The 243,793-nt window shown below is 44.1% G+C and overlaps 5 protein-coding genes, 2 long non-coding RNA genes, 1 other non-coding gene and 1 pseudogene across 30 annotated transcripts; 6 read left to right on the top strand and 3 right to left on the bottom strand.

The window, feature by feature from the left end:
- The first annotated feature begins 1,155 nt into the window (after positions 1–1,155).
- On the top strand, positions 1,156–32,282 carry DCTN1 (dynactin subunit 1). Of its 17 annotated transcripts, none has more exons than XM_043603734.1 (32): positions 1,298–1,401; positions 15,484–15,729; positions 15,983–16,061; positions 16,262–16,296; positions 16,999–17,019; positions 19,358–19,375; positions 20,759–20,779; positions 22,026–22,217; positions 22,564–22,761; positions 22,911–23,115; positions 23,192–23,270; positions 23,392–23,551; positions 23,661–23,765; positions 23,940–24,131; positions 24,220–24,336; positions 24,566–24,718; positions 25,315–25,475; positions 25,579–25,747; positions 26,025–26,093; positions 26,334–26,396; positions 26,509–26,658; positions 26,822–26,983; positions 27,067–27,198; positions 27,419–27,544; positions 27,791–27,933; positions 28,222–28,388; positions 29,783–29,797; positions 30,007–30,140; positions 30,256–30,442; positions 30,700–30,779; positions 31,295–31,384; positions 31,782–32,282. In XM_043603734.1, the coding sequence occupies exons 2-32, from the start codon at positions 15,502–15,504 to the stop codon at positions 31,917–31,919; spliced, it is 3,789 nt and encodes a 1,262-aa protein (XP_043459669.1). In that variant the 5' UTR covers positions 1,298–1,401; positions 15,484–15,501; the 3' UTR covers positions 31,920–32,282. The 17 variants fall into 17 exon arrangements, with proteins under 17 accessions (XP_043459676.1, XP_043459669.1, XP_043459673.1 ...); XM_043603731.1 differs by lacking the exon at positions 1,298–1,401 and adding an exon at positions 13,530–13,812 and having other exon boundaries at positions 28,222–28,355; XM_043603728.1 differs by lacking the exon at positions 1,298–1,401 and adding an exon at positions 13,530–13,812.
- A 4,111-nt stretch (positions 32,283–36,393) lies between these two features.
- On the top strand, positions 36,394–38,439 carry LOC122497042. The gene is made up of 2 exons (XR_006301017.1): positions 36,394–36,902; positions 36,985–38,439. It is a non-coding gene; the product is annotated as an uncharacterized LOC122497042 (long non-coding RNA).
- A 1,962-nt stretch (positions 38,440–40,401) lies between these two features.
- Positions 40,402–41,756, bottom strand: LOC122467089 (annotated as a pseudogene).
- Positions 41,757–43,748: 1,992 nt separating this feature from the next.
- On the top strand, positions 43,749–47,123 carry LOC122497032. 2 transcript variants are annotated; one of them, XR_006301015.1, is made up of 3 exons: positions 43,749–44,170; positions 45,657–45,827; positions 46,841–47,123. It is a non-coding gene; the product is annotated as an uncharacterized LOC122497032 (long non-coding RNA). The 2 variants fall into 2 exon arrangements; XR_006301014.1 differs by having other exon boundaries at positions 43,749–45,827.
- Positions 47,124–49,859: 2,736 nt separating this feature from the next.
- SLC4A5 (solute carrier family 4 member 5) lies at positions 49,860–160,014 on the top strand. Of its 4 annotated transcripts, XM_043603723.1 has the most exons (28): positions 49,862–50,062; positions 61,327–61,508; positions 73,855–73,935; positions 80,352–80,543; positions 93,519–93,648; positions 112,291–112,451; positions 113,184–113,339; positions 114,617–114,712; positions 117,250–117,305; positions 120,531–120,688; positions 121,138–121,225; positions 122,168–122,322; positions 122,691–122,876; positions 124,550–124,724; positions 126,978–127,111; positions 127,798–128,069; positions 131,821–131,879; positions 133,169–133,369; positions 138,047–138,160; positions 139,580–139,741; positions 140,495–140,673; positions 141,948–142,020; positions 146,399–146,467; positions 147,081–147,254; positions 153,053–153,208; positions 154,810–154,894; positions 155,963–156,030; positions 158,065–160,014. In XM_043603723.1, the coding sequence occupies exons 2-27, from the start codon at positions 61,469–61,471 to the stop codon at positions 155,995–155,997; spliced, it is 3,387 nt and encodes a 1,128-aa protein (XP_043459658.1). In that variant the 5' UTR covers positions 49,862–50,062; positions 61,327–61,468; the 3' UTR covers positions 155,998–156,030; positions 158,065–160,014. The 4 variants fall into 4 exon arrangements, with proteins under 4 accessions (XP_043459661.1, XP_043459658.1, XP_043459659.1 ...); XM_043603726.1 differs by lacking the exon at positions 154,810–154,894 and having other exon boundaries at positions 49,860–50,062; XM_043603724.1 differs by lacking the exons at positions 49,862–50,062; positions 61,327–61,508 and adding an exon at positions 62,939–63,061.
- A 921-nt stretch (positions 160,015–160,935) lies between these two features.
- MTHFD2 (methylenetetrahydrofolate dehydrogenase (NADP+ dependent) 2, methenyltetrahydrofolate cyclohydrolase) lies at positions 160,936–173,609 on the bottom strand. Its single transcript, XM_043603727.1, has 8 exons — positions 173,419–173,609; positions 168,582–168,766; positions 166,631–166,753; positions 165,577–165,729; positions 164,995–165,102; positions 164,044–164,136; positions 163,540–163,665; positions 160,936–162,055 (listed from the first exon to the last, which is right to left on the bottom strand). The coding sequence occupies exons 1-8, from the start codon at positions 173,517–173,519 to the stop codon at positions 161,892–161,894; spliced, it is 1,053 nt and encodes a 350-aa protein (XP_043459662.1). The 5' UTR covers positions 173,520–173,609; the 3' UTR covers positions 160,936–161,891.
- Positions 173,610–187,446: 13,837 nt separating this feature from the next.
- MOB1A (MOB kinase activator 1A) lies at positions 187,447–205,972 on the top strand. Of its 2 annotated transcripts, none has more exons than XM_043603719.1 (6): positions 187,447–187,711; positions 191,463–191,629; positions 197,015–197,108; positions 198,473–198,606; positions 203,055–203,218; positions 204,814–205,972. In XM_043603719.1, exons 1-6 carry the CDS (start codon positions 187,698–187,700, stop codon positions 204,889–204,891), a joined length of 651 nt encoding a protein of 216 aa, XP_043459654.1. In that variant the 5' UTR covers positions 187,447–187,697; the 3' UTR covers positions 204,892–205,972. The 2 variants fall into 2 exon arrangements, with proteins under 2 accessions (XP_043459654.1, XP_043459655.1); XM_043603720.1 differs by having other exon boundaries at positions 187,486–187,711; positions 191,466–191,629.
- A 6,838-nt stretch (positions 205,973–212,810) lies between these two features.
- BOLA3 (bolA family member 3) lies at positions 212,811–220,861 on the top strand. 2 transcript variants are annotated; one of them, XM_043603722.1, is made up of 5 exons: positions 212,872–212,942; positions 213,111–213,218; positions 215,117–215,240; positions 217,138–217,226; positions 220,616–220,861. In XM_043603722.1, the coding sequence occupies exons 2-5, from the start codon at positions 213,216–213,218 to the stop codon at positions 220,679–220,681; spliced, it is 282 nt and encodes a 93-aa protein (XP_043459657.1). In that variant the 5' UTR covers positions 212,872–212,942; positions 213,111–213,215; the 3' UTR covers positions 220,682–220,861. The 2 variants fall into 2 exon arrangements, with proteins under 2 accessions (XP_043459656.1, XP_043459657.1); XM_043603721.1 differs by lacking the exon at positions 213,111–213,218 and having other exon boundaries at positions 212,811–212,942.
- A 17,458-nt stretch (positions 220,862–238,319) lies between these two features.
- Positions 238,320–238,404, bottom strand: TRNAQ-UUG. The gene has a single exon. It is a non-coding gene; the product is annotated as a tRNA-Gln (tRNA).
- Between the last annotated feature and the right edge of the window lie 5,389 nt (positions 238,405–243,793).

Here is a 243,793-nt window from a genome sequence, read left to right as displayed (position 1 = left end):
TGGATTCATTTAATCTTTTAACATGTTAATAATTTAACCTAATAATATAGATACTATTATTAACATTCTCATTTTACAAGTGAGGAAACAGGGACATGGAAGGAGTTAAGTAACTCACCTAAGATCTCACACAGCCCACAAATTGCAGTTAGAATTCAAACCCTCCATCTATCAAATCCTGGCTCTCCCAACATCCTTGAACAAGTATCTTTGAACACTTGTCCTATTATTTCATTTCTTTGGCTACACTATTAGAAGTGGTTACATTGGAGGCACCTGGGTGGTTCAGTCCGTTAAGCTTCTGACTTCGGCTCAGGTCATGATCTCCCGGTTTGTGGGTTCCATCCCCTCTTAGGGCTCTGTGCTGACAGCTCAGACTCTGCTTCGGATTCTGTGTCTCCCTCTCTATCTGCCCCTCTCCGTCTTGCGCTGTCTCTTTCTCTCAAAAATAAACATTAACAACAACAACAACAACAAAATTTTTTTTAAGTAATGCTTTAAAAAAAAAGTGGCTACATTGGGTCAAGGAGTTTGTCCTTTTAATTTTTTTTCTTTCTAAATTAAAAGAACCAAAATGCCATTATGTACATTGGTATTATTTTACATTCCCATCATAAGGGCACGAGGGGGGTGCCTGGTTGGTTCAGTTGAGCGTCTGATTCTTCGTTTCGGCTCAGGTCGTGGTCTCGAGGTTCGTTTCATGAGCCTGCTTGTTATCTTCTCCCTCTCTCTCTCTGCCCCTTCCTCAGCTCGAGATCTCTCTCTCTCTCTCTCTCTCTCTCTCTCTCTCTCAGAATAAATGAATAAACTTGTGGGGAAAAAAAAAAAAACAAGGGCATAAGAATGCCTGTATCCCCATATGGATAACACTGAGTAGCAGCAAAATTTATTTTTTTCCTCAAGCTAACTGATGAGATATGGCTTGCCACTAATGTTTTAATTAGCAGTTTAGCACTCAAAAGCTTAGCGAATGACCCCTGGGGAGCCATTTGCCTAGGGCAACGAGTCGTCCAGTCCCGGTGCGCTGTCTCCCCTCGGCCGGCAGAGGGCGCAGGCTTAGAGGCTCCTTTCTCCTGTGGTCCTCGTTGGCTTCCCAGGCACAGTGCGCACGCGCATATTTCGCTCCAGGTGTCCAGCTTTGTGCCTGACCGAGGTCTCCTCGGCTGCGCTCAGCGCGCAGTTTTTAACCCTGGCTGGTTTTCGGGGAAGAGTAGCGTGTTCCCTGAACCCCGAGCGACTCTGGGCCTCTGGGGCGAGAGGGTGTGGGGCGGGCCTCGAGGGGTCGGGCGGCGCGTCGGGCAGCCCACGCGGGCGGGGCGGGCGGGGCGCGCCCGGCAAGGACTTGGGCGTCGGTCGCCAGTGGTGGGGCCGGAGCCGGGCGCGGAGCCCCTGACAGGACAGGTACGGAGGCGGCCACCCTGCCAACCGTCTCCGCCGCAGCCCCCCGCGTGTTCGCTAGGTTCCCGGCGGTGGACGGGGGGCCGGGTGCTGGACTGGGGCGCGGCATGGAACCCGGTGTGCGGAGCGGGGACGGTAGGGATGGGCCGCGGCGGGGTGGGCGCCTGCCTGAGTCTGGGCCTGCCCGACCCACCTGCACTCTTCAGTCTGGTGGTGTTCTCCCGGGGTCGGAGTGGTGGCGCCTCCTAATTCCTCCGCAACGGCGAGGGCCCCCCTCCTTTCCTGGGAGTGTCTGAGGCACCCCTGAGCCCATTCCGAGCTACAGGTTTCCTTGTGGGCACATGGTTGAGAAGTTTGTGTCAAAAGAAAAACAAAAAAACCGTAGAGGACTGAAACGTGGGGGCGTGGATATGGGTTTGTTGTGTCTGTGCCTCCCACTGCTGGGGTCCGCCTTAACTGGCTGCATGACTCTTGAGAAGTCATCTTGCACATTCCTCTTGTCTTTAGGCAGAACTACAGGTAAATCACACCCACAGGAACTCCGCCGTTTTTAAAGAGGCAATGATTTAGAAGCTTCCCCTCATGTATTGCAGTGATGAGAACAGCAAGCCCATGTTGACCACTTACTAATCCAGTATGCTTAAGGTACTGAGAGTCAAAGAGCGATGAGGTCAAGATAGACATTCTTTACCCGGTGTACTGCCAAAGCCTCAGCCACTGGGATATTAAAGGAAATTACTATAACGTTTTTCTTTTTAAGGCATTATGTGCTCAAATATGTTTTGAAACTTCATGGTTAAAGTTTTCTCTGGAATATTTCAGAGCCTTCAGTGTGCTAACAAGATCACTGAAAGTACGGTATGGAGACTTTCCCAGATTTGAATGGGAAATGCTGTTTTTCTTGGGTGCTGACTCTGTTTAACATCTGGGATAGTTTAGGAAGTGCAGTTCCAGAATTAGAAAATCAGGGTTTGGAAGGGACTGTGTAGGTCAGTGCTTTTCAAACTTTAATGGCTCATAGACTTGCAGGTCTTGTTAAAAACAGATTCCGGGGGGCTCTCCGTTTCTTTCTTTTCGTTCCATTATGATTATGATTATTATGATTATGATTATTATTATTAAGCACGCACAAGCAGGGGAGGAGCAAGGAGAGAGGGAGAGAGAATCTCGAGCGGGCTCCACACTGTCAGCACAGAGCCTGACTTGGGGCTGGATCTCACAGACTGAACCATGAGATCATGACCTGAGTCATGATTGAAGGTCCCACACTTAACCGACTGAGCCACCCAGGTGCCCCTGTTTCTGCATTTCTAACAAGTTCCCAGGTGATGCTGCTGCTGCTGCTGCTCTATGGACCACACTTTCAATAGAAAGGGTGTTGATCACTGGATTGAAATTTAGAGACCATGTTCTGCTTCCTGCTTTGTAACATAAACTTTGCTGCCTTGAATGAGCCCCTTCATCTGTCCAGGTCTGTAAAATAGGAGGCTGGACTAGAAGAGCAGTAAGGTTCCTTTCAGATCTAAAATGCTTGTGATTCAAGTTCAGTAACCTTTGTGATAGTTGAAGTCCCTCTAAAATATCCTTCCCAAATGGCCAGTTTGGACTTGAACATTTTCTAATAATGGGGAATTTACTACATTTCATCCTGAGATAGCTTAATAAGGAACTTTTTCAACTAACTGAAATACATCTCTGCAACTTCCATCCTGTTGGTACTAGGTTATTTTTTAGAATTGAACAGAAAAAAAGTGTACAGTCCCCCTTTAAAAAGGTTACTCTTAAAGTATTAGATGATGGTTGTCCTCCCAAATTTTCTCTGCTGAATTATCCTTAATTCTTCCATGTCATTGTTTCAAATCCCTCTTTTATTTTTTTTTACCATTTATTTATTTTTGAGAGACAGAGAGAGACAGAGCATGAGTAGGGGAGGGGGAGAGAGAGAGGGAGACCCAGAATCCAAAGCAGGCTCCAGGCTCTGAGCTGTTTGGTAGCACAGAGCCCGATGCGGGGCTCGAGCTCACGAACCGCGAGATCATGACCTGAGCCGAAGTTGGACGCTCAACCGACTGAGCCACCCAGGTGCCCCTCAAATCCCTCTTTTAAATTTAGTCTTTCTGCATGGAGTCTAGTGAGGTTTTGGCTAGCCTTTGAAGGCTGGGTGGGGCTTGCAAGACTAGGGAAAGCATCCTAAGCAGCTGCCAGTGGTGCAGAGATGACGCTGCATATGTCAGAGCCAGGATTGTTTGGTTAAGTAAGAAATGGTATGTCAGTGAAAGATTTGGGGCAGGTGAGTATATGGACAAAATATTTTAGAGTGCATCATCGTGTTACTGTGATATATGATGTGGTTGGAAATGGAGAAGGAGAGAGGCAGGGAGCCAAATATACTTCACATCCTAATAGTAGAGGATTTATGTTGATGATAGAGGAATGCCTTATATTTGTGTATAAGATTTTACAGATTACAGAACCTTCCACCGGCATGATCCCATTTTATTTAATAGTCTTGTGAGGTGGGCAGAGCAGCTGTTATCCTGCTTTACAGATGAGGCGCCAAAGGGGGAAAATGCCTTGCCTTAATTCTCAAAGCTATTAAATGGTGACCAAAGTGGTGACAATGGTAATGGAGGAGAAAAGAAGGATGCAGGAGGCAATACTAAGGAAGTTAGTTAAGTTAGTTAAGTTGGGCCTGACTGACATGAGGATACAAAGGAGAAGAAGTTGTTACAGAGAATTCAAGACTCAGGAGACTCATACTACCATTGACAACTGCCACTCTATGTTTTACTCTACCTTCTCTGTCATTGCTAGTGGCTGCCTGGAGTTATGGGTTGAGAGGGATTGTAGTAGAGGATCCCAGGTTGCTTGGCCTGTCTACAGCTACTGGTGGTACTGTGGGGACTTGGGTGTCTGTCCCATACCAAGGCAAATGAGAACTGGATCCACATCCCTGAGGAGGTAAGTGCTGAGCAGTTGACTGATTGAAATCTACCTTAGGGTCCTTGCCATCCTAGAGACTCTGGATTTGGCTTTATATAATTTTTTTTTTTTTTTAAGTTCAGGCTAGTACCAGTAGCACTTGGCTGATGGCCAAATTGAGTGTCCATTCTGACCTCTTGAAGCTCCTACATATCCCCTGAGGGTTTCTCTTAAGCAAATACTAGACCTTTGTCACCCGCAGAGCCTCACTCAAGCTGTTTTCCCAGATCTGCACTTGCACCAGAGCCTAGAGGTCTCTCTGTGGTCCTCCTACTGTGGAAGCATGTGAGATTGAGAATTAGTGTCATTGCCAAATTCCATAGGACCTGGGGCTGTCCCTACATTTTTAGTTTCTTAGGCTCCTATCTGGAGAGGAAAGAGTACATCTGCTGGGGTTCGTGTGTGCATGACTGTTAATTTCCTCCATGGTGGGTGTCTTTTTAGGGTAAGCTACTCTGGGAAAGTTGACAGAGCCAGCTTATATCCCTAGAGCCTGGTATTGGTACAGGCTTGTATTTAACATTAAATGTCTTCTGTGCTCAGTGCTTAGGATACTGAGATGAATAAAAACTCCCTTCCCTGGAGGAATTCATGATGGGATAAGAGAGACAATATTTTGATAAAAACGTGGTGTTGTAATAGAGATCTGTCCAAAGTGCTGTGTGAGGGCACAGGGGGGAATGGCTAGCTCTACATGGAGACATTGGGAGTCTTCAGGAAAGAGATAATAGAGCTGAGCCTTAATGATGAGAAAAGAGAATGGCCTTGGTGACATTTGCAGCATTTATAGAGGCAAAGGGGGGAAGGTAAGTAGATCCGTGTAGCTGGAATATACGAACTTTGGGATCAAAGGAGAGGTTATTGATGAGACTAGATGTAATGAGGCCAGGTTTTTAATGGTCTATAGTGCTGTGCTCAGAAGATTCAGTTTTGTGGGCAGGGAGATGATGTGATTCTATTTTGGGAAGCTAACTGAGGAAGTAGACCGAAAGGGGAGAATCTGGATCAGGGACATTAGTAGGAGACTCTTGTAATAGCATAGGCATGGCTTAAGACTGAAGTAAGGATTAGGTTAGTGGGGATGGTAAGGGGATGAATCTGAGAGAAACCGTGGAGACAGTCAACCTAACATAATGATTAACTGGTTGTTGAGAACAAAAGAGGGAGTTGTTAAGGATGACTTGGTCTTCTGTTTTGGGTGAGTGGTGGTGCCAGTAGTAAAGAGGGAATATAGGGGTGCCTGGGTGGCTCAGTCAGTTAAGCATCTGACTCTTGATTTTGGCTCAAGTCATGATCTCACGATCGAGCCCTGAGTCAAGAGCCCTGTGTTGAGTCCTGTCTCAGGCTCTGCACTGGGCATGGAGCCTGCTTAAGAGTCTGCCTCTGTCCCTGCTCATTCATATTCATTCTCTCTCTCTCTCTCTCTCTCTCTCTCTCTCTCTCTCTCTCTCTCAAAAAAAAAAAAAAAAAAGAAAATCTTTTTTTTTTTTTTTTAAAGGGAATATAGAAAAAGAATATTTTTTGAGGGGGAAGTTACCAACTGTGTTTTAAGTTATGTTGAACTTGGGTCCGTGGCACTTAGCAAACAGGTGGAAGTGTGGGTCTGAGGTTCTGAAGAGAATCTGTGCCTGAGGCAGTAGGTGTAAGTGGGAGTTGATGCTGCGGGAATGGATGAGCCTGGCTATGCTTATAGGAGGCTGAAGATGACAGAGGAGTCAAGAAGGATTGGTGTGCAAGGTGAGACAATGTTGTCCAGGGAGCTAGAAGAGGAAAATGTTCCAGGAAGATCAGCAGCTTCAGTTGCTACAGGGAAGTCAAGTTAAGACGAGCTTGGAAAATGTGCCTTGAGACTGGATTGTTGGATCACCAAGGCTCTTCTACTTTTGGAGTGTGAGCAGCTTCCGAGAAGTGGTAGGGACAGGAGCCAGGTTGAGCCAGATTGAGGAGTGGATGGGAAGGGAGGACAGGGAGGGTGTACTCACTTTGAGTAGTTTGGCAGGGAAGGAAGGGAGAGAGATGGTGGCATCTCGTGGAAGAGGTAGCGGTGACTAGAGACAGTTTTTCCTAGAAGAGTCTTGAGCATAGGTTACCTGATCCTGTATAAGAGCTAGTAGATAGGGTGCAGTTGAAGGTAGGAGAAAAAAATATGATTGCTAAATCAGGTCCTCAGAGGAGGGTGGAAGGGTTGGCTCTGAAAAGAATGGGACATCATTTTCTTTGAAAGAGGAACGACAGAGAAAGAATGTAGAAAGAAAGAGGCAATGATGGTTGCAGATGTATCTAAATTTGCAAAGGAATTCTTATCTAACAGGTTCAGTTTTCTTTTTCAGCAGAATTATCTGCTGAGGAGAGTGGGTGCTGGTGTGGGCTCAAATAGGAATAGGACTTGAAATTAGTAAGGGAAGCTTGAAATAACTGTCCAGAGGCAGGGAAAGAGAGTAGACCTGATATTCTCTTCAAGAGAATCTGAACTTGAATCTTGCATTGTAGGCCTCTCCTTCCTCTTTCTCATAATAATAATAATAATGGCTGATGTTTATTGATGCTCCATACCAGGTGCTCTTCTAAATGCTTTAAAGGCATCCTCGTGTAATTTTCACAACTTTGTTAGAAAGGTATTGTTGTTGTCTCTATTTTACACAAGGGGAAATCAAGGCATGGAGGATTACTTAGGCTTAGTAGTGTTTATATTTGATGAGTCTCTTACCTCTGCTGAAATGGCATTCCTTCCTCTTAGGCACCAGAGAAGGCAGAAATTTAATCCCAGCCCCCAGTTTTCTGGACCTAGAGGGGCTAGAGTCTCGGGCTGCTAAGAGCAAGTCTTACCTGGCCAGTGTGTGAGCACGACTGTGGCATGGGTGGGCAGGGAAGTGGGGTTGGTGTTGCCACTGGCCTTTTACAAATAGGTAGGAAACTCTGAAATCTTTGAATGAGAGTAGCATCCTGACTAGAAAGACAAGTAACTGATAGTGATTTGACAGGTATTGCAGGCAGAGATTCTGTCATCTGAGACAGTGAATATGTAAAAGAGAATTGTCTCCATCAACCAGAAAAAGAGAATTTTTTTTCTGCCACATATGGGAGTAGACAGACCTATATAACCTTACATAATAGCATAGATTATTAACACTTGCCTTTTATGTTATCCCCTTTAGTGTGATAGAATTTGCAGGTAAGATGCGCTTGAGTGAAGGGGGAGAATGGTGGGATAGCATGAATGGAAGAGAAACAGGCTTACCTTTTTCTGCTGCAGCCACTGGAGCATCATTTCTGTGTCCTTCCTCTTGTGGTTGCTATGGATACGCCTTTGCGTGGTGACTTGAGGAGATTGATTTCCATTATGATCAAATGATGACGTGGATTTAAAAAGAAAGGACAGAATGCTCTGCTTCTGGGGAGTGGCTGGTGAGCTGCCCAAAAGGCAGAGTCCAAGCACAGCCAAGGTGGCTGTGGCTTTGTTGGCTGCCTTGGCTTTTGCTGAAGTTGTGAAATGGTGCAGCTCTCTCTTTAGAGCGCAGGCTCAGGGTTCCCTGTCTGCAGGGTCCTAGTGCCAGAGATTTGCAGTTGATTCATGGGGAGGAGGCGGCAGGAACTTCAAAGGCTGTTAAGTAGGACTCCTGCTAGCACTGGGAAGGTTGTAGTTCTTGAGTATGGGGCTGGGGGCTGCACTCAAGTACCTGTTACCTTCCTGCAAAAGTTCCTTTATTGAGGATAAGTGAGGCATATTGTATAGCTTTCCTCCCTGACTCTTCAGGGTCTGAATCCTCTGGAGGCAGGCCTGGTAGTCTCTGGATATTCTTGGAGGAAGGGGATACTTTGGGAAGAAGTCAAGCTGCATTCAGATTGGGAGTGGGCTGTAGACATTTCTGGGATAATAAGGAGCTGGAGAGGTAAAGAAAGTCATTTAGGCGGTGCCTGGATGGCTCAGTTGGTTGAGTGTCCAGTGCTTGTTTTCGGCTCAAGTCATAATCTCGTGGTTTGTGAGTTTGAGCTCCACATCGGGCTCTGTGCTGACAGTGTGGAGCCTGCTCGGGATTCTCTTTTTCCTTCTCTCTCTGTCTCTCCTCTGCTCGCTTTCTCCCTCTCCCTGTCCCTCTCTCTCTCCCAAAATAAATAAATAAAAGTTTAAAAAGTCCATTTAGGGTTTAAGTCCTATCTGTATGAGATCTGTAAAGTAGATACGAGTCAGACCGAGGAGGAATGGGCTTTGTGTGTGTCTAATTTCTGGGTTCCTGTGTGTATCTGGAATCCAGCCTTCCACCCTCGTAGTCCCATCCTTCCATACCCCCTGACACTCAGTGAGCAGACAGCTCTTTTTTTCCTGATTCCTGAGGGACTTACATCAGTACTTATCCCTTCCTTACTAGTGCTTTTATTTTTTTTATTTTTTTAATTTTTTTAATTTTTTTTTCAACGTTTATTTATTTTTGGGACAGAGAGAGACAGAGCATGAACGGGGGAGGGGCAGAGAGAGAGGGAGACACAGAATCGGAAACTGGCTCCAGGCTCCGAGCCATCAGCCCAGAGCCTGACGTGGGGCTCGAACTCCCGGACCGCGAGATCGTGACCTGGCTGAAGTCGGACGCTTAACCGACTGCGCCACCCAGGCGCCCCACTAGTGCTTTTAGAGATATACAGTTTTATCCTAGTCTGAAGAAAATCTGAATCTTGTTGGTTACCATTGTGTTTTTTTTTTTTTTTAATGTTTTTTATTTATTTGTGAGACAGGGAGAGAGCATGAGCAGGGGAGGAGCAGAGAGAGAGGGAGACACAGAATCCGAAGCAGGCTCCAAGCCCTGAGCTGTTAGCACAGAGCCCGACGCAGGGCTCAAACTCACGGACTGTGAGATCACGACCTGAGCCGAAGTCAGATGCTTAACCGACTGAGCCACCCAGGCGCCCCAATTTGTGTTTATCTTTGTAACCAAACTTTCAGTGCCCAGTGCCTGATGCAATTCAGTTCATGTGTGAACCTTGCTATCAGACTGCCTGGGACTCAGACCACTTCCTCTATGAGTGGGATGAGGGAAATGAGACAGTCCAGTTAGCTCAAGATCAAGGTTAATTGAGATGAGACAAAGGAGGTCAAGGGCTCAAAGGATGCTGGGGTGCTAGTAAAAGCGAGGTAGAAATGGTGCAGGCTGGGCGCCAAAGAGGCTTTTCCTTCTTACTTGTTCCTCCTTAATTCTTAACAGTCTACTCGTTTTCCTGTCATTTTCTGAAATAATCTCTAAGATCATTGGTTATCTATTTATCAGACATAGATTTTCCCTTCCTCTCTTCCCATTTTCCTAGATATTTTAACAGTATATAATATCACTGGGGAGAAAAATAGATTAGAAATCCAGGGTGTATCTGTCTCATCTCTGGCTGAGGGAACATGTAACTCAGAATTATTCTGTGTGACATGGGATGGAGCCCAGTGGTGCTATGAAAGGATCACCTGTCCGTATAGCTAGTTAAGTGTGCGCCCTGTCATTTTCTGGCCATGAGACTCAGGAGAGTCCTTTGACTTCTGAGACTCAGTTCCATCACCTGTAGGATATAGAGATAATGGAATCTGTTTTGTTGGCATCACAAGTTCATTTTGGAAGGAGATAGTGAAATACATGTGTCCACGTACAGTTACATTTGTTCCAGAGAAGGCCCTAAGAAAAGACTTATCCTCTCTCCCCTAACATGTTCCATTTCCCTTCCCGGTTCCTCCTAATTCTCTTATTGTTTTCGATCATCATTCTTCCAGTACTCATGGTTGAAAGCTCCTGGGTTTGTTCATTCATTTTCATTTTTGTGCATTCATTCATCCATCCATTCATTTATTCATGCAGCATTTAAGTTCTTACTGTGTGTAGGTCATTATTGATGTATCTTCTCACTAATGATGAAGACAACATCTGCATTTTGTTGAGCATCTAATCTGTGCCAGGCACTGTGCTAAATGCTTTACTTCAATCTTTAATCCTCACAACATCTCTGTGAGGTAGGTATCATTTCCCCCTTTTTTCAGATGAGGTGACTGGGGCTCAGAAAGTTCAATATCTTGACCAGAGTCGTACAGATGAGGAAATAGGAGAACCAAAGCTGTGTGCAGGTCTGTCTGTCTCTGGAGCCGTGCAGGCCCTCCGCCTCTTTCCCCATGTGTGATCTATCCCAGGGCCTTCTCAGGGCGTCTTTGTACATCCTCTGAATTGGTTTCTGTCCTCTCCTGCTTGAGTTCAGACCCTCCTCACCCGTTGCTCATTATGCAGCAACCTCCTTGCTATTATCCTGTCTTTACCAAGTTGCTCCTGCCTCCACTCCAGCCTGCTCTGCCTCCAGTTTGATCTTTGTAAAATAGTTTTCATTATGCCAGTCTCCTGCTCAGGAAGAAGACACACTTGTTGTTATTGGATCATGGAGATGGACTTATCTTTCCCTACCTGAATGTTAAGCTCCCTGACTATCCATACTTAACCTACTAGTATATCTCAACATTGATGTGTTTATTTATTCAATAAACATTTGACTCCATGAGCTAATGGTGATGGGATCACAGAGACGAAAAGTTGTGGGCTATGCTTTTTTTATTATTTTTTTTTAAGTTTATTTATTTTGAGAGAGAAAACACCAGCGGGTGAGGGGCAAAGAGAAGGAGAGACAATCCCAAGCAGGCTCCGTGCCATCAGCACAGAGCCTGATGTGAGGCTCGAACTCACAAACTGAGATCATTATCTGAGTCAAGATCAGGATGCACTGACTGTGCCATCCAGGGCCCCTGTGGGCTTTGCTTTAAAAGGCTTATAGTTTGATAGAGGAACTCATCTAGAATTCTTTACTTCAGCCAAACTAGTCTACTTTAATATTTCCTAGTCAAGCAAAACTATTCTGTCCCTACTCAAAGTGTGTTTACAACTTACAGTGTTTGTAGGCCTTTCCACATATCCAGAACAAAACAAAACAAAACATCCAGCCCATAATTCAAGGCATAGTCAGGTACCCCTTTTCTTTTTAATTCACCTATTTTTTGTCTGTAATTCCTATAATTATAATATTGCCTAGATATTTTATTTTTAGGTTTATATACTACATTATGTCAGCTGATTTTTTTTTTTTTGCATTTCTACAGCTTCTGTACTTTTTACAAAGCACTTTTATGTGCTATACCTTATTTGAGCCTTATAACATTAATGTAGAGATGGCAGCTGATATTCCCATTTTATAGAAGAAACAGCCTCCAAGAAGTTAGGTGACTATATATACACCTGTATGGTTGGTGAGTTATGAGGTTGTTTTTAGATATGAGTTCTACTGTATTTTGGAAGACAGTATGGTCTAGAGGAGGAGCACGCCCTTGGAAGAAGCCTAGAGATACATGTGGTAAACAGTGAGGCTAGTGGAAAGTGCAGAGGGTTCCAGTTCAGGCTTTGGTTCCAGTTTTGGCTCCATTCCTCACCTTGTGTGTAACTTTAGGGAAGTTACTTAGCTCTCTAAGCCTCAGTTTCCTTGTTAGCACTGTCCCAGGCCTGCCTTTCTGTGGAGTTACTGTGATTTACAAATATGAGGATAACAACATTGTTATTAGCTGACTTTTGTTGAGTACTTACTAAATGCCAGGCAAGGCCTTAAATGTTTTACATGGATTATCTTGGCTAATCCTCACAACAGCTCTCTGAGGTGTGTTCTTTGCTCCCAAATGACAGATAAGGAAATTGAAACACAGAGATGTTAAGTAACTGGACCAAGTTTACGCAGTTCCCAGGGGGTAAAGCCAAGAATTGGACATAAGCAGCTTGAGTCTAGAAAAGTACTCTTAACCACGGTACTAAAACTTGTGTTTGTTACGGTGCTCTGTAGGCTGTAAAGTGCTCTGAACATGCGAAGTCCAGGCTGCAAGGAGCTGCGTGGCTCTGCCTACCTGGGTAAATGTGACTAGGGAAGAAGAGGGCAAACATGGAAATTTTGCAGGGGAGGAAAGAAATGGTTTCCTATGGGGGTCTGGCCAGGATTGAAGATGTGAAGAGGTGTTTTGGGGCCATATATCTAACTGTTGACTGTCATTCTACTGTTGGGCTTTTTGGCCTGCCTTAGAAAGAGGGTGGAGTGGAGGAAGATTCTGTTCGGCCTGTGAAGACCAGTGCAGAGAAGACAAGTATCCCTAGGCCCAGGGAATCTAGATCCACTCTGCACATAGTGGAGCTATATAGGGCAGACCCCAGACCAGCCTTGAGTGCTTAGGGGCAGGGACTCTGGTTTGTCGGTTCCTAGGCCATGTTAGATGGGTAAATGAATGAAGTGGTATTAATGACATAGCCCTCTGGAGACTTCTCACTGGAATACTTAATCTTGTTAAACATTTTCAATTATAAAAGTAATACATGCTTATTAAAGAAATTTTGTGAACTATAGAAAATAAACATCTCATTTTTTTCTGTTAAGGAGATGCCTAGAAAGCAAGGCCAAGAGTGTAAGGGGCAGGTAGTTGAGGTAGATTGGGCCTTGTGCTGTAGGGGGCACGTGGAGCTCTCAGCTCTTACTCATCCAGTTGAACCTGATAGTCTTAGAGTTCAAGTGTGTCCCTTTATAATGACCAGAAGGGAGGAAGGGTATGGTAACCTTTTTCAGTGTGGGGAGGACTGAGGTACTTGACTTGCTTTTCTATGTGTATGAAATTATCTCCATTACTGCCCTTCCTTTGCTGGGTAGTGGGCAGGGCCTGGCTCCTTTGGCCCAGTGTGAGATTGAAATCCAGACTCTATAATTATATGGGCTTGGGTCCTGAGTTCAGAGTTTAGAAAAAGGAGGGAGAGAGAAGAGCTCCAGATAGGGAGTAAGAGACCCTTATTTTGGCTGTGTGGAGGCCTGGTGGTAGCTGATCTTTTTGAAGTGTCACTTGATGCTTGTGGTCCTGCTGAGGCACATTGTAGGGGGAGGTGTTGGGGGGGGGTGTCAGTGATGCTGAGGGGTGAAGACTAGGAGGACCCACCAGGGCTGTGCTCCCAGTTTACTCTAGAAGTGACTGCTGAGGTTCCGTGATGTGGGCCTAGCCCCTTAGTCCCTGCCCTGCTTGTCTGGGCCAGGTGAAGCAGGGGGGCACTAGGACCCAGATGCAAGCACGGTTCCTGACAAGTCTAGAGCAGCACTAGCGCAGAGTGAGACTCATCAGCTGGCAAGCAGGATTCGGTGTCTCTGGGTTCAGGAATCATCAGGCAGCAGAGAGGACTTGCTCCTCAGCCCCCATCTCTGCCCCCACCCCTACCCCGGTAGGCCACCGAGTGAGGTCCATGGACTGGGGAGGGCCGTGCCTGACGGCTTCTGTGTCTGTCCATGAGGGCCTGGAGCCCTGACCCTCCTGTCTAGGTTTCTGCCTTTTCTCTCTGTCTTTGGCCCACTGGGGGAGGGGGTAGAGGCCGGGTGAGCAGCATGGCCCAGAGCAAGAGGCATATGTACAGCCGGGTAAGTGGTCCTTATTGGGATGGCCCTGGGAGGGCTGCTGGAGAAGGCCTGGGTGCCTGTGGACACAGCTGTGGGGGCTGGGGAGACAGGCTGGAGCTAGACTGGGGCCACTCGCAGCAGGGAGTGATGGTGCTAGGCTGGACAGGCCTCCCCTCCCAGAGTTGGGCCCTCAGTGGGGAGTGGCAAGGCCTGACCTTTGACTCTTAATTGGACCTCTGGCCAGAGGTTCCTGAGGGGATTGGACTATCTTGGGGACTCTGAATGGGGTTGGTGGGTTGGAATGGCCTTACAGTGACGCCTTTCTTTAGAACTGCTTTGTTGTTTGTCACTTGCTTTTTCTTTCTTCTGGTTGAGATTGAATCTGTACCCACTATTGTGTCCACCTGGATCTGAGAGGCTTGTTAGGATTGGGAGGTTGGGGGAGTCTCTTGAGTGTGGGGCTAGCCCTGATGTCACTGTCAGTTCTTTTTATCATCAGATCCATGAGAGCCACTCTGCTGTGCTAGGTGTGATTTGGGGTCCTGAAGCCCCTGGGAACTATATCCTTATCTTCCTAGATGAGCTCTTTGGGGAAGGGATTCAGGGAGTGACAGGCTCTGTCAGAGCTCCCTTCTGAAGCCAAGTGGGAGCATCAAGGGGAGCCCTGTGGAATCTTTAGGACCAGGGAGTCACTTTCTCATGCCTCATTCGTCTGTTTGCTGCAAGGCCCTTGGTTCATGGAGCTGCTGTTGCTAAAAATGGCTTAGGTGTGATTTTCGTCTAAACCATGGCCCTCTTTGGGACCTAATTTCATGTTGTGTCCTGTCATCACGGGTGTGTCAGAAGCTGAGAACTTCTGAAGGACAATGTTTAGTCTATTCCTTTGCCTTGTCCATCCACGGGATAATAAGCTATCCAGTTGGACCACTGGCAGAGACAGTGCAGGTCAGATCTAAGATATCTGATTTACCTGGCCTTTGTTTTTCTTTTTGTAGCAACATAGCTGGGGGAAGGATCTCCTGAGCTTGGGGTAGAGTTGATAGGGCATGGCTTGGGCCAGGGAGAAGGGAATTAAAAGGTTGAATGGGCTGTGGTGAAGTATCTAGGAATGTCATGGTGGGTGTGTGGATGGGGTGGGGGCAGGGAGTCAGGGCTGGAGGGAGGCACAGTTGTGTGCCTTTGAGAGTGAGAGACCTAAGAGCTGTTTGACCACAGGGAACACAGACAACAGTGGGGAGTGGAACAGGATTCTGTGTGGGAGTAACCCATGAATCACCTGTCTTCCCAACTTAGGCACCTGAGTCAGGGTATTGGGCTTGGAGAGCCTGGTCTAAACTGAGTTATTCGCTTGAGCTTTACTCTCCTGCTTGGGGGCAGTGCTCCTGAGAAAGAAGCCATGTGGTGACATTCACAGATCTGTCATTGAGTTCTGATTTGTTATAAAATTTAAATATAAACTCCTAAAAATTCTGGCAGATTCCAGAGGAGCTTGGAGAAGTCTTAGAACATATCACTGGTATTTTTCAAAAGGGAATTTGGGGTCCACTTCACCCTGAGAATGGGGTTCAGGAAAGTGACTTCTTGTCCTTTTTCAGTCCAGGATCTTGTCCAGGCCTTACTTAGGATGCATTAGGATGATATCCTTGATGTGAGGCCTTTAACTGCATATATTTGCATGTGTCTTTCTTTCAGACGCCCAGTGGCAGCAGAATGAGTGCCGAGGCAAGCGCCCGACCTTTGCGAGTAGGCTCCCGTGTAGAGGTGATTGGAAAAGGCCATCGAGGCACTGTGGCCTATGTTGGAGCCACACTCTTTGCCACTGGCAAATGGGTAGGCGTGATCCTGGATGAAGCAAAGGGCAAGAATGATGGAACTGTCCAAGGCAGGAAGTACTTCACTTGTGATGAAGGGCATGGTATCTTTGTGCGCCAATCCCAGGTACTTACACCCTGCTCTGGGTGTATGCATGTGTACATACTCTGTTGCTTGGGTGGCTTTTGTGTTGGTGCTCCCTTTTTCTGGGCATGAGTGTAAGTCTGGTTGAGAGAATGGGAAGTAGTGGGGGAGGGAAGATTAGAGATCCATCCTTATGGAAGTTGCCCTGTACCCCAGGCTCACTTGGGGTCGGGAGAGGGGCCCATATTGCAGCCATCGCTGATCTGGCTATATTGAGTTTGTTCTGTGGCCTCAGATCCAGGTATTTGAAGATGGAGCAGATACTACTTCCCCAGAGACACCTGATTCTTCTGCCTCAAAGGTCCTCAAAAGAGGTAACAGCCACCCAGTTAAATTGCTTTTTCACATCCAGGAGTCCTCAGGACTTCTTCCCAGAATACAGGGCCACAGTGGATCCTGAGATTTCTCTATCCCCACCATACTCCCTTGTTACATCTCTTCTACCCCACCACAATGATCTCTGCCCCTACCCCCCTATACAAACACATGCTTTGTTTCTGTTTGCTTCCTACAGAGGGAACTGACTCAGCTGCGAAGACCAGCAAACTGGTGAGTGGTTGGGGGTAGGAGTGGGGAGCAATAGAAAGAGGGGAAGGAGAAAGAGAGGAGGGAGACTAATGCTAGATAGGTAGAAATAGTAGGTGAGTAAACGGAGTTAGCCTTCCAGTCTCCAACCTCCCTGGAAGCTTTCTGGGTATGAGCTGCTGCTTTAGGGGTAAAGGTGGTAGCATGGAAAAACTGTTAGGGCCCAGATGTTTAGAGTCAAAAGGGGCCGAGGCTAGGGGTGATAGGGAAGATAGGTCTGACCCTAGTAGTGTTGTTGCCAACTTCCTGCCTTATGGTACCCAAGGCTGCCAGGCTCTAAAAGGACAGAGGGTAGGGGTAAGGTGAGAACTAGAGGAAGAAGGAGTTCTCCTGTTTGCAAGCAAATGGTAAGGAGCTGTGCCTACTGCTGCCTATTTTAGGCTGTATGCAGAGGGCCTGTTCTAATTCTCCTGCACTGCTCTGCGCAGGGTGTGTGAGGGTGGGGATTCAGATTCTCCACTTTCTCTGGGCCAGGGTGTGGACAGCCTGGAATCTGATCCTTGAGGGACCCCTCATCTCACTTACCAGGACTTGGCAGTGACCTGACTTCCCCCTTTACCTGTGTGTACCTGAGTTGGTCTTAACACCTACACCCAGGATGTCTGGCCAGCTAGCCACACTGTGGCATTTGTTCTCTAACTCTGCCCTTTCCTACTCCTCATGCAGCGGGGACTGAAGCCTAAGAAGGTGGTGTGTTTACTATTTGTGACTGGGTGGGTGAGGGCCATGAGCCTCCTCCCCAGCTGTCCTGCATGTCCTTGGGCTGCTGCATGCATGTGTGTGTGACCTTGGGGCTGGGATGGCCAGAGGAAATGGCAGCCTTGGCTTTCAGAGTTCCTTTGAGGGATGCAGGGACATCAGGCTCAGTACCAGGCTCAGATGGCACTCATTAGAGATGATTTCTGCACCTATTTGCCCCTCTCCCCACTGCCTTAGGACTTCTCATCAGACACTCCAAACATTTGACTGAATGTAAAGCAGCAGCATGGAGTACAGCATTTACTGGATTACATTACTGGGTTTTCAGCTCAAGTTTGGGGGCAGTGGGAGGAAACACTGGGAGGCTAGGTGAAAGTACCAGATGAGATGATTGGGCAAGGAGGCAGGAGGCCAGGGAGAACAGTCCTGAGTTGGAAAGCCTGATAGTCCATGTGCCTCCCTCTGGGTGAGCACTGCCGTGGATGCCCACCCTCACACTGCTCCACTAGTCTTTCCCTGCCTCTTCCTTCTTCTGGTGGTGTGCTTGAGGCCCAGCCCTTGCAGACTTTCATCAGCCATCATTGAATGGGGCTCAACTGTGCTACCCCCAGACTCTTTTGAACTCCTAAGTCGCTGCCATGACCACTTCCTCACACCAGCCCCTGCCTTGGGCTTGTGCCCAGGCTATCTCTGACGTGCATGTGCCTGTCTGACCTGTATGTACTGTGCTGTATGTATGGTTCTGTGATTTCCTTGTTGCCAATTGTCTCAGGCCCTTATGACCTGCATGGAGAGCTACTGGATCGGGGCAGTGGGTGGGGAGAGGAAAACATCTTTTCAATTCCTGGTTGTTAGTGGGTCCTCATTTTGGAGTCTTGCCATGGAAGAGACCACATACTGGTACTTGCTCTGAGGTCCTGGCTCAGGTGGGAGTGGAGATGTGAGAAGGAAAATCATGCTGTAAAGGATGCTGGACCAGTTACAAGGTCATAGAACAGTGGCTTCTTCCCTTGGTTTTTGTCTCCTGTTGGGGCTCCCATCTTGCCTCAGGCCCCTGAATAGAGAAGAGCATGGACCTGCAGTCTGATATCGTTGGAGGAGTTCTCATCACAGGCTGACCTGACCTGGGCGGGGCCTGAGTCATGTCTGAATGCTGGGGTTTTGGCAGCTGCCTGGGGAAATGTGGCAAAGCCCAGCATAGACTTCCTGTGCTGGGATACGGGGCCTTCTTTGCTCCTGGTGCGACGTGCCAGTCAAATAGTCAAGTCCATAGCCAGATCTTCCTCTCCAGTGGTCCTCTCATAGCAGACCACTTAGCCCAGGGCCCTGCTCTCACCCTGCGGGGAATGGAGAGCTAGCACTAGAACCAAAAACAAAGGAACTTTGAAGGGGAGGACAGAAGAGAACCCAGATGTCTCTAAAAGGTGTCCACTCCCTTCTGGAAGGCCTTTAGAGACAGGCTTTAATCCCCCTTCAACCAGGGGAGGGTTGGGATAGGAGCCAAACTGTCATTAGGGCTACTGCTGAATATTCCCCAGGGTTTCTTAGTGTCATTGTTGCCCCTCAGAGCGGATGCTGTCACAGGAGGGGTGTTCTGGGTAAGGGCGTTTTCTTGTGTATGTAAAAGACAAGTGGAGTTGATGGGCTGTGGGCAGAGGGAAGTGTATGACAGAGGCTGAGGGAGCAATGAGGCTCCATGTCCCTGCCCAGTCATGCCCTGGCCCCAGAGAGTACCATTTCTGGGATGGCCCCTAGCCCAGTTTCTTGGAGCAGACTCTTGGGGATGGGGTGGGGGAGGGAAGGGGAGGGAAGAATCAGAACCTGTTCTTTGGAAGAAGAAGCAGGGCGGGTTCTGCGCAGGACTTTATCCAGTCATGTGGGGGAGGAGGAGCCAGCAGAGCCTGGCGGTTGCTAGGTGACCGTGGAGCAGTGGCTCCACCCCCACGGATCAGAGGAGGGTGGGTGCATGACGTCAGGTGGAGCTGGTGCTGCGGCCACTGAGGCTGCCATCAGCCTTAGCTGGTGAACTGGGCCTGGCGCCTCTCCGGTGCCTGCCGGAGCCAGGCTGACCCACTGCGCACCTGCGGGGGCTTCTGCGTCTGAGCCACAGCCATTTGCAGGCTGGGAAGCAGTCCGGCAGAGAAGCTGAGGCTGCATTGTTGGGATTTGATGCACTAATCTCCTGTCTCCGCCGCCTTTCCCTCTGTTCGGTCTTTTTCCCTCCCTCCCTTCGTCTGTCCTTCCTCTGTGTGTTTGTCCATCCTCCTCTGTCCCTCCTTCTCTTTCCTCTCCTGGCTTTCTTTGGTTTTCTGCAATGATGAGACAGGCACCGACAGCCCGAAAGGTACTCTTGCTTGCTCTGGTCCTGCTGCCGGGTTGCCAGGGCAATGGTGGCAGCAGGCTGCTGGGGTGGGGGTGGGGGCTGATTGACTTCATCTGTCTACCTGGTTGGGGGAGGAGGGTGGGGTTGAAGGTGGGGGGCAGGGAGAGGTGTGTGTCACTGCCATGCCCCACACGCTGGAAATTTGCTCCCTGCTCTGCCTGATTTGGCCTCTGACTGAGTGTGTGTTCTGGGCCTTGTACCCAGTAGCCTCACAACTGTGGGGTTCAGGCAGCTTTTGCTGCAAACTGCCTCTGGGAGTTTCCTGCGAGAGGATTTGGGAAGCAGGTCCCTGTGTCTTCATGCCTTTGGCAGGACTACCTCACCCTTATCCTTTGCTAGGATGCCTCTTGGTTGTACTCCCAGCATCCCTCCCCCACCAGGGTGTGTATTAAGGGGCTTTCCCAGGGTGGGATGGGGACCCTAGAGGTCTTTGACCCTCAGCTATGGAGGCTAAGCTCAGGGTAGAAGGGGTGGGCGTTGGTCTCCTTGGACTCAACGTCTCCTAGAAGCAGGGTCTAGGCCAAATCTATCTTTGCTGGAGCTATGAGACTCTGTGTAGCAAGAACATAATTTGGGACTCAAGATTAATCATGTGTTTTAGTTTAGGGCAGTAGTTTATTTATGCTGCTGCCCACCTCCATGTCCTTTCTTGCAGCTGGGTGGGGTTACTTTGCTGAGCTCTGGGCTTCTGGTTAATGCAGTATTCATGGTTCTGTCACCTGAGCCCTCTGCCCTAGGGATGGAGACTGCTGCAGGATCTGGCCCTGGGGAATGGGGTAGGGTAGAGAGGATGGCTGCCTTAGGGGCCTGATCCCCTCTGCTGGGGTCGTATCCCTCACTTCTGGACATCTAGCATCACTCTGGTCACACAGTATTTCTAGGGAGTCTTCTGTAGAGTCTAGCACTTAAAGGAAAGGGCTGACCTGGGAAAGTCCTTGGGAGTGGTGGGTGGGTGGGGCCTCTGGCTCTGGGCTGGAGTGCCAGAAGGACTAATCTCTGGGGACCTCTACCAGCTGCTGCCTTTGGTCTCCTGTGGCTTAGCCTAGGAGACGGGGATTTCTGGGGTATCCAGGGTGTTCGAAGGGGTGAGGTCTGCAAGGGTTGGGCATAAGTGGGACAAGGAGCCAATGGGGGAACAGGAGTTCCGAGTTCTTGGCGTGGGAACAAGGTAATTCACTGGAGGGAAAAAAGGACGGGGTGGGGATGGGAGTGGGTAAGCAGCTAACTGTAGCCCCATTCCTGGTACTTCTTCTGCTCTCATTGCTGTCCCTTTTGCTGTCTGTCTTTCTGCCATTATCCTTTCTTTCCTGACTACTTCTCCTCTGGCTCCTGTTGCCTGTCCAGACCACAACTCGGCGGCCCAAGGTGAGAAAAAAAAAAAAAAAGCCTCTGTACAAGCCACTGCTGAGTGTAGACACACATTTCAGGCATGTGCATGTGTGTGGGCATGTGTATGAGCAAGTAGAAGTTGGTCACGGTGCATCCTGGGTTCTCTTTTTCAGAGGAGTGAGGGGACTGAGGGTAGTGACAGGCCTCTCCTGCAAAAATGACTTCTTAGGAGAGTGTATGGGCCAGTAGCCTGAATGCAAAAGAGATATGAGAGTGGTTGTGGTTAATCAGGGCTGGCTTTCTTCAAAAAGGGCATTTTGACCAGTTTTGATGCATGAATGGGGGTAGAAGTTGGAAAAAAGGTAAAGAACTTGGCAGTGTCAACGTCAGGGGATAAGGAGCTGGGGGTGTCTGTGGGTAGCATGTGGTCTCTGAATGTCAGCCCACCAGGAATGCTTCAGGGCTCAGTACTTCAAGGGAGAGCACTGGACAGGCCTGTCTGCTCCAGGGCCTGGGGCTTCAGAGAGCTCCTCTGCCTCAGCCCCACAGGGCCTGGGTAGATACTGCCTGATTAGAGCCCCTCTGTCTTGCGGGGAGAGAGATGACAGAAGGTTGGCTGTACTGATCGTGTTTCAAGGGGGAGCCTAGGAGTACAACTTTCAGTCTGGCCCTTTTACCTGCAGGGTCCCCTAAAGTAGACCAAGGGAGGGAGAATCAGCTCAACTTCCAAAGAGTGGGATACAGAGCTTGGTACCTGCACTCCTAGCCCAGAATGCTCTGGGAACATGGAAGTTAGAGAACAAGCTCCAGTTTGTTCTTTTGCTCTGGGAATGACATTGGGGTAGTTTTTCTTCCTGGGGGAGGAGGGTAGAGGCCCAGAGCAATGATAGGACTGGGAGTATTTGGAAATTGCCAGAATGATCACAACTGGGTCACAGAGGGAAGGTCTGGGGAGTAAGGGATTCTGCTGTAAGTGGGTAGTGCCAGAGCTGGGAGGAATGTGGGGTCAGTGCCAAGGGAGGAGCATTATAATCTTATGTCTTCTTCTATCACTTCCTCCCTCTCCCCTCTGCCTGCCTCCCGCCTCCCCCGTCCTTTGTCACCATTTCTGACTTTGTCATTTTTCCTCTCTCCTTCACTTTGCTTCTCTGTTCTCACTGTGCTTTGATATTCTCTCTCACTGTCTTTTTCCTTCTCTGTCTCCTTCCCTTGACATATTCTCATATTCTGTCTCTCACCACCCCTGTTCTTTTTCTGGTCTGCCCCTGCCCTCTCTGAATAGCCCACCCGCCCAGCCAGTACTGGGGTGGCTGGGGCCAGTAGCTCCCTGGGCCCCTCTGGCTCAGCATCAGCAGGTGAGCTGAGCAGCAGTGAGCCCAGCACCCCAGCTCAGACTCCCCTGGCAGCACCCATCATCCCCACACCGGCTCTCACCTCTCCTGGAGCAGCACCCCCATTGCCTTCCCCCTCCAAGGTAAGGACTGGGGTTGGAGTGAACAAGAACCAAGATACAGAGGGCGCCTATGACCCTGGGAAGGATCTTGGAAATTTTCCAGGGTTGGGGGAGACCCAGAATTTGGATCAGCAGGGTGGGGACATAGCATATGGTTAGCCTGTCATTGACTTGGCTACCCTTTCTTTCTTTCCTTCCACACTTGCCCCTTATGCATTGGTCTTTTCTCAGATGTTTGTATGCCACTTGCTTTTGACCCTGGGGCTCTAGAATGTTGTTTGCATACAGTCTTGTCCCTTTGCTCCAGCTCAACCTTGGTGGGAGGAGGGGGAGGCTGTGCACCCACTGAGGGGTTTCTCCTTTGTAGGAGGAGGAGGGGCTGAGGGCCCAGGTACGGGATCTGGAGGAGAAACTGGAGACCCTGCGGTTGAAACGGGCAGAAGACAAGGCAAAGCTAAAAGAGCTGGAGAAACATAAGATCCAGCTGGAGCAGGTGCAGGAATGGAAGAGCAAAATGCAGGAGCAGCAGGCGGACCTGCAACGACGCCTCAAGGAGGCGCGGAAGGTGGGACTTGGGGTGAAAGGGGCTGGCTGGGGAGCTTGGGACCCAAGCCACTGTACCAGTAACTGGGCCAGAGCCTAGAACATCCAGTGAGAAGGGGCACATGAGGCATCTCTCTGCTTGCACTCCCACCAACCTCCATTCCTCCTTAGGAAGCCAAAGAGGCACTGGAGGCGAAGGAACGTTACATGGAGGAGATGGCTGACACTGCTGATGCCATCGAGATGGCCACTCTGGACAAGGAGATGGCTGAAGAGCGGGCTGAGTCCCTGCAGCAGGAGGTGGAGGCATTGAAAGAACGTGTGGATGAGCTCACCACTGACTTAGAGATCCTCAAGGCTGAGATTGAAGAGAAGGGTAAGGGGCCAGGAGCTGCTGGGGGCCAAATGGTGGGGTTAGAACTATGTCTGAAAGTGTTAATGGTCTTCCCCAGGCTCAGATGGGGCAGCGTCCAGTTATCAGCTCAAGCAGCTCGAGGAGCAGAATGCCCGCCTAAAGGATGCCCTGGTGAGGTAGGATCCCCTCCCTGCTTGGCTCCGGAGCTCACTCTCCTGTCCCCAAATGTATCATAGCGCCCATTGCCAGTGATGTGGACACACACTTTCTCCCTTCTCCCTCCCCGCTTCCCCATAGGATGCGGGATCTTTCTTCCTCGGAGAAGCAGGAGCATGTGAAACTCCAGAAGCTCATGGAAAAGAAGAACCAAGAGCTGGAAGTTGTGAGGCAACAGCGGGAGCGTCTGCAGGAAGAGCTGAGCCAGGCGGAGAGCACCATCGATGAGCTCAAGGAGCAGGTCTGGGGACCCCAGCGTCTGGCCCAGAGGACCCCTCTCCCAGGTTGGTGCCTCTTTTTTCTAGGTACCTTTCAGCAGCCCTTTTCTCTGTTCCCTCCATGTAACACAGGTGGATGCTGCTCTGGGTGCTGAGGAGATGGTGGAGATGCTAACAGACCGGAACTTGAATCTAGAAGAGAAAGTGCGAGAGTTGAGAGAGACTGTGGGGGACTTGGTAAGAGAACAGACCCCAGATTTCCCACCCCGATGGAGGGTGTTTGGAAGACGCTTGCTGAAAGAGGGACTGACACAGGACCTCTTTGAGCAGGGTGTGCGGTGAGTGGCCCCACCCTGACCTTCTACTCTGACTCTGCTTTTCCTTTGCCTCTACTGCCTTGGCACCTTCCAGGAAGCGATGAATGAGATGAACGATGAGCTGCAGGAGAATGCGCGCGAGACAGAACTGGAGCTGCGGGAGCAGCTGGACATGGCGGGCGCGAGGGTTCGGGAGGCCCAGAAGCGTGTAGAAGCAGCCCAGGAGACTGTTGCAGACTACCAGCAAACCATCAAGAAGTACCGCCAGCTGACCGCCCACCTTCAGGTGCCTCCGTACCCCCTGCTGTCCACTCATGATTGCCCAGGGCTCCCTCCTGCCCCAGCTGTGCCTCATTGTCTGTCTCTGCCCCCAGGATGTGAATCGGGAACTGACAAACCAGCAAGAAGCATCTGTGGAGAGGCAGCAGCAGCCACCCCCGGAGACTTTTGACTTTAAAATCAAGTTTGCTGAGACTAAGGCTCATGCCAAGGTCAAGAAAATGGATAGACCAGAGAGTGGGGAGTGTTGGGGCATCCAGCCTGGGTGTGGCCGTAGGCTGATCTGGCGTGGGGTCCTGGACTTCAGGTTGCTGGAGGAGGGGGTGCTTTGTGTGGTGGTTTGGAAGACTCCTGAAGCAGGGGACCTGGTGGAGCAAAGCATGGTGGCTCTGAGACTCTTTCCAGCCTGGCTGAGAGCCTGCCTCCCTGTCCACCTCACAGGCAATTGAGATGGAATTGAGGCAGATGGAGGTGGCCCAGGCCAACCGTCACATGTCCCTGCTTACAGCCTTCATGCCAGACAGCTTCCTTCGGCCAGGTGGGGACCATGACTGTGTCCTGGTGCTGCTGCTCATGCCTCGTCTCATTTGCAAGGTATGGCCAATCAATCTAATCACATGTTCAACAGGAATCTGTTGAACTTGCTGTGTGACAGGCATTGAGGATGCTGAGCGAAGATAGCAGCCAGCATCCCTGCTCATAAAGAGTTTATGATGTAGTGGAGGAATATAGTCAACAAAGTCGCAGAGGAATGTGTATTACAGATGGTGGGTTTTGATGAGGAGGTAGCTTCTTTGAGAGAGCACGGTCTGGGCTCTGATTTAGATGGGGTGGTGTCACTAAAGGAGTAACATTTGAGCTGAGACCCAGAAGATGACTAGGAACTAGTGGGGGAATAATTGTCAGGATAGAATTCAGGTAAAAGGGTAGCAGGAGCAGCAGGAGCTTTAAGGCAGGAAAGAGCTTGGGCCCACTGGCTCCACATTCCAAATCCTCATAACCACCAGTAATCACATCATTATCTTTTCCCTGTGTGAGACTCCCTGACTATCTAGGAGCCGTTTCTGCTTTTCTCCTCCACGTGTGTCCATGCCCCCGACGCAGTTGCTCAGTTTTGTGTCCTGTATTCCTGAGTCTGTGTTCTCCATCCTCTTCTCTGAGCCCCAGGTCCCTGGTGCTTCTTCCCACAGGCAGAGCTGATCCGGAAGCAGGCCCAGGAGAAGTTTGAACTAAGCGAAAACTGTTCAGAGAGGCCTGGGCTCCGAGGAGCTGCAGGGGAGCAGCTCAGCTTTGCTGCCGGGCTGGTGTACTCACTGAGTCTATTGCAGGCCACACTCCACCGCTATGAGCAGTAAGTGATCCCTGGCCCCACTCTAGGGCCGCAGGCTGAGATTGGATAGAACCGACGTTGCCTGGCAGGCCTTGGCCTCAGAGGACCCTTCTCTGGTCTCTAGCGCCCTCTCTCAGTGCAATGTGGACGTGTATAAGAAGGTTGGCAGCCTCTACCCTGAGATGAGTGCCCACGAGCGCTCCTTGGATTTCCTCATTGAGCTGCTACACAAGGATCAGCTGGATGAGACTGTCAACGTAGAGCCTCTCACTAAGGCCATCAAGTACTACCAGGTCTGGGGCAAGAGTTCAGGCTTGGCATAGGAGGGGGGGAAGGTTTTTCCTGGTAGGGCTGTTGGCAGCATAGCCAAGGTTGTCTGTCCCCAGCTGGCTGCCTATGGCTTGGCTTGCTCTTAGAGGAGCTTGCCTGAGGATGCAGTTCCCTGGGGGTTTCAGATTCTCCTGTACCTCTGGAGTCCCATGATGACTGGGGCTCCAGTTACAATTTGGGAAGAATTCTCCGTCCTTCCAAGACCTAAAGATTGCCTGTTGCTTTGTAATTTCCCCTCAGCATCTGTACAGTATCCATCTTGCTGAACAGCCCGAGGACAGTACCATGCAGCTGGCTGACCACATTAAGGTAAAGGTTCTGGGCCAGTGGTTGAGCCCCCTGTAGATATCAGAAATGGAGGATATCAGATCAAGAGATCTGGCCCTCAAGAGGTGTCACATAAGACTGGAACAAGGTCAGATCAGGGAAGCCAGAGAACGAACATCTTTATGGGGGTCAGTGGAGGGTGGGGACTTCTTAGAGATGGATGGTGATGGTGCAGAAGGGCTCCTGTTGGGGGCTGACAACCACATGCATCTATCCTTACAGTTCACCCAGAGTGCCCTTGACTGCATGAGCGTAGAGGTGGGACGGCTGCGTGCCTTCTTGCAGGTGAGAGCACAGCTCAATCTCTTGGACCTCCTCCTCCTTGTTAACCCCCGCCTCCTCACCTCCAGTCCTAATGCTGACTTGGTTCCCCGTCTGTTTCATATTCTCTGAGTAGGGTGGACAGGAGGCTTCAGATATTGCCCTCCTGCTCCGGGACCTGGAAACATCATGTAGTGACATCCGCCAGTTCTGCAAGAAGATCCGAAGGCGAATGCCAGGGACAGATGCTCCTGGGATCCCAGCTGCACTGGCCTTTGGACCACAGGTTTAGGGCAGCGATGGGGGGAAGGAAAGGAAGCTGAGTAGAACCAGGAAGGGCTTAGAGTGTCAAGATCTGGATCTGGTCAGGGAACAAGAATGGTTTTAAGGTAACTGGGAACTGTGGTGCTGGACTCCGGGTGGGCTCCTGACTCTGGGCTGTTGCACAGGTGTCCGACACACTCCTAGACTGCAGGAAACACTTGACGTGGGTGGTGGCTGTGCTGCAGGAGGTGGCAGCTGCTGCCGCCCAGCTCATTGCCCCACTGGCAGAGAACGAGGGACTGCCTGTGGCTGCCCTGGAGGAGCTGGCTTTCAAAGCAAGCGAGCAGGTAGGCCTGGACGGCAGGGCAGACATGGTGGGGGAGTGATATGGCCAGTGTGGGATTTTCACTACTGCCCTTGACTCCTGTAGATCTACGGGACCCCCTCCAGCAGCCCCTATGAGTGTCTGCGCCAGTCGAGCAACATCCTCATCAGTACCATGAACAAACTGGCCACGGCCATGCAGGAGGGAGAGTATGATGCAGAGCGGCCCCCCAGCAAGGTGGGTGGGGAGCTCTGTGGAGGGGCTTCAGGGGCTCAGGGGAGCAGGACTTGGCAGAGCTGCTGCTGGTTGTGGAAGGACTGGGAGGCGGGAGCGGGGAATCCAGAGGGCACCGCCCTGCTTAGAAGGCAAGGTTTTCCCTGTGCCCAGCTCTCTCTGGAAGGAGAATGTTGGTGACCTCCTCTCACTACCCCTGCCTCTGCTCTTGCTTGACCCCTAGCCTCCCCCAGTTGAGCTGCGGGCTGCAGCCCTTCGTGCAGAGATCACTGATGCTGAAGGCCTGGGCTTGAAGCTTGAAGATAGAGAGACAGTTATCAAGGAGTTGAAAAAGTCACTCAAAATCAAGGTGAGGGTGTAGGGTAGGCTCAGGAGCTAGGGGGCTGGGAAGTATGCTGAGGTACAGGTCAGCACTGAGTGTTGGGGATCTCCTGGGGCTGAGACGGGTTGAGGGTTGAGGGCACCTGTGATCAGTGTGGGGAACAGCTGTGGGCCTTTAGGAGCTTTCTGGTTCGTGCTCTGTCACAGGTCCCTGGGGGCCCTGGGAGGATGTAAAGGAGGGTGTAAGGGAACTGGACACTCTGACCTTCGCCAGGGGGAGGAGCTAAGTGAGGCCAACGTGCGGCTAAGCCTCTTGGAGAAGAAGCTGGACAGTGCTGCCAAGGATGCAGATGAGCGCATTGAGAAAGTCCAGACTCGCCTGGAGGAGACCCAGGCACTGCTGCGGAAGAAGGAGAAGTCAGGCACCTTCCCTGGGCCCCTGCTTATTCCACCCCTCCACCCTGCCAGCCAGTCTCCCTCCTAACTCATTCCCCTATCCAGGCCCTAACAGAGTGAGACTCTCCCCAGGGGAGCAGATGCCATCTCCTTTCCCCACTGCCAACACCATTGTGTCACCCCAGTCATATCATGTGCTGCTCCTGGCTCCTCACCAGCAGGGCTATTCCAAGGACCTGTCTGGACTGAGAAATGGGGACGGGGCTCTGGGGAAAGGGCATTGCCCAAGCCCGGATTTCTTTTTCACAGAGAGTTTGAGGAGACGATGGATGCACTCCAGGCTGACATTGACCAGCTAGAGGCAGAGAAGGCAGAGCTAAAGCAGCGGCTGAACAGCCAGTCGAAGCGCACGATTGAGGGGCTCCGGGGGCCCCCTCCCTCGGGTATTGCTACCCTGGTCTCTGGCATTGCTGGTGGTGAGTGCAGTGGGACAGGCACCATTGGCGCAGAGGAGATTGAATGGCCTCTCTCCTGTCCTTGGCCTCAGTTTGACTTCTACCCGCCTCTTACTGGACGTTCAGCTAAGAATGTGCTCACCCAGTTTCACTCTGGCAGTTTTTCAACCAAGTTTTTACTTCTCCTGAAGATATGTGCAGAGGCTCCCCCCGCTCCCCCAGCCCTGATCAAGGTGGGGCATTACCAACTTGTCAGTGGACCTCAGAATTACCATAACAGTTAGACTCTAGCATATGTCCCTTTTGGACCTGCAGTCTGGCCTTTCTGTCCCAGCCCTATATCCCAGAGGGTCATCAGCCTGCAGCAGATTGGGCTAACTCTGCTGCCGTATCCAGCCATGCCTGGTTCCTGCACTTGATTGCTTCTCTGCTTACACTTTGCATTTCCCCCTACTGAATTCACATGGCTTTACTCCATGGTGTGGTTGTCTGTCCCGTTGCTGACTTCTCCCACTTGGGGCTTGTGTACTGACCTCTGCCTGGTCTCCAGTGTGGTCAGGGCTCCTTACCTGGAGTTTTTCTGGTTATTGGGCCCAGGCTCCCCAGTTTTCCTGGATCATGGAGGTGGCTACTGCCATGTTAGTTCTCATCTGCTCTATAGTTTTTCAGTTTCTTACCTCCAAAAGACAGACTTCTTCCCTAAAGCCCTCAAGATCTCTAGAGCTCCCCTGCTATGCCTGTCTTGTCACCTGGCCTCACCTAGGGTCTTGTTCTCATCAAAGCCCCCCTCACTGGTGCCTCTTGATCTTGGGAGGTGACCAAGTACCTTGTTGACTTTGGACTCCTGTGGTACAGTGGGCTCCTGTTCTTTGGGGAAGGGGTCTCCAGAAGTTACCATGTTGTGTTGTTTTAGCACAGGCTTTTTAAACAGATACCGGTTCAGACTTACAAAATTTCCCACCAAAAAGAGTGTCTTTCGCCTCAGAACAGTGGGGAACCCAAGGAGCAGGAATGTGGCTGCATCTTCAACTTCAGCTTTTCTACTGTGGGAAACAAGGGTGCAGACATCTCAGGGACTAGGGAGCAATCCCCTCTGCCCTTCTTGGAGATGGAATATGAGGCAGAGAGGCTGGAACGCCACATGCCCCAAGTGCTTCCTCCACGCACACCCCCACTGCTGTTCTTCCTTATGCTCTGCACCCTGTCTCATGGCCTTATTCCTCTTAGCTTTCCTTCACACGTATTTGCTCGTACCCCAGATGCAGAGGGCAGAGGCAGGGTCTTATTAGAGGAGGAGTGATTAGGGTTTCCCTGTAGGTTGTGACCAGCATTCTTCTGGTGTGACCTCTTAGCCCCAAATTGTCTAACTCCTCTCTCCTCTCTTCCTGCTCCCCCATGGGCTATTCTGATCACAGAAGAACAGCAGCGAGGTAGAGACCCGCCCTGGTGGGGGGTTACCGGGGCTGTGAGAACCCACCCTGGTGAGGGTTACCAGCCTGGGGGAGCAGGATAAGGCTCCCCCCTTGGGAGCAAGCAGGACTGGAGGTGGGAGTGGATAAGGAGAGGGGTTGAGTGGAGATGGGGCCCATCTTCAGCCCTCTGCACTTGGAGCTGATGGCATTTGTCTTGGTACACACAGGAGGCACCCCCGGGCAGGCACCAGGGTCTGTTGCAGGCCCTGGGCTGGTGAAGGATTCACCCCTGCTGCTGCAGCAGATCTCTGCCATGAGGCTGCATATCTCCCAGCTACAGCATGAGAATAGCATCCTCAAGGTGAGTTGTTCACAAGGAGGACTGGGGTGCAGGTGGAGCCCCCCCTGCCCCATTGATGATAGATGGCAGGGCCTTCTGTCACCTCTCACTGCCATTCCTCTTCTTTCCTTCACAGGGAGCCCAGATGAAGGCGTCCTTAGCAGCCCTGCCCCCCCTGCATGTGGCAAAGCTCTCACCCCATGAGGGCCCTGATAGTGAGCTAACAGCTGGAGCACTGTATCGTAAGACCAGCCAGCTGTTGGAGACGTTGAATCAACTGAGCACGCACACCCACGTAGTAGATATCACTCGTACCAGCCCTGGTATGGAGCCACCAACCCCTGAGATTAATAATATACCCCCTCCCTTTGCCCCAGGGATGTAACCCCTACCCAGGCAGCTGCCATACTGTAGAGGCTCTTCCTGGCATTGCTTTTTGGCCTCAGTGTTCAATTTGCTTGATTTACCCATTACGGACCTGCTCCATGAGAAGGTCTAGTATCTTCACTTTCTGACTCTTAATCCAGTATAGCTGCCTGCTTGGGCCTTTGTGGGCCTCACTAGCCTTCCCTCCCCACAGCTGCCAAGAGCCCGTCGGCCCAGCTCCTGGAGCAGGTGGCTCAGCTCAAGTCCTTAAGTGACACCATCGAGAAACTCAAGGTTAGCTCAGACCCTGCCCTTCCTCAGTCTACAGAGTTTGCTTCATAGTGTTCCCTGGTGGAATCCTTAGCACATTTGTTTCCACAGGCACTCCCATATTTCCTTTGAGCCCAGCCCTGTGATAAGAGGTAGAGGGCAAGGTGGGGTTCCTGCTTTGGAAGCTCACTGTCCCAGTGCAGACAGAAGACAGATTCTCATCAACAAAATGGGTTGAGCTAGGATCATCTTGAGAGTGTGTGGTTTGGGTGCAGCTTCTTCAGTGCGGAGATCACTGTGGGGTAGAATGGTTGCGGATGGCTTCCCAGGGGCCGTAGAATCTGAGTTGGACCTTAAAGGATAAGGATCTGTAAAGTAAGGATATTGGATAGGGATGGGGTTGGAGGTGAGAGCAAAAGTATGATGACAGAGAGGACCAGGTCCCTGCCCCCTGATATTAGTGTCCCTGTGAAGCCAGGGAGATACTGGGCTAGCCTGTGGGGGTCCCCTAAATGAACCCTTGTTTCACTCCTTGCCAGGATGAGGTCCTTAAGGAGACCGTATCTCAGCGCCCTGGAGCCACGGTCCCCACTGACTTTGCCACTTTCCCTTCATCAGCCTTCCTCAGGGTAAGAGGGAGTATCGGGGGGAGGATGGGCAGTATTGAGGGCTCATGCGGGTCCTCCCCCTCTCCTCCAGAATATGAAGAGGGCTTTGGGGTCTCAGGTCCAACAACTGCACATCCTGAGTTGCCTGTCCAAGTCTTACTTATAAGGGACTCAAGAGTGCTTGCAGTGCTTCCAGAAATTCAGTATTTTAGCAGTTAAACATCTACGATTTTTGACACCAGGAGAGACTCAAAACTCCCTTGTCAGACTATGTACCTCAATTCTGATTTGAAATATGTGGTCACCATAGTTTAGGATCCTCAAAGCCTATCTCACAGGGACTGCCTTAGTCTCCATGCTCAGAGGCCTTGTGAGTGGCACACAGCTCAGGTGACCTCTTCCCCTTGCCAACTCCCAGGCCAAGGAGGAGCAGCAGGACGACACTGTCTACATGGGCAAAGTGACCTTCTCGTGCGCAGCTGGCCTTGGACAGCGACACCGGCTGGTGCTGACCCAGGAGCAGCTGCACCAGCTTCATGGTCGCCTCATCTCCTAAGTGCTCCTTCTCCTCTCCCACACCCACCCCTTGCCCCATCCACTTCTACCCTCAGCCCTCCTGGTGCCACTCTGCCTGATGCACAGCCACCTCAGTTAGTCCCCATTGTAGAACCGTGTGTGTACAGCTGTTCCTGCCCTACTCAGCTTCACTTCTGCCAGTCAGTGCCCTGCTCCTGCCCCTCGACTTGGGTTCCCCTATTTCCATTCCCTGGCCTCTGCCAGAATTTGCTGTTCAGCTGCTCCCTCCTTCCTGAGGGGCCTCAGGGCATGTGGGGGGTAGGCTGAGACCCCACCACCAAAGGTTCAGTGAGGTCCCCCTGATAGAGGACTTCACCCCTTGATTAAAGCAACTTCTGCTTCAGTGCTTTCTGTGTGTTGTTGGGAGTGGGACTTGGGCCTTTCAGCTCAGAGTGGGAGTGGAGAAGAAGGGATGCTGAGGAGGCTTTGGCTGTGCCAAATTTGAGAGACCGATAGAATGTTCACGTGCAATAAGTTACTGTGAACAAGGGGGAAAGGGCTGGACCAAGGGCTTGGCACCTAAGTTCATCTTCAGTTAGGAGAGCTGGGACTTAGCCTCAGCTACCCAACCTCCATGTGTCTCTCAACCAGTTCCTGTTGACGGCAGAGGGACCTTTCCAGATGCAAACTGGGCCATGTTATTCCTTGCTTTAAATCCTGAAATGTTTCTTCCAACTAAAATGTAAAATTTAGATAAAACCCTGAAATAGTTTCTCTAAGTATCTAGAGTATAAAATTTGAATTCACTAGAATAGCACACCTACTAGAATAGGCTGTCTATGATTTGGGTCCTGCCCACCTCTCCATCCTCTTGTGGGGCTACTTGTCCACATGTGCCTTGTGGTCTAGCTTTAGTGAATCCCTACAGTTTCTTTGCCACCCTGTGCTCTCTCAGACTCCTTTCCACTGCTCAGAATGCTAGCCCCCTCCTGCCCTCTGCTCCACCTCCCTGCCCCCATCCCGCCTCAGCTGACATCCTGTTCATGTATTAAGACCACTCTGACATTGCCACCTTAGGGAATCTCCAATTCCTGTTGCTTGTTAGGTGCTCCTCTTCTGGACGGAGCAGAGAATATGAACCTTTTTTTCCAGATGTGCTTGGATTTAGTTGTTTTGTTACTTGGCAAGGTTTCTAATCTTTAGTCTGTTTCTGAATCACAGCATGGAAAGAATGATACCTTACAGGGTTGCTGTGAAGGCTAAATGAGATAATGCACATGGGCTTCTAGCACCGTGCCTGGTGCACGGCAGGCTTTCTTCTCTTCCCCAGCACACACACCTGCAACACTGCTTTATGCCAGGAAGCCTCTCTTTCCATTGTAATCGTTAGTTAACCCATCTGTCGCTCACTTTAGACAAACTGAGAGTTCCAACAAGATGTCTTTTATCTCTTCATCCCCCCAAACACAGGAGAAGAGTACATGTTTGGGGAAGAGAACTGTGAGTTTCATTTTGAAAATGAGTTTGAGGTGCTTGTGAGAATGCCCGAGTGCAGATGGCCATTGGCAGTTGGAGCCAGCTGGGTCTGGAGCTTAGGAAAGTCTAGGTTGGAGATACAGGTAGGGGAACGAGCTGTGTCATTGGTGGTTGGAGATTTGGATGAGGTGTAGTGTCTTAGTTCAGGTTCCTCAGAAAATCGAGCCGGAGGCAAAGCTGAAGTGCTAGTGCTTAAGGCAGCTGCAATCTCCAAGCACTGAGATGGAGGAAGAGGATTGAGGGAAGCTAGGCAGGGAAGAAAAAGAAATGAGGTATGTTTTTAGGAGTTGGCCGCTGCTTCACAAAGACACAGCTAACCCCTTGCCTGTGTGTACCGTCTCTGGATAGACTGTTGAGAAACACTGTGCCCAGCTGGAACATTCCATTGGGATTGATGGAAGGATGGAGAGCAGATTCACCTCCTCTTCTTCCTGTGTTCTTTTGTTGCTCCAAGTTTTCCCTCCCTCACTTGCTGGGATTGCATTACTTGACCACCAGGAAAGCCGGATCCCATGCCCTGCAGCCATCCAAGTCCTGAAGTAGTGAGGTGAGCAGAAAGGCACTGGCCCAAAGGACTTGGTCAAGGCAGAGCAAGCAACTGAAGGCCTGGAAATCAGGTGAGGCCTCAAGTCACCCGAGGAGAGTGTCCAGGGCAGGGGGAGGCAAGAGCCCGGGGCAGTCCTGAGTGTTACAGAGCCTGCAGTGGAGCTCAAGGGAGCATCCATTGGAGAAAGGTCCCCAGAAGAAGTGTCACAAGGCCAAGGAGGAGAGGTAGTCAGCAGGCTCTGATACAGCTCAGAGGTCCTGTGGGCTGCATTCTGGAAAGTAGCACCTGATTCTCAGATGCCTGATGAGCTGACCAGAGCAGTCTTGGTGGGATAGAGGGAGCAGAAACTGGGGCATGGTGGCAAGAAAGGGGAGAGAGCAGCATGTGTGCACTGTGTCCCAGTGTTCAATCGTGGAAGCTGATGCAAGCATCACTACAGATGGTAATGGGAGCTCCTCATGGGGCCCAAGAGGTTTCTGGAAACTGGGATGTGATGATGGGGTAGAGAAGCCTAGTGAGGCACCCTGTACCAAGGATGGAGCACAGCATGGGAAGAACCTCCTTTGATGCATCCACTCAACTCCCAGTTGTGCCATGAGAACCAGGCAGACTGGCTGGCGATTGGCAGGGGCAGGGTATAAACAGTCAATTTTGTCACCTAGGAACCCCTCTCTTTTTGGGGTTCTTGGGCAGATTCCTAGGGTCAACATCAATTTCCCCAACATAGCAGCTTTGTGAAGTAAGAATAAGGCTCATATCCCAGCTCTTCCTCTTACAAGCTGTGTGAATTTGGGCAAGTTGCTTAAGCTCTTGTTTTCAGTTTCTGTATCTGTACTGAGGCTAATAGCACCTTCCTCAGGTGGTATTCCTTCCACAGGTAATTTCTAGGGGAAGATTAAATGAGATACCATGCTTGACACAGGTACTCAATAAAAAAGGATATTTGGGAGAGGCTGAAACTGAATAAATGAAATATAAGTAGCCATGTTCCTAAGACATACATTTATGACATAAATAATCATATTTTGGGTCCCAAGGGATAGGCAGTCCTTGGCGCTCAGCTTTTAGCTTGTTTTCATGGTCTGTTACCATCTTACTTTCTGCCGTCCAGGTACTGTTTCCTCCTACTCTTAGCAGGCCAAGACTGAAGGAGAATCAAAGGTTTGTGGCATTCTCCCTCCCCACCCCAATTTGAATTTGCTCTCTTGGTTCCCATTTTCTGTGCTACCCCACAGTGGGGAGCAGGAATGGAGGCAGTACGGAGACTTGAGTCTCTGCTGGCTAATCCTAGGACACGTGCAAGGCCCCAGAGCTGACTGTGCCCTACCCAGCCTTGGAGCTGAAAGTGAACCAAGAGCACGTGTGCTCCACAGCTCCAGGTGCCCAACTGGGGCAGCTTCAGAGGATGGAATACCTTTACCCCTGTCAAGTAGGCCCAGGGCACCTGGAGAACATGGGACCTGAGGGTGAGGGTTCCTCCTACCTTCCTGTGGGTGTTGTGATCCATGTAGTTCTCTCCAATATGTATGTTGAGAAACATGTCGTTCATCCAGGCTTCTTTCATCTTTACCACATGTGCAAGCTGACTGACACTGCTGCTCCCAGGGACAGATGGCCGTTACTGCTGAGGTGCTCAAAGGGGTGGCCTGGGACGTTTGGCTTCCATTCCTCTCCGGAAGCCTGGGGAGTTTGGGAGTGAGACCTGGACTCGTCTTGTTTAAATAACTGGTGTCGGAGTAAATATATGTCTGTCACTCTGTGTTTTGTTTTGTTACTTTTTATTATGGGAAATTTTAACATTCAAATGAAGAGCATAGGGTATAATGAAGCTCCACTTGCCTGTATTTACCATTTCATGACCATTCTTATTTCCTCTACACTCCTTCACTCTTCTTTCTCCCCAGATTGTTTTGAAGCAAACCCCGGGCATCATCTTACCATTTCATTTCAAAGTATTTTAGTATCCCTAAAAGATAGTTCTTTTAAAAAAAAGAAACTACAATACCATTATCGTGCCCCAAAACTGTACTTCATCAAATATCCAGTGTTCAAATTTCCCTGATTGTATCATAAATGTTTTGTTTTACAGCATGTATATTTGGGTAAGGTTCAAGGGAAAGACAGCACACTACAAATAGTTGTCTCTTGAGTCCCTTATTCTAAATTACCATTATTGCACCAATATATGCTTTATATACTTTAAACTTTATTTTTAATGTGTCAGCAATTTATACACGTATTATCATCTTGAGAACACAAACAACATAACATGGAGGAAGATTGAGAACATAGGTTCCCAGTACTTAGTCACTAATGATTGTGGAGAGTTTCCTTTTAGGCTTCTCTTTTTTTTCTTTTGAGAGAGTGAGAGAGCGAGCGTGCATGTGTGAGTGGGGGAGGGGCAGGAAGAGGCAGGAAGAGAAAGGAAGAGAGGGACAGAATCCCAAGCAGGCTCCGCACTGTTAGCACAGAGCCCAGCATGGGGCTCCCATCTCATGAACCGCAAGATCATGACCTGAGACGAAATCAAAAACCGAATGCCCAACTGACTTAGCGAACTAGGTGCCCCTGTTTTCTATTTAAAATATTAATTTAAAGATGTCCTGCCATGGCTCTGCAAGCATAGAGCTGCTGGAAGGGGAGTACAATGAAAACAAAATGGACCCAAAGTTAGGAAGAGATAAAGAAGCAGAGTCAAGAGAGAATAGACGTTGAAACTAAATATAAGGATTTCCTCCATTCAGATTGCTAGCCTCAGTCTTCACCTGGGCTGCTGGAGCAAAATACCACGGATGGGATGGTTTATTGGCAACAAACATTGATCTCTCTCAGTTCTGGAGGCTGGGAGTCTGAGATCAGGGTGCCAGCAGAATGAGGTTCTGGAGAAGGTGCTCTTCTGGTTGCAGGCAGCTGACTTCTCAGACCCTTACATGGCAGAAAGTAAGTAAACTCTGTGGCCTCTTAGGAGGGCACTAGTCCTATTCATGATGCTCCACACTCATGACCTAATCACCTCCCACAGACCCTACCTCCAAATACTGTCACATTAAGGATTAGATATCAGCATGGATTTTGAGGAACACATTTAGTCCATAAGGGCATCCAAGTAAGTGCTAAGAAATTATATCTTCCAACCCCACCCTCACCCTAACAGACAATCTTCAGATTGTCCTTTAATTAACCAAATTGATGGGCCCCATTCATCTGAGAAGGAACAACCTCCTCACAGCACTGTACACGGAAAGGGGGGCAGAGGGAAGGAAAAGTGGTGGGACGGCAACCTGCTTTTGAGGTTCTCTAGGTGTTGGGTAGTAGAGCCTTCGCTTTGGGAAGCCTGTCAATTAGCTGGAGCTCTGGCCCTTCAACTTTATAAATGATGCTGTAACATATTTCTACTGAAGAACTGCAAGATTCACCAAAAAATGTTTACAGAAAGGGACCAGATACCCAGGCAGTATGGCAACGTGGGTATTGATCATGAGCTGAGTGCTTTCGAACTCTCTGCTCCACAGGTTAGGTTAGAAACTCCAAACCCATGACTTTTGATTGAACAATGGGGCCAATACCAAGTGAAGCTTTGCTTCACGTGCGACAACAGGATGGAGCTACAAGAAAACAAACACTTCCGTAGAATATAACTGAGAAGCCCCTTGAACTTCCTTCAACCAAGCCATACCTACTGGCCAAAGATGTTGTGCTTTTCAACCGACAGAGGATAGTGGAGATGCCATTGATGCCACCTTTTACCATAGGAAGGGACATGTGAATGTACAAGAAGGTGATGGAGCTGCGGTCAGCACTGGATGCAGTGGATGCAGCAGGATAAAGAAGGATACAGAGCAGCGCCAAGAAAGGTTAACTTTCTCCATCCCTATCCCTGCCCAAATTCTGGATTTATAAGCACTCAGGTCATTCTATCCACTTTCAGAGAATTGGCTTAGGGGAGAAAGAAATGCGGAGATTTTTTGTCTCCTGAAATTGCTAAATAGGACTTCACAAAGAGGTATATGAGAGTCTGAGATGACGAAAAAATTTGAATTTAGAAGGTGGAGAATTTTATAGGCATTCGAGTCACTTCTCCCTGGGCTGCTGAGCCGTTCACAGTAAGCCACAGGTATGGTAAGTCCCACTGTTCTCTCCTTGTTAGTGAGCAGGAGACAGCAGATACATAGCAAGTAACATAACAAGTATGATACCAAATTACATAAACCAGCTTGCAATGGTAAAGTTAAGAAAAAGACTGTCCAGTAGTTTTAGTTCTGGGACAGAGAAGGGTTTCCAATGTAAAGATTTGTGTCCCCAGAGTCATGAGTCCTTTTTTTGTTTGTTTAATTTTTCATATTTTATTCCTAGTATTAATAGGTTAAGAAAGTAGAATTTCCCAATTATTGATTTATACTGTTTATAAACACACAAAATGCTCAATTGCACAAATAGTGATATTCACTGATCTCTTTAAATGTAATTTCAATCCTTATTTTGAGTGTAATAATAATTTAATACCTAAACACACACAAAATATGTATATCCTGAACTACAGGAAGTTGAGGAAGTGGTTTCCATAAACCATATTTGATTTTAATCAAGTACACATTTTCACAATCAACAAGTGCTAACAAATATGTTAATAAAACACTACCCCAAATGCTTATTCTGGCATCAGCGTTTTAAGCAATTCCATTCCAACTACTGATAAAAACATGTATTTTAGAAGCTTTAATCTGATCCAGGAAAATGAGTTCTACAACTTGACAAATATTATTGTCTAAGCCCCAGAGCTTTTAAGTCAAAAAAGCCTTCCAACACAAGCATTCACGTGAAATTTAGTTTCTCCCCAAAATCACTTGCTATCTAAAGAAAAGGACATGGAAGGCAATTATCTTTTTTTTTTTTTTTTGAAAGTTTATTTATTTTGAGAGAGAGAGAGAGTGAGCGAGCATGTGTGTGAGTCAGGGAGGGGGAGAGAATCCCAAGCAGGCTCTACACCCAGTGCATTAGATGCTCAACCAACTGAGCCACCCAGGTGTCCCTGAAGAAAATTATCTTTTAAGGCAGATAAACAGTAGTACAAAAGACTATATTCCCATATCATCTACTTAAGAGAAACACAAACCAGTTTACTATCTTTTGTTAAATTTTTTATTTAAATCCCAGTTAGATATTAGTTGCAGGTGTACATTATAGTGATTAAACCATTTAGTATCCTTAATAATCTGTTAGATTACTCTTGTCTAGGAACTTGGGTTCAGGTATCACAGGGTAAAGGTGACATTTAGATTTCACATATTAAACAGCTATAGTAGGGGCAGCTGGTTAAATAGTTACATATTTATATATAATATATGATAACATTAAATAGTTATAGTAGGGGCTCAGTTGGTTAAGTGTCTGATTTCAGCTCAGGTCATGATCTCAAGGTTTGTGAGTTTGAGCCCCACGTGGGGTCTCTGCTGTCAGCACAGAGCCTGCTTCAGATCCTCTGTCCCCCTCTCTGTCCCTCCCCTGCTCGTGCTTCCTCTATCAAAAATAAATCACTTAAAAAATAAAAATAAATAGCTATAGTATAAGCTTACAATGGCACAAAGTCATCTAATATAAGTACTACTTCATCATTTAGATAGTCAAAAGTCAGAAGGAACTGTGTGGTTTGCAAGATAATTTAACTTTCGTGTGGTCATTAAAACCCAATGAGTAATTCAAGTATGGTATTATCAAAGCAGGCAATTAAAATCTCAAATATCACTCTAAAATTGAAGACATGAAAATTTTGTGTTTCTCCATCTTTCAATTACACGGACCTTACTGTAGAAAATATTCAGTTATTATATATGGTTTCCACACAAGATACTGAAGCTTCATAAATTACAAAAAGTGTCAAGATCCATAGTAGGCTTCGTCAAATTATTTTCCAGCTCGTTTCAAATTTTCATTCACAGTAATCACGAGTAATCTTAGCAAACTTACCTGGGTCCTTTCATATCAAAAAGATGAATCCTCAACTTGTACTTGTCTTTCATTTGACATTCCCTTGTGCGTCGTTTCAGAATGAACTCTATGGCAATGTCTTCAAGAATATGCACTGTCTTAGTGTAAGTATTCCGATCATCCGGGGTACCTGGGTGGCTCAGTTGGTTGAGTGTCTGACTCTTGACTTTGGCTCTGGTCGTGATCTCACAGTTTGTGAGATGGAGCCCCGTATGGGTCTTGGCACTGACAGTGTGGAACCTGCTTGGGATTCTCTCTCTCTCAAAAATAAATAAACATTAAAAAAAAGTATTCTGATCATCCACCAAACAAATGCATTATATATTGCAATTCCTTAGAAAAAGTCTTCTCTGTACCTCCTCCATTTTCTTCATCAAACACGGGGTTTTCTATCCTATCTTTTCAAGGTCATTTTTATTCTTCAAATCTGTTCTTGGTGTTCTGCCAAGGCTATTCAGTCCTGGACTTAGTTGGATGGCTGTGGTGCCAGGTTTGGAACAGAGCTGGAAGCAGTGCCAAAGTCTCCCCAAGTCATTTCTCAGAGACTGGAGTTGGCGTTATGACAAGAATGGGAGAAGCCTAGGATATCTATGTCACTGCCTCCATGGTTAGATTTGGAATGGGTGGTGGGGGCAACATGACTGCTCGTGGCAACCTCTGAGGATGGAGGGGGAAATAGTGACTTTGCCTCCAGGTGGGGCTAGGAGTAAACTTAAACTCCCAGTGCCTAAGTTTAGTAGTCCTGGGCTTAGAAACATATCATCTCTTGGTTGCAATGTTACTATTACTCAACTTGGTGATCTGTCCTTCCTTGAAGCCCAGATCCAATTTGGGATGAATGTCTAGTTCTTGAGATTCTTTGGACATCTTAGATACTTGCTTTACCTACTTGAGGTGATTTTGCAGAAGGATGTTAAAGTCAAAGGCATCACCCTGATCTATGAAGTAAATGTCAATGAAAGCACTATGCCCAGTGTAGTCCCAGAACACAGTAGAAGCTGGAATCTGCCCCTACCTCCTCATCAATGGTAAGATATTGTTTTCTATTGGTGCCCAAGCAAGGAGCTCCTGTGATATTTTATACTTGAGTTGATAGGCAACCTTTCATTTTGAAGTGATTTGGAGGTGCCCAGGCTAAGCAGGCTGGCCCAAATTCCAGCCTGTGCCTGCTGTAGGAGGCCCTGGGCAAAATCTGGTAGATGTTGACATCTAGCTTCATACACAGGTCAAGTCTTGTATTTCCACCTTGCTGCTATATTGGCCCTGCTCTCCATGCCTGTTAAATCTCTTTTAATCTCTAGGTTCTTAATTTCTTTTTTTTTTTAAGTTTATTTATTTTGAGAGAGACAGAGTGTGAGCAGGGGAGGGGCAGAGAGAGAGAGAGACAGAGAGAGAGAGAGAGAGGGAGAGAGGGAATCTCAAGCAGGCTCCACACTGTGAGTGCAGAGCCTGACACCGGGCTCCAACCCACAAAACCGTGAGATCATGACCTGAGCTGAAATCAAGAGTCAGATGCTCAACTGACTGAGCCACCCAGGTGCCTCTCTAGGTTCTTTATTACTTGATTTTTCCATATAATTTATTTGTCAAAGGAACTATTTCTCAGAGTCTGAATTTAAAATCCATTCTCATGGTGTTAATAGGTTCCTCTGCCTTTCACATTTCCTATAAATTGTTAGCTTTTCCTATAAATCACAGCTGTGATTCTCAAAGTATGATTCTCTGGCCACCAGCACCAGCACCACCTGGAAACTTGTAAGATATGTTAATTCCTACCCCACCAGAAGGGCTGGCCATCAAAGCCAGCATCCCATGGCCTTGGGAGGCTTAGCATCCCATTTTTGAAGTCATCAGTTGAAGAAACAATGTCAAAACAACTGGGGTAGGGAGGGGTAAATTATTGGTGAGGTAGTAGTTGGTCTCTTGATGGGATGGCATGCAGGTATTTCTAGGTTTCAATCAATGACAAATTTCAAAACTTTTTTTTGCATCATATCAAAACAAATGGAATGGTAGACTTATGGTTAAACAGTTAGCTTAGTTGATTTAATGTACTGTGAAAACTGTATGACTACTGAGGGTCCAAGTTTCCCTGCCTTTCTTGGAGAAGTGAGAGGACAAGTGTTCACTAGGTTATCAAATCTTGACACTTTCTAGATGACAAGGTAGCTCAGATATGGAAGACCCTCTCCTGGAGTCTTAGGTCACCTAGGTACTTAGCAGCTGAGAACACCTGGTTTAGAAGACCCTTGGCTGGGTCCTTCACCTGCAGCAATGGCTTGTCAAGTTTCTGTAGAGAGTTGAAAGCCAGGCCTGTTTTCCCTTCTAATCTTAATGGAAAGAGCTAGCCCAGGACTGGCTGTTCTAGAAGACAGTGAGAACCTATGCAAACAATTGAGCAAGGACCAATAGGTGAAACTCAAGTTTTGTGAACTTGTGGAGTAAATACAGCTTGCCTGCCAAATTGTGAAATCAAACTATGTTTTCCAAAGTCTCAGTGGACAAAATTTAAGATAAATTACTTTAGACCCATATGGACACTCCTTTGTTTAAAAAAAATGCTGTAAATATTTGTTAACACTCATGGAACTGACTGCCAGAAGAGAATGGATTTTACTGTACATTAACTTTTTAAAATGGATTAAAAAAGAAAAAGAGCACTTAGACGCTTAACACAATGATAAAACACAAGTAGTTGACCACAACTTGTTAGAGTTTTCCTATATATTTACACAATGATATAGGAAATTCATTTTTCAGTGGGAAAAAATCCTAACTATTTTATAAAGTAGGTAGTTGGACTCCTGTTTTGTTTTTTTTTTTTATGTAGTTTTGAGAGAACCTGAGTGGGGTAGGGGCAGAGAGAAAGGGGGACAGAGGATTTGAAGTAGGCTGTACGATGACATCCGTGAGCCAGATGCAGGGCTTGAACTCATGAATGTGGGATTATGACCTGAGCCAAAGTTGGACACTCAACTGACTGAGTCACCAAGTGCCCTTGGGCTCCTGTTTTAAATGAAGACATGTTTTCTGAAAAAGAAACATCCCCCCTGACACTAGGTCAGTGGGTATATAGAATGACGAGGGGAGCAGAGGCTGGAACTTACTTATCCATTCTACTCTTGATGGACATCTGGGTTGATTCCAAGTTTGAGCACCTATAAACTACGCGATGTAAATATCCTTGTTTACTTGGCCTGGTACACATGTACAAAAGTGAAATTGCTTAGTCATTTTGATGAGGGAGTGTAGGGCAAGCAGAGGGCAAAATACAGGCTAACAGCACCCCCACCCCAGGAAAATATGTGTGATATTGCTCGGACACTCCTGGCTACCCAAGAACAAAGCAAAGGGGTTTAAGTGCTTGCCATGGTAATGTGGGAAACTAAGGCAAATGAAAAATTGAATTTCTTTACTGCCTACAGCCCACCGACAGGTCCTTGAAACCTGCAGAGTGACCTCCCTCTAGGAGCTCAGCTACCTCAGGATGACACTTTGCTAGGGGCAAAAGAGAATCTTAGCTTTACATTATCCCAACCTCAGGGATCCTGTAAATCTACTTCCTTTATCTCAACTGCCCCAAAATATATGCTGGCAATCATACTCCAAGCTTATAGCCTCCTGATATGCATATGAAGGGTCTCATGACTGAGGTTTTATTAAACAGTAATAAGTGGTGTTTCCCTGGCAACAGCTAGCCCCTCAAGGTCCTGGAAACCTTGTTCCCAAAATACCTTAGAGACTTCATCCCTCACCCCCTCCCAACCTGAGGGTATATAATGAGTTACCCATCACACCCCCAGTGCAGCCCTTTCTGCCCATGGGTCTGTCCCCATGCCTTAATAAAATCACCATTTTTGCACCAAAGACATCTTCAAGAATTCTTTCTTGGCTGTTGGCTACAGACCCCATGAACCCCCCTATCACCCCAAAACTTCATTAATTTGGTGTGTGTATTTTCATTCTTATTAACTATCTCCACATTGTTCTTGCAGAGTGGCTGTCCTGGTTTACAATCCCAGATCAGGATGGATCTCCTTGCCTGGATTCAAGTGCTCCCCTGTAGAGAGTGGGGGAAAATAAGTGTTAGGAAGAACAAGGAAGTTTGGCAAGGAAAGGCCTTGGGTGCCAATCCAAGGAGCTCAGACTTCATTTGACTGCCCTGGAAATCCTCTGGTGATTTTGGAACAGAGAACAAAATGCAAAAATGCGGTTTTAGGAAGGTGACCCTTTAAAGCTGACAGTTGGTTTGTGTTGTGGGGAGAGTGGGGATGGTCATGGGGCTGGCTTAGGCCAGCAGCAGGACTCAAGTTCACAAGACAGAGATTTGTGGGGTGAATGTGCAAAGGGGGAACTGAGCAAATGCCATGGGACAAGAGATCTGGACCATACCAGCTCTACCAATGCTTGTCCTTGAATAATCCCATTAGACCATTGCACACTGCTGGTGGGGGTATGCATACCACATTCCTTCTGGAAAACACTGTGTCATTATTTAGCAAAGATGAAGATGCAGATACCTAATGATCAGAAGTCCCAAAATATACCAAAACAAACAGGCAAACAAAACCACTTCGAAACGAGGGACTTCAGGAAGGAAGGAATTTTCAACAATGTCGAAGGTAACAGAGAGGCCCGTCAAGAAAAGCCCTAAAAAGCATCCACAGACTTTGGCTATTAGGAGTCTGATGATGAGTTTTGCCAGAGAAATGTTTGTGACATGGTAGGAACAAAATGCAGAGCAGAGTGGTTTGAGGGCAGAGCAGATGGTAGCAAAAGGTAACTGCGTGTGTAACGTGCTGTCAGGATGGTTGGCTGAGCACAGACTCAGCACACAGGAACATTTGGGATGTGATAAAAGCAGCATTTCAAACTAGTGGATAGAGGATACATAATTTGACAAATGGTGATGTAACACAGGGGAACAATAATAAAGTTAAATCCTTGTCTTACACCATATACTAAATTCAAGTCAGACGGCTTTTAGAACTAGATGGAAATATAGGTGTACATAAACCTGGTGGTGGTTAAAGTGTTTGTGAGACTGGCAACAAAACTAAAACCTTAAAGGAAAATATGGATAAATTTGACCTCATTAAAATATGCATGCACACACGTGCACTGGACCTCCTGGAAAAGAAGGAAAGGTCACTGACAAAATTGAATAACAAATGACAAATACAGAAAAATATTTACAATAGATGATAAATAATTCTTATGCATAAATAAGAAAAAAGAGAAACACACTGATATAAGCATAACTATGAATAGCAATTCACAAAAACTCCAATTGTTTCATATTAGCTGCAAAAAAGTCAACCTCAGTAGGAATCAAAAACTCTAGTTCGAGATGAACTGAACTCTTACATTTACTTCTCTTCCCTCCCTAAGTTCATCTGAAATTACTTTTTTTTTTCAATGAAATAAAGGAAAGAAAAGGGAAAAAATTCCAAAGCAGTGCTGGAAAACAAGTAGAGTAGTTATCCCTTACCAATGGGGTACATATTCCAAGACCCCCAGTGGAGGCCTGAACTGCAGATAGTACCAGGCCCTGTATATACTGTTTTTTCCTATATATAACATACCTATGATAAAGTTTAATTTATCAATTAAGCACAGTAGGATATTAATAATAATAAAATAAGACAACTATAGTAATATACTATAATGAAAGTCATATGAATGTGGTCTTTCTCTCTCTCAAAATAGCTTATGGTATGGTACTCACACGCTTCTTCTTGTGATGCTGTGAGATGATAACAGGCCCACGTGATGAGATGAAGTGAAGTGAAAGACGTAGGCACTGTGACATACCGTTAGGCTACTTCTGACCTGCTGATAAAGGAGGATCACCTGCTTCTGGACCACGGATGACTGCAGGTAATTGAAACTGCAGAAAGTGAAATCGTGGGTAAGGAGGACTCCTATACAGTAGATTCTTTGGGATCTGACACCCAGCACCTGTCCCTTTGGCAGGAAAGTCCTCCAGCCCCACTCTGTTCATGTGGTTCATGAGGGACTGCCATGTTCTTGCAGAGTCAGCTTCCTAGCCGTGGCTGAATGACCCAGGCTTGGGCACAGTTAGGGGAGGGGATGCCTCTCACTCACACCTCCCTTACCTTGCGTTCTATTTTATGGCACAAACACATCATAGTCAATTGGAAGACCAAATATAGCTTTACCAGTTGGTAAAGACTTAGAAACCTTGTGGTACATTCTTGGATAGGCTCTCTTAAGATCCCTTTTGCCCTCCTTTTTATTTAATTTTTTTCTCACGTTTATATTTATTTTGAGAGAGACAGAGAAAGAGAGCAAGCAGGGGAGGGGCAGAGAGAAAGGGAAAGAGAGAATCCCAAGCAGGCCCTGTGCTGTCAGCACAGAGCCTGTCTTGGGGCTCTATCTCACCAACCGTGAGATCATGACCTGAGCCAAAATCAAGTGGGATGTTTAACCGACTGAGCCACTCAGGCGCCCTTCCTTTTCGCCCTCCTAATTGCACAGATTGGAAAGCCCCAAACCTTATTTCTCGGTATCCATTGCTGTTAGAGTTCTGGATATAAACTGGGTTCCACCAATTAACTATGCTTGCATCACATTTGCTGAGGAATCTGCCTCCTAACATGGAGAAAAGAGGGAGTCACCTGAGAATTAGGTAGAGTAGGAAACCCTGCAGCTCTGAGACAGTGGGCATCGTGGCAGCCAGTGGCAGTGGGGACACTTTGGGCGTGTGCCCCACAGTCCACCCTGCCTGTCCCTTTGTTCACACACAGCAATCGAATGGCTGTTTTTCTACAACAAGGCAGAAAGGCTCTCAAAGTAAATAAGAACTCTTGGAATAACGTTTTTTGTTTTAAGCCAAAAAAATGTAAATAAGAATGTGCATTGGTTGACAGCGAAGGTGACATTAGAGCTGGACAGAGCAACAGTCAAGTGCTCCAGGGAACTCTCGGTGGACACTGGACACAAGCAGGACAGCACTCTGCTGCCAGGGCAGTTCCCTCCCCATTTCTTTTATCTGGAAAGATCCTCAGCCTGCAAACCTGTCCCCTTTGTGCATCCTGGAGGGAAAGCTATCTGCCCATACCTTCCTGTCCCCTCACTAACCCAGGGCGAACCTCACCCTCTAATTCCTGCATGAAGTGAAAAACAAAAACCAAAATAAAAAACTAAAATATCTGAACTAAATATCCAAATGATTTAAACAAAACCTGGGTGGGTGGAAACCAAAGGGTTTCAATAGAATGCTTGGTGGTAACAGCCCAACGGGCCTTAGCCCCTCTGCTACCATCCACTCTGAGTCCGATCACTCTGTTCTTGCACAAAGTCCCATTTCCCATTCCTTTGAGCTCAGACACATTTGCTGATATTTATGTCTCTCCCTAGAATGGCCCAAACCTTTTCCTCCCCAAACTTACTGTGTACGAGGGAAACTGCATTCTTCCACCAGTTAGGTCTTTATTTTTACAGCTTCTTCCCTCTGCCTCATATACACCCTTGTTCTGCTGTTCCAAATCCCACCCCTACCCTTTCCCTTCACTGTCCTTCTGAGGCCATTTTCTCCATGAAGTGTTTCTTTAACACACAGGGCCGAAGCTAGGGCCTGGGCCCTCCGAGACAAGCAACGATCATTTGTGAAATGAGTCAGTCCTCCAAACACATATGATTTTTTTCTTACTGAAACCCTCCTTCCCTTTGTGCTTTTTTTTATGGGGCCTTGCACTTTTCTGTTTGTGCTTTTGTCTAATTTCTGATGTGCTAGAGACTCCATGAGGCTGGACACTGTACCTTCTGGGCCAGGGTATCCTGATGTGCCCAAGATGGAGGGGTCCCCTGGCTTGTACTTTCAGAGCTAAAACCAGGAAAGTGTCAGACAAACCAAGCTGAATCTGTTATCCTAGTCTTGCTAGTCTTTGATTCCATGGATTGTGGAAAGAAACTAGGATGTAGGGTTAATATTATGGCTCAGACATGGTCTCCAAAACATATGCCCATATGTCTGCTACATGTGTGGCTTTTCCATTGGGGGAAACCTCAGTGAACTGGAAATAGAGGGAGGACTTTATACAAGAAGATAAAATTCCTATCTGAAAGAAAAGGTAAACCCTGAAATATGGGTCTGAAGACCTTCAGTAAATCTACAATAGGGCCTGAGTAAGAAGAGGGGTGGAGTTCATTGTTTAACGGAGCTTCCAACCCCGGCTCTTCCTCCTACATCTATGAGTCCATGGGCTACTATTACACTCTCTGAGGCTCAGTTTCCATACCTGCAAGATTTCATCTGGGGATGAAAATCCTTACCTGGCAGGACTATTGAGAGTTAAATAAGGGAAGGTGTATGTGTCACCAGGCCCAACACTTGGTGTCTAGAGATGCCTAAGCACTGGAGATTTCAGCATGCTCCTCTTCCTCGCCCCTCCTGTGTGCTAAACCTCCAACCCTGTGTGCCCCCACCCCAACCCTGTGTGCCCCCACCCAAACCCTGTGTACCCACACCCCCACCCTATGTACCCACACCCAACCCTATGTGCCTACATCCCAACCCTGTGTACTCATACCCCAATCCTGTGTACACACACCCCCAACCCACACCCCCAACACTGTGTGCTCACTGCTGTGTGCCCACACCACAACCCTGTATCCCCCCCCACACACACTGTGTGCCCATACCCCCCAACCCTGTGTGCTCATACCCCCCAACCCTGGGTGTGTACACCCCAACCCTATGTACACACACCCCCTAATGCTGTGTGCTCACTGCCCAACCCTGTGCCCACACCCCAACACTGTGTGCCCACACCCTAACCCTGTGTACACACCCTGATACCATATGTTCACACCCCCCCGACCCTGTGTGCCCACCCCCAACCCTGTGTGCCAGCACCCCAACCCTGTGTATACCCCCAACACTATGTGCCTGCACCCCCAACCTTGTGTACACACCCACCAACCCTGTGTGCCTGCACCCCAACCATGTGTACACAAACCACCAACTCTGTGTGCCTGCACCCCCAATACTGTATGCCCACATCCCCATTGCTGTGTGCCCACACCCAACAACCCTGTGTACACACCCCCAAGCCCTGTGTTCACACCCCCAACCCTGGATGCCCACACCCCCAACCTGCTGTGTCTGTATCTGAACCCTGTGTGTTCACACCCCTCGACCCTGTGTACACCCCCCAATCCTCTGTGTCCACACTCCCAACCCTGTGTGCCCACCCTCCAACCCTGTGTGCACACCCGCCCAACCCTGTGTGTCCACACCCTGAACCCTGTATACACGCCTGCATCCCCCAACACTGTGTGCCCACCTCCAACCCTGTGTGCCCACATCCCCCAACACTGTGTCCCCATACCCCCCAACCCTGTGTGTCCACCCCTCAACACCATGTGCCCTCACTCCAACACTGTGTCCCTCCCCCACACCATGTGCATGCCCCCACTACCGCTTCTTTTCCCTCACTTCCCACTCACTGTCTTGTCCTCTTCCCACCGATTGCTCCCTCAGTATATCTTTCCTACTTACAAAGCAGTTAAAATGAGGGCAAAAATCAGCACAAAACAGAAAATCACAAAGTACACCTATTTCTTGTAAGGTTTGATTTGCTCAAATGCCTTCTTCATTTCTCTTGTTCATATCCTTCTCTGAAGAGTCAGGAATTGGGGTTTGCAGAGCTGGAGGGGCTGTGGGATATGGAACGTTCTCCTTAGCTTCAGGCCTCTGAAGAGAAGAGGCAAAAGATCTGCCATTTTCCCAGAGGATTATCTCTTTTAGAGGAGCTGATTCTCTTGGGGTAAATGCCTGAGCAGGCTCATTGTGCTTGGGCAAGCTAAACCGTCAACAATAAACCTCCCTAGGACATGCTGATTAGATAAACCAATAAGAATTACAGAAAACACAGACATTAGATTAAAAAACTTAAAATGAGTGTTACTTTTACAGTGTCTGTGAATGGACAAAGACTTTTGTTCTAAAATAGTTAGTTTGTGAGGCAATAGAGGAGGGACTATGTTAGTAGCAGAGGCAGAAAGAAGGAGAGGGGTGGGTTCCATCTGCAAGCCAACCCTAAAGGATTGGATTCAAGGGCCCCAGAGCAACAGGCCAGTGCACCTGGGTGAGTAGAGTGGATTTTAAATATATGGAGTTAACAGCTTGACTGTAGGTTCTGGTTTTGGGATGTGAATGAATGAACCCAGTAGAATAGGCAGGAATCTCCAAGCCCACAGAAGGTCAAGTGAGAATTTTGCTGCTTTTTGCTAAAGGCCTGTGCAAGATTTAGAGAGCAAAGATAAGGAACAGCCTGATGTTCAAATTAATTTTTAACTATTTCAACATAGCGAAAGACAAGTCAGATAATGACCAGGTTGTCCTGTGGTAGTGCTGCTATTCTGTGTTCCCCTGTCCCCACCTTTGGAGAGAGGAGCATCCATGCGCGTGTGTATCTGTGTGAGGTCAGACCTGCACTGAGGGGCTGAGATCTAGATCTAGTCATATCCTCTGCATGGAGCTCCAACTACCCTTCTCAAATCCATGCTTTTCAGCCATGGAAGTCACAATGGTTGGTCCTGTGTTTACTTCAAGCTTCTTCCAATTCAATAAGAGTTATTTTCAGCATCTTCTTGGAGGTTCCTAGGAGTCCAGGAAACATGAGACTTGTACAAAAATCCCCACATCAACTAAGCGTTCCCACCCGAAGGAGGCATCCTTTACCAAGGATCTGCTTCTTGGGCTCTAGGGAATTAGAGGCAGGTGATAAATGAGAAACCAGGGAGCCGGTCCTCATCTGTCTTCCTAGATGTAACAGACTGTGCAGTCTTGCAGGACTCCTGGGGATCCATGTGTATCCAAGAAAGGGTCACCCAACCCTTGATGAAATCCTAACTTAGAAATCCTGAGCCCTTAGCTTTGTGGGCTTCTGTCCCTGAGAAAGGGTATTTTTACTCTACTGGGATTTGGGACTGAGCTGTGAGTTAATGAGCTGAGGAATGTTCTCAGGAACATCCTACAAACCCCACCAACTATGCTCTTTCTCCCCCTAAACTCCCTAGCTTATTTTGGGTTGCTCAGTCTGAGGAGAGCCATCTTTCCCCATCCACTGAAGGTGTTCCGTAACTGGCTGTTGCTTGACTGAATGCCTGACCATCCTCCCTTCAGCTAAGTTCATCTCAGGGAGGCAGTAATCAGGCACTTAGACCTCTTAATGGAGATACTCAAATATCTTCTCTTTTACCTCCCTGCTCTGTGACCATTGATGGAGGCCATGCCAACAAAAGAGATAACTCAGGATGAGTGAGGTGGTCACATGAAATGGATGGCAGAGTGTATTCTCCAATGTTACCATCCCCAAACCAGAATCAGCTGGTCTTTGGTTTCCTTTTCATAACCTTCATCTGTAGAAAATTTTGTTTCTTGAGCTACTTGAGATCTACTACTTCCTTATTTAAAGAGTTGGGCTCTGTGCTTCTTCAGCTAATTTATTATCTCAGAAGTACATAACTTGGATCATTTTATATAATCTTGAAGACAGGAGCCCTTTAGGATTCCTTACTCAAAAATGAGTTCAGCTCAGTTCCAGGCCTAATGGGGCACTTGCATTGTTCACTCATGGTATCACAGGGCATGCGCTGGGTCTGATCACACCTTCCTCTTGTGTCTTAGCCTTCTCCTTAATTCAGAACAAGAGCAGCCTGAACAGAGAAACAGAACATGATCATCCACACCGACTTCATCTCTGTGCCTTTTACTCTAAGTCTGGGTAACCCGCAACATCATTTTATATCAGAATTCCTTGAACACAGGTTCTGTCTTTAAGAAGAGTCAATTCAACTCAGCCAGGACTTGTTATTCACCTGCTCTGTGCCAGGCTTGGTGTAAGTACACTAATGGCCTGGTGTGGACTCACTGGGAATAATCCCTCTTGGTCAGCAGTGCAGTCAACAGCCATTTCAGTGCCTACTGTGTACACACAAGGCACTTTGCTGGGTTGTGGTGGCAATATAAGGATAAATAGCACAGGGGCCCTGCCCTCTGAGAGCTTACGATCTAGTGGGAGATGCAAGATCTATGCATGTTAAGTAAGAGTTGAAGATAACATTGTGTAACTGTTCCATTAAATAAGCATGTCTCATGGGGTAAAATCAGAAAGTAACCTAGTTTTTACCTCTTATTGCTCTTTTAATTTATTCTGGGTGGCTAGATCTTGCTCTGCCCCTGGATGAAACTTAGACAAGTCACATGATTGTTCTGGTCACACTTGGTCTCAGTCTCATTTCAGAAATTATAATGTTGATCCCAATGATAATCCACACTTCAATCTCAATTTAAAACTGAGGCCTCCATTTGCAGCAATGTGGATGGAACTGGAGGGTAATGCTAAGTGAAATAAGTCAGTCAGAGAAAGATACCATATGTTTTCACTCATATGTGGATCTTGAGAAGCTTAACAGAAGACCATGAGGGAAGGGAAGGGAAAAAAAGAATTACAGAGAGGGAGGGAGGGAAACCATAAGAGACTCTTGGATACTGAGAACAAACTGAGGGTTGATGGGAGTGGGGGCGAGGGGAAAGTGGGTGATGGGCATTGAGGAGGGCGCTTGTTGGGATGAGCATTGGGTGTTTTTGGAAACCAATTTGACAATAAATATATTAAAAATAAATACATACATATACACATACATACCGAGGCCTCTTCCTATCCCAACCTGGTGCTGCTGAAGAAGAGAAGCTTATAGTGGTTGGTGGTCTGGATGGAAAGTCCTGGTTTCTACTTTCCTCACTTATTTAACTATGAGGGTCTGCAAATGCTTGAGGGTTGTTTCCCAGGGAGGGAGAAAAGATGAGAGGAGTAAGAAAATTCTCTCTACTCATGTCTGATATCCAGCCTCACCAGGGTCCTCAGTGGGGATGTGGCAATTCTTTTACACATCCCTGGTCTGACCCCTTGAAGGTCAACCTTTCTACTAACCTCAAAATCCACCCACAAGCTACATACTCCTGCCTCTCACCTCCTTCCTCATGGAGAAAGTCTGTGTGGGCAGGTGGGAATTACCTCTTCTTCTGCTCCTGCCCTTCATCTCTTCCCTTCCTGTCTCTTCCCTATCTTGGATGAAACTGCCCTCTTCCCCTGATTCTACTTCAGCCTTTCACCTCCGCTCTGTATCAGGGATCCCCCAGAAGCCAGTCAGCATGGCAGGTTCACCTGGCATGGTGAAAGACAGGGTTTGGAGACCTGGGTCATTTTCCAGATAGGGCTTATTCTTTGTGGTGGCCCATACAGTACAACTCCTTCTAATCCATTTCTATATCTAACAGAACTCTAATCAAAGTAAAAAAAGGACTATTTAATTTTTTAGTGTTTGTTTATTTTTGAGAGAGAGTGAGAGAGAGCACGAGCCAGGGAAGGGCAGAGAGAGAGGGGGGACAGAAGATGTCAGGCTCTGTGCTGACAGCAGAGAGCATGATGTGGGGCTCAAACCCATGAACCATGAGATCATGACCTGAGCCGAAGTCAGATGCTTAACCGACTACTGAGCCACCCGGGTACCCCTAAAAAGGGACTATTTTAAAAAAGTGTTTAAGGGGCGCCTGGGTGGCTCGGTCGGTTAAGCGTCTGACTTCGGCTCAGGTCACGATCTCGCAGTCCGTGAGTTCGAGCCCCGTGTCGGGCTGTGGGCTGATGGCTCAGAGCCTGGAGCCTGCTTCAGATTCTGTATCCCTTTCTCTCTGCCCTTCCCCCGTTCATGCTGTGTCTCAAAAATAAATAAACGTTTAAAAAAAATTTAAAAATGTAAAAAGTGTTTAAAATTATATTTTATTTAAAATTATATTAAAAATGGGGCGCCTGGGTGGCGCAGTCGGTTAAGCGTCCGACTTCAGCCAGGTCACGATCTCGCGGTCCAGTGAGTTCGAGCCCCGCGTCAGGCTCTGGGCTGATGGCTCAGAGCCTGGAGCCTGTTTCCGATTCTGTGTCTCCCTCTCTCTCTGCCCCTCCCCCGTTCATGCTCTGTCTCTCTCTGTCCAAAAAATAAATAAACGTTGAAAAAAAAAATTTTTTTTTAAAAAAAAAATAATAAAAAAAAAATAAAATTATATTAAAACTATTTAATTTTTTGTGGTAAAGTATATATAACATAAAATTACCATTTTAACCATTTTTGAGTATACACATTTAATAGCTTAAAGTATATTCACATTATTGTAAAATCACCATCACCACCATCTGAATCAAGAACTTTTTCATTTTCCCTAACTGAAACTCTATACCCATTAAACAGTGACTCCCCAATCCCCGTTTCCCCAGCCCCAGATCTACTATTCTGCTTTCTGTCTCTGTGAATTTGGCTGTTCTAGGTACCTCATATAGGTGTAATCATACAGTATTTATCTTTTTGTGTCTGGCTTATTTCACTTAGCAAAATGTTCTCCAGGTTCAGCCATGTTGTAGCATGTGTCAGAATTTCCTTCCTTTTATTTTAAAAAATTTTTTTGAAGATTTTATTTTTACATAATTTCAACACCCAACATGAGGCACGAGCTTACAACCCTGAGATCAAGAGTCACATGCTCCACCAACTAAGCCAGCCAGGCACCCCTCCTTCCTTTTAAAGGCTAAATAATATTATATTGTATGGATATGCCACATTTTATTTTTCTATTCATCTATAGATGAACATTTGGGTTGTTTCTACCTTTTGCCTATTGTGAGTAATGAATGTTAGAGTAGAGTACTAGCACCTGTTTGAGTCCCTGCTTTCAACTCTTTATCCAGAAATGGAATTTATTTGTTTTTTAATAGAAAATACATCCCTATGGTGGACAATATAAAAGGTACAAGTGGTTGTACAGTGGCCCCTGAGCACCTGCCTCCCAGTTCTGCTCCCAGGAATCTTCACTGAACCCAGGTTCTTGTGAATTCTTCCCTGGAGAGACTTTTGCAGCCATAGGCATGCCTGCCCCACACAAAAATGGTGGTAAACCATAAGCACCCTTCTAAACCTTGCTTTATCCCCCCTACCTAACAATAATATTTCTAAAAGATCATTTCATAGCAATGTTTAAAGAGTATTCACTCTATTTTTTTGAGAAAGAGAGAGCGCACATAACGAAGGGAGAGGGGCAGAGGGAGAGAGAGAGAATCTTAAGCAGACGGCGCACGCAAAGTGGGGCTTGATGCAGGGCTCGACATGGGGCTCAATCTCACAACTGTGAGATCATGACCTGAGTCAAAATCAAGAGTCTGATGCTTAATCAACGGAGCTACCCAGGTGCTCCATTAGTATGCACTCTATTTAAAAGCTTCGTGGTTTTCCATGCACAAAACTTTTTTTTTTTTTTTAATCAGTCTCCTATTGATGTATATTTAGGTTGTTTCCAGTGCTTTGCTGCCACAAACAATGCTGTAATAATAACAGCCAGAATTTACTGAGCATTTACAATGTACCAGGCCCTCTTTAAAATCCTTTCCATATATTATATCATTTAATCCCCGTGGTAATCCTCTGACATAAATGCAGAAAGGTGGGTAACTGCTTCAAAGTACACATATGTCTTTACCCACTGGTGGGACTATATCCGTAAGATAAATTTCTAGACAAAGAGTTGCTGCTCCCCAAAGGTATGTACATTTTAAAGTTTTATAAATATTGCCAAGGTGGCTTCAGAGAGCCTGTGCCTAACTGCAGAATCACCAGCCATTGTGTGGAAGAGGGCCCATCTCCTTCCACTATTGCAGTTGTGAAACCTTTTAATATTTGCAGATCCAAAAGGTAAAAAAATGGTATTTCACTGTGACTGCCACTCTAGTTTGCTTCTTTTTTAAAAAATAAGGTTGAGCATCCTTTCAAATGTTTAAAGACCACTTGTTTTATAAATGAGGTTTTAAAAACTTGACAAAATGGAGCCACTTGGGTGGTTCAGTCAGTTAAGCACTGGACTTTGGCTCAGGTCATGATCTCACAGTTAATTCATGAGTTTGAGCCACACATCAGACTCTGTGCTGTCAGTGCAGAGCCTTCTTGGGATTCTCCCTCTCTTCTCCCTCTCTCTCTCTCTCTCTCTCTCTAAGTAAATAGACTTAAAAAAAATCTTGACAAGTGATTCCACAGTTTATCTAGAAGAATCTGTGGGCAAGGTAGCCTGGGTTCCTTAAAATTTCCATTTCCCTCTATATTTTTCTGAATAGGTATAATCACAATATTATAATCACAAGATTATATTATATAATCACAATAATTATTATATAATCACAAGAATATATTATAATCACAATATTATATAATATAATCACAAGGTTCAAAATTTAATAGGAGTAAAATGGTATAGAGTAGACAACCCTCCTTACAAGTCTCTTACTAGCTGCCCAGTTCCTATCCCTAAATGCAATCTGGGTTCCATTTCTTGTCTCCTCCTATGGACATAACGTGGGCCATGCTGTTACCCTGAGCTGTTTCGTGTCTGAAATACTAAGTTCCAACATCCACTCCAATCCCACCAGTGTCCTCTTAACTCCACACAGTACCTGACCTACGACCTCACCAAGACTCCTCTTGTGAGGCATCATCTGCCCCTTCCTTTCGCATCCAGGTGAGATTCTCTGCCCCTCTGGAGCTTCACTTTATTGCCCACTGGCCTCTAGTCCCTCCAGCCTGGAAGTCTTTTCTGTTTCACATCACCTAGCTGACAGTTGCTCATCCACAGGATTGCTTGAATTTTAAAATCTTAACAGAGTAACCACGTAACTGATTGCCCAAACCGGAATCCTTTTTGAGAATGAAAGGGGGGCACTGCTAACAATGAAGCCAAGACAAGTGGGCAGATGGTGACTGTCCAAGGCAAATTGGGATGCAAGTTTCAACCCTAGTTTTAAGGACAATCACATTTAATTTCAGGGCAGAGATGAATGTGCTGAGTCCAACAAATGAATACATTGCTGGCTTTGTCCACTGCCCAAGATTCTCCTCCAAATTGAAAACATTTTTAATAGCACATTTCTCCAAATCTATCCTTTGTAATATCAGTTTCAGCCCCTAAACTGAAGTGTATTAGACACAGTTTATTTTCTAACATTCTTCGCATATATCTTGAGCCCCCATTTAAAAAAAGGTGCTGACACTTAAATTTCTGTTGGTTCCAGTTTCCCTTTTGGGGTTGGAATGGGGTGGGGTGCTGGACTCTGAGGGAACTACTTAGGCCCCTACAATTGATGTCATCTGTCCTTGTCCCATCTAGTCCTAAACCCGTCCCCCAGGCCAGTTTAGCCATTTACTGGCTGTGTAAACTCAGACAAATTACTTTATCCTCTCAGAGCTTAAATTTCCTTATCTGTAAATGAGGGTAACAGTAGTTCATGTTAATTAAGTGCTTAGCACTTGACAGGCACTGTTCCAAATTACTTCATTTGATCCTAAGCCTAAATTCATGAGATACATACTGTTATTCCCATTTTACAGATGAGGAAACCAAATCTCAGGGTTATAACTATCCTGCCCAAAGTCATGTGATCTCCTGCTGTTAACCACTGCCCAACCCTTTCTTTCATAAACAGTAATGATCACATAGGGTTATTGGAGGATTAACTGAGGTAATTTTGTAAAGTTCTCAGCCCAAATCCTGGCACATAGTAAAAGCTTAATAATCTAAGCTAATGTTTTAACCATGATTTTTTGGTTGTTTTCATCCAAAATGCCCTTGGAATTGTATTTAAAAGATATATAAATTTGGAGCACCTGTGTGGCTCAGTTGGTTAAGGGTCTGACTTCTGATTTTGGCTCAGGTCATAATTTCACAGTTCGGTTCATGAGATTGAGTCTCACATCAGGCTCTGCACTGACAGCATGGAACCTGCTTGGGATTCTCTCTCTCTCTCTCTCTCTCTCTCTCTGTCTCTCTGCCCCTCCCTTGCTTGCATTCACTCCCTCTCTCAAAAGAAATAAATAAACATTTTTTAAAAATGTATATAAATTTATGAATATTTAACATGTTTGCCCTATTCGGTTTTCCCATTCTGAAATATGTTACCTTATTTTATGTTTCTTAGCAAAATTTTATCATGCATTCTCCTATAAGACATGCATTTCTAGGCAAGTTTATTTCTAGATGTTTTAGGAGTTTTGTCACTATTGAAAATGAAATCTTTCCATCAGACAGTATGGGTGTGCCCAGATTCTTGTTAATGAATCACCCCCCAGGGGCCCTGAGAGGAGTGGCTTTCCCTCTCATTTTAGGCTGACAACATGAAGGCCACTTGACCCACATGGTGACACACAGTCCGACAGGGAATGAGGCACAGGCTGAGGAACCGCTTTCCATGGGGGCTTAGGTTGGCTGACAGATCACTGTCCTCTGTCTCCAGAAGTACAGCCTGGGGGAAGGGAGAAGTGGTTTTGTTCTGGGTCTCTCCTGGAGTCTGAGGGATGAATTCCCAGGTACCTGCCTTTCCTCTGTGGCCTCAGTGATTCCTAATTGAGTTTGTCAAAGGATGGCTCCCACGGCAGCTTTGTCAAGGGCCAAGCTTGCCACCTTGGGAGTGTGGCTTGCTTGAGAAAAGGGATTGCTCATTTTTCTATGGTGAGTAAGTCATCTGTGGAGTCCCTAACAGTCCTCTTTGGCCAGCCTTCACCCAGAGCCTTCAGAGGGCAGCAGAGAGCAGATGCAGAGGTTCCTGGCCTGCAGAGGGATTTTGGTTCCCAGGGAAGTAACAATAACTGCTCCCTCCGTTCCTGCAAATGGCCAGGAATACCACTCCCCACCTCCTCAGAATAGGCATATTGTGAACTTCCTGGAAATGTACTAATTATTACTGGTTGATACTAAGTATGTTCTGTGGGCCAGACACTGACCTAAGATTTTATATATATATATATATATATATATATATATATATATATATATATATATATATTCAGTCAGTTCTCATAACAACCACTGAGGTAGATACAATTAATATTTCCATTTTTCAGTTGAGGAAATTGAAGGGAAAAAAAGATAGGCAACTTGCTCAACATCCCATAGTTTGTGGAGCCAGGATTTGAACCAACCATCTATAAGCTATTATGGGTGTCAGGGATGCCTCAGTGAACAAGACAAAGTCCCTGCCATGTTAGAGGATAGACAATAATGAATGAATAAACAAACATATAATGTGGTTTTGGATAGAAATTCCATATGGACCAATAAGGCAGAGTTAAAGAAAGGGGTGTTTTAGATAGGCTGGTCAGGAAGGACCTTCCTGGGTAGATAACATTTGACCAGAAAGCTGAATACACGAGAGAGCTGAAGGTTGGGGAAACAGTAAATGCAAAGGTCCTGAGGTGGGAATGAGCTTAGGATGTTAGAGGAACAGCAGGATGTGCAGTGTGTTTGGTGCAGAGTGAGCTGAGGTCTGTGCTGTTGCTGGCCAAGGCCACAGCAGTGATGGGAGGTAGATGGAGATGAAGTAGGGAGAGAACCCATCCATTGTATAGCCTGAGCCTGGCTTCCTCAGGCTTCTCAGCTTCCCTGTAAGCTATCTCTCATCTTTTTTTTTTTTTTTTTTGCCTTCCTGACTACAGTATTGACATCCCACAGTATGTTCCCTCCTCACCCTGGATACAGTTCAAAAGCAGCTAAAGTGGACAAGAATCTGGGGCAGCCAGTCTTGTACCACCCACCAAAGCTTCACACAAACAATCTGAGAGAAAAAATCTCACATACTGGCATGAGGCTTGCCCAGCTTGTGGAAAGCCTCTTGTGGGTCCCCAAATAACTCCTTACTCCCACCAACACAAGGGTAGGAAGCTCGCTTTTCCTTCATGAGACTTCACCCCCTATGCCAGCACCCTATGTCAAACCTGCCTACACCCTACTATATGTGAAACCCAGGTAGGGTTCAGATGGCATATAGCCAGAAGGTGGAAGGGAATCTTTCCCTCTAAATTAACCACCCCTGTCTGCTGGGTTTCTAAAGGAAAGGGAGACCCAGAGGTCAAAAGCTGCAAATTACTAAGAATCTTTGCCCCTCCTCCCTCCCTCATAAGCATCCTGGTGATTGAGATGGCCATGTGAAGTGTTCTTTTGGCCTGGGTCACAGGCATCCTGGTTTCTAGAACCAGAGGGGGCTGAACAGTCTAATCCAGGATTTCTCAACCTTGGCACTATTGACAGTTTGGGCCAGCTCATTGTTTGTTGTGGAGGTGTCTTGTACATTGTAGGATGTTAGCAGCATCCCTTGCCTGTACCCACTAGAGGCCAGTAGAGCTCTCATCCCAGTGTTATGTTACAACCAGAAATGTCTCCAGACATTGCCAAATGTTCCCGGGGGTGATGGGACACCTCTGACTAAGAACCCACTGGGTCCAATCTCTTCCCTTTCTCCTAAGCCAATGCATGGGTCTCAGCTGTTACCTCTCTGGTGGTGAGGGAGGACTGAAAACCCTCAAGCATTTGTCTCAATGCTTAATGCCAGCTGGGCAAACCAGTCCTCTTGGCAGAGGCCAGAGGTAAGGAAGAGGAGAGAAATGGGATGGCCAGATCTTCTTTCAACATTTTTCACTCGCAAAACTGAACCATGGGGAAGGGCAGGGGTCCAGATGGCTATAGGTACCACTGGACTAGGTCTCTCTCTCTCTCTCTCTCTCTCTCTCTCTCCATTTGGTCTCCTTAGTGTCTCTCTCTCTGTCTCTTTCTGTCTCTCTGTCTCTCTCTCTCTCTGTCTGTCACACACACACACACACACACACACACACACACACACTTCTACCACTCTGTGTCTTGGCTCTGTTCTCTCTCCCTGAAGACAGGCTTTCTCCAAAGATAAAAGAGAGCTCAGTGCAGGAGAAGAAGGGTAGCAGGTGGGTTGACAAAGACCAAAAGATTGGCAGGACAGGAACAAGAGATTTTGGATATCAATGAAGTAAGAGTGAAGTCATTCATCTTGGGGTCCAGGTCAGAGTGGGGGTAAATGAAGCCATGCACAGCTGGTGGAAGGGGAGAAGAGGAAGATGTGTGGAGACTAGAGGTCTTCATCAGGTTGAAAAGCAGAAAGGAAGAGAGGCGGAGATTGGAGCTGTCCGCTAAGAGTCTCAATCTTCCGCCCAGCCTCACGAATATTTGTTCTGCTTCAGAGACAGGCTTGTAGAATCACAGGATGATAGAGCTTGAAGGAAATTTAGGGACTCTTTAGTCCAATCAGCTCCATGGAGGCTCTTTCATTACTTCATAAGCATTGGAATTTGAGAATGATACTTGTTTACAATCTTTCCCTCTATGCTTGGCATCAAATGAGAAATAAGATATAGAAGTCACATAGGTACAAATCAAAATAACTTTGTAACAAGTAAAGCTGATTAGAGAATTTGGTTTAGAATGTACAACCACAGTCACACTTCCCAATTTTCCCCCCAGAATTAAACCTGTCTACCCAGCACTGGAAGACTCCCTACCTACACAGTGAGAATCTGCACTGGAGGTTTCCTGTGAAGAGAGGAGGAGAGGAGCACAGCCTGGACTTGCTCTGAAGCAGGCAGTTCTCAGAAGGCTCTGAGTCATGGCACAAACCCATTCATTCTCCCAATCGCCGCCTCTAGGTAAGAGTGAGTAGGAGGCAGAGAGGTAAGTGAAAAGGACCCTTAGCAAGACTTCGGAAAGGACAGAAGCTACTACTTTATAAGGAAGGGTACGGGGCTTAGAGGGAGATGGAGGGGTTCCCCTAACAAGATATCATGTCTTAAGTGCAAACTCGGCTTCGAGAAAACTGGAGCCCAGAGAGGTGAGGTGATTATCTTAAGACTACACAGCTTTGGGGACAGAAGGAGGTTCTTCAGACTTCTCATGCCAAGGCCTTACCATTTCACGCTTGTAATTGCAGAAGGTCCGCTTCATCCAGCGTCCTCCACATAATAGTCAGTAACAAGAATCTCCTGCTCTATCATTCAGAAGCCTTCTTGCCCCTTTCTCCATCACCACCACTCCCTCCACCACCTCCATCTACCCCTCATCACCTCCATCTACACCTCTACGACCTCCATGGGCATCTCATCATCTCCATCCTCGCCGCCACCACCTCCATTTATGCCCAACTACCATACTGCCAATTCTACCATTCCACCTACCATTTCTCTCTTTACCATTTCCACCATCATTACTACCATCCCCTTTTTGGTTAGCAGGAAGCCAGCACAGACCACTTGGGTGGCGAGGCAGAGGTGAGCTAGAAGGCTACCCACATGGCTGTGGTCTTGAGATGTCTTCAGGGTCTTTGAGATCAAATATCTCTTCAGCTTTTGATGTCCCCAGTCCCTCCAAAAATATCATCTTGGAGTGTTTTAAGAAGATTGTGATAGAGATACATAAACATAACTACACACATTTAAACACTTTGACCACAAGTATAAACTGCCACAGTTTTTTGTCATGCCCTAATCTGATAGCTAGAGATTTAGGCACCTGCAATGTGATAAGATTCATTACTGGCATCTCAGTAGTCCTCAAAGCTCTAATGACCTAAAGGCTGAAGATATTCAAGTAAGCTGTAATTTGGTGCCAGCCAGCTGGGGTCCGCCCAGTATGTAATACAAAACCAGTATGTAATACAAACCCAGGCCTCTGCAGGCTCCAGGAAGTGCTGCCACCGATCTGTGCAATGGGTGGCCCTGGGTAGGGGTGGGGATGGGGTGGGGGTGGCTAGATCACCTGTAAATTCTCTTCCAGTTCTAACATCCCTCTGAGACAGAATCCAAAAAGGACATGTGTATAGAAATCATGTAGGGAGATAAACAAGTATTTAAAAACCAGCGCTGAAACACAACACTGCCTTAAGAGGATCACTAAGTTAAAATCCAAGAAGAAATTTAGAGCAAAGTTGTCCGCCTATGATTATGGCCAGCTCTGTTTAGACTCTGCACGACCCTGGTATGTCAGCTAAGCAGGCATCAGTCCCTTCCCCTGCAGGAGTGTCCCTTCCCCCACCCTGGTCACATGGCTGACCGCCACTGAGCCCCACAAGTCAATCTCCAATGCCCCAAATACTGTGCAGCCTGGAAATCACAGAGCGTCCCTCTTGCCACCTAACAGCAACAGAGCAAGTGACTCTGGTCTTCCTGAGATTTGGATCCTGGTTTCCAGTGCTAAGATCGTGAAGGTAAGTTTGCAGCTTGGAGTTTCAGAGATAGTAGACAAGACTATGCAGATAAGGGAAAATATGCTTTATAATATGAACATAGAGTATTTGAGAGTGAGCTTCACACACACTGAGACAGAGAATACCATGAAAGCTGAATAAATCATCCAAATGAGCATTGTATATTTGCCTTTTCTTTAAAAAAATATACTGTATTAGTCACCCTGGTGCCTTGATTTCACTCCAAATTAACCAAAATGACATGAAGAGTCACTCTCTCTTCACACCATGGTGACTTAGTTCATTGTTGTTCTCATCTGATGGAACTGGGAATCTTTTTCTTCTAGGCAATGCAAATTTCTGTTGCCTTTGCCAAATTTACAAGATTGGCTGAAATTTTTATGAAGTAAGCAAAAAGCCTGAGACCCACTTCTTCCCCAGAAAGCTATGGGAAAATAGATTATATCTGTTGATATAACCTCTCAGGATAGAAAGTAAATAATGGCTAGCCTCTTTCATTACACATTTCTGTTGTTTGGTTTGGAAACTGTACCTGGTCTTGTTGCTAGTGGTTATCTTGGGGATACTTTGCTTGTTTTCCCTTCCTCTTCTGGGGCATTCATGGGTGAGGTCTGCAGGGCCCAGAGGCAATGAATAAGCTACCGGTTGGGAAGGTGGCCTTTCTCTAGCTTCTAAGCTTAGTTTTTAAAGCCCAGCATGACCCTGTGTCATTCTTGTCAATTCAGTTCACAAAATAATCTCAGATGAGCCCTCGGGGAGGTCCTTTTTTTGCAACTCTTTGGACTATCAGAAGAGTTCACTGGTTATGGATGTTGGACTGGCCCCTGTTCTTAGATATAATTAGGTCAAATGGTTTAAAAGATGGGATGGTAGGAAAAACTCCCAAAAGACTGACTGGTAAATGTGACCCAGTCCTTTTTCTAATTAGTTCCTCCCGCCCCGAGATATGGATGTCTAATCTTGAGGATTTATTGCTGTATTTTGCCCCTCTTCCCTAAGAAACTATTTTGTTCTGTTTGTTTTCAGTGTCTAGAACAAATACCTGGAACAAAGAGGATTTGTTGAGTTGAATTGACGTGCCTCTGTGGACAGGGTTAGGGGGTTCGGAGAGGTGGCAGTGTTAAATGTCAGGTGATTCAATTACCAGAGTTTTGATAGTCAAAATGTATTGCATACCCATGAGGTTGGCTGTATCACCACCTCCTTGCTGCTCTGGATAATAAGTCTGCTTGGGGAGGGACTCTGATTTCTGTTTCCTGGTGTTGCACTCTGGTGCTTAGCCTTGCAGGCTTAGGACATTGATTTTGTCAGTAGGGTTTGCATTCTCAGGGATCCAATATGGGATTCCAGGCTGGTGGCAGGGGCAGTAAAGTGGGAAAGAGAATTTGGTCTGATTCCTCACTGTAAAGCCATACTCACCCCAGGCTCTAAAGATGGATGGGAGAATAATGATGAGTGAGTCATGTTACCCAGTGGAGGGGCTGGTGTAGGAAAAACTGCTGCTACAAGTTCTTTCATTTGCGATGTGCCAGGGGCTGGTGTGTAACTAACACAATTCCTTTGGCAACATATTGCAGTGGCCGGTTGTACTGGTTAATATTCTAGGGATGTAAATAACTCAAATGGACTGAAGCTAGCTGAAGAGAAAAGAAGGGTTTATTATAAGGCCTTTGGGAGGTCTTGCAGATGGGAATTCAGCTAGACATCTGGAAAGGCCTAGAACTCAGAAGTTGATGGCCTCTTCCAGACTCCCCTATCTCTCATGTCTTCACTTCTTTCTTTCCTCTCCTACCCCCTCTCTCCCTCCATTTTCTCCCTCCCTTTCTCTTTCCCTGCCTTCCTTCCTTCCTTGGGTTGGGGAATCAAAGAGAAGTGAATTTCAATTATAGCTCTACCATGCCTGGCCCTGTGACACAGGAAAAAAATTACTTAATTCTCTGAATCTCCATTTCTTTATCTGTAAAATGAGGGTGAAAATTATACACCTCACTGAATTTTAGTCTGGATTAAATGAGATTATGAAAGCATTCAATTAATATGGATTATATAAAATGTGGAGATAGAAATTCTGTTTCAAGAGTTAGGTCACTTTTGGAAATTTTTCTGGTGAGCCATTGCTGCTGCTGATTAGAGTAGTAGTTTATTTAAACACTTTGCATGTGGCCAACATGCTGCCTGATTTGTTTCAAATGAATGGTTCCCTTTGAAGATGATCAGGGGCAGCCTGGGTTCTCCTCCTACTTCTGCATACTCCTGGAAGGGAGCTTCTCTCAAGTTGTGAGGAGGTAGGAACCAGCACAGAGGAGGTGGGGAAAGAATGGTCTCAACTAGTGCAGAGCTGGGAGATGTGCATCTACTTGAATATGAACTACATTACATCTCCATGCTTCCATAGTTGTGTAAAGTTTTCACCTGCTCACATCCGTATTGCCATTTTGCATTCACTTTTGTTTGGTTTCCAATCTGAGACTCCGTAGTACTTCAAATATGAAAGAATATGTTTTTAAACCATGCTGGAAAAGCCTCTTTCATTTGTATTAGTCAGGCCGGTTCAAAATCCACTGACTCCGGGAGTTACAATGTTATCAGTACTTCTGATACTGTTTCTCCACTTTTCTTGGATGCTTTCCTCCATGTGGCAAGCAAGATAGTAGCACCCAAGCTTGTCAGCTTCACAACACCAGCTCCAGAGCCAGAGCCAGAGCCAGAAACAGTTAGTTTTTGGATGGACCAAGTGGAACTGTCCTGGGAAGAATTATGATTGGCCCAGCGTTGGGCATGGGATCAGCATGCAACCAATCTCTCTGTGATGGGGGAAAGGGGAGTATTTGATTGGCCTGGCTGGGTCACATGGCCTTTCCTGTTTGTGGTTGGGGAAAGGTGGAATCTTCCCACCTAAAAGATTTGGAGGCAGGTTCTATTTGTTAAAGAGAGAGGATCTGTTACTCATCTTCTCTACTCCTCATGCTATGAGGGTCGAGGAAGATATAAATTCTCAAAAAATCACCAACCAATCGGAGCTACCAGTGCGTCCATGCTAAGCTTACCAGTACGCAATACCCGGCTTGGATGCAAAGATGTAATCTTGTTCTGTATGTGAGGCTCATGTGAAGCAAACTCCGTGTATGGTGATTCAGTTTAATAGAAACTATAAATGGGAGTTATATGTTGTCTTTTTAAACAGTGTTTCTCAAGGTGTGGCCCCTGGATCAGCAGCTTCAGCATCAACTTGTTGGAAATGCAAACCTTTAGTCTACACGCCAGATCCACTGAATCAGTAACACTGGGTGGAGCCCAGAAATCTAGGTTTTAACCAGCCTTCCAGGTGACGGATACATGCTTAAGTTTGAGAACTACTGTGAACCACTTTCTTAAAGATTCTTTGTTTTATAGTTCTCCTAAATATTTTAAACATGATTCACTTTGAGCAAACGGACTTAACCATGGATTTTCAGGGGGATACAATTATGGCATGAATGGGGAGTACACATGCCATATTAAATTATTTGCCTTAAAATATTTAAAATAAAAATAATATATACCCATATTTAAAAAATCAAGTAACACATGTAAGAGATTATAATAAAAAGCAAGAAAAACTCCATTCCAGCTTCTTACACATTCCACTGTTCTACTTCCCAAAGATGATCACTTGGAATTCTTTTAGCTTTTTCTGTTGACTACGCCCGCTAATAATTATACATATGGTTTATATATATGTATCTCCTGCAATTTATCAGAGTTGGATAGTAGCCATCCACAGGTGAATATTTAATTATCTTATACCACACCCATCTCTTCTTCATTCTCTCAATGTACATATATCATCGTTTTTAGTTAATTAAAAAATCAGTGTTTATACTCCTATGACCATATACCATAATCACATTTTATTTCTTGCGGTTTTAATTTTTTCTTGGTGTTTCCAGTTGCCTTTCTTGGCATTTTCTGTCTTTGTCGCTGTCTTAAATTGTTCCAGATTCTCAAGGAGTGTATCAAAACTCTGGTATTTCATCTTTTCCTTGAGTGGCTCCTTCTGAAACCTCATTTTTAGCTCTTCTGAGGACTGACTGGGGCTGTGGCACAGCTGTCATTATTCTTCTGGTTGGACCCCTCTCCTGAATCCCATTGTCTTCCCCTTCTTGGTTCCTGGTGGTAACATACTTAAATAACTTCCCAGGAAGTTATGAGACTGAAGTAAAATGTTTTCTTTTTTTTTAATTTTTTTAGAGTTTTATTTATTTTTGAGACAGAGAGAGACAGAGCATGAATGGGGGAGGGGCAGAGAGAGAGGGAGACACAGAATCGGAAACGGGCTCCAGGCTCTGAGCTGTCAGCACAGAGCCCGACGCGGGGCTCAAACTCACGGATGGTGAGATCGTGACCTGAGCCGAAGTCGGCCGCTTAACCGACTGAGCCACCCAGGCGCCCCAAAGTAAAATGATTTCTTGCTGAAATCATTGCTGAGTCTGAAAATGTCTTCTACACTCTGTCTTGACTGGCTGAGCAGAGAATGCTAGGTTTGGAAACCATTCTCCCTCAGAATTTTGGATGCGTTGCTCCATCATCTTCAGTTATCCAAGTTGCTGATAAGAAATCTTCTGATGGTCTGATTTTTATTCATTTATAGGTGACCTGTTCCTGTTTCTTTTACTCTAGAAGTTTTTAGGATTTCTTTTTTCTTCACATTCATCTGGTGTTCTAAAATTTCATAATAACATATCAAGGTGTGATATTCTTTAGTCATTCTTTCTGCAAGGTTCTCAGTTGGCCCATTTTATTTGAGATTGTTATGATATAGTGTTGGGGATTTCTCTTATTTCTTTAAAAAAACTCATTTAATAGTTTTAAATAAAATATTTCAAACTTGTAAACATAAGACATTCACATATCACTGTCCAGAATTAACAGATGTTCACATTTTATCATATTTGCCTTATATCTCTCTATAGCTATCCAAAATATCAAAGATACAGCTAAAACATCAATATTAAACCTTACCTCTCCCCAGAAGTAACCGGAAGTTAGTGTGTCTCATTCCTCTGCATGATTTTATGCTTTTACTTACAGTGTAGCAATGAACAGTAAAATGTAAAACAATGTTTTTCAAGTTTTATATAAATAATGTCATTTTGTTTATATCTCTTTACAACTTCTTTTTAAAAAAATTCCTTGGGGCGCCTGGGTGGCGCAGTCGGTTAAGCGTCCGACTTCGGCCAGGTCACGATCTCGCGGTCCGTGAGTTCGAGCCCCGCGTCGGGCTCTGGGCTGATGGCTCAGAGCCTGGAGCCTGTTTCCGATTCTGTGACTCCCTCTCTCTCTGCCCCTCCCCCGTTCATGCTCTGTCTCTCTCTGTCCCAAAAATAAATAAACGTTGAAAAAAAAAATTCCTTATGTTTTTGAGATGTATGAATGTTAATACACAGGATCTAGTTAATTCATTTGATCTCCCCATAGTATTCCATTATGTATCAGTTAGGAAGGTCTTTAGCTAAAAGTAACATAAAATTTGGCTAGCAATTTAAATATACAAAGTAGATTTTTTTTTCATGTAATAGGAAGCCCAGAGATAAGTGGTCTGGAGCTCAGTGACATTATCAGGAAGGAAGATTTGCTCTAGCTTTCTGCTTTGGCCTCAGCCTGAGCCGTTGCTCTCATACCCATCACATCATTGGTGCAAGAGGGCTCCTTCATGTAGAAGTCCCATGTCTGAGGTCTATGCAGGAAAATGGGGGAGGTAATTGGCCAAATGTGCATTCCAGAGGTGTTTGTTACTTTTTATTAGGAAAATAAAAGCTTTTCTGCAAGCTCTACCCAGTGGACTTTCATTTAAATCTCACTCACTTGATAGGATTACATGACTACTCCTAAGATCAGTTACTGGTCAAAGGCCATATGATCACCATGAGTAATTTATATAGATCACAATTCATGCCTGGAGTTGGGGAAGGTGTCTACAGCAATGAAGAGCCCTGTGTCTCTACCTGAAAAAAAAAATAGGCAAGACAAGGAGAGGATGGATGTTAGAAAGTGTAGCAGACACTGTTATACAACCACTCAGTGCCCATTCTCTCTGTTCTCCTTACTAACAGAACCCAATCTTATATGCCCAGTAAATACTGTCCCAGAGTCTTTTGCCCTATGACCCAGGTGTGGTTTTGAGAAACAGAAAAGTAGAGTATTTAAACAGGAAGTGGTTTAACTGTTCCCCATATCAAGAAGCCCAAGTGTGGGCTGTCCAGTGCTATAGAATGGCTCAGCAAAGATATTAAGGATTCAAGATCCTTCTTCTCCTTGTATCCATAATTAGCATGTGGCCTTCATTCTCGTGATGACAAGATGGCTACTGCACTTCCAGGCATCATGTCTATGCTCCAGAAATAGAGGGAAATGGTTTGCCAGATAAAATAGTTTGCCCAAATATTATACTTACACTAAAAATTATTGACTGTGTATACAAAATTCATATTTAACTGGGAAAAACTCCATTTGTTAAATCTCACAACGCTCTCCAGGAAGGAAGAAGAAGGAAAAATGAAGGGGCTTTCTTCTGCAGAGGCTTCATCCAGGAAGGGAATCTTCCTAGGTTCTTTCTCCTAAATCTCTTTAGATAGAGATTGCTGAGGGGCATCTGGGGGAAGTGATGGTTTTTAGTCAGCTGCACTGCTGCCCTGAATAAAATCAGAGAAGAACCGGGGATGGACATCAGGCAAAAGGTTAGCAATGTCCTCTATGTCTTACAACCTCTCTTTACCCTGAAATCTCCTCATCTCTTCAAATAGTTACTTCCAATGTAGGTATTAAAAATATTTAACAACTCATATGGTATTGACACTGACCAATCAGAATGGATACATGACTACTAAGAATGAACACCAGCCACAAACAGCAAGCAGTATAATACTGCACATTGGTGGAATACCTATCATAGTTTTTGCTTAAATTAATATTCATTTTTATTATGACTGTATAAATATTCTGACATTTGAGTTACATAGTGTTTAGTGATTATTTTTCCTTTCATAACTCTTTATTCATTTTTTAAATGTTTATTTATTTTGAGAGAGAGAGGGAGGGAGGGGCAGAGAGAGAGAGGGAGAGAGAGAATCTCAGGTAGTCTCCACACTATCAATGTGTAGCCCAAGGCAGGGCTTGAACTCGTGAATGGTTCATGAGATCATGACCTGAGCCAAAATCAAGTCAGATGCTTAAGTGACTGAGCCACCCAGTCACCCCATTGACTTTTTTTCTTTTTTTTTAAAGTTTTATTTGCTTATTTTGAGAGAGGTGGAGGGCGGAGGGGGAGGGAGTGTGCACATGCATGCAGGGGAGGGGTAGAGAGAGGAGAGTGAGAATCCTAAGCAGTATTCCAGCTGTCAGTGTGGAGCCTGAGGCAGGCTTGAGTTTACAAACCATGAGATCATGACCTGAGCCGAAATCTAGAGTCCAATGCTTAACTGACTGAGCCACCCAATTGCCGCTTGACTCTTTATTCTTGATAGAATCTCGGTACCCTCTGAAAACAGTGAAACACACCCAGATGATTGTTCCAGGCTTTTCTTGCACAGCCTGTGCAGAGCCTGGTCTAAGATGAACCCATTGCTCTCTGGACTGCTACACAGCTTCTTCCTGGGGCCTCCTGTGCCCATCTTTTGTGGTGGATCCCATTTTCTATATGCCATACTCCTTTCCTAGGTGTTCCTCCATCTTGCTGGAGTTCTTCCTTCAATTGCTTCCTGAAAAGAAGTGCATAAGAAGTAAAATTTTAAGACATTTCTTGTCTAAACATGCCCCTTTTATACCTTCACATTGGATATTTTGGTTAGGACTGGAATACTACTAACAACTTTTTTCTCACTTTTGGAGGCATAACTCTATTGTCTAATAGCTTCCACCATGTCTGATGCCAGTTCTCATGTCTAATTCTTTGTAGGTGGCTTATTTTCTTCTTCCAGAAGGTTTTAAAGGTCTTCTTTTTATATGTGATATTCTTACACTTCACAGTGATGTGACTTGGAGTCGATTTTGTTTTAAATTCCTTTTTCTGGGCTCTCAGCAATTTCTTTCAGCCAGGAAATTCAAATCTCATGTCATTTCCTTGATAATTTCCCCTCTATTATTTTTTCTTACCTCTCTTTTGAGAACTTGATATTAGATACCTGGACTGACCCTCTGATTTCCTTGTCTTTTTCCTATTACTTAAAAAATTATTTGTATTTGTGTTCTATTATCTCACATATTTCTTTCACCTTTATGTTCCAACTCTTTTACTGAAAATTTTCTTCTAACGTATCTTTAATTTTGAAGAGTTCTTTCTTATTCTTTAAAAGTTCCAGGTTTTATAGCATTCTACTTTTCTTTTTGTCATGGACACAGTGTCTTTTCTAGTCTACTTGAAGATGTGAATTGTATGCTTTTTAAATACTTCTTTGGCTGTCTACTTTGCTCCTGTTTCCTTGGACTTCCTCTTTTTCTGTTTGTTTTGGTCTCTGTCATTCTGGTGATTCTTGGCTGGCCATCATTCTGGAGTGGAGCTACCAAGCAGCTGTTTGACAAGCTGGAATTATTGAATGATAAACCCAAGATGGTGAGCCCTCACCATTTGTTAGAGATCCCCAAAATGTCAGGATCTGTAAGTCCTCCAGTCTCCCACCTGGAGGGTGTAAGTTTCATTAGTGTTCTAGGAGCCAACTAGGCAGAGGACTGAGTGGCTAACTGCCTTTGCTTAAATCGTGTCCCCATGCCTCAATGCCCTTAGTTATCCAAAGGCCTTCAGGTTTAACCCCTCCATATTCTGGAATGGGGTAGGGGGTGGTGAGGGGGAGACATCTAGGAAACTCCTAGGAGAGAGAGATCTGAGTGTTTAATTGACTCCTTATGAAGATTTACAACCAACTCTCCTGCTTTTAGGCCTACCTTGTATCCTGGTCTTCAGATGTTTATACTGCCTCTGATTTCATTTTTTTCTACTTTTGAGAACCATTTTGTATCAGTTAGAGACTATCTAATTCTTGAAGGTTCAGATAAAACATTTTTTAAAAACTATCTGATCCTGGTATTTATTTTTCTTTTCACTATAGAGAAAATTTCAGACATAACAAAAATAGAAAAAAATGATGATCCTTTTGTACCTATCATCCAGCTTCAATAATTATTTATGGGATATGGGAAAGGCTGTCTGTAATGCCTTTCCCATAAACATTTCGGTTAATGGTTATTGGTTAATCAAGGTTTTCTAATTATTTTAAAGTCAATTTTGATCATTTCTATTATTTTTCTAGTAAAATATCCATTTATCAGCCTTGTGGCTAAGAGCTTATTTTTTTAAAGTTTATTTATTTTGAGAAAGAGAGAGGGAGCACACACATGAGCAGGGGAGGGGCAGAGAGTGAGAGAGAAAATCTCAAAAAGGCTCCTTGCTGTCAGCACAGAGCCCCCCATATGGGGCTTGAACTCATGAACTGTGAGTTCATGACTTGAGCCAAAATCAAGAGTTGGTCACTTAACCAACTGAGCCACCTAGGAATCCCATGGCTAAGAGATTTAATTCCAGAGAAAGATTGTCTGGGTTTGAATATCTGTTCCTCCGTTTCGGCAGTCAATTAAGCTCTCTGTGCCTCAGTTTTCTCATCTGTAAAATGGGAATAATAATGTTACTTATCTCCGGGGTGCCTGGGTGGCTCAGTTGTTCAAGTGTCTTGATTTCAAGTGACTCTTGATTTCAGCTCAGGTCATGATCTCATGGTTTGTGAGATCTAGCCCCACGTTGGGCTCTGCACTGACAGTGACCAGCCTGCTTGGGATTCTCTCTCTCTCTCAAAATAAATAAATAAACTTTAAAAAATAATGTTACTTATAAGATTGTTGAGAAGACTCAATGAAGTCATGCATGCAGTCATAAATGCAAAGCATTTAAAACAGTTCCTGACACACTGAAATGTTAATTATTATTATTATCAAAGTTAAAATGTATTGGCATAGTTTTTCGTGACATTCACTTTTAATTTTTAAATTCTGCACTATATTTTTAGTTATATCTCTTTTTCATTCCTAATATTGTTTACTTACAAATTTATCTTCATGATTACTTTTATATAATTTGCCTATTTTAATAGTCTTTTGAAATAATTGCCTTTGGACTTATTAGCCATCTCTAATCTTGTTTTCTATTTCATTATTTTTTTGGTTTTATATTTATATTTTTCTACTTTCTTTGGGTTTTCTCTTTATTTTCCCCTAGGTTCTTTAGTTGAATGCTTATCACATTTCTTTTCCTTGTTTTTTCCTCCCTGCCTCCATCACTCCTTTTTCTTTCTCTTCTCTCCTTCCTTCTTTGTTTCCTCTAAGTATGTTGCACCCCATAAGTTTTAATATTTAGTAGTTGTAATTGTGAGTTCTAAATATCTAATAATTTCCATTGTGGTTTCCTATTAAACCCATGATTATAAATTACTTTTAGTTTCCAAGCTTAGATGTGTATATATATGTATGTGTGTGTGTGTGTGTGTGTGTGTATATATATATACATATATATATATGTATATGTATATATTCTTACTGTAGAAGTATGATACAGATTCTTTGAAATTTACTAAGGCTTTCCCTGTGACCTAGCATATATGCTCTCTTTAAATGTTCCATTTGTACTTGAAAAAGAGGTGTGTTCTCTATTTGTTAGAGATAGATATTTGAGCTTTTTCAATTTGTTTATGAATGGACTTGACCATTTCTCCTTGAAATCCTACCTTTTTGTGTCATACATTTTGAGGCTGTGTTCATCTTTTACTTTATAGTTATGAAGGTGGAAGAAGAGAAGGCTGGGGTAGGGAAGCTGGACCCTACTAACTACAGGAGGAGATGTCAGGATCAGGAAGGTAAGGTCACCTTGAGAACTTGATGCAAATCCTAGGAGGTCTGACAATTTCTTTATCCTTATAACACCCCTCCAGCAGGGGAATCTAGAGAGCTGGTTCCTTTCCCTTACCCACCCACGGTGTCTTCTCTGGATCTAATGGGACCAGCCTTCACTGTGTCTTAAAGGGACCATATGGTCAGACCGAACACTGGAGACTGGCACTTTGTTTCTATGGATTAGGGCACAGCACCCCTGACACAAAATTAAACTTACCTAATTTTACAAGATGTACAAACCATACAAGATGCCAGTATTTCATAGATTCTAAAAATGGCAGCTCAGTTAAAACCAGTGCAAGAGGATGTTGAGTGGGGATATCTGTTGTTCTAAAATGCTGACTCAAAGACCCTTACTTCCTACACTCTACAGAAAAGCAACCACAGGGCTTATGAAGAGGCAACCAGACAGGCTACTGCCCCACCACTGTTCCAGCCCCACTTGGAGGGAAACGCTAATCTCACTGTCTAGCTGGATGCTTTGTTGAGCTTCAGAATGTGTAGAGCGATTCTGGGGCTGTAGATAGAGAAGAATGCAGCTGAAGAGTTCCTAGGAGAACTTGGCATTGTCCTGAGCCAAACTGCAAGGTGTTCACAGTCAGTGGAGAGGTTCTCCATTGTGAAGGAGGGAGCTTGGGGGAGGGCTAACTATTCTCCACAGTTCACCAGCTACACAGCCACACTCTGACGATTATGATAAGAGCCAGGAAGAAATGGGACAAGTTAGATCCAGGACAGAAAGTAAAATATCTTCCTGACAGCCATCTCCCCTGATTTCTTTAATAAGTATATTCTTCATGTGTATAGCCCTAACCATTTTCATAATCATTTTCCCATGTCATCCCATTCTATCTTCTCAAAAACCTTGCCCAGACACTAGAGAAAGGATTTTATTCCCACATTACAGGTGAGGATAATGAGTCCTAGAGAGGCAGATATCTATGGTCATAGAGCAAGTATAGAACAAGCCAGGGAGCACCCAGGGAAGCTGACTCTTGGGCAGAGGCCTTTCTGGTATACCAGCTGTTCCTGGTCTCAAGGGTGGAGAATAGGAACTCATCTTCTAAGCCCTTAGAGTAAAACTACTTACCTCTAAATTTTGGTGTTTATGGCTTACTCAAATTACAGATTGCTTAAGAAATGTAGAATAGAGCAAGAGAAATCACACCATGCTAGAGGGAGAAGAGAGAAGAAAGGAGGAGCACCATTCATTCTGATACTGATCCACTAGAAAGCAAGGCTATACTTCATAAAAATCTCCACCTCACATTCCTGGGTACAGCCAAGAAAGACTGGAGGTTCAGAAGAGTGAGCAGTGAAGTGAGCTGGGGCAGGAGTCGGGCTCTAAATAGATTTAGACACTGAAATCCAGTTAACCTCATTTTCCTGTGCCTAGGAATGACTCACAGAGTCTTTTCACCAGGGTAGACACTCAACATATCTCTAAAAGGCTTAGATATACTTCTCCAAGATTCAGCTTGATGTGGTTTCTATGTGATAGCTGCAGCCATTGAATACCCAAACCTTTGTATCTGCATTTCAGGAGTTTGAGCCAAGAGACAGGCCTCCCTTCCAAGGAAAATAAAATCAAGTTAATGCAAATCTTGATGTAAGAACACAAATTCTAATTTCCTATTCTGCAGTAGCTTTCAACTCTCAGTTGCCATCCTTGGGCTTCAAAAATATAGTAGTCCCCTTACCTGTGATTTCACTTTCTTCAGTTTCAGTTATCAGTAGTCAAGCATGGTCTGGAAGCAGATGATTCTCTTTCTGACACATCATCAGGTCAATAGTAGCTATATCACAATGCCTATGTCATTCATGTTACTTCATCTCATCATGTAAGCATTTTATAACCTCACATCATCACAAGAAGAAAGGTGAATACGTACAATAAGATATCTTGAGAGAGAGAGAGAGAGACCATATTCACAACACTTTAATTATAAAATTTTGTTACAATTATTCTATTCTATAATTTATTTGTTAATTTCTTACTGTGTCTAATTTATAAATTAAACTTTATCATAGGTATGTGTGTGTAGGAAAAAACATGGTATATATATAGAGTTCAGTGCTATCTGCAGTTTCAGGCATCCACTGGGGATCTTAGAACATATCCCCTGTGGATAAGGTGGAACCACTGTAATTATAATAATTTTTTTTTTTTTTGGCCAGCCTGCTCTTTGGAAAATTGTCACCAGGGAATTCCAGACTCAAACTTGTCCTAAACCAGTGGTTCTCGAACATTTTTGCTACAGTTCACATAGGAAGAGAAAAAGATCTTCCCACTCATTTACCCCACCCATTCTCATTTCTCTTCAAAAAGAAGAAAAAAGAGAACAAAGTGTAAAGGCCCAAAAGAGAAAAGTAGCTTTATAACTCGGGGAGGGGAGAGATGAATAAGTGAAGTACAGGGAATTTTTAGGATGGTGAAACTATGCTGTATGATACTGTAATGGTAGATGCCCATCATTATGCATTTGTCAAAACTCATAAAACTATATAACGCTAAGAGTGAACCTTATTGTAAACTATAGACTATAGTTAATCATAGTGTATCAATATTGGTTTATTAATTGTAACAAATGTACCACACTAATGTAAATTGTTCATAATAGGGGAATCTATTCATATCAATAAATGCCTACATTAAGAAAAAAGAAAGAGCCCAAGTAAACAACCTAACTTTATACCTTAAGGAACTAGAAAAAGAAAAACAAACTAAGCCCAAAGTTAGTGGAGGGAGGATATAACAAAGATCAGAACAGAAATAGGTAAAATAGAGACTAAAAAGACAATAGAAATGATCAATGAAACTAAGAACTGGTTTTTGAAATGATAAAATAATCAAATCTTTAACTAAACTTACTAAGGGAGGAAAAAAAGAGAAAACTCTAATAAATGAAATTAGAAATGAAAGAAAACACGTTACAACTGAAAACAGATATAAAAAATCAGAAGAGACTACTATGAACAATTATATGCCAATAATTTGGACAACTTAGAAGAAATAGATAAATCCCTAAAAATACAACTTACCAAAACTGAATAATGAAGAAACAGAAAACCTGAATAGACCAATTACTAGCAAGGAGTTTGAATCAGTAATCAAAAACCTCCCAACAAACAAAAATTCAGGAACAGATGGCTTCACTGGTGAATTGTGTCAAACATTTAAATAAGAATTAATACTAATCCTTCTCAAACTCTTCCAAAAAATAGAAGAGAGGAGAACACTCTTTTTTTACAATGTTTGAGAGAGAGAGAGAGAGAGAGAGAGAGAGAGAGCAGGGAAGGGGCAAAGAGAAAGGGAGACACAGAGCCTGAAATAGGCTCCAGGCTCTGAGCTGTCAGCACACAGCCTGATACAGGGCTCGAACCCATGAACCACAAGATCATGACCTGAGCTGATGTTGGATGCTTAACTGACTGAGCCACCCAGGCACCCCCAGAAGGGAACACTTTCAAATTCATTTTATGATGCTAGCATTACCCTAATACCAAAACTATGACACTATAAGAAAAGAAAATTACATGCCAATATCTCTGATGAACATAGGTGCAAAAATCCTCAATAAAATATTGGGAAACCAAATTCAACAATACATTAAAAGGATCCTACACCATGATCAAGTAGGATTTATTTCAGGAATACAAGGATGGTTCAACATCTACAGATCAATCAATGTGATATACCCCACTAACAAAATGAAGGATAAAAATCGTATGATTATCTCAATAGATGTAGAAAATATATTTAACAAAATCCAACATCCATTCATTATCAAAAATCTCAACAAACTGAGTATAGAGGGAATGTACCTCAACATAACAAAGTCCATATATGACAAGCCTACAGCTATCATACTCAACAATGAAAAGCTGAAAGCTTTTCCTCTAAGATCAGGGACAAGGTCAAGATGCCCACTCTTGCACTTTTATTCAATATTGTACTGGAAGTCTTAGCCAGAGCAATTAGTCAAGAAAAAGAAATAAAAGGCATTCAAATCAGAAAGGAATAAGTAAAACCATCTCTACTTGCAGATGACATGATATTATATATGGAAAACCCAAAAGACTCCACCAAAAAACTGTTAGAACTAAAAAACAATTTCAGTAAATTTGCAGGATACAAAACCAATATACAAAAATAAATACATATATATTTCTATATATGAATAATGAACTATCAAAAAGAGAAATTAAGAAAACAATTCTATTTACATTTGCAACAAAAAGAATAAAATACATAGGAATAAATAAACTTAACAAGGGAGGGAAAAGACTTGTACACTGAAAATTTTAATACCTTGGTCAAAGAAATTGAAGAAGACACAAATAAATGGAAAGATATTCCATGCTCATGGATTGTACAAATTAATATTGTTAAAGTGTCTGTGTTACCCAAAGCAGTCTACAGATTCAATGCAATCCCTATCAAAATTCCAATGGTATTTTACACAGAAATAGAATAAATAGTTCTTAAATTTGTATGGAACCATGAAAGACCCTGAATAGCCAATAGTGACCTTGCAAAAGAACAAAGCTGGAGGCGTCACGCTTCCTGATTCAAAAGATATTACAAAGCTATAGTAATCAAGACAGTATAGTATTGGCATAAAAGCAGACACATAGATCAATGGAAAAGAATAGAAAACCCAGATATACACACACACACTCGTAAGTTCAATTAATTTATGACAAAGGAGCCCAGAATATACAATGGGGAAAGGATAGTCTTTCTGATGAGAAAACAGGACAGCCACATGCATAAGAATAAGACTGGATCTGGACGCCTGGGTGGCTCAGTCGGTTAAGTGTCCGACTCTTGATTTTGGCTCAGGTCATGATCTCACAGTTCGTGAGTTTGAGCCCCACATCAGGCTCTGTGCTGATGGTGTGGAGCCTGCTTCGGATTCTCTCTCTCCCTCTCTCTTTTTCTCTGCCCCTCTCCTGCTCACGTGTTCTCTCTCTCTCTCTCTCTCTCTCTCTCTCTCTCTCAATAAATAAATAAATAAAGCTTTAAAAAAAAGAATAAAACTGGATCTCTATTTTACATCACACACACACACACACACACACACACACACACACACCTTAAAATGGATAAAAGACTGATGTAAGACCTGAAACCATAGAACTCCTAGAAGAACACATAGGGGGTTAGCGTTTTGGCATCAGTCTTGGCAGTGACAGAGAAAGACAAATACTATACGATCTCATTCCTATGTGAGAACCAAACTCATAGAAACAGAGAACAGATTAGTGGTTGCCAGAGGCAGGAGTTTGGGAGGGGACAAAATGGGTGAAAGTAGTCAAAGGTACAAACTTCCACCATAGGATAAACAAGTTCTGGAGATGGAATGTACAGCATGGTAACTATAGTTAGCAATCTGTTTGTATATTTAGAAGTTGCCAAGAGAGTGATTCTAAAATCTCTCATCAGAAGAAAAAGAATGAAACTATATAAGATGATGGATGTTAACTAGACTTATTGTGGTAGTAATTTTGTAATATATACACGTACCAAATCAGTATATTGTACACTTTACACTTGAACAGTGTTATAGGTCAATTATACCTCCATAAAAAAATAATAGGGGAAACTGTTGTGGAGTGGGGGTAGGGCAGAGATAAGATGGAAGTCTAAGTACTTATGTATTATCTGCTCAATTATTCTGTAACTATACAACTACATCTATTGATTATTTTAAAAGCTGTTGACCAATTCAACAACACTGATGAAAAACTGATAACAGAATATCCATCCTGAGAGCTGAGAGAATTCCAACTGCTCTTGTGTGAACAGACCTAGTGGGGGCTTTACACAGCAAACAGCCTTCTTAGTGGAATTCCAAATTAAAGTTCTTGGTAATTCTAGTTTTTGAAAATTCTGGTATATAAAACCAGCTTTGAGAAATCCATAATAACTCACTTTTCTGATAAGCAGTTTATGTAGTTTTTGGTTATTAGTAATAAATGGTCCTTGATGGAAATATATACAGCTTTCCCAAAGAGGGGATCGGTATTTTGGACTAAATCTGTGGCTCACTGAGGGACTGTCTCCTGGGCCATGTGTCATAAGGCCTATGTGGTTACTGCCATTCTGGACAAGCAAGAACAGAGTGATGGGAGTTCTGCTCATTCTAACAAGAATTCCAACTAGAGCACCAAGGGTCTTGTTTCCAGCAACTGCTGAGTTGTTCAGAAATGGGATTCTGTCAAACCCAAGACTCAGGGCAGGGGCCCTGTCCAGGAATCCCATGTCTTCCATTTTGCTTTGGTGGCCCTAGCTCTTTGTAACTAGAGGCTGTTAAAGGGAAATGCCCATTTTCAGTAACTCTTGCCTCCCGTGTCTTTTGTGCTTTGCCCACAGACTGCCGTTCCATCCACATTGGGCTTTCGGTCCCCAGTTACCCTCAAAGGAAAAGAGATCAGCAAGGACGTCTTTCAGGACTGCAGAAGGTCTGCTGGGGCCTGCAGCCAGACAAGCCACAGCAGGAACTGACTGGCACGGGGAGCAGGGGAAGCAGCCGGGATGGCAATGTGGATCGTGTCAGCAGGACCCGTGAGTTCTTGAGGGGCATGTTCAGGGGAGCCATCTGGTGAGTGCAGCGGCTTGGGTGGTGGGATGGATAAAGTCGGAAGATTCTCTGCAGACTAATGATGCCCCAAGGCTGTTAGCACCTGCTGCCCTGCTGCCACTGCAGACCAACCTCCCTGCTCAGAGGCACCTTTAGTCAGGCTGAGCTCCATCTCTCTCTGGTGACTCTGAGACTTCTGCTCTGATCCCCCCCAAGTTGGTTTCATGGGTTAATTCTCAGAATCATTTTCCTCAATTCCAAATTCCTGGAGGCCACACAGCCATGGCATGACTAACCTAACCACAAACATGACTGTTTGGCATGAAGCACTGTGCTCAGTAAACTGAATTACCTCTTCCCTTTCCTCACCTGAGCTTGATGGAATGGTCGAGAATTGTCTAGGCACCTGAGCGGTAGCTTGCAGACCCCTGGGAAGCTCTCTCCCAGGTCAGCAAATCCCCTGAGGCCTTCCTCTGCTGCTGCAGAAATCAGCTCTGGACTGATTAAAAATCAGTATTTTTGGGGCGCCTGGGTGGCTCAGTCGGTTAGGCGTCCAACTTCAGCTCAGGTCACGATCTCACGGTCCGTGAGTTCTAGCCCCGCGTCGGGCTCTGGGCTGATGGCTCAGAGCCTGGAGCCTGCTTCTGATTCTGTGTCTCCCTCTCTCTCTGCCCCTCCCCCATTCATGCTCTGTCTCTCTCTGTCCCAAAAATAAATAAACGTTAAAAAAATTTTTTTTTTAATAAAAATAAAAATAAAAATCAGTATTTTGTTCCTCCCCATGGAAAGAAAAATATCAATCTTAAGAGGAGTGAAGAGTCTGGAATCCTTAGAGCACAGCTGTGATGTTTTATTCTTTTGAGACTTTACTGTTTCTAGGGCCATGATTTCACCCCAACGTATCCTAAATCTGCCCAACAAATAGCATCTCATTGGGCTCTATTATATATTTCCACTGTCTTGAGCAAGGCAAAATGAGTTATTTTACTATCTAAACCTTCAAAGGAATGTCAGAGGCAGTAATAGTGTTTCAGCGTCCCTGTAGGAAAAGATCTGACATTCATGCTCCCAAAGGCCAACTGAGCCACCCCCAACCTTGCAGCTGCCCTGAACAACTGCTCTCATTGCACCAAGTCTACTAAGGCCCATGGCTTTTCCAGATTAAATGTGTCTATGTGGCAGATGGGTTAATGGAAGTCCTTTGGGGCTGTCTAGCATAAGAGATGAGCTCTGATTAAAACATGCATGTGCACACATACACACAATACACATGCACGTGCGTGTGCACATGTATCTGCCCAGAGGGTAGGAACATCAGGGACCCAGAGGAGAGCAAGCCTGTTGGGAAGATCTCCCACTCCCCATGTTGGATCTAGATGGGGCATTCTCCTCTAACCCTACCACCTTCCCCACGTTTAGGGATGAGGTTCCCCTTTGAAAATCAAATTTTCTGGGTCTCTCCTGAGTTATGGAAGAAATATATAACATGGTAGGTTATTGTGGTGGGTAAGTAAGTGTGGTAGGCATTTAATATATATTAGTTTAGTTAATACACATTAACCCAATTTAAGAGCAAGGAACCCAAGTCTTTTTCCTCTACTAGTGGATATTGGTTTGGTTTTGCTGTCCTCACTGGTACCAAGAACTTCTGAAATCCTTCTGGTGGGAGGGGTGTGAAAAGTTATTCTTATACTTACCTGATACAAGTTCTTATACTTGCCTGATATTAAATAACTTTGGGGCCACTAAAAGATCAAAACCACCCCAGATGATCAGGAAAGGAGAGCTAGGCTGTTTTCCAGTGAGGCATTTGAGCCTTATATTGTTCCAAAACCTTAGGACCAAGGACATATTTCATTTGGTCTCCTATTCTCATTTCCAGTGAGGAAGGAACAAGGGTTGGGACAGGACACATATTTGTCTCTAAAGCATCTTCTCCATGAACACTTCATGAGACAGTTTTTCCAACATAGGTGCAAAGACAGTTGGGGTTCTTTTAGAGTTTGCAGCTTTAAAATGGGCTAGCGTCCTTGCCTTTGTGTACTTACAAATTTGTGCCTTGGAAGGATACATCTTGGAAAGAGGTGGGGGAAAGGAAGAAGGAAAAAGAAAGAAAGATGATCATTCTAGCCCTTAAATGCCCCATTTGGGGTGGGGAGCAGGTAGGAAAGCAAGTTAAAATTTATTTCCCAAAGGAAGTCTGGGGCACCTGGCTGGCTCAGTCAGTAGAGGAATGCTTGATCTTGGGGTTGTGAGTTCAAGCCCCATATTGGGTGGCACAGAGATTACTTAAAAAAAAAAAAACAACAACAACGGGCACCTGGGTGGTTCAGTCGGTTGAGTGTCCAACTTTGGCTCAGGTCATGATCTCACAGCTGTGAGTTTGAGCCCCGCATCAGGCTCTGTGCTGATAGCTCAGAGCCTGGAGCCTGCTCCAAATTCTGTGTCTCCCTCTCTCTCTTCTCCTCCCCCACTCATGCTCTCTCTCTCTCTCTCTCTCTCTCTCTCTCTCTCTCTCTCTCTCTCTCTCTCAAAAATAAATAAACATTAAAAAAAAACTCCTCCCCAAAGAAGCCTATGTTTTCTCTCTCTTCTTGTCCTTTGGCACCTTAAAACCTGGATCTCCTAGAATTATCAACATATGCAGCATTCCCTCCCCAGCCATGAGAGCTATTCTAAAAACAAACAAAAAAATCCTATTAGAAGAGAATCCTTAGTTATTGGCATTAGGACCTTGAGGGGAAATTAGGACTGAGCAAGTTTGCAAGTGAACCAGTGAAAGTCTTAATAAATGGAAAGTGTCACCTTTTGGGATGAGCACTGGGCGTTGTATGGAAACCAATTTGACAATAAACTTCATATATTGAAAAAAAAATAAATCCAAGTTAATAAATAAATAAATAAATAAATAAATAAATAAATAAATGGAAAGCGTTCATAAACTATACATTAACCAGATTTACCCTATTCTTTGAGAATTAGCTAAAGTGGAATCTAGCCTCCCTGGCCTCATCCAGGGGAAGGTCCATGTCTTTCCCCAAATTTCTGTGCCTTCCCAGGGCTGCCAGTCTCACTGTCTGGCTCCAAGTCCCTCCATAGTGGGCTCATCTCACTATGTTTCACTGCCTATACCTGTACTCTGCCTTCACCTCTAGGCCTTCTCAGGCATGGAGTTCAGACCTTATTTGGTTTTCCCCAAATTGGTTATGCATGGCATATATGTGAGTAGAAGGCTTTGCTGAAGGTTCAGAACCAAGTTTAACATTGCAGAGATACATACTAGATATCTGTGTTCCTCTGGTGACTGGAAGTTTTCCAGTGCACATTTTTCTGTGCAGTTCCAGCCTCCTATCACATATTTTGGGGGCTCCTGCCCACCCTTGTCCCCTCCTGAGTCCCCTCATATGTTCTTGCTTTCAGTGTTGAGCCCCGTCCTCACATACATGCTCAGTCCCCTCCTTTTTAGTTACGTCAATTTTTCTTCCTGCCCCTCCTTGGCTCAGGGCCCATTTTTGCACAGCCGAGGCCACATAATGGGTTGAACTAAACACAATGACCATCTCCTCTAAGTCTAGCCCTTCAACATCCTTGAAAACCTGAAGGAGGCTTTGACATTTCCTTCTCCCCCTACTCCCACCCAGGGTCCTCTGCAGGCCATGTCAAGACTGTGTGTGTGAATCAGGCCCCCACACCCCTGTTGGCTTAGACAGGAGAAGCAGTAACTGTCTAATTTGATTTTAAATAACAGTTTCCTCACTTTACTGCATTTATAGTCACCAAAACAAAACAATAAAAGCCATATGCTAATTGAAGACTACTGGGGACATTTCATATACCTTACATTATAAATCATGGATATGGTACAATCAATTGCCCTTTACTATTTTGGCTCCCCTTAAATGTCAGAATCTCTTCCTCTGGGGCTCCAGTGAGATAAGTGTCATTGCTCTCTTTTCTCTGCAGCATATTGAGGATGACGCCCTTCCTGGGGAAGGCGGAGGGATCTCTTATTTGGATTTGGTTGAATCTCCCCCTTGCCCAACACACCGAGATCTGCCAAGCCTTGGTTCCACCCACTAGCATGTAGGGGAGCCAGCAGTGCCCTCCCTGGCCAGGCTCTGCCAGTCCTCTGACACAGCTCTTCACTTGGCCAGGGCCAGGGCCAAGGTTTCTTTTCCTTGGCCTTCCTTCTTTTCTTGCCTTTGGCCTGCTCTGCCATTGCTTTACTCCCCTCTTTTACTGATTCCTGTTCTTTCTTATTCTAACTCTTCTTACTACAGTGACCCAACATTCTTTATAACTTTTACACTTGGAGTTTTTAAGAAGGTACAAAGAAGAAAATCTCCAACCCTAGAATTCCCTATAAGGGGCACTCATCGTTAAGAAGGTAATTTGATCATATGTATTAGAAATCTACTTGAGCTGGCTTAGGCAAGGAGGCAGTGTGTGTGTGTGTGTGTGTGTGTGTGTGTGTGTGTGTACGCACACGTGTTATTACAAAACCAAAGAAGTTTTTCGCAGTCCCAAAGCAGAATAAACAGCCAGGCTCAATGGGTAGACATAGCACCTCTCAGTCCCCTCTCTGGGACTGATGGCCCCTGCCCCTGCTTCTCCTGTGGGTCTGCTCCATTCCCTTCTCTCTGTAGCCCTTTCTGCATCTCTGTGCCCTTTTATCTTAGTTTACGTGCTCTCTTTTCCAGAGACCATCAGGAAAGGCCCCAGCTGTCTTAGAGACCCAATTCAACATTTCCAGGCTTGGCTCAGATGTCCAATGATTAACTGTAGCCAAGGGGCACAGGTCATACATTCCATAAACACAGCTGCCAGAGGACATCCTTTTGGGTATGGACTGGGCTGACATCCCTAACACTACCATGATAAGAGGAATCCCTATAAACGCTAAAGGGGCAGATTCGCTTCCTCTTCTTAGAGAACACATTTGGAGTTTGAGGACAGCTTCCTAGAAAAAGAATTTTGCTGTCTATGAAGTTAGGATTGGGGGGCTTTTACATCACCTCTCAAGACCCACCTCACACAATTGCAGGAATGACTTTAGAACCCTAGATCAGTCTCCCAGTCCCCAATATTCAGTTGCCTTGAGCTACCCAAAGTCTCCACCCAGCTCCACCCCTAACAGCATTTCCTTGTCCTTGGCTCCTTTCTTGCCAAGCCTAATCCCAGATGATACGCTCATGAGTGCTAATTAGTGAATTCATTCACCCAGCAAATATTTATTGAGTGCCCATGCTGTGTGAGCCCTGTACTGGGGACCAGCAGCATGATGCAAGCAAGGTAGACTCCGATCTTGCAAAGTTGGCCATCTAGAGATTCATGTGGAACTCAAGACAGAGGGAGAGAACCTCTGAAAGGGCTCATCCAGGGCCCCAGCCCCAGGATCAAATCCTCATCCTGACTTTCTGACTGCCTAATTGCCTTCCGGGTCTTCACTGGTTGTTGAAGACTGACTTGTTTGTAGTATACTAGATCATTTTGTGCTTTACTCATCCAATAACTGGACAGTCCCCACCCAGTAAAAGCACAATTCTGCTTGCTTCTTTTAGTGTGCTTCCTGAAGCTTGTTCCTGCTGGGTTATGTTTCTCCCAGCAACTGCTGGGGGAGTCATATCGTGGGCCGTCGCTATGTGACTCTCCCTGTGTGCTATCAACCACAGGGGCTATTACCTGTGGCATTTCTCATTATGTGGATTAACTTCTGATGTGCTGCACGCACGTGGGGCCCACAGTGCATTAGAGCCACCCTGATCCAGGAGCCCAGCGTGTGGTGGGCTAAACCTTCTGTGAGCAGGAGGGAGGGGCAGAGAGAGTGGAAGGCCCTCGGGGTGGAGGGCAGGGAGGCAGCATGGGAGCAGCATGAGCATTTAGAGGCTGAAAAGGATTGAGCCCTTGGAATGTTTAAAAGGGCCAGGCTGATGACTGGTAACAAGGGGGAAATGTGTCAGACCTGCTGGCAACAACAACAATAGCAATATCATTTATTGGGTGACTGGTGTATACCAAGCACTGTGCCAACCACATCACACGTATTATCTTCCTGAATGGCTATCACAATCTAGTGAGGTAGGCTTGATTATTCCCACTTAATAGATGGGGAAACTAAGGCTCAGAGAACTTAAATGCTTTGCCAAAATTCTACTGCTAGTAATCAGCAGAGTCAGGTGTTAAACCCAGGTCTGGGCTCTTAAAGCACCACATGGATAAAGAGAGTCTTCTGGCATCCTTGACAATCTCTCTTTGGGTGCTTTGGGGTCACCCACAGCCCCTGACCCAGTGTGGCATGGAGTAGCTACCTAGTGGTGCTCAGGAGGAGATGGGCCAACTTCAGCCACAGTGGCTTGTGAGCTGTAGAGCCTGGGACCCTGGGGAGGGGCCCATCTACTCACTGTTCTGTCCTGCTGAGAAGCCCAGCATTGCAGAAACTTCTGGATGGTGGTGTTTGCTTGGAGCCCAGTACCTAAACAGACACCCTGACCTTCTGCTGCTGTTTCCTCAGCTTTATTTTTTTTTTAAGTTTTTTATTTATTTATGAGAAAGAGAGAGACAGAGACAGAGACAGCAAGAGTAGGGGAGGGGCAGAGAAAGAGGGAGACACAGAACCCGAAGGAGGCTCCAGGCTCTGAGCTGTCAGCACAGAGCCCGATGCGAGGCTTGAATTCACAAACCGTGAGATCATGACCTGAGCCAAAGTCGGATGCTTAACCGACTGAGCCACCCAGGCACCCCTGTTTCCTCAGCTTTAAAGTGGGCACCCTCGATCATTGAGCCCCAAGTATGAAAATGTGAGTGGGGCCAGCCATAGGCGGGTGGGCAGTGTAGGGTGGAGGATGCCAGTGGACTTGACTCTCCTCCAGGTTCCCCTAATTTGAGGCCTGATGGGGCCTTTCTGTGGTATAAACTGGGTCTCAAATTTCTCATCTGTGAAGTGAAGGGCTTAGATTCTTCGACAACAGCTAAGCTCCCTCCTAGCCCTGAGACTTAGAGAATCCAAGGCTCAGCACCCCTTGGAGCAGTAGCCGCCCAGTGACCTCTAATCAACCTTGGCACATTCTAAGTACTCAGTAAGAACTTGTTGAACCGAACCCAGGAGATTAGGAGTTTCTCAGCAGAGCAAAATAATTCCCCAGTGGGGTTCTCCCCACAGCCTCAAGTAACCAGTTCCCACTGTCCACGGGCTCCCAGGAAACATCCACTTAGTGATGGTATTTAGCACTTTGTCCTAGAAGTAGATAAAGAGCTAGAGGATTAGGAGTCTGGGTTAACAGTTGGGGACAGAGGGGGCTCCTGGGTGGCTCAGTCAGTTAAGCATCTGACTCTTGATTTTGTATCAGGTCATGATCTCACAGTTCTTGGGATTGAGCCCCGCATGGCGCTCTGCACTGACAGCTCAGAACCTGCTTGGGATTCTCTCTCTCTCTCTCTCTCTCTCTCTCTCTCTCTGCCCCTCCCCTGCTCATGTGAGCTCATCCTCACCCTCTCTCTCTCTCTGAAAATAAATAAATAAACTTAAAAAAAGTAGTAGCAAAAAAAAAGTTGGGGACAGAGAAAAACCAGCTGCGTGGAACATTATTGGCCAAGCATGGTTGCTTTGAAACCTGAGACCCCACAACAACCCTCCCTAACCATCCCACCTCCGGGTGTGGTGGGGGGAACCACTGCGCAGCTGAGAGAACTCTGTCTTGGCAGCCACTCTCCAGCCGCTCACCTGCAGCCAAGGCTCTTAAGGAGGCCCCGGGGAGTCTGAGGGCAAATCCTACCTCTGCCTTTATAAAGGGGCCTGAGGAGAGGTGCTGGGGCTCTCCTGGAGCCCTCATGGGGGAGGCGGGACAGAGGCAGTTCCGCCAGTGTTCTCACAGACCCGCAGCTGTTCCACCCTGCCCCTGCCACGGTGAAGACCCAGCTGCCTGTTCCAGTCTCTGCGCTGCTGAGCCCCTCTCTCTCCAGTGCACTTGAGGACCCCCACCCCTCACACTACTCTCTCACATTCTTCCTTCTCATTCTCTCTCTCTCACACATATTCTCTCTCTCTCACACACACACTTTTCTCATACTGTATCTTTAATTCACCCTCAATATAGTCTTTCTCTCACACTACCTCTCTTTTCTCTCCCACATATAGCCTTCTCTCTCTACTACCCGTCTTTCACGCATTCCTTCCCTCTCTCTGTTTCTCTCCCTCTTCTCTCCCTACACCTCCCCTGGTGCTTAACTGGAAACAAAGTGAGTTTGTTGTGACCGGTGGGGAAGAGGACGTTTGGAGGCAGTGGCCAGGTCGGCAGCAGCAGAGACAGGCTGGGGCCAGAAGCCGTGCCGACAGCCGGAGACCTCAGTGCTCAGCTCTTCCAGGGAGCAGGTAATGCCCCAGACAGGGCTGGTTCAGGCGTCCTGCTCTCTGCCCTGTTTCATCTCCCTATTGGTTGTTCCATCTCTTTGTCTTCCTATCTGGCCTTTAACGGGAAGGGGATTCCAAACTTAGGGAAGAGTAGGCACAAGGATCCAAGGAGTAAGGTGCCCTACTCGTCAGAGAACTGTGTGTGGTGGTTAGGGTCCAGCATATCTGGGATTGGAGGGGGGTGCTGGGGTATCTGGGGTCAAGGGTAACTGGGTTCCAGGGCATCTGGCTGAGAAACATGATAGAACCTAAAAAGACAGGTAAGGGCCAGATCACAAGGGATGTTTTGGGCCAGGTCAGTGACCCTAGGCTCTAGGTAATACAGAGCCATTGAAGGCTTTTCACCCGGAGAGTAACCTGATCAAACCTACATTTTAAAAGAGTTGTTCTAGAACTCTGATTGCTGTGTCCTCTCAGAATCAGTCATAGGCTTCTCCCAGTGTAAAGAAAAAATGAGGTTATTTGTTCAATTGTTAGTTTTCTATAAAACTTTAACCTTTGATGTCTGCTGGCAAGTGTCAGCAATCCATAACCCAATGAAAAGATGATGTTTAAAGTAATAGAAAAATTCAGAAATAAAATTCATTTAAATGAGGCAGATTGAGCTATATACAGATAAATTAATAATTTCTGCTAAGTAAAATTATTTCTAACTCAAATGCAAAATATTTTATGGTGCTGCTCAAAGAGCACCATGACTCCCAGGAGTGTGTCATGTGAATATGTTTGAAATGTTTTAAAGGCAAACTTGGCTGCCACATAGGGAATAGGGTGGATCAGGCAACCAGAGGCAGTAGTGGCAGCAGGAGGCTTTTGCAGCAATAGGAACGGGAAATAATGAGAACCTGAGCCAAGATGGTGGCAATGGGTAGGAAAAAAGGGAGACAGCTGAAAAATATTTAGGAAGCAAGGGAAAGAAGTTAGTGTCTGATTGGACATGAACAGTGAGACAGAAAGAGGCTTCAAGAATGAGTCCGGTATTTCTTATCTGAACGGCTGGAGAGTTAGGGTTGCTATTATTCAAAACAGAATGGCAGGCATAAAGGAGCTGTTTTGAATATATTGAGGTCGACTTGAGGAGGCTGCAGAACTCCCACATGGAATAATCCAGTTGACAGTTGGAAATGTTCAATACAGGCAGGGCCCAGAGACATGGGTGACCTCATCTACAGGGTGACACCATAAAGAACACAAGATGGCCCAGGAAGAGCGTAGAAGAAGAGAGAAGAAGTTTAATGAGAAATCTTGGGGAAGACTAAGATTTAAGTGAGACAGGCAAGAGGGGCCAGGGAAAGATATTAAGGATTCCTTGAAGAGGTAGGAAAAAATATCAAGAAAGTGTTGTTACAAGAGCTAAGAGTAGCATTTCAGTTCAGGGGGAGCAGTCAGCACCACTGATGCCCCAGAGAGATAAGCCAGACCTGTTGGTTTGATTGGTTTTATTACTTTACTCGTTGAGAATAAGATAACAAGAGCGATCTGAGGGCAGAGTTGTAAACTCAGGTGCATAACATAAATGAGATTAGCAGAGTTGAGTAGGGAGCAGTGGGGACTGTGGCAAACTACAATGCATATGCCCATAACATTGTGTGTCAACAATACTCAGATAAAAGAACTTTAAAAAATGCATATGCCCACCTAAAGAAGGCAGCTATCATTCAGCTTTGGTTAATTGTTGCCAAGCAGGAATGTAGGCACAGTCGTCAGAGCATCTGAATTTTCAAGAAAAGTCAGAAATGTGGATTATTATATGAAATCCCACAATTCTTAGCAACAATTTCAAAAACTTTTATACTCTGTGAGAGCTGAACTAAACACGTCTTTGAGCTGCCAGTTGAAGTCTCTGCCTTAGTCAATGTCCTTTAGAGTAGTGGGATTGAGCCAGTTGGAGCAGGTTGGAAAGTAATTGGGTAAGGAGGAAGTGGAGACAGTAAGTGCTGACCATTCCTTCAAGAAGTTGGGGGGAAAGGCAAGCAGGAGAGCTGGGAAGGCAGGCAGGGTCATGGAAGAGTGTTATAGGGTAGGAAGAACTATTTATAGGCTAGGAGAAAAAGAGTGGAGAGATGAAGACCAAGGTAAGCAAAGGCTTGTTGATAAAATAATGATCCAGCAGAAGGGAATGAGTGGAGCCAGAGATTAAGTTGGAGGAAGGACACCTTTGTTCAAAAATGGACTACAAAGTGGTAAGGGTACAGAACTAGAAGGGAGAAGGTGATGAATCTCACATCTAGAGGCCTTTATTTCCTTGGTGAAGTGGATAGGAGATGGATCAAGAGGCTTGAAGAGAGGAGCAAAGGTTAGGAATGGCATCAAGGGACATGGGACATGGTGCTAACAAGGATGAGTGGGAGGTGGCTACACTTCTGAGACCTGCTGAGGGTGGAAATACTTCATTTTCTTTTTTTTGTTTTTAAAATTTTGTAATGTTTATTTGTTTTTGAGAGAGAGACAGAATCCAAAGCAGGCTCCAGTCTCCAAGCTGTCAGCACAGAGCCTGATGCAGAGCCTGAACCTACGAACCACGAGATCATGACCTGAGCCGAGGTTGGATGCTCAACCAACCATGCCACCCAGGCACCCCGAAAATCTTTCATTTTCACCATTGGGTGGGGCTCGTGAGCCTGGGTGCTGGGGTTGGTAGTAAAGGGGATCAGTACCTGTTACATTCTAGGCCCCATGTCATGTGTCTTATTCTCCTTATCTGAATCTCCTTGTTCCTCCCAACAACCCTGCTCACTCAAACTGAATTCACTCATGAGCAAGTGGCAACTCTGAGATTCATACCCATGTCTAGCTGGGTTGCAAGCTCACTGTGCACCTTGTCTCCACTATACCACAGTACCACACTGCCTCTCCCTGTCCCCCCATGACACTCCTGCACAGAGGAAGACTGGGCCAATGAATTCTTGTTTGGGTACTGGCTGCCTGGTTTTGCTGGGAAGTCAAGGAGTAAGAGTGAGGAGTATGATGAAAATGTAGTTGAAATTATTGACCATGGAGAAACCATGGAGAAATTAGGTGAGGGCCTGTAAGGATGATAATTTGAAGGGACAGAGGGGCTTGGAGGAAGGGGAAGACTTGATGAAGCCCAAGGGACAATTAATGAGAGACTGAACCAGGGCAGGGGCAAAGGGATTGGTGAGGGGGGACATATTTTCGAAAACTTTCTATATGAGGGTAGAGGTAAGAGAAAGTGGTAAGGTGTAGGTGACTCCAGAGTGTCTAGCCCATACAGTTGGTGGACAGTTATGCCTTTCTACATGCAAGGCAATGACATCATGTCATGCTTCTCTCTTGCTCACCATGGTCTAGACACAATGGCCAGCCCATTCTCACATCAGGGTCTTTGAAACACTCAGAGCACTCTTTTTCCAGAGATGCAAAAGTAATTCATTCTCATCTTCCAAGTCACAACTCAAACACATGCTCTTCAGAGCGGTCTTTCTTTCTTTCTTTTCTTTTTTTTTTTTTTATTTATTTTTGGGACAGAGAGAGACAGAGCATGAACGGGGGAGGGGCAGAGAGAGAGGGAGACACAGAATCGGAAACAGGCTCCAGGCTCTGAGCCATCAGCCCAGAGCCTGACGCGGGGCTCGAACTCACTGGACCGCGAGATCGTGACCTGGCTGAAGTCGGACGCTTAACCGACTGCGCCACCCAGGTGCCCCCAGAGCGGTCTTTCTTAATCAATCTATCTAATGTAGTTCTCTTGTTGTTGTTGTTGTTGTTGTTGTTTTTCCAGGACGTTTATCACTACCTGAAATGATTATTTATGCATTTGTTTACTTGTTTATTGTTTCTGCCACTAGAGCAGACATTCAAGAGAACAAGGATGTATGGACCTTCTTCACAGCTTTGTTTTCCAACACCTGGAACAATGCCTGGCACATAGTAGACTTTCATGAAATATTGAGAGAAAGGAAAGAAGGAAGGGAGGCAGGAAAAGGGGGAACATGTTTGGGGCAGAGTACATTTTCAGTGTTAGAATGCTGACTTTTGAGGTGCCTGAGAGACACCTAGGAGGTGACATCCAGTGGGCAGTTGGAAGGCAGACCAGGAGTGCAGGAATAGGTTGTCACTTTGGCCATGAAGAAGGTGGGCTCATGTGGCACACTGGTACAAGCACGTCCTTTTGCAGAGCTGACTGCCCCTTCAAGGCCAACATTGGGAGTTGACTGGTCTTGGCCCCAGTGAGAAAAGGAGTCCTTCTGGGTTTGTTATGCTGAAGTTGGGTCAGAGTTTTTCTCACTTTTCTGTTTCCTGTCCTTGCTACTTCCCAGCTTTGGCCATTTTCTATCCTTCTTTGATGTCAGCTACAAGACCCTGGAGTCTGAATGCAGGTTAAATCCTTCATCCCTTCTATCTCAAAGAATATCTCGCCCACATCCAACTGCAGAGGCATGAGTCTAGCTTTGCCCAGAAACTGGACTTAGTTTTACTAAATTCGGAAATACTTTTCTCTTGAACCCGGCTCCCGCTCCATTTCAATTGGCCCTGCAGCCCTCTGCCTCCCCCAGGCCATTCAGCAGACCCTGCTGCCCTCTTTTTGCAGGGTCTCCAGCTGCTGAGCAGCTCCAGGACATCCTGGGGGAGGAAGATGAGGCTCCCAACCCTACCCTCTTCACAGAGATGGACACTCTGCAGCATGACGGAGACCAGATGGAGTGGAAGGAGTCAGCCAGGTAAGGTGGAGTCCAAGGGAAGGGAGAAGGGAGCTTCCCACTACAGTCTGCCTGGGGCCCAGGCTGAGCTGACCCTCCTGGTGGGAAGGACAATTGACTAGTGGTATCTTGCACTTTAAGTTCTGCTGGGGCACTTCCTGGTCCCTAAAGACCTCCCCTTCTGCCTTCCCTAGTGTCCAGGACTGGGCTGGACACTAAGGGGCAAACAGATACTTATCACTTTGTCTTTATTCTCAAAGAGGTTAAAATCCAAGTGGAAAAGTAGAACAGACATCCATGAGACCATGAGAGAATAATACAAGGATATATATCGTTTCTTGTCAAATGGGTCAAACTAAATGTTGTAGGAGAAGGGAAAGCACCAAGGGGGTAGGGTAGGCAGGGAGGGCTTCCTGGAGGAAGGAAAATATATACCATGGAAAATCCAGGTGGGATGGCCAGTGGGCCTCTGAAGAAAAGAGACTCTGCAGAGTTTGGGGTGGGACAGGCAGAGTGGAGCTCTGGAGGCACATATTTGGCGGGGGTGGGGGGAGAAAAACTGTGTATATAGAGCAGTAGAAGGAAGAGAAGAGTCAGAATGCTGGAGGGAAACCACGTGGTGAAGTCATGCAGCCAAAAGAGGATTGGAGTAAGGAATAGTGCTGGCCATACACAGTGCTTGGGACAGAGTGGGCTTCTAAATGCACTGCACTGGTCAGCAACACCAAATGATGCCACGAGTCCAAGGAAAAGGAAGGAGGCAGCAAAAAGGGCCAATGAGAGAGGAGGGACCCTGGGAAGGAAGCTGAGAAAGTCCAGAAAATGGACCATACCAACGTTTCTCAACCTTTTTTTTTTTTTATTGTGCCTCTCGCCCCTAAGAAATTTTAATTTAAATTAACCTTATTAAATTGGAATTTGATTTAATTTATTCTAATGAGAGGAATTAAATACTAAGGGACATGATTCTGTGAGGTTGGCTTAAACTTTGGAGTGCCACAAACCATGGTAATACCTAAAAAAATTTTTTGCTCTCCCGAGACCTCTTTGGAGCTGATATTTCCCTGGTTGAGAATGCATGGACTAACTTCCACCTGTGCCTAGGACTAGTTCTGCCTGGGAGCCACCAGGATACCCAGATCCTGGCAGCTGCTCCAGCCATGGCCTGGGATCCTTCCTCACCCACCAGCAGTCACTCACCTGGGAAGTAAATTGCTCTATGGAGCGAGGAAGAGGAGGTTTGGACGTCCTAAACCTCCTCCTTCCAATCTCTCCTGGAACAAACGCCATTCCCTGCAGGCCTCAGGGAAGGAATGAATTCCTAGCCTCATGGCTGGCCCCAATCCCTGTCTGGAAACCCCTGAACCTCTATTTATCAGCCATTCAGTGAGCTCTTTTATATGCTAAATAATTTATGGGCTCATTTCCCTCAAGCTGCCCAATGACCCTGAGGAGGTGGGAACTATTATTATCCCCATTTTATAGATGAGGATACTGAGGTTTAGAAGGGCAAATAGTTTACAAGGGTCAGAGTATGCAGGTAGTTGAGTCTGGGTTATAGCCCAGGCCTGTCTGACCCTAACTTGAGGGCTTATGTACTTTGTCATGCTTTCCCCATTTTCTCTGCTACCTCCTTCCATTTCCTCCAACTTCCAGGGACTCTGTTTGTATTTCCATGGGAAGACATAAGTCTGGAGGCAATTCCGCTGGGATGGGAAATAAATGGAGATAGCCACAGAGACCAGAGCATCTATTCAGGGCTGAGAAGAAAGGATAGGACATTTCAAATGACCAGAGCTCAGTCTGGGCTACTGTGGCTTAATGCCTCTGAGGAGCTAGTGCTTCCCATCACTTTCTTGTCCAAGGTGGGCAAGTAAAGAGATGGAACATTGCGAAGGGTCTTCTCAGAGACCCAGTAAGGACTGAGTGCCTTCTTTCCACTGGGCAAGGTCTGCATCCAGGATCACTGGCAACAATTACCAGGACAGACCTTCCATGAGGGCCTATCACACTCACCCACAGAGCCCTTGCTAAGAAATCCTCAGGGCCCTCAGAGACCCAATTGTCTGCCTCTATAGACAATAATAGTGCTTCTAGTTTCTCTGAGAATGAATCCATAGAGCCTTCTACACTATGAACTGTATAATGAAACTAATAAACTGTAGGTTATGATGTTTCTAGAGGGAGGCTCCTCCTGAAATATAAAGGGATATGATCTGACAGTTACCATCTGTAAGCTGGTGGGTTTCCCCATAAGCTAGGCTTTGAGGATAGCATTTGAGGAGATCCTGGAAGGGTCCTGAATGGACCTCAAACTAATAATGAGAGGACAGTAATGACTAAAAGAAGTCCAAATGGCTTAACCCAATTCCAGATGTGAAAGAGAAGTAGCTTGGGGGCCAATGTGGGGCAGGAAACAGTGGGGAAAAGAGGAGCTCAGACCTCCCTACCTCCCCTTTCTCTACCTTGCCTCCTTTAATCTTTTCTCCAGCTAACGCCATCAGGTTTCCAGCTCACTGTTGGAGGTATGACCAGCAAGCTTGTAAAAAGATCAGGGGAAAGGCTTGACCATTGGCCAACAAGTCCACCTTGGCCTGGACAGTTGTGCCGGAGACTCCTCCAGGCAAACTGCAACAGTAGAGGTGCTTAGGGCCAGGCCACACCCCCACGAAAGAATGGGAAGCATTTCCCTCAGCTGACAGGCTGTGAGATCTACTCCGGGAAGCCAGAGGTCTTAGAAGTTTCCAGAATCCAAGAATCTGCAAATCCCAGTGGGTTCTGGGGCTCCTTGGGGTAACAGGAGAAAATGATGGTGTTTCAGGGGTTGACAACCCCTCACACAGACACTCAGGCCCTGGGAGGGTTGCAGGCCTATACCCACATCAAAGAGAATGGAGGAGGGGACCCTTTAATAAAAGTACTTAATTTGCTGCAGGAGTGTTTGCTTTATTGAGTTAGGAGATTAACAGTAAAAATCTCAAATCCGCAAGGAATTTTCCCTGGTGGTGCTTTGTCAGGGGTTATTAGTTTGGGGGATGTTTTGAGCCCTTGGAGAAGGAGTCACCCCTGGATGGATTTAAATGGCTTTTTGAGCTCCACTGAAGCTTTGCTCCTGTGCACATGATGGGGACTGTGTGTGCAGGCGTCATTTCTAATGTGATCAATGCTGGTAGGTCAGGCTGTTAATAAGATAGATTTTTACTAACTCAGTCTCTTTAGCATTCCCAGGAGGAAAATGCAGCTGGCTGTTTGCTGATACTGACCTTGCCTGAAGGGAGGGCTGGGTCAGGTGGGTGGGGGCACCCTCCCCCCACCCCTCACTTCTAGCAAACAATTTACCCAGAATTCCATCCTCTCTCAAGAGTCTGCCTGGCTGCAAGGACAGAAAGAGAAGGAGAATGACCTGGGCTGGAACCCACCCAAGTGTGGAGAGTCCTTTGAGGTTACTCAGAAATAGCTGGAGCTTAGAGCCTTCCAAGAGTTCTGAAAGCAAATTCCAAATCCAAGCTGCCTCTGATCTCAACTCAGAGAAAACCAAAAGAGTGAACTTTCCAGAGGTTCTTATGAGACACATATGCATTGAGAACATTCCTGCGATGACCAGGAATGGGCAGAAAGAAGGGCAGGAAAAGTGGGTCAGCTTAGTTGGGTAGAACCATATCAGTTTATTTTCAAAAGCATCCTACATGTGGAGATGTTTGCACACTCCCGTGTGACGGAGGGGAAAGCCTGAACTTTGCCTCAACTTTGAAACTGCTCCCACTTAAGATCTTGAAGAATGCCCTCCTAGTATCATTTCCCTGATTATCTGGAGTAGAATCCACCCCCAGACCTCTGGTCTCACCACTTACCTGGGATCATGCTTGTGGGGCCAGAGCCGCCTACTTGTATGGAGTAAAGCAAAGTAGGAAGCTGAGAGCTCTTAGCACAGAAGTCAGGAAACCTCCTTCATTCATTTAATATTTACAAAGTGTTTACTGTCTGTAAACCTGAGCCAGGTGCTGGAGATACAAAAATGAACATGACAGATGCCATCCCTGCTCACTTGGGCTTTCAGTCCAATGGGGCACAAAAGGCATATTATCCAAACAGGCATTTGATGAGGGGGGTTCTGTGAAAGCACAGTGTAGGGACACCTAGCCCAGACAGCAGGGGCTAAGAAGACATCCAGGAGGAAAAGGTGTTCACACTGAGACCTGAAAGTTGGGCCAAAGTTAACCAGGAGAGGGTATCGAAAGGGGAAGAGGAGAAGCCTCTGGAACACAGAGGAAGGGGCAGAAATTGCCTGTGGCTGTGCTAGAGTAAGGGCTAATCGTGGAGGGCCTATGCAGGCCATGTTGTGGAGCTTGAATTTGATGCCGAGAGCTTTGGAGGGCCACTGAGGGGGAGAGGAGCAGGATTGTCTGTTTGAGAGAGTCCGCTCTGGCTTCAGTGTGGAGAATGTATAAAAGGAGGCAAGACTGGGCCTGTTAGGAGGCTGGACTAGGTGAGAGATGAGACCCTGGACCAAGACATTAGCAGTAGGAACAGAGAAAGGGGGTGGATTTGAGACCTATTTTTTTAGCATATAATTTTATATATATATTCCTTTTAGATATATTTTTTTAGAACAGTTTTAGATTCACAACAAAATTGAGAAGGTACAGAGTTCCCATATGCCCCCTGCCCCTGAACATGCATAGCCTCCCTTGTGACTGACCGACATCCTCCATGACAGTGGTACATTTGTCACTACTGATGGGCCTACATTGACACATTATCACCCAAAGTCCATAGGTTATGTTAGGGTTCACTCTTGGTGTTGTACCTACTATGGGTTTGGACAACTGTATAAAGACATGTAGCCACCATTATAGTAACATACACGGTAGTTTCACTGCCCTAAAGATCTGCTCATTCATCTCTCTCCCCTCCCTAATCCCTGGCAACCCCTGATCTTTTTACAGGACTTGAGACCTATCTTAAAGGGTAGAATTTTGATAGGACTTAATGACAGATGGCATATTGGGAAGCAGGTTAGTCAGGGAGATGCCCAGGTTTCCAGGTTGAGCAGGTGGGGGACTTGTGGTAACAATTTAGGAAACACAGGAGGGGTAGCACATTTTTCTAGTGTTGAGTGATTTGTTTTGGTGGAGGTTGTTGATGAGTTCCCTCTGGACATGTTCTGTTTGGGGAAACTCCAAGTGGAGACATCCATCAGGTCATTATATAGATATGGAGGTCTGTAGCTCAGTAGGGAAGCATGAATTTGTGACTGATGAGCATCTGGATAGGAATTAAATCCATAGACAAGGAGACTTTCTAGGGCAGAACCCCCAGGTCACTCACATTTAAGGGATGGGCAGAGGAAATGGGATCCACAATGGACACTGAGGAGCAGCCAGAGAGGTCAGAGAGGAGCACGAGGAGTGCTATGTACTAGAAACCAGGGGCAGGGAGACATTCAGGATGGAAGGAGTGGCCAAAAGTGGGGGAAGAACTGAAGAGTATCCAGAGAATGGAGAGATGAGAGCAGTCTCAGGTGGGATGGGGCAGCAGGTGAAGAAGAGGGTCAGAAGGACGAGGGTGGGTACGGTTGAACAGTTCTCGCAAGATGCTTGTCTGTGAAAGGCAGCAGTTAGGTCTCTCAAGGGAGGCTTTTGTTCTTTGTGAGCAGGAGAGATCTGAGTATGCTGACTGCTGACAGAAAGGAGCCAGGTGAAGGAGAGTGGTTTAAAGACGCAAGAGTCAGAAGAGAGCTGTTGGGTGGAGGGTGCGGGGCTCTGGGCCTGCAGCTAGAAAGGCTGCTAGCCATGTGACAGGTCCCAAGGAGTAGAGGGCAGGGCGGCTGCAGTGAGGCTTGGGGGTTCCTAGCAGAAGTGTAGGGGGCTGGTAATTCCCAGACCCATCTCTCGTTGGAGGAGACAGGGGAGCAGAAGAGCTCCTGCAGGAGCTGTGGGTTGCCAGGTTCAAAGGCAGGTAAGCAGTGCCAGGAGCCTCCTGTTTTATTGCAGTGGAGCCATGCATGGAGATTTGTGGTCAGATGAAAGTTTTTAAGGTTGTTTGACTTTGACTAGATGCTTATTTCCTGGTCTGAATAGTCACACCATTATTATCAAGCCATTTTCACATCTAATATCTAACATAGTCCTTCCCTGTCCCTCCACTAGTCAAACATTGATACCTGACACTTATGCCGGGCAAGTGGGAAATAGTGATTGTATATGAATAAGAACTTGGATCAAGGCCCAGGTAGAAGTGGGCAAAGTTCCCCCAGGCCTCAGAGGCCCTGGTTTCAACTAGTGCTCTCACCTGTGAGCTGTGTAAACACAGAATAGGGGCTATGCCAGGGTGTCTGTGCCCCAGGGATTTATTTAGTGATCACTTACAGTTAGCACACAGCTCAATGTGGGGGCTGCATGAGGCCTAACACACCAGAAGGAGCCACCTTCATAGGGCCTGCCATTGGGTGGGAGAAGCACCAGTCTGCATCTGTGTGGACAGCCAGGCAGTGACACAAGGCCACCACCTGGTGGACTCAGGATGCTAAGATAGGATTAGCTGACCAGTGAGTGGGATAGGAAGGCTAGCTATGTGAGGAGAGAGGGCAGGAGTCTTCCCAGATGTGGCTTGACTGGCTGGCAGTTCCTCAGAACCCCTAGAAGCTAGTTGGCAGGAAGGGTTACCTCCCCACAACTGAGGACATCCTCGGGTGGCCCCCACAAATGCAGTTGTCAAGAAGGGAGAAACCCCACCATCAGACCACTTTGCTTGCCAAGATGCCCGTTGATTCATCCACATATATATTTGTATGTAAATATGTATTCATCTAAGTCCAAGTATATAATATTTTACTTTTAAATATCTAAATATCTATCTATAACTTATTATGGAAAATTTCAAACACAAAAAGTAGAGACAACAATATAATGAGCTCCCATGTATCTATTACCCAGCTCCATCAAAGATTAATATCAATTTTTCTCCATCACTTTTTTTGTTTGCTTTTAGGAATTCCATTTTGTTGTTTGTTTTCACCACAGTGTTTTAAAGAAAATCCCAAGGGTACCTGGGTGGCTCAGTTGGTTGAACATCTGGTTCTTAATTTCGACTCTGGTCATGGGTTGTGGGACTGAGCCCCACATCAGGCTCTGTGCTGAGCATAGAGTCTGCTTGGGATTTCCTCTCTCTCTGTCTCTATTTCTCTCTCTCTAATTAAAAAAAAATAGAGAAAATCCCAGACATTAGAAACATCTTAGTACACATCTTTATGAAATTAGACTTCTTTATAAACACAACCACAATGCCATTATATCTCCTTAAAAAGTTGAGAACAATTCCTTAATATGATATTTCGTCTACATTCAAATTTCCCTAATTGTCTCAAAACCTCCCTTTAATGTTGGTTTGTACAACTTCAAATCAAAACAAGGTTCACACATTGATTTTAGTGGTTATGTCTCCTGTCTTATTAGGATAAGAACTGTCAGACTCTGAGATGCTGAAGGAATAAACCTTCCTGAAAATGCTTTGTCAGTCAGGAGCTCTTTGTGCTAAAGTCAAGAGCTTTCCCATCTGATATGTCTAGCTTCACAACCATAGTCTAAGCTCAAGTGAGCTGTCAGGGCCTGTGTAGGATGCCCAAGGGAAAGGTAATGCCCCTGTCATTGTTAGGACATTTGAGACTTCAAGTAACAGACACCCACCCAAGCTAACCTACACAACAGGAGGAGGCATCAGCAGAACATAGGCTGACCTCACGGTACCCAGGGATGGTCAGATATCTCAAGGCTTGGTCCCAGGAAACCAAGCTGTCCTTTTTCTCTGCTTCTGGCTCTACCTCTCTCTGGGCAGCTTCTTTATTCTCTGCAGCTGGCTTCTCCCATTTGTCCCTATCCTTGGCCATTCCTTAGCTTCCGTGTTTACATCTACTCAAGGGACCATTCCACAATGCATAGCCATTTCTCAGTCCCAATTCCTAATTCTTCAAAGAGCATTGGATTTGCCCAACTTTGGTTGTCCCATCACTGTGACCCAAATCAGAGTTATGGGGAGGTATGGGGAAGGCTGGCCATAGTTTGGGGAGCATATCCCCATGTATGGAAGCAGAGCAGACACCCCAAATATGTCTTTTTCACATGTATAATAGTGAATATATGTGCTTTATGTACTCTAGTCTTTGGCCACAGTCATGTGTCTAATGCCAACCAGAACTTTAAGAATTCTTCAAGTCACCATGAGAGTATATGTGGTGGAGTATTGCAAATCTGTCCCCCCTCTTAGACAAGCACCTCAGAGATCATATCCTATCTTTGTACATGGATATCTACTGTCACTCCTGCTCTATATCAATTCATAGGGCTGTGGAAAAGTGGAAGCTCTAATCTGTGGGTCTAGGAGAACTTCGGAAAGTTGATCTTATCCACACCTTTCTTCTTTCATTCTAAAAATATGTTAGGGGACGTTGTGTTAGGTCCTGTGGGAGAACTGAAATGAGTCAGGAATGAATCTCTTCTCAAGACGCTTATGATCTATTGCAGGTGTCAACAAAATTCTTATAAGGGACAGATAGTAAGTATTTTAGGCTTTCTGCTCATATATGATCTCTCCTCCCTCTTTTTCTTCTCCTTTTCCTCCTTTATTACTACCCTTTGAAAACTGTAAAAACCATTCTTAGCTAGCTGGTCATACAAAAGCAAACTGTGAGGCACTTTTAACTCCTAGGACATGGGTTTTTTGACTCCTGATTTAGTGTAAAAGGCAGGCATGTGCTCATATACATAGATAACTAAACCCAAGGGGAGTGCTGTGATGTAGTGAGAACAGACCTCTAGAGTCAAAAGATTTGCCCCTAAACATTGTCTTTTATAAGCTGCATGACCTTGAGCAGGTTCATTATCCTCTGAGTCTCCAGTCTCCTAACGTGGACAGTGTGAATAGTAACAGACCTTCCTCAAGGGGCTGATTTGAGGATAAAATGAGATAATACATGTAAAATATTTGGTATAACATCTGGTGCATAGAATGTGCTCTGTAAACTTTAGCCACCGTTATTATGGTAAGTGCCATGTGACAAATGACACAAGATGGGATGGGAGGTCAGAGGAAGGAGCAGTCTCTTCAAGCTTTGCCTTGGAAGAAGTGGCCTTTGAACTAGGGCCTGAATAGCACAGGTGAGAGAGAGAGAGAGCACCCAGGTAGAGAGGAGGGCCTTTCCTGAGAGGCAGTGAGGAACAGGTGCCAACAGACTCTGAGGGAGACTGACAAGTCTATAAATTACATTCCTTTGGGAGTAATTACAAAAACCTCCTGGACACACAAACAAGTGGCCTTTAGAGAGATTTGTCTCCAGAAGCCTTTCCCTGAAGGAGCCAGTAAGGGATTTGCTAATAGCTGTGTCTGATGGCATTCACTAAGCTCTGGGCTCCCCCTTACCCCTGAATGAAGACATGATGTACAGCAGGATGGACCCTTCACCAGATGCATGATCTTGGGCACAGAGTAACCACCCCCATCCCACTCAACACGGCTCCTGGAATGATGCACCTCTGCCTCATCCCTGCCAGCTGACTACTGGGTACTCTTTCTGAGAAGTGGGTCTCTGGCAGTGCCCAGATCGCACTGGATAACCAAAGGCCCTTAGAGGGGACTCCTATGCTAGCAAAAGGAAAGACTTTCAATCACAGGAAATTAGTCAACCATGAAAGCATGCGGGGTTCATTCCAGAAAAGTCTATGACAGAGGTGTCCACTTGTCTGGTCCCAGACCCAGGCAAATCTCATTTACAGAAATGGAAGGTTCCAGACATTTTATCCTGAGTCTTTAAACATTTGAGTCACTTAGCCTCAATTCTGATTCTATATCTTTCTGATGATAATTTGGCTTTCCCTATGCCTCTGCCTGTAAGGAGAGAATGCAAGGGTTGCAAGATGACAGTACCTAACCCCTATAACCGTTGTAAATCTCATTGTAAATTTGGGCTAATACATCAATCCTTGTGAACTTGGTTAACATTAGTTAGTATCCTTGGACCTAATCATCTCTGGGACGATATGAAGACAAATTTCCGAACCTGGTCTTGGGTGGAAACAACTTTTTATATTATTTCAGATACATTTTTTTAAAATAGGCTCCACGCCCAATGTGGGGCTTGAGCTCACGGCCCTGAGATCAAGAGTCGGATGCTCTACTGACTGAACCATCCAGGTACCCCACTCCACATACATACTAATGGTTTCTCACACATCTCCAGGAAAATTTTTAATTGGTCCGTAGGAGAATTAACACTGGCCTTTGGTTTCTGCTGGAAAAGTCAAGGTGTTAATATGACTCAAAGTTCAGTTAAATAGCTTTGCTGGATGATAGGGGAGAACACACATTCACATTACTTTTAAGAAATCAATCCATTAAAGTCACAAAATTTATTACCAACTGGCCTTAGCAGCAAGCAAAAACTATGTCTTGATACTTTGTAACTAAAACGTGGAAGTCAAGTCTTTGGACAATGGGTGATGGAGTAGGGATGAGAGAGTTACAGAATAAGGTCAGTGAGGGAGGCCGTGTAGATGGAGAATTACCACACTGTGGGCATGTACTTCTCAACTTTTAGGTGAGTAAACATAACTTCATCTAAGCAATGAATTCGTACAAATATAAGTCTTAAACGTTTTGAAGCAACATAACCTTAACATTAAAGTTCACATTCTATAGATTACATTTTTTTAATCTTCGAATTTAGGATTTTCTGAGAGGAATTTTTGTTAAGTTTATTTATTTTGAGAGAGAGAATGTGCACAAGCTGGGGAGGGGCAGAGAGAGAGGGAGAGAGAGAATCCTAAGTAGGCTCTGGGGTGTCAGCTCAGAGCCTGATGCAGGGTTTGATCTCTTTTAAGGGGAATTTTTGCAAACAAATTAACCAGGACACAATTTAATGGTGATTATATGCAAAATAAGCACAGAAAGAAAGGACCTTCACCCCAATCAGAATTTCTCCAGATTTTACTCTTATATTCTCCAGACATATTCTATATTCTCCAGATTTTACATATATATATATATATGTATGGGTCTTCCTTTTAAAAAGACCTAATGTCCGATTCTCAGGCCCTTGAGATTCTGATGTCATTAGTCTGGGGTTCAGCCTCAGATGTTGGAATTTGTAATAAGCTCCCAGATGACACTAATGCAGGGGAGGTGAAGAGCCACAGATGCACTAGCCAGGGCAGGGTCAGTGGGGGTTAGAATTTAAGTCTCCATCTGAGGATGGAACTAGAATTTAGGTCTCCTAGTTTTTAGCCCTTTCCAGGGCCTACAAGGAGAACCTCCCTCTTCTTCTCACATCCTGAGTTGAGTATTGGAAAGCCTTGGCTGTACTGGTAGCTTGCCCCATGACACTTTTTATCATTCTTGGTGTAAACTGAACAGCGACTTCTCTAATTGCATCTGTGATTGAGTTTCTAGTCACAGAAAAGGCCTCAATTCCAGACCCTCTTTGCGTGACAGAGAACTGCTTTCTGTGACATGTGACTCTTTAAGGTTCTGTTCAGCTCCATCCCAGACGGGAGAAGGGCATCTGGTGCCCTGCCCTGGCCTGGACAAAATCCCTAGAGTTCTTTTCCAGCCCGGAGATTTTCTTTCCGCTTGACCTGCTTCTCCAACTCTAATTCCCCACCTTTTGAAGCCAACTGTGGTGTAAAGATCACTTTGCAATGAGTTGTTTGGGATTACACATTAACCATTTTATCAGGCTTCTGAGTGTTTTTAAGCCAGGCTTTGGTCAAAGGCTTTCTAAAATGCCCATTCCTTTATTCATTCTGAAAAGTGGTTAAACATTTTACTATGGAAAATTTAAATGTATACAAAAGTAGTATGTAGGAGAATGAATCCCCATGTACCCATCACCCAGCTTCAGTGGTTACCAGATGATTCATGGCCAATCTTGTGTCTCTACCCCCTCCTTGCTGCCCGCCCCTCCACCCACACTGGATCACACTGACACAAATCCCATACACCATATCATTCTATCTGCAAATATTTCAGTGTGTGTTTCTAAAAGATAAGGCCTCTTTCTTCCTTCCTTTCCCATTTTCTTATTATGATTAAATATGGTACTATCTTAGCTATTTTTTAGGTGTGCAGTTCAGTGATTTTAAATACATTCAGCCATCACCACCATCCATCCGCATGGTTCTTTTAACTTATAAAACTGAAACCTGGTACCCATTGAACAGTAACTCCCCCTATATTCCCCTACTCCAGCCCCTGGAAACCACCATTTTACTTTCTGTCTTCATGATTTTGACCACTCTAGATGCCTCACAGAAGTGGAGTCATACCATATTTGTCTTTTCATGCCTGGTTTATTTCACTTTGCATAATATCCTCAAGGTTCATCCATGTTGAGGGACGTGCCAGGATTTCCTTCCTTTTTAAGTCGCAATAATATTCCATTTATGTATATACCACATTTGGCTTATCCATTCATCCATTAGTGGACACTTGGGTTGCTTCCACATTTTAGCTATCATGAATAATGCTGCTGTGACCATGGGTCCTGATCCGCAGACTGTCTTCAAAACCCTGTTTTCAATTATTTGGTGTAAAGGCCTCTTTCTTTTTTTTTTTTTAATGTTTTTTTTTTCAACGTTTATTTATTTTTGGGACAGAGAGAGACAGAGCATGAACGGGGGAGGGGCAGAGAGAGAGGGAGACACAGAATCGGAAACAGGCTCCAGGCTCTGAGCCATCAGCCCAGAGCCCGACGCGGGGCTCGAACTCACGGACCGTGAGATCGTGACCTGGCTGAAGTCGGACGCTTAACCGACTGCGCCACCCAGGCGCCCCAAGGCCTCTTTCTTTTTAATACAACCATAATACCACTGTCACATATTTTTTCTAAATGACACTAATTCTTTATTTTCACAGAATTATCTAGGCAGTGTCTATATCTCCCAGATTATCTCATATTTTTAAAATATAATTGGTACACATACTGCATTTGGGAGATCTGTCTCTGAAGCCGTTCACTACAGGTTCCTCCTCTTTCCCTTGTGATTGTTGTCATTGCTAAAGAAGCAGCATTTGTCCCATATGCTTTCCACATTCTGGATTTTGTTGTGTCTCTGTGATGGTGCTTAACCTGTTCATCTGCCCCTGTATTTCCTGTGAATAGGTGGTTGGGTCCAGGCTTGTCTGATTCCTGTCTGAGGTGTCTGCTTCTATCAGGAGGCAGCTCCTGCCCCATTGGTCTATGTGTGTGTTTGTGATGTTACTAGACTATGACGATCATTGCTTAGATCATTCTAAGTATTTTTAAGCACACTTAAGCCCTATGATTGTGTCTTTTCCCTAGTCATTTCCTCATAACTGGACTTCACCCAAAGTGATCAGTGAGGCCTCACTGCCCTAAAGCAGGAAGGAGCAAGCATTTAAAGACTGTAAGGGAACACCAGTGAGGAAACAATGGTCCCTGTCCTCAAGAAACTTGATGTCTATTTGGGGGAAGCAGGTATCTATCAAAATAACCAGGAAACACAATTGACTACAATTAACTGTTTGTTTTAGTCTCTGAGCCCCACAAGTCAAGAACATTATGTAGGACAGTCTATTGCAGAGTTGCCTGGGTTCCATTCAGGTATTCTGATGTAATAGATCAAGATAGATCTAGAAATCAATATTTCTAGAATAGACCTAGAAATCAAGATTTTAAAAGCATCTTAGGTATTTTTCTGTGCACCTAAATTTAAGAATCATCATCCTAAGACAGTGGTTCTTTTTAGAAATGTTTTTAATGTTTATTCATTTTTTAGAGAGAGACAGAGTGTGAGCTGGGGAAGGGCAGAGAGAGAGGGAGACAGAGAATCCAAAGCAGGCTCCAGGCTGTAAGCTGTTAGCACAGAGCCCAACGTGGGCTTGAACTCACAGACTGAGAGATCATGAACTCGTCAAAGTCAGACGCTTAACCAACTGAGCCACCTGGGTGCCCCCTAAGACAATATTTCTTAAAGTGTGATCCCTAGATCACAGCATCAGCATTATCTGGGAACTTGTTAGAAATGTCCAAATTCTTGGTGTTCCCTCTCTCTCCAAAATTAATAAATAAGCTTAAAGAAAGACTGACAATGCCAGGGTTTGAGAGACTTCAGAGAGATGTGAGGTTTCCTGTACGTTGGTGGAAGTGTAAATTGGCAGAAGCTTTCTGGAGAAGAATTTGGCAATGCATATCATACACTTAAAAATGTACAGACATAGCAGTTCCATTTCTGAGAGTTTATCCTAAGGAAATTATGGAGTCGGGCCAAGAACATTCAATCCAGCCTTGTATATGATAAAGAATAATTAGAAATAACCTAAATGTCCACCAAGTGAGGATTATTTATATCAGTTGTCATCCATTCACACAGTGAAATACTAAAGAGCCTTTAAAATGATATCAGTATTTATAGACATGAAAGAATTAATGTCCAGTAGATATTCTGCCTTTTCAGTGGTGTCATTAATGCAAAATTGTGTATGTGCCCATGTACACATATGCATTTATACACACAGAGATCTATAATGGGAGTCATCAAAATATCAACCACGGTGTCCTCTGGTTGGGAGATCTTTGAATGCCTCTACTTTCTTATCTTTTATTGTTTCTAAAATGACAAAAGCAATATTCTTTATTTCTACATTAATAGCTAACACCAACAGAATGAGCATTATATGTCAGGCACTGCTCTGATTGCTACTGTTAATAATTAATAATATTAATTAGTTAATGCTGTTATTCCTGTAGAAAACAAAATGATAAGGTTCATAGCTAGTAAATGATGGAGCTGGGATTCAAACCTGGTTGTCTGGCTCTATAGGCTGCGCTGTTGCTACATGAATTAACCCAAACAGAGTGAAAGTCTCTTAACCCCTCCCCCACCAGCAAACCCACTCCTCTCCCCAGAAGTAACCATCTTGTTAACCATTTGACAGGTAGCCTTCCAAAGCTTCTGCCAGGCACTTTTAGACACACGTGGCCAAACAAATAGATGTGTGTTTGTTTGTTTGTTTGTTTCTTTCTGAAATGGCATGGTATTATCTTGTCAGTATGCATAATTCATCCTCACACTTTTGACCTCTGAGAGGTATTCTATGGCAGGGATGCAGGGAATCAATGTGACGATGGCCCTACTGGAAACTGGCGGTCTCTAGTTCTTCACCTCAATGGACAAAGCTGCAGTTGAGTATTCTTGTAGACATACTACTGTGATATTTCTGCATTAATTTCCTAGAAATGGAACCATTACAGCAAAAGACATGCACACTAAATGTTGAAAGCAGCTGCCCAGTCCCCACACCAAGACCATGCTGCTACACAGCATATACACACATTGTGTTTACATACACATGCACTGTGCATGCACATCTACTAAGTTAGTGCCCTGCCTGTATCCCCTTGTGTTTTCACCAACACAGGAAGTTGTCAGCCCTTTTCATTTTTGCCAATAGGAGAAATAAAGAATGTCATTTAATCTCCAATAATGTAAATGTCCTCAATTACCAGTAAAGTTGAAAATCTTCTTGGCCCTCTTCATTTCTTTCCAGAAATGTTTGGTCGTCATTTGGGTAATTTGACTTTTTCTTATTAATGTGAAGGAGTTTTGTTATAGTATAGATACCAGTTTTTTTGATGCCCTGTGTGTTGTAACAGTTTTCCCACTATGTTGCATTTCTTTGAACTGTGTCTTATTTTGTAATATGGATGTTTTAGTTTAGTTTATTTTTATGTAACAAAATCTGTCCATTTTCCCCCTTGTGGCTTCACATCTTGTCTAGGAATTCTTTCTGTACAACTAAGAATATAAGAAGACTCTTTCATATTCTCTTCTAGTATATTTGTATTGTTCTTTATACATTTTAAATTATTTATTTGAATTGTGGTGAAATATATAAAACATGAACTTTACCATTTTAACCATTGTTAAGTGTAAGGTTCAGTGGCCTCGGGTATATTCACACTGCTCTGCAGCCATCACCACCATCATCTCCAGAACTTTTATCATCTTGCAAAACTGAAACTCTCTACTGTCTCAAATTCCCACTCCCCACTCTCCTCAGTCCCTGGTAGCCGCCACTCTGCTTTCTATCTCTGTGAATTTAACTATCCTGGGTCTCCATGCAAGTGGAAATCATATAATGTTTATCTTTAGGCCTCGCTTATGTCACCTAGCATAAAGTTTTCAAGGTTCATCCATGTTGTAGCATGTGTCAGAGTTTCCTTTCTTTTTAAGAGTCAATAATATTCCATCATAGATTTAATTTTATGTTTAGATTTTAACCCACGTAGAATTTAATACTGTGTTTGGTGAGAAGTAGGTTGAGAGGTTACAGTTTTTTTTTATTTTTAGGTTGGTCATCTTTTAAACAACTCCTATAAAAACCCACATTCCCATAGGGGGCCCAGGTCTGCTTCTGGACTGTTGTTCATTGATCCTTTTGTCTACATCTAGACTGGAAATAAACTATTTTAAGTACTCCAGCTTTTCGGCAAGTGTGTTTATCTGCTAAAAGCATGTCCATCCGTTCTTCTTCCTATTTAGCCTTTCTTCAACCACTTTTAGACAAACTTCAGAATTAGTCAGGGCCCCAAAATACTCTCTTAGGATTTTGACTGGAATAGCTTGAAGCTACCCACTAAATTGGGGTTGACATCTTGCAAAATGGAGCCTGCTAACCTTGCTCTCCTGGCAGCTTTCCAGGCTGTGTGGTGCTGCCCTCTGCAGGGGAGATACGGGTCACTCCAGCCACGGCTGCCTCTGTCCAAGGCCATCTCACTCTACTCCTCAACTCAGCCTCTGATGCCAAGTCTTCCAGAAAGAACAAATTCCAACACATCCTTGGTTTAATTTCTTTCCTTCCCCAAATGACATTTGTATTTTAACATGAACTTTCAGAACCAAAACCCAGAGTGGACGTGTAGAATCTTCATGCCCCGCAGTAGAAGCCATGGGGAAATATTTTTTTGTCAGGAATGCTTTCTCTGCTCCCAGCGAACCACACCACATAAGGCAGACACTGAACACATGTGTGACCAGCCCTGAGTAACCAGGTTCCAGTTGATACTTTAAAAAAAATTTTATTTAGTTAACACACAGTGCAATATTGTTTTCAGGAGTAGAATTAAGTGATTCATCACTTACATACAATACCCAATGCTCATTATACGTGCCCTTCTTAATACCTATCACCCATCCAGCCCATCTCCCATCTACCTCCCTCTATCAACCTTCAGTTTGTTCTCTATCGTTAAGAGTCTCTTGTGGTATGTTTCCCTCTCTCCTCTTCCTCCCCACCCCCCACCTTCCCATATGTTCATCCAAATTCCACATATTGGTGAAATCATGGCATTTGTCTTTCTCTGACTTATTTCGCTTAGCATAATACATCTAGCTCCATCCATGTTGTTGCAAATAGAAAGATTTCATTCTTTGTTACGGCTGAGTAATATTGCATTGTGTGTGCGTGTGTGTGTGTGTGTGTGTGTGTGTGTTTATCGATTCATCAGTCAATGGACATTTGGGCTTTCTCCATTGTTGTTGATAATGCTGCTATAAACATTGGGGGACATGCACCCCTTCAAATCTGTATTTTTGTATCCTTTGGGTAAATACCTAGCAGTGCAATTGCTGGATCATAGGGTAGTTCTATATTCAGTTTTTTTAGGAACCTTCATATTGTTCTCCAGAGTAGCTGCACCAATTTGCATTCCCACCAATAGTGCAAGAGGCTTCCCCTTTCTCCACAACAACACCTGTTATTTCTTGTGTTAATTTTAGCCATTGTGACAGGTATGAGGTGGTATCTTATGGTTTCGATTTGTATTTCCCTGATGATGAGTGATGTTGAGTATCTTTTCATGTGTCTGTTAGCTATCTGTATGCCTTCTTTGGAGAAGTGTCTATTCATATCTTCTGCCCATTTATTCACTGGCTTATTTGCCTTTTGGGTGTTGAGTTTGATAAGTTCTTTATAGGTTTTAGATACTGACTTTTTATCAGATGTGTTATTTGCAAATATCTTCTCCCATCCCATAGGCTGTCTTTTAATTTTGTTGATTGTTTCCTTTGCTGTGCAGATGCTTTTTATCTTGATGAAGTCCTAATAGTTCGTGTTTGCTTTTGTTTCCCTTCAGAGATGTGTCTAGTAAGAAGTTGCTCTGGCTAAGCTCAAAGAGGTTGCTGCCTATGTTCTCCTCTAGGATTTTGATGGTTCCCTGTCTCACAATTAGGTCTTTCAGATACTTGGGGTTTTTTTGTTTGTTTGTTTGTTTTTACAAAACAGCTTTATTATTATATTTTAAGGTCAACTTCCCTCATTTTAAATGTACAATTAAATAATTTTTAGTAAATGTACAGATGTGCAACCATCACCAAATCCAGTTTGGGAACATTTCTGCCACCCCAAAAAGATCCCTCATGCCCATTTATGGTCATTCTCTGGATGTCACTGTGCCCTAAGCATGCCATCATCAGAGGAAGTGGGGATGGAGTGAGGGAATTCCCAGGATTCTCTGCCTGTCAGTCTAGCACCAGTGTCCCAACAACATGCAGCAGATGAGTTGCAGGCCAACATCCCTCGCCCTGAGGGGAACTAACAGGTGCTCCTCCAGAGGGTGCTGGCCACACTGAGCCCCATCCTAACCCCTTTCAGGTGGATAAAGTTTGAAGAAAAGGTAGAGGAAGGAGGCGAGCGCTGGAGCAAGCCCCATGTATCCACATTGTCGCTGCACAGCCTCTTCGAGCTCCGGACCTGCTTGCAGACGGGGACGGTGCTGCTGGATTTGGACAGTGGCTCCTTACCACAGATCATAGGTGAGGCAGGGACCACTGGGGCCCCTGAAAGCCATGGCCGCCCTATGCCCACTCTGGGTCTGTGTAGCACCCACTTGATCCTGCAGAAACCAGGCTTTGGGTCTGACGCTCCCAAAACAGTCTCAGTCCCATGTAGAGCTCCAATGGGGAAAAGACCATCCTATGAATGCCATCCAGCAATGGAGCAAAAAGAAGATGGGCTTTCTAGTGTTCTCAGAGACATCTATTGCCATGGCAACCTGTTGCTTGTTAGAGTAAATGGATCATCATTCATCTTTAGGAAATTAGCTCTTATTTAGTGGAGTGGTGAAGGAGGGGGTGGCTCACCTTATTATCCCTAAAACGTCTTATGAATTTTGTTCAGAAATTTGCCACCAGTATTTTGCCTGAAATACGTTTCTAAAAGGAATTCATGTTAGGACTAAAACCATTGAACACAGTAGTTTTGTTCTTCTCAGGGTATTTCGTTTATTTTTCACAATAGCACTGACAGAGCATAGAATTTTATATACACATACATACACACAGACACACACACATGTACAGACATGCACATACCCAAAGGTTGTGACTTGCCCATGTTTCTGCAGTTTGTGGCAAGCCAGGACTATTTCCACATCTCCTGCTTCCTTTAGTCACTTTTAATCCCATTAATAACAAATGAAACTGAAGACTCCCATACCCCTGGTCATTCTGTCCCACATGGATGAGGCATGTCTGTTCCCCACTTAGATGATGTCATCGAGAAGCAAATTGAGGACGGCCTCCTGCGACCAGAGCTCCGGGAGAGGGTCAGCTATGTCCTCCTGAGGAAACACCGTCACCAAACCAAAAAGCCCATCCATCGCTCCTTGGTTGACATTGGAAAGTCCGTCTCTTCCACCACCAGTGAGTTGGGCCATATGCTGGTGGGCATTGGGCATGTGGGGGCCTGTGTCAGGTCCCAGCCTCCAGGTGAGCTTTCCTCGGTGGCTGCAGGGTCTTAGCAACTTGGAGTCTCCCTGGACTTCATGATCCTGGAAAAATTCTGAGGTTCTGGGGATCCCTCAGCCTCCTTCTCTAGCAGGCCTGCAGAGACTCCAGCCATATCCCAAAATTATCCCCACCACCAGAGCAGAACCATTCCTAGGAAGAGAGTTGGTTCTCAGCCTGTGCTGCACAATGCAATCACGTGGGGGTATGAAACAGGTCCCAATGCATAGGCTCCACCCTGGGAGTTGGATTCAGTTGGTCTGAGGTATGGCCTGGAAACAGGAAGTTTAGAAAGCTCCCCAGGAGATTCTCATGTGTGGTCAGGCTTGCAAAATGCTGGTGGAGATGGCATGTTTATGGAAAGAGTTCAAAAGTTTCCCATTGAACCCCCAAGAAGAGCCAAAAGCCTTGGCAGAAAATTAAGCACATCAAGGTGGTAGAAGGTTCTGGGTTCATCTCAAGTGTGCCAGAGCTTGTAAATCTGGCAGCTGTGTTACTCTGATTAGCAGAGCCTGGGTCATTAGGGAGAATGGATTGTTCCACACACACAGCTCAAACCTGCAACCCTCCCCTGTTGATATTGCAGAGTCAAAGTGCCCAGACAGCAGCCTTGCTGAACATACTAGATAAATGCAGTAATCAGAAAAAAGTCCAGAAGGTTGCTAAATGAAGAACCTTGAGCAATTTCTTTAGATGAATTGTTTTAAAATGGAAAGTGTTTAGCATATAACTAGCAGGTACATAGCACTTACCATGTTCCAAGCACTGTTCTGAGTGTCCACATGTGTTAACTCACTTCATCTTCACAATAGCCCTGTGGCTAGGTACTGGTCTTGTTATCCTCATTTTACAGATGAGGAGCCTGAGGCGCCAAGAGGTTAAGTTATTTGCCTAAGGTCACACAGCAAGTAAGTGGTGGAATCAGGGATGAACCCAGGCAATCTACAACACCTGCTGCCTATTTAACAATTGTGTGTCTCACTCTCAAGAGTACAAATATTTTCTGTAATCTTGTTCAGACTATTAACTTCAAAAACAGAACACAAAACAACCAAAATACACTTTCTTCCTGAAAGGGGAAGAGATGCATCTCACAGCCCAGCTTTGTTTAGGTGGAATGGCCGTGCTAACTGCAGGGGCTGTGCTGTAGATCAAGGCTGCTGAAGCCAAATCCCTTCTGTTCCTCCTCCCAGATCGCAGCCCAGCCCGGAGCCCAGTGGCTGGTCCAAGCCTACACCACTCCACCGAGGACCTGAGGATGCGGCAAAGCGCCAATTACGGAAGGCTGTGTGAGTGTGTTCTCGGCTGCTGCAAGACAGCTTTGTTCTATGTCGGCTTCCATAGACTTTCAGAGTTGGAGGAGATAAAGGTCAGGACCTGTCTAGAATTTTCAGGACAGGCATCAGGAGAAATCTAACCTTCACCTCAAACCTGGGCTGTCCTTAGGACCTAACTCACTACCCTACGTTTCTATGTAACTACTCTGAATAATGCAACTCTAAATCAAATGCTGGCATAATCAGTAACAATCCTATGTGCTAGGCATTTTTTATCTTAGTCTCTACCTTTGTCTTCACCAAACTGATCATTAGCCCCATTTTTGGTAAGAAGTCTTCCTTGAAACTGAATTAGATACAAGCTAAGAATTTTCCCCCGGGACAGTCAGAGAACACTGCCATCCCTGGGTGAGAGTCTTGTGCACCACAAAGGTGGGATGCTGGCAATCACAGCCCCCTGAGGAAATGGGTGAGGGGGCTTGTGAAGTACACAGTCATAGACAGGGCTTTTCAGGCAATTCATGGGGGTGGGGGTGGGGTAACTGACAGGTAAGCTGTGAAGCAAAGAAAAGAGAGAAGTTGCAAAATGGAAAGAAAAATGAGTGAGAGGAGTATGTTCCTTTAAATACTTTTACTAAAATGCCAAGGTATGTACAGGTTATGCCACCTGTACCCTGACCAGGTTCAAGGAATGATTTGGAGGGCAGTGTGGGCCCTGCCCAAGGCCTCAGGTAGTCTTTTCTGTTTGTTGTTGGTGACCCCAGAACACACTTAGTCTTCCTGGCATTGGTTATTCCATGTAGGGATGCCAGGAGGCAGCAAATGGCTTTGGGGCAAGCCTTCCTCCCAGTTGTTCATTGTGTCTGAGGTCACCCTTGTGCCCAATACTGCAGTGGAGACCCAGATAAAACATTCTGTGTGCACACCACCCCATGCCCTGGGTGGGCCCTGGAAGGCTCAGAGAGGAGACACGTCTGAATCTTGGAGAATAAATAGGGATTTTCTAGAAGCATGCAGTGGGGTGGGGGCGTAGAAGGAGGAGGCTGCTCCAAACAAAGGAAACTAACAGCAGAAGGAAGGCACTGTGAAGTGAGCATTCACTTTACCAGGAGGGCAGGGCCTGAGGGCAAGAGGGTCAAAGCGACGAGAGCGTACACACATATGCTGCAGAAGGAGCCTGTCTTTATGGTGAAGGTAATGGGGCCCCCTGAGAAATTTTCAGCAGAGGCACACCATGATCAGATTCTTATTTGAGAAAGAATAAACTAGAGAGGGACAAGATCGAAAGTGAGAGACTGTCAGAGCAAGACTGGAGAGGACAGGGCCAAAGTGGGATGCAAGGACCAGGAGAAACAGGAAATGAGGAGGTGAGGCCAGCACCTAGGTGGGGTGGATGGGAGGGAGGGGCATTGAACAGACTAAGATGTGGAGGGGGAGTCATTTGGTGGAAGCCAGTGAGTTCCATTACCTGGGAGTTTAAGGTCCCAGGTGGGGCTGCACAACAGAGTCTGGGGCTCAGGAGAGAGGTATGGAGTGGAGACCCAATCTGGGCATCCTCAGCCCAGTGTAGGCATTAAGTGATGGGGGTGGAGGGGGTGGATGTAATTGACCAAAGATGGAGGGGGTGAAGACTCTGCAAGGGATGAAGCAAAGCAAGGCCCTGAGCCCAGCAGGAGAGGATCCTGAATGCATGTAAGAGGAAGGGAGCCAAGGGAGGACAGAGTTCTAGAAGCTAGGGCTGCCACAGGCCACAGAAAGCCAAGAAATAACAGATCTGAGAGTGCCTGCTGGATTTGGCTGCTGCTGGGAAATGAGAGCTGACTTTCTCCTGCCTCAGCTAGGGAAGGAACAATTGGCCAGTTCAAATAATTTGTCACCACTGTTCTCCCCACATTCCTTCCTTCTGCCAGAAAATACCTGACCATTTAAAAAAAAAAAATCTCTAACGTTTATTCATTTTTGAGAGGCAGAGTATAAGCAGGGTAGGGGCAGAGAGAGAGGGAGATACAGAATCTGAAGCAGGCTCCAGGCTCTGAGCTGTCAGTGCAGAGCCCAACATAGGGCCGTGAGATCATGATCTGAGCTGAAGTCAGACACTTAACTGAGTGAGCCACCCAGGCGCCCCAACACCTGGCCATTTTTAAACACTCATATGGGTCATGGAGGACAGAGGTGAAACTGGTCTTCTTTCTCCAACAAGCCCAAACTCAGTGACACTGGCACCTCACCTGATCATGTGTCTGTGTCCCTCACCTCCTCCAGGGCCTGGCGCAGAGCAGACATCTCGATCTCTGCCCAAGAAGGTGGGGTAGAGGAGTAGAGAGCAGAGTATAGCAGACTGAGGGGTGAGAATGGAAAGGAGAACCTGCAGTAGAAGGGAAGAAAGGGAAGGAAAAGGAGCAGAGGCTAGCTCCAAGGGGCCGAGCGATGAGGAGACAGGGGGTCTTGCTTTGGTTATGAAGCCAGGAGAAGCATGTGGAGGGACCAAGGGAAAAGGACCTGCAGGAGCCTGACTTCCCCTGATGGACCTTCTTTTCCTTCTCTCCTAGGTCACGCCCAGAGCAGGAGCATGAATGATATTTCTCGCACCCCAAACACAGACCAGGTAGTAAAGGCCTGGTCCTTGGCCACCGTGAAGGCCCAGGGTGGGAAGGTGCCTTTGGTTTCAGGGACAGGGAGCCCCTACGGGCAGAACTCCACTCCCATGAAGGAATAGGAGTCCCCAGGGAGGACCCAGGTGGGGGCTCTGGGCTGCCTTTGTGACTGCCCAGCCCATCAGTCAGGTACTCACTAAGCCCTACATGCTGGCTCTGTGCCAGGTGCTCAGGGAGTGGGGGACAGAGAAGTATGATCAGATGAGGTGCCAGCTGTCCCTGAACTTGGGATTTGTTGGACAGAAGACAACCAGCACACAGTCTCACCTTCTCCACGACCCCCAAGCATGGAGGTCGTGGATTTAAGGATGGAGTGGGGACTTGGGCTGGCAGAGAAAAGCAGTGAGGCCTGACTGTGGAGACAACAGTGCCAGTGGATCAACTGGACTGCCCACTAGTGTGTCTTCTCCTAGGCCAGGGCAGGACATCAGTTCTCGTCTCCCACCAGCTTGGCTGAAACCTCCATGAGGAGATCAGAATCCTACAAACAGGTTGAGTCCAAGTTCTAAGGCCCACAACCAAGGTACCCTGTGACTTTGCCCCTGGGGAACTCTAGTGGCGGCCACCTTCAACTGCAACCCTCATACATCTTGATGGTCCCCTTGCCTGTGCCTCCAGAAATAGGAAGAAAGGTGATGGAGGAAACCTGAAATTTGATGAGAATCCCTCAGGAGCATGGGTGACCTCCAGGCCTTCAAGGCACCCCCAAGTTTGGTGGAAAGCAAAACAAAAAGAGTCCCTCATGTCAGAGTCCCAAAGTCCCTTTGGTGGCTAAAATAATAACAATAACAGCATCAACCAAAATTTCAGGTCCACATGCTGCATGCACTACATTGCACAGAGCTTTTTGTTTGCATCACAAAGGTATGCTTATCATCTCCATTCTACTGATGAGGACACTGAGGGCTTAAAGCAGTTAAATAATGTGCCCAAGTTCATGTAGCTGAAAGGTAACACAACTATGATTTAACCCAGGCAATCTGATTCTAGAGTCCTTAGTTTGGGGGTGACTTGGGAAGGAATATTCTGGAATATTATTTAGAGAGGAAACCCACTTTACTATAGTCACGCACACAGACGGTAAAGCCACCATAAGAAAGCATTGCCTAGTAAGTCTTTCAGAGACTATTTAAATAAATATCTAAGTGGTAATAAGAATGCTAGCTATCCCTTTCCCCAGGCAAAGCTGCATCAATCTAGGGATTGGACCCCGGCATCCAGCTCCCCCGACTGATTGAGTGATGCTGCTTCTCAGTATTTGCAGCAGCATGGCTTGTTGTGGGGTCAATGGCTTGCAGGCCAGCGGGTGCCCTTTAGGTCCATCTTTCTTTAAAACTCCACACCTGCCCTAGACAGGTCAACAGGTTTCTAGTGAGCAGAGCGTGGATTCACTGTGTGCAGAGACTCAGCAGAGGTGGACCAGAGTTCCCATGGAGTTCAGGAAGTGGGGTCGGCAGGGCCCCGGTTGGACAAACCCATGTCCAGATTGTCGCCAAGCCACGAGGGCCAGAATGCCAGTGTGGCTCATTTCTGGGACACCACCATGGCGACCTCCTTACCAAACATGTCATAATCTGCAAGGGCCCCTTCTCCTCTCCTGGGTTATGGATGTGCTGGTTGGATAACGCCAAAGCATTGTTGTTTTCAAGGTCCAGGGCATTCCTGCCACCCCTCCCCTCCTCCTGTCCTGTCAGGGGGACAGCACCTGCTTGGCACACCCAATCCTCCATCTTGAAGAACCTCCTTATGAATCAGCTGACTATGCCTGTAACAAAGGGACTTTTTGAACCTTTGGGACTCTGGCTTTCTCATTTAACATCTGGCCATACTTATTCTCACTGTTAGGGTCCTTGGTGCTATTAGCTGGGTGGCTGTGAAGAGTTTTGTTTGCTTGTTTGTTTAGATTTCAAAGATTATAAGGGTGCAGCCATTGCTCACATGCCTTTTCTTCTGCTGGTAGGCTGCCGAGCCCAGTCTGTATCATGCCCCCCATGAGTGCATCAGAGAGTAGCCCCTGCCTGTGCCCAGGGACATGGAACAGGAAGAGACACAAGGAATCTGTGTCTCCACTGTGCTTATGAGAAATAGAGATTCCAGACAAGGAGGGATTGGGGGGCAATGTTGTGGTGTCCACAGGATCTCTCGTTAGCACTTGTCTCCCCCTTCTGGCCCTTTTTTCCTTTGTTGGCCACTTTGGACTTCCACCAGCCCTGCCCCCACAAAAGCCTTCCTCTCCATCCTCTCTGTACAAAATTATCTCTCTGTCCCTTGTTCATCCCCTTGTACCCAAGGAGAAGCAATCTGAAAAACTAATGTAACCTATGATGTTAAAGACTGAGAAGAGGCTTGTACATGACTGTCCCTGGGGCATTTTCATTATAAAAGAGAACTCAGGAGGAGTCAGTATCTTAACCCTAGGAATGAAGTCATACACGGACAGAGTGGGAATAAGTTTGGGATGAGGGCCTGCCTCCTGTGCTTCTTATATTGGACCCCACTCGCTCTGCCTATTTGACCTTCCTGCCCTGAACAGACACTAGCCCCCAGCATCTTAGTGGTCTTAAGTCGGAAAGTCTCAGAAGCTGAGTTTCCTGGAAGTTCCCCTGGGGGTGACTCAGGGGCACAGAAGTCTCTCACAGATTTGGAGGTGGGGTCCAGGGGCTCCTGTCAATCAGGAAGCTGATGGCAAAGGGAAAACAAAGCATGTCTGCCCTGTCATCAGAATGGGCCTCATCCTTTCCACAGTCACCCAAGGTGAGGGCAGAGAGGGAGGGCTGGGCACCTGGTGTGGAAGAGCCAAGACTCCCATCTGCTTGTGCTGCAGGGGGCTGGGAGATAAGGCCTGATGGCCAGCAAGCCTGGGCTCTCTTCTTTGACCCCTTGACTCACACTTCAGTTGAGCAAAGTTTTCCCCCATCAAGGAATAGCTTAGGGTTCAGATCATTGCCTGTTCCTTCCCATCTACTAAGGCTTACTTGGTCCTGGGGTTAACCAATTTTGAGTCTCCTTATCTGCAGAATAGGGAAAGTGTTTGGTTATTTCAGTCTCTTGAAAAGTGCATGGAGAATTTTTTTAAAGTTAGGCCTTCACAGCAATCTGAAGTGGAGTGAGGGATTGAGAGCTGAAACCACTGATGTGAGTATCCATGGGTATCTTGTTTTCCCCTCCCTGACCAGCGGAAAAACAAATTCATGAAGAAGATCCCCAAGGACTCAGAAGCCTCCAATGTACTCGTGGGTGAGGTGGACTTCCTGGACCAGCCATTTATTGCCTTTGTGCGTCTCATCCAGTCAGCCATGCTGGGAGGAGTGACTGAGGTCCCTGTCCCCACCAGGTGAGGGCCACTGAAATCTGCCCCCACACCCGCTTGAAGGAAGCCAGCTGTCCAAGCAGTGGTCCCAAAGTGCTATTGGAGACACCCCTAAAATGTGGAAGGAAAATTAGGGAATTGCTGGGGAAGAAAGTCTTCTGACTAGGGCAGTATTTTAGATTTTATTTTAAATAATCATTAAAAAAAGAAGCCAACAGCTGAGACAAACACCATTGGCTGGGCTTGGACAACAAGACAATGGTGAGGATGCTCAAGTGGGAGCTGGAGGGAGTGAAGAGGTGCCTCTGCAAAGCAAGCGTGGGATTCAAAGGAGGGAAGGGACAAGTGTATGGTCAATTCATGAGTTAAGAATGAATCATGTCCAGGGCCAGAGATTCCTTTTCACCTGCTTCTATTTTTCCTTCTCACTTTCCTCCTCCTCCGCCTCCTCCTCCTCCATCATATTTTTGCAGATTTCTGTTCATATTGCTTGGACCTTCTGGGAGATCAAAATCCTACAATGAAATTGGCCGTGCCATTGCAACCCTCATGGTAGACGATGTAAGTGGGAACAAGAAGCACGTACTCCAGAATGTCATGGCTCCTGCAACAAGCACTGTGCCTTTATTCACTCACTTATCCAATAGGCACATATGAGCACCTACTGTGTGCCAGGCTTGTGCAGGGCACTGAGGGTTATAAGAATCAGGGAACAGTCCCTGCCCTTTAGGAGCACTAATCAAGTGGGAGAGACAGACCTGTAATTCTAAAATGAACCATATGCTAACTGTCCAGGCAGCCAGGTGAGGCTTCACATAGGAGGGGCCTTTAAGCTAAGGATGAACAGGAGTTACATAGACCTTGCATAAGCCTAAGAGGCAGGCATTCCAGACAAAGAGAACAAGAGCCAAAGCTTGAAGATGGAGATGCTGGATAAAAGTGGTTTGACTTAGGCTCAGTGTAAGAGCTTCAAGAGCAAGAGGTGAGCTAGAGACTACACAGAGCCTGTAGGCACAGCTTAGTGTTCCCTCTGTGCCTGGGGTGGTGGGGAGCCTAGAGGACTTTAAACACAGGCATGATCTGTAAATCAGAAAGAACACCCTGGAAACAACCTGGAATGATGCAGCCTGACCCTCCAAGGCTGAGGGGCTAGGAAGTTATAATCAGATTTAAAGTATCTGAGCTTCTTGGACTGGACTCTACATAGGTTTTCTAATGAGCTTGCTGTGTGCAAAACTGACAACAGAAAGGTTGAGTGACTCAACCAAAGTCCTACAGCTAGGACACAGAGACCTGGCCTTCAGGTCTTCCCCCAAGGCCCTGCTGTTTCCCACTGTATCTAATTTCACCTGAGGGGCTCTGTCCTTACCTCAAAGACAGAGGATAAGCTGGCAGGAGCAATGGTTCAGAGGAATCTTCTCCAAAACTATATGTGATGTGTTCCCAGGAGGTGGATAAGAAGCAGACAGTCAGCAAGACGTCCCATTACTCTTTCCTCCCCAGCTCTTCAGTGACGTGGCCTATAAAGCCCGAAATCGGGAAGATCTGATAGCAGGGATTGATGAATTTCTGGATGAGGTCATCGTCCTTCCCCCTGGAGAATGGGACCCAAATATCCGAATTGAGCCCCCCAAGAAAGTGCCCTCTGCTGATAAGAGGTATGTATGTGGATGGAGGGGTGGCAGAAGAGGGCGGTGGTACAAAGGGAGCTCCGAGTCTGTCTGTCTCTGGCTTTTCTGGTCAGCATGAATGGGTTTATACTATTTCTTTTTCTGGTGTCGTTTTATTTCTCTAAAAAAAAAAAAAAAAAAAAAAAGCAAGCAATATGCTTCATATGAACATCTATGAAGTGTGGGTGACCCGTGCATGGGTATTGCAAGTTCATTTTCGGCATTTGTCTCTGCATTTTAAGATATTTCACGATTTTTGTGGGAGAGGTCAGAGGTGTTCTCCAAACAGTTCTAGAACAGCTAAGCTTGTCCCAGGATTGGGAGCCCTGCTGTCACCTGCCCCTTGCTCCGTACAGGAAATCCGTGTTCTCCCTGACGGAGCTAGGCCAGATGAACGGCTCTGTGGGCGGAGGCGGAGCGGTTGCTGGAGGCGGCGCGGGAGGCGGCGGCAGTGGCGGCGGGGCCGGCGGAGGGAGCAGCGGGGAGGACGGAGAGATGCCAGCCATGCACGAAATCGGGGAAGAGCTTATCTGGACGGGAAGGTGCCCACCCCAGGCTTGACGGCTACGCCAGCCGTCCTTTAGGCTTCTCCCCTCACCCACCTGCGGGAACCTTCTCCACTTCTGCCTGCAGCGCCCCCTCCCGGCCATGGGGTCTGGCCTCTGCACTCTTCTTCCCCACGCCCTCCAAACCTCTCTGGATCCCGCATAAGGGTTGCAGCAGAAAGGAAGTGGGGCCCAGCACAGGAGTGGAGGAACCCAAACTTTTCTCTAGATACTCTGTGTTCCTGTATGAGTTTTCTAGGGTTGTCATAACAAAGTGGCACATTCTCGGTGGCTTATACAATAGAAATTTTCTCTCACAGTTCTGGAGGTAAAAGTTCCAAATCAAGGTGTGGGCAAGACCAGCTCCCAGACTCTGAGTGGGATCCTCCCTTCCCTCTCCCCAGCTCCTTCTGGTGGCTGCCAACCCTTGGTGTCCTTGGCTTGCAGCCACATAGCTCCATCTCAGCCTGTGTCCTCACGTGGTATTCTCCCTGTGTGTGTCTTCCTATGACACTTTCCTCTCTGTATGAGGACACCGGTCATACTGGATTAGGGCCCACTGCAGTGACTTCATCTTAATTTTATTACATCTGCAAGGACCCTATTTCCAAATAAGGTCACAATGATAGGTATAGAGGTTAGGATTTTAAGGTGTCTTTTGGAGGTGACACAATTTTATCCATAACAGTACCATCTGAAATTTTTTCTTTTCTCTTTTTCTTTAAAAAGAGAAAGGATGGAGGGAATCTCCTGGCTTGGGTTTCCTTGCTGGTTCTTGGAATAATTTAGGAAAGGACAAGGACATGGCCCTACAAAGCTATATGTAAATTATGACTTTGAGAATGGAGTCATGTTTTATATACCTTTGGCTCTATGCCAGCCAGTAGTTCCAAATCGGAGGTAACTTTGCCTTCACCCCCATCCTCCCCCAGGGGACATTTGAGAATGTCCAGAGACATTTTTGTTTGTCACAGTTAGAGGGGTGATGCTGCTGGCATCTAGGGGATAGAAGCCAGGGATGCTGCTCAGCATGCTACAATGCATAGGACAGCCCCACAGTAAAGGATTACCCAGCCCTACATGTCAATGATACCAAGGCTAAGAAACCCTGCTCCATGCCAAGCATTGCATTAGGGGCTGTGGGGAATAGTATACCCAGTAAACACTATCTCTAAGCCTAAAATTCCCCACTCAGTTGTTCCAGAGAATAAAGAAACGAGTTATAAGATTAAGAACCTACCCTTGATAAATATGGGATGTCTAACTCTCTCCTAAAGTTGGACACATCTATGTTTACCAAACACAGGGAGGTGTCCTGCAGATGATCAGGGACATCACTGAGGAGGACAGCCAGGATTTCTGTGGACCCCAGGATTTCCATTCCCCATGGGATGTTAGATCTACTCCAGGACATGTTCCCATCAGGCTTTCCCTCTCCCATCCAGGCCGCCTGTGACCACCTTTCCAGTAGGGATGGTGCTGACCACAAACTTTCAGTCCTGTGAAGATCCTTCCCTGTCTTTAAATGTTCTGGTGGAAAGATCCCTGTCCCCATCCACCTCTAGTCAAGTTCCCTTCCTTGCCCCAGATTCTGCAGGCTCCTGTAAATAGCCCTGACCCTGCACTGGTGTTTGTGGTGAGAAAGCAGCCCCCGGGCCTGTCTTGAGCAGGTTCTTCGGTGGCCTGCGTCTGGATATCAAGAGGAAGCTGCCCTGGTTCCTAAGTGATTTCTACGATGGCTTCCACATTCAGTCCATCTCTGCCATCCTGTTCATCTACCTCGGCTGTATCACCAACGCAATCACCTTTGGTGGGCTTCTGGGGGATGCCACTGACAATTATCAGGTGTGTGCGGACTGTGAACATGAGTGCAAACCTCCATAAAAGCTGCTGCCACCAGGTGGCAGTAATGAGCTTCATCCCATTATCCCAAAACCAAGGCTTGGGTTTCATCCACCATGGGGTTCAGACCATCACTTTTTGTAATCCTTTGCCATTCAAAAAAAATAATAACCAACATTATTAAAAGATCTAAAGTTAAATCATGTTACTAAAGTCCAATGTAAGGATGACATAAATAGATCAAACTTTTTAGTTTATTTTGTTATATTTATTAAGCAGTGTCAGTTGCCCTCTAGTCTTTTTTGTTAATTTTTATCATTGAAGTCTAGTTGACTTGCAATGTTATATTAGTTTTCAGGTATACAACATAGTGATTTGACAATTCTATACGTTATGCGATGCTCAGACTTTTAAGGGGAATTATCTGTTTTGTTATTTGATACTCTCCCCATTGAGGTGTGAATGAACAATCAGCACAATTAAGTTATTAATTATGGACTTCTCTGCACATTTTTTTAAACACTCTTAAATTCTTAGCTGGAATTAAGACATGTTTAGAAAGATGGTAAGCTCTTACCATGACAATAACAGAGGCCTCCCTGGGGAAAACCTCAGTCAACAGAGATACCAGCCCATATCCCAGGCAAGGGGCTTTTCCCATGGGACCTTCAGGGTAGAACCATTGGAAAACTCAGACATCAAGACGGAAGACCTATTTTCCCAAATACATTGAGATGAATGCTTCTCTTCAGACCACACCACTCTCCTGAGCTGCAGGTCCAATATCCAACTATCTCCTGGGTATGTCCACATGGCTGCCCCCAGGAATCCCCCAATGCACAGGGCCAGCATTGCATCCATTGCCTTCCCTCTAGACCTGCTGCTACCCCCAATATAGCAAGTGACACCATGGTTCACTCAGGTATGCACGTATCATCCATGACTCATAAGTCCCAGCTTCCCCACATGGCCTTCATGAATGACATGGCCCTACTTGCTTCTCAAGACTCCTCTCCCAAGGAACCCTTTCGCAGATTCCTGTTCTTACCCATTCTGTTTTCCATCAATCTTGATCATCTTTCACTTCTTCAAAGGCATCCTCCCTTTCAGCTCCAGCCTTTGTAAATAAGAGTCCCTCTTCCTGGGACAGTCTTTTTTTGTCACCCCGCTTACCCTATTCTGGTCAATTCCGTGCTCCTATTTTGGGTCTCAGCTGCTACATATATACCTCCTAGGAAGCCTTTCTGACCACTCCCCTTACTCCTACTGTGTGTTCCTAACACCTTGAACTTATCCCTGGTTATCACACTCCTTGGCAGTGATTCTCAACAAGGAATGATTTTGACCCCCAAGAGACATTGAACAATATCTAGAGACAGTTTGGATTGTTATAACTGGGAGGGGGTGGTGCTACTGGCATCTTGTGGGTAGAAGCCAGGCATGCTGCTAACTAAACATCTTAAAATGCACAGGAAATCCCCCTACAACAAAGAATTATCTAGCCCCAAATGTCAATAATACTAAGGTTGAGAAAGTGCTGTATGGAAATTGCCTGATTACTTGTTTGTATTTCCCATTAGACTGAAGATGCATTATCTTGTTCACTGATGGGCCCCCAATACCTAACAAAATGGCTGGTACAGAGCAGGCACTTAAAGGATTTTTTTCTTTTTTTCTTTTCTTTATTTTTTTAAATATGAAATTGATTGTCAAATTGGTTTCCATACAACACCCAGTGCTCATCCCAACAGGTGCCCTCCTCAATGTCCATCACCCACTTTCCCCTCCCTCCCACCCCCCCCATCAACCCCCAGTTTATTCTCCATTTTTAAGAGTCTCTTATGGTTTGGCTCCCTCCCTCTCTAACTTATTTAAAGGATTTTGAGCAAATGAGTGGTCTGACCTCTGAAAGCACGTAACAGATGTTTGAATGAATAAATGACTGGATGGATGAATGGACTGTCCTCTGGGAGTAGACTGGGCATGAGGACAATCACATGCACATCCACTGGCAGCCCTGTTTTCTAAGCTGTAGGGTGCCAAAAGGAAGTCATGTGGGACCTTTATCCAAATGGAAATTGAGACTAACAGTGGTGATGCAGGGGTTGTAGAATAGGAGATAGGAAGCAGAATTTTTGGAGGAGAGGGCCTGGAATGCAGATGAGCACTGTAGCCTGGGCCCTTGGCTGGGTTCTAACCTATGCTAAGAGGCCCCTTCTCCAGCTTCCGCTGAGACTCATATTCCTCATCCCCCAGGGAGTGATGGAGAGCTTCCTAGGCACTGCCATGGCTGGCTCCTTGTTCTGCCTCTTCTCGGGACAGCCCCTCATCATCCTCAGCAGCACAGGGCCCATCCTCATCTTTGAGAAGCTCCTCTTCGACTTCAGCAAGTAGGTGCCCTTGGTAGTTCCCAGTACCTGCTCTCACACTTAGGGCAGTACACTAAGGCCAGGAAGGAGAATAGGCCCAAAAGGGAGGCGGGGGGGAGGTACCGAAGCTGTCTTTACCTATGGGAAGGACTGCCAGGAGGTCCTTCCTGACTCTCTCCAGCTACCTGCTTCTAAGCCATCTTAGTGCTTTTTAGCATAGCTGATAGGGAGACATGGAGGCAAGACAAGAGGAAACAATTCCCACCACTGTGCTTGTAAGCAACTGTGATGGGAAGTCAGTGCAGTCTTGAGCTGGAGGTCCGAAGGCCACATCCTGATGCAGGCAACTCCTGTGATCACCCTGGGCTCAGTTGCCTCATCTACAACATAAGTCTATTTTAAGGCCTCCCCCAGCTCTGTCACTCTGATATTCCCTGTTTTTCATTTACCCTGGGTGTTTGTTATCAAAGTTGTGAGAACTGAGATGTCTTAGCCTCTTCCTGCCACCCCTGTGAAATTCTTTCCCAGAATTTACAAAGAGGAGACAACCCAACCCAGGAATTGTCCCTGTCCCTAGTGTTCTCACAGCTCCTAGGAGGGCATCTGTGGCACAGAAGGGACAGATGATCCACTCAGGGTGAGTCTGGAGAACCAAGCACAGTGAAGAGCCCTGGGCTGGAGGTCCCTCCCTTCCCTCTGTCTTCCAGAGGCAATGGCCTGGACTACATGGAGTTCCGCCTCTGGATTGGCCTACACTCAGCCATCCAGTGCCTTATCCTGGTGGCCACAGATGCCAGCTTTATCATCAAGTATATCACCCGCTTCACCGAAGAGGGATTCTCCACCCTCATCAGCTTCATCTTCATCTATGATGCCATCAAGAAGATGATCGGTGCCTTCAAGTACTACCCCATCAACATGGACTTTAAGCCTGACTCCATCACCACCTACAAATGCGAGTGTGTCGCCCCTGACACAGGTGACCGGTAACCCCAGACATGCCCTGCGCCTCCACCTACTCACTCTCCCCCCACCACAACTCTCTACTCAAATGTAGGAGATATCACCCTGAGAAGTATCAGTCCCCTTGGGTGGTCACAAGATACCTGGACACTCTCTGGATGTCCATCTACCAAGGGTGTTAAAAGAATCCCTTCACTGGGTGGGAGGTTGACTCAACCAACTGGTCAACCTGATAATACTCAGTGCCATTCCCATGGAGTTTCTTACTGACCATAAAAGTGTCATCTGTAAAGTTAGGGCTTCCTATAGGCTGAAACACTGGCTTCCTTCACAGTCATAATCATCCCCCTAAGAGCCTCTAGTGGAATGTGCCCAGAGTGCCCAGGATGCTACAGAGCAGGGAAGGACACTCATGGATCTATACCTAGATCTATATCTGTATAGAGAGAGAGAGAGAGAGAAAGAGAGAGAGAGAGAGAGAGAGAGAGAGATCGAGATCCATCCATATATCTCTGACACTACCAAGCTGGACTCACAGAGAGCAAACTGAGGTCCAGAGACCACCCAATTCACACTGAACCTCAGTTTCCCTGGCTGTAATAGAAGGATATCAATGCTGTCCCTGCCAGTCTCATAGAACTCTTGTGAGGCTTTCAAATCTATACCCAGATTGGATTGGAGTTTGACATAAGTAGATTTTGTGTGTTCAGCACTGTAACACAACTTATTGATTAAAAGATGATCATAAGTCAATCAAAAATATTATACAATCATTGTGCACCCTATTTTAGGCTAGGCCTCATGGAGATGAAGATGTCCTGACCTCAGGGAGTACAGTTTTGTACTCTCTCCCTCTGTCACTGCACTAGTTTTGTAAAGCAGTCTAGACTTAATTTTTGTCTATCATTAATTTTGGGTTATTTCATGAAAATCCATCAAGAGGTGAAGCTATCCTTTGTCCTGAGCCAGAGCACGTTGCTTGCTGGGGGAACAAGGAGATCCTACCTACACGCCCTTCTCACTCGTGTCCTAGAGTGAATCTCACCTCCGTGGCCAAGGCCCCATCAGGGCACTCCCATTTGCTGCTTGTGCCCACTGAACTGTGGCTTTATTGCACTGACTGAACACAAATGTTCCCACAAATGTGCCTTTTGGAAGTACATGGCCTTGATATCTTTTAGAAACTGTCCAAATTCTGGGGTCATATGTGGGTGGCACTTCAGCCATTCAGAGAATCCTCTATCTGCAGGAGAAACCAAACATGGACATGCCCTAAGAACAGGCGATGTAGGAGCAAATAATGTTGGATTTGAGGGCCATAATAAAATCCACTTGCCTCCAAATAGTGTCCCCTCTGGCCTTGCCCAGGTGCCTGACATTGCCTCATTCTTTTGAGTCACTGTATTGCCGTGGTTCTCAAACTGTGGTCCCCAGAAGCAGCAGCTTTCAGGAAATTAGAAATACAAATTCTTGGGCCTCACCCCACACATGCTAAATCAGAAACTCTGGGGTAGGGCCAGCTGTATATTAACAAGCCCTCCAGGTGATTCTGATGCATGCTTAAGTGTGAGAACCATTGCTCTATTGAACTATTAATTAGTAATACGGGACCATTATTAGCCACTAACTCTAGTAAGATTAGATTTTCAGTTTCTCCACCAAGAGTAAAGGACCTGGAATCGGGACAAGTTACTTTTGATTATAATGTGAAAAGGAAAGTCCTAGACATTAGGAGATGGGGTGGGGAGAACTAACTGAGGAAGGTTTCTTTCCCAGTCCACGGGCCAATTGCTTACAAAATGTTCCATATTCCTAGCTTTACTGGAAAGCCCAGTCTGGCTATGGCACCCTATCAGTGTCCATCTCTCTTCATCCTAAGAGCTTGTTGTAGGGGGGTGCTCTCTTTTTAAATTTAATCTTGTTTCCATTGTAACTGATTTGTATTCTATTTATGGATGCTGCACACACTGATTTGGCTGCTTTCAATCCCAAGTGAGTACTACTTTGTAAACACTAGAATTTAAAAATATTTGATACTTGGACCCTTTCTGGAATTTTCCATGTTATATTTCATACTTCTTCATCTCAAAGTGGCTTTCAGATAAACCCTACCCAATATAAAAGAATGGCTAAGCCTAAGCTGAAGACATCAAAGGAATATCTGGTCTGACAAGCTTGGGCAATGGAAAGGTGCCCAAACTTTCCAGTCTCTAGTATTAGCTGGGAATCCTCTAGCATTTGTGTGGGTAGGCCTAAGTTAGCTTTCCTGCCCACTTTCTATGCTTTGTTGGTAACTGCATCACGTTCTCTTGGTCAGTGGTATGAGGTAAGGCAGCAGATGTCCTGATTTCTGTAAGTGAAACATTCTTCAGAATAATAACAAACCTCTGGTTTGGAGAACTTTTAGGAATATTCTGCCCTAGGTCAAGATTGAATTCCTTGGCCACTTCCATCCCCAACTGCCCTAGAAGTGGGCTACACAGATGGGTCCTGTGATCACATCCACCCCACAACAGTTTGTTGGAGGTTGAAGGAAGCTTCAAGAATAGCCTCTACTTCACTCTGGGTCCCCAATCAACCATGGATAGCCAGCAGGAGCCAAATGGGACTTGCAGTGTATTTCAGATTTATTGACAGAAAACTGGCTAGCAGACCTCCTCCCTCCCTCCCCAAACCTGCTGCATAGGAACTACTTAATCACCTTCCACCTGGAGAAGAAAGGCAAGAAGGTCCTAGCCCTTCTCTACCCATGCTGAGCAGGAGCAAGAGAGAAGGCAAACAGTAGCCTCCAAGGCCTGTCTTTTTAATGAATGGCTACATCCCACAGGAAGGGAATTACAGTTCTTCTCAATTCTTCTTGTGGCCTGTGATGGGAAGCTTTGTATGCTCCACTTACAATTAGGGATACTGAGGCTGGGGAAAGGGAGTACCCAAACAAAGGATGTGGTAAATAGCTAAGAGCAGCACCTCTGGGCTCTGATTCTCCTTCAGATCCTGGACTTGGATTTAATTTTTCTCACCTTGCATTCAAGGGGCAGATTAGAAAATTTAATATCAAAGCCAATGTGTTTCTTACAGTTGACCTAAAAACACATTTGGACAGGTAGAGAAGAGAAGCGGGGGGAGGGTAGGTACAGGCAAGGATATTTGCTGTGTGGGGCATGAAGGTGTACAGGCTCTGGACCACCCTGTCTGGGATGGATCATGACTTCTCCAAGTAGTAACTGTGTGACCTTGGGCAATGGGCAGGTTACTTAATCTCCCTGGGCCTCAGTTCATCTTTAAAAAGTGGGGCGACTACTTGGGGATTTAGGAACTTAGCAAGATGATGTGTGTAAGGTTTGGCATAGTGCATGGCATAGAGTAAGTCCTTTCAAAATGTCTAAGAGCACAGACGTGGAGCCAGTTGCTGGTAGGGATTCACAAGGCACGTTATTCACTAGTTTGTGTCGGCACTCTGTCTTGGCAGCAGATTCCTCGCTTTGGTTTTTAAAGCCAGCCCTTCACGGTGAGATAGGAGCTGTCCTAGCCTGGCCTAGCCTGGGTCTGTCAGAGCTGTGACCCGGACTCCTCCACCACCCCTGTCCTCACTGGGCAAAGTGAGGAGAGTGGAGAGGGGCTGGGTGCAATGAGCTGCCCTCATGAGGGAGGCCGCTCCCGGGCTCTAAGAAATGGCATGAGATGGGAAAGGTGGGGGCCGGGTGGGGGCTGCAGCCTCCCAGCCCAGCATCTGCTGACGCGTTCCCATGTCCTGTGCTCATCCACAGCGAATACAACCGTGTTCAATGCTTCAGCCCTGCTGACGCCAAACACCAACACCTCTCTGGTAAGTCTTCTCCACTTATTCAGATATTTGAGGGCTTTTGTTTGTGGGGAAAGAGAGAGAAGTTGGGAAAACAGAGAACATTTTATGGCAACCCAGACTTGCAGGGGTCAGTCCCAGCTGTGCATCAGGATCACCTGCGGAGCAGTGGAAATGCACGTTTTTATCTTAAGTACATATTGCCAACCCCTGCCCCCCTTTAAAACACATCTCATTCTAAATCAATGTGCAGAAATATCACACAAGCACATGCACACACATACGAAGGGGAGGTAGGGGTGAGGAATGGTAAACAGGGCCACAAAAGTGGTATAGTCACAGTTTCCCAGCCATCTTTCTATATTCTTCCTTGCCTTTCTACCTAGCACCTCCAACTCCAGCCAACAATGCCACCCCCCCCCCCAAGCCCCGGAAAGGTTATTAATCCCCCTTCACTGAATCTGATCTGTTTCATGTGCTCACGAGTCCCGATCAGGTCTGGTCTGCCTCTCCCAGTAATGAAGAGTAGTGGCGCTCAGGAGAGGTATCCAGCCTAAGCGGCTCCAATGGTGGGAAGTCCAAAACCAGGAGAAGGGCAGCCCCTGGCGGGCTTTGGGGGAGATCTTTGGACTTTTTGGATCCCTTGAGGTTGCTCCTTTAGTTACCCCTGCATAAGCAGCTGACTGCTCAGTTGGCAAAATAACCTAAGATTTTTCAAATTCTGGTTTTGAGGGAGGAAGGCTGGAATCAGCCAGTGTCTATGCCTGGATACTTACTATGTGCAAGGAGCTGTGTGCACTCTGAGAGCTAAAAGGACATAGACAGACGTGGCCCCTGCCCTCAAACTTGCTTGTAATATGCGTGTGTAGACAAACATGAAGGGTAATGAAACAGCAAAAGCAGAGCATGCCATGTGTCAAATATAGGCCAAATGTGCCCTTCTAGCCATGGAGACAGGAGGTACCCTGCAAGCTGGAGAGGAAAGCCTCAGAGAGAAAGTAGAATGTGATCTGGTCTTGAAGGCTGGAAAAGTTGGTTTCATAGAGAGAAGCACATTCCAGGTCCAGGGACCAACACAGACAGAAGGGGGAACAAAGGAAACACAAAACCTGTTCTGAGGACAGAGTGGACCAGCCTGGCTGAGACCAGTGGCATTGAACAGGGAAAGCAGGAGAGTTGAGCTAGGAGAGATACCAGTGGGGCAGTAGAGGCATGGGAGGGGTATGTGAGCTGCCTGGGGACTACAGGGGGGAGGATACAGCTGAACCCCCAGGAAGACCCTGACCCTTTCTCTCCTGTGCTTCATCGCCAAGTACAACCCCCTTAACCTCACAGCGCTGGACTGGTCCCTGCTGAGCAAGAAGGAGTGTCTGAACTACGGTGGGCAGCTGCTGGGGAATTCCTGCCAGTTCATCCCAGACCTGGCACTCATGTCCTTCATCCTTTTCTTTGGGACGTACTCCATGACCCTGACTCTGAAGAAGTTCAAATTCAGCCGCTATTTCCCTACCAAGGTAAGCTCACCTTGCAGTTAGGAGGGGACCTAGTTAGGCAATTTACAAGGAAGCCTCACTGGGTCTCCTTGTGAGGGTTGTGGCCCACTGACAGGATGGACATCACATCAGCACTGGCTCACCAGGGTTTTTCAAATTAAGAGCATGGATTTAGAGTCAGAGAGAACTGAGTTCTCTTATTGTCAAGTCCCCTTGGCAACACTTGGTATTGTTAGAGTTTTATCTTTATTCTTTCTGTGTAGTAGTATCTCATTGTGTTTTTAAAATGTTCATTTTCCCAATGACTAATGAAGTTGAAAATCTTATGTGTTTGTTGACTATATAGCCATTTGACTTTCTTCTTCAAAGTGCCTATTTAAATCTCTTGCACATTTTCTATTGGGTGGTCTGTCTTTTTTTTTTCTGATTTGAAATTCCTTATACAGAAAAAGGATAGAAACCTTTTTGTGATCATATGTGTTGCAGATATCTTCTATGTTACTGGCCTTTTTACTTTCTTAGTGGTATCTTTTGGTTAATAGAAATTCCTAGTTTTATTATAATCAAATATACCAAAATGTTCCTCAAGGAGACTATTGGACAGAAGATATTCTGTTATCTTCCAAAAGCTTCATTGTTTTTCCTTTCACATTATATTCACAATCTACCAGAATTATTTTTGACATATAGTGTGAGATAGTGTTTCTACACACACACACACACACACACACACACACACACAGCAGTTTGTTTTTAAAGACCATCCTTTCTCATTGCTCTGCAGTACCTCCTTTGCCATATGTCAAATGTTCACATATGATGGGGTCTGTTTCTGGGTTCTTTATTCTGTTTGACTGGTTTATTTGTATGCCAATATCACAGTCTTCATTTATGTGACTTCTACTAAGCCTGTATGCCTTACCAAACTTTCCTTCTTTGTCCTTCTTTTCCAAAAAGCATTGTAAATTTTACTAAAATAAAAACTTGTTGGAATTTTGATAGGATTATATTGACTCTACATGTCAGGGGTGCCTGGGTGGCTCAGTCAGTTAAGCTTCCAACTCTTGATTTTGACTCAGGTCGTGATCTCAAGGTTTGTGGGATTGAGCCCATGTCTGGCTCTGCACTGACAGCATGGAGCCTGTTTGGGATTCTCTCTCTCCCTCTCTCTCTGTCTCCCATATGTTCTCTCTCTCTCTCTCTCTCTCTCTCTCTCTCTCTCTCTCTCTCTCTCTCAAACTAAGTAAATATTTTTTAAAAAATGTCAATTTGGGGAGGACTGACACCTTTTAAATTTTGAGTCTCTGACCACGAATATTATATACTTCACCATTTGTTTAGTTCTTTGTTCTCTCCATAATTTTTTTAGGTTTTGGCATTAAGCTCTTGCACATTTTTAAAAAAGTTTATTTATTTATTTTGAGAGTGAGAGTGTAAGTGGGAGGGGGCAGAGAGAGAGGGAGAGAGAATCTCAAGCTGTCCCTGCAGAGCCTGACTCAGGACTCGAACCCACGAACCATGTGATCATGACCCGAGCCAAAACCAAGAGGTGGACGTATAACCAACTGAGCCACCTAGATGCCCCACACTCTTGCACATTTTTTATTAGATTTATTCCTGAGTATTTGACTTTTTATGCCATTGAGATGCTAAGTACTAGTTTTAATTGCATTTTCTGTGGCCAGAATAAAACATTAATTAATCAAAACAGCACTTGCGTATGTGAGCAATAACTGTGCCATGGGGAGGGACACCCAGAAGAATTTTAGCAACACTCTTCCACCATAAATCCCATGAGCACTCTCCTAAAGCCATCTTAAATAAATATTACGGCTACTGCTACAACTACTATAACTAATGATGATGATAATGATGATGATGATAAAATTGATATGAATGATTGAATTTTTCTCAATATTTCATAAGGACTAAATAAAAGGCTCTTTAGGGAGCTTTGCAATATACAAGCTGAGTAAACAATAGAGTGCTCACAACCCAAATGCATCCTCAAGACAAATTCCCTCCCTTCCACTTCCAACTAGATCGTATCCAAGTCACCTCTTACATAAAAGTTCTAGAGCCATGATTGCATCTGAGAATGTTGATTTCCTGAAGAATGAAATATAATTCATATAATAGGAAATTTTTTTACCCAAACTTTTTCTCCCTCAAATTACTTACGTATTACTCTGTTGCCTCCTGGGATTTAGTACTGCAGAGAAGGATGAGATTATACCATTGCATATCCATCAGATTGGTAAAAATATGAAGGTCTTGAGGGATAACAAATGTTGGAGGTGGAAAGCGGGTGAGAGTGTAAACAGGAACAAGCAATTCAGAGAGCCAGTGGCACTCTCTGATGGAACTGAAGATGAATATGATTTTCCAGTGGGCATTTTCACTCTCAGGAATACACCCCAGAGAAATTGTCACATGTGTACAAGAATGCTCTTAGAAGTATTGATTTTTAAGAGGAAAACAATGAAAATAATCCAGATTGATCAATCAACAGGAGAATGAAGACAGAAATGGGCAACAGTCATAGGAACATAAAGCAGCAATGCATACACATAGACTACAACCACATGTATCCATAAGGAAAAATAGCTCCAACACAAGGTTGAGCAAAGAAAGCAAACTGCAGAATATTACAAATAATATGAAATCATTTATGTAAAATTTTTAAACGTGCTGGGGGCTCCTCCTGACCGGCTCAGTAGGTAGAGCATGTGACTCTTGATCTTGTGGTGATGAGTTCAAGCCCCACATTGGGCATAGAGCTTACTTAAAAAAAATTTTTTTTTAATAAATAAAATGTGCTAAACAATGTCATATTTTGTTTAGGGCTGCATACATATTTAGTAAAAGTATAAAGACATTCATGGAAATAATTAAATCCAAATTCAGAGCAGTGGAGAGCAGGGACAGGGATGCCACTGGATGACAGAGAGGCATCGACTGAATGGCTATATTTTCATTTTTAAGGTAGAGTTCACAGCTGTTTATTATATATACCTTTATACTAGGTTGGACCTAGTTTATGGCCTGCATTGGACTGCTTTACCCTATTAAAAAATGGCAAATTCATATGGTTTAACTTAGTAACTTTTTGATCTGGATGTTGGGAGTATTGCAGAAAGAGAGTTGTAAATGTGCATACTGCTTGGTTCTGCCACGACCAATATTTTATCTGCTTGTAGTAATATTAAGCTGTTATTGATTTTCAACTTTTAGAATCAATTCACAGATAAAACACAAAAAAACATATGTTTATGGAAGACAGTATGATTGTTCTCAGCCTTGACAATGTGAAGACCAACATGGAGGAGTCACGGATGGAAGAGGATGGTGGGGTGGGGGCAGCTAGCCTCACATGATGGAGCATGAGAGGGACTGGCAAAGTCAGCAGAAAGAGAGGTTTAATTTTATAACTTGGAAGTACAAAGGAAACCCATAGAAAGAGGTTAAAAATAACTTGCAAAGCTTGGGAATGAGGAAAGGGCAGGAAGGATGGTTGCAAGTAAGCTAAATCTTTATCAATAGATGATGCTTTAAATTAGTAAATCAAAATATAAAAGTATAGCATATTAAGTTTTTAAAATGTTTTTATTTTTTATTTTTTTTAAGAGAGAGATACATACACAGAGTATGAGTGGGGGAGGGGCAGAGAGAGAAGGAGACACAGAATCCTAAGCAGGCTCCAGGCTCTGAGCTGTCAGCCCAGAGCCCGAAGTGGGGCTTGAACTCATGAACAGTGAGATCATAACCTGAGCCAAAGTCGGACGCTTAACAGACTGAGCCACCCAGGCACCCCAAAAGTATAGCATATTAGATAATGACATGGAGGAAATCACCAGAACAACTAAAATCAAGCAGACATATGTATATATCTGAAATGAGGACAGGTGCATAGGGGACTTTGCTTTCTACACTCTGTGGGTTTTTAATTAATTGTATATGTTATTTTACTAACAATTTTAAAGAAGAGTAGGGGGTATAGGGAATGCATTCAATGTGTCATCCATCGCCTGCCCCTGCCCTTCCTAACTTCTTTCCCTATTGTTCTCTGGAAACTGCTATCTCTGAAGAGATACAGACAAGGTGGCAGTGTAGACATTGGTCAGGGGGCAGGGGGGTGAGGTCAGGAACCTGGTCTAGGATGGGCATCCTGAGACGGAGCAAGAGGGTAAGGACTTCTCATGGATAGAAGGTCTGAGAGCAGACAGGGGTCCCCAGCAGAACTGAGGAGCTCCCTCCCAGCCCAGGTGGCAGTACAGCAATGTGCCACTCATTCTCCGGAGCTAGGATTTCCGTTAGAGTTTAGCCTTGCCCTCACCACCCCTTATGAGTTCAGACTGTCATACCAGGAAATATCTTCAGCAATGGCTATCATGCCATGTGGATATAACACTTCCCACTTTCACTAATGTATGCAAAGCCCTCTGAATGTGTCAGCGCTCACTTATGTCTATGTGGTAGGTGCTGTCATTATCTGCATTTTGCAGATGAGGAAACTGAAAATCCAAGAGACGATATGCTTCCCCAAGGTCACACAGCTGGAAAGGGCACAGCCAGGATTTGAACCTAGGTCTGCTGACTTCAGAGCCCAAGTTCTTAACCGTTCTTGTGCTGCTGGAGGACTCAGTCCTTCAGGAAGCAGGAGGGTGCTTCATTCACTTGTCCATCTCCTTTCTGCAGGTCCGGGCTCTGGTAGCAGACTTTTCCATTATCTTCTCCATCCTGCTCTTCTGTGGAATTGATGCCTGTTTTGGTCTGGCAACCCCCAAGCTGCATGTGCCCAGCGTCATCAAGGTTTGCCCCTGGCCCCTGCTCCAGGCATTAACTTTGCCTGCCCACCAGCTGCAGTTATTTTCCCCTCTATGTTGATCAAACTTTCATATACTCTTAGCCAAGCGACTTGTGGGTTCTCTGTGTATGCTCTGCCCTTCCTCCCCACAGCCTCGGCGGTGGGGCGGGGATGGGGGGGGACGGTGGAGGGGTTCCTTGAGATGGTAGGCTGGGGACTTATTCACAGTGAAATGTTGCAGTGTAGCCACTGAAAGGAGAGGGTACTGAAACCCACCCACCAGCCTGGCAGTAGCCCCCCTGATTTCCATTTAAGGGTCTACAATCCCATGGCTCAGGCAGTCTATAAGCAGGGCCACCTGGGGTCTATTGAAAATGATCCCTTAGAATTCCGATTCTCAAAGTGTGGTCCCCAGACTAATATCACATTATCACCTGGGAACTTACTAGAAATACATATTCTCAGCCCCACCCCAGACCTGTGGAATCAGAAGGTCTGGGAGTGGGACCCAGAGTTCTGCACTTTAACAAGCCGTCCAGGGCTTTCTGGAACCTGCCAGTTTGAGAATCACTGCTGCACAAAGTCCCAGTCAGTCCTGAGTTGGTGTTTGCTCGTGGCTAAACTCAAGCCCTGCTCCCTCACAAGGAGCACCATCCACCTGCACTGGGCTTGGAGGTTCTAGAACTGACCCTCCCTGCCTTTGAGGGCTTGACCTCCTCGGTATTACTTCAGGGCTCCTAAAGTAATTTAAACACAGAAAGTACCTCTTTCTCTTAGATAAAACAAAAGATAAATTTCAGCCCAGCCCCTGCACAGATAATCCCTCATTTCTTTTAAATATGAAATTTATTGTCAAATTGGTTTCCATACAATACCCAGTGCTCCTCCCAACAGGTGCCCTCCTCAATGCCCATCACCCACCCTCTCCTCCCTCCCACTCCCCATCAACCCTCAGTTTATTCTCAGTTTTAATCCCTCATTCTTAATATGCAAGTCTGAATTAATGTTTGGTGTTTTACAGAGCATCCTATAATGCTCCCCAGACAGGTGACTCAGAGGAGAGGCAGAAGCGTCAGGCTCTGTATTCTTGCCTGTTGGGTCTCATTCTCGCTTCTTGTTATCTTGCAGTTAGTGACTGCAAGCTCTTTCCCGACAGCCTCTGGCTATGCACCTCCCCATTCCCAACCAATCTCAGGGCAGCTGCCACCAGTGATCTTAGTTCAGCAGACACCATGTCCTTCCCAAGTCTGTCCGCCTCCATGGTCTCTTTAAAGTCGCAGGTGCCTAACATCTTGAAAGGAAAAGATTGCACTCAAAAAGCACCCCAAGTCGGGGGTGGGAGGGCAGGGAGAGTGGGGACCCAGACAGCAAGTGCACTGGGACAAAGGAGAGAAGAAAGTGCCCTTTCCATTTGTTCTGCTCAGCCTACGCGGCCTGACCGAGGTTGGTTCGTGGCCCCCTTTGGGAAGAACCCGTGGTGGGTGTACCTGGCGAGCATCCTGCCTGCCCTGCTGGTGACCATCCTGATCTTCATGGACCAGCAGATCACAGCCGTCATAGTCAACCGGAAGGAGAACAAGCTGAGGGTGAGGCGGGTGCTAGGAGCAGGAACACCACTTCTTTCTTCCCACAAAGTCAGAAGGAAAAAGAAGGAAGATGGTGCTTCTGTCAAAATTTGAGGCCATTTACGAAACAAGATATGAGGTCAGAAGACTGTGGAGCTCTGGTGCATGTGTAGGGAAATATGACCTCCAGATGTAGGTAAGGCCACCAGAGCCAGGGTGACTTGATCCAAGGATCAGGACCAAGCCCAGGGTGGGCTACTGGGCACAGGCTCCTTGTTTCTCCCAAAGTAACCTTCTGGCTCCATGCTTCCTGATAGGAACTTGGGAGTCTGAGCAGATCCTTGGGAAATTTTGACCTAGAACCATGAGGCAGAAGAGAATCCTAAGCCCTCCTGGCCTCTGCAACTCCCTCCCTACCTCTGGGTTTGAGGAGATTTGGGCTACCCTCTCCCCCATCCCAAGACCTACCCCAGCCAAGGCCTCTTATTCAAGAACTACAGAGATATTATGGCCACTGGTAGGAAAACTTCTTCCCAAGGACCCAAGCCCAAGGCCTCTCCAAGACTGAACACCCTTCTCCTCACCTTCCTGTGTCCCTTCCCTGGCTCAGCAAACCCTGGGGTTGGGGAGGCCTGAACACTACAGGGTAGCAGCACCCTAAGAGTACCTATTGAATGCTGAGGGGAACCTTTGAAGCATGTTCCACAAAATGGCTGCTTTGGGGAGATTTCTGTCTCCCTCACCCCATACCAACCCTCCCCCTGCCCCATGCAGAAGGCTGCTGGCTACCATCTGGACCTGTTTTGGGTGGGCATCCTCATGGCCCTGTGCTCTTTCATGGGGCTCCCCTGGTATGTGGCAGCCACGGTCATCTCCATTGCCCACATCGACAGCCTCAAGATGGAGACGGAGACCAGTGCCCCTGGGGAGCAGCCCCAGTTTCTGGGGGTCAGGTAGGTGGGGAGCAGTGACGGGACCGCCTGAGCAGGGGTATTGATTTTGGGAGAAGGGAAGCAGATGTTGCTTTTTTTTTTTTTTTTTTTTTTCCACCACCATCGAGGTATCTGGGCTAAAAGGGCCCTGCTCGGACAACCCAGGAACTGCAAGGATGGGAGTAATATTCCTGAGGGAGAGAGGAAGGAGACAAAAATTCAGTTCTAAGTAGTGTTTTTTTGGTAATGGATTGCAAGCAGTATCCCACCACAGTCTGTATGCACACTGACCACTCACCTGCATAGGCTACTCAATGTCTCCACATTCCCCTCTGACCTGTCCTTTTGTCTCCTCTTCTTCAAGACCCCCACTACCACTGTCTCCCAACCCCTCTTGTGGGTACAGGTCCTACCCAATTCCCATTCATCCAGAGAGTCTTCCCAGGACCACTGCCACTCCCTAGACTGTGGCCCATGGCCTATCACTTCCATTCCCTCAATCCTCCTTCTCTCAAGTCCATGTGAATCCCATACCTGTTACAGGCAGTCATGTGCCTCTTAGGGGCTCTGGGGTGAGCCCACACCAGACACTGGCTGTTCAAAAAGTTTCTCCTCACTACCGTAGGATACCGGGGCTACCCAGCTTCCCTGGCATGAGCCTTCTCTGGTCAGGGCAGGGGCCCCTCCTGGACCCCTGAGCCCTAGAGGACTGGGCCTGAACAATCTGCCCCCCAGGCCTCAGTTCCCACTTGGGTTGTGCCTGGGCCTGGGCACTCAGGAAAACATACCTGCTCTGCCAGGCCCCCTTCCTCTGATTCCAGCAGCCAGCAGCCAGGCCCCCTTCCTCCGATTCCTCTTAGTCATGCCCTACAAATGTAACATCTTATTACAATCAAATGGCAGGGATAATAAGCAATGTATATCCCATTTCATTCTCACAGCAACTCCCAAGGCAGTTGTCATTATCTTTCTTTTGCTGAGGCTGAAGACATTTAGGGCCTTTCCTGATGCCACTTAACTATACACCCAAGTCAGTCTGGCTCAAGTACCTCCACTGTTAGTCACTGCACTGGACAACCTCCCAAATGCCCCTACAAACTGCCTTGGTCAGGGCTCCTCTCCTCCCATGTACCTGTCAGCTGGGCCCAGGCAGCAGGTTTATTCTCGGGAATGGGGAAACAAGACAGAGGCTAGGGCCTTGGACACAACCTTTAGGTGCACACAGAGGGCCAAAGGGCTAGGATGGTGATGGGGCATCTCCCAGTCCACCGTGACCGTGTGCCCTTCTCTTCCAGGGAACAAAGAGTGACCGGCACCATTGTCTTCATCCTGACGGGCATCTCTGTCTTCCTGGCTCCTATCCTGAAGGTAAGGCTCTATACCCTATCTCGGAGCCCTAACCACCTGAGAAGGCACTGACTTGATGCCTGAGTTGGGGAGAGGGTCGCCACATGAACCCTAAAAAGGAAGGACCCAAAGAGATATTTCATCATCATCCTTGTTTTCTGGAATGTTGCATTGCTTATAATCGGCACCAGGCAAACCTCACTGATCTTTTCCACCTTTCTGGAGGGCATTCTTCCCTCAGAAAGTTTGGCCAAGTTCCATCCTTGCTTGGATCAGAGCTTCCCAAGCAGGTTATGTTTTCCACGTTGTGGTTTATGGCTCACTAGATGCCTCTTTGCTCACCCATTTTCTGAAGTTTAAAACTTACAGAGGGAAGCCTTTTATAGATTATCTTGCGGCCTGTTCTCTGCTCCTCTTCTTACATCTCTTGGGAACATAACTGATGTTTCCCCACACAGTTGGAAGCTCCTTTTGCTCATGTGCCTCCAGACCAACTGGAAGAGATGAAATCAAATGGGAGTATATTCAGAGCCTGGGTCCCCAGAACAGTCTCTTTCTGCTCAGATGTCTCTGTCTGTCCAATTCAGCAACTCACCTGTTGTATTCATTTGCTACCATAACACAATTCCACAGACTGGAAAGCATACACAACACTTACTTTCTTACAGTTCTAGAGGCCACAAGTCCATGACCAGAGTGTCGCCAGGTTTGGTTTATTTCTGAAGTCAAATATGGGGCAATGTTCATTATTACTCTGGCCATCATGGAAAAGTTTCCACGAGTCTACAGAGCTCCAAAAGCTCTGGTATCATCATTGTATTCAATGACAAAATGATCTGAAAAGTCCTACCCAAGTTCTTTTATAGTAAGAGTGGAAAAAATACAATATCATTTTATTCACCACCAATTAATCTATTTGATATATTTTATAGCAGAGAAGACCTATCTAGATTTTTCTTGAGCATAAGATTTAGGATTTCTCATTTGATTGTATTAAGGTACATACCTTTTTGTTTTGTTTTATTTTATTTATAGTTTTGTACTTTTTTATGAACATAGGCTTTCAGAGGAAGCCAACAACTTTACACACACTTCTTCAGAGACTGATTCCACCCAAAACGGCTCCTGGGAATGAGAGCTGAAGAGTGTCTTTGAGACAGACCTTCCCCATCACAACCTGACAACTATCTTATTCAAGAGTCTTCCATCTTAACCAAGCAAAAGAAAATCATCTCTAACAACAGCAACAGAAAAAAGAGATAGGCTTTCAAAACAATTGGTTAAGTGATGAAAGCATTATCACTAGCTGACACCAGTACTAAATACTACATTAAATTTAGGTGAAAGAAGAGATATTCTGTATAACCAGTTCAAGAAAACTATGACTTAACCCAGATCTCAGGTCCTAGATTTAATCCCAGCATTTACTTCCAATAAGAAAAATTTTCCATAGGGGCGCCTGGGTGGTGTAGTCGGTTAAGCGTCCGACTTCAGCCAGGTCACGATCTCGCGGTCTGTGAGTTCGAGCCCCGCGTCAGGCTCTGGGCTGATGGCTCAGAGCCTGGAGCCTGTTTCCGATTCTGTGTCTCCCTCTCTCTCTGCCCCTCCCCCGTTCATGCTCTGTCTCTCTCTGTCCCAAAAAAAATAAACAAACGTTGAAAAAAAAATTTTTTTTTAAATAAAAAAGAAAAAAAGAAAAATTGTCCATAAAGCTTATTTAACTTTCTGCAACTCTATGTTTGCCCGTGCCTGTCAAATTAGGCATAGCTGAGTACCTATCAGCCTCGGAGAACTTATACTGGAGGGCTATCTACCCAAAACATACTTTAGTTGAGATCTTTAATTCTTGTTTATGTAGCCAAAAGAGGAGAGGTCTCCTGGGTGCTGCAAATTTTAAAGGATCCTAGTTATCAGTGTTTCTATTTTTATCAATGTTTCTAAGTTGGTTATTAACTCTACCTTTGTACCAGTTCATCCAGAATTCTGCTCTAAAGGCTTCTCAAATTTTAATGTGTATAAAAATCACCTGGGAATCTTGTTAAAGAAAGATACTATTATAATACTGTATGTTAACCACACTGGAATTAAAATTGAAACTTAATTTTTAAAAAAGATACTGAGGGGGCGCCTGGGTGGCTCAGACGGTTGAACGCCCGACTTCGGCTCAGGTCACGATCTCGCGGTCCATGAGTTCGAGCCCCGCGTCGGGCTCTGTGTTGCCTGCTCAGAGCCTGGAGCCTGTTTCACATTCTGTGTCTCCCTCTCTCTCTGACCCTCCCCCATTCATGCTCTGTCTCTCTCTGTCTCAAAAATAAATAAACGTTAAAAAAAATTTTTTTTAAATAAAAAAAAAGATACTTATTCAGGAGGTCTGGGTGAGACCCAAAACTCTGCATTTTTAACAAGTTCACAGGTCATTCCAATAACATTGGTCCAAAGACTACACTTTGAGCACTAAGGAATGAAATCTCCCCCTTGGTGGGTGTATACTAATTTTAGACAGTGATTTTTACTGCTAGAGGACTGGTGTTAATATTCAGCCCTTTCAATACCAATATGCAAATCTTTGGTTATCTTGCCACACAAGGGCTCTGGGGAATGAGGAGGCCATGTTATCTGACAGGCAGAATAAATGATTTACTTAGTCCATCCCAAACCCTGAAGGTTTGTCTTGTTTCAGGTTTTGCTTGCACCTTGCCACTACTGTTCACTACTGTAGATTTCAGAAGTCTGCCTCAGGGGAGCCTAGACCATATCAGTAGCTCCCCCTCTGAGCTCCATGAGTTGTTCTCATGGTCTCAGCCTCAAATTATATGGGAGGGCTGTGATGTCTTACGTTTGTGATCATTGTTGACTCCTCCAATAGAGGGTAGAAAGTGGACCCTAGAGGCACCTTTTTTTTTTTTTTTTTTTTTTTTTGTCACTGTACTGTTTCATTAATACTTGAAAAGAGCCTGTCTTTGGGCATCCAAGGAATATTTGTGCTAATACAGAATTTTAGATCACAGCCCATCACTGGCCAGAGTGTGATGTCATGGGCCTTTGGGATTTGCCAAGAAAGCTGTTTGAGCTTACAAGTGACAGGACAGGAGATAATTTACTAGGGTTGATAGGGGACTTTAGGACCAGGCACTGGTAACTGCAAATTATCTAAGAGTTAGCCCAGTTCTCCTGTTTGATGTGGTTTTCACACAGGGAAGTTTTAAGCCATCTAAATTTGTGTTATTACAGACAGTAGCTAAGTCTTTTGTTTAAGATTTTATTCTCTCTCAGTTGCTCCCACACTTTGAAAATGATTAGGACAGTGTTGTTCATGGAAAGTTTTTTTTTTTTTTACTTTGTTTCGTAATTAGGCAAAAATCTCATAAGCCATGTACAAATGGAATGATGCAATGGCCCAGGTTTCCCTTCTTTACTTTAAGATCAATGTCTTAAAGTTTATGCTTTATAGGTCCAAATCATAGTTTGTGTTTAAAAACTGAACCAAGTCTAATTTATTTTAGATATGCCCAATTTATTTTAAAAGAGCGGTTATTTATTCGGTTGGATTTATGGACATCCTAAATGGCATCTAAAAGTTGGGTACAGGACTTGTGTTCTGCCACATGTTCCAATATGACAACCCTGGAATCGAGGCAGAGTCTTGTTCCCAATGGTAAGCCCAAGGGGCAGATAAAGGGAAGGATGAAAGAAGCAGAACACAGCTTAGAGAGACAGTAGAGAAATACCTCAAAAGCTTCTAAAGAGTCATAATGATGTCTGTAGAACAGTGTGAATGGTATGTATGATCCCATTTTTTAAAAAGCTAACAAACTACCTATGAGCATGACTGGAAGGAAAGATGCCACCAAACCATATACACATCTGTTCTGCTTCTTTTTAAAATCCAATTGTGTGTGGTATATGATTTTTGTTAATCAGCAGGTACTCTCTGCTAATGTTGGTCAGCTCACTAAAGGTTCCCAGAGCAATGCAGCTTTTTTGGGGTGGGAGGCAGTCTTCCGCTGGGGCTGGAAGTGGAAAGAAGCTGACAAGAATAAACAGGGGGGCTTTCTATGGAGCTTTCCCATGTTCCAGAAGGTGTGTCTTCAGCCAAAGCACATGGCTTCTGCAGGGACCAAAAGAGGGCAGCCAGGCTGGAAGAGCAGCTGCACAGAAAGAAGGGGGCAGGTCAGCCCTTCCCATGACACTGGCTCCAGATCAGTGCTCAGAGGCTCAGTTCCCCGAACATCCCACTCCTCCATGGCGAGGGGCAAGCTGAGGGAGGCCAGGCTGCCTGTGACTTGGCAGGCACTGTCGTGCAGAAGAGGGCAGCCAACAAACAGCCTGCCCCTGGCAGAAGCCGGGTCCAAAGCTCCGCATCCCTGTCTCATTTCAGTGCATCCCTGTCTCATTTCAGTACATCCCCTTGCCCGTGCTGTATGGAGTCTTCCTCTACATGGGTGTGGCCTCCCTGAATGGCATCCAGGTAAGGTTCTCCCCAACCCAACCACCGCCAGGCTGATCGGATGGGAGTCAGCTGCCATGTTGCCCAAACCCCAAGTGCTTGCTTTCCCAGCGCCGTGGAAGAATAATGGTGATAAAGATACTGCCATTTACCGTGTGCCAAGTAAAATAACTATATCGGGCACTTTATAGGTCTTCTATAGTGAAATCTATATAAATAGGTGCTGTGTTACCTATTTTACAGATGAGCAAATAGGCTCAGGATTCAAAACCCTGAGGGGTCTGACTCCAGAGAGCACTACATCTCTCTCTTCTCTAAGGCAACTCTGGCGGAAGAAAACATTTTGTTTTGTTCTTTATTTACCGTGATGCACCAGATGTCTTGGATAGTTTGTGTTGCAATTAGTTGCATTTTCCTTGAATGTGCATAGTTTTCATTTATGGCCCGCTCCTCGGGCAGGGCTCAGGCCCCCCTCCCAGACCTCCAGTCCCCTCCGGTGCGTCCTTAGTACCGACGAGGGTCTACCTTCTATGAGACCCTGCCGCAGCACCCTTTCCCCCAGTCCCAAGCTCCCAGCAAGGCCACCTCACTCAAGATGTCCCCACCACCTGGCTGAGCCTTGCACTCTCAACAGTTCTGGGAACGCTGCAAGCTCTTCCTGATGCCAGCCAAGCACCAGCCAGACCACGCCTTTCTGCGGCACGTGCCCCTGCGCCGAATCCACCTCTTCACCCTGGTGCAAATACTCTGCCTGGCGGTGCTCTGGATCCTCAAGTCCACGATGGCCGCCATCATCTTCCCGGTCATGGTAAGGTGGGCGTGGGCTCCCCATCCTGCTCAGCGGATTGGCCCTGGGCAGGTGTCCGCGGGGAGGTCCACCGTCGCAGATGGTCTGACTCTCTCAGGGTCACAGAGGCAAGCACGGAACAAGATTCGCATCGTGAGTGCAGGCCAGACGAAGCAGCGTGGGGGGAGGGGGGGGCGTGCCAAAGTAGGGGAGGATGGTCCCCTGCGGGGGGCGGGCCCACAGGCCTCCACCCAGCTCAGTTTCAGGCACTCAGCAAAATGCAAAAGCCCACCAACCTACTGGCTCTGGGATAGAATGGAGAAGCTGGGCAAAGTCAACAAGGACACAAAGTCCCCACTGTCAAAATTCAAACCAAGTGCAGAGGAACACCTGTACTAAATAAATATAACTCTTTTAACTATTCAAAATAACAATTTGAAAAGATAAGCGGGTGGGGAGGAGAACTAGAGCCAAAGAGTAAGAATTTCATAGTCTAATGTCACGAACGTGAGGTTTGGTGAAGTTGTGGAAAGTGCAGGAGATTCTTTAACTATTCTTTAACTATTCTTGAAATTTTATATAATCTTGAAATTATCCCAGAATTAAAAGCGAAAAGAACAGCCAATAACATGTTGCATCTGGCCCCTAGATAATCCCACCCAGGGGAAGTGGCCCCAGGCCCCTGCTGGGGATAGGGGCTGGGGGTGGGGGGGAGGCGGTTACTGCTGGAGCCTGTGGGTTAGTACTTAGGGAAAGCCCTGGGTGGGCCCCAAAGCCTGGCAGGGCCAGACTAGAGGCCAAAGTGAGGATGCAGAGGTGGGATTTGTAATGTGCTTGCCTGGGATTCTCAACCCTGAGTGACCACTAGAATCACTTGGGAGCTTTTTAAAATTGTGTGCCCAGACCTCACCCCAGCTCAATTAAATCAGTATCTTTTGGGGAAACCCAGGCATTGGTATTTGTAATATACCAGGTGAGCATAAATATGTAGTCAAGGAAAGGGAAATGGATCCTCCCCAATGGAGCCCTCATGGGGTTCAGTGTTAACAAGGAGAAATGAAATTATAGTCACAATTAGCATGTATGGAGTGCTGTTTCATTTAGTCCACACTAGACCTGAAGTACTATTACTAATCCTACTTTACAGGTGAGAAAGCTGAGGCTCAGAGAGCATGTGTAAGTTACCCAGCTCACACAACAAGGAGGAGCAGAGCCAAGATTCCCCTACATTCCCTTCATTGATTTTTTTTTATTTATTTACACGCAGTAAAATTCACTCTGTGGTTCTGAGTTTTGACAAATGCACAGATTAGTGGTTCCGCAACCACAGCCATGATAGAAAATAGTTCCATCACCCCTAAAATGCCCTCATGCCATTTCTTTTCTTTTTTTTAATATATGAAATTTATTGTCAAATTGGTTTCCATACAACACCCAGTGTTCATCCCAAAAGGTGCCCTCCTCAATACCCATCACCCACCCTCCCCCCCTCCCACCCCCCATCAACCCTCAGTTTGTTCTCAGTTTTTAAGAGTCTCTTATGCTTTGGCTCTCTCCCACTCTAACCTCTTTTTTTTTTTTCCTTCCCCTCCCCCATGGGTTTCTGTTAAGTTTCTCAGGATCCACCTAAGAGTGAAACCATATGGTATCTGTCTTTCTCTGTATGGCTTATTTCACTTAGCATCACACTCTCCAGTTCCATCCACGTTGCTACAAAAGGCCATATTTCATTTTTTCTCATTGCCACGTAATATTCCATTGTGTATATAAACCACAATTTCTTTATCCATTCATCAGTTGATGGACATTTAGGCTCTTTCCATAATTTGGCTATTGTTGAGAGTGCTGCTATGAACATTGGGGTACAAGTGCCCCTATGCATCAGTACTCCTGTATCCCTTGGATAAATTCCTAGCAGTCCTATTGCTGGGTCATAGGGTAGGTCTATTTTTAATTTTCTGAGGAACCTCCACACTGCTTTCCAGAGCGGCTGCACCAGTTTGCATTCCCACCAACAGTGCAAGAGGGTTCCCGTTTCTCCACATCCTCTCCAGCATCTATAGTCTCCTGATTTGTTCATTTTGGCCACTCTGACTGGCGTGAGGTGATATCTGAGTGTGGTTTTGATTTGTATTTCCCTGATAAGGAGCGACGTTGAACATCTTTTCATGTGCCTGTTGGCCATCCGGATGTCTTCTTTAGAGAAGTGTCTATTCATGTTTTCTGCCCATTTCTTCACTGGGTTATTTGTTTTTCGGGTGTGGAGTTTGGTGAGCTCTTTATAGATTTTGGATACTAGCCCTTTGTCCGATATGTCATTTGCAAATATCTTTTCCCATTCTGTTGGTTGCCTTTTAGTTTTGTTGGTTGTTTCCTTTGCTGTGCAGAAGCTTTTTATCTTCATAAGGTCCCAGTAATTCACTTTTGCTTTTAATTCCCTTGCCTTTGGGGATGTGTCGAGTAAGAGATTGCTACGGCTGAGGTCAGAGAGGTCTTTTCCTGCTTTCTCCTCTAAGGTTTTGATGGTTTCCTGTCTCACATTTAGGTCCTTTATCCATTTTGATTTTATTTTTGTGAATGGTGTGAGAAAGTGGTCTAGTTTCAACCTTCTGCATGTTGCTGTCCAGTTCTCCCAGCACCATTTGTTAAAGAGGCTGTCTTTTTTCCATTGGATGTTCTTTCCTGCTTTGTCAAAGATGAGTTGGCCATACGTTTGTGGGTCTAGTTCTGGGGTTTCTATTCTATTCCATTGGTCTATGTGTCTGTTTTTGTGCCAATACCATGCTGTCTTGATGATTACAGCTTTGTAGTAGAGGCTAAAGTCTGGGATTGTGATGCCTCCTGCTTTGGTCTTCTTCTTCAAAATTACTTTGGCTATTCGGGGCCTTTGTGGTTCCATATGAATTTTAGGATTGCTTGTTCTAGTTTTGAGAAGAATGCTGGTGCAATTTTGATTGGGATTGCATTGAATGTGTAGATAGCTTTGGGTAGTATTGACATTTTGACAATATTTATTCTTCCAATCCATGAGCAGGGAATGTCTTTCCATTTCTTTAAATCTTCTTCAATTACCTTCATAAGCTTTCTATAGTTTTCAGCATACAGATCTTTTACATCTTTGGTTAGATTTATTCCTAGGTATTTTATGCTTCTTGGTGCAATTGTGAATGGGATCAGTTTCTTTATTTGTCTTTCTGTTGCTTCATTGTTAGTGTATAAGAATGCAACTGATTTCTGTACATTGATTTTGTATCCTGCAACTTTGCTGAATTCATGTATCAGTTCTAGCAGACTTTTGCTGGAGTCTATCGGATTTTCCATGTATAATATCATGTCATCTGCAAAAAGCGAAAGCTTGACTTCATCTTTGCCAATTTTGATGCCTTTCATTTCCTTTTGTTGTCTGATTGCTGATGCTAGAACTTCCAACACTATGTTAAACAACAGCGGTGAGAGTGGGCATCCCTGTCGTGTTCCTGATCTCAGGGAAAAAGCTCTGTTTTTCCCCGTTGAGGATGATGTTAGCTGTGGGCTTTTCATAAATGGCTTTTATGATCTTTAAGTATGTTCCTTCTATCCCGACTTTCTCAAGGGTTTTTATTAAGAAAGGGTGCTGGATTTTGTCAAAGGCCTTTTCTGAATCGATTGACAGGATCATATGGTTCTTCTCTCTTTTTTTTTTTTTTGTTAATGTGATGTATCACATTGATTGATTTGCGAGTGTTGAACCAGCCCTGCATCCCAGGAATGAATCCCACTTGATCATGGTGAATAATTCTTTTTATATGCCGTTGAATTCGATTTGCTAGTATCTTATTGAGAATTTTTGCATCCATATTCATCAGGGATATTGGCCTGTAGTCCTCTTTTTTTACTGGGTCTCTATCTGGTTTAGGAATCAAAGTAATACTGGCTTCATAGAATGAGTCTGGAAGTTTTCCTTCCCTTTCTATTTCTTGGAATAGCTTGAGAAGGATAGGTATTATCTCTGCTTTAAACATCTGGTAGAACTCCCCTGGGAAGCCATCTGGTCCTGGACTCTTATTTGTTGGGAGATTTTTGATAACCGATTCAATTTCTTCGCTGGTTATGGGTCTGTTCAAGCTTTCTATTTCCTCCTGATTGAGTTTTGGATGAGTGTGGGTGTTTAGGAATTTGTCCATTTCTTCCAGGTTGTCCAATTTGTTGGCATATAATTTTTCATAGTATTCCCTGATAATTGTTTGTATCTCTGAGGGATTGGTTGTAATAATTCCATTTTCATTCATGATTTTATCTATTTGGGTCATCTCCCTTTTCTTTTTGAGAAGCCTGGCTAGAGGTTTGTCAATTTTGTTTATTTTTTCAAAAAACCAACTCTTGGTTTCATTGATCTGCTCTACAGTTTTTTTAGATTCTATTTGTTTAATTCTGCTCTGATCTTTATTATTTCTCTTCTTCTCTGGGTTTAGGCTGCCTTTGCTGTTCTGCTTCTATTTCCTTTAGGTGTGCTGTTAGATTTTGTATTTGGGATTTTTCTTGTTTCTTGAGATAGGCCTGGATTGCAATGTATTTTCCTCTCAGGACTGCCTTCGCTGCGTCCCAAAGTGTTTGGATTGTTGTATTTTCATTTTCATTTGTTTCCATATATATTTTTTTAAAATTTTTTTTCAACGTTTATTTATTTTTGGGACAGAGAGAGACAGAGCATGAACGGGGGAGGGGCAGAGAGAGGGAGACACAGAATCGGAAACAGGCTCCAGGCTCTGAGCCATCAGCCCAGAGCCCGACGCGGGGCTCGAACTCCCGGACCGCGAGATCATGACCTGGCTGAAGTCGGATGCTCAACCGACTGCGCCACCCAGGCGCCCCTCCATATATTTTTTAATTTCTTCTCTAATTGCCTGGTTGACCCACTCATTCGTTAGTAGGGTGTTCTTTAACCTCCTCATGCCATTTCTATGCAGACAGTGCCTCTTCCCACCCCTGTCCCTAGCAACCACTATTTTGTTTTCAGAGCCAGGATTTTCAAAACCCAGGTTTGTCCATTTCCCTAGATCTACTTGCTCTCTAGAAAGGGTCAGTGAGGAGCCAGAGTTAAATTCAACTGAATGGTTTTCTCCCTGATCTCATTTAATGACCAGTTCTTGGTAGTGAAGGGGCAATATTTATAACTAGTTACTCTGAGCCCATTGAGTCTATTGAAAGGCCAGTATTTACTCTTCCCCAAAGTGCACATGTGTTTTCCCTTTAATTCGTTTATCCCGAACAGAAACAAACTTTCTAGACTTTACTGTAAAAACTCCTGATATCCCAGTACACTTTATTCAGTATGCTTTATACTTTGTTAGCAGAGAGATTGGCAGCTCTCAGAAATAGGGACAGTGGGTCTCAAAATGTGATCTTTGATCCAGAAATATCCATATCTCCTGGGAACTTGTTAGAGATTCAGATCCTCAGGCCCCACCCCAGACCTGCTGAATGACAACCTCTGGGGGTGGCACCCAGCAGTGTGTGTATTCACAAGTCCTCCAGGTGTTTCGATGGAAGCTCAAGTTTGAGGACGACTGATTTAAAGAATAACTGTAGTTCTTTAGTCCTTGGTCCTCAGCTGCAACAGGCTCCCTCCCCTGGGTCACTGATAGGCTTTGTTAGTCAACTGAGGAAAGACCAGATGAGAGGAACCAAGCTGGGCAGAAGGTGAATGATGGTTTGTGGGAGCTCTGAGATGGCTCCAAAGGCACCAGAAAAAGTCCCTGAGTATAGCTGACTGAGAGAGAAAAAACAATATCTGACTTTGGGGCCTTGAGCCCATGTTTTTCTCTGAATTCTCACCACAGATCCTGGGCCTCATCATCGTTCGAAGGCTTCTGGACCTCATCTTCTCCCAGCATGATTTGGCCTGGATTGACAATATCCTCCCAGAGAAAGAGAAGAAGGAGACGGATAAGAAGAAGAAGAGAAGGAAAGGGGTCCCTGAGGACAGTGATGAGGAGGTGGGGAGGACGTGAGGCCAGGGTCAAGGGAAAAGATCAAGAAACCCTCCCTCCATTTCTGGCAGGGTCAAGGAGGAGGTAGCTTCTCAAGTGGTCAGCTGTGATCACCTGGGCCCAATCCAGGATGAGCTGAGGCTTCTCCTCATACTGGTGTGGGGTGCTGAGAGCTTATTTGCTTATGTGAATATTCTCAGGGAGGGCCACAGTGAATGAACCACCCCCCCCCCAATCCAGGGAAAGGCTGGTTGCCACGCCCACTCTTTCCCATTTCTGTGAGTTTCTGGGGCCATTATCAATAGCAGTGCAGGTCCTTGATGGAACAGGGCAGAAGACTCAGCTCATAATCATGGAGATTATGAGGACTGATCTCCAAAGAATAGAGCAGACCTCAGGGGAGAAGTCTGATGGGTACCCACATCAGTAGACTAGACTTCTGGACAGTTGTAAGTACTGGGTGACAAGGTTTGCTTGGCCTGCCCTTGGGGTATTAGGGAAGAAGGTGGGGAGAGAGGCTATGTCCTCACTGAAAGGAGAGTGGCTACATTCCTCAGATGCTGGGGACCACCTGGTTGCCCCATCTACCCTTCTTCTCTCATGCTTCCTTCCCATCCCACCCCCAAAACAACCAGGGAGTCAAGAGACAGGAAGCCAGTCCAGAGCTTACAGTAAATCACAAAATGTTAAGCAGGAAGATTATCTAGTTCAAGTGCTTATTACAGATGATGAAATGGTCCTCCAAAAGGGAAGTAGTTTACCCAAGATGGACATATGGCTAAATGTCTAAAAGGGAATTAAGAAAACTGTTCCTGACTTTGAATTTGATCATTTCCAATATGCTAAGCTACCCATGCCATCTCCTAACACCATGCCTGTCCTTGCATTCTCCCGGTTTGACCTGAACCCACATTTCTGCATCTATCTTGAACTGTTCTAGTGATTTTGCCTTTTGCAGATCAGAGCTGTTCACAGACAGATCCTTGATTAGTGGCAATCAAACCATCTTCTGATGGTAGTGATAGACCCAAACTCCCCTTGTCCTTAATTACTTTCCTCTTCAAGAGGCCCATCATTCATTCACATGTTTTTCATTGGTGATTTAGTTGGTTTGCAAAGATAGGCTTGAGAACAAAGAAACGGAGAATCTAAGTGCCTTTTAAAGACAAATACTTATTCTTTCATTGATTCATTCAATAAATATTTGAGTGGCTACCACGTGCCAGGAACTTCTGCAGGGTTGGGGAAAAGCATGAAAAATTCAATGGAAAAATGGGATTCGATTTACATAAATTCATTTTACACATGTCTTTACAGCAACACCAGCCATTGTGTGAGATTCACTCCCAAGAGATTGGTTACTCTAACAGTTGAAACTGTTCTGATCAATAACGTTCCTGGAAGAGTTCTGTCTTGTCTAGGACAGCAGGCTAACTATGATTGCCCCTCAGCGGGCCCCAGGGTATTTGTAGCATCTCCTAAGTGTTTAGATGTAAAGAGGATGGTGGTTGGCACACATTGTGGTGCATGTATTTTCCATCTTGGCAAGAAAGCCAAAGCTGTTGTATTGCTGGTGTTTATCAGCTTTTCCCACTGTTTCTCTCCAGCCCCAGTTCCCTCCTCCCTCAGTTATAAAGATTCCCATGGAAAGTGTCCAGTCAGATCCCCAAAATGGTATCCACTGCATTGCCAGTAAGTAAAACACATGGTGTCTCTCCCTTCCTACTTACTACTAATCCTCCAGCTCTTCCTCCAAGGAACTTTCATCTTTAATTCAGGGGGATCTAATAGTCTTAGAAGCTAGAGGACTCCTGTGGTAGGCAGAGTTCAATGAGAACTGGGTCACAAGGACTGAGACTTCAACCAAATAGAAACCCAGAATCAAACCCTGCAGACGCCAGTGATCAATCTTCACTTCCATTTGGGCAAAGTCCTTCATTCCTTCCTTTCCCCTGGTGCCTCCTGATGTCTATGGCACTACCTGGCCCTCTCTTGAATCATTTCAGACCACATTTACCCAATCCTGAATCCCTGAGCCTCCCATGTTTTCCAGTGGTTATTGAAAATGATTGGGAGTTCAAATCCCAGCTGAGTTGTCTCCTTTAGAGAAATAGTATAGCATTGGGATCACAAATTTTTGTCAGAAGGGGAGGTTTTAGTGGTTGGGCTGTGCTTCCATATGAATCACAGGTACCTTCCTCCTGCTGAAATGAAGGCTGTCTGGGAGAGATGGGGCTTTGCTTACAAAGATCCTGGGGGATCTGTGGCTGCCTTTACCCCCTCCCAGTGTCAGCGCCCTCCCAGTGGACACTTCTGTCAAGACAACATAGCCTTGTCTGAGAGTAATCCGAAAGATTCCACTTGAGTCCTGACCCCAGTGCTCCTAATATAGGACTTGCCACTTTTCTAAAGGACCCAGATTAGAATCCTGCCAGGGCCCTTGAAGGGCTTCCCATCACTCTCTGTCAGAGGTACCTTTCCTTTTTTGTTTCTAATTCTCTTTCCTCCTTGCCATTTGTATATTTCCATCACCCTTTCTCACTCTTCCCTGGCCCCGCCCATGCCTCACACCCACCTAACCTGGCTGAGAACCGTCTGGTGAGGTCACCCATCCCTATGAGGCCCCTGAATTTCTCTTCTGTAGTGTTGGCCATAGGGGTTAGAGAATAGGAAGGAGGGTGAGGGAGGCACTGGAGAAAGGCCTTCTCCAGTATAGTCCTCAAACCTGCTCCACAATTGACATTTTAATTTTCCTGCCAGGAAAAAGATCTTCCAGTTGGAGTTACTCATTCTGATTCTTCCTTCAGTGACTCAGACCTTGACCGAAGGTAATGGCCATGAGGTAGACTCCTTGGGTTTTAGATAAGAGACTAAGCAATGGCCTGGAAGGCTGAGGGCCTAGGATTTCTCAGGCTAGCCAATGTCTCAGTAAAGGCCTTTGCTGGTCCACCAGAAGTGGAGAGACATAGTTATTGGGGTCAAGTAACAAGTATGACATAACATGATTACAATATAAAAGGTACTCAACTTTAGAAAAGGAAATTTTTACAGAATACTACATAGAATGAAAACTGAAAATACTGGGGGAAAAGAATATAGAGAAAAACTACACATTACTTAAGTATAGATTATTGAATGCCAGGATAAAAGCAGGTCTAAGAATCAAAACACCAGGTACTCCAATACCAGTGGAATAAAGTAACACTATGGTTAATTAGCAAAGGGCAGAAAGGCTATCAAAGAAAGCTATCTAAATATCAAAGATCAAGTGGAGGGGTGCCTGCCTGGCCCAGTCAGTGGAGCAAATGACTCTTGATCTTGGGGTTGTGAGTTCAAGCCCCACGTTGGGCATAGAGCTTACTTAAGAAAAAAGATTAAATGGAGGTAATAGTCAAGAAAGGATTCCAGGCCATTTCCAGGAGCCCCTCTGCCAAATGTGATACCTTGGTGTTCTGAATGAGAAGCCATGAAAAAAGTGGGGCAACCTGATGACTGAAAACACAGAAGTCTCGAAAATGGAAAAGAGAAATCCAGGGGCAAGAAAGTCGGCCTCAGTTATTACTGGGAAGATGGTAGGGCGCTCCTACATGGTGCTCTAAACTGGACAGGAATCACTGTACTATGTCACCCATGAGCAAAAGCACAGGCTATCCCAAGTCCAGAGGCAGATGAACCTCCACACTCAGATGGCACTCATTCAAGAGATTTTAGAAAACTGAGAAGTCAAGGCTGTTCCCACATTGCTAGGATGAGAAGACAGATCTCACTGTAACAGTCTCCCTAAGCAGCAGACCCAAGGCCCAGGGGTATCACATGTCCCAGTTCTATCTCTGCCTGGCTTCTCATTCCACCCCTCAGGTTAGGATTCTACACCATTACAAATGCCACGGATTTTTAACATACGAAGGTGTTAAGAGAAAAGCACTCTATCTGGATCTATTTTCATTTTTAAGTAGCCTACACCAAATTGAATCTCTGTCCCAATTTCAGTCCATGGAGAGAAAATTTGGACCAGGATAGGGGATTTTCAAAAATCTGTTAAATTGCACAAAACCTGGGACAAGATCAGAAATGGAGAAAATTTGATAATTGGTGATGGGCACCTCCCAACTATCCTGGTGTTCTACCGTATCTATGGAAGTAGGTGGAAGCAGAGACCACTAAACAGGATTCTCCATTTCAGTGGCGGAAAAGGCTCAGTAACACGATCTAGTTTAACAAAGATTAAGCATCTGTGATCCACCAGCATGATGCTTAATCCCTGGGGATATACAAAGACAGGCCTATGAACAAAGACATACAGCACCATGTGCCAAGAACAGTGGAGCGCATGGAAGAGAAAGGTCAGTGTCTAAGGGAGGGATTTGCCTTATCTAGAGAGTCTGGGAATGATAAATAGGAGTCTGCCAGTTACACAGAGTAAAGAAGAAAAGAGGCAGAAGAAGGGCATTTCAGGCAATGGGAACATGCCTGAAATACTATTTGAAAATATACACATGGCGAAGACTGCTGGGATAAGCAGGCCATCAAACTAGAAGTAATCAGGAGTGCAAACATAAAAGGCCCTGTCTGCCACTGAGGAGCTTGGATTCTAACTTTTGGACGGTAGGAATCACAGAAAGACCTGTGATCCAGAAAGTTCACCTTAGCAATAATGTGAAGACCAGGCTGAAACTCATGGCAAGACTAGCTAAGCAACCACAGCTGAAGGCCAAGTGCAGAGGATGCCTCTCATTCCCAGGACGTGTTAAGAGTTCATAAGCAAAGACAACTATTTGCACTAGAGCCTGCCCTGGGGCATAGCAGTTGAAAACACCCAGTACTAGATAAGTCACTCTTCCCTCCCTCTTTTTCTCATTCAGCATCACTTTGCACTTCAGAATTTCCTGTCCAGCTTCACCTGCTTTCAACTACTCACAGAGCCCAGTGTTCATGGTGCCACAGGTGAAGATAGAAATGGAGTCAGACTGTGACTTCACAGATGTGGACAGATATGGAAGAGAAACTGACGGCGAGACCACCCTCTAGGATGCAGCTTCCCCCAGATGTGGTTTAATCTTCACTGTGGAAGGACATGGTTTAATCTTCATTGTGAGGTCGGGGCCGAATCCCTTAACTTCCCTGTGCCGGTTTCCTTATTTGCCAAACCGAGGGTCACTCCACTGGATAAAAAACTGATCTGTGGGTGAAAAGTACTACTTATGTGCAAAGCTATCTCCTTTTTGTAGTTATGAAAACAACAAAGGAAACATACTTTATTTTAAAATGCAGTCCAGGATAGAAATTATAACATGTCTTGAAATGAAAAAAATGCTTGCCTCCCCAAATTATAGCTAGGATAAAGGGGCAATAGTAAATTTTTATTAAAACAAATATCAATTAGATTTTTTTTTTAAGTTTAGATTTTAAAGTATCTAGATGGTCTTGAAAGAACTATTAAAATGCTCACACTTCAGTACACCAACGTTGGAAAATTTGTTTTGCAACTTGGCATTGGGAAGAAATATTTCAAAGGTCCTATCTTTCCCTATCTCATTCAGTTTTCAAAGGGTCATTTGTCAAGTCTGAACCATCTGCATGCATTGCGGCCTTGTTCCAGCACAGAAGTGTGACTGGAGCTTTCCCAGATTGAAAAGCCAGTTGTGAAAGTCTGTTAATGAAAGAACCAACACATTAGAGTGGGTAAATGTTTCTGAAATAAAATTGTTCTTGTTAAAGTGAAACTTCAAACCACATGTTACAGCAACAAAATGACCCTTTAAATTAATAGCACTGGTTTTTCACATCCAGAATAAGATTTCTTTACACCTTCAGGGAGGCTCTTCCTACAAGTTTTCAGTGGCCTGATTCCCAAAGTCAAGCTCCCATCCACATGACTGCTGCATGTTAGGCAGAGCTAATGTAAAATATTAAATTATAACTTTGCAGTATTAGATTACTACTTTAAAGGAATGATTAGAAGCCAAGTTGGATAGATTAATGACGCATTAGTAAAGAAGCATGAAACTTACTATCAGTCTGTCTTCAATCCCCATTTGACAAACATCGTTTATTTAACACCTACTATGTGCCTGATAGCCGCAATGCATCTGACATTTACTGTCTCCAAAACAACTATGGATATGAATTTCAAGTAAATCTCTTTGGTTAGTCGCCACATTTACTCAAGATTACAAATGCAGGTGCTTTTTTCTTTATTCTTTTCTATTTTTTAAAGACAAATGACACTAGATCATTAACATTTGGGTACTAGGACAGGTAATTGCCTCTGCGATCTTCAGAGCCTTGTACAGTGCCTGGTCCATGGAAAAACTCTCAGTGTTTATTAAATCTCAGAGCTCCTTTCCAAGGGATACTGCCAAGAGGTAAAGCTCTAAGCCTCTCCCACTTGATCACAGCAGAATGACTAAGCTGCTCACTAATCCAGAACCATCCCCTGAATTTAAGTGCAAATTCTGTATCTTCATCACCAATCCTGGAAGAGCTACAATCTACCCTTAACATCTATTTTAAAACTTGGCTGATTTCCAATGGCACTTTGTCCAAATTAAACTGTAGAAATGTTATGGATTCCGGAGTAAATGTGCTTGATTAATCCCACAAGTTGGAAAACTATGATGTTAGTTTTTTGTTGTTGCAAATTGATCACTGTAATTTCCACCTTCTATGTCATTTATATTTTGTACACACATGAACATTGTAATTTTGATAGCTTTTAACAGGTTGACATATTGTTACTTCTCCTTGCAGTAGGTCAGAACTATTTTCCCATTTGTAACTACAATTCAATAAAACTTAATCCTGTCTGCTCATCTCGCAAACTATCATCTTCTTACATCTCCAGAAAACTATCAAAAGAATAAAGGCAGGGGCGCTTGGGTGGCTCAGTCGGTTGAGTGTCCGACTTCAGCAGCTCAGGTCATGATCTTGCAGTTTGTGACTTCAAGCCCTGCATCAGGCTCTGCTGTCAGCACAGAGCCCACTTCAGATCCTTTGTCCCCCCGACTCTCTCTCTCAGAAATGAATAAACATTTAAAAAAGAAGGCAGTTGGCAGAAGAACAAGGAGGGAATAAGTCAACTCAAGTAAGTAAGTAAGTAACTTAAGTAAGTTGACTTACCCCCTCCTTGTTCTTTCTCTATCTCAAGCTGCCTGGAACAGGAGCTATATCATCTGCCTGCTTGGAAGCCAAAATACCCAGTCCTGGTAGAGAAGAGGATACACAGGCACCTGTCCCAGACTCAAAATGTGCACAGCAAACACCTTCCAATCTGTCAAATCAAACACACACATTGAAAAAAATAAATGTATACAGAGGAAGGGGGCAGAGTGAAGGGGGGCAATGGCAAGCACATCAAAAAGGGCTGTGTAAATCCAACAATGTGTACGTTGAGCTGCATGGTTTAGACAGCACCTAGAATAGGCCTAACCACTGACATGAATCTTACAGATTAAGCTCCTGGCTTGGCACAATCTGTTGGGATGTAAGACTAAAAGGACTAGACTTGTTTCTCCACCGTGCTTTGTATCAATTTAAGGCACAGGATTAGGTGTCACCGAATACAAGAATATCTATGTCAGTTACATCCAATGAAAAAGATTAACTGTGATTAGGACACAACTAAAACTGTAGCAGGAAGATACGGTATTTTGGAAACTCATTCCACACCAGTCAGAAGTGTTTTATTAAAAAAAAAAAATGGGGAAACACACACACACACACACACACACACACACACAGAAAACCCTTTTAATCAGAAAGTCTGATTAAATTCAATATTAAGTTCTCAAAAACCCATCGGGGAAAGTCAACAGGTTACATCAAAGCAGGCAGCTGCTGACAAGTCTTTGGTGGAAAAGTAAGTTGCATACTTCTATAAGCTGCCCTAATGATTATCAAGCCCGAGTTTTGTTTTTCAAAAATAGTTTCAAGATATACCAAGGAAACATACAGACACCCTCAACAGTACAAAGATGTAACAATGAAGTTTAAGGATATAGGAAAAGCCAAATATGACAATACACACAAATCTATAAAATAAGCCTTTCAATCCTAGAAAAAAATGGGAAACCTCATGAATGTAAATGCACATAAAACGAGGACTAACAACACATGGAACCACCCTAAACATTTTCCCAACACTAAGCCATGAAATGACAGCTTAGGACACCATTAACATGTAGTTTTTACATACATTATGTATGTAAATTAGAGTACTTTTTTTCTACTCAATTACCATTTCTTCCTTTTTACCTTTTCCCTAATTTTCTCTAGCAACACTTTTCCTTTGGTTTAACCAGTTGAACTCAAAAGGTTTGGAACCTAAAGTGAGTATCAACTCTTATTGGAATAGCACTTGGGAAATGCAATCCTAGAAAAGGCAAATTTTAACTGAAGTGGCTTGACAAAGTTAAGCATCCGTTCTCACTGTGACAATGTCCTCCATGTTAATCACTAGGTTGATGGCTTCTCTTGGCTGGATCACACGACCCAGCAGGATACTGGCGTGCTCCGTGGTGAGGTACTGCAGAGTTCTGTGCACAAACTCCCAACCATTTAAGCTTTCAATAAATACAAAGCATCATTTTAAACCATTTCGGTAAAATAAATAAAAAATATTGCATTTCTGTTGGCCTGTTTTGCCTCTTGAACTGGCTTGGACTGTTGTTTGTGACAGAAGACACAACAGTTAATTAGTAGCAACTCCACGCTCCTTAGGCTTCAATACTTCTCGCTCTTCAAGCCTCAGCACCTTTTTTGCAGCAATAATGGTATTCTTCATTAGCATCGCCACTGTCATGGGACCAACACCCCCAGGGACTGGAGTGATGTAACCAGCTTTCTTTCTGACGCCTATATGGAAACAGGATAGGCAGACTGCCTTAATTATAGCAAAGGAAATGTATGCATTTTAACATACCATGGAAGAAGCATTTAAAGAAAAAGCAAGAATATATGTAAGCACCTTCATAAACCTCAAACTCATTAAAAAAAAAAAAATCACATCTACATGACTCAGGGGTAAAGCTTTTTGAACATACTAATAAAATAACATTCACATAATAAGGAGTTGTTCAATGAATATTTATACATTTAAATAATCTATAATTTACTAGTCATACTTTTCCTCCATATTAAATCAATTTCAAAAGAAATACCTGGATGGGTTAACTGTATGTGAAGTATAACTATAATAATTATTTTTATGTTATTAATATTAATATATTAATAATACCTACCTACAACAGTTTAATTTTATTCTATTTTATTTTTTTACTATTTATTTACTAGATTTCTTTAACTATATACTGTTTACCCAAAGCACCAAACAAAGTAATTTTCTGGAAAGTGAGAAGATTTTTTTTTTTTTTTATAAAATTTTTTTTTTGTTGTTTTTTCAACGTTTATTTATTTTTGGGACAGAGAGAGACAAAGCATGAACGGGGGAGGGGCAGAGAGAGAGGGAGACACAGAATCAGAAGCAGGCTCCAGGCTCTGAGCCATCAGCCCAGAGCCTGACGCGGGGCTCGAACTCATGGTCCGTGAGATCGTGACCTGGCTGAAGTCGGCCGCTTAACCGACTGCGCCACCCAGGCGCCCCGAGAAGATTTTTTTTTTTAATGCAATCTTAAAGCAAAAATACTTAAGCACTTAGCCTTGTCTCTGATTGCTTATTAGAAATGGAAAGCTAGAAAGAGACTTATCAGCATAAAATTGAGATAAACATGATACCTTAAAAACTGAAAGGAGAAATCTACTAGTATACTTCAAAAGTCAGGAACGTGACTTTTTCCTGGACCATTTTTAACAGGTTCAGGTTTGTGATCTCCCCTTTCAATGTGAAAATGATAAATCTGTAACACCTTCTAGGAGACTGAATGATGTCAGAAAGTCACTTCATTAAATTTTCAGACTTGTTAAGTCATGAAGTCGTTTCAACTATGAAGTAACCCTAAAGAAAGAATGAACACCTTCCTGAAAAGCTTATAGCTGGTCCCCATAATCTTATGATATAAACATCCTAAAATGATTCTAGAATGGTTACCATTTCTTAAAAGATTTCTCTTTAATTCATGTGGGATACATTTTAAATTACCAGAGTAACCTAAGTGGTTTTTTTTGTTGTTGTTTTTTTTAAAGTACTCTCTACCCCTATCATGGGACTCAAACTCAACGACCCCAAGATCAAGATTCGCATGCTCTACTAACTGAGCCAGCCAGGCGCCCCCAGAGTAATGTAAGTTTAAAAGTTAAAGAAAAAGTAAATGATCTGTCCTAAATGTCCATTAAAGGTAGTATTTACTGACTTTATATTTTAAGAAAATTATACCATATACCTTCAAAATCCACATCTCCAACCAACTTGGGTTTAGCAGTGATGGGATCTTGAATTCTATTTATTCCCACATCGATGACTGCTGCTCCCTCCTTGATCATATCTGCTGTGATCAGATTTGGAATGCCTGCAGAGACAGGAATGACAGGAATGGTCACTAGTACCGAAAGAAAGATTCCACCTGTCACAGTCTTATCTGATTTCAATTTTAAGGGACATGGAAGAAGTAAAAAGCTTATTTCGTGAAAACCTGTGAAAACTGTTAACCAAGGAACGACTGAAACTTCACACAGTGAACAGAAATATTTGGGCCCATTTGAAGTAACATTACCCACCAAGTCTATAGTGAAAAGCCAAAAACCAACACCGCGCGTACAGTTCCCACCTCATCTTTGTGGGCAGCTCACAGGGTCATCTCTAAAGGAATGGGAATGGGGTAGCAGAGAGGCAGGCAAATTCTAAGATTCTAAGGGCTGTCCTTCCATCCCCTCCCCGGTATTCATACCTGCAGCAGAGACCACAATGTCTGCGAGAACTGTATGTTTCTTCAGTTGCTCTTTGGGAGTGTATCGATGAGATATTGTAACAGTGGCATCGCCTAGGAGTTAAAACATAGATGTCCTGATTTCTGAATCAAAGCTGAGATTGGATTAGGTCTTAATTAACCAATCCATTTTAGAAATTCACCATCTCTGAAAAAAATAATTGACTTAATTCATGTACCATATTTTCTGGCCAGCTCAGTATCATTTACTTTTCAGAAATCAATGCCCAATTTCTTATAACTTTTCATCCCCTCATCCTCTCTATCCTTTTGAATGATATATAATTAAATTTATTCCTTATCCCATTTAGCAGCCTTTCAAGAATTTTACTTTTCCTAAGCACAATGTCACTAGAATTACTCAAGGTTTAAAAAAATAAGCGTGCTGAAACATATTTGGAAGTACATAGTTTTGCCATTATTTCTGATGTAATCATGTAAGATCATATGATAATCATGTGTGATAACTGATTTATGAGGCTTTTCAGACAAACTCACAGAACTTGACATAATGACACACTACAGCCTTTTCAAGTCAATCCTTTGCAATGGTCTCAGATTTTTTTTCTATCAAATGACATAGAATGGGATACTAACTTTGAACTGTTTCTTAGCCCCAGCTATCCAAGCCATAAAGGAAAATGTGTAATTACCGTCAACCATGCTTACACTCAAAACTCAAATTTAATTCTGAGGCATATCCATTTCTGTAGTAGGTCCCTAATAAAGGCATTTAAAAGTCTCAGGTGACACGAGTTCAGCCTGTCCTACCAAGATCATTCCCCAAATATGCCAAATATCTGCTAACAAAATCAAATAAATACACATGCAAAGTTTAACAAACATAGGACAGCCTCTGAAGGTTTGCACAAAAGGGAGGAGGGAACACTCCTCAGAACCCCATTGCCTTACCTCCAGGGCGCTCGTGAGCCCCATCTGTGTGTAGTAGCATTGCAATGGGCATTCCAACGTTTTTTGACCTCCCAGCCACAACCACATTCTTCCCCAGGGTTGGAATGCCTATGAAGAAATATATATATTTGCATTAAAAAGAGTGCTAGACTATCTTAGAATGAGCACCAAAGAAAAAGGCAGACAGATAGCCTTGGACATAAACCAGTGATAACAAAGGGAGTTACTAAGCTTGTTGCCTCATCAGTCAATGGGGCCTATCACCTGCTACATAGAGTGAAGGCTAAAAAGAGAGAGAAAGCACCCTGTAAGCTACAAAATGTTATAGGAGTGTGCACTATCAACACAACCAAATCTTAAGTTTCCTTTATGGGGGCTTCTGGATTAAATAGCAACAAAGTTAAAGTAGGCAAACAGTCAAAACAGGCAACTGCAGAGAGAGGTAGGCTCTGGGGTCAGGACTAGAGGATGTGTGGCTGGAGTATCGGAGCATCCATTCTGCTTACTGTAGGACTTTTTATCATCTGTAAGTACTATTTTTATAATAGTTAACACAGACATACAACTATAGGATAGACCTACCAGTTCGCTTAATTATTTCCCAGACACCCCATGGGGTAGCTGGTAACATGGAATACTGGTCCAAACACATTCGCCCTACATTAATTACATGAAAGCCATCAACATCCTTGTCTGGAGAAACGGCATTGCAGATCTTTCTCTCGTCCATGTGCCCTGAAAAAGAAGTCAGAGCAGTGGCCTTAAGTCACTGTTGTATAGTTACGACGGTCTGACTCCAACTTATCTGGTTTATCATGCAAACCAGTTCCCCTTCCACGACTTGCCTCTGTGATTTACTTGTTTGTCTGCACAGAAGGAACACACACCAGGCAAAGACAAATGCTAATATCAAAGCCAATATCCTCTTGTACAACTGCTTCCCTCCAATGCCATTTTGTATCAAGATCTCAATACCAGGGGTGCCTGCGTGGCTCAGTTGGTTAAGCGTCTGACTCTTGATCTTGGCTCAGGTCGTGATCTCATGGTTTGTAAGTCCAAGTCCCACATCAGGCTCCACACTGACAGCATGGAGCCTGCTTGGGATTCTCTCTCTACCTCTCTCTCTGTCCTTCCCCCACCTGCTTTCTCTGTCTCTTTCTCAAAATAAATTTTTTAAAAAAGACCTAAAAATAAATAAATAAATAAATAAATAGGGGTGCCTGGGTGGCTCAGTCGGTTAAGCATCCAACTTAAGCTCAGGGCAAGGTCTCACAGTTTGTGGGTTCAAGCCCTGCATCAGACTCTGTGCTGACAGCTCAGAGCCTGGAGCCTGTTTCAGATTCTGTGTCTGCCTCTCTCTCTGCCTCTCCCCTGCTCACACTCTGTCTCTCTCTCAAAAATAAATAAGCATTAAAAAAAATTTTTTTAATCAAATAAATAAATAAATAAATAATCTCAATACTAAATTAAGGAGCAATTAGTATTCTGAGTAGGGCTGTGGATATCTAATAAAATATTCACTCTTTTGAATTTAACTCCCTTTAAGTCAAATCCACTTGAGGGGCCAGGTATATAAAGTAACTAAGAATCCTCTACTCCTCAGAAATCATTCTAAGTGGTGGAGCCCAAAACTCACCTGGAAGAGGCAGCTGAACAAGGAGGCCATCTACATTATCATCATTATTTAGTTTATTGATTAAATTCAACAGTTCTTCCTCTGAAATTGAAGCTGGTTTCACAATTGTCTCACTGTTGATTCCTATAAGATTATTTCAAGGTTAAAAAAAACATTGAGGCATTTACGAGACCAGTGCTCTAACCCCTGAGCTACGGAGCCAACATTGAGGCATTTAATGAGCAATGTTATGTTGCCTGCCATGGTATTCTAACCTAGAATGTTTTCATCACACTCAACCCTGGTAGCTAAAAGCCTGAATCAGTTCCCAAGGCACCTAAAAAGGTACCTTCACAAATATACACACTACAGAATGTTGGCTTGACAATTCTACACATTATTCTACGCTATCCTCATTAACTTCAATTTACAGACAGGGAGACTGAGACTCAGCAAAATTGAAACACAAGCCAGTTAGCAGTGAAGGCAATCCTTCCAGTTCCAAAGTCCATGTTCTTTCCACTGCACTGTGCTACCTCCCAGTGTCTTAAAAAGCCACAGCTTGCTATTTTCTAGAGGTTCTAAAGGTTTTTCAAAGAAAAGGGGAGCAAATGTCCACTGACTGATGAATAAAGAAGATGTGGTATAGGGACGCCTGGGTGGTCCGACTTCGGCTCAGGTCATGATCTCATGGCTCGTGAGTTCGAGCCCCACACCAGGCTCTGTGCTGACAGCTCAGCGCCTAGAGCCTGCTTCAGATTCTGTATCCATCTCTCTCTACCCCTCCCCTACTTGCACACTGTCTCTCTCTCTCTCTAATATAAATATACATTAAAAAAATGTAAAGATGTGGTACATGTATCATGGAATATTACTTGGCCATCAAAAAGAATGAAATCTTGCCATTTGCAATGACATGGATGGAGCTAGAATGTATTATGCTAAGCGAAATAAATCAGAGAAAAACAAATCCCATATGATTTCACTCATATGTGGAATTTAAGAAACAAAAAAGACGAACATATGGGAAGGGGAACAAGGAGAGAGGGAAACAAACCACAAGAGACTCTTAACAAGAACAATCTGACGGTTGATGGAGGGAGGCGGGTGGGGGATAGGCTAGGTGGGTGATGGGTATTAAGGAGGGCACTTGTGACGAGCACTGGGTAAGTATATAAGTGATGAATACTGAATTCTCCTAAAACCAGTATCACACTGTATGTTAACTAAATTTAAATTTAAAAAAAGAAATAAGTAAAACCAACAAAGAAAAGGGCAGGAAGCCTCAATCCTCAGTGGTAATGAACAGAGTGTACTAAAAGCTCATGGTCCACCCACACGTCGTTTCACAGACTCTCAGAAGGGAAAGGCACCAGGGGCTCACACCACTGACCCACAGAGGAGCAGGGAGAGGCAGAACTGAGACCAGGAAGTCTGTGGTATAACAAGACCTAGAACACAAACCTTCCATCACCCATACCCTCGGCTTCTACATTCAAAACTCTAACCACCTCTAACCTGCATGATTTAATTGGCTTCGGGCTCAATTGCTGGAGAAGCTGAAACCTATTTCCTAGAAGTCAGAGTCACTTCCTTCAAGCCTAGGATGGTGTTCTAGGCCACATCACTGAGGTCTCCTCAACCAAATCAAACTCAAACATCTCAGCCAGACTTGCATTATTGCTCAAGGAAAGCAAATGTAGATTGTGTTTAGTGTCACTTGTCAATGTCACAGAATTTAGCTTACATTCCAGAAGGCACCAAGAATACCAACCATATTCCTTCCATCCTGGTCTGTAAACCTCCCCAGCAGATAGGCTGGATTTCTTTATGACAACATTTTGGATACAGTTCAATCACATTAGCCTCCTCTGACTGTGTCTTCTAATCAGACAAAATAATGAATGACAATGAAGTTTGCCTCAGGTAAGCCACAGTTTAGCAGCAGTCAGAGTCTGAGAGTGACACATACCCACTTCTGCCGCTGCCCTGGTTTTGTTGAGGACGTAGGAGTGACTCGCAGGATTTTCACCAACCAGAACCACGCTCAGGTGTGGCCGCTTGTTGCCCGATGCCACCCATTCTTCCACCTCCTGCCGCACTTCCTGCTTGATCTGCTGTGCAAGTTTCCTTCCAGAAATGACAACAGCTTCATTTCTGTGGAAGGCAACAACAGTCACAAAACCAGAGAGCTTAAATTTTTGTGAGAAGTAAAGATCAAACTATAAAATAAATAAATAAATAAAAATTATTAAATACCCCAAACTTAAAAAGTAGATTAAAACACATGGCGCCTAATCTGAGGGACAATGGAAATCTGCAGGCCAGGTTCAAAGTGGTAAATCTGTGTCCAGCTACATGTTCAGGAAGATAAAGTTGACAGAAATAGTTATCATTATCACCCTGAAGCTCAGAGAGTGAAGTGACAGTGAGGACTTGGCAAGCTGGCTCCCAAATCCAGATCTGTCTGAATCCAGAGTCCAGGCTCTTCCTGCCACACCATTCTGCCTCCTGATCATTGACAAATTGATAGACCAAAAAAAGTTTTTCATTGCTTTATTTGACCCATCATCACTATGGGGTCAAACAGGGTTTCCTACGCACTTATATACCGTTTGTAGTCTGTGTTTTGCCCATGTTATTCGCATCCAGTCATATGTTTCAAACCATTTCCCAGTTAAGTCAATTGGCTTTTAATTTCTATGATGCTTTCAAATATATAAATTATGTTATGCAATTAAACCAATAAACAACATTCTGGACAGGTCAAACCTCAAAATAACAACTGCTGCCCCCAGCCCCTCCTGGAGAAGACTTTCCTAGTAAGAATAGGTGTGGGAGGAGACTAGTAGAGGTTCCATCTCATGGATGGCAGTGTGCTCTACCCCGAAACCCCATGGCCCTTCCACAGCTGACCGACTAGCAGTGAGTATCTGACATCAAGGATGACAATTTCTAGGCAGGCCAGTGGTCCAGTTGGTACAAAAGCTCAATAAAGTGGAAGCAGTGGTAGTTAACCTAGACTGGTAAGAGCTTCTCCCCAAACCACATTCACACACTAGAACCACAGGGGACCTGTTGGTGGGAGGCCCCGAAGAAAGACATAGAAAAAAGCAAAGACAGAAAACAGCAGTTACACTCATGGTAGACAGAGCAAGAGATGCAGAAACTGCTACTGGGGGTGAGGCAATGGAGAAAACTCAGGGTCCAAAAGAACCTCCAGTTCCCCAAATCATGTTCAGATCTCTGAAAGGCCATCTCTTCCCGATAAGAACTGTTTATGCAGCTCTTCCTGGGTTCCAATGTGGAAGATTCCTGGTTTTCTTAGCATCTGCTCCCTAAGCATAAAGGTCTCAGTGTAAACAAGTTGTCCCCTTTAGATTTGTCCTCAGTATTATGAAGAATGTTCCAACCTCAAGGCCGAGATACACAACTATTTGAAATACTGAAACAATTTCCCCTTACAGCACATATTTAATTGTCAGGGATAATAACATCAAGGTACTAGTTATCTTGTAGGTCAGATATGATTCTTTCCTTTTTTTCTTTTTAAAGATTTTATTTTTAAGTAATGTCTACACCCAGTGTGGGGCTCAAACTTACAACCTCAAGATCAAGAGTTACTTGCTCTATACGTGCCCCAGAAATGATTAATTCTTAAGACCACTGTTAACTAGGGGTGTCTGGCTGGCATGTGACTCTTGTTCTCAGGGTGGTGAGTTACAACACATACATACATACATACATACATACATACATAAATGCCACTGTTAACCACAATGGAATTTTAAAGCTCCAACAGTCTTTAAGCCATCCATGCTTCCTTTCCATTTGTATTAAGATTAAATACCTGCTTTAAACCAAATGAAAATGTCTTAGATGTACAGCAGTAATTTTACATTTAAACCTTATATTAATTTGTACTTGTATCTTGGGAGGTATTAAAAAGATATGATTTTAGAGTAAACGAAGTACTTTTACCCATATTTTATGTAATGATACTAGCATAGCACAAAGTATATAATAGTACTTCATTATACCCATGGTATATTAAGGAATTGAAAACATGTTCACATTTGCAAATCTATTTCAGAATTACATCTGAAGGGGACTTAATTCAAAGGGCTTTGAACACAAACATCTCTGGCAACATCCTGGGGAATAGCCCCAGTCCAGAAATGCATTTCCCAACCCTGGAGAAATTGGTTAGTTACACACACACACACACACACACACACACACACACAGATCCTTAATATATAATAGATATATTTATCTACTTATACACTCATAAGGATATGTGTGTAAACGTATATACACATGTATAAATATTCAGAAAGTCTTAAACTACCCTTCCTTAAAAGGTTCCTTTTGAAAGCAATGAACTTAGAGAAAATGATAGCAGCACATTGGGGCTAAGAATGATATACTCAAATTAAGGACACAGGGTTCTGAGAGAACCCAGTGTTCCAAGTCCCAAAGGCAGGTTCTGGATGTTATGCCAATTAGCTTTTTAAAAACTGTCAAAGAGTAACAAGAACCAAAAACAAAGCCACAACACAATGAGTATCTTCTGTAACAGAACCTGTTTTAGCCTTCCTCTGCATATACAGCTCTGCAGAATGTGAAACACAGTCCTGCCAGTGAGTCATTACCTAATTTCCCATCATCTCTTTTGCCAAAGGGCAGATAAAATAACTGCTACCCCAAAAGAAACAGAGGTTCAACTTAGTCCCACAGGGAATCCAAAATGTATTAACTATATTAACTAACACTTATTTAAGAATTAAATGCTTTCACGGATGTGTTTAGAAAATCTTCCATTAAAATTATGAATGAATAAAAAATAAAATAAAATAATGAATGAACAGACTAGAAAAAAGTCACAAGGACTGTTCAAATAAAATTCAAAACTAAAAGCCAACTCAGTAGTATCTTTACTCTCCTAATTCAATAGCTTTACAGCACTGTAATTTTCCATAAAAAAATTTTCAGGTGCACTTTATGATTCCTGATCAGGTTATCCTAGAAAGACTTCAGTTATCTACTAATTAATGGAACCAGTAATGAGTAAAGAAAGCTACAAAGGGGGACGGAACTAACATCTATTAAATACTAGATATTTTGCTAAGAATTTTACATACATTACTCTCAGTTACCTTGGGGTTATTATACTAACACTGGTATATAGAAGGGGAAACTGAGGACAGTAGAAACAAGATTCAAACACACTCAAACCTCTGCTTCCAAAGTCCATTTTTCCCTATGCCCCCACTGTGTCCTAAACTATAGTACTATCTCTGCAACCATGAGTTTATGCTCCTGAAACTCTCTGCCAACCCCCTCTTCGGCAAAAAAGGAATACACACAGACTCATAAAACATATCATTGTTTTACATTTACTAGCCAGCAGTGATCAAAGCAATACCAGGAAACCATAAACACCAAACACAGTATTGCCTTCAGAGATGTGGAGCCTACTTGTTCATTCAGAAAGGCAAGTCAAAGGAGGGCATTTGTTACTGGAGAGTGAACAAACTGGTCCAGTTTTCTAGGTGATGAATTGAGGATCCTTACAAATCTCTTCAGTCATGAAAGCCACAGGCACACATGGCCAGAACTCAGGAAGGGGACAAGAGGGAGGTGAACAGACAGTAATGAGAGATGGGACTGGAAAGGCAGGACAGGGTAAGACCAAGAGAAGTCTTGAGTGTCCTGGGTCTTCTTTCAAAAACGTATTAATCCGCATTCTGTGTTACAACAGCACCTTGGCAATGCCTCTAATAACATTTTTACACTGACTGGAAATTACACATGTGTTCTGCCCCTTGAATTCCATTAAGGAAAGAAGACTTGATCACCCCTGAATTCACACAGCTTAGCGCAATGCCTGCATGAAAGAAAGAGCTGCTGGTACAAGGCTTAGATCGCCGGCAATGCAAAGGCTCTAAAGGTGGGCGTGAGAGTGCGCAGGTTTAGGGTGACAAATCACAGGCCCCCTGAAGACCCTTCAACCTAGGTTTAAGAATGGGAGTTTGAGGTCCCGAAAGATCAGGAAAAAACCTATTACCTCCCTAAGAAAATGCAAACAGCTCTTTCTCTCCTTTTCTTGGATATTTAACCCTTCAGTTTACTCAGCCTGGCAGACCAACTCCGGGTGGACTGCATCAAAGCCCTGGTGAACACAGCACATGTATTCTCCTGGGAGGGGAAAGAGGCAGCCAGAAGAGCAGCCCGAGCCACATCCACCTCCCGAAGGAGGAGGGAAGAGCGGGTACCCGGCGAGCAAGCCGGCTCCGGGATTTCATCAGACTGCACCAACCCCCTCCGCCGCTAGGGTCCGGACTCTCACTGAAGGCTGCTCATTCAGAGCCCTTCCCGGCGCTCGCCAAAGCGTACCCTCTGCTTTCCGCAGGCGGCTCGGCATCACAGCCAACGGCGGCCGGCAGGTTCTGGCCAGTGACCTCGGTACAGTCCTGCGTTAATCGGGGCGCCCCAGAGCCCGCCTGCCCCTTCGCTCCGCACCGTGGGCCCCGTCCTGCGGACGGACTGACCCCAAGAGAGGGCGACGCCCCGGGGCTGCGGGAGACCTGCTTCCTCTAAAAGGCCGGTTCCGGGTATCAGCCCATCCCACGGAACGATGGCCCAGATCGCAGCCGGGGGCCGCGCGCAACTGCCACGTCGTCCCACCACCGCCCGAGACGGAGATGCTCAGCAGAACGTCCCCCAGCGCCCCTCCGGAGCCCGGCCGGCTCCCCGCCCTCGGTTCCCTCAGCTTTCGGCGCTGACCTGGATCCCGATCCTCTTACCGAGCTACCGAGAGGTGGAAGGGGCGATGACGGAGATGGCAGCTCTGCGCGGGCCGGAGCAGCCGGATGGCCAACGTGGACACGAGGGAAGGAGCAGCCATCACCCGCGCCGGTGTCCGCGCCAGGAGAGAAGCGCGCGCGCGGGCAGCGCAATTATACCGCGGCCGCGTGGCAGGCCCCGCCTCCCGCCCGCACCCGTTGGTCCCTTCCCAGTAAAGTCCTGCTTACGATTGGAGCAAGAAGAGCTAGGAGCAAGGCCCTGAAAGGCTCGGAAGCTTCGATAGCCTGCAGAGATTGGCTGAGGAAGGCAAGCCCCTGCCAAACACAGCTAGTGTCACGGAAGCCCGGCTAACGCGAACAAGAGTTTGTTCATTCATTGCTTGAACAATTATCTGGGCGCCTACTGTGTGCCAGGCACCGTAAAGAGTGGATAGGAAGATAGACAGAATACCAACTAATAAATGCAGAAGAATGATAGAAAGAAACTATTTGACAAAATCATAGTAAAAACGGATCACCGATAGATGTCAAAACAACTGGGTGAAACTGGATTAGGAACGAGGTAGGTACTTACTGGGTTGCCAGATCTTGCAAGTAAAAATACAAGACACTCAATTAAATTTGAATTTCAGATAAATAATTTGGGAAGAGGGATATACTTATACTAAGATAATATTCGATGGTCATCTGCAATTAAAATTAAATTGGGCTTCCTGTATTTTATCTGGCCACCCTTTTTGCATAATCTTAAAGTGTCTCTCCCACAAAATACTTATTAATAGCAAAGGGGGAAAATAGTAAATTTACAATATGGAAACCTGACAGTCATGACCTTAATTAAGTGATCAAAGTTAAGACCATCAGTAGTGGGACAAACACACATGGTGCACTGAGGAGGATGCATCACCTAATAATCTTAAGTCTGAAAATTGAATGAAATGGTTTTTCTAAGCCATTAAGTCCCCTGAAAACTGTTACAGATTTTTTCATTTACACACCAAGAGGAGAGAACACAGACCTGGAATATTAAAACAAACAGTCCAGGAAAAAGCCACATTCCTAAAATTTTGGAATTTACTAGAGGACATTAATCTAATCACAAGGAAATCCCAGATCGAGAGACATTCACGAGAAAAGCAGCCTGTACTCTTTGAAAAATATCAAAGTCATGAAAAACAAAGAATGAGGACCTGTTCTAGATTAGAGAAGTCTAGACATGACAATTAAACATAATGTGTGATTAAGAACAAAAAAAAAATGGTTTTCTTTCTCTTTGTTTCATTTTTCTTTTTTCTTTCTCCTTGCTATAAAGGATATTACAGGGAAACTGGCAAAATATTAATAAACTTTGTAGGTCAGCTAATAGCATGGTATCAGTGTAATTTCCTGATTTAACTAATCATATAGTGGTTGCATAAGAGAATGTACTTGCCTTTAGAAATAAAGGGGCATTATGTCTTCAACTTTCAAATGGTTCAATATATATATATATATATATATATATATATATATATATACACACACACACACACATATACAGTTGACCTTTGAATAACAGGGGGGTTAGGGATGCACACTCCACATAGTCGAAAACCCACATATAACTTTTGACTCCACAGAAATTTAACTACTAATAGCCTACTGGTTTTTTAATGTTTGTTTATTTATTTATTTATTATATTTATTTATTTTTCAGAGACAGAGTGAGACAAAGTGAGAATGGGGGAGGGGCAGAGAGAGAGGGAGACACAGGATCCGAAGCAGGCTCCAGGCTCCAAGCTGTCAGCACAGAGCCCAATGCGGGGCTTGAACCCACAAACCATGAGATCATGACCTGAGCCGAAGTCGGACGCTCAAATGACTGAGCCACCAAGGCGCCCCTATTTATTTATTTTTAAATTTAATGTTTATTTATTTTTGAGAGAGAGAGAGGCAGAGCATGAGCAGGGAAGGGATAGAGAGAGAGGGAGACATAGAATCTGAAGCAGACTCCAGGCTCTGTACTGTCAGCACAGAGCCCTACATGGGGCTCAAACTTACAAATTGCGACGTCATGACCTGAGCTGAAGTTGGACGCTTAACTGACTGAGCCACCCAGGCCCCTAATATTTATTTATTTTTGAGAGAGAGAAAGAGACAGAATGTGCAGGGGGAGGGGCAGAGAGAGAGAGAGAGGGAGACACAGCATCCGAAGCAGGCTCCAGGCTCCAAGCTGTCAGCACAGAGCCTGATGCGGGGCTCGAACTCACGAACCGTGAGGTCATGACCTGAGCCGAAGTCGGATGCTCAACCAACTGAGCCACCCAGGTGCCCCTAGGGTTACCTGTTTAAATATTTGTTTGTTAAGGGTGTCATAACAGAATATCACAGACTGGGTAGTTTAAACAACAGAAATTTATTTTCTCCCAGTTCTAGAGGCTGGAAGTCCATGATCAAGGTGTTGGCAGGGTTGGTTTATTTGTTTTCTCTTGAGGCCTCTCTCCTTGACTTGCATCTGGCTGCTTCTCGCTGTAATCACATGGCCTTTTCTCTATGGCAGTACACCTGTGGTATCTCTCTGTGTACGTCTTAATCTCGTCTTCTTATAAGAACACCAGTCAGATTGGATTTGGAGTCACCCTAACCACCTCTTTTTAACTTCGTTGTTTTAAAGGCCCTATTTCCAAATACAGTCAGACTCTAAGGCACTGGGGATTAGGGTTTTAACATACGAATTTGGGGGAGGGCACAATTCAGTCCCTACCAATGGATATGCATAAAGACAAACTGATAAAGCATGTGGCAAATGTAACATATTAACAACTGGGAAATGGGTGAAGAGCATACAAGCATTATCTGAACTTTTCCTGCAACCTTTTTGTGTGTCTAAAATTATTCCAGAATTAAAAAAAAGAAAAAGACCAGTAAGATTTCACACTCTCGTGGTGCTTGGGGGTAACGTAGATGTACAGTGAAAGAAAAGAAGTAAGAAAAAAAAGTATGTGGTACCGGGAACACTCTAGACAGCAGATATGAACTGCCGTATGGGTCAGAGGACTCGCAGAACCTGTGCCCAGTCAGCTACAGCGAAGAGGCCCTTCCAGTCACCTGGATCTTACAGTGGTGGCTGTGAAAAGGGAAAGCAAACAGACATGCCCAGATGTCTGGATACCTAACCCTCTGAACAGATTTTGAAAATTCTCTTTTCCCCAACTGTGAACTCTCAAGAGTGAAACTATGAGAACATTATTATAATGTTTTTAATGTTTATTTATTTTTGAGAGAGGGAGAGAAAGCACGAGCAGGGAGGGGCAGAGAGAGAGGGAGACAGAGGATCCGAAACAGGCTCTGCACTGCCAGCACAGAGCCCAATGTGGGGTTGGAACTCATGAAAAGCGAGATCGTGACCTGAGCCGAAGTTGGACACTCAACCGAGTGAGCCACCAGGTGCCCCCATAATATTTTTAATATATTCAACACAAGGATTTACTTCTATGCTCCCCCATATTGAAATATCATTTATTTAACAAAAATACTTTACGCTTTGATTTTTAGTCCAAATCCTGTGGGGTGCAGGTTCTCAAGCCCTTCTATAGTCAGGCTCACCTAGCCTTTCTGCTCTCCTCTTCCTTTGCTCTGTCCTCCACTCAGTACTTCACTTCTACCTGGTGTTTGGTTGGCCTCCTCTCTCTGCTCCCAAGAACCACTGCTGTTCATCCCTCAAGGCTGCACCCCCAGTCTGCCTGACTTAAAAGCTTTGCCTGTGTCTTTGTCTTCACTTTTTTTTGAGAGAGAGAGTGAGAGTGTGTGAGCAAGGGAGGGGCAGAAGGAGAGGGATAGAGAGATTTTTCTTTCTTTCTTTTTTTTTTAGAGACAGCACAGGTGCGTGGGCGGGGGGCAGGGGCAGGGGCAGAGGGAGAGAGAGGATCCCAAGCTGACTCTGCACTGACTCGGGGCTTGATCTCATGACCCTGGGATCATGACCTAAGCCCAAATCGGATGCTCTACCCACATAGTCACCCTGGCATGTCTGGTCTTCACTTTGAGTGGCCCCAAATGTTTCACCGACACATAAGGAAGAATCGGGACCACACACAGGCAAAATCAAAAATTTTTTTAAGTTTATTTTATTTTGAGAGAGAGAGAGAGAGAGAGTGGGGGAGGAGCAGAGAGAGAGGGAAAGGAGAGAATCCCAAGCAGGTTCCACACTGTCAGCACAAGAGCCCAGTGCAGGGCTCAAACCCATGAACCATGAGATCATGACCTGAGGCTGAAACCAAGAGTCGGACGCTTAACTGACTGAACCACCCAGGTGCCCCAACAAATCTTTGCTCCAACACAACTTGGACTGGCAGTATGAATTGCCCTCTCCTCTGGACTGTCACAGCATATAGGACTATCTTCTTTCAGCCCTCAGAATGACATCTTGAGATTATTTTGCACCTGTCTATCTCCTCCAATACAGTGTGGCCTTATTTATAAGAGAATTCATATCTCATGACTCATCTCATTCATGCAAGCACAAAGCATAGGAATGACCAAGCATCTATTAATAATCATTCTAGTCATAGCTAACCTTTACTGAACACTGACTATGTGTCAGGCACTGTTTTAAGCATTTTGTGTATATTATCCTATGTAATTCTCACATTTACCCCATGAAGTAAGTGCTATTACTATCTCCATCTTACAGATAGAGGAAATGAGGCACAGTAGGTTTAAGGAATGTGTCCAAGTTCACAGAGCTAGTAAGGGAAGGGGCAGGGGCTGAACAGGCTGGCTCCAGAGCCCCTGCCCTAATATCACCTACCACTTATTGAGCATTTGTTCTGTGCCAGGAGAATCCCAACTTCATGGTTCGTGAGTTCAAGTCCCACATGGGGTGAACACGAGCTCCGCTTCAGGTGAACAAGAGCCCCATTTCTCTCTCTCTCTCTCTCTCTCTCTCTCTCTGCCCCTCACTCACTTGAACCCCCCCCCAAAAAAAAAAAGAATAGAGGTGAGGGGCGCCTGAGTAGCTCAGTTAGTTAAGCGTCTGACTTGATTTTGGCTCAGGTCATGTTTTTGCAGTTTGTGGGATCAAGCCCCGAGTCCGTGGTGTCGGCTTGAGATTTACTCTCTCCCTCTCTCTCTCTGCTCCTCCCCTTCTCACTCTCTCTCTTTCTCCCTCAAAATAGATAAATAAACATTAAAAAAAAAGAATACAGAGATGATGCTTTACCAAAGTGGTTAAAAATACATGATTCTGAGAGCAGCACCAATCAAGAATTGTTATGTAAAATACTGTTGGTCTTCCAAACATGAGTACTTAGGTGCCAGTCCATCATGTTCTTGCTTATTATTTCCTTATGATTAATTATAAATCAATTACCTCTTGTATTTTATCGTGAACATAATTCAACACATTTTCTATTTGTCCTGATTTTATTCCATTCAAGATTAAAGGTGGTAGTAATATCGAGGGGAGTGATTTGCTGCAGAGAACAACATAACTAACACTGTGTGCCAGGCTTTATGTTCTAAATGCTTTATGCTTAGGGGCGCCTGGGTGGCTCAGTTGGTTAAGCATCCGACTTCAGCTCAGGTCATGATCTCACAGTTTGTGAGTTCGAGCTCCGCATTGGGCTCTATGTTGACAGCTCAGAGCCTGGAGCCTGCTTCAGATTCTGTGTCTCCCTCTCTCTCTGCCCCTCCCCTGCTCACATTCTTTCTGTCTCTTTGTCTCAAAAATAAATACTAAAAAAAAATAAACTAAATGCTTTATGCTTAATAACTCGTTTAATCCTCATAATAACCCTATAAAGTAGTATGCTACAATACTCCCATTTTCTAGTCAAGAAACTGAGGCACAGAGAGGCTAGTAACTTTGCCAAAATCACATGGCTAGTAAATAGCAGACTATTTTTCAAATTCTTTTCCTTTCTTTTTTCAAGACACAAGAAAATTAGTTTTTGAAAATTAAGAGAATGGGAAAGAAGTCAGCAACCCAAACTTTGGTTTTTGAGACTAATAATAGCAGCATATACTAGGCACAGTTGTGTTTTACATGTATTATCCAATCCTCATACCTATCCTATTATTACCCTTATTTTACAGATGAGAAAAGTAAGACACAAAGAGGTGAAGTAACTTGGCCTAGGTGCCCAGCTGGTCAGTGGCAGAGCAAAGTAAAATGCTGAAAAAAATGTAAGAGAAGAGGCATTATAAACTTTAGGGTCACTGGGATCTCTCCATGACAGAAAGCAACTTGACCTGAATTTTGTCACTATTGCTCACTCAAGAAAGAGTATGCTTTCAGAGAAAGCTACTACTACTCTTCGGTGAGTACTGCAAGCCATGCCTGGGTGACAGAAGTTTTCATCAGTACATCTGGTTCCTGCCCCGGTCCCTTCCCGAACATGTAGGCAGTTACAAGCCTCTGTCCTGAATCACTGTGGTGGAACCTGAAGGCGAGAATCAGATTTCCCCATAGTCGCTGCTTTCATAGACTTTCCCTTTAGTCTTCATCTTACCGGAACCTTCAAGATCACTCAACAGGGTTGACCCCCTCTCTTATTCTTCAACACTCTTCTCTTGCTTCCAGAACATCCCCTCCTAGTTTCCCTTCTACTTCTCTGGCTTCTTCCTCTCAAAGTCCTTTGCCAGTTTCTTCTCCTCTATGTGGCCTTTAAATATCAGGTTCTATCCTGTCATTCTCTACTCTCCCCTCGGCTATTTTATTCTCAGCCATGGCTGTGACTATCTCTATGCTGCTAACCCCCAAGTTTATCTCCATCCTGGTCTCTTCTGTGAGCTCCACATCTGTGTCTATCCGTATTATCAACATTTCAGAGTTAATACATTCAAAATACAACTCCTGATCTACCCCAAAGCTGATTTTCCTCCTAGTCTTTTCTATCTTAGTCATTGGGAAAAACCAGCTACCAGCTAGTTGTTTGTGCCAGAAACACAGGACTCAGCCTTGAGTCACACCCAGCTCTTCACTGAGACCTGTATATTCTTTCTCCAGAATAGGCCTCAGTTCCATCCACCTCTCTCCATCGCTCTAGTCTGGGTCAACTCCATCTCCTGCCCAGACAACAGCACTAGCCTCTTAAGTGATTCAGTATTTCACAGTGTAGCTGGCACCATCCTTCTCCTGAAAACCTCTCCATGGCTGGCCACCTTACTTCAAATAAGATCCAAGATTCTTGTGGCTGCCTTTAGCCCCCTTCACCTTTCTTCTTGCCTGCCACACTCTCATCACACTGGTTTCTTTCACAGCCTTGATCACAGCAAACTCTTACCTGCTTCAAAGCCTTTGTGAATGCTGCTGGCTCAGAGCAGATCCTCTTCTCTGGCTCTTCAGTTGGCCAACTCATCTTCCGGGGGCTCGGCTTCAATAGCATCTCCCAAGACTCTCCGGTCTCTCTTACATGTCTCTTATTAGACTCTCTGAATGGTCTTGATGCATTCTGTGCTTTTCTTCCTAATAGTAGTTATGTGATTATTTGATCAATATCTATCTTCTCCAACCAAATGTATGCTGCAGGAGGACCAGGACTATGTATTTTATTTATTTATTTTTAAATGTTTATTTATTTTTGGGGGGGAGGGGCAGAGGGGGGGGCGGAAGATCCGAAGTGGGTTCCATGAACCCACAAACCACGAGATCATGACCTGAGCAGAAGTCAGATGCTTAACCGACTAAGCCATCTGGGCCCTGCCCATGTATTTTATTCACCAGTCTATGTGACTGACAGAGGTCTGACCATAGACTTAAGATATTTTCAAAGTGGAAACTTTCACCCAGCTTCTTTGCTGAGTGTTTTCGGTGTCTGCTTAGTTGGGATTTCTCTGTCACAGTCTGCCACCTGAGTCCTGAGATAACGGCCAGGGGCAGCTTAGCAACTTGACTGCCTGTCTTTTCCCACTCACTTGTGAGGGGGGCTAAAACACAAGCTGCTGCTGACTAGCATCACTGGGAAGGGCAGGAACTTTGCTGTGAGCCATGTAGGAAGAGGCCCCACGTGTGGGTGAGGTTGTCACTGCAAAGTTGGAGTTTTGCAAATGATGAGACAGGACACTTACACAGAATGAAAATGCAAGGTTGCAAATTCTGTTCGAGGGAGCTGGAAAGGGGAACTGCGTGATGAATGGGGTTGGGGGGGGGTTGGGAGAGGTTCAGAAAAGGCAATACTGGCTACTTTATAATTTACTGCTTATAGCTTCTGCTTTCAGCATCTGCTGTGAACAGATGGTGGGCTAGGATCTCTTTAGCCAACTGAGCCAAGGATGGAGTGAACCTCCCCTTGTCTTTGTAAACTATAGGCTGTGGGTGTCAGCTGGGGGGGGGGGGAGCGATTGCCCTGTAGCAATTGGCAATTAGCTCGAGATCTCCCTCCCCCAACTCAGAAATCTTATCTCTGATTCCTAAGTGAACTATATTGATATCCTGGTCTAATATTGACCTATGTGTGTTTTTGTTTTTTCCCAAATCCCTGAGACTCCTCGCTTCTCTCATCCCCAAATCTAGTTATCCTGAAAGGTTTTCTAATAAATAGGTAGCTTTTCATATCATCAGGGGTTAGGCCCAACTTAAAGAACAAACCATTAAGAGGGGGAAGAACTTTCATGGATTCCTTTTTCCCCATGCTGTTTAGAAATATTTTCAGGGTAATTACATTACTTAATAATATAAAAGTATAAATACAGAAGTATTTTTATGTTTATAGCTTTTTACAGCTATCAAATCACACAGTTCTAAATTAAACACCAACAAAACTACTAAAGTTAATAATATCAAAATGCCATCATTACTTAATGTGACAGATTACACTTGGATGAAATGGAATCACCTGCAACATGAGTGTGGTCATGCCAGGTACAGGGCGCTGGGCGTCCTGCACCACCATTTCCTGAGCTATGACTCTATTCTCCTACAATTTTCCTTTCCCTTGGTTTCTTCATTCCGCCATGGCATCAGGGAGCTGTCACTTGGTGCTAATGTGTTGTTTTCATATCTTTTGCTCCTGTTAATGTTTCATCAGCTCCTAACAACTTGGCACTTTGGTACCAACAACAGCAAGCACAAATGGACCCATGGTACTGAAATTGTATTGTTGGGGGATCATACAGATGATCTAGAATTGCACTGTCCCATATGGCAGCCACTACCCACCTGTGGCTGCTGAGCACTTGAAATGTGGATAGTCTGAATCGCGCTGTGTGTAGATGTAAAATAAACTCATATCATATTTTGATGACTTAGAATGAAAAAGAGCAAAATATCTCATTCAAAATTTAAAAATTGATTCCATATCAAAATCACATTATTTGGGGTATATTGGGTTAAGTAAAATATATTGTCAAGACTAATTCCACCTGGGTTTTTTGTTTGTGTTTATTTTTGCTTTTTAAAAGATGTATACTAGAGGGGACCCTGGGTGGCTCAGTCAGTTGAGCATCCAACTCTTGATTTCAGCTCAGGTCATGATCTCACAGTTTCATGAGTTCGAGCCCCAAGTCAGGCTCTGTGCTGACATCGTGGAGACTACTTGAGATTCTCCCCCTTTCTGCCCCTCCCCCACTCACATTCTCTCAGTCTCTCTCAAAATAAATAAACTTAAAAAAAAAAAAAAAAATATATATATATATATATATATATATACTAGAAAGTTTTAAATTGCACATGTGGCTCACATTGTATTTCTATGAGACTACATGGTCTAGAATAATTGTGTGTGTGTGTGTGTGTGTGTGTGTGTGTGTGAGAGAGAGAGAGAGAGAGAGAGAGAGAGAACATGTGTACAACTTTCTGAAAATACTGTATAAAAATTCTCATAGAAAACACATGGGTATCCAAAACACATAGACCTAGCAGTTTACCACTGCTCTAGCATTTAAAGGCTACATTCTTTCTCAGAAGCCAAGGATACAGAACCAGCATAGGACTTTCCTTGGCTTTCACTCCAGTATCCTAGTGATATATTTCTGTGGTTTTCCCACATGGTTTCCTTGTAAAAGTAGCTGGGGGAAGAATCCAGGCACTTCCATCCCTCCCAGAACATATGTACTGCCATATATGGTCATTTCACAGTCATTTGATCAAAAGTGTTCTCCACTGGGGAAACCCATGGTAGAGAAAGACAAAAAACAGTGAGCATGTACTTTCTAGGCCAACTACTTCCCAAGCACACAAAAACTACTGAAATTCAAGGACTGCATCAGTTAAAGAATTGGCCTAAAATGATGTATAGCCAGATATCCAATTGCATTCATTTCGCAAATATTTTCTGAATATCTACATTGACACAAGGCCCCACGGTAGACACGATTAAAATAAAAAGATAAATAAATCAGGAATTTGCTGTCCAGAGGTGATAATGATACAGTCTGGGAGATTCTGAAAGGAAAACAGCATGAGTCTGGTCTTTGCTTGGGGCCTGGGGTTTTTATTAGCGATTGTGGTCTGGTGCAGTACGAGTATCCTCTTAGGCAACCAAGAACTGGTGAGAACAAGGACAGGATACAAGTGTCCTTCATAAGTCACTCATTTCCTGAAGCCAGGGGTCTTGGCATCAAGGTGTTTGGAGTCAGTGGTCTTGGAGAACATTTATAGGGACACTGCCTGGTCCCTCCTTAGATGTTATCTGTTGTGATGGAAGACTCCAAACATATCATTATTTCTTTGTCTGTTACAAGGCATATGTGGAGTGAGGTGGGGGTGCAGGTCCTAGCAAGAATAGAAGCGGGCAAAGAAGCAAAGGGAAAAAAGCCAGCTTTTTTTTTTATGGGGGTCCCTTCATTTTCCTGTCTCAATAAGCCATGTCAAAATTTCTTCCTTTTTAAATAGCGAAAATTGCAGTGCATGGGTGGCTTAGTCGGTTGAGCATCCAACTTCAGCTCAGGTCATGATCTCATGGTTCATGAGTTCGAGCCCCTCATTGGGTTCTCTGCTATCCGGGCAGAGCCTGCTTCAGATCCTCTGTTTCTCGGCTCTCTGCCCTTCTCCCACTTGCAAGCGCATGTGCGTTCTCTCTCTCAAAATTAAATAAACCTTAAATAAGTAACTAACTAAATAAATAGCAAAAGTGAATCCAGTATATGTTCTAAGAATAGTCTAAGTGAGCTCTATATCTGAACTCATTTAATCCTCACAGCCATGTGAGGTTGTCCCCCATTTTACAGGTGAGAAGATTAAGGCAAAGGATTATGAAAATACTTAAGGTCATATGATTATTAAGTAGCACTGGCAGGTTTCAAACACAGAAATCACCTGCAAAATCTGAGCTTTTTAGTCACTATTCGATCTTGCTTCACTTTATTATTTTTTTAAGATTTTATTTAAAAAAAATTTTTTTTTCAACGTTTATTTATTTTTGGGACAGAGAGAGACAGAGCATGAATGGGGGAGGGGCAGAGAGAGAGGGAGACTCAGAATCAGAAACAGGCTCCAGGCTCTGAGCCATCAGCCCAGAGCCTGATGCGGGGCTCGAACTCACAGACCGCGAGATCGTGACCTGGCTGAAGTCGGACGCTTAACTGACTGGGCCACCCAGGCGCCCCTAAGATTTTATTTTTAAGTAATCTCTACCCCCAATGTGGGGCTCACAACCCCGAGATCAAGAGTCACATGCTGTTCCGACTGAGCCTGCCAGGCAGGCCTATCTTGTCTCACTTAAAAAAAAAAAAAAATTAAAAAAATAATGTTAGTATTTGCTTATTGGAAAAAAAAACTGAATATACAGAAAAGTAGAAAAGAGCATAAACCCTCAAATTCCTACCCCCAACACGACAGTTGTTTAATATGTAAATACTACTTTTTTAAAAAGTTTATTCATTTGAGAGAAAGAGAGAGTGGGAAGGGGCAGAGAGAGAGGGAGAGAGAGAATCCTAAGCAAGCTCTGCACTGTCAGTGTAGAGCCCATTGCAGGGCTCGAACTCTCAAGCTGTGAGATCGTGACCTGAGCCAAAATAGCGTTGGACGCTTAACCAACTGAGTCACCCAGTCTCCCTATAAATACTACTTTTAATTTGAACCATAATTATGTATTGTAAGAAGGATATACATAAAGGGCTACAAAAGTTCAGAGGAGGGAAAGAGGACTTCTGGATGGATCTTGAAGAACAGGGTATGATGTAGATGTTGGGGCATTCCAGACAGAAAATTGCAAGAACAGGGGTGAGGATTCAAGTTAAGGAGATCCAGGGCTTATTGGGGAAACAGCAAGGAATTGTTGGGGAACAGTGTTAATCTTGAACAATGAAGCTAGAAAATGAAATTAAGGACAAGTCCTAAAAAGTCTAGAATTCCTCCACCTTACATCTTATCAGTACAGGTAATACCGCACTGATTATCATTTATTGCTGTGTCAATCTCCCCAATGAAAGTAGGAATTCCAGTTTATGTCCCCATTCATTTCATGAGTGCCTAGTTTCTGTGTGCTAGGCACTGTGTTGAGCAATGGGGATGACCAATGACCTACCTATATCTCTGCCCCGAAAAGAGTTCACAGTCTAGTAAGAAAGAAAATATAAGACAGGTCAGATAGAAATATGAACAATGTAGGTTTCTGTCACTTGCTAACAAAAAAGTGTGGCTAAAGTAAACTATTACAACATCTCTGGCCATGGTCTCCTCTTTTCTTATAATCTCACCTTATAGAAGCCAGATCACAGGGAGTAATAAAGAGGTTTTTTTGGTTTTATATTTTGTTTGTTTGTTTGTTTGTTTGTTTTTTAAGGAATCACTGTGATCAAATGAGAAGTCTGGTAGAATAGGCCAGATAGAACTAAATGACAAGTCAGATAAGGACTAAAAAATGTTCATGGACTTTAAAAACTAAGACACTGGAGAGCTTGATGAGAAAAATTTCTGCAGTTTCAAGCAGTGTGCAGAATCCAGGTGGGTGGGTGTTGAGGAACAAAGGGTGGGTGATGTCCTGGAGAAGGTGAGCTACATTGTTATTGAAATGGAACCCCTTTTGGGTTGTTGTATTGTCCTTTGAGGGGCTGAGATAACTTTAAAGGAAGGTGAAAATAAATTTGTTTCAAATGACCAATAAGCACATGAAAATGTTCTCAACAGTAGCTGGCAGGGAAATGCAAATCAAAATCTACAATGAGGTATCACTTCACACCCACTACTATGATGGCTATAATAAAAAAGACAATAGTAAATGTCTAGGAAATAGTAAAGGATATGGAAATATTAGAACCCTTAGACAGGTGCCAGTGTGAATGCAAAATGGTGCTGCCAATTCGGAAAACAGTTTGGGAATTCCTCAAAAAGTTAAACATATATTTAGTTAGCATACTATCCAGCCCCTCCTGGATATAATACCCAAGAGAAATGCACACATTTATCCCCACAAGAACCAGTACAGGAATGTTGGTAGTAGCATTACTTATAATAGTCAAAAAGTAGAAACAACTCAAATGTCCATCAGCTGATGAATGGATAAACAAAATAGGTATACTCCTACAATGGAATATTATTCAGCCATAAAAAGGAGTTAAGTACTGATATATAGGAATTAAGTACTACAATGTGGATGAACCTTGAAAATATTATGCTAAGTGAGAGAAGCCAGTCACAAGACCATATTTGTATAATTCCATTTATGTGAAATGTCCAGATGCAAGACCATATAAAAAAATGTAGACCAGTTGTTGCCAGGGGTTGCCAGAAGGAAGAAAGAGAAATGATGGGTTTCTTTTTGGGGAAAAATGTTCTAGAATTAGAGGTGATGGTTGTGCAACTCTAAATAGAGGAAAAATACCACTAGAGTGTATATTTTTAAAGGGTCAATTTCATATTATGTGAATTATATCTCCATTTAAAAATAAAACTAAATTTTTAAAAATTGCAGCGCTTTTAGAGACTCCTGCCATAAGAAGATGGCACGGAACCCAACAGCAACAACGCAGACCAAGCGCAAGGTGAGCCGCTCCTCCAGGTCAAGGAGCGCTACCTGACCACGCCTTCAGGAGAAGGCAGTCCCGGCTTGGAGGCCGCTGATTGGCTGAGCTTTAGGAGTGGGCGGGGCGCAAAGGGGCGCGCCCAGTCCCTCTCGCAGGGGCGGGGCGAGCCAAAGCCTTCGCTCGCGAGATTTTGCTGGTTCCGCATTTCGGGTCGGCAAGGTGGGGGTGGCGAGCGTAGCAGCTAGCACCGGCAAGACCCCTCGGCTCGGAGCAGCGGCGCTCGGTGTTTCCGCTGGCGGAGAGCTGAGGGCTGTCCGCTTCCTCGTGGTTCCCGCGCGGGTTACGAGTCCAGACCGCGGCGGGGGCCAACGGCCCCTCCCCTCCGAGGATAGAAGATGAGCTTCCTCTTGTGAGTGTGGCCGAGCCGAGGGCCCCAGGGCTGAAGGCCGAGGGCAAGGGCGAGGAAGGGGGCAAGGAGGCACCTGAGGCTAGGGCCGGGCCCCGGAGTTGGGGTCGAAGTGACTGACGTTTGCTTTGCCACCCCTCCCCCCACTCCCGCGGGCCACGGGGGAGGCCCGGACGTGGGCCCAGGCAGATGGAGGTGAAGGTCGAGGCAAAGGAAGCGGAGCGAGAGGGTTGCGGAGTAGTGAGGCTCCGAGGCCGGCAGTCCCTCCAAACTTTTCCGCCCGAGCGCCCCTGAGGGCGGCGGGACGACCCAGGGGCGGAACCCCGAACCCTGTCTCTGGGCTTCCCATTCCTTTCAAGTCTGGAGCCGTCTAGTCTGATGATCCATTCTGACTTAGCTTTTTACTCCACCGTTTGTCAAGTTTATTACCTTCAGTATTAAATTACCCCCGTGGAAAAACACTGCCCCCGGAAAACGGGTAGTGCTGCAGTTTGGGAAGCTTGAAGTTAAGCTGCGGCCTTGCATGCAGACTTCTGTCCAGTGCGAATTCAGCCACATTGTGAATTTGTGTAGATTTTATTTATTCATTTTTAAGTAATCTCTACACCCGGTGTGGGGCTCAAACTTACAACTCCGAGATCAAGAGTGGCACGCTCTCCTGATTGAGCCAGCCAGGCTGGCCCTGTGACTTTGTGTAATTAACTTTTCCTGGGTAGACTCATATTTTAGAGATAAGGCCTGGGGCCCAAATGAGTCTTAAATGGAAACTTTTGTAAATTATCTGACGATTTTTGAAAAATGCTTATTTTGAGAGAGAAAGAGAATCCCAAGCGGGCTCCGCACTGCTCCCTGCAGAGCCCTGCTCAGCTCCACCTTACCAACTGTGAGATATGACCTGAGCCAGAATGAGAGCTGATGCTTAACCAAGTGAGCCACCCAGGCGCTCCACTGATGATTCTTAAACATTTTTAGGTTTGGAAGCATTGCTGCAACACGTTATTTTCAGGTGGCTCTCTCTACCTGGTACATTACTTGAATGTGTGTTGTGTGATTGAGTAAACATCCATCGTCCACATATTTGATATTTTCATTAAATTTATTATTAAATTGTATAGTATTCTGTAACCAGAGTTTATCCAGTTTCTTACTGTGAGAATGTTTTGCTTTGGGAAGCAAATTACACTCAGAGACTGAGTTGGTCTTTGCCAGCAATTTATTTAACCTAGGTTTGCTGTAGGAATTTCATAAGCCAAGTGCATACAGGATAAGTTTCTTAATAAGCTAGTGAAATATTTCAAATCAGTGATAGATTATTTACACTATTGTTCCAGGCAAGGGGACATGAAAGAAATAAAGTCCAAATTTAGTTGAGGTGTATGTTTATACGAGTCAGTACTGAGGAGAGGAGTTGGGCTTACCCAACCCAGAGCTGAGGTCCAGCTGCCAGCACGAAAGTAAAAGTTCCTTGTTGCCAGGGAACCATGACGCTGGTGTTGACCAGCAGGTGGATTTTCCTTCTGGGGCTGGGCATTTGCGTGGCAGGGGCTAATTGTCCCAAGGTTTACAGAGAACTGTTCAGATCATCAGAGTGTCACCTTGCCCAGACCCAGCACTCTTGAGGACTCTTCACAAATTCTTGGTATTTGTAGTCAAAATGTCTCCTTGCCATAGTTACTTCTTAATAAGTTTTCATTGTTAAGCCCCAGCAGGGTCCCTGAGCAGCTGAACTACTGAGTTATGGGTGAGAACAGATGAGAGGATGATGTCTTGACACAATTTACTTTATTCTTACATGAAAACTTTTTTTTGTTTTGTCATAAACAAGTGAATTAAAACAAACTTAAGTCATAAACAAATGGATTAAAACAAGTCATAAATGGATTTGAAATCTTATCAAACCAATACAGAGTAGAGAAATTTGGATTCTGTCTAGTATTTTGCTGTTATAAAATAGCACTATGGAGAATATCTGTTCAAATTATTTTTTCCTACCTGTCAAGTTTGTATGACTTAGATTATAATTGTAAATTTCCATATTACTGGAACAGTCTCTCCCTTCTCCCCCAAAGTCTTTCTCTTATGAGTTCATGTTAAATTAGTGGTTTGATTGTGGATGCTCAGTTGCTTAGTTACTTTTTGGATCTAAATGTGAGGCCCTTTTTTTCTTTTTGTTTTGTTGACAGGCATTTGAGTTTCCACTTTTTGACTGTTATGAATAATGCAGCCATTATTCATCTGTAACTTTTATATACATCTGTAACTTTTGTGTACAGATTTTTGTATTGGATGTACACGTTCATTTCTCATTCTGAGTAGAATGAGAAGTTATATAGTAACTATGTTTAACCTTTTGAGGAACTGCCAAACTTTTTCAAAACACTGAACCATTTTGCATTCCCACCAGCACTGCATGAGAGTTTCAATTTACCTACATCCTAAGTAGCACTTGTCAATTGTCTTTTTGATTATAGTCATCCTGAATGAATGTGAAATGTTCTCTCATGATTTTAATTTGCATTTTCCTAATGACTAATGATGGTCAGTATATTTTTGTATGCTATTGGCCATTTGTATATCTTCTTTGGAGTAATGTCTGTTTGAATCTTGTAATCATTTTTATTTATTTATTTATTTATTTATTTATTTATTTATTTATTATTATTTTTAACGTTTGTTTATTTTTGAGAGAGACAGAGATAGAATGCGAGTGGGTTAGGGGCAGAGAGAGAGGGAGACACAGAAGCAGAAGCAGGCTCCGGGCTCTGAGCTGTCAGCACAGAGCCCGACGCGGGGCTCGAACTCATGAGCCGTGAGATCATGACCTGAGCTGATGTCGACGCTCAACCGACTGAGCCACCCAGGCACCCCTCTTGTGATCATTTTTAAATTGGGTTGTTTTTTTGTTTTTAAGTTGGAAGAATTCTTTATCCTGGATACAGGTCCTTTATCACCTCTATGAATCGCAAATACTTTCTCCCGTTTTGTGGATTGTTTACACTGTTTTGATGGTACCATTTGAAGCATAAAGGTATTAATTGAGATGAAGATCATATTGAATCTTGAGATATCATTTCATGTTAGTTTTCTTTTTCTTAAGATTTTATTTTTAAGTAATCTCTACACCCAATGTGGGCCTCAAACTCAACCCTGATATTAAGAGTCGCGTGCTCTTCCTCTGGTGCCCCCTTTCTAACGTCTGTATGCATTTACAGAATGGACTTCCACTGTACATTTTGTCTTTTAATATGTTAAACTATGTCTTGAGATCTTTCCATGTGAATACATGTAGCTCTATCTTGTTCTTAACTACTGTATAGTATTCCATGTTATGGATGTATTGTGATTTATTTATTCCTCTACTAATAAGCTTTAGGATTGTTTCCACATTTTTCACTGTTAAAACCAATCTTGGGAAGCACATCCTTATCCATATCTAGGAGAAATACCTAGAAGTAGAAGGGATGGGTTGAAAGTACTTCCCGTGTCTGTAGATCTTGTTATATTGCCTTCCCAAAATATTATACACTTTACCCTTTCACCAAGTGTATTAAAATACTAATTTCTCTTTTACCCTAGCTCACACTTAATGTAATTATTTTAACTTTTGGCACTCAGATTAGGATCATAACACCCTCCCCATCCTGGCACTTTTCAGGGAGTATTTTTTATTTTCAGAACAATTTATATGCCTAAAATTATGCCGTGCTGCTTTCAGTCCTAAAAATTGATAATACTTTTACTTTCAACCTAACAGCAGCAGCCGCTCTTCCAAAACGTTCAAACCAAAGAAGAATATCCCTGAGGGCTCTCATCAGTATGAACTCTTAAAACATGCAGAAGCAACTCTGGGAAGTGGGAATCTGAGACAAGCTGTTATGTTACCAGAGGGAGAGGACCTCAATGAATGGATTGCTGTTAACAGTAAGTTTTCAATAGCATTCAGCTTTGCTGATTTATAAGAACATTTTGCCAACATTTTTTGGTAATGAATTTCCTTTTACAGGTATAACTGTTGTAGTATAATGCTGTACCTGTAAAGAAACTCAGAAGTACAAATACATTAGAAACTGTGTTCTTTTCAGAGTACTTGGTTGTAGCCAGTGTGGTTGAGTAGACAGACTGGAGGAGAAACGTTGAGTGCTTTGGGTTAATTTCTGAGGATAGAATGGATGAATTGCTGAGTGAGGTCAAATAAAAGATTGGAGTGCAAAATTCTATGACTTTGCAGGGAATGCATCCTCACAGTTGCACCCCCACTCCCAGCAGCTCTCATCTGCCTGCGTATACACAAAAGTCCGTTGCAGTTCATGTGGGCAGTCACTTGATTGTTGTGACTTAGAAGTGGTCAGAAGGAAATTAAGAAATTGGGAGAAAACAGGAGGGACCCATGAGCTGAAAATCACTCTGAGTTCAAGAAAGCTAGCATTACATGGAAGGTTATATGTACTGAAGTTAGAGATTTGGATATTTGAGCCTGTCATTTCTTTTTTTTCTTTTTTCTTTTAATTTTATTTTTTATTTTTAAAAAAAATTTTTTTTTTCAACGTTTATTTATTTTGGGGACAGAGAGAGACAGAGCATGAACAGGGGAGGGGCAGAGAGAGAGGGAGACACAGAATCGGAAACAGGCTCCAGGCTCTGAGCCATCAGCCCAGAGCCTGACGCGGGGCTCGAACTCATGGACCACGAGATCGTGACCTGGCTGAAGTCGGAGGCTTAACCGACTGCGCCACCCAGGCGCCCCATTTTTTCTTTTAATTTTAGAGAGTCCGTGCACGCGAGTTGGGGAGAGGAGTGGTGGGGGAGAGAAAGAGAATCTTAAGCAGGCTTCACCTCAGTGCAGAGCCCAATGCAGAGCTTGATCCCAGGACTCTGGGATTGTGACCTGAGCCCAAATCAAGATTGATACTCAACCAACTGAGCCACCCAGGTGCCCCAAGCCCGTCATTTCTGAGATCAGTGCTGGGTGATAAGGTTTAAATCTGTTAGGAAATTTAGATGTTACAGGAATTTTTAAACTTCTTAATGGAAAATTTCAAACATACAGAAGTAGAGAAAGTAGTATAGTGAATTCCCAGGCATCCATTATCCACTTTCAACAACTGTCAATTCATGGCCAGTTCATGCTTCTGTATCTCACCCTGATTGTTTTTTTTTCTTTCTATATTTTCATTCCTCCCTCTCCACCTCCCTCCCCTCCCCACCTCTCCCCACTTCTCTTTGTTCCTCATTTGCAGGCCGACCCACTCTCCCTGATTGATTTGAAGTGAATCCCAAATATATTTCATTTATAAATATTCCCTATCTCTAAAAGACAAGAACACCCCCTTTTAAAGATAATGACAATACTGTCATTCCTTTGTTAGCAAATATCCAGTCAGTGTTCACATTTTCCCTGATTGTCTTATAAATGTTTCTCTTTTTTTTTATTTTAATTTTTAAAAATGTTCTATTATTTATTTTTGAGAGAGAGAGAGAGACAAGAGCGTGAGTGAGGGAGGGACAGAGAGAGAGTGAGACACAGAATCTGAAGCAGGCTCCAGGCTCCAAGCCGTCAGCACAGAGCCCGATGTGGGGTTCGAACTCACTAACTGTGAGATCATGATCTGAGCAGAAGTCGGATGCTTAACCAACTGAGCCACCCAGGTGCCCCTAAATGTTTCTTTTTAAAAAAAATTTATGGTTGTTTTAAATCAGGACTAATAAGGCCTGTGTGTAATGTTTCTTGAATCTCTTAATCCACAGGTTTCCCCTCATTGCAGTCTATTTTTCTTGCTATTTTGTTATTGTTGAAGAAACCAGTTCATTTGTTTACCACAGTATGAATTCTGTTGATTATACCCTCAGGGCATCCATTATGTTCTCTTCTTCCTTTTATTTCCTGTAAATGTTAGATCTACAGCAACACTGTCCAGTATAATTTCCTGCAATGATGCATATGTTCTATGTCTGTACTGTGGCCATTTAGCTCTAGAAATGTGGCTAGAGTGACTGGAACTAAATTTTAAATTTACTTTTAATGTAAGTAGCCGTATGTGGCTAGCGGCACCCATGTTTGCACAGATTTGGAGCTTTGTTCAAATTCAAGTTTGATTTTGTTTGTTTGTAAGACTACTTCAGTGGTGGCATATACTCCCAACCGTGTGTATACTTCCATGGTGTCTAGCTATCTTTTTATGTGGAGTTAATTCAGCTAATGCTAATCACTCCTTTGACCAGCACTGTCTGATAGAAATATAATGTGCACTACAAATGTAATTTAAAACTCTAGTAGCCATATTGATAAAAATTTTTGTTTTCTTCAGCACATTAAAAAGCCATTATTCATATTACTAAGAGAAAAAAACAAGTTACAGAACTATGTGATATATTTTGTGTAACACAGGACAAAGGTACTTAGGAGGCAGGAGACAAAAAAAAAAAATAATGTAGTGGTTATCTGTAAGAGGAAGTTGGAGTGACTGGGATTAAGATTTATCATTTATAGGGGTGCCTGGGTGGCTCAGTTGGTTAAGTGTCTGACTTTGGCTCAGGTCATGATTTCACAGTTTGTGAGTTTGAGCCCTGTGTCAGGCTCTGTGCTGACATCTCAGAGCCTGGCGACTGCTTTGGATTCTGTTGTCCCCTTCTCTCTGCCCCTCCCCACTCATGCTCTGTTTCTCTCTCTCTCTCTCTCTTTCTCCCTCTCTCTCTCAAAAATAAAACATTAAAAAAAAAAATCACTATATATTTTCATATATCTTTTTATTTGTGAACCATGTGAAGCATAATATATTCAAAAAAACCCTCCCCTGTTCTTTTATTTTTAATCTTTTTAATGTTTATTTTTAATTAAAATTTTTTTAATGTTTATTTTTGAGGGAGGCATCTAGGGTGGCTCAGTCGGTTAAGCGTCCGACTTCAGCTCAGATCATGATCTCATGGTTTGTGAGTTCGAGCCCCGCGTCAGGCTCTATTCTGTCTCCCTCTCTCTCTGCTCCTCCCCTGCTCACATGCTGTCTCTCAAAAATAAATAAAGATTAAAAAAATTTAAATGTTTATTTTTGAGAGAGAGCATGTGAACAGGGGATGGGCAGAAAGAGAGGGAGACACAGAATCCAAAGGAGGCTTCAGATTCTGAGCTGTCAGCACAGAGCCCGGCGTGGGGCTCGAACTCAGGAGCTGTGAGATCATGACCTGAGCCAAAGTCGGGCATTTAACCACTCAACCTACTGAGCCACCCAGACACCCCTCTCCCCTGTTCTTTTAAACCTTAACTCAAATCATCATCTGTTATTTTGAAGGCATCTGTTGGCCTTCTTCAGCCTTCAGTTTTTGAGACTTTTTCTTTAGGTTAGCTGTTCTCAAAACTTTCAGTCTCAAGATCCCTTTATTCTCTAAAAAATTATCAAGAACCCCAAAGAGCTTTTAATTATGTAGGTTATATCTAGTGACACTTACTGTGTTAGAAATTAAAATTGAGACATTTTAAATACTTTTTAATTTTTTTATTAAAAATTTTTTTAACATTTATAATAAATAAATTATATATTATATATTATATAATTAATAATAAATTGAGAGACAGAGAGAGACAGAGCATGAGCATGGGAGGGGCAGAGAGAGGAGGAGACACAGAATCCGAAGCAGGTTTCAGGCTCCGAGCTGTCAGCACAGAGCCTGACGCAGGGCTTGAACTCAGAAACCACGAGATCATGACCCGAGCTGAAGTCGGACACTTAACCGACTGAGCCACCCAGGCGCCCCATAAATACTTTTTAATTTTTTAAAAATAACTCACTGCATGTTGACCTAAATATATTTTTATGAAAAATGATTGTTTTCCAAATTGAGTTTTAGTGATGAGTATGGCATTGTTTTACATGTTTGGAAATCTCTTTTCATGTTTGGCTTAATAGGAGACAACCGAGTTGTCCTGTCCACTTCTGCATTCATTCTGTTTGATGCCTCACATCAGGAGCCCCTGGACAACTCCACTGTGCCTTCTGAGAGGATGAGTGTGAAAAGAGCCATTGAAATGCTCTGACCTCACAGATGCCCCTTGAAACTAGGAGGGATCCCCGGACCACATTTTGAGAACAGCTGCTTTAGACCAATAAGCCAGCACACCATCTGGGCATACTGTTTGTTTTGAATGAATATTGAATGCCTATTACTTTCTTAGAAACATGACTCATTAAGAGGAAGGTTTATAAATGAGGGAGTTTTATATAAAAATCCTTTTGACAAGGTAGAACTTTTTTGTCTACTTGATTTTTAAGAAACTTGGAAAAGCCCTAGTTGGTTTTTAGGTACTCCTTTAGACAGGGAACTGAAACATTTTTTCAAACTTTCCAAAGCTTATGTGGGTGTCTTTGCAGAGGAACATTTTACTCAGATAAGTTCATTACTTACCCCCTTCCTCCTCCATTTTGTTCCATACCTAGCTGAAGCTCCTGTAGGAAGTGCTCTCTGACTACCTCAGCCCTTCAAGATGTTGTCTTTTCTCTGAACCCTTAACATGTTGTACTCTTTGTTTCAATTTTATCCCTTCTCTTAGCTGGAGTCTCGGAGGCAAGGGATATTGTCCCATGTCCTTTTTATGTCCTCAGCATGAGTTAGGCTTCAGGTTGTTTTTTTGTTTGTTTTGTTTTTTTAAATATTTACTTATTTTGGGGAGAGTGCAAGCGGGGGAGGGGTAGAGAAGGGGGGACACAGGATTGGAAGCAAGCTTTATGCTGACAGGCTGACAGCAGCAAGCCCAGTTTGAGGCTCAAACTCACAAACCGTGAGATCATGATCTGAGCCGAAGTCAGATGCTCAACTGACTGAGCCACCCAGGTGTCCCTAGGCTTCAGGTTTTTTATAAGAATTTTCAAATGCTTATTAATATAGCTGCTACACCTTCTCCTTCACAGTATATTCCACAACACTTTCTCCTAACACAAATGGTTGTCTGGTCCAGATTGATAGCAAGCAATAGACTTTTTTTATTCCTTTGGATATAATCAAATTATATATTCTAATGATCCAATAGTCACCATTAAGTTAGAATTGCCGCTAATGTTTTATTTTCCTGCTCTTCTATGCTGGGTAAAAGCTTAGTATATTAAAGTGAATATATATTAAAAGTTAATTTTAAAGTTAAGTAAACAACTTGAGAAGAAGCAACTTAGAAGAGAATTTGCAGTGCCTCTGGATTGTTGAATCTCCTGGGGATTTATTCAAGAACTTGAAGGCATTGTCCATTTTTCTTCAACTGAGAGGTCTGATATTTTACTGTGTTGGCACAAACATTTTAACACAATTTTCCTTTTATCTTTCCAGCTGTGGATTTTTTCAACCAGATCAACATGTTATATGGGACTATTACAGAATTCTGCACTGAAGCAAGCTGTCCAGTCATGTCTGCAGGTCCAAGGTACATATACTGCCTATTATATAGGTACTTGAAGTACTAAATAAAGCTAACTGCTAATTGATGCAAATCAAATTATAAAGCTTTTTTGTTTTTCTTATCTGTTTGCTTGTGTAAAAGTAGTTCAGTTTTATGAGTTCTCGAATACTTCCCTGTAAGCTTTTTGTTATTAAATATTTTGGTATGTGGTATTTAGTATTTAATTGCATTATAGTAAGTAATGTTCAATTTTTTCTTGTGTGTAATTTATGTTAATTACTTGCAAATTGTGCTGCTTTAATCTGGCTCAAAGATGCTAGGTTTTAAAAGTCTGACTATAGAGGCACGTGGGTGGCTCAGTTGGTTAAACGTCCGACTCTTGATCTCGGCTCAGGGTTTGTGAGATCAAGCCCTGCCTTGGGCTGCGTACTGTCAGCTTGGAGTCTGCTTGGGATTCTCTCGCTCCTTCTCTGCCTCTCCCTAGCTTGTGAGTGGGTGTGTGCGTGTGCGCGCTCGCTCTCTCTCTCTCTCAAAATAAATAAATAAACTTTAAAAATAAAAAATAGAAAATTTGACTATAATAAATTTCAAGAAATATTAAGAAACATGGAACTCTTTATCACCCATAATGTTAAGTCAAGGTGTGGTGGGATTAATGTTTTAGTGTGTTTCTTTCCAGTCTTTTTGCCAATAATTGGCCATTTTATGTGAGGATAGATGGTATTGAGTGAGATATTTACCCCTTGTGAAAAAACTGTCCTTCCTGAATTTGCTACAGGTATAAAGGAAAAAAATCTCCAATGAGTTTATAGTCCTATTTTTAATTACAGTATTTTGGAGGAATGTTTTTATTTTGTGTTAAGTTTAATTAATTAAACTTCTCTATGGCTTAAATGTTTCACACAGTGAAGTTTTGCAGAAGTCTTAATCATTCTAGCTCAGCAAAGGGAGAGAGGAAAAGATGCATGCCTCAGGATGTTTCTTTACTTACCCTCTCCAAGAAACAGTCTTACTGTCTTGACTCTGATGTTGATACTTTCATGGCCAACTGTTGTAGATGGGGTGGATGCATCAGTCTCTTACCCAGTCCTTAGCACCCTCTGCCTGGAATGTGTAGTTCCTTTATCTTTCCTAGGGCTGTGTTAAAAAAAAAAATCCATTCTGGCACTGTCAGCTGCCACATTATCCTCCTTTTGTCTTTCAATTATAGCTCATATTTCAGGATAATTCTGTAGGGAACTTTGAGTAATCTTCAGTAAAACTTGAGAGGTAATTTAATAAAGTTGTATGTAACGTCTACTGAGAAATTGTGGGCCTACTTTGATTACAAGTTGTAGATTTGTTAATGTTTTTGAAAACTCATATCAATAAAATCTTTTTCTCCCCAGATATGAATATCATTGGGCAGATGGTACCAATATTAAAAAGCCAATCAAATGTTCTGCTCCAAAATACATTGACTATTTGATGACTTGGGTTCAGGATCAGCTTGATGATGAAACTCTTTTTCCTTCCAAGATTGGTAAGTTATAATGTTGAACTGTTTTTCTTTTTAACTGATAAATGTGTTGTGTTCTTTTTAATACTCTGTTACTTTAAAAAAAAAAAAGTAATAAAGACTGCTAAATTCCTCTCCAAAAAGATTGTACATGCAAAATCCCTTCTGTTGTGTTTGTGTCTGCCTGTGTTTTTTCACTATTACTTGTTGGCTACTCAGTTTTTATTCTTTTCAATTTGGGTAAATTTGTCTTAATGTACTTAATGTATTTAAAAAAATACTGATTTGGATTATTGATCATTAATTTCTGTTTCTATCCTTTGTCCATTTCTTTGTGTGGTAAGGATATTAGCTCGTTGTATATGTTATATGTATTTTTCCCCAGGTTGCCTTTTTCTTATTTTGTTCGTGAGGTATTCTTGCTGTATGTAACTTTCTTATTTTGTCCTGCTGATCTTTTCCTTTATGATGTATGGATTTTAGTACAATGATTAGAAAGGGTTTCCCTATTTCAAGATTATAAAAATATTTGTCCACTTTTTCATTTAGTACTTTTGTGGTTTTGTTTTTATGTTTAAATCTTTGTTCTTGCCAGAAATTTTTTTCTCAAGGCTCCCTCCATTTTTTTCCAGTTATAAATGCTAATCAGTTTGTCCAACACCATTTATCAAATACATGTGTCGTTTCTCCCCAGATTATTTATGTGTACACCAGATTGCCATATAATTTGGAGTCTTTCATTCTCTTTATCTGTTCCTACAGGGATTCCACACTGTTTTAATAACCATGGCCATATATCTTTGAGCATCTTGTAGGGCTAGTCTCTCTTCCTTCCTCTTCTTTTTCAGAATATTCACCGCTATTCTGGGATATTTGTTCTTCCAAAGAACTTAGAATCATTTTTGCAAGGTAAAATAAAAATATTCATGAGATTTTGATTATTATTTCATTCAAGTTGTAGATTAATATAGGCAGTCTTATTCTCTTGACAATACTGAGTCTTTCTACCCAAGAACAAGATATATTTCTTCATTTCTTCATGTCTTTTATTTCTTCCTCTTATGCAGTTCTATAGTTTACTTTGTTAATTTTTCAAGTTTCTTAAGTTTATCCCTAGACATTTTGTGTTTTTTTAATTGATACCTGCCTTCCACATGGTTATTGTTTAGTATATAGGAAAGCTATTGATTTTCATATAAATTTTTATATAAGTTGACCATCAGATTCTGATTATTTTAGTTGTTTTGGTTGGTTTTCTTGAGTTTTTGAAGTATGCAATCACATTAAGATAATATTAATTTTGCCTCTTCCTTTCTGATATGGGTGTTTCTTGTATAAGTCTTATCTAATTGCCCCAGAGTAGTGCTGAGTAATGGTGATGATGGCAGACATCCTTTTGTTTCCTTACTTTGATGCAAGTGCTTCTAGTACTTCAGCATTAAGCAGGAATCGTGCTTTTGGTTAGAGGTGTGTGAATTTTTAAAACTCAGGTATGGTTGTTGAGTTTTGTGATATTTTCCCAGTGTCTGTTGTTGGTCACCATAAGGTTTCTCCAGTATATGTAGATTTTTAATGTTTTACTGGAATCGTATTTTTTATTTGCTAATATTTTGATTAAGATTTTGGCTTCACTATTCATGAGATCGCTCCTTGTCATTTTCAGTTTAAGAGTGTCTTATGAGCAACAGGTTGGATTCTGTCTTATCTGTTCTGGCTGCTAATAATAAAAATGCCAGAGATCAGATAGCTTATGAATAACAAAAAGTTACTTTTCAGTTCTAAAGGCTGGAAGTCTAAGATCAGGGTGCCAGCATAGTTGGGTCCTTGCGAAGGCCCACTTTTGGGTCTCAGGCTGCTGACTTCTTACCTAGTCTTCATATAGTGGAAGGTGTCAGCAAAAGTTCTCTGGGGCCTCTTTTATAAGGGCACAATCCCACTCCTGAGGGCTATGTGCTTGTGACCTAATCACTTCCCAGAGTCCTGCCTCCTAATAACATCATCTGGGCATTAGGATTTCAACATAGGAGTTTTGAGGAGATACACACATTCAGACCCTGGCAGATTCCTTACTGCAATCTAATCAGTGGCTCTTTCGGGGAAAGCATGTATCACATTACACCTGGTCTGTTTGCCGTTGGTCAACTTTTCCATTTTATTATTAAACCTTTTATTTCCTCTCTCGCCGATTCTTTTTTTTGTTTTGTTTTTTAATTTTATTTTTTATTTTTAAAAATTTACATCCAAATTAGTTAGCATATAGTGCAACAATGATTTCAGGAGTAGATTCCTTAGTGCCCCTCCCCATTTAGCCCATCCCCTCTCCCACAACCCCTCCAGTAACCCTCAGTTTGTTCTCCATATTTATGAGTCTCTTCTGTTTTGTCCCCCTCCCTGTTTTTATATTATTTTTGCTTCCCTTTCCTTACGTTCATCTGTTCTGTGTCTCATACGAGTGAGTCCTCGTATGAGTGAAGTCATACAATGTTTGTCTTTCTCTGACTAATTTTGCATAGCGTAATACCCTCTGGTTCCATCCACGTAGTTGCAAATGGCAAGATTTCATTCTTTTTGATTGCCGAGTAATACTCCATTGTGTATATATACCACATCTTTATCCATTCATCCATCGATGGACATTTGGGCTCTTTCCATACTTTGGCTATTGTTGATAGTGCTGCTATAAACATGGGGGTGCATGTGTCCCTTCGAAACAGCACACCTGTATCCCTTGGATAAATGCCTAGTAGTGCAATTGCTGGGTCGTAGGGTAGTTCTATTTTTAGTTTTTTGAGGAACCTCCATACTGTTTTCCAGAGTGGCTGCACCAGTTTGCATTCCCATCTCACTGATTCTTTATTGTATATTGACTGTGCTTGAATGTTTCTGTTAAATTCAGTTTGGAAAAGGCTTGGTTTGAAACAAATTACTTACAGTTCTTTATTCATTAAAGAATATCTTCCCATTTATGGAAGATAAAGAATAGTTACAACTTTATTCTCTTTTTTCAGCTTTCCATTCTTCAGTAATTCGGCCTAATGTTCTGGAATCTTTTCCCCCCTCGGTTAGGCTGTTATCCACATTTTCTGCCGATTATTTATTCTTATTGGATAGAATTGTTTATTACTCATTTTGAACTAATACATCCAATCGTTAACTATTCCTTTTATTAGCAAGATGCATATTTGTAAATTCTCAGAAAGGAGTTTGACTTAAAAATTCATCTCTTCAATACGGGAGTACAAGACCCAGTCCAGAAAAACATGCCCACAAGCTCCAGGATTATGTTTGAAAATGCAAGTTGTTAGTGGCACCTGGCTGGCTCCATCAGTAGAGTGTGTGACTCTTGATTTCAGGGTTGTGAGTTCAAGCCCCATGTTGGGTGCAGAGCTTACCTTGAAAAAAAATTAATAAAATTTAAAACGAAATGAAAATGCAAGTTGTTAACCAAGACTGATGTGGGAGAAATGAAAAAAATTAGCTTGAAAGAGTAAAAGACATTAAATTTCAGGCTATTAAATGGACTGGTTGAGAAAATGCATGAAAGGAGAAAGTGTTTTAACCTTTGTTTTCTGAAAGATTGAAGAAAGGAAAATGTTTCTTGAGCGGTGGTGTGGAATAGCTTATTAAGGCTGTCTAATCTAGGTTATTTTGGAAGCTGATGACTTGTATGTTTATATACTGTTCTCCGTGCCACTGTATTGTCCTTCTGTCCCTGTTTTCTAAGACTTTGATCTTATCAGCTGGAATTCTCAGGAATTGAGACACATCCCCACCTACACTGCTTGAAGGGAGATTACCAAACCATCTCTCAGTTCATTTCTAAGGAAGTGTTCATTTTCTTTGCAAAATGGTGAGGTGCCCTTCCTCTCCTTTTCAGGAAGTGTATCTCTGTCTTGTACTGTAGGAAAATGAAAATAACACTTTGAAAAGATAAGATAAACAGTTGGGGACTCCTAATTTAAGGAAGAAAAACTAGTCTTTCAGAGTAATTCAGAAGATAAAATATTTGTAGACCATAGATTATAATGCCTTTTTCTCTTGGAATTTTCATTCCTAATTGAGTGCATGTGTGAGTGTAAAAATTTTTTAGAGTTACAAATTACAAAAATAGAAGTTTTTATTTATAGTCAAAATACTTATTCTTGTTGCATTGAATCTTGGGAAGAAACTCTAGTGTTAAATAGCTAAAATTATGTTTATTTTAACTTTGATTCAACGGCACATCATAGGTTGATGTCTGTGCCTATTAGTCTAAGGCAGTCAGAACAAGCATGCTATGTGAGGATACCTCATATATTTGTTTGAGATTTTTTTTCCCTTTGCCCTTTAAAAAAATATCTGGAAAATAGGCTTGTATTTGTGAATGTGTGTGTTTGTGTGTTGGAGTTGCATATGGCAGTTTCTAAACTTTCTGCTGTTAGCTAAAAGACCAATTGATATGTGTATAAACGTACGTATATATTTGCTTACAGGTGTCCCGTTTCCCAAAAACTTTATGTCTGTGGCGAAGACCATTCTAAAGCGTCTGTTCCGGGTTTATGCCCATATTTATCACCAGCACTTTGATTCTGTGATGCAGCTGCAAGAGGAGGCCCACCTCAACACCTCCTTTAAGCACTTTATCTTCTTTGTTCAGGTAAGTTGAACTGTGTTGACTTCTTTGTCCTTTGTCTTGAACTCATTTGATTGGTAATTTTAATAAAGAGCAATTTACTGAGTTGTCTAATTTATAGACATAGAGTGAAAGTATAAGCAGAATTCTCTCTTTTCTCCTTTCCGTGTTGTTTACTTCATTGGTGTGCAGAGCGACATAGAAAGCTTCAACCCCATTTTGGGCTTTCTGCCTCTGGCTGCCCCCACCGGGTCTCTGGTTAGGATGTGACAAAGAGCACCGGAAACCCAGGATAGCTTTCCGTACCCCCCTGTTCCATCGCCACTGCCGAGTGAAGGGATACTATGAGAAAACGTCGGCAGTTGGGTTGTTTCATGAGATGGTATATCCGAAAGAGAGACTTTTGGAAGAACATGTTAGTCGCTGTCTTGGTTTAACCTTCCAGAAGTACCATTTCAGGCCAAATCTTATGAAGTCATCAGCTAGAAACTTCAAGGACCATCCCCTTCAGAGATGTGGCCTATTATTTATGGGCCCTTAATTGGAAGTGGAATTTTTAAAAATCAAAAGAGGGGCACCTGGGTGGCTCAGTTGTGTAACCTTCTGACTCTTGATCTAGGCTCAGGTCATGATGTCACAGTCCGTGGGGTTGAGCCCCATATCAGGCGCTGTCAGTGGGATTTTCTCTCCCTCCTTCTCTGCCCCTCTCCCACTCGCTCTCAAAATATATAAAAAAAGAACATTTAAAAAATAAAAACAATTCATTGTTTGAAAAAGATATTAAAGCAGCTTTAGAGATAGATAATTCTATATGCAAAATGTAACTACATCTGTCTAGACACTGTTTTTTGGTAGAAAAGTCAGTAGTTTTATAGTAGATCCTGTGTATTTCAGTTATATGTGCCACACAAAGGAGAATGTACTGTGCTTTTCTCTGTCTTCCTTCTGAGATTGTTGCACAGCATAGTTATAGGTATAGTGTAGGTGCTGATACAGATGTATAGGTACAGATAGAGGGTGGGGGTGTAGTATAGCTATAGAATAGACAGACACCAGATAGATGTAGGTATAGATCTATGAAAGCAACAGATCCACTGCCCCTATCAAAAGCTCATGGCCACTATCAAAAGCTCATTGTATAGTTTTAAGATCATTTCCATGTAAATGCAAAAATATATATAGTTTTGATTTTAATGTTTTACTCCGTGAAGATCATGCTGATATATACAGTTGTTTTTTTAGTCAGTCCCCCTATATTTCTAAAAAATGAATAAAAATGATCCCATTTTAAAATGTTTACAGGGGTGCCTGGGTGGCTTAGTCGGTTGGCTCAGGTCATGATCTCAGGTTCATTGGGATGGAGCCCCGCATCAGGTTCCGCGCTGAGTATGGAACCCTGGTTGGGATTCTCTCTTTTTCCCTCTGCCCCTCTTCCCTGCTCAGGTGTGAGTATATTCTCTCTCTCTCTGGGAAAAAAAAAAAAAAAAAAAAAGTTTACAGAGATGATTTCATCATTTTTTGGATTTCAGAAAACTAGGGTTAGGAATCCCTTCTCTGATATTTGCAGAGTTTTAATATTAGATCTGTTTTTAAATTTTACTTTTCTTCTCTTTTTTTAGGAGTTTAATCTGATTGATAGGCGTGAGTTGGCACCTCTTCAGGAATTAATTGAGAAGCTTGGATCGAAAGACAGATAAATGTTTCTTCTAGAACACAGTTACCCTCTTGCTTCATCTGCTAGAACTCTCTCATTGCTCTCTGTTATAGACTAGTGATACAGACTTTAAAAGAACAGGATTAAAAAGACACCTGTTGTTTGTGTCTACTGATAAAATTGTCCCAAAGGTAGGTTGGCCTAATCCTTCAGTGAGAAATTCAAGACACAGCTGAATCTGAGGCACTGTGTGACCACTCCTGTTATTGTCAGAGTCATACTTGGTTGTAATATGTGATGACTAACATAAAGTCTATTAGTTTACTTACGCTTTTACTGAAGAAAATGTGCTTCGGGTAGCAGCATAATGACTATTGAGAATTCCCACCAATAATTTATTAACAGGTTTCCAGAGCAAATTACCTAATAATGCATTCAGATCTGTTTTATTCTGCTTTTATTTACACATAGAAGAGATATTTTTAAGTTTCCTTAAGATTTAGAACATTTGTGTGTTACTTTGGATAACCTTTTAGTTTGAAGTTTGTATGCTAGTGTTTTTATAGATAAGAATATATATATATATATGTTTATTTTTTCAAAATTCATGATTGCATTTTAAATCCTCATATGACCTGTGTGGTTGGTATGGGAGTAACCAGAGTTATTTCTAAAATGACTTTATTTTTTAATCTTTATTTGGGATTTTATTCACATAAACCTATCTAAATTTTTAGGAGTGTGTATATCACAAATAATTTTCTTAAGGCATGTAAGGGTAGTCTTTTACATTTTTATTTTGAAATGCCACATTCAGATTAATTTGAATAGGTAGCTTTTGGCTGAGAAAAAGACTGCAAAAAATTATAACAAATCTAGGTCTCAGAACCACTATTTTCATTCATGTTGTTTTTCAGAGGCCTTGAAATTCTGGATAGGAGAATGGAAGAAAGTACTCAGAGTACTTGATTATTTTCTTTTGAGTGTCCTTTAAAAAAAAAAAAAGAATTCTATATGTTTTTGTTGTGACTTGAGACTTAATTAAGAGTAGTGTAGAAATACTTAATCTTTATCCCAATAAGGATAAAACTTAAGGAAGACCATAATAAAAAACCTTGAAGGTGTACACATCTTATTTTATAACACAGCTTAGTTTGGTGTGCTGTGTGTGTGTGTGTGTGTGTGTGTGTGTGTGTGTGTTGAAGGGAAACAAAATGGGAAGAATAAGTAAAAAATCTTACTTCATTCTGTTCGTAGTCCAAGGATGGATTGAGTCCCCATAGGTTTAATCCTGTTTTAATTGTTTTTGTATCAAAACTTGAAATTCTTCTATTGGGATAAAAAGAATCTTCCCCTTTAGTGAAATAAAAGCCATTAGGTTTCTAGGATGTAGTAAACTCCAGCTGCCTGTTGAGAATGTACCGGGCACGGGTATACTAAAGACTGCCAGACTGGCGCTGCTTTAAGTTTGTCTGCATTCTGGGTTTCAGAGCTGTGATTTTTGCAGAGTACTCACCAACTCCCTTGATGGTTTTGATAAAACGTTAGATTTGTTAGGGTTTTTTTTTTTTTTTTTTGCTGTTGTTATTTATTTTTATTGTCCTACTAAAGTATGAAGAATTGCTTAGCTACTCCATTTTTATAGTAATTCAACTTCATATCCAGATATCCAGAATTTTAATTTTTGTTTTTTAATGTTTATCCATTATTGAAAGATAGAGACAGAGCATGAGCAGGGGTGGGGGAGACACAGAATCCAAAGCAGGCTCCAGGCTCCAAGCTGTCAGCACAGAGCCCGATGAGGGGCTCGAACTCACAAACTGTGAGATCATGACCTGAGCCAAAGTCAGACGCCCAACGGACTGAGCCACCCAGGTGCCCCCACATATCCAGAATTTTAAAGGAAACAAAACATCTTATCTATTTTAGGCTGAAACCATATATCGTTTCAGGAGTTTAAAACTGGGATAATTAGTCCCTTGTGAAAAAAAGAGAAAAGCCGTCTGAAACATTCCACAATCCATGTTTAAAGCTTATCCAAAGGTCCCTGTCAGAAGTTCAGTGTGTTTATGTTGATCATTTATGAACAAGAAAGCAGGTTTCTAGATGCTGCCTAGAACGTTACTGCCTCTCAACTTTGGCTTTGATTAAGTCTTCAAGGAATGAAATTATATTTCTCAGCTGGGGTTGTACTTTGCATCATTTCTAATATTTCATGATTCTTAAACAAAAGAGTTCTCACTTTTCTCCATTTATTTTCAGTGCTAGGAATCCCCCCCTCTCATCATGACTTACTCCCAAAACAAACCAAAGATGGTCACATGCTAGACATAAATAAAAAATTTGTTGGTAATTTAAGACTCAGAACGTCCTTTTTAAAAAAAAACAACAAAAACCATTATCAGGTTCCCAGGCTAATCAGGCTTAACCAACAATGCACCTAACCATTAAGTTAATGTTTTGTTTACATCTAAAGTCAGGGAATGGAGGGCAAGAGGACCCGAGAATGGGGAGAGGATGATGCCCTCCTGATTGGCCTAGAGGGCCAGCCTTTGAGAAGAGTTGGAAGAGATCAGTCTGTCTCGGACCCTTCTCTCTCGTGATTTATCTCCCTGTGCCCAGTGTCTGCCTGTTCCACAGCGTACCCCCTGTCCCCCCAAATCAGAGGTCACCTCCTGTCAGTGTCTTCTGCTCCTCACCCCTGGGTACAGTCATGGGGTGGAGAGTGCTTGCTAAATTATGCAGGTAGTCCTATGGTGCTTTCGTTTCTGGGCCTTTAAAAAAACTTTTGGACAATGATATGCAGGTTTTTGTTTAAATATTGAAACTTCCTCATTACTACAGTTTTTGTTTTGATAGCCAAATGTATCCTTTATGCTCCAGACTGTGAATAGAGTGATTTTTAGAGGGCTGCCAGCTAACAAAGTATTTCCTTCATCTTAAGACTTGTAGAGCCCTAGCTTCTGTAGCTGTGTGCTTGAGAAATGCAAATCTATACTTATTCACCATGACTTTGATAACAAAGCAAAAGCTTTGCTAGTAGTGCAGAGGCATGAGAAGCAGTCTGCTGGTGCTTTTTAACTTTTGCAAACATTGTTGAGGTTTTCTGATTATACCGTTGACTTTCTCTGAGTGGTGGGGTTATACTAGAAGTGGAGCTTCTAAACATAACATCATTACCTCATCAGCATAAACAAATCAGCCCCGAAGAGTACAAGTCTTAGAAATTTGTTTCTGAGCGGCAGCAGCCCGGGTGCTGGTGTTAGCGCCTGGCTGCAGGAGGCTGTCTCCTGGCGGCACGACTCTGGCCTGAGAAATGCTGGCTGAGACCCCAAACACTGAGCACCTTCAAGAGGGACATTGTTTCTTCCTGGAATCAGTTCAGTAAGTGGATTTGGTTTTTACTATCGTAGAATCCTGTGAGAGAGGGAAAGTAGTTGTCCCTCAGTCTTCCTTGTGTGTTTGCATTAGATTTTGGTATTTCAGACTATAAAAGGCTTTTGGGGATGATATTATATGTGATAGCAGTGACTTTATTGAAGCAACTGCATTGAAATTCACTTGGGTTTTCTCTCATTCTCAGATTCTATTCCAAACAAGTGTTCTGTAAATCCAAATGGATTACCAGCATGCTATATAGGTTTTTTATAGAACGTTCTATGTTTGGTCTACTTCAAAAATAGTTTGCATAAGTTAGTCTTGGTTACCATCTAAAATATTTTTGGATGTTCTTTACATGAAAATTTATGTTGTATTTTTAAACCTTTAGGGGCTTTATCTATTTTTCTAAGTCAGTTAATTGTACTTTTAAAGAAAGTATTTTGTATCTACTTTTGTAACTTCATCAGAATAAAATATATTAAAAGAAAGAAATGACTGATTAAAGTATGTCTTAACACACATTTCTACTTAAATGTGAAACTTGAGATTTTTGCTTCTATGGAAGATTGTCTTCTTATCGTTCAGTAGCTAAATTGTTGCCTTAACTCTTAGAGGAAAAGGAAGTCCCTAAATAAATATTCTGTAACACCAGGGCCCCACCCCAAGAAACAAACTAAGCCTACCATTACAGTGGCTGAAACCGATCCCAGACAAAAAATTAGTAGTCTCCTTTCTCCTGAACTAGCCCAAACTTGGGACCTCTTTTGCATATTCCTGGTTGTGAGATTGAGAAAAAGGAAGAGGAGGCAATGGAGTGCTGATTTTCTGACCTTGAACTGAGTGCTCAGCATATCTGTAAGACACTGCCCACTCCAGACAGTCAGTTTTTGTTATTGTAGGAGAACTGTTAGAGTTCTTTTTAGAGGTCCAAATTACAGGTGCCTAATTTTAATTCAAAACAGCACTGCTATAATTGTTTTGATTTTTTGATTAGAGTTAAAATTTGGAAGTTAATGTGGCTAAATAATATGGGTTAACACTCCTATTTTGTATGAGATATGGAGAAGCTATCAATCAGTTTTGGATTTTTTTTTTTTTTGATAGTTACATTTCAGTAGTAGGATTAAAATCGCTCACAAAAGTGGAAGAGTGTCTAATGGCTAAGTTGGAAAGCTGTTTTAAACTTTAGAAATGAGTAGTAGAATAACCCAAATAATCTTTGAGAGGGCCAGAGTTGGGCTTCAAAGCTACACAGCCAAGAACAATGTCTATATCATGCCTTGGGCCTCATTGCTAAAGGGCTTGGAATGGACACTATAGCCTACACCATTATTTCTGACCACTAGATGTCAGTCTCTGCCTCAGCACGTCCCAAAAGCTAGATTCAACAGCCCTGACCAAAATAAAGGATCTTCCCTGAAACCATCTTCCTTTCATGTGTCTTCCTAATAAAAAATGTACATGGGCGACAAAAAAGCCTCAGATTGGCAGATCTTCGGTCACATATATCTGTCCTGGCTGCAAGAGAGGCTAGGGAAGTTTCTGGATTTTACTGGGAGGTTTAGGGCTCATAGTAAAATTGATGCTGGATGTTCCGAAAGCGTGGACTGGCTCCTGCTCTGAACTTTCTGTTCCTGCTCTGTGAAAAGATAAGGGAGTTTTCACTAGAATGTAAGGGTCTGGGTACACTGTTTAGCTCAACTGACATTTTTTGTAGCGTATTTGCTACGTGAAGGAAGTACAATATTGATTCAGAATTATGGCCAAGCTCTTTATCTCCTGGCTGATGAGCATTTTGAGTACCACTTTTTAGGGGAACCTACCTATTTAGGGGACTCCTTCAGCAGGTTATCTTATTTAATCCTTATAGCCACCTGGGAAGGGAGTTGTAACTGAGAGGTATGCTAAGAATTTTTCACTGTTTTTCAAATGGTGGCACAAATGCTCTGACTTCAAATAGCTAGTTCATAATGAGACCAGCCTGTTTCTCTGGGGTGCATCTGTAAAAATTCTATTTGCTCATGAGTGCTAGGAGGCTCTATAAAACAAAGTGACTGCAATTTAAAACCATCTCTATGAGGTAAAAAAGATGTATTCAGAGAGATCCTCCTGAAGGAGTTTTTTACAGTTAGCTCAGATGTAACTAGAAGAATGAAAGCAGGGAGTAACCATGGACCAATATAAGTAAAGATTAGAGAATCTCAAGTTCGGGGCAAAAAAAGTAAGACACAGAAAGGATACACCCATTTCCTGTGACTAAAGCTGTTATACTTTATAGTAAGAGTAAAACTGGCCTTTTATTTGCTTCTATCATAAAAAGTTATACTTGAAATGTTAAATTGGAACTAATTTGGAAGCCCAAGATTTGTGAGGTTCTGCAAATCCGTTCCTGAAATGGTTCAAGTTCACACTGTGGAGCTAGAATGGCTAAGCCACTGTCAACTCTGTTCAGTAATCAGCATGTGGACTTTTTGTCCCATGCCATGCTGGGTGACAGGTTGACAGGACTAAAGCAAGATCCTGTCATGGAGCTCAGGGATCATTTGGAAAAACAGACACCTACATAAATTGATAGTTCTCAAGGGCCACATGTGCAATAAAAGTTATGCACAAGTTGTGAGCCCTTAAGTGTACTGTGTGGCAATCAGAGGTGGCTCCCTGGAGAAGACAAGGCTTGAACTGGCTTCCAAGATGGGTAACGGCATAACCAAGCTTACATGTAGCATGGCTTGTACAGAAAGGTACGAGCGGCCCAGTATTACTGCAGGGTGGATTTCAGGTAGTGGTTAAGTCATCCAAAAGACCTTGGGTTTTTGCCAGTAGGCTATAGAGAGTCTGAAGGATTTGAGATAAGCAAATAATGGACAGGTTTGCACTTCAGAGGACCCTGACAGCAGGGTGGAAATGCCAAGGGGAGGATACTGGGGCAGTGACAGTCCAAAATATAATGTGAGCAATTGTGAAATTATGAGGAAGAGGAAGGTTGGAGATAAGCAAAAGTACTGACCTTCAATAAAGGAAAGAGGAATTCAAATAGAAATCAGTGAGTTGAACGTGGTCTCTTACAAGTGACAAAGCCAACTAAAATTACTTCAGCGCTCCTTTCTGGCACTGCTTGTCTCCCTCCAACTCTACTGTCTCTACTTCATTTCCAAAGTGGGCACTGCCCACATGATTACAAAGATGACAGCCAGCTGTTTAACAGTTTAGCAACTCAGTGGTAAATGACCATTTCTTAGTTCCAGACAAGTCTGTACACCAACTCTCACTGGTCTGGCTCAGGTCATGTGACCAACCCAAACAAATCTGTGTCTGATTGGCCAAATCTGGGTCATATGGCTACTCCCAGAGCTGGGAATAGTTCGGCCTCCTTTGAACCGCAAAGTTTGAGGAGCAAAGGCTTGTTCACTACCACACCGCTGGGAAAAATAGTTTTGGTAGTTTTTATTACACTAGCAAATTATCCCTAATTCCACCCACCATGGTTTTTAAGGAATCAAGCAAAAATATGTGAGAAAGGTTATTACAGTAATCCAAAGGAGAAATTATGAGACCCAAAGCATAGAAGACACTCAATACTGAAGTACGTATCTAGGTGATCATTTGAAAGAGCAACTGTAGGTCCGTCCAACTCATCCAAGTGCCAAGCTGAACATGATTGATTGCATAGACCAGAAGGCAATAGCAAAAAGAACTAGTAAAGCCTGCAGGGTATACCAGACCACATGTTGCAAACAATTACTGCTAGAGAGAGAAAGCTCTTGGTTGAATTTTGACCTTGACATCAGTCTGAATTACTCCAGAGGTGGGGCAGGTTTGCTGGGTAACTTTACCCATCCTCACTGGAGACAGCTTCCACTACATTCTCAGGAGCCCGCGGTCTGTGGTTCCAGCCTACTTCTCTGCAGGGCCTTGTCAGGCAAATTCAAAACTGTGTTTGTCGGCACTCTTCACCCCAAACCTAGCCCCCTTCTCCACCCACTGCACTCTCCACGCCAGACGCCTCCCTCACCCTCGCTGCCTAATCCAGTCACTCCATTCCCTTCCCTTCCCAAGTGACCTTCATCTCTGCTGCCCCAGCTCCCGTTGAGACCTCAAATCTCACCTGGATCATCGCGGTAGCCTCAGAATTTCTGTCCTCGCCTCCAAAGTCCGCCCCCTACAGCCCCTCCTCTTCGCGGACCCAGAGCGATCTTTCTAAAACGCAAATCTAAAAACGACTTCCCTGCTTAAAGCCCCTCCACGGCCCCCTGTTCTGGAGGGAGAAACCCACACTCCCCAGTTTGGAAGCCAGGTCGCGGTGGGGACACAGGGAAGTGTCCCACCTAGGGCGCGAGGGGCATAGGCGTAAGGGCAGCTCAGAACCGAGGGTCGAGAACACCGGGCGTCTCCAGGCTGGGCAAGAAGGGCCCGCCGGTGGTGGAACGGGCCCGGGAGGCTGGAGCAGCACGGGGCGGACCCGGCCGGGGAGGGGCGCGAGCGCGCCGAACGGCTGGTTCCGGGGAGGTGGCCCCGGGACGCGCACGGGGCCGGACTGGGGCGGCTCGCGGCCTCCGGGCGGCAGGGGGCGGCGTCGCCCGCGGCGGCGACTCCCGGTCCGGGGCTCCGCGCCTTTCAAGAGACGCGGCGACCTCCGGCGGCGGGCCGCGTCGGCCGGGCATGGCGGCGTGGAGCCCGGCCGCGACAGCGTCTCTGCTCCGCGGGATCCGCGGGGTGAGCGCGGGCGGGGCCGGGCTGCTCTTCACGGGTGGGAGCTGCGGAGGGGCCGCAGGGCCGTCCGGGGCCGGAGCTCGAGGACGGGCTCAGGGAGATCGCGGCGCTGGGCCCTGGGGCCTCCCCCTTCCTTTCTCTCATTCATTCCTAGTTGTTTCGGTCACACAGTGGATCCGGGCGGCCGGCTTTCGGAGAAATGTCAGACCCTGGCGCACGCTGGCGGAGCTTGAAAGCCGGTGGAGGTTGGGGGCGAGGGGAACAGACACATAAACAATGGTAATCCGGTGGGCACCGAGAGAGCGGTGTTGACGTACTGAGCCAGAGACATAGCAGTCACAGCTATGCCACAGCCGGGAGTCCTGGAGTGGGTGCCGGAGAGTGTGAGGTGTCTGGACTTGGGGCAAGTCCTCCCAGCCTCTGTGACCTTAATCCTCTCCAAAATCCTACTTGTCTGGAGTAGAAGCCCAGCAGAGGGCACTCACTACGCGCTCTATAGTTTTCTCGTTTCTGATTCTTTCCTCACTTCATCCACTTTGCTCTCCTATTCCTTCTCTCCTGCTGCCTTTGAACCCGCCTCCACCAAGTATAAAAAGCTGGTGACTTTCAGCGTGGACAGTCAGAATTCTAGGGATTTCATCAGATTGCTCGTTTAAAGGCCGCTGCCCACAGATTAGCTAAAATGGAGGAAAGACTTATCCCAAAAAAATCAGCAGTGCTAACCACCTACACCCCTTAGCGATTATTGGTTCTGCCTGCCACCTCTGCCTTTGCCCCCCAAGGCTCTGTCCTCAGAAAAGTCTCCTTCTCTCTGTTCCTTCCTCCACCCCAACCTTAGCCTGGCCTGCAACACCAAGTTTCTGTCCCTCCACTCAGTCTCACTCCAGATCTTTCTTCTGACCTGTATTTCAACTGCCTGCTAGAATCGAGACTTCTTTGCAGGTGCGAGTAGGCATGCCCTGAATGGTGTGCACATTCCACTAATCCATTTGTTCATTCATACTCCCATCCATACCCAAGTCCTCCTGAGAGCCTGCCCTGGCCCAGGTTTGGAAGGCTGCAGTAACAGGACAGACTCAGTCTTGGCCTTTGAAATGAGCTGATGAAAACCAGTGCACAGGTCATTTTAAGGAAGGTGCTTCCAGATTCTCTAACACAGGACCCTGCTCTGGGCCATCAGGAAAGGCCTGAGGGTGGGCAGGACTGACAGGTGAAGGGATGGCACCTTCAGCACCAGCACTGGATGAACAGCACTCATGTATCCCACCTGCCATCCCCCTCCAATCCCAGGCCCTTTGTAATGCCTCTTATCTGGGCACCTTTCCAGACTAGCTTCAAAAGGCACTGTTTTGTGCAGGTTACTTTGGCCGCCATGCTGTATTTTCAGTCTCCCTTTCAGCATGTACTCAACCCAGCCAAGGGGGTGCAGACCTGGCTTTTTGCTCCTTCTCCCCTTAGGGTTGAGACATGTTCCCATCAGATGCATCAGATGCACTGGCTCCCTATGGTAGCCATCCGGGGGGTAGGGAGAGTGTTGCTGCCAATAGTAAATAATGTAAAAATGTTTTTCCTTCAGATCACTTAATAGAATTCTGCTCCTTCTTTCCAGTAAGAATTAGTATGTGTCACAAAGTGTGGTTGGCTTAGTGACCAAGGCCACATCCCACAGGAGGGTGTGGAATGTTGACCAGGCCTATGGGATAGGTGGCGTTTGGTCTCACCAGTGCATGGTCAGTGGCATGCTGGCATAGTGAGGCACATCTGAGGCCTGCTGCCTGGCCTCTCCAGGCTCTGGATCTAATAGATCCAACCGTGGCACTCTTTCCTTAGTGCCTCAGTTTCCTCACCTCTAAAACTGAAATCATGACAGTGTCTCTCTCACAGCAGTATCATGAAGAGTTTACTATCTATTGAGTTTGGTCTCTGGAGTCAAAGCGAGTTATTTACAATTCCACTCCCCACCTCCATTTACTCCCCTTGAAGTTTATTCTGTGTTCTGGGGAGCTTATGCGGACATCTGACACCATGCAGCCCCTCTGATGTAGCCCGTGGCCATGCTGGCGGGGGCCCGGGGCCCTGGCTGGCAGGGCAATGGTGGGTGGGGCCTGCGTAGTGGCCTGGGCCGGACTGGGGGTGGCATCATCTTGCTCAGCCATGACTTCTTTGTTGTGTGGCAGCTTCCTCTTCTCCACTGCGCCCAGCGGATGTTTGCCTCGCAGACTGAGGGGGAGCTCAAAGTAACCCAAATTCTCAAAGAAAAGTTTCCTCGAGCTACAGCTATCAAGGTCACCGACATTTCAGGCAAGATTTTCTCTCATCTTTCCCACAGGGTTTGGTAGGATTTTGCCCTCTGGAGGGGTAGAGGGCAGGGGGCTTGGCAGAGCGAACTTGTCGTCAGGGGGCTTGGTGGAGCGAACTTGTTGTCAGTGGCTTTTCAATATGTGTGGCTGTTGGAGAGATGGAATTCTGGCTCTCCCAGCTGATGGGGTGGAGGTGGGGCTGTGGAAGCGTCAGAGGGAAACTGTGTGAAGGGATAAGGCCCAGCTGGGAGGACTCCTGGTTGCCAGCCTGGCCTGGCTCAGATGTGGTCCCTCTCCGTCACCCTGGGACTCCGGTCCACAGTCTTTTTTTTTTTTTAAGTTTATTTTTATTTATTTTGACAGAGATAGAGAGCAAGCAGGGGAGGGACAGAGAAAGAGAGAGGCAGAATCCCAAGCAGGCTTGGCACCATCAGGGCAGAGCCCAATGCAGGGCTTGAACTCATGAACAGTGAGATCATGACCTGAGCTGAAATCGAGAGTCAGGTGCCTAACTGACTGAGCCACCCAGGCACCCCTCAGGTCCACAGTCTTTAATTTGACTTTGAGAAGGACATGACTTTCTCTGCATTCTTCTGACGCCCTAGCATATCAGGTCTGGAGAGGACCCCAGAAGGATTTTATCCTTTTGACAATAACTTCCTCACTTTCCCCACGAGGAGCCGAGGCCAGAAAGGCCAAAGACCCCGCCCAGCCCCTCGAAGGGAGGAGGTGGCAGAGCTGGAACCAGCACCAGGATACGGGTAGACTCTGTCCTGAGCCCAGTTACCAGCCCCAGCCAGGCCCTTTCTCAGATGCCACCGGCACCTGAGAAGTTCAGGCTGGCTGCGTGTTAGGAGGAGGCTGGGGAGGCGACTTGCGCACAAAGAGAAGATGGGGCCTTTCTCCAGACACTTGTGGAGCAGCCTAGTGGAGGTAGTAAGGTGGGCGTGCACCTGCGTCTTCCCACACCCAGACATGTCTTTGCCGCCCAGCATTGCTGTGAGGCCGCTGGCTTCTCTGAGAACGTAACATCTGCAAGGATTGGGCGAAAGTTTAGAAAATAGTTTTTATTCAGAAGTGTAGAAAAATCAATCAATCCAAAGATCCGTTGGTGAGCTCTCTGCAGTGTCTCAGGGCATCGCCGAGGCCTTGACGTCACCGGTCCTATACCTGCCCCAGGCCCAGGTCAGGCAGAGCTGGAACCTGACCTTCAGTCTGGCTCTGCCTAGCCCTGAGCAGAGTGGGGAAGGCTGGGAAGCTAGGTTAACCAAAGCTTGGACTCCTAGTACACATAAAGCCCATTGAGTAAATTGCACTTCTCATAAAACGGCCGGGTGTTAACAGCACGGGACGTTTTCCTTCCTGCCCATGTTGTTTCCTGCTCGGGCAGCATGTTGCCATTAGTCCCTGTCTCTCTCATGCTTCCACTCCTTTCTTTTCTTTTGGTTATTATTACACAGTTTTCAAGCCAAACTTTAGTGTATTTTTTGCATTTTTAAAAATATTTTTTTGCTGGTGCTTAGGAAGGTTGAACACTGAACTTCGGTCTCTCCCATCCTCTTCCCTGGGGATTATTGGCCTATTAAAGAGAAATACAAGGCAAACCTACATTTCCTAGGTTTTCCATGCTTTGTGCCTTATCTTTCGCACCCCACAAGTAATCATCCTGGGCAGTGCAACTGCCTTGAAAAAGGAACAGCACGTTTTGGATCGAGGCAGCCTGCGGGGAGGGTGTGGTCACGTTAGAAGCCATGATGTTTTCCTAACAGTCTTAGCAACTTTCTGCTGAACAATAACATTTCAGACCTTCTTTGGATTGTGCGGTACTCTAAGGACATATGGGACTGTGGCTACCGTAAGTTAATAATTGAAACACTTTTGAGTCATGTTTATTTCAGGAGGCTGTGGGGCTATGTATGAAATCCAGATCGAGTCAGAAGAATTTAAGGAGAAGAGAACTGTCCAGCAGCACCAGATGGTAAATCAGGTCAGTACAAGCAACAAGGCTCCTTTGCCGTTCATCTCCAGCATCTTGAGAGGGCCTGACGAGTGGGGATGGTATTTAACTGTTAGTCCTAGGAACAAATACTACAATACAGCACTCATGCAAACAGCATTCAGGACCTGAGCAAAACATAATCTGGAACTACCTGGAATCAGACTGTGGGCAAATAGGAATTTTACGCAGAATTGAAAACAAGCCTCCCGATAGTTTCCTTGTATATTTCCTTGGATAATGCTACAGGTGTTTACTGTTATTAATATTATTATTAATTATTAATAATAGTAATATTAATATTAATATAATACACATATTAAATGTATTTTGTAAAAATAGATGTTTTTGTAGATTTGAAGATTTTTTTAGCACTTCTTTGGACTGCTTTACAGATGGGCAAATTGAGGCATGGCATGATTGAGAATTGCTCTAGCTGCCCCAGACCCAGTGACATAATGTTAGGGGTTTGGAACATCAGATTTAACCAGACCCAGGCCTGTTTTATTCATTCTCTATGCTTCTTTTACTTGGAATCTATACCAGCCTTGACCCTGGGCCTATATCTGTAAACTTGCCCCCTCCCCTGCGTCAGGTGTGTTTGAATCATTCTGGAAGGTCTTGTACATTGTGAGCTGGTTTAATTTCTGTACAGCACAGCTCTGGTCATAAGAATCCCTCGGTGGCTCCTTGTATATCAAGTTCTGGTGTTCCAGACTGCTATTCCAGGCCTTCCCCACCCTTCTCTGAATGAACCCTCCCCTGGCCCCTGCCTACCGTTCTGTCTTTGCATCTGGACCTTTGCCAAGATCAGACCTCCTGCCTGGGCTCCCTTCCTCCCCTCCTGCACCCGGCTCAAATGCTGCCTCCCCTACCTGCGTGGTAGGGAGCGAATGCCCTTGCATCCTCTGACTCCAATATTTTCTGCATTGTGTCCTGGATACTTACATCCTTGCCGTCTGTCCCTTGGCCCTGTCAGCCCTTTGTAGGCTGTTCCCTTTGGGATCCATCTTTGGGTTCCTCACGGAGCCCAGCCTTTCCCTCGGATGTGGGCATCCATGACCATATGGTGTGCTGCTGGTCTGCCTGGGAAGTCTGGGGTGGAACAACTACTTTGCTCCCCCAGAAGTGCTTCTAGTCTCACATGATGTCAGGGGTTGGAGCCAAGACAAGACAGGGAGGACCTCAGTGACCAAATCATCTCCAACCGGTTAGACTTTGGGTTTTGTCCCCAAAACTACTCAGGCTGCCTGGTGAGCCTGCACTCCTAGGGGCACTGTTCATTTGAGTGCATCCCCCGGTCGGGAGCCACTGTTACAAGTGGTCAAGGATGCAGGTTCTGGAGTCTGTGTGCCCACATTACAAATCTGGGCTCTGCTGCTTTCTAGCTGTGTGACCTTGAGCAACTTACTCAACCTCCCTATGCCTCAGTTTTTTAATCTGTCACTGGGGAGAGTAGTAGTACCTACCTCAAAGGACTGTTTTGAAAATTAGTGGTAAAGCACACGTAGAGCACTGAGAATACCGTCTGACACCTTACTAGGAAGCCCTCGGTAAACATCAATGGCCATCACCATTATCATCATTGTTGTCTACATTTTCATCTGTGAGCCCAGCACAATAGCAGGTGCTGAGAAATGTGTACCCAAACTACATTTTACAAACTGTGGGGCTTTGGCCAGGTCCCTTCCCTACCAGGGACTCAGTTCCCTCAACTGTGATGTGACCCAGGTGATCTCTAAGGCCCTCTGTAGCTGGGAGATACAGTGACCTACCTAGGTCACAGGTCCTTAGAAGCCTGCAAGAGAGTTGGTGGAAGACATTCAGAGGGGTAAGTGCACAGGACATGAGGGGTCAGGGCCTTCCATGTGAAAATGTGGCTGGGCCCTCACCTAGCCAAGGAGGCTTTTAGAATTGTGGCCCAGGTTGCAGCCCAAATATGGTCAGGGACAGCCTTTAAGGGGTACTCTGTGCCTACAGAAAGCAGAGAGCTTGTGACCCAGGGGTCTGTGTTCCCTTCCCCCAGTGATCACAGGAAGCTTTTTCCCCCGGGGACATTTCTGTTGTCTGCAGAGCTGAGGGGGTTGTGTGTGAATACACAGGTGGTGGGGCAGTTCATTGGCTCCCAGCACAGATGAGCTTCCAGCATCAGGGCTGGCCAGGAGCCCCAGGGAAACCAGGAGTGGCCAGGACATCAGGCTCAGGTCCTAATTCTGTTATTTGCTTGCTGAATTTTGACAGGGGATAGATTCTATTTCTTTTTTATCAGAGAAAGGGATGGGACCAGATTCTCTCTAAGGATCCTTCTGACTATAAACCTGACTGCACATGTTAAGAATTTTTTTCGTGTAAACTAGCAAAAGCAAACAAAGGGAATTAATTGGCCCATGTAATTAACTTATCTGGTTTCTGACATATCTAAATTCAGGGTCTTAAACAAGTTCATCTGCTTGTACTCTCTCTCCTTGGGGCTTTTGGCTGTGTGTTGGCCTCATTTTCTCCTATTGGAGACAGGCTTGCTTGGTTGCTTGCTTTTTTTTTTAAATGTTTATTTATTTTTGAGAGAGAGACAGAGTGCGAGCAGGGGAGGGGCAGAGAGCAAGAGGGAGACACAGAATCCAAAGCAGGCTCCAGGGTCCGAGCTCTCAGCCCATGGTCCAATGCGGGGATCAAACTCATGGACCCTAAGATCATGACCTGAGCTGAAGTCGGATGCCAACTGAGCCACCCAGGTGCCCCAGGCTTTCTCTTCTTGTTGGAGAACATGGCCCCCAGCCATCTCCAATTGACGTTGTTCAAGTAGAGTGACTCAAAAGACTGGCTCCACACTGAAACAGCCCAGCAGAGATTCTGATTGGTTCAGTTCAGGTCACGTGTTGCCCCTGGACCTATCGGGCTGGGCCAGAGGCACATAGCCACCTAAATGCAAATTGGTAGGTCTACCAGCAGTACATAATTAAGATCTCTAGTGGCTAGTGGAGAAGGGGAAGTATAGAACAATGTGTTTGAAATGCTACCATTTGTGCTATTAAAAGGCAGCTGGGTGGATATATATTCATAGTAGCCTAAACATGCATTTTTCAATCGTTGCAAAGACACACAAGAAATTAATAAGGGTTCTCTATTTGGGGATGGAGGTGGGAATGGGGCTGTGTGTGGAGGACAGGTGTGGGGGAAACTTCACTGTATGCCTTCCATAACTTTTGATTTTTGAGCCTCATTGGATATTCAAAAAAATAAAAAAACTTTTTTTAAAAAGGTAAAAACTGTTTAGACAAACCCTCCTACAAACACAGAGCTATACGCAACTATTCTCACAGAGACTTAATGTATTCAATGTCAAATGCAAAACAAACAGTGATGCTTTTCTACTTACTTAGGCACTAAAAGAAGAAATCAAAGGGATGCATGGATTGCGGATATTTACCTCCGTTCCCAAACACTGACCACATCCTGACTGTGTAGATGCTGCTGCTTAAAACCTTGGATGAACTTGGCTGACACCATTCTTTCCTAGGCATTTGCCAAAAAAATTATCTATTTTGTTCATAGACATTTGCATATTATAATTATAGAAGAATATGTTCTCTATTTAGAGATTAATTAAAGGCAACAGACAACTGAAACTTTTGAAGAGTCATTGGTGATGTGTCTAGTTCCTTTGTTTCAGAGGCAATGTCCTTTTATCCAAAGTGGTCTCGTCCTTGGACAGTTCTGTCCAGCTGCTACAGAGGCGGAATGGAGTGCCAGCTAATTCTCTCGTGTCAAGAAACTTTCTTATTTCTTCTCTATGAAGCTGCTCCTCTAGGACACTGCTGTTAAGTCCCCTTAATTTTACCAAAAAGGAAAGAAAAAAAGGGAAGAAAAAAAATCCTTTGGTTTTGCTATTCCTTCAGTTTAATGCTCTCTTTCCCTTCCCCTCCAAACTTCTTACGAGAATGATCTTAGGCCTTCCATTTCTTACTCCCTGGAGTGGGCTCTGAGGAGTCTGGGATGCCAGGATCAAGGTCTTCTTCCTGTTTGAAGATTCCCCCACCCTTTGCATCCTGGAGGGAGGTGCAGCCCATCTCCCACAACAGAAGCGGAAAAGGTTTGGCTTCCTAGCTCCCTTGCAAATGGGCACAGGTCGGTGGTCTAGACTCAGCCCATCAGATAGATCTGGACTTTGAATTGGGAGCAAGTGAGCCAAGAAGCAGGGGTAGCAGCACATCCCCTCCAGCCGCTGTGGCTGCCGTATCTGGTACTCTGGGTACTGGCAGCCACAGAGCACTACAAGCTGCTGTCTCTCGAGTCCATGGTGGCGGGCACGGTGTCTGGGTCTGCAGCGGGATATGGGCCCTGGTAACGGAGCCTTCCTGTTCCTGCCCCTGCCCCTTTTCAAAAGCTGGTTCACCAGCGTTCCCAGAATTTCTGTGATTGTCCCATGTCCTTTCACTAAATTCTTCACTGTTCACATCGGCCTGGTCAGTGTCTGTCACTTGCAACCGAGAGCCCTACTGTGTTCACCCGCCCTCACAGTGTGGCTCCTGCCTTCCCACCCCCACTTCCCTCCCGGACGGCTTTCCGAGAGACTACGTCCACTGCCTCTCCCAGTCCTCGGCACCCCGGTCACCATGGTGATAGCAAGTTGACCATCTGCTCCTTCCTCAGCCACCTTCTTTATCTTTCAGGGAGCTGCCCACCAGGGAAACCAGTGTTCACTGTCATTTCTGAAGATCCCTAAGAAATGAAAGTATGTAGTTAAAACAACCTTGGGCCTGAGTTTTGGAGCAGCACAAATTTTAAAAATTCTGTTCATATACCATGCCCCCATTTTCTGGTTTAAAAATATTCTCTTTCTCCACAGTATGGGGGAGGGATTGGTGTCCTGCCAAAGAAGAACCACCTTTTACATGGAATACATGTACTCAGTTGTATAATGGCTGAGAAACCAGGATGAAACAGAACTGAGGACCAGAGGCACCTCTGAAAGAGGTGTTTTTAGGTAGTGTAATAAGGAAAAGCCTAAGAATGGAGTCCCACAGGGGCGCCTGGGTGGCTCAGTCGGTGAAGTGTCCGACTTCGGCTCAGGTCGTGATCTCACGGTTGATGAGTTCGAGCCCTGCATTGGGCTCTGTGCTGACAGCTTGGAGCCTGGAGCCTGCTTCAGATTCTGGGTCTCCCTCTCTCTCTGCCCCTCCCCTGCTCATGCTCTGTCTCTCTGTCTCTCTCTCAAAAATAAACATGGAAAAAAAAAAAAAAAAGAATGGAGTCCCAGAGACCAGAAGAAGATAGTGCTTCTGTCTCTCTGTCTCTCTCTCTCTCAAAAATAAATAAACATGAAAAAAAAAAAAAAAAAGAATGGAGTCCCAGAGACCAGAAGAAGATAGTGCTCAGGGAGAACTGAGAGATCACAGAATTAGATACATGTTGGTTACTTGTGTGGAGCCTGATTGAGGGTGGGCTGGACAAAGGGATCTGCTTCTAAAGAACAGAATAAAGCAGAAATGACAAGGTGCAGCTTCAGAGACTAGGTCATAAGAGGCACTGCGGCTTCCTCCTTGCTCTCTCTTCAGTTGCTCACTCTGGGGGAAGGGAGCCGCCATGTTGTGACAACACCCAAGCAGCCTGCGGGGAGGTCCACGTGAGGAACCGAGGCCTCTCACCAACAGCCAATGAAGCGGGCCTGCCAATAGCCAGCAGGGAACCAAACCTGCCAAAACAAGAGCCATTTGGGTAAGGCATCTTGGAAGTGGGTCCTTCCAAGTCACAGTCACAGTTAAGCCTTCAGACAACTGTCGCACCAGCTGACATCTTGACTGCAGCTTGAGCCGGAACCACTCAGCTAAGCTACTCCCAATTCTTGACCAGCAGAAACTATGAGATAATAAATGTTGTCTGAAGTCACTGAGTTTTGGGGTAAGCTACAGGGCGATAGCTAACTGGTATGCTTTTGCACTGCTGGCTGGACACTGGGGCGTTTCACATATTGAAGGAGAGGTTGAAGAGCCAGACTGCAGAAAGGATGGGGTCCAGCTAAATGTCAGGAACATACCACACCCCTGGGTCTCCACATCACCTGTTTGCTTCTCCCTGCAGATCAGCTTTATTACAGATACATATTTTATTTACTTTTTTCTTTGAAAAAATTTTGAACTCACCGTGAGATCATGACCTGAGTCGAAGTCAGACATTTAACTGACTGAGCCAGCCAACCGCCCTTGTTTTATTTATTTTTAAGAGAGTGTGTCCACGAGTTGGGGAGGAGCAGAGAGAAAGGAAGAGAGTATCTGAGGCAGGTTCTGTGCTGATAGCAGAGAGCCCGATGAGGGACTTGAGCTCACAAACCGTGAGATCATAACCTGAGCCAAAGTCGGATGCTTAACTGGCTGAGCCACTCAGGCGCCCCTAGATATGTTTATTGTCGATTGGTGTTCACCATATACTGCCAGTATATGACTCACTGCACTGCCTATAGATAGCTCTTAATTTTTATACTTCACGTCCTAGCCGCAAGAAAGGCAGACCTTCCTTCCAAGTTCCGGTTCAGAGAACGCCAGGGAATGCCTCTGATGGGCCCATCTTGAATCAGGAGCCACCCAGGAGTCATGTGACATGGCAGCCTCTCCCTGGACTCTGGTTTGGAGCGGGGAGAGGAGCAGTCGCCGAAATAAGCGGGGTTCTGTTCTCCCAAGAAGAGGCTGAGGACAAACAACAGACATTCTTGACCAGAGGGAACGGTGATGTGGCCTAACAGGCCTGCTAGGAGGCTGGGGATACCAAGGAAACTTGGACTCTTCCCTGGCCTCACCCCAGGCAACTCTTCAGGCCCAGAGAAATGTGTCAGCCCTGCCTACCACTTCCACATGTCTGCTCCCAAACCTGGCAACAAGAACTTTTTTCAAGTAGCTCCCCTCCCCTCCCTGTGGTTGTTCTTTCTCCAAAACTAAACAGGAAGTTGGGAGGGGCGCCTGGGTGGCTTTAGTCAGTTAAGCTTCCCACTCTTGATTTCCGCTCGAGTCGTGATCTTACGGTTCACGAGTTTGAGCCTTGAGTCGGGCTCTGAGCTGAGTGTGGAGCCTACTTGGGATTCTCTCTCTCTCTCTCTCTCTCTCTCTCTCTCTGCCCCTCCTCTGCTCTCACTCTCTCTCTTTCTCTCTCTCTTAAAATAAATAAATAAATAAATAAGCTTAAGAAAAAAGGAAAGTTGGGAGAGGAATCTTTTTAGTCTCTTTTTAGCTGATTACACAAGGAGAAATTGTTTAATCTGAGTGGCCAGAGTATGACATTGCATCTGATACAGCCAACTCTTCGCTTTTTGATTAAGTGCTACTTGTGGAAATTGCTGAATTGAGATAGTACATTTTCTGAGTCAAGTATCCTTTTAAAAATAGTGTACATGGGTGCCTGGGTGGCTATGTCAGTTAAACGACCCACTCTTGATCTCAGCTCAGGTCTTGATCTCAGGGTCTGAGTTCAAGCCTCCTGTTGGGCCCCATCCTGGGTGTGGAGCCTACTTAAAAACAAACAAAAAACAAACAAACAAACAACCCCCACCATGTGCAATTTTCCAGTGGAAAAATCCAAAGCAACTTGAGAAAGGTGTTTGCTGACCACTAAATCAATCTGAGACATTGCCCCTCCCCCAGCCCTCCCGCAGGCCCATTCAGTCCCAAAGGCTGAGTAGTGCCCCTCTCTCCCCCTATTACACTACCCAACTAGTAGTCCTGGGGTCCAGCTGGCCTGCAGCCTGGGAGGGGACCTGGGGCCACGAAGCCCCACCCATACTCTTGATGGTGGCAAAGAGCAAAGGAATCCCAATTCTCTTTCTTGGGAATCCAAATCGGAAAGGGTGAGTAAATACCAAAGAAAAGCTCATGGCTGGGGGCGCCTGGGTGGCGCAGTCGGTTAAGCGTCGACTTCAGCCAGGTCACAATCTCGCGGTCCGTGAGTTCGAGCCCCGCATCCGGCTCTGGGCTGATGGCTCGGAGCCTGGGCTCTGGGCTGATGGCTCGGAGGCTGGAGCCTGCTTCCGATTCTGTGTGTCCCTCTCTCTCTGCCCCTCCCCAGTTCATGCTCTGTCTCTCTCTGTCCCAAAAATAAATTAAAAACGTTGAAAAAAAAAATTTAAAAAAAAAGAAAAGAAAAGCTCATGGCTGGTGGAAAGCTCTGGACAAACAAATCTGGGCACTCAAATCAGGATATATGGAGAGAATCAATCTAGGAGAAACGGAAGTTGGAAACATGGCCTGGGAGATGCCACGCGGGGCATTGGCAAATCTGAGTGAAGAGGAAGCCTCCACTAGGGAATAAAGAAAACGGTGATTCTCAATCCTGCTGCGAACGAGAACCACCTGTTTAAAAGTACTCACACCTGGAGCGCTCTCAGGTCCATGAGGCAGAGACCTGGCAGTTAAATACAGAAGTGAACCGCCCGGCCCTCCTTAGAGCCGCGTGAATCAGGACCAGCCTCTTAACTCTGCCCCCAAACCTGGGTGAGGCCTGCCCTGCCCTCTCCTTGAAGGTTGCTGCTGCGCCTGCGGCAGTTTGCCAGCTCACCTCCAGCCCCTACCCGGCTGAGGTGGGTGGCTGCCCCGCCCCCTAATTCCAAGGGGTGAACAGTGGGAGAGCACCCATGCTTCCCCCCACACCGCCGGGCTCCCACCTGCCCCAGGCGGAATCCGGTCTTCGGATCAGAGGAAAAAGGAGCCAGGCCTCTGCCACCCGGGACCACCGCGCTCCACGATGCTACCCTGAGCTTCCTCCCGCCCAAAAGGTAAGCCGCCCCCCCACCCCGCACGTGCCATGTGGGAGTCAGAAACCATTGCTTGAGTCAGCAAAGTTGGTTTCTTACTTGCAACGCAAAGAGCCTTAAGCCACACCACCCATATCTTACAATTCTCCCCGTGCGGAATGAGCCTGACTTTTGACATCTTTTATACATGGATTTGCTCTAATAATGTTGGTAGGATTAAGTCGATCACTAGGCATCTCCTTTCAGGAAATTGATCTCATTTCTCAGGTCATAGTAAGATACCCTGACACCGTGAATTTAAAAGAATATGTCTGCACTTTAATTTTGTTTTGTTTTGTTTTAGAAAAGTGTAATGTTTATTAAAGACAGGCAGATAAGAGGGTACAACTAAAAGATGCCAGTTTCTTCAATCATGTTGACCTTCATTCAAACACGATTTATTCAGAACCCAAGCGTCTGTAACCTTCTCTTGCCTCAGGGAGCTGGGGCACGTCCCCAGCAGTTATAAAAACACAAAGTTCCTCCCGGGAGCCGAATAACCAGCAAATGGATGAAAGAGTAAAAAGTGAGAACAAGTGAAGTTCAAGTAATAATCTTAGCTTTTTTAAAAATAAACTTTTAAATAAAGTTTTTAGGACAGTTTACATCACTTTTTAGAACTATTTTAGATTTACAGAAAAATTGAGTTTCTATATATCCCACACGTTTCCCCTACTCTTAACAGTTTAATGTGGTGTATTTGTTACAGTTGAACCAATATTGATATGGTATTACAAATTAAAACTCATAGTTATTCAATAACTCTGTACATTACCTTCAACTATTTCTTGATTCTCTCCTCTGTCCCACCTCCAGTGTGATAACCATCAGCTTGTTCTTTATAGTTGAGTCTGTTTTTTGGTTTGTCTCTTTTTTTCTTTGTTTTATTTCTTAAATTCCATGTATGAGTGAAATCATATGGTATTTGTTTCTCTGACTAATTTCACTTAGCATTATATTCTCTAGATTCACCCACATTGTTGCAAATGGCAAGATTTCATTCTTTTTTATGGCTGAATAATATTCCGTTGTGCGTGTGTATGTGTGTGTGTGTGTGTGTGTGTGTGTATCACCTTTTTTTAATTTTATTTTTTATTTTTTAAAATTTGCATCCAAATTAGTTAGCATATAGTGAAACAGTGATTTCAGGAGTAGATTCCTTAATGCCCCTTACCCAATTAGCCCATTCCCCCCCCCCCCCACAACCCCTCCAGTAACCTGTTTGTTCTCCATATTTATGAGTCTCTTCTGCTTTGTCCCCCCCTTTGTTTTTATATTATTTTTGTTTCCCTTCCCTTATGTTCATCTGTTTTGTCTCTTAAAGTCCTCATATGATTGAAGTCATATGATTTTTGTCTTTCTCTGACTAATTTCACTTAGCATAATACCCTCCAGTTCCATCCACGTAGTTGCAAATGGCAAGATTTCATTCTTTTTGGTTGCCAAGTAACACTCCATTGTATATATATACAATATATATATACACCACATCTTCTTTATCCATTCATCCATTGAGAGACATTTGGGCTCTTTCCATACTTCGGCTATTGTTGATAGTGCTGCTATAAACATGGGGGTGCATGTGTCCCTTAGAAATAGCACTTCTGTATTCCAATACCACCTCTTCTTTATTCATTCATCTATCGATAGACACTTGGGCTGCTTCCTTAATTTGGCTACTTTAAATAATTCTGAAGTCAGCATAGGTGTGCATACATCTTTTCAAATTAGTGTTTTCATATTCATTGGGTAAATACCCAGTAGCGGAATTACTGGGTCATATAGTGATTGTATTTAAAAAAAATTTTTAAGTAAGCTCTAGGCCCAACATGGGGCTCGAATTCGTGACCCTGAGATCAAGAGTCACATGTCTCTACTGATTGAGCCAGCCAAGCATCCCCTATTTTTAATTAATTATTTAAAATCCATACTGTTTTCTACAGTGGCTGCACCAGTTTGCATTCCCACCAACAGTGCATGCATGAGGGTTCTTTTTTCTCCACATCATCGCCAGCACTTGTTGTTTCTTGTGTTTTTGATTTGATCTATTCTGAGAGGTGTGAGGTGATATATCATTGTGGTTTTGATTTCTCTGATGATGAGTACCTTTTCATGTGTCTGTTGGCTTATTTGGAGAAATGTCTGTTCATGTCTTCAGTTTTTTAATTGGATTATTTGGTTTTTTGGTATTAAGTTGTATCAGTTCTTTATATATTTTGGATACTAACCTCTTATGGGATATGTCATTTGCAAATATCTTCTCCCATTCCGTAGGCTGTCTTTTAGTTTTGCTGATTGTTTCCTTCACTGTAAAGAAGCTTTTTATTTTCATGTAGTCCCAATAGTTTATTTTTGCTTTTATTTTTAATTTTTTAAAGATTTTATTCTTTTACGTTTATTTATTTTGAGACAGGCAGAGTGTGTGAGCAGGGGAGGGGCAGAGAGAGAGAGAGAGAGAGAGAGAGAGAGAGAGACAGAATGAGAATCCCAAGCAGGTTCCACACTGTCAGCACAGAGCCTGATGCGAGGCTCGAACTTATGAACAGTGAGAGCATGACCTGAGCTGAAGTCAGATGCTTAGCCAACTGAGCCACCCAGATGCCCCTAATTTTGCTTTTATTTCCCTTGCCTCAGGAGACAAATCTAGAAAAATGTTGCTATGGCTGATGTCAGAAATTACTGCCTATACTCTCCAAGGATTTTTAGGGTTTCAGGTCTCACATTTAGGTCCTTAATCCATGTTGAGGGTTTCTTTGTGTATGGTATAAGAAAGTGGTCCAGTTTCATTCTTTTGTAGGTAGCTATGCAGCTTTCCCAACACTATTTGTTGAAGAGGCTGCCTTTTTCCCACTGTATATTTTTCCTTTGTCAAAGACTAATCAACTATATAATTGTGGGTTTATTTCGGGGCTTCCTATGCTGTTCCATTGATCTATGTGTCTGTTTTTGTGCCAATACCATACTATCTTGATCACTACAGCTTTGTAATACAGCTTGAAGTCCAGAATTGTGATGCCTCCACCTTTGTTTTTATTTTCCAAGATTGCTTTGGCTATCTGGGGTCCTTTGTGGTTCCATACAAACTTTAGGATTATTTGTTCTAGTTCTGTGAAAAATGCTGTTGGTATTTTGATAGAGATGGCATTAAGTCTGTAGATTGCTTTATAACAATATGGCCATTTTAACAATATTTGTTCTCCCAATCCATGAGCATGGAATGTCTATTTCTTTTGTGCCCTCTTCAGTTTCTTTCATCACCATTTTATAGTTTTCAGAGTACAGGTCTTTCACCTCTTTGGTTAAGTTTATTCCTAGCTATTTTATTATATTGAGTGCAGTTGTAAATGGGATTGTTTTCTTTCTTTTTAAAAAATTTTTTAATGTTTTTATTTATTTTTGAGAGAGAGAGAGAGAGAGAGCATGAGAAGGTGAGGAGCAGAGAGAGAGGGAGGCACAGAATCCGAATCAGGCTCCAGACTCTGAGCTGTCAGCACAGAGCCCGATGTGGGGCTCAAACTCATGAACCACAAGATCATAACGTAAGCCAAAGTCAGATGCTCAACCTACTGAGCTACCCAGGCACCTGGAATTGTTTTCTTAATTTCTCTTTCTGCTATTTCATTATAGTTTATAGAAATCACCAGATTTCTGTATATTGATTTTGTATCCTGTGACCTAACTGAATTCATTGATCAGTTCTAGTAGTTTTCTTTCTTTCTTTCTTTCTTTCTTTCTTTCTTTCTTTCTTTCTTTCTTTCTTTCTTTCTTTCTTTCTTTCTTTCTTTTTTAATTTACATCCAAGTTAGTTAGCATATAGTGCAACAATGATTTCAGGGGTAGATTCCTTAATGCCCCTTACCCATTTAGCCCATCCCCCCCTTCCACAACCCCTCCAGTAACACTCTATTTGTTCTCCACATTTAAGAGTCTCTTCTGTCTTGTCCCCCTCCCTATTTTTATATTATTTTTGCTTCCTTTCCCATATGTTCATCTGTTCTGTGTCTTAAAGTCCTCATATGAGTGAAGTCACATGATACTCTCTTTCTCTGACCGACTAATTTCGCTTAACATAATACCCTTTATTCCATCCACGTAGTTGCAAATGGCAAGATTTCATTCTTTTTGATTGTAGAGTAATATTCCATTGTATGTATATACCACATCTTCATCCTTTCATCTATCCACGGACATTTGAGCTCTTTCCATAGTTTGGCTATCATCAATAGCTCTGCTATAAATATTGGGGTGTATGTGCCCCTTGGAAACAGCACACCTGTATCCCTTCAATAAATACCTAATAGTGCAATTGCTGGGTCGTAGGGTAGATCTATTTTTAATTTTTTGAGGAACCTTCATACTGTTTTCCAGAGTGGCTGTACCAGTTTACATTCCCACCAGCAGTGCCAAAGAAATCCTCTTTCTCCACACCCTCACCAACATCTGTTGTTGCCTGAGTTGTTAATGTTAGCCATTCTGACAGGTATAAGGTGGTATCTCATTGTGGTTTTGACTTGTATTTCCCTGATGATGAATGATGTTGAGCATTTTTTCATGTGTCGGTTGGCCATCTGGATGTCTTCTTTGGAGAAGTGTCTATTCATGTCTTTTGCCCATTTCTTTGCTGGATTATTTGCTTTGTGGGTGTTGAGTTTGAGTTCTTTATAGATTTTGGATACTAACCCTTTATCTGATATGTCATTTGCAAATATCTTCTCCCATTCTGTCGGTTGCCTTTTAGTTTTGCTGATTGTTTCCTTCACTGTGCAGAAGCTTTTTATTTTGATGAGGTCCCAATAGTTCATTTTTACTTTTGTTTCCCTTGCCTCCAGAGATGTGTTGAGTAAGAAGTTGCTGTGGCCAAGGTCAGAAAGGTTTTTGCCTGCTTTCTCCTTGAGGATTTTGATGGCTTCCTATCTCACATTTTGGTCTTTCATCCATTCTGAGTTTATTTCTGTGTATGGTGTAAGAAAGTGGTACAGGTTCATTTTTCGGCATGTTGCTGTCCAGTTTTCCCAGCACCACTTGCTGAAGAGACTGTCTTTATTCCACTGAATATTCTTTGCTGCTTTGTCAAAGATTAGTTGGCCATATGTTGGTCCATTCCTGGGTTCTCTATTCTGTTCCATTGATCTCAGTGTCTATTCTTGTGCCAGTACCATACTGTCTTGATGATTACAGCTTTGTAACACAGCTTGAAGTCTGGGCTTGTGATGCCTCTTGCTTTGGTTTTCTTTTTCAAGATTGCTTTGGCTATCAGGGTCTTTTCTGATTCCATACAAATTTTAGGATTCTTTGTTCTAGCTCTGTGAAGAATGCTGGTGTTATTTTGTTAAGGGTTACATTGAATATGTAGATTGCTTTGGGTACTATTGACATTTCAACAGTATTTGTTCTTCCTATCTGGGAGCATGGAATCTTTTTCCATTTTTTTGTGTGTCTTCTTCAATTTCTTTTATAAACTTTCTGTAGTTTTCAGTGTATAGATTTTTCACCTCTTTGGTTTGATTTATTCCTAGGTATTTTATGGGTTTTGGTGCAATTGTAAATGGGATTGATTCCTTGATTTCTCTTTCTGTTGCTTCATTGTTGGTGTATAGGATGCAACTGATTTCTGTGCATTGATTTTATATCCTGCAACTTTGCTGAATTCATGAATCAGTTCTAGCAGTTTTTTGATGGAATCTTTAGGGTTTTCCATATAGAGTATCATGTCATCTGTGAAGTGAAAGTTTGACCTCCTCCTGGCTATTTGGATGCCTTTTATTTCTTTGTGTTGTCTGATTGCTGAGGCTAAGACTTCCAATACTATGTTGAATAATAGTGACAAGAGTGGGCATCCGTGTCTTGTTCCTGACCTTAGGGGGAAAGCTCTCAGTTTTCCCCATTGAGGATGATGTTAGTGTTGGGTATTTTGTATATGGCTTTATGATCTCAAGGTATGATCCTTCTATCCCTACTTTCTTGAAGGTTTTTATCAAGAAAGGATGCTGTATTTTGTCAAATGCTTTCTCTGCATCTATTAAGAGGATCATATGGTTCTTGTCCTTTCTTTTATTGATATGATGAATCACATTGATTGTTTTGTGGATATTGAACCAGCCCTGCAGCCCAGGTATAAATCCCACTTGGTTGTGGTGAATAATTTTTTAAATGTATTGCTGGATCCAGTTGGCTAATATCTTGTTGAGGACTTTTGCATCCATGTTCATCAGGGAAATTGGTCTATAATTCTCCTTTTTAGTGGGGTCTTTGTCTGGTTTTGGAATCAAGGCAATACTGGCTTCATATAAAGAGTTTGGAAGTTTTCCTTCCATATCTATTTTTTGGAACAGTTTCAAGAGAATAGGTGTTAACTCTTCTTTAAATGTTTGGTAGAATTCCCCTGGAAAGCCATCTGGCCATGGACTCTTGTTTTTTGGGGAGATTTTTGATTACTAATTCAATTTATTTACTGGTTATGGGTCTGTTCAAATTTTCTATTTCTTCCTGTTTCAGTTTTAGTAGTGTATATGTTTCTAGGAATTTGTCCATTTCTTCCAGATTGCCCATTTTATTGGCATATAATTGCTCATAATATTCTCTTATTATTGTTGTTATTTTTGCTGTGTTGGTTGTGATCTCTCCTCCTTCATTCTTGATTTTATTTATTTGGGTCCTTTCCTTTTTCATTTTTATCAAACTGGCTAGTGATTTATCAATTTTAATTCTTTCAAAGAACCAGCTTCTGGTTTCATTGATCTGTTCTACTGTTTTTTGGTTTTGATAGCATTGATTTCTGATCTAATCTTTATTATTTCCTGTCTTCTACTGGTTGTGGGGTTTATTTGCTGTTCTTTTTCCAGCTCTTTAAGGTGTAAGGTTAGGTTGTGTATCTGAGATCTTTCTTCTTTAGGAAGGCCTGAATTGCTATATACTTTCCTCTTATGACCGCCTTTGGTGTGTCTCAGAGGTTTTGGGTTGTGGTGTTATCATTTTCATTGGCTTCCATGTACTTTTTAATTTACTGTTTAACTTCTTGGTTAGCCCATTCATTCTTTAGTAGGATATTCTTTAGTCTCCAAGTATTTGTTATCTTTCCAAATTTTTTCTTGTGGTTGATTTTGAGTTTCATAGCGTTGTGGTCTGAAAATATGCACGGTATGATCTTGATCTTTTTGTACTTGCTGAGGGCTGGTTTGTGTCCCAGTATGTGGTCTATTCTGGAGAATGTTCCATGTGCACTGGAGACGAATGTATATTCTGCTGCTTTAGGATGAAATGTTCTAAAAATATCTGTTAAGTCCATCTGGTCCAGTGTGTCATTAAAAGCCATTGTTTCCTTGTTGATTTTTTGATTAGATGACCTGTCCATTGTTGTAAGTGGGGTGTTGAAGTCCCCTATTATTATGGTATTATTATCAATGAGTTTATGTTTGTGATTAATTTATATATTTGGGTGCTCTCACATTTGGAGCATAAATGTTTACAATTGTTAGGTCTTCTTGGTGGATAGAGCCCTTAATTATGATATAATGCCCTTCTTCATCTATTGTTACAGTCTTTATCTTAAAGTCTAGATTGTCTGATATAAGTATGGCTACTCCAGCTTTTTTTGTTGACCATTAACATGATAGATGGTTCTCTATCCCCTCACTTTCAATCTGAAGGTGTCTTTAGGTCTAAAGTGGGTCTCTTGTAAACAGCATATAGATGGATCTTGTTTTCTTATCCATTCTGTTACCCTATGTCTTTTGATTGGAGTGTTGAGTCCGTTGACGTTTAGAGTGAGTACTGAGAGATATGAATTTATTGCCAGTATGTTACTTGTAGAGTTGGGAGTTTCTGGTGATGTTCTCCAGTCCTTTCTAGTCTGTGTGGCTTTTGGTGTTTGTTTGTTTGTTTCGTCTTTTCTCCCCTCAGAGAGTCACCCTTAAAATTTCTTGCAGGGCTGGTTTAGTGGTCATGAACTCTTTTAATTTTTGTTTGTCTGGGAAACTTTTTAAAAAAATTTTTTTAACGTTTTATTTATTTTTGAGACAGAGAGAGACAGAGCATGAACAGGGGTGGGGCAGAGAAAGAGGGAGACACAGAATCGGAAGCAGGCTCCAGGCTCTGAGCCATCAGCCCAGAGACTGACGTGGGGCTCGAACCCACGGACCGCGAGATCGTGACCTGAGCTGAAGTCGGACGCTCAACTGACTGAGCCACCCAGGCGCCCCTTGTCTGGGAAACTTTTAATCTCTCCTTTTATTTTGAATGACAGCCTTGCTGGATAAAGAATTCTTGGTTGCATATAGTTCTAGTAGTTTTCTACTTTCTTTAGGGTTTTCTGTATCTGGTGTCATGTCATCTACAAATAGTGAAAGTTTTACTTCTTCCTTACCAATTTGGATGCCTTTTATTCCTTTTCCTTGTCTGATTGCTGTGGCTAGGACTTCCAGTACTGTGTTGAATAAAAGTGGTGGGAGGGGACATTCTTATCTTATTCCTGATCTTAGGAGGAAAACTCTCAGTTTTACACATTGAGTATGATGTTAACCTTGGGTTTTCATATGTGGTCTTTATTATGTTGAGGTATGTTCCCTCTAGATCTACTTTGTAGAGGATTTTTATCATGAATGGATGTTGTACACTGTTGAATACTTTTTCTGCATCAGTTGAAATGATTATATGTTTTTTATCCTTTCTCTTGCTGATGTGATATATCATGTTGATTGATTTGTATATATTGAACTACTAGTCTTGTTTCCTGGGAATAAATCACATTGATTGCGGTAAATGATTTTTTTAAATATTGTTGGATTTGGTTCGCTAATACCTTGTTGAGGATTTTTGCATCTATGTTCACCAGAGATATTTGGCCTATCATTCTTTTTTTTTTTTTTTTTTTTTTTTTTTTTTTTGGTAGTGTATTTCTGTGGTTTTGTTGTCTGGGTAATGCTGGCCTCAGGGAATGAATCTGGAAGCTTTCCTTCTTTTATTTTTTGGAATTGTTTGGGAAGTATAGGTATTAACTCTTCTTCAAATGTTTGGTAGAGGGGTGCCTGGCTGACTCATTTGATAGAGTGTGCAACTCTTGATCTCAGAGCTGTAAGTTTGAGCCCCACATTGGATATAGAAATTACATAAAAATAAAAATATTTTTTAAAATGTTTGGTAGGATTCACCTGTGAAGCCATCTGTTCTTGGACTTTTATTTTTTGGTAGTTTCTTTCTTTTAATGAATATAATTTATTGTCAAATTGGCTTACATACAACACCCAGTGTTTATCCCAACAAGTGCCCTCCTCAATGCCCATCACCCATTCCCCCTCTCCCTCACCCCCCATCCACCCTCAGTTTGTTCTCTGTATTTAAGAGTCTCTTGTGGTTTGCCTCCCTCCCTTTCTGTTTGTAAATATGTTTTCCTCTTGTCTCCCCCCATGGACTTCTGTTAAGTTTCTCAAGATGCACATATGAGTGAAAACACATGATATCTGTCCTTCTCTGACTGACTTATTTCACTCAGCATAATACCTTCCAGTTCCATCCACATTGCTGCAAATGGCATGATTTCATTCTTTCTCATTGCCAAGTAGTATTCCATTGTATATATAAACCACATTTTCTGTATTCATTCATCAGTTGATGGACATTTAGGCTCTTCCCATAATTTGGTTATTATAGAAATGCTATAAACATTGGGGTACATGTACCCCTATGCATCAGCACTCCTGTATCCATTGGGTAAATCCCTGCTAGTGCTATTGTTGGGTCATAGAGTAGTTCTATTTTTAATTTTTTGAGGAACCTCCACACTGTTTTCCAGAGCAGCTGCACCAGTTTGCATTCCCACCAACAGTGCAAGAGGGTTCCCTTTTCTCCACATCCTTGCCAGCATCTGTAGTTTCCTGATTTGTTCATTTTAGCCACTCTCACTGGTGTGAGGTGGTATCTCAGTGTGGCTTTGATTGGTATTTCCCTGATGATGAGTGACATTGAACATCTTTTCATGTGCCTGTTGGCCATCTGAATGTATTCTTTGTAAAAGTGTCTATTCGTGTCTTCTGCCCATTTCTTCACTGGATTATTTGTTTTTTGGGTGTTGAGTTTGGTAAGTTCTTTATAGATTTTGGATACTGGGGCTTTATCCGATATGTCATTTGCAAATATCTTTTCCCATTCTGTTGGTTGCCTTTTAGTTTTGTTGATTGTTTCCTTTGCAGTGCAGAAGCTTTTTATTTTGATGAGGTCCCAATAGTTCATTTTTGCTTTTAATTCCCTTGCCTTTGGAGATGTGTTGAGTAAGAAATTACTGTGGCTGAAGTCAAAGAGGTTGTTGCCTGCTTTCTCCTCTAGGGTTTTGATCGTTTCCTGTCTCACATTTTGGTCTTTCATCCATTTGAGTTTATTTTTGTGTATGGTGTAAGGAAGTGGTCTAGTTTCGTTCTTCTGCATGTTGCTGTCCAGTTCTCCCAGCACCATTTGGTAAAGAGACTGTCTTTTTTCCTTTGGATGCTCTTTCCTGCTTTGTCAAAGATTAGTTGGCCATACATTTGTGTATGTAGAGTAGAGAACCCATCTAATTCTGGGTTCTCTACTCTATTCCATTGGTCCGTGTGTCTGTGTTTGTGCCAATACTATACTGTCCTAATGATTACAACTTTGTAGTAGAGGCTAAAGTCTGGGATTGTGGTGCCTCCCACTTTGGTTTTCTTCTTCAATATTACTTTGGCTATTTGGGGTCTTTTGTGGTTCCATACAAATTTTAGGATTGTTTGTTCTAGCTTTGAGAAGAATGCCAGTGCAATTTTGATTGGGATTGCATTGAATGTGTTGATTGCTTTGGGTAGTATTGACATTTTAACAATACTTATTCTTCTTACCCATGAGCATGGAATGTTTTTCCATTTTTTTGTGTCTTCTTCAATTTCCTTCATAAGCTTTCTATAGTTTTCAGTGTATAGATTTTCACCTCTTTGGTTAAATTTATTCCTAGGTATTTTATGGTTCTTGGTGCAATTGTAAATGGAATCAGTTTCTTTATTTCCCTTTCTGTTGCTTCATTTTTGGTGTATAAAAAGGCAACCGATTTCTCTACATTAATTTTGTACCCTGCAACTTTGCTGAATTCATGCATCAGTTCTAGGAGTCTTTTGGTGGAGTCTTACGGGTTTTCCATGTAGAGTATCCTGTCATATACAAAAAGTGAAAGTTTGACTTATTTGCCAATTTTGATGCCTTTTATTTCATTTTGTTGTCTGATTGCTGATTCTAGGGCTTCCAACACTATGTTCAACAACAGTGGTGAGAGTGGACATCCCTGTCATGTTCTTGATCTCTGGGAGAAAGCTCTCAATTTTTCCCCATTGAGGATAATATTAGCTGTGGGCTTTTCATATATGACTTTTATGATGTTTAAGTAGGTTCCTTCTATCCTGACTTTCTTGAGGGTTTTTATAAAGAAAGGATGCTGTATTTTGTCAAATGCTTTTTCTGCATCTATTTAAAAGATCATATGGTTCTTATCCTTTCTTTTATTAATGTGATATATCACATTGATTGATATGTGAGTATTGAACCAGCCCTGCAGCCCAGGAATGAATCCCACTTGATCATGGTGAATAATTCTTTTTATATGCTGTTGAATTCAATTTGCTAGTATCTTGTTGAGAATTTTTGCATCCATGCTCATCAGGGATATTGGCCTGTATTTCTCCTTTTTTGTGGGGTCTCTGTCTGGTTTAGGAATCAAGGTAATGCTGGCTTCATAGAATGAGTCTGGAAGTTTTCCTTTCCTTTCTATTTTTTGGAACAGCTTGAGAAGGATAGGTATTATCTCTGATTTAAGTGTCTGGTAGAATTCCCCAGGGAATCCATCTCGTCCAGGACTCTTACTTGTTGGGAGATTTTTGATAACTGATTCAATTTCTTCAGTAGTTATGGGTCTGTTCAAATTTTCTATTTCTCTCATTTGAGTTTTGGTAGTGTGTGGGTGTCTAGGAATTTGTCCATTTCTTCCAGGTTGTCCAGTTTGTTGGCATATAATTTTTCATAGTATTCTCTGATAATTGCTTGTATTTCTGAGGGATTGGTTGTGATAAATCCATTTTCATTCATGATGTTATCTGTTTGGGTCAAATCTCTTTTCCATATATTTTTAAATTTCTTCTTTAATTGCCTGGTTGACCCATTCGTTCTTTAGTAGGATGCTCTTAAAAAAAATTTTTTTTTACATTTATTTATTTTTGAGAAACAAAGTGAGACAAAGAATGAGTGGGGGAGGGGCAGAGAGAGAAGGAGACACAGAATCCGAAGCAGGCTCCAGGCTCCAAGCAAGTGGTCCAGCACAGAGCCTGATGTGGGGCTCGAACCCACGAACTGTGAGATCATGACCTGAGCCAAAGTCAGACGCTCAACCAACTGAGCCACCCAGGCGCCCCAGTAGGATGTTCTTTAACCTCCATGCATTTGGAGGTTTTCCAAACTTTTCCTGTGGTTGATTTCAAGTTTCATAGCATTGTGATCTGAAAGCGTGCATTGGTATGATTTCAATTCTTTTGTATTTATTGAGGGCTGTTTTGTGACCCAGTATGTGATCTATCTTGGAGAATGTTCCATGTGCACTCAAGAACAATGTATATTCTATTGTTTTAGGATGAAAAGTTCCAAATACTTATGTCAAGTTCATCTGGTCCAGTGTATCATTCAGGGCCATTGTTTCTTTATTGATTTTCTGTCTAGATGATCTGTCCGTTGTTGTAAGTGGAGTATTAAATTCCCCTGCAATTACCACATTCTTACCAATAAGATTGCTTATGTTTGTGATTTGTTTTATATATTTGGGTGTTCCAAATTTGGTGCATAAACATTTACAATTGTTAGCTCTTCTTGATGGGTAGACTCTATAATTATTATATAATGCCCTTCTTCATCTCGTTACAGTCTTTAGTTTAAAATCTAGTTTGTCTGATATAAGTATGGCTACTCCAGCTTTCTTTTGGCTTCCAGTAGCATGATAAATGGTTCTTCACCCCCTAACTTTCAATATGAAGGTGTCCTCCAGTCTAAAATGGGTTTCTTGTAGACAGAAAATAGATCGGTCTTATTTTTTTTAATCCATTCAGATACCCTATGTCCTTTGTTTGGAGCATTTAGTTTGTTTACCTTCAGTGTTATTATTGAAAGATATGGGTTTAGAGTCATTGTGTTATCTGTAGGTTTCATGCTTGTAGTGATGTCTCTGGTCCTTTGTGGTCTTTACAACACTCACAGAGTCCCCCTTAGGATCTCTTATAGGGCTGTTTTAGTGGTGATGAATTCCTTCAGTTTTTGTTTGTTTGGGAAAACCTTTGTCTCTCCTTCTATTCTGAATGACAGGCTTTCTGGATAAAGGATTCTTGGCTGCTTATTTTTCCTATTCATCACACTGAAAATTTCCTGGCACTCATTTCTGGTCTGCCAAGTTTCAGTAGATAGGTCTGCTACTACTGTTATGTATCTACCCTTATAGGTTAAGTCCCGTTTATCCCTAGCTGCTTTCAGAATTCTCTCTTTATCTTTGTATTTTGCCAGTTTCACTATGATATGTCATGCAGAAGATCAATTCAAGTTATGTCTGAAAGGAGTTCTCTGTGCCTCCTGGATTTCAGTGTCTGTTTCCTTCCCCAGATTGGAGAAATTCTCAGCTATGATTTGTTCAACCACACCTTTGGCCCCTTTCTCTTCTTCTGGAACTCCTAGGATATGAATATTGTCCCATTTCATTGAATCACTTAGTTCTCTAATTCTCCCCTCGTGATCCAGAATTTTCTTATCTCTCTTTTTCTCAGCTTCATCTTTTCCATAATTTTATCTTCTATTTCACCTATTCTCCCCTCCACCTCTTCAATTCTTGCTGTCACTGCCTCTAGTTTATTTTGCACCTCATTTACAACATTTCTTAATTAATCATGGCTATTTTTCAGTTCCTTGATCTCTTCAGCAGTAGATTCTCTGCTGTCTTCAATGCTTTTTTCAAGTCCAGCAATTAACCTTATGACTATTATTCTAAATTTGTGTTCAATTATATTGTTTATATCTGTTTTGAGCAATTATTTAGCTGTCATTTCTTCCTGGAATTTTTTTTGAGGCGAATTCTTCCATTTCATCATTTTGGCTATTTTCTGTCCCTTAGTGTTTTAAAAGCTTGTTCTGTGCCCTGCACCTGTGAGCACTACTATATTAAAGAGGGTTCATATACTGTCCAGGGGCTGGCCCTTCAGGAGGTGTTTTTTGGAGAGTGTTACTTGCACTCTGTTGTTGTGACTTTGATTACTTTATCTCCCTACTCATAGTGATATTTTGAACCCTCCACTAGATGTGCTTTGATTTGTTTGTTGAAGTAGGCCTGGAAAGGAAAACAAACAAATAAACAAAAAACCCCAAATCAAAAAACCAGAAACACCAGCTGCAAGTAAACAACAGGGTGGAGGTGGTACTGATGGAAGAGGCCTTGTCCCATACAAAGAGAGAAATGGCAGGGACACAGAAAAAGAAAAAAGTAAAAACTGACCAGAGAAATTATTCAGCTTAATCCAGAGAGAGAGAAAGGAGAATAAAGAAGGAGGTGTGGAAGAGGTGTGAAGAGAATGGATTAAATAGGTCTGCTTAAATGAACCAACAACCAGAGTAACCGGACTAGAGGAGGGAAGAGATAAGGAGAAAAGGAAGGAAGGCTATATCTGTATAATAAGAATTGTCTGAGAATTAAGCCAGGCAATGCAGCAGTGCTGGTCTGGAAAAGGGGCCGTGAGGTTCCTCAGCATCAATCCCACTCCAGTAGATAAGCAGTTACCAGCTGCAGAGGAGCGTGGTTTGGTGTAGGCCGATCCCGCCTCCACTGTGGGCCCTGCTGTCTGATTCCTGAGGCCCCACCTTGGTGATGGTGGGGAGAAAAATGATGACATCCCAGTGTCTCCTCTATGGACCAAGTGTCCCAAACCACTCTTTTTGAGCTGTCCTCACTATGCCACAGGCACAAACAAGGCAGTTTATCCCACTCTGCCGACTTCCATGCCCTGGCATTTGGTTGGGATTCAAACTCCTGCTCCACACCACCTAATATATGATTTCTGACTGGCAGGTGCAGGCAGGCTTTGTCCTGTCCCACAGCACTCCATGGAGGGGATCACTTTCTTCTACTGCAGACTGCACCTCTGAACTAGCCACCAAGCCTGGGGCTGGCTCCCCTTCTCCCCAGGCTCGTGGGCCAGGCAGCTGGCCCCAGTCTGGAGAAAGCCCCTCAGTCAGAGATTGGATCTTTCTCTGTCCTGGTCTGACATTTTTCTCTTGTCCAGATACAGTCCTATGCTTCCCCAGCCTCTTTTTCTTTTCCTTTTGTCTCTCTGCAGAAGGGGATTCCTCCCCTCTGTTCGTTTTATCTCTCCTAGTTCTCAGTCATGCGCCTATGGCCCGTCAGGTTGTCCCGGTGGGTCCCTGGAAGCAACTGTCTCTTTGCTTCCCAGACTCTCAGAGTTCAAAGTCCTTTAGCTTCAACACTGCTTTGTTTGAGAGATGAGGGAACATTGGATCCCCCTACTTCTCCACCATGTTGGCCCCTCCTCTGGTAGTTTCTTGATTACCAATCCAATTTTGTACTAGTAATTTGTTCAGATTTTCTATTTCTTCCTGATTGAGTTTTGGAAGATTGTATGTTTCTAGGAATTTATCCATTTCTTCTAGATTGTACAATTTGTTGGCATATAATTCTTCACAATATTCTCTTATAATTCTTTGTATTTCTGTGGTGTCAATTATTATTTCTCCTCTTTCATTCTGATTTCGTTTGAGTCTGCCCCCCACCTCCAATGAGTCTAGTTAAAGGTTTATCAATTGTGTTGATCTTTTTAAAGAACCAGCTCCTAGTTTCATTGATCTGTTCTATTGTTTTTTTAGTTTTTATTTTGTTTATTTCTGTCCTAATCTGTATTATTCCTTCCTTTTACTATTTTTGGGTTTTGCGTATTCTTTTTCTGCATCCTTTAGGTGTAAGGTTAAGTTGTTTGAGATTTTTCTTGCTTCTTGAGGTATAGGCCTGTATTGCTATAAACTTCCCTCTTAGAACAGCTTTTGCTGCATCCCAAAGATTTTGGATCATTGTTTTAATTTTCATTTGTCTCCATGTATTTTTTTTATTTCCTCTTTAATATTTTGGTTAACTCATTCATTGTTTAGTAGCATTTTATTTATTTTTTATTTTTTTAATGTTTATTTTTGAGAGAGAGAGAGAGAGAGAGCATAAGTGGTGAGGGGCAGGGAGAGAGAGAGACACAGAATCTGAAGCAGGCTCCAGGCTCTAAGCTGTCAGCACAGAGCCCAATGCGAGGCTCAAACTCATGAACCGTGCAATCATGACCTGAGCCGAAGTTGGACGCTTAACCAACAGGAGAGCGAGAGAGCGGGGGAGGGTACAGGCACCCCTAGTAGCATTTTGTTTAACCTCCAATTTATTTTTGCTCTTTCCAGATTTTTTTCTTGTGGTTGACTTCTAGTTTCATAGTGTGTGGTCAGAAAAGATGCATGGTACAACCTCAGTCTTTTTGAATTTGTTGAGACTTGTTTTATGGCCTAACATGCAATCTGTTTGGGAGGATATTCCATACACATGTGAAAATAATGTGTAATCAGAATGTTTTGAACGTCTGTTAAATCCTTCTGGTCCAATGTGTCATTCAGAGACAATGTTTCCTTGTTGATTTTCTGTTTAGATGATCTATCCACTGATGTATGTGGGGTGTTAAAGTCTCCCTACTATTATTATATTACTATAGATTACTTCCTTTATGTTTGTCTTTAACTGCTTTATGTATTTGTGTGCTTTCATATTGGGTGCATAAATATTTACAATTGTTATATCTTCTCATTGGATTGTTCCCTTTATGATTATGGAGTGTGTTCCTTTATCCCTTATTACAGTCTTTGTTTTAAAGTCTACTTTGTCCAACATAAGTATTGCTATCCAGGTTTTCTTTTCACTTCCATTTGCATGATAAATGCTTTTCTATCCTTTCATTTAAAAAAAATGTTTATTTTTGGGAGAGAGAGAAAGTGTACATGCACCCACATGAGCAGGGAAGACAGGATTCTAAATGGGCTCTGCACTGACAGCAGGGAGCTCCATGTGGGGCTCGACTTTGTGAACCAAGACATGACATCATGACTTGAGCCGAAGTTGGGTGCTTGACCGACTGAGCCGACCAGGTGCTCCCCACTACTTCACTTTTAATCAGTATGTGTCTTTCAGTCTGAAATGAGTCTCAGGTAGGCAGCCAGCATATAGGTGTGTCTTGCTTTTTATCCACTCTGTCATCCTATGTCTTTTGACTGGAGTGTTTAGTCCATTTACATTTGAAGTAATTATTGATAAGAATGTATTTATTGCCATTTTATTTATTCTTTTAAGTTTATTTATTTTGAGAGCGAGAGAGTGGGGGAGGAGCAGACACAGAGAGACAGAGAGACAGAGAGCGAGAATCCCAAGCAGTCTGCAGGCTATCAGCACAGAGCCTGATGCGGGGCTGGAGCTCATGAACTGTGAGATCATAACCTGAGCTGAAGTCGGATGCTTACCCAATGGGCCACCCAGGCACCCTGCCATTTTGTTTCTTGTTTAATGGTTGTTTTTGTAGTTCTTCTCTGTTCCCGTCTTCTCTTGCCCTTCTCTCACAGTTAGTAATATTCTCGGATTCCTTTATCTTAATTGTTTGCATATCTATCACTGGTTTTTGCTACAGAAAGCAATTTTTATAACAAAAACAAAACTACAAAAGTCACAATCCACTTGGCC

Source organism: Prionailurus bengalensis, chromosome A3 (genome assembly GCF_016509475.1).
Source record: "Prionailurus bengalensis isolate Pbe53 chromosome A3, Fcat_Pben_1.1_paternal_pri, whole genome shotgun sequence".
Lineage (NCBI taxonomy): Eukaryota > Metazoa > Chordata > Mammalia > Carnivora > Felidae > Prionailurus > Prionailurus bengalensis.
The sequence above is the reverse complement of the archived record's forward strand: the minus strand, read 5'-3'. Positions and strand labels throughout refer to the sequence as shown.

Bases quoted from the DNA above. Each gene is read 5' to 3' on its own strand.
- SLC4A5 (XM_043603726.1), top strand. From the start codon at position 61,469: ATGGCACAAACCCATTCATTCTCCCAATCGCCGCCTCTAG. The intron at 128,070-131,820 runs GTGACCGGTAAC...GCTCATCCACAG, and splicing joins GTGTGTCGCCCCTGACACAG to CGAATACAACCGTGTTCAAT. The intron at 142,021-146,398 runs GTAAGGCTCTAT...GTCTCATTTCAG, and splicing joins TCCTGGCTCCTATCCTGAAG to TACATCCCCTTGCCCGTGCT.
- MOB1A (XM_043603719.1), top strand. The intron at 191,630-197,014 runs GTAAGTTTTCAA...TTATCTTTCCAG, and splicing joins TGAATGGATTGCTGTTAACA to CTGTGGATTTTTTCAACCAG. The intron at 197,109-198,472 runs GTACATATACTG...TTTTCTCCCCAG, and splicing joins GTCATGTCTGCAGGTCCAAG to ATATGAATATCATTGGGCAG.
- DCTN1 (XM_043603728.1), top strand. From the start codon at position 13,780: ATGGCCCAGAGCAAGAGGCATATGTACAGCCGG. The intron at 24,719-25,314 runs GTATGGCCAATC...TTCTTCCCACAG, and splicing joins TGCCTCGTCTCATTTGCAAG to GCAGAGCTGATCCGGAAGCA. The intron at 26,984-27,066 runs GTAGGCCTGGAC...TGACTCCTGTAG, and splicing joins CTTTCAAAGCAAGCGAGCAG to ATCTACGGGACCCCCTCCAG.
- BOLA3 (XM_043603721.1), top strand. From the start codon at position 212,889: ATGGCGGCGTGGAGCCCGGCCGCGACAGCGTCTCTGCTCCGCGGGATC. The intron at 212,943-215,116 runs GTGAGCGCGGGC...GTTGTGTGGCAG, and splicing joins TGCTCCGCGGGATCCGCGGG to CTTCCTCTTCTCCACTGCGC. The intron at 215,241-217,137 runs GCAAGATTTTCT...TGTTTATTTCAG, and splicing joins CAAGGTCACCGACATTTCAG to GAGGCTGTGGGGCTATGTAT.
- MTHFD2 (XM_043603727.1), bottom strand. From the start codon at position 173,519: ATGGCTGCTCCTTCCCTCGTGTCCACGTTGGCCATCCGGCTGCTCCGG. The intron at 165,730-166,630 runs GTGAGTTTTGGG...CTTCTTTTTCAG, and splicing joins TGTTCAGCTGCCTCTTCCAG to GGCACATGGACGAGAGAAAG. The intron at 165,103-165,576 runs GTAGGTCTATCC...ATTTCTTCATAG, and splicing joins GGAAATAATTAAGCGAACTG to GCATTCCAACCCTGGGGAAG.